Source organism: Zalophus californianus, chromosome 4 (assembly GCF_009762305.2).
Source record: "Zalophus californianus isolate mZalCal1 chromosome 4, mZalCal1.pri.v2, whole genome shotgun sequence".
Classification (NCBI taxonomy): Eukaryota; Metazoa; Chordata; class Mammalia; order Carnivora; family Otariidae; genus Zalophus; species Zalophus californianus.
The window spans coordinates 149859704-150080354 of record NC_045598.1 but is presented as its reverse complement, the minus strand read 5'-3'; the positions used below and the strand labels follow the sequence as shown (position 1 = coordinate 150080354).

Genomic DNA, 220651 nt, shown 5'->3' with positions numbered 1-220651 from the left:
AATCTTAAAAACAAATAAATAAACAAACAAGGCCTGACATTTACAACATCCATGTGACCTGATCTCATACAGTGCTTTTTTTTTTTGCAAATTATTTTCATACACATGAACCTACTTTTCTCCTGTAAACAATTATACACCTTTTAACCAATGAAGAAACTGAGGTTCCAGAGTTATCATTTGCCCAAGATTTCCCAACAAAGTTGAGGCTGAGCCACAGCGTTGGTGGACTTTCCGCTGGGTCCGGGCTGCTTCCAACATGGGACAGCAAGGAAAAGACCGATTGCTTCGGGTCTTTGCCAGAATGAAGGAGGAAGGCGTTCATAAGTTTTAAGAAAAATAAATGGAAGTAACTCCTCCATAAGTGAAAGTAAATCAAATACTTAAGTGGCCATCCTTGCCTTACTCTTCTCTTCCTGCCCAACCCTCTCTCCGGGCTCTGTGCGGCCTCTCTTGCATTCAGGGGTCCCTAAGTTCCGTGTTCTCTTCTCACTGTAAAAACCATCCCTGGGTCACTACCCCCAATTAGTGCAACTCTATCCCAGGCTCTAAAGGAATCATTCATGTATTAGGCTAATAAAACCATGAGGACTAAATTAATAAAATACAAATGGGGAGATTAAACAGTCGTTTTCATGGAAGATTTGGCATGTTTTACTCACCAATTAGGCATAAAAAGATGAGGGGAGAAAGGATGGATCCCATGTTCCTGACTCCAGCGATAAGGATAGCTGACCTGTGTCTCTGTCCTTTACCAGTACAGTGAATAGCTAAGGGATGGGTTTGAAATTCATGTTGGAAATGTTTGAATATGCACCATGTCTCAGGTGTCAGAATGGAAATGTCCAGAGGGCGCTGAGTTTTAGACGGATGATTCGTATACAGAAAAAAAAAAAATCTAATAATAGTAGCAAATGCTCATTTGTGAACTCACTGTGGGCACTGATTTAAGCACTTTATGCATTGTCTTAGTCCATTCGGGCTCCTAAACAAGATACCATAAACGGAATGGCTTTTAAACAACAGAAATGGGGCGCCTGGGTGGCTCGGTCGTTAAGCGTCTGCCTTCGCCTCAGGTCATGATCCCAGGGGCCTGGGATCGAGCCCCACATCGGGCTCCCTGCTCGACGGGAAGCCTGCTTCTCCCTCTTCCACTCCCCCTGCTTGTGTTCCTGCTCTCGCTCTCGCTCTCTCTCTCTGTCAAATTAATAAATAAAATCTTTAAAAAATAAATAAATAAAATAAACAACAGAAATGTATTTCTCACAGTTCTGGAGGCTCCGTCCAAGATCAGCGTGCTCACAAGTTCTAGTAACAGCTCTCTTCTGGGGTGCAGATGGCCAGCTTCTCATTGTATCCTCAACTGACAAAGCGGAAGGGAGCAAGTTCTTTCCTAAAGGCATTAATCCCATCCAGGAGGTCTCCACCATTATGAACTCATCTAATGCTAATTATTTTCCAATGGTCCTGCCTACTAATACCATCAGGTTAGGTGGTAGAGTTTCAACATTTCAACATATAAGTGGGAGGAGCACAAACATTCGGTCCATAACATGTATATTATCTCATTCAAGACCTGTGAGGTGGGTTTCACCATGATCTTCATTTTCAGGTATTAAAACAGGCACAGAGAAATTTTTAAAACTTTCCTAAAGTTACACAGCTATTAAGTGCCAGAGACTAAGCATAAATTTAAGCAGCATGACTGCAGAGATTAAAATCTTACCCCATGCACTATGTGCCTCTTTAATAAGAAAAGACCAAACCAAACCAAACCAAACAGTCCAGTAGAAAACTGGGCTGAGGCCAGGATAATGCAACCTACAAAAAAGATATCTGAATCCAAGTTAGAACACTGAAGAAAATATTCAGGCTCATCAATATTCAATGAGCAGAGTTTGAAAAGTTAATCGACATGATTGCAGATTCCAAATTGCAACTAACCTTTAAAAAAAAAACCACTTTCTTGAGTTTTGGTGTAGTATCAAAGAAGAAAATCCACAATTATCTGAAAAGACTTAAAATACTCCTTTTTCTTTTTTTTTTTTTTAAGTAAGCTATGCACCCAACATGGCTCTTGAACTCACACGCTTTACCAACTAAGCCAGCAAAGAACCCCAAAACACTCCTTTTCAACTACATGTCTATGTGGAGCTGGATTTTCTTCATATATTTTTACCGAAAGAACTTACAGTAATAGTTAGAAAACAGAAGCAGATATGAGAACCCACTGTCTTCTATTAGTCATACATGAAAGAGATTTGCAAAAATGTAAAACAAAGCCATCTCCTTACCAGAGTTTTAAATGAAAATAAAGTTATTTTGCATAAAAATTATGTCAACATATAATAGTCTTGTGATTTGTATTATTTTTATTATTTATTTATTTTAATTCCAGTTAGTTTACATACAGTGTTATATTAGTTTCAGGTATACAATATAGTGATTCAACAGACTTTTATTTATTTATTTTTAAAGATTTTATTTATTTAATTGACAGAGAGAGAGAGAGAGAGAGAGAGACAGAGTGAGAGGGAACACAAGCAGGGGGAGTGGGAGAGGGAGAAGCAGGCTTCCCGCCGAGCAGGGAACCTGATGCGGGGCTCAATCACAGGACCCCGGGATCATGACCTGAGCCTAAGGCAGTCGCTTAACCAATTGAGCCACCCAGGCGCCCCAACAGACTTTTATTTTTAAATGAGTTTAGCATCCCCAGCTCCACTGGACCACACCACCATTTTGGATTTTGTGGGTTTCTAGAATGTTCTAAGCCCAACCTTGGTCCCTGGATCCCTGAGGTTTTTAAGGGAATTAAGTATTTTTAAAATTTCTCAGTTTTAATTTTTAATATGGTAAACATCAGTAAACATAACTCATAAATACTTTATTTATCACTTATGAACCAGGCACTATGCTGAGTATTTTACACATACCATCTCAGTTAAGCCTCATAACAACCCCACAAGAAATAGGTACCATTAGCAGTACTATTTTCTCATCTTATAGATGAGAAAACTTAGTCTCAGGGGAGTTAAGTGACTTGCCCAGTATCACACACCTAGTTAATAGAAATAGGGAATTTGAGTCCGTTTTATCTGATCCCAGAGCCCAAACTCACCACTCCATCAAAAAGATATCTTGCTGTTGATTGTTTGGTTTGCTTTTTAAATAGTGATAAACCTACAAAAAAAAAAAAGTTGCAAGAATCATATAAAGAACTCTTTTTTTTTTTTAAGATTTTATTTATTTATTTGAGACAGAGAGCATGAGCAGGGGGAAGGGCAGAGGGAGAAGGAGAAGCAGGCTCCCCACTCAGCAGGGAGCCTGACTCAGGGCTTAATCCCAGGACCCTAGGATCATGACCTGAGCCAAAGGTAGATGCTTAATTGACTGAGCCACCCAGACGTCCCTGCAGCATTCTTATTTTTCAGCTAGGTCACAGACTCTACCCTTCTGAAATCTGGGCCTCTGCCACTGACAACATAGTATAGGAAACTAGAGCTACAGTGGGGGGAAAAAATGCATAGAGGTATTACTATTTTTTAATTTTTTAAAGATTTTATTTATTTATTTGAGAGAGAGAGAGTGAGCAGGGGAAGGAGCACAGGCGGAAGGAGAAGGGGAAAGAATCTCAAGCAGACTCGGAGCTGAGCACAAGCTGGATCCCATGATCCCGAGACCAGGATCTGAGCTGAAACCGAGTCAAATGCTCAACTGACTGAGCCACCCAGGAGCCCCAACGCATTATTACCATTATGCACCCTAATGATAAAGATGTTTTTCACATCATCTGATAATCACATCAGTAAAAATCCATTTGAATTCAGTTATATGTTTAAGTTTTTTTTTTTTTAAGCAAATGCACGAAATTCAATTATGAACAGGTAATTTAAAACTTTTTCCGGGGGCGCCTGGGTAGCTCAGTCGTTGGGCGTCTTCCTTTGGCTCAGGTCATGATCCCAGGGTCCTGGGATGGAGGCCTGCATCCAGCTCCCTGCTCAGCAGGAAGCCTGCTTCTCCCTCTCCTCTCCCCCTGCTTGTGTTCCCTCTTTCACTGTGTCTCTTTCTGTCAAATAAATAAAATCTTTAAAAAAACAAACAACTTTTTTCAGTAAGTACTTTGGGGGTGGGGCCCCTGGCAGGCTCAGTCCGTACAGCATGCAACTTTTGATCTCTGGGTTGTGAGTTCAAGCCCCAAGCTGGGTATAGGGCTTACTTAAAACAATAATAATAATAATAATAATAATAATAATAATAATAAATATTGGTGGGGTAAAGAACTATGTTAGTGGTTACACTGCCATCTTGTGGTTGTTGGGGGTAGTGTCCATATCTACTAGTTGTTCTAGATCACCTTTTCCTGATACTTCCCAGTGTGGAAGAAGGAATATGACATGAGGCTTATGATTGGAAGTTATCTCTTCTTTACATAAGCTATCCGGCTACATATAACTGAATCACATCTTCATAGGGACTTCCAAAAACAGATCTTTCAAGAAAGATAATGAACCCTGTAGCTATCAAAAGTTACTTGCTGGGTAATGTACATCTGGCTGACTCAGTCAGTAGAGTATGCGACTCCTGATCTCAGGGTCATGAGTTTGAGCTCCATGGTGGGTGTAGATCTTACTAAAAAAAAAAATAAATAAACAAAAATAAATACTTCCTAACTTAAAAAAAAATTACTTCCTTACGCTTATATTTAATTTCTCCAGGGCCTTCCCTTGACTCTTGACAAGGTAGGCACCCTACTACATGCTGCCAAGCCCTGAGCGTCAGCAGCCTGGCCCTCAACTCACCTGCTTGCAATTAATTAGCAACCTAACTTCCCTGCTAGACTCTGAGCTCTTAGGTGTGTGGGGGGGAGGAGCAGGAGAGTGGTTGTATTGTTTACCTAGTACAGTCCTTGGTACATAAGAGGCACCCAATAAATATTTGCTAACTAAATAAATTGTCTGATGGGCGCCTGGGTGGCTCAGTTGGTTGAGCGACTGCCTTTGGCTCAGGTCATGATCCTGGAGTCCCGGAATCGAGTCCCACGTTGGGCTTCCTGCTCAGCGGGGAGTCTGCTTCTCCCTCTGACCCTCTTCCCTCTCGTGCTTTCTATCTCTCATTCTCTCTCTCTCCAATAAATAAATAAAATCTTTAAAAATAAATAAATAAATAAATAGATTGTTTGATCGAACATGTAGCACCTACATTTCATATGCATGTAAATAGTATAAACCAGAGCTACAAACCTTTACTTAATCTCTCCTTTATCTGACCTTCACCTTCACTAAATTGCTCCTAAAACATGATTCACTGCTGTGTTCTAGGTTTTACAACCAGCAATGAACTTAAAGCTCATATAAGGCAGTGTTCATGTCGTAAACTTCTATCTTTGTGTTACTCCTGAGTAATTTCTAGCTGAATGGATAGCTGCCTGTAGACCCTATTTACTTAAGAAAGGGAACAAGCATATGCTGATGACCGCAAGGAAGCCAGAGCTGAGTTCCCGAGGTCCTTCCGCCTCCACCTGGCCAACCACCCAGTACCTTCCTTTATGACCCTTTCTACAATGGCAGACAAACTTGTTCAGGGACTGGACCAGGCAGTTGCCTCCATTTCTGCATTTCCAGGTTCCATGGGGAGAAGGGGCACAGCCCTTCTGACGGGCTGGGGGTCTGTGACTTCCATTCTGTCAGCCGGATATCCGGAGAACAAGAAGTCATGGGAGCTTTCAGTTTGGTCTCTCACTGGTTTATCTCCAAGTTCTATACTTCTACACTTAGGCTTTAAAACAAACACTCCCGGGCGCCTGGGTGGCTCAGTCGTTAAGCGTCTGCCTTCGGCTCAGGTCATGATCCCGGGGTCCTGTGATTGAGCCCCGCATCGGGCTCCCTGCTCAGTGGGGAGCCTGCTTCTCCCTCTCCCACTCCCCCTGCTTGTGTTCCCTCTTTCCTGCCTCTTTCTCTGTCAAATAAACAAATAAAATATTTTTTAAAAATAAATAAAACAATCCCTCTGCATACAGGTAAGACAAAAATTCAAGTTTCACTTTTAGAATTGGACCCTAGAACTTTACTGACATTCTTAGTAGCTAGCACCATATTGTCATGTTAACATATCAACCAGGGCACAAAGGCCATATTTTACTCTGTTTCCTCATGCGGTTGAAGAATCCTAAGTCAGTAAGACAGACACTCAGCAATTAGTAAGCCGTTGACTTCATTCAATACTATGGCATAAGCAGAGTTTCCAAAGTCTTAGCCAGACAATCTCAGAATCAGGACAGATGAGAATGTGGTAGCAAATAATGTGATTGCTTTAAATACCCTGCTTTTAGACCACACACACACACAAAATCAGAGAACAGAGGTGTTCAAAGTGTGCTCTGCAGACTGGCGTCATGCCTCCCACTGCTTATTACTGGTCTGTGTTGAGCGAAGTCCTGGATTGACAATACATGTTGAGAGGTGTTTACAGCAATTGGACATCATCCTGACATCCACGTGCATGATCAGTGGCCGCATCCAGTCCAGCACTTCTAGAAGAGTTTCGGTGCTGTGGAGCTTGGGTGGGGAGTTCACATTGTCGTGTGAGCTGCCAACTAGTCCTAAACAGCAGACCCATCTATTAGTCTGGATTGGAAATTAAAAGACACACAAAAACTAGTTCTTCACCACAGATTGTTTGAGAAGCACTATGTCAGCACTCACCTGAAAGGTATTCTCAACCACATGTAACAAGCTTGAAGTTCAACTGTACCCAATAAACAACAAAATCCATGAAGGACCTCTACAAAACAAAAGTAATTCAGTTTGTTATTCCAGCCAACCCAGAACTGACACATTTCCTTCAGAAACTTCTCTACGTATGGTTTTTCTTTTCTTTTCTTTTTTAAGTAATCTCTACTCCTTCATATACTTCTTTAGGAGCCCTATTACCTTGGTCCGGAGGAGGCAGGCTTAGCAGTGAGGCAGGAAAGAAGAGTGCTCTGCACCCCCACACTCATGCCTTCTCCACAAGCCCACACAGGGAAAAGGATTTGGTGTGGCTGACTGAGGAGTAGCATCAGGAAGCTGTGACGTCTGCCTGCCCGTGGCAGCAGCAAACCCCAGATTCTTACTGTCCAGAGGCAAGCTCTTCCATGGAGCTGCCCACCAAGCATGCAACCCAGATGGCAGGAGAAAAACACAGGAGGACTAGAGACGAGGAGCCACCAGCCTGGCACACGGAACTCGAAACCTACATGCTGGAATGACGCCAGCCCAGCAGCACTCTCACCAAGAGCCACATCCCCTTGGCAAACATGCAGGCAGCCCAGCTCTTGGCCCTAACTAGGAACGAAGCCCTTGCTCTTTTGGTGGCTTCATCTGCACCGAGAAGGAAAGCAGGTCATTTCTGGGACGCTGCTATACCCTACTCCCACAGTTGCGGTGGGTGGCCTCCCAAGATCTCCTAGGAGAGCTGGGGACCCTTGACTCCCCGAAGGCGGGCAGCCCATTGGCTGGTCAGTGGGCTATGACTTCTGCCACATGCCTCCCATGGATACTTTAAGAGGCCCAGAGACTAATGCTAGCTTGTGGTGGGCACAGAACCTGGAGGATTGTGAGGACTGGGGGTTGGAAGCAGTCACCTGTAGGCAGAAGAAGCGGGTCTATAGAGGTTAGAGAATGGAGCAGACACGCAAAGAGAAGCGGAGATAAGAGACCAAGTTTAGCTTCAATGAGACAGAGAGTAGCTAACTGCTTGTTTCTTTTTAAGTTTATTTAAGTAATCTCTACACCCAACGTGGGGCTTGACCTCACGATCCCGAGATCAAGAGTCACCTGCTCTTCCAACTGAGCCGACCAGGCACCACTTGAATATTTTTTTAGTATCCATTTCAGACCTATTGCTGGGCAGAGAATTAGCAGCGTTGTTCCCTATCCCGAGTTTCCTGTTCTCAGATTCCTGGAGATTTGTTTCTGTCCATGACCATGACCGTTTCTGTGGTTTATAATCCCTAAAACTTGGCATACCTCACTGTTGCCGGTTCCCAGCGTGGGAAAATGCCTCACGAGAACGCTCTGTCCCTGTAATATGTCAGTCATCCTTTCCCACAGGGCGTTCATTGCACAATGCTGCGGGCCACAGCGCACCTCTGCATGACGTGTCACAGTCCATGGGCTGGATGGCCTTGCCTCAGAGGACTGAAACATTCCTGGCTTTCAAGAGTCTACTTTTTTACTGAACTCAAGGCTCATCTTATTGCCACAACATAATTTCAGTTTCCAAATGATTATATACTGAACTTAAGTAGATAGTATTAACATTACAGCAACAAAATTCCCGTAGAAATTCCTAGAACAACATAGTGGAATGCCTAATTTAGACCAAGGAAAAATTCACAGTACAATTTACAATTCTACCATAGAAAGAGAAAAACTTCTTTCTTTTTTTAAGGTTTTGTTTATTTATTTGAGAGAGAAAGAGAGAGAGAGGGAGAGAGAGCACGAGCGGGGGCAGGGGGGTAGAGGGAGAGGGAGAAGCAGACTCCCCACGGAGCAGGGAGCCTGACATGGGGCTCAATCCCAGGACCCCGGGATCACGACCTGAGCCGAAGGCAGATGCTTAACCGGCTGAGCGACTCAGGCGCCCCAGAAAGACATATTTCCTTGCTGGTCACTGAAGTTATCCATGGCCAAGGATGACTCCTAATCTGCTTTTTAAAAGAACTACAGGTGGTGCACCTGGGCGGCTCAGTTGGTTGAGCATCTGATTTCGGCTGGGCTGGTGGTCTCTGGTCATGGTCTCAGGGTCGAGGGATCCAGCCCTGCATCGGGCTCTGCACTGGACATGGAGCCTGCTTGGGATTCTCTCTCTCCCTCTCCCTCTCCCTCTGCCCCTCCCTCCTGCTCCCCTGCTTGTGCTCACGTGCTCACTTAAGCTCTCTCTGTCTCCATCTCTCACTCTCAAAAAAAGGAGAAGAAGAAGGAGGAGGAGGAAGAGGAGGAGGGGGAGGAGGAGAAGAAGGGGGAGGAGAAGAAGGAGGGGAGGAGGGGAAGGAGGAGGAGGAGGGGAGGAGGGGAAGGAGGGGGAGGAAAAGCCTGCTTCTCCCTCTCCCACTTCCCCTGCTTGTGTTCCCTCTCTCGCTGTCTCTCTCTGTCAAATAAATAAATAAATAAAATCTTAAAAAAAAAAAAGAAAGGTAACTAAGGAGGGGAAGGAGGAGGAGGGGAGGAGGAGGGGAAGGAGGAGGAGGGGAAGGAGGAGGAGGAGGAGGGGAAGGAGGGGGAGGAGGGGAAGGAGGAGGGAGAAGGGAGGAGGGGGAGGAAGATGAGGAGGGGGAGGAGGAGGGAGGGGAAGAGGAGGAGGGGAGGAGGAGGAGGAGGGGAGGAGGAGGAGAAGGGGGAGGGGAGGAGGAGGAGGAGGGGAGGAGGAGGAGAAGGGGGAGGGGGAGGAGGGGAAGAGGAGGAGGGGAGGAGGAGGGGAGGAGGAGGAGAGGGGGGAGGGGGAGGAGGAGGGGAGGAGGGGGAGGAAGAGGAGGGGGAGGAGGAGGGAGGGAAGGAGGAGGGAGGGGAGGAGGAGGAGGAGGAGGAGGGGGAGGAAGATGAGGAGGGGGAGGAGGAGGAGGGGAGGAGGAGGAGAAGGCGGAGGGAGAGGAGGAGGGGAGGAGGGGGAGGAAGATGAGGAGGGGGAGGGGGAGGGAGGGGAGGAGGAGGAGAAGGGGGAGGAGGGGAGGAGGAGGAGAAGAAGAAGAAGATTTTAAACTGCGTTTCCTAGGGTGTGAGTTACGATCCAGCAGGATTGCCCAGGGAGTGCTTGAACCTCCCTAAGAGACCAGCCATGCTCACCTTCTCCCCTAAATCAACAGTGAAAGAGACTGGCTCTCTAGACCAAGCATTCTCAAGGGGTGATATCAGACCCAAAGGGGTGAGGACTGGTCCTTGGAGGGGTGCCAGGTTCTTTTTTTTACGTAAAATCACAATATACATTTAGTACATAAACAGATACACAGTTTATGGGGGAGACCATTCCAAAAAAGATCTCTAAAAAGGCCTCCTAGGGGGCCATAAGAAGAACAAGAAATTGAGAAACATTTGTTGAGACTCAAGCTAAATCCTGAGTTTTCCACAGGGAACGGTACAGAGAAGAGAACATTAAACAGGATAGCTGGATTCAGCTCTGGCACAGCTGTGGAAACTCGAGCAAATCAATCTCTCTGAACCTCTATTTTGTCATTTCTAAATGAAGGTAACGTTGACCTTCATAGAGTTGTCATCAGGCTCAAATAAAATTATGGATATGACTGTGTTCTGCCTTCATTCTTTTTTAAAAAATATTTTATTCATTTATTTGAGAGAGAATGACAGAGAGCAAGCGAGCATGAGTGGGGGGGGAGGGGCAGAGGGTGAGGGATGAGCCCGACGTGGGGCTTGATCCCAGGACCCTGAGATCATTGAGAAGTCAGACACTCAACGGACTGAGCCACCCAGGCGCCCCTCTTTTTTTTTTAATAGAGATTTTATTTATTTATTCATTTGAGGGAGAGAGAGGGAGAAAGAGCAGGGGGAGGACAGAGATAGAGGGACAAGCCGACTCCACCCTGAGTATGGAGACCAATGCAGGGCTCGACTGCACAACGCTGAGATCATGACCTGAGCCAAAATCAAGAGTTGGACACTCAACCAACTCAGCCACCCAGGTGCCCCTGCCCTCATTCTTAATCCCTTTTCTTGACCTTTCTGACATGCCATTGCCTTTAGGATCCACAGTATGGACAGTAGTTACTAAGGACCAGCATCTTCTGAGAGAAATCTTTTATAACTAAAGGAAAGAAGAATGTTTGAATACCATCATGAGTTTTGTAGCAAGGGAAGGAATTAATCAGTCTCAGCTATAAAATGAGCTAATTTACTATTATAGGCTATGTAGTATTCCTCTGGACATTTGGGATTTTGGGGAAAATTATTCTGACCAGAATTGTACAATTTTATAAAAGCTCAGTCATCTTCTTTAATTACCAGTGCATCCAATTTACAAAGTTCATTCATTCATTCATCCACCTTGTCCTAAAAGGATTTAATGTGGTCTCACTCTCCAATGCATGTCACATATAGTCTGCTCACAAGTGTCCTTTGATTTAAGGGGTTACTGAGAGTACTAATCCCTTCCATGTACCTGTGGCTACAATTCTCTGTCTTCCAAAGATTTCCTGTGCTTGCAGGGGAGCATTCACTACTATTCATGCTTTATTTGTTGCTCACATAGTTAAATCTATATATCTAATAAGCACATGTTCAAAAGTTAATTTTTCTTAAATACTTAAACATTAGTTACAATTTAGTCTTGTAAAGAATGTGAACTACAATTAACAAATTTAGTGTGGCTGATTCAAATACATTAAAAAGCAGTCCAATCATACAAGAATTACAAGATGTATTACTTCTTATGCTTTAATCTAAAATATTAACATTCTTCTAATTAACTTCTTCATTTCCCCCCTTCATTTCAAATGGCTTCCTAGGGTTACAATAGTTGTGTTGCTACTTTGCTGAGGTATAGTAACGCTGATTTCCATACCCTCTTAGGGTTATAGACACTTGAACACACAGAAGGAAAAGGGAGCTCACAGGGGTTTGGGGATGGGACTCAGACTTAGTTACCTTTCTTTTTTTTTTTTTAAGATTTTATTTATTTATTTATTTGACAGAGAGAGACAGCGAGAGAGGGAACACAAGCAAGGGGGAGTGGGAGAGGGAGAGACAGGCTTTCCGAGGAGAGGGGAGCTCGATGCGGGGCTCGATCCCAGGACCCTGGTATCATGACCTGAGCCAAAGGCAGATGCTTAACGACTGAGCCACCCAGGCACCCCTTAGTTACCTTTCTTTAGATGATTCAAATGCAAGCTACAATCAACTGGCTGGGTCCATTTTTATATTTGACCTTTGCTTGCTCATAAGACTTTTAAGCTTAATACCTTTCTCATAGGGTATATGTAGCTACGTGTGCGTATACACACACACATATATAATCATGTATTTATTTCCACAAACTGATATCTTCCTTGAAATGAGATGTTTCCAATAAACTTTGCACTATCCACCATTCTGGGGTATTGTTTGCATTAATGTAAAGTTATTTGTGCCTCAATTAATATCTCATGGTCTGTAGGGTTATCTAGAGATTTCCCCTCCTGGGTGATGGACTCAATTTGAACAGTTAGCGCCCCCTTGAGGACATTGGCTGAGCCATCATCTTGGAACAATGCCTTCTTTTTATGACCATCAGTGCTGATCAGGGCTTCTTCCTTCTCTCTCTCTCTTTTCTCTTTTAAAAGATTTTATTCATTTATTTGCCAGAGAGAGAAGGAGAGAGAACACAAGCGGGGGGAGTGGCAGGCAGAGGGAGGAGCAGGCTTCCCACTGAGCATGGAGCCCAATGCAGGGTTCTATCCCAAGACCCTGGGATCATGACCTCAGCTGAAAGCAGACGCTTAACCAACTGAGCTACCCAGGCACCCCAGTGTTTCCTTCTCTTGATGTGGGTTCTGTTTTTTTCTGGGATTAATCTACATATCAAATCTATGACATCATTTATTATAAGATACATGCCACTTTTAGAGATGTTAAAATGTGGAACAATATGCACTTTAGAATCATTGAATTATGATCTTGACTTTCTCTAGTTCCTCATACTCACCCTTCTTTTTTTAAGATTTTATCCTTCATTTGACAGAGCACAAGCTGGGGGAGCAGCAGAGGGAGAAGGAGAAACAGGCCCCACATTGAGTAGGGAGCCCAACATGGGGCTCGATCCCAGGACCCTGAGATCATGACCTGAGCCAAAGACAGACGGCTCAACAGACTGAGCCACCCAGGCACCCCTCATCCTTCTTTTTTAAAATTTTTTATTTTTTTATTTAAATTCAATTAACACACAATGTATTATTGGTTTCAGAGGTAGAGGTCAGTGATTCATCAGTCTTATATAATACCTAGTGTTCATTACATCATGTGCTCTCCTTCATGTCCTCACCCAGTTACCCCATCACCCCACCCTCTCCCCTCCAGCAGCCCTCAGTTGGTTTCCTATGATTAAGAGTCTCTTGGGGCACCTGGGTGGCTCAGTCTGTTGTGCGTCTGCCTTCGGCTCAGGTCCTGATCCCAGGGTCTTGGGATCGAGCCCCACATCAGGCTCCCTGGAGCCTGCTTCTCCCTCTCCCACTCCCCCTGCTCGTGTTCCTGCTCTTGCTATCTCTCTCTGTCAAATAAATAAAATCTTTAAAAAAAAGCCTCTCATAGTTTTTCTCCCTCTCTGATTTTGTCTTAATTTTTTCCTCTCTTCCCCTATCAACGTCTGTTTTGTTTCTTAAATTCCACATATGAGTGAGATCATATGATATTGTCTTTCTTCGATTGACTTACTTCGTTTAGCATAATACCTCTAGTTCCATCCATGTCATTGCAAATGGCAAGATTTCAATTTTTTATGGATGAGTAGTATTGCATTGTGTATATATATTATATATATATATATATATATATATATATATATACCCCCTCTTCTTTATCTGTTCATCTGTCAATGGACACCTGGGCTCTTTCCATCGTTTGGCTATTGTAGACATTGCTGCTATAAATATTGGGGTGCAGGTGCCCCTTTGGATCACTCCATTTGTATCTTTGGGATAAATACCTAATGGTGCAATTGCTGGTCGTAGGATAGACTCATCCTTCTTAACAGAGAGAATGAGTATATATTTATACATGAGAGTCATAAACTTAATAGAAGTGAACTACCTGTGTATTAACCGTCCCTTACTTATTTAAACAACAACGAAGTATATCCTACTACCATCACATCCTGTTACATCTATCCTTCTTTCATATCACAACCACCAAATTGTACACTTTGTATTAACTTACTCATTTAAGGATCATGATGAACTTTGGCCTCTCATAGACTCAATGTATTTCAACTTACTATATTTACTATTTTCTTACTGATGTTCAAACGGTCATAATTTGGGCTGACTTATATTTCCATTAGGTGACACCCTTCTACCTCCATCTTGATTTTTTTCCCTGCCTCGAGATGTGGAATTAACTACAAGTCTTTATTCTTTTGTTGCAGAAAACATTTTAAAAAACCAAATCAGGATGAGGGGAGCCTAGCTGGCTCAGTTGGTGGAACGTGCGACTCTTGATCTTGGGGTTGTAAAAGTTCGAGCCCCACCTTGGGAGTAGAGATTACTTAAAAACAACAACAACAACAACAAATCTGGATGAAATGGGTACACTTGAGAAATGGTGGTGAATCAAACTGTTGCTGCTACTGCCACTTTTGGTAGTAACTAAGCTGCATAATCAGTTCACATTGATTTTTCAATTAAAATATTGGGCTGTTGATTCTGCTTTTTTTAGACAGTGAGGTTTAACCAATCATGATGTTTCCATTATATTGATAGTATTTAACCACAAAAGATAGGTGTTAGTTCCTCAGAGCCTCCTCCCCACGCCCCCTCCCCAAAAAGACTTAACAGGCATTTTCAAATATTTATATCTGCAGCAATATTGTAGTTTTATTCTTCTAAAATTTTTATAACGTTTTGTTGCTTTTTTAAATTACAGAATAAAAAATAAAAATAAATTACAAAATCAATCCATGTTTATGGAATTAAACTTAGAAAATACAAACAAATAGAATAAATTACAAATTGCCAATAATTCTACCACCTTACCATTATCAACATTCTGGTATACAAGCAGTCTTTGCTTTGTACAGCAGTGCAGAACCATAGAAATTACCATGCAAGCTGAAATGATGCAAAAATGATCTCGATAATCAATGGAAACTGTTACTATTGTTCCATGATCTTTAAATTTTAAAACTTTTGGGCACCTGAGTGGCTCAGTTGGTTGGACAACTGCCTTCGGCTCAGGTTATGATCCCGGAGTCCTGGGATGGAGTCCCACATCGGGCTCCCCCGTTTATGACTCTCATGTATAAATATATACTCATTCTCTCTGTTAAGAAGCAGGCTCCCCTGCTTCTCCCTCTGCCTCTGCCTGCCACTCCCCCTGCTTGTGCTCACTCTCTGTCTCTCTCTGTGTCAAATAAATAAATAAAATCTTTAAAAATAAATAAATAAATTTTAAAACTTTTTAAAAAGATTTGAGAGAGAGAGGGTGCGTGACTGGGGGGAGAGGCAGAGGGAGAGACTCTTCAAGCAGACTCCCCACTAAGCATAGAGCCCAACATGGGGCTCAGTCTCACAACCCCTGAGATCATGACCTGTGCTGAAACCAAGAGTCGGAAGCTTAACCGACTGAGCCTCCCAGGCACCTCTAAATTTTAAAACTTTGAAAAATTTTGTCAAAACATTAAAAAACTCTCTAACTGGTGGTTATAAGTGAACATGGAAGTAAAAGAATGGAAGAAGTAATATTTAGTATATTATAATTTAAACACTAAAAACTTTGGGTATTGAAGTATTTTATTTCTCCATAAGAAACTTATCAAAAGTAGTTTCAACAGTGCTTGCCTTCTTCTCATCATATGACTCGTGATACAGAGCAAGCATGTGTTCTCTGTTTTGGCAAATTCTCATAACCCTTTCTAAGCTCGGATCAGCTTTCATAATTTTACCTTTTGGTTTCCAATGTCATGAAATATCTCTGAGAATTCCTTTAATCTTAAGTTTTTTTGTTAGTGTGACTTCCTCTGGGACATCTCCATCTTTTCTCATATCAATACATTCACGAAGCTCCTTTGGCAGCAGCATATCTAGAATCTCTGACTAGTGGCAGTGTTGATATATCCATGGTCAGGTATTTATTCTATAACTTTATGTACCTTTGGTTCAAAATTCATTCAAACATGACTTTTTGTTTCGTTGATGCACTTTTATCTTTGTTTGGCTAATTCCCTCTTTCAATTACCCATTTTTGTAAAATATCACTTGGGTTTATCACTCACTGGCAGACACGGAGGTGACATCATCACCCGCTTTGCTGTCTGTGTGTGAACTGGGAAACAGATGTGCAGTTACCAATCAGAGATTTTGAATCTGTTATGTACAGAGTGCCTTGTGGACTGAAGAGCTGGCAGTGAAGTTTGTACTTTATGTGAGAACAGTTACTATACCATGGTAACTAAAATTTGAACTGTGTTGCTGGAGGACTGGTGTTAACTAAACCATGGTAGCTGACATCGGTGTATGTTAAAGCAAGGAAAGCCTACATATCCTTCCGGTCTTTTCTCTATTCAACTGTATGCATAATTTTTAAAAGTTGGATCATCCTTGTGGCATATATAATAAACGGACTCATCATTACTCATCCCAATGACCTACTATTGGCTTCTTTTCTGCAGGAAAGCTAAAGTCTACATTCTCTGATTCCTGTCTAGAGCTCTGCATGTGACCTAAGGTAGTAAGTTTTGTTCTAAATAGTTTCATGGTGTGATTCTTGTTTTTCCTGGGTATCTTTTTCCTCAGTCTTCCTGAAAGCCCCTCAAGGCTATAAAGCTATAGTAGTTAAGACAGGGTGGTACTGGTGAAAGAATAGATGAATAGGTCAATGGGACAGAATAGAGACCCACATATATACAATCAACTCATATTTGACAAAGGAAAAAAGACAATTCAATAGAGCAAAGATAGTCGTTTCAACAAATGGTGCTGGAACATCCACATGCAACAAACAAACAAAAAACCAAATCTAGACACAGACCTTACATACTTCACAAAAATTAACTTGAAATTGATCATAGGCCTAAGTGTAAAACACAAAATCATAAAACATCTAGAAGATAACATAGGAGAGCATCTAGATGACCTCGGATATGGTGATGACTTTTTAGATAAACTACCAAAGGCACAATCCATGAAAGTAATAGCTGATAAGCTGAACTTCACTGAAATTAAAAACTTCTGCTCTGTGAAAGGCAATGTCAAGAAAATGGGAAGACAAGCCACAGACTGGGAGAAAATATTTGCAAAAGATATATTGGATGAAGCACTGCTATCCAAAATTATACAAAGAATTCCGCCCTAAGAAGAAACTATTTAACCAGAGCTTAACAGGGCTTCATCAGAGCCTAACTGACCTGGGAGAAGGTAAATACCCAACCCTAGCCCACTCTGGCCATCATGTCCCACCTACAGGGAGAAGAATGAGAAGCACTAGTGAAGTCCACAGTCTAGAGGCACGGGCTCACTAAGAGTCCAGGGCCAGATCATAGGACTGCAGCGTGCTTCCCCCTCCCCGACACCTTACCACTACATTACTAAAAACCTATTTATAGCAATTCCTTTCACCCAGAGTATGCCTGCCTATCAAGAAAAAAATTATAAGACATACTAAAGGGCAAACAGCACTGTTTGAAGAGACAGAGCAAGCATCAGAACCAGACAGAGCAGGGATATTGGAATTACCTATAATTTAAAGGAATTTAAAACAACTATGATTAATATGCTAAGGGCTCTAATGGACAGACAGCATGCAAGAACAGATGAGCAATGTAAGCAGAGAGATGGAAACCCTAAGAAAAAAACAAAAGAAATACTAGAGATCAAAAATACTGTAACACAAATGGATAATGTCTTTGATAGATTTATTATTATTGCAAGTTTCTTTGTCCAATATACTTAGATTTCATTTAATAAGCCAACCCTCAGGGTTAACTTTTGCAGACTTAATTTCTAATACAATATCCAGTGATACTATTTTATTTTTAAAAAGATTTTATTTATTTGAGAGAGAGAGGGAGGACAAAGCAGGGGGAGGGGCAGAAGGAGAAGCAGACGCCCCCCCTGAGCAGGGAGCCCGACATGGGGCTAGATCCCAGGACCCCAAGATCATGACCTGAGCCAAAGCCTGACACTTAACGCACTGAGCCACCCAGGTGCCCCTATTCAATGATTTTAAAAGATAATACTGACTAGGAGCTATGAAAGTGCTAACATTGCTATGTATCAGGCACTGGACCAGAACTTGATATTCAGATAATAGTAGCTTAAATTTACAAAACACTTGCTACCTGGCAGGAATTGAAAATGTTTTACTTCGTATCAAATTTTTATTTCTCACCAATTACCCTATGGGGTAAACATTACCCTAATTTCACTCTATTTTGTCACTGTGGTTATAAAAACCACTAAATAGGATTATAACTGAATATTTGCAGCAGTTACTTGAGCCCATTTTTCATTGCTTTGACATTTAGTTTATCAGATTTGCAAATAGCCAGTCCCTCATTTCGATAGCCCTAGTCATAATTTTTCAGGTAAGTAATAACTGTTAATTAATTCTATTTCCTTACCAATGAGATTACCAAAAAGAAAGCCAATTAGTTATTACTGTAAATGATCTGCTAAATTTTTCTCCAGTCACCAATAGCCTTAAAGTTCATGTACACAGTCCCACATCTGGAACGGCAGTGTGAGGAGCTCCCATGAAACAAGCCTAGCTGGTGACAATTTTTTTTTTTTAAAAAACAACCATTTAAAAATCTCTGGCAATTGACCTAAGGGCATATGGCAAGTGAAGAAATATTTATTCAAAAAAATCTACTAAAACTCGGTAAGAACAGTCACAGTCTATAGCATTGAACTCATGTGGCATTTGAACCACTATCCACCCCCTTACCCCCACCCCTCAGCTCAGCATGATAGCAAATACACTCCAGGTGGGTACAGACAAGGATGCAGGGCTACCTCTCCCACTCAGTGCCCTGTTGAGGGCTACAGTACCTTTCTGGGAGGGGCAGGCCACCTAAATTTTTTTCTCCCAGCCATGTGTTGCAAAGCCTAAATTTCAAGCAAGTGAGGCCAAGGGGTTAGGGGTTACCTTCTTTCACTGGTCAACACAACTTGAACAAACCTTTTAGAATCTCTAAAAGAAAAAAGAATTTTATTAGAGCCCAAGTTAGCACAGCTGCCCAGGAAACACTCTTCACAGAGAAGAAAGTGTTCTGGGGGTGCCCGGCTGGCTCAGTCAGTGAAGCATGCAAGTCGTGATCATCCGGGTTGTGGGTTTAAGCCCCATGTTGGGTGGAGAAATTACTTAAAGTCTTAAAAAGAAAGAAAGAAAGAAAGAAAGTGTTCTTGAAAATGAACAGTTTTCACAGGGTCATATACTTTTTCACATCTTGTAAAAGCTCAAAAGATTATAGGTTAGCATACAGGCAGGAATCACAAGTTTTATCATAAAGGAATGCTGGGACTAGTAACATTGGTCGATAGATAGCTCAAGGACAAGATGGTTTTCCTTTACGTTGCTCGTTCACAAAGCAGATGTACAATGCATATGTGCTGGGCCACAAATCAGGCTTTTGGTTTTGAACAAAGTTTATAGACAGTCATATTGACTTAGAAGGTTTCCCTTGTGTACTAGGCCTTTAAAGAGTTTTTCTCTCATCACTACCAGCCCCCACTCTTAAGAGGGGAGACTCTATCTCAGGCATGGCACACTGGTCATTCTCTTCCCAGCTAATTTGTAGGGTGAAGGTTCCAAACTGGAAGAGCCACGGCCAGAGCAGAGAGGCTATCATCTCTACCCAGAAGCCTGCTCCTAACGTAGGAGGGCCACTGAGACCCGTAACTCTGCCTCCACTCCAGGCTCCAGAACTGTGCCTCAGTGATTTTTGTCTACAGAGAAAACCAGGATGTGAAACAGAGAGCTCCACAGGTATCTCCAAAAGAAGTGCCTTTATTTGAAACAGAGTGTAGGGAAGTTCAAGCTTAAGGGTAATCAAAACCACAGATTTTGGTGGAAAGCAATTAAGAAGCTGGTAGCTTCATAAAAGATACAAGCTAAATCATAGCCCATATAGTTTACCAGAGGCAAGAAGGGAAAGAGACAGCAAAGAGCCTTCTTGGCATTAGAACGAACCACAATCATGGGTTGTCCCTGCCAAAACTACCCCTTCAAAGTAGACAGGATTTCATTGGATCAGGTTGTGGAGCAATTTATGCCCCAGGGGATTGTTGAAAACAATAGAACAATCAAGGGCTGACTAGTAGAGTTTCACAGCTGAGTAAGATCAAGGAAAGAGACAGTAAGGAGCCCTGTTAAAACCACTGTCACCCCAGGGTGACTGTGTACATGCTCAAGGCAGTGATGTCTGAGGACCAACATCAGAGGCGCCATAATGCGGAGGAAACAGACATCACTAAAATAGTACAGCCAAAACTAAGGAAATAAAGAAGCCAACTATAATAACAAGCTCCAGGGGATGGGAGGGGGACTATTATCCAGTTACTATAAACAGAGAACATCAATAGAGATAAAAATGGAATAGGCACCCATGCATGTGCAAACGCCCACCCACACACACACACACACACACACACACAAATGGAAATTTCAAAAGGCTCAAAAGTAGATTTGAACTGACAGAATTCGCAAACTTGAAGATAGATTGATAGAGGTTATGCAATTCAAAGAACGAAGGAAAAAAATGAAGAAAATTGAACAGAGCCTAAGAGAAATATGGGTTACCATTAAACACACCAACATATGTATAATAGGAATATAAGAAGTTGCAAATTGGATTTAAAGAAAATTCTTAATGTATATAACCAAGAAGCTCAACAAACCCCAAGTAGGACACATGCAGATCTACTTCAAACACATCACAGTAAGAATGCTATATCGGGGTGCCTGGGTGGCTCAGTTGGTTGAGCATCCAACTCTTGATTTCAGCACAGGCCATGATCTCAGGGTCCTGAGGTCAAGTCCTGCATGGGTCTCCAAGTTCAGCATAGAGTCTGCTTGAGGTTCTCTCTCTCCCTTAGCTGGCCCCCCCCGCTCTTTAAAATATTTTTTTAAATGCTCTATCAATAACATCAAATGTGATTAACAATAAAATCAAAATTAAAAGCATTTGTGCTTCAAAGGACACTACCAAGGAAGTGAATCAAACCCAAACAATGGAAGGAAGTATTTCTAAATCATGTATCTTTTCTTTCTTTTTTTTAAAGATTTTATTTATTTGACAGAGAGAGACACAGCAAGAGAGGGAACACAGCAGGGGGAGTGGGAGAGGGAGAAGCAGGCTTCCCGCTGAGCAGGGAGCCCAATGTGGAACTCGATCCCAGGACCCTGGGCCCATGACCTGAGCCAAAGGCAGACGCTTAACAACTGAGCCATCCAGGCGCCCCTCAAATCATGTATCTTATGAGCGACTTATATCTAGAATAAAGACCTTTACAATTCAATAATAAAAAGACAGCCCAATTTTTGAAAAAAATGGGCAAAGAATTTGAATGAACATTACTTCAAAGAAAATATACAAATGGCCAGTAAGCACATAAAAAGATGCTCAACATCATTAGCCATAATTGAAATGTGGTAATATACCACTCACATCCCGTAGGATGGCTACAACCAAGAAGCAAGGTAATAAGCAAGTGTTGACAAGGATAGGGAGAAACTGGAAACCTCATACATTGTTGCAGGGATTGTTAAAGTGGTACAGCCATTTTGAAAACCAGTCTGGCAGTTCCTCATTTACCATAGTTATCATATAACCCAGAAATTCTACTCCTAGACATATATTCAAGAAAAATGAAAACTGGGGCGCCTGGGTGGCTCAGTTGGTTAAGCGACTGCCTTCACCTCAGGTCATGATCCTGGAGTCCTGGGATCAAGTCCCGCATCAGGCTTCCTGCTCGGCGGGGAGTCTGCTTCTCCCTCTGACCCTCTTCCCTCTCGTGCTTTCTAACTCTCATTCTCTCTCTCTCTCAAATAAATAAATAAAATCTTAAAAAAAAAGAAAAATGAAAACCTATATCTACTCCAAAATTTGTACACAAGTGTTCATAGCAGCATTGTTCATAATAGCCAAAAAGTGGAAACCCAAACATCCACCATGATGAATGGATAAACAAAATGTGGTACATCCATACAATGGAATATTTCGTGATAAAAAAAGATACATACAACATGAATAAACTTTGAAAATGTTATGCTAAATGAAAGAAGCCAGTCACAGAAGACCATATATCATGAGTCCATCTATGTGAAATGTCCAGAATAGGCAAATATAGACACAGAAAGTATATTAGTAAGAGTTGCCTAAGGATGACAGCCAAAGGTATGGGGTTTCTTTCTGGGGTGATAAAAATGTTCTAAAATTAATCATGGTGATAACTGTACAACTCAATATACTAAAAACTGTCAAATTGTAAACTTTAAACGGGTGAATTGAATGGTATATAAATTATGTCTCATTAAAGCTACAACAAAAAAGATACATATATAAATAAAAGACAACTTAAAATTCTAAAAAGTTTTATTATAGAAACAAAACAAGGAGTGTAATTAAGCATGAAATAAATAATTTCATTCTTGATAAAAGTACATTTAATGTTACAAAATCTGAAGTAAACTAGTTTATAACCCAACTCTTTTAAAGGATTTATATTTATTGAAATTAACTTTTATTCTTTTGCAAAGAGGGAACTTGAGTACAGGAGGAACACATTTAATCTGTTATACATTGTTACAGATATGATTCAGAAGTCAACATACATAAAAGCAGCTATATTCACCTTTGCTAAATAGCTGTACAAAGCTATTAACTTAAAATATAAAAAAGTTATTCATGAGATATTTCAGACTAGAAGTTTGGAATGCATGTTTCTATCTGATACCATTAATCCACTAAATATTGTGGCCAGATGTTCAGGGTATCTCTCATAGAACTGCACACAGAATTATAGAAGTCAGGCAAAATGTTGCCAATTCTAAGGGACATAAGCAAACAATTCAAAGATGACTTTATGGTAAATTTGGCAAATCTGGTGCTTAAATGACCCTTTTTATTACAGAAAACAAGTAAGTATAATGTTTAGAAACCTTAATGGATGGAAAATAGTTGGATCAAATATATTCGTTGCAAGTTTCACATCTAATTTTATTTAAAGTGTTAACTCTAAACATTTAAAAAGTTAATAATGAGTTATTATTTTAATAAGAAATTGTTCAATTTTACTTGCAACTTTTCAAAATTGTAATTTCAATACATATTGGGATCTAAAACTATTAGCAAATAGCAACAATAGAGCCTATATATTTTAAAAAGTGGACAAATGAAGAAAGAATATATTGGGATGTAAATTAGGAAGTAGTTATTTGCTTTACAAAAGGTTCTTAAATATACAGAATAATTCATAACACATGATCTTTAAATATTCATGCATTTAAAATAAATTGACCAAAATGTTTGACTTACATACAACTTTTAGAAACCCCATCAATTTTATGAAGAGAGGCACTACTTTTATCTATCCACTAGAGGCAATAAAATGTTTTAACAGTTCAAAAATAGAAAGGACCAAAAAACAAGTGATTTTTCAAAAACAAAACAGTTTAGTAAGATGGCTAGGCTATTCACTGTGCCCTTCAAGAAATTAATAACCTACTTTTTTAAAGCATTATTTTCCAGCCCCAACTTATAACACACTTTGACCTCCATTTCTGCTTCTCCTTGAATCGATCTGGAGTACATGGAAGAGGGCCACAACAGTGAGGCTACCTGGTGGTTTGGGTTAATGTCCTGAAAAAACATGCTGTTTTTATATATATGTCTATCCTTGTCTATGTACACAAAAAGTAATGAAGAAAAAAGTTAGTTCTGAAGTACAATGCATACTCCCTAGGCTGTAAAATCCTACTAGTCTAACAAAAAGCACCAAGTTATAGGCGCCAAAGTTGGAAAAAAATATAAACCAGCACAGAGTCAATATCATATACCTTATCAATTAAGTTTTATTTGTTAGATTGTTTGGCATTTGGGAAGCTCAATAAATTTAGCAGGCTAGAAATCCCACTGGTACCCTTATCAAAGATTTGCTTATTAATGAATTAAAGTTAATACTGAAAATAGCATAGTGAGGAGTCTTCCTCTGTGCTTAATGATGAGGAAAAAGATACGAAAATCTTCTTACAGAAAGGAAAAAAGTCCATAATATTTTTTTGAAAAATAAAAAGTAAACAGAAGTTAAGGCACTTATTTCAATGGTTCTGCAACATCAAGGGCAAAGTATGTTTTGTATTTCTTTGAGAAATTCCTTCCATCCTAAAACCATAAACTTTGCTCCTTTCATAGATTTTTATTGTCAAATCTAACAACTGTAAATTACCCAAATGGAATTACTTACAGAATTTTTAATCATTTGTTACTCTACAAATAAGCGAGAAAATTAATTAAATGCTCCTCACTCAATTTTCTACTACTACTGTTTTAACTACAGTTAAAATAGAAGTAAGCTAATCTCTCATATCCAATATTATCACTTCTCTAATAAAGCTTACATTTTCCTTTTCAACTGATGCTGACTGAATATTTATCATTTTAAAAAATTAGAAGTTTCTCCAAATCTATTTAAGAAATAAGTTGACAGAAGCAAAAGCAACTAATATGTATATGTCAAAAGCTAAAAACAAAAAACACATCAAAACTAATTCAGCATATTTGATAATATAAATCAATAAAAATTCAATTAAATATTTCATGCTACATAAGTTATTCTATTTTCCTTTCAAAATATGCAAGCTGACTTTGAAATTGCAATGTTTTACATGCTCTGATCACAAGGACTACCAGGTGACTATTCGCTGTACACTTAGGTAACCACGGTCATATTTTCCTTTTTAAGATTTTATCAATTTATTTGAGAGAGAGAGCATAAGCAGGGGGAGAGGCAGAGAGAGAGGGAGAAGCAGACTCCCTGCTCAGCAGGGAGCCCGACGTGGGGCTCGATCCCAGGACTCTGGGATCACGACCTGAGCCAAAGGCAGGCACTTAGCCGACTGAGCCACCCAGGCGTCCCCACAGTAATGTTTTCATAAGGCTTGAAGCTAAATACTAGTGACTCACTATTAAGATGTATAGAGAACCTGAAATGCCCTGCCTTTAACTATGTTAATATAATTGTTAAAAACTATATAAAAAGCATGAAATGAGAACCAATAAAACTAGTGCACCAGATATATGACACTGCCATCAAACAATTATTCTGAAGTTCCAATAAAGCAAAACATCCTAGAGCTAATCTAAGAATGCATGTGCTTTTGTACTTAAAAAAAAAAAAATACAGAAAATAAAGTTAATGAAAAGATGCTCCCTTCTAATGTAGTAATTTAGAGTATTGAAATTGTAATTTTTATAGCACTCTAACAAGTGAAAATTTTAAAAATCTGCTCACTAAACATGTGTAAGGTAAAATTAAACATGCATCCTGTCTTATTAAAATGATACATCTATCCCAAATCTCTTTATACAGCCCAACTAATCATTTAAGAATTTCTTTTAATAAATAATTAAAAATATGAAAACACTTACCCTAAAGGAACGTAGCATTTAGGTTGTGAAACTGTGTTGTGAATTTTATAATAACTGTCATTTTGTTCTTGTCATTTTGTTCTTAATGTTGAAGACTGTACCATAGTTTCATAAATAATAGCATTGTGTTTTATAATAAACATACCTGTATGTATAAGTATTTTTAATAGCATCTGCCCCATCTCCAGAAATTGTTCATTTTGGTGTTATGTCATTTTAGTCATTAATATCAGAATATTCTTATTCTGATAAAGATTTAATTTTTCACTTAATACTTCAGTATAAAATATATGAATAGACTGTATACCCCATTCCATATCTTTTAAAAACCTGAACAACATTCTTTTAAATATCTGTTTTAAAAAATATTTAGGTAACAAGAGTTACTGTTTTATCATGATTAAATTGGTATTAAATTTATGGGCATAAGTGAAAAAAGTTAACCACTTAATAGTTGTAAAATAAAATGCAATACCATGTACTATATTTTACTAAGAAAGTGCACAGTTATATAAGCAGCAGATGAAAGCAAATCATGGAAAATCTGGATATACCTTTATGTACATCCTTCAAAATCACATTCCTTTATACAGTTAACAAATTTTAATTTAAATGTCACATATTTTCAGCTAACATTTAAATTAGTAATATTATAATATTTCAATTCTATTATAAACCATGAAATACCTTCAGAAACTGTCTTGAGGGTAAGAAGAGTTCCTTCCTTCTAGTCTATAATTATATGACATTAAATGACATATTTATTAAATGTTATGTTTGAGAAATATACTCTGACCTTGAACATACTCAAATTCAAGACCTATGTTATGACAGAATGAAGATTTATGAGGACAATTTTATAACAGTTGAGAAGATAAAGTCTTTAAAGACCATGTGACATTGTATAAGGAAAACACCTGACCAGAATATTACAGAGTGGTAGATTTGACATTTTACCAAAGGACAGTAATGCTTGATGTTCTACTCCCTGCAGAACTCTGAATCCAGTTAACAGCAGGAGGGAAAAAGCAGCAGCAACATTTCAAATGTCCATACTCTGATTTCTAGAAGACACCATGTAGGTAAGAAGAAAATCACATTTTATTTCAAGTGATGGAAGTCTTTGAAATGAAGGCTCTGCTATCTTTCAAGACTGAAAGGATATCACAGTGTTGATTTTATATACAAAGTAGGATCTGTTCCAGTATACTCTAGTGAAATAATTCACATATGGAGAATAGTTAATTTTGACCTCATGACAAAATCGCCCATATTTTGAGTAGGTTAACTTGTCACCTTCTTCACAAACCACCTATCAAAAGATAGGAAACACACTATTAAAAAGGCTATGAAGTTTATAGGAGAAACACAATCAATGTACAAGTGACTATATTTATATAAAAAATACATTATTGCTACACATGGACTATCTCACATTGTTTAGCAAATCTAGAACTCTCTTTATAAGAGAGTCACCATCTCCATTAAACTCTTCAGCTTGCCCTTGGGATTGAGACCAGTATAAAGTGTTTCTGATTTTCAAAAAGATTTTAAAATCCTCAAATATGGAAGACTATCTCCCTAGTCCATTATCATTCCTCTGACTTATCATAGAGCCTACTAAGATTGAGAAATGGACATATTCTTAATATATATTCAAAGTTTTCTCCTCATGTAGAAATGACTCACAATTATCTAGTAAGCAAGTTTTTGTGACTTATCCAGTGCAAACCTTTACATTCTTACCTTAACGATGTTCACTAAGATAGCTTAACTAGCTTGAAGGGTTTTCTATACTAAAATAGTAAACATTCTTCTAATGCTTAGGAAAGATGTCAGAGAACCAACTTTTAGAGTAAAAAGATGGAATAGCTTTAAGTCCATGCCTGGTATTACATGAAAGAAGAAATAATTTGATCTTTTAAAGGGAGCAGAGAGATAGCCAAGATCAGAATTAAAAGGCCCCAGATAGCAGGTAGCAACACAGTAGTAATTACTGAATACCTGATGTTTAATAAAATTCCATTTTGTCACCAATTAGGCCAAAGATCACAGATATCAAGTACCAACAGAGAAAATTCAAAATACATGCAGCAGAACACAGAATACGTTTATATGACAGGATGAAGGGGTCATGAAGAAAGACAAAGGAGGAAATCAGAAAAACTCATTTCTCACCTCCAAACTGGTCTGGGACAATAAGAGAAAGAGCTATTACTTAGGAAGAGATAGAAAAAAATCTTGGCTGCAACCTGACTGGAACATGCATGTCAACTCAGAATGGCCAGATGAAATTCTTCTAAGGTCATCCAACCCCAACTTTCCCAGGACTAAAGGCACCCATTCCAGACAACACTAATTACCAGATATACAAGCTCCCCTGTCCTTCTTTTAGTTGTCAGATATATCATGTATACATTGCAGGCTGAGAAGTAAAAAAGCTTGGTAAAACAGCCAAAATTATTGAAAAATTAAAATACAGCTAAATCCTAAAAACCAAAGTAGCTCTGAATACACTAATTTTTGTGGCTATCAGAGACTGTGATAATTTAGTAAGCGATTTTTCTAGCTATGGATCAAATTATCAGAAAATTCTCAACATAATAATGTGACAATGTAACCAGCTGCTCTTTAGATTATTATAAAAAGGTAAAATAATCATTCAAATCAAATTATGCCATCTTCTGCACATAAATGTGGGACATGAACAAGTACAGGAAACGAATAAGGAACCCAGGTATTGGTCAAATTATTTTTTTCTGCAAAAATGCCCAAATTTTCTTCTGTACATTGAAAAAATACTTCAAACTACTTTTAATGCACTCCCCCACTGTTATATAACTTTTAATTATATTCTTAGTTAAGTTCTAGAAATAAAGTTTGATGAGTAAAAGTTTAAAAAAGTCATTTTTTGTCAAAAAGATCCTCTCAAATGGTTACTTACATGGCCATTTGCAATGTCTAATAAATCTTTCACCCTACAGCCTCTCATGGTTCCCACCTCATTGCAGATAGCATCCTCTACAATTAGGTAATTAGCCTTGTAGGATGTCAGTATTTTATAAATATCCTCAGCAGATCGCTTTGAATAGATTTGATAGATCTGAAAGAATATAATTAAAACAGTAATTTTAAAACATTTAAAACTTGTTATTTGAAACTATACACTGAGCATCTACTATGAGTTAGTATTAAGCACTATCTATGGAAAATAAAGATATTCACTAAGACTTGATTCCTTCCCTCAAGAAGCTTATATTCATAATTCATTCACTGTCCACTGTATATCTTCTTTGGAGATATGTCCCTTCAAGTCCTTTGGCCATATTCCCCCCAGATTTATTGAGATATAATTGACACATAACATTCTGCAAGTTTAAGGTGTACAATGTATTGATTTGACACACTTAAATGTTGCAAAATGCTTACTTACCCTAACATTAGCTGGCACCTCCATTGTGTCACATTATTACCATTTCTCTTTTTTTCCTTTTTTAAAGACTTTATTTATATATTTGAGAGAGAGAGAGCGTGAGCACAAGAAGGGAGAGTGGCAGGCAGAGGGAGAAGCAAGCTCCCCGCAGAGCAGGGAGTCCGACGCAGGGCTCAATTCCAGGACCCTGGGATCACAACCCAAACCAAAGGCAGACACTTAACCGACTGAGCCACCCAGGCACCCCCATTTCTTTTTTTTTACGAGAACATTTAAGATTTACTCTCTTAGCAACTTTCAAGAATGTAAATACAGTATTGTTAACTATAATCACCATACTGTACATTAGATCCCCAGAACTTACTCATCTGATAACCGGAAGTTTGTACACTTTGACCAATATCTCCCCATTCCCCTACCCTCCAGCCCCTGGTAACCATGACTACTATTTCTATGTTTCTATGTTTTTGGCTGTTCCTATGAGTTTGGCTTTTTTAGGTTCCATATGTAAGAGATATCATATAGTTATTTATCTTTGTCTTCTTTCACTTAGCATAATGCCTTGAAGATTCATCCACATTGCTGCAAATGGGCTTTTGCTCATTTCCTAATTGGCTTGTCTTTTTATTATTGAGTTATAATAGTTCCTACAATTTTTATTACCATGTACAGAGTATTTCATACTCATTTATACAGGAGATAAAATCAGCAAGGTTAAACATAATTTGACCACTGTCACAAAATACTGAATGAGCAAGAATGCTTAAAACTCATGTCTTGGGGCGCCTGGTGGCTCAGTTGGTTAAGCGTCTGCCTTCGGCTCAGGTCATGACCCCAGGGTCCTGGGATCAAGTCACGCACTGGGATCCCTGCTCCCTCCCAGCAGAGAGCCTCCTTCTCCTCCCTATGCTGCTCCCCCTGCTTGTGCTCTCTCTCTGTCAAATAAATAAATAAAATCTTTAAAATAAAAATAAAATAAAATAAAATAAAACTCATGTCTTGATTCCATAGTGTTTTTCATTACAAGTCTGCTGACCTTATTAGATAGTAAGTTCTGGATCTTATTAAGTAATAAGGTTTTTCAGTTCTTCTGAAATGCTAACATAGGAGTAGCTCTTGCTATCCTTCAGAAAATAATAAAATCACAAATGTCCAGCCCAAAGTACCACATACTATATACCCTAAAACTACTGAGATTTGAAATCTAGACTGGACAACATCCCAACCTATCTGATACTCAGCAGCCATCTACTACATGTTAGGGTTGCCGGCTATCCAGCACCTTGCAGTCCAACGTCCACCAATACGACAGAGATACTCACCTGAATATTCTGTGGTGCACAGAATGCCAATAAACCAAGAGGAAATTTCTCCCTCATTTTACTTTTAAATATGCTTCAATGGAAATAGTTCTATCCAGCCTGTATCTATTTACTGTTTTTCACATACATTTCTATTTTAAAATTTTGAGAAACTGTAACATATTCATGGGGCATTAAAAAAAAAACACCTCTTTGCAATGGCAATAACATCACTGATAGATAGGGTTTCTCAATCTCAGCACTACTGACATTTTGGGCTGGATAATTCTTTGTTGGGACAGAGGGAGACTGTTCTGTGTATTGTTGGATGTTCAGCAGTATTCCTGGTGCCTAGTCTCATAGTCAAGTCACATAAAACATAAAACTCTAAAATGTTTAAATTTAATTAGAACCTAATTAAAAGTCTGACCTAGGGGCGCCTGGGTGGCTCAGTTGGTTAAGGGACTGCCTTCGGCTCAGGTCATGGTCCCAGGGTCCTGGGATCAAGCCCCGCATCAGGCTCCCTGCTCCACGGGAAGCCTGCTTCTCCTTCTCCCACTCCCCCTGCTTGTGTTCCCTCTCTCGCTGTCTCTCTCTCTCCCTGTCAATTAAATAAAATCTTTAAGTGAGTCTGAAATTCTGTATTAGGAAAAGACTAATAGTAAGACAACAAAGAAATCCACAAGAAGTAAAGTTCAGGAATATATGATATATGTTCTGTCTGAGCGATTCTACCCTTTCAAAGTAACAGAAAACACTAGTCGAAGGCAGCGGTTACCTCTCAGGTAAATCACCGCCAGGTAGATCCCTTCATCTTTGACCTCTCCCTGCTTCAGTCTGTTTTCTGCTCTGACCGTAATTAAGTCTCTACAACAAATCTGAGCATTCCGTTCCGAGGTTTATTAAAGGTCTTTGATAACTCCCAAACGCCTCAAGGGTGAGTCTAAATTCTTCAGCAGGACAGTCCAGGTCCTTCAGAATTTGGCCTCATTTTATTTTCTAGTTTCATGGCTATACAAATTTCATAGCTATTACTTTTTCAGCCTGGAATCATATGCATTCTTTTTCCAAACACATTTCTACTAATCCCTCAAAGCCCAGATCAATGGAATGCCCTTTATGAAGGCTTGGATTGTGGATTCTGTAAGCAGAATTGATTGTTCCTGCTTTTGAGCTCCTCTTTGTACCTTCTATGTTTCTTTGTGTGTATGTACAATTTAATAGTAAATAAGAACATAATAATAACTAATATTTAAGGTTTACTATGTTTTAGGCATGGTGCATTTATCTCTAATTCTCATAACTAGGAGGTAAGAACTTCCTAGATTCAGATTCAGAAACTTCTCAAAATTAAAGAAATCAAAGAAGACACAGATAAAAGGGAAGATATTCTATGCTCATGGATTAGAAGAATTAATATTATTTAAATATCCATACTCCCTAAAGCAAACTATAGATTCAACGTAATCCCTATCAAATTCCAATGGCATTTTTCAGAGAAATGGAACAAATAATCCTAATTTTGAATGGAACCACAAAAGACCCTGAATAGTCAGAGCAATCTTGAGAAAGAACAAAGCTGGAGAAATCATGCTCTTTAACTGCAAACTATATTACAAAGCTACAGTAATCCAAACAGTATGGTTTCAGGATAAACAGACACATAGATCAATGGAACAAAATAGAGAGCCCAGAAATAAACCCACACATACGTGGTAAATTAATTTACAACAGAGGAGTCAGAAAAATACAATTGGAAAAGGACAATCTCTTCAATAAACAATGCTGGGAAAACTGCAAAGCCACATGCAAAAAGAATGAAACTGAACCACTATTGTACACAATACACAAAAATTAACTCAAATGGATTAAAGACTTGAAACCATAAAACATCTACAAGCAAACATAGGTGGTAAACTCTTATTTTTTTTTAAAGGTTTTATTTATTTATTTGACAGAGAGAGAGAGAGCACAAGTAGGCAGAGAGGCAGGCAGAGGGAGAGGGAGAAGCAGGCTCTCCGCTGAGCAAGGAGCCCGATGTGGGGCTTGATCCCAGGACCCTGGGATCATGGCCTGACCTGAAGGCAGCTGTTTAACTGACTGAGCCACCCAGGCACCCCAACTCTTTTATTTTTTAAAGATTTATTTATTTCAGAGAGAAAGAGAGAGAGCAGGGGGAGGGGCAAACGGAGAGGGAAGAGAGAGAGAATCCTCAAGCAGATTCCCCACTGAGTGCAGAGCCTAATGCAGGGCTCAGTCCCAGGACCCTGAGATCATGACCCCAGCCTAAACCAAGAGCCAGACGCTCGACTGACTGAGCCACCCAGGTGCCCCAGGCGGCACGCTCTTTTACATTGGTCTTGGCGATGATTTTTTTGGATTTGACAACAAAAGCAAAAATAAACAAGTGGGACTACATCAAAGTAAAACTTCTGCATAGCAAAGAAAACCATCAACAAAATGAAAGGCAACCTAATGAATGGGAGAAAATATTTGCAAATCATGTATCTGCTCAGAGGTTAACACCCAAGATATATAAAGAACTCATAGAGCTCAATTAAAAAAAAAAAGGTGCTCAACATCTTTTATCATCAGAGAGATACAAATCAAAACCATAATGAGATACGACCTCACATCTGTTAGAATGGCAAGTATCAAGAAGGCAAGAAATAAGAAGTGTTGGCAAGGCTGTGGAGAAAAGGGAACCCTTGCACTGTGGGTGGGAAGGTAAAGTGGTACAGCCACTATGGAAAACAGTATGAAGTTTCCTCAGAAAACTGCCATATCATCCAACAATTCATTTATCCAAAGGAAATGAAAACACTAATCCAAAAAGATATATGCACATCCATATTCATGGCAGCATTATTTATAATAGCCAAGACACAGAAACAACCTAAATGTCCATCAATAAATGAATAAAGAAAATGTGGTACATATGTGTGTATTTATAAACAGGAAATTATTCAGCCACAAAAAAGAATAAAATCTTGCCATTTATAACAATATGGATGGACCTTGAGGATATTATGCTAAGTGAAATAAGTCAGACAGAGAAAGACAAATATTATATGATCTCACTTACATGTAGAATCTAAAAACAAAAACAAAAACAACCAAGCTCACAGATACAGAGAACAGATTGGTGGTTGCAGATGTACGGGGTGGGAGGTGGGTAAAATGGGTAAAGGGAATCAAAAGGTACCAACTTCCAGTTACAAAATAAATGTAGAACATAGTGACTATAGTTAATAACACTGTATTGAACATTTAAAAAAAGTTGCTAGGAGAGTATATCTTAAAAGTTCCCATTTTAAGAAAAAAATTTTTTATAGCTATGTATGGTGATGGATGTTAACTAGACTTGTTGTGGTAACCATTCTATAATATATATAAATACCAAATCATTACATTGTACACATGAAACTAATATAATGTTACATGTCAATTATACCTCCATTTTTTAAAAAAGCTATTGTGGAAATGCAAATAAAAAAAAAAAAAGAAAAAAAGAAAAGAGGGGTCCTGGCTGGCTCAGTCAGTAAAGCATGTGACTCTTGATCCTGGGGTTGTAAATTTGAGCTCCATGTTGGGTGTAGAGATTAGAAGTGTTGAATCACTATATTGTACACCTGAAACTAATATTACACTGTATGTTAATTAACTGGAATTTAAATAAAAACTTTTAAAAAAATCTTAAAAAAAAAAGAAACTTGCTCCAAGTCACAGAGCTAGTACATGGCAGAAGTAGTATTTGAGTCCAGGTATTCTAATTCCAGAGTCTGCATTCTTACAGGCTAAATTCTATATTGCAATACTACCTCCTTAGCTTAGAGCATGATTAAAAACCATATGAAATTCTCTCCAACTGAAAAACAGAATATTTGGAATTCAGGTTCATTTAGTCACTGCTCTCAGATATGAAGTTACCATTTATGTCCAGACTAAACATTCAAATTAATATATTCTCTGAACCGTAAGTAATTAGATCATCATTCTAATGTTATACTAAGTTATCAGTAACAGCCCACACTGAAAAATAAACCACAGTGAGACAGAATTTTAGCTTGGAAAGACAAAATGTATCAAGATAGTAACTGACAGCCTGCCTTCCTTCAGTAATTTGATTGAGAACAACGATATTTTCCAAATAGGACACGGCAGTTCCCTTGAAACTTTGCGGAAAATTAAATGTTTCTCCTAGAAACATCAATACTATTCATAAAAAAAGAAGTTAGTATTTTAATTTTGGCTCTCCTCTTGCTTAAACATACTACACAGCTTTTTAAAAACTAAAGCTAATTAACTCTTCCTAAAATTGTTTGGATTTTCCTAGCTAACCAGGAACATATACATCATTACAGAGCTACACTAAAATAAAGAGCAATGTTAAAATGATCCAAATGCGTAATCGAAAACGCCTTACGTTTTCATTTCTCTTGAGAAGATCATCATCATTGTAAAGAGGCAAGCTGGTCACCATCCATCCAGTGCATAATTTAATCACACCCATTAACTGTGGACTCCCAGCAAACACAGCTGCAACTGGAGCTTGCCTTCTGTAAAAAGGCACACAGATTTACACACTGAAAAGGTAAGTATACTATTTAGATCACTGATTTATACCAACTCTGAAATAGCAGGCAACTCAACAATGTATTGTATACTTGAGTTTCAATGTCAGCTTTTACTTCATTTACAAATTCATTCAAAAAAATGGAGCACTTACTATGTGCCAGGAAGTATTTTGAATGCTGAAAATACAGAAATTTTTTTAAAGCAGGGGGTGGAGACAAGGTCCCTGCTTTTGAGAGAGACTAGAGGGAGGACAATAAACATATAGGCCAGGTGGTAATAATACAATTAAAAAATAATGCAGGGTATATATAGTGACAGGAATTTACTACCTTATATAGTGTAATCAATTCAATGATGATAATGTGAATTCTCAAATTTATCCTTCTGCAAATATTAACCACCATAACCCAACTTCTTCCCAATCCATCCACCCCCCTGCTTCCTCCCTACCTTTACCATGTACCTGTCTTCAGATAACACATGTAGTTCTCCACTTTGAACCATGATCCAAAGTCCCAGACAGATGCCACTTAAAAAACTAAAAGCAGATCCTGAAGGATTGTCTTTACTTATTTAATCACTTCCTGTATTCAACATTTACCTACAACATGCCAGGGACAATGCCAAGCTCTGGAAATAAAGGTCGGCACATAGCCACTGTCCTCAGGGTATACCCAGTAATGGGGAAACAGATATGAAACAGGATGATTACACCACGGTAACATATATGTCCGATTGCCTGATGCACAATATTCAATGTTCAGGCCCCTGTGCTGGTTTTAAAAATATTGTGATATATCACACACCAAGATTGAACTTCCTCTTTTGTTAATAACAATGCAAATCTATATAGTCAGGGTTCCACAATGGTAAATACAATTCACAAAAGATTATTAATGGGCAATAGTTAAGGGTGATCAGAGTCCAGAGTGCTAACCATTACACCATGGAACCGCCACAATAGTTAAGGGTGATCAAAAGAAAACAAATTTTAGACATATGAAGGGTGTATTTACAGCAACAAGACCTTATAATAAGACCAAGTCTCATTTCTATAAACCTGTTCCTTATTCTAGAAACATTTTTGTCTCCCCCACATATTTTCCTGGCTATTTTTGATAGTGTTTCATTCCTTTTTCATATTTTAGTTTCTTCTTTTATGTCTTAAATAATTTTTTTTAAGATTTTATTTGACAGAGAGAGACACAGTGAGAGAGGGAACACAAGCAGGGGGAGTGAGAGAGGGAGAAGCAGGCTTCCTGCGGAGCAGGGAGCCCGATGCGGGGTTCGATCCCAGGAGCTACCCAGGCACCCCTTAAATAATTTTCAGTGTAGTTATTTCATAGTGTCTACCCATGGGGTAGACTAGTTGCAAACCGGCCGCAATGATTCTTCTCCCATACCTACGCTCTCGGAGCAAATGCTGGTCTTGGTCATGTGACCTGCCTCGGCCAAAAGAACAACATAAAGTGAGCAGACTTTAAAAATGCTTGACATTGGCATCTGTGCTCTTTTGCTGCTCTTGGGAACTCTATAACCACTACCTTGTGAATGAGCCCAGGCCCATGGCCAAGTCAATTCCATCCCCTCAGCTGATACCTTTAGACATGTGAGAGGCCATGCCAGGTTACCCAGTCCCAGATCAGCTGGCCCAGGCCAGAAGAATCTTCCCCACTGCCCTGAATCTGCTGACTGTCAAAATGGTACAAAATAACAAATGTTTATCATTGTAGCCACTAAATTTTGTGGTAGTCTATTACGCATCGAAAACTGACATAAACAAATTTTATTATCAGAAATTGCTAGAGGGGCGCCTGGGTAGCTCAGTCGTTAAGCGTCTGCCTTCAGCTTGGGTCATGATCCCAGGGTCCTGGGATCGAGCCCCACATTGGGCTCCCTGGCTCCGCGGGAAGCCTGCTTCTCCCTCTCCCACTGCCCCTGCTTGTGTTCCTTCTCTAGCTGTGTCTCTCTCTGTCAAATAAATAAAATTAAAAAAAAAAAAAAAAAAAAGGAAATTGCTAGAGGTCTGAGGCATCTGGCTGGTGCAGTCAGAAGAGCATGCAACTCAAACTCAGGGTCTCATTGGGTGTAGAGATTACTCAAGTAAATTAATAAATAAACAAAAAATTGCTAGAGGTCTAATTCTGCTGTTTATCTCAAACAACAGCTGATTCTTAGTACGTTGGACTGTTTCCTCATGTGTTTTGTAATTTTAGAGCTCATCTTCATGAAGTCTTATCTGTGGAAACCTGGGTAGCCTGGTCTGAGAACCTATCAGGCACTCCAAACCACCCCAGGACCACTTTTTATGGTAATTTCTTGACTGGGGATTTCCTGAATTAAACAAGTATAATTTCAAACTGCAAACCCATGTGAATTCAGATCCACTGCTACAAATTCAGAGAGACTTTTTTTGACCAAGAGCTGAAGCCAAGGAAGACATGCTTTCTTATCTTCTTCTAGTACTCCTATGAGTAATTTGTTAGTCTATCCTTTCACTGATACTATAGCCCTCTGAGAGTCCCTTAGTTATATGCATGTGTTGGGAGAGGGGAAAAAGGTGTCTCAATTACAATTCACTGCATCCATTGGCCCAAGACCACATCTTCTGTCCTGTGTGGGCATTAAAATATGCATGGGTATAAAAATTAAAATTTTAAATTTTGGTAAACTTGGTTACCAAGACTAGCAATCTACCACTCATCCACCTCCAACCCAGGGCAAAAGAAGCATCCTCTTGACTATCCAAAGGAATATTTGTTCATTTATGTTCCACATTTCTAGGTGTCTGAGGGCAAGAGTCTCAAATTTCAAACTTATCAATGCTATATTTTCTTTCTTTTTAAAAATTTTTTTTTTATTTATTTAAGTAATCTCTACACCCAACATGGGGCTTGAACTCAAGACCTAGACATCAAGATTCGCATGCTCTTCTGACTGAGTCAGCCAGGTGCCCCTCAATACTATATTTTCAATGGAGAGTTCAATTAGAAAATTCAAATTATAGGTCCAATCAAAAACTAAATATCCCTAAAAGCATGGAGGTAAAGTTCTGAGTCTTCTGAGAATTTGGAAAAGCATTTATTATTTCCCCTGAGTCAATTAGATAGCATGCAATCATTAATTAATAGTTTAACAACAGTCTTAAAAGCACTTCAATTCTTACTTTATCCAGGTCATAAGTTCCACTGTGTCCGGGTCATAAAATTCTTGCAGTTCCATTAATTCTGTCATTAATCTTGGAAAAAACTAAAATGCAAAACAAAATTTCTGTATAAGTATCCAGAAAGTTTAAAACTGTTACAGAGTATTTCAAAAGACTAAGAGACTAACATAAGACCAACAATGTTGAAACATTGTTCTCATGGGAAAAATGTCATGGATCTTTTTACTGTCTTTCAGTGAGCAGCTCATCCTTCTCAGTACAAATAATCTAAATAATCTATTTTAAGGTTGCCTGGGTGGCTCAGTCAGTTAAGCATCTGCCTTTGGCTCTGGTCATGATCTCAGGGTCCTGGGATCAAGCCCCACATTGGGCTCTCTGCTCAGTGAGGAGTCTGCTTCTCCCCCCTCCCTCTCCTCTGTCCCCCCACTCGTGCTCACTCTTTCTTTCAAATAAATTCTTAAAAATAAATATATTTTATGTTTAATTTACTGCCTAGACTCAATAAATAATTTTATCATTACCAAACAATTAATCATCAGTTGTATCTTTCATGCACACAATTAATTAATTGCAGGTAAAATAATTCACAGGTTTACTGGCAATTAGCTTCATGTTACATTACAATAAACTAAAGGATTTATAATATCTTATAAATATTTAAATTTTGGAGTTGCCAAAATACTTTTTTTAAAATTCCAGTGTGGTTAACATACTATTTTATATTCATTTTAGGTGTATAATATAGTGATTCAACAATCCCATATATTACTCAGTGCTCATCAAGATAAGTGTGCTCTTAATCCCCATTTCTTTTTAAAGATTTTATTTAGGGGTGCCTAGGTGGCTCAGTCATTAAGCGTCTGCCTTCGACTCGGGTCATGATACCGGGGTCCTGGGATCTAGTCCTGCATTGGGCTCCCTGCTCTGCAGGAAGCCTGCTTCTCCTGCCCTCTGCCTGCCGCTCCCCCTGCTTGTGCGCTCTCTCACACTCTCTCTGTAGATTGCTTTGGGTAGTATAAACATTTTAACAAAATTTGTTCATCCAATCCATGAGCACGGAATGTCTTTCCATTTCTTTGTCATCTTCAATTTCTTAAATCATTGTTTTATAGTTTTCAGAGTACAGGTCTTTCCCCTCTTTGGTTAGGTTTATTCCTAGGTATCTTATTATTTTTGGTGTAACTGTACGTGGGATTGTTTTCTTAATTTCTCTTTCTGTTGCTTCATTCATTATTGGTGTATAGAAATGCAATGGATTTCTATACAGGAATTTTGTATCCTGTGATCTTACTGAATTCATTTATCTAGTTCTAGTAGTTTTTTTAATATTTTATTTTTAATATTTAATATTTTTTATTTTTTATATTTATTTTTTAATTATTTATTTATTTGACAGAGAGAGAGAGAGACAGCGAGAGAGGGAACACAAGCAGGGGGAGTGGAAGAGGGAGAAGCAGGCTCCCTGCTAAGAAGGGAGCCCAACGACGCGGGGCTCAATCCCAGGACCCTGGGATCACAACCCTAGCTGAAGGTGGACGCTTAACCGACTGAGCCACCCAGGCGTCCCTTTTCTGTTTTTTTTTTTTTTTTTTAAGATTTTATTTATTTATTTGAGAGAGAGAGAGAGCATGAGCACGGGGACGCAAAGGGGTGGTAGAAGGGAAAGCAGAGTCCCTGCTGAGCATGGAGCCATGCACGGGGCTCAATCCCATCATGACCTGAGCTGAAGGCAGACACATAACCAACTGAGCCACCCAGGCACCCCAGTTCTAGTAGTTTTTTGGTGGAGTTTTTAGAGTTTTCTATATATAGTATCATGTCATCTGCAAACAGTGAAAATTTTACTTCTTCCTTACCAATTTGGATGCTTTTTATTCCTTTCTCTGGTCTGAATGCTATGGCTGGGACTTCCAACTTCCAGGACTATGCTGGATAAAAGTGGAATGGAAATCCTTGTCTTGTTCCTGATCTTAGAGGAAAACCTCTCAGTTTTCACCATTAAGTATGATGTTAGCTGTGGGTTTTTCATGCCCAAATACTTTTGTAATATTATCTCTTATTTATTCAGTAATTTCCTTTGACAATTATAAAACGAATTTTAACAGCATTAGACTACATGCATCACATGGCATTCTAAAAATGTTTTAGCTCTTCTTTTATGTTCCTACTGACAAAAAATTAAGCATACTAAGAATATCACACTTTATGTTGTTACAATAGTGTCTCAATATAAATATGCTACACGTATGTAAATTTATCACTACCTTGAAGATAAAGTGCATTTTAATAATATAAAAATCTGATTTTCTTACCTCTTTCCATAAGCTGAGACCTATTATAGTGGGAACAGCCATACTCAGAATAAGAGCCTAAAACATTGAAACAGAAATGATTATGGATAAATACATTTAAGAATGTACTAGAAGTATTAGACATTGACTCCATGACCAATCACAGATTCTTATTTATAAAGCTTTCAGTCAGAGAAACTGAAGTCAGTGTGGAACCTAGTTCACAGAGTGAGAATAGTGAAGACTAATGAATTTAAGACATATTAAGCTGGAGATAAAGTGAGACATACATATTTACTATATAAATTAAAGGCAGAGCATAAAAAAGGTAACATTTATAGTATATTTCAAATAACAAATCAATATTTGACAATTCTGCCAGGAATTTAAGTTTAAGAGTTTACAAAGGACACTGAACTGTGCCACCTAAAAAGCTAACAACAAAAAGACAATGAATTAACACAGGAAAAACAGCCAGTATATGTCAATATACAAGTATGCTAAATTACGAACATATAAATTTCTCTGGAAAAAGACTGGCAAAACACAATATGACTATTACTAAAGATAATTATTCATCACCTCCCTGCCAAAACCTGTTCTTCTTCCTATCGTCCCATGTCTGCTGATGACCCCACAATCCATTGTCACACAAACTAGAGACCTAGGAAATATCTATGATTTCTCCTCTTTCTTTATTCTCCATATTTAATGAAGCACCAAGGCTTATTAACCTTCTTTTCTTATTATTTTTTTCACTCCAGTATAGCACAGTATTAAGTAAATGGGCTCTGGAGTCAGAAAAACCTGGGTGTAAATCATGGTTTCCACATTTACAAGCTATGTGGTTATTTAACCAGTTTAAGCCTTAGTTTCTTCAACTACAAAATACAGATAATAAAACTTAGCCATTAGGGTCTTTGTTTTAAAGATTTTATTTATTTATTTAATAGAGCAAGACACAGCAAGAGAGGGAACACAAGCAGGGGGGGTGGGAGAGGGAAAAGCAGGCTTCCTGCAGAGCAGGGAGCCCGATGTGGGGCTCAATCCCAGGACCCTGGGATCATGACCTGAGCCGAAGGCAGACGCTTAACGACTGAGTCACCCAGGCACCCCTATCATTAGGGTCTTTGTAAGCATTGAGTAGCACGTGAAATGTTTTGTAAACAGTACCTGACATGTGGTGAACACTCAATATACTGAAGCTTTTATCACTTCCATCCACCATGGTCAGTACTTGGGCAACAGCCTTCTTCCTGGCCTGAGTCTGTCACCCTTAAATCTATCCTTCAAAGAACTATAAGCATAAACTGAGAGAAAATGTAAGTCTGACTCTCTCACACCCTTGCATAAACATTTCAATGCCTTTCTACTGCCTACAGGATAAGACCACAAGCATCACAGCATAATACTCAAAAGGCCTCCATGACCCTACCCTCCTAGACTTCTCCAGTCTCATTTCTTGACCACCCCCATCTCACATTTTATGTGACAAGGAAACTAAATACATCATGCTTTTTCCTTGCCTCTGCTTTTATTCCCTTTGATTACAATATGTTCTTTGCCTCTCTGTGTTTAGTCCTTCTACCATGAATACCCTTCTTTCCCTTTCATTTGAGTAGTAAGTCATCATCTTTCAAATCTCAGATCGAAAACTCTTTGAATCCCTAACAAAATTGAACTAAGTACCCCTTCTCTGTGTTCCAACAGCACCCTATCAATACTTCTTATTGTTCGTTTTTATGAATGGGAGACTATAATCTACCTGATACAATTAATTTGTATTGTAAGGACATTGCACTTTATAGGCACAGTAAAGATGTTCTATTTGCATTGAAAACATACAATAGTTCTAAGTCAAACCAAGAATGATATTATAAAAAATAATTCTTAATAGCCTCTAACACTATTGATTCACTTATATTTTTACCTTATTTTACCTGTCTGCATTTAAATGCATTGCCTTTATAATCAGAAATTACATTAAAAAAAAGTTTTGGGGCGCCTGGGTGGCTCAGTCATTAAGCGTCTGCCTTCGGCTCAGGTCATGATCCCAGTGTCTTGGGATCGAGCCCCACATCGGGCTCCCTGCTCCGCGGGAAGCCTGCTTCTCCCTCTCCCACTCCCCCTGCTTGTGTTCCCTCTCTGGCTGTGTCTCTCTGTCAAATAAATAAATAGAATCTTAAAAAAAAAAAAAGTTTTTCACAGGATCTCTTTTTCACCTGCAACTCATAATGTGATTTACTCATGCTATTTCAACTGTATTCAATGTGGTTTCCATTTATATAATTGAAAAAGAAACAAGTACTTAACCCAAAATAACAATGACTCACCAACAACACGGGGTGTACAGTTCGTAATCGAAGCCACTTGAAAAGTGTCACCCAAAGTTCAGGAGAACATACACCAAATGCTGCTAACATACATACATAAGGAGTCCAGAGGTATTTCAAGCTAGAAAAGACAAAAGGAGTCACATATGAGATATCCTATGAACATCATTACTATCTCATTTTTTTTTTTAGAGATTTTATTTTTTTAAGCAATCTCTATACCCAACAAAGGGCTCAAACTCACGACGCCCCCAAGATCAAGAGCCACAAGCTCCACTGACTGAGCAGCCACACACCCTGGTTCCTCTTTTTTGAGTTCTGTCCTACTACCCATGAAAATACCACAATGGTAAGGGAAAATGAAAATCTTAACCGGGGCGCCTGGGGGCTCAGTCGTTAAGCGTCTGCCTTTGGCTCAGGTCATGATCCCAGGGTCCTGGGATCGAGCTCTGCATCAGGCTCCCTGCTCAGCTGGAAGCCTGCTTCTCCCTCTCCCACTCCCTCTGCTTGTGTCCCCTCTCTTGCTCTGTCAAATAAATAAATAAAATAATTTAAAAAATAAAATAAAATAAATAGATAAATAAATAATCTCTAAAAAAATGAATACTAACTTGGACTTTGACAGAAGTAGTGGATGTATATAGAATACATGTCACTAAGACAAAGGAACTGCATTAGTTTTCTCTGGTCAACTAGTATCTCCTCCTAACTTCCTCATTCCTGCTATTTTTCAAGTCAGCCAGAATCAAAACTAGAGTCTGGTTTGTAACTCCAGGAGACACCATTCACATTGAATTATACATATATAACATTTCCTGGAACATCAACTTCCTGTTCTAGAGATTAGACCATTATGTCCAACTCACTGATTTCTCTGTAGTCATCTCATTTTATTGCAATAACGGCTAATTAACATCTCTACCTTTTGTTTGTTTAAGTAATCTCTACACCCAACGTGGGGCTCAAACTTATGACCCTGAGATCAAGAATCGCATATTCTTCCAACTGAGCCAACCAGGCACCCTACCATCTCTATGTTTAGACTCTCCTCCAACCAAATGCCAAATGAATCTTCTTCAAACATAATTACAAGACACTTTCTGTTAAAAAATCTTTAGTGGTTCCCCAGAATCTACTGAAATAAATGAAAACTCATCTAAATGGTTTTCAAGGCCCTCAAAAAATATGGTCTTGATTCACCTTTTCAGTTTTTCTCCTATGACTTCCCTAAATATGATTAGTGTTCTAGCCAGAGTTTGCAGAACAATCTTAGTGTTTCCAACCCCTAATGCACGTAAGATTCTCCCTCCTGACACAAGCGCACCCATCTAGTGCTGCCTTAGACTCTGATTCCCTTTATAGCTAGACTCCTTGAAGTCCACCCTTATTTCTCTGCCTTCTACTCCCTGGTGCTGTACCCCTTTAAAAACTCCTCTTTTGGCTTCAGAGTTGCAACTCTTCCTAGAGTCTCTCCACCATAGTCCCTATTGCTACTTACTCAGTTTCCAACTCCCAAATATTTTAGTTTTGGTTCTTTCCTCCATTTCCATTGTGACTCACTTCTAAATTCTATTATGATTCTTAACTGGCTTATCTTCCTTTAATCTTTTTTCTCAAACCTTTCTCAATCATTGCTGCCAGAGAGATCTTACTAAAAAGCAAATCTGATATCAAATTTCTATATAAACACTTCATCTGGTCCCTGCTTATTTTTCCAGACATAATTCTTTTTTTTTTAAGATTTTATTTATTTATTTGAGAGAGAGAGAGAGAGAGCAGGAGTGGGGGGTGAGGGACCAGCACAGGGAGAAGGAGAAGCAGGCTCCCCACTGAGCAGGGAGCCCGACGTGGGGCTTGATCCCAGGACCCTGAGATCGTGACATGAGCCGAAAGCAGACATTTGACCAACTGAGCCACCCAGGCACCCCCAGACATATTTCTCATACTGACCTTACATTCACCTGGTACTATCAGTTCCCAAAGAATATTTATTCTGTCTAGATAATTACTTACACACACACACACACACACACACACACACACACACACAGAGGCACATGAGAAAATGGACAGCCTGGCCAATCTCTATTTATCTCTGAAGGCTGTCGCCCCATATAGGAAATCTTCCTTAAACTGACTTCCTCTAGCCACCCTCTACAACTGAGTTAGTACCTCTCCTCTGAGTGACCAAAGCACCCTTTGTATACCTTTCTCATAGTACTTTACTTTGCTCTAACTCTTGGTTTACTTACCTAGGATAGGAACTCTTTGAAAAGAAAGAGTAGATTTTGTATTTTTTTTAAGGGTTTTATTTATTTATTTGACAGAGAGAAACACAGCTAGAGAGGGAACACAAGAAGGGGGAGTGGGAGAGGGAGAAGCAGGCTCCCCGGAGCAGGGAGCCCGATGCAGGGCTCAACCCCAGGACTCTGGGATCATGACCTGAGCTGAAGGCAGATGCTTAATGACTGAGCCACCCAGGCGCCCCGGTTTTGTATTTCTTTAATCCCTACTCTCTACTTAGTAGAGTGCCTGGCACCTTCTGGGTGACTATGCATCTTATTTGTATGAATAGGTGATCTACAGTATTATAAGCCTAGTGAGTAAATTAAAGAAGGATGAATAATAGAACAATGCAGATTACATGTTCAGAAAAAGGATTTTGAATTTAAAATAGTACATCCAACAATAAAGAATGGTGGCAATAACAAAAAGTTTTTCTGCAGAAAGAAATAAAACTGAGAGAGTACAAAGGGGAAAAAAAAAAGGCAAACCATGCACCAAAATTCTAGTACTACAAGGCAATGAAATGAAAATCAAAACGTAAATCACTCAGAATATTCATGGCTTAATACATTTCTTCATCCCACTTATTAGGCATTATGGAATGCTAATTATTAGAGTGAACCACCATTCTTGCTTCATGTTTCAATAAAGAGATTCCTACTAGTCATGGGTTTGGCAATCTGATAAAGTCTATGAATGTCTTATAAGAAAATGTTTGTAAATACATAAAATACATAGGCCTACAAAGGAAACCAATTATATTGAAATATTGATAACAAATAATAAAAATAAATCCTATACAGCAATATTTGCACTTCTTAATACATTAAATGCAGATCTAATAACTGTAACTTTGAAGTTGTGATGTATATAAACAGTATTTCAAAATAAAAAATTAGTAAGAAAATAGCTAAGCTTTCTGTTGGGGAAAACACAATGGGTACTGCTATAATGACTGTGATTCAGTATCTATATTCATAATTAATGGAAATTTAACTTGAGAAATCTTATACTAGGATCAATACTCTTCATCTCTCCCTGCTTCCCCTCCTAACCCTCCACCTCAGAACCTTAATGGCTCCTCCTCATGGCAGTGATTTATCTGATTTGTGTGCAAGAGAAAGAACTGAGCATACCCAGCTCAAACATTTGTAGGCTTCCACATTTTGTATCTTACTTTTGCAAGGTGGGTGTAGATAAGTGCATAAACTTACCAAGGCTCTGCCCATTCAAAAGGGATGGCCTGAAGTTTGAGGACTAAGCTCAATTTGGGGTGGAAAATAGTAGAGCCCTTTGGTCACACATGAAGTATTCTCCAATGCAACCTTTATCAGAATCAGAATCATGCAGATGATCAAATATATTTCTCACATATATTTGGTCTTTGTAAGGCTCGTGGCTCACAGCTTCCCAAACTCTTGGAATTTCCTAAATGATGAAATTGGAAAGGTGGCTCTTGTGTTAATGGTTATCTTTTGGAAGGTACCCAAGGATGGGGCCGGTTGCCAGTGGTGCCAACCATGTGATTAGGGGGTTGGAACTCTCAGTCCCACCCCAAACCTCTGGGGAGGGAAGAGGGCCTGAAGGTTGAGTTCAATCACCAATGGTCAATGATTTAATCAACATGCCTGTGTAATGAGGCCTCCATAAAAACCCAAAAGGACAGGGTCTGGAGAACTTCTGGGTTGGTGACCACATGGAGACTGGGAGAGAGTGGCATGCCTAGAGAGGTAAAGGGAGCTCCGTACCCCTTCCTACAAACCTTGCCCTATGCATATCTTCCATCTGGCTGTTCCTGAGTTCTATCTTTTTATAATAAACTGGTAATCTAGTAATGAAATATTTCTTTGAGTTCTGTGAGCCGCTCTAACAAATTAACTGAACCCAAAGAGAGGGTCTTGGGAACTTCTGATTTATAGCCAATTGGTCAGAAGCACAGGTGATAACCTGGGTTTGCAACTGGCACCTGAAGGGCAGGGGGTGGAATCTTGTAGGACTGAACCCTTGAACTGTGGAATGTGATGCTATCTCCAGGTGGATAGTGCCAGAATTAAGTCATACTATAATTATAGGACACTCAGCTGGTGCCTGAACAATGGCTTATTGTTGGTGTGGGGAAAGCCCCTCCTCAAACTGAAACTGGGTGTTCAATATCATTCTATACTCCTATGTCTTATTTTTCATCTGAGTCCAGACTTCAAGGAAAAGGGTATCATTTATTGAACCCTTAGCCTCAGAGCTCATTTACCTCTATTTCACTTATCAAAGTTGTAATTTTTTTTGTGTGTGATTAATATTTGTTACCTCCATTAACATAAGTCATAAGTCACATAAGTTTAGAGATTGTGTGTCTACTTTTGTTCACCACAGTACCTCTAGCACCTAGTACAATGCCTGACCCTTGGAAGAAATTCAATAGTTTTCAAACAAATGAGTGAATAAGTAAATGTCAGGGCGCCTGGGTGGCTCAGTCGTTAAGCGTCTGCCTTCGGCTCAGGTCATGATCCCAGGGTCCTGGGATCGAGTCCCACATCGGGCTCCCCGCTCAGCGGGAAGCCTGCTTCTCCCTCTCCCACTCCCCCTGCTTGTGTTCCTGCTCTCACTGTCTCTCTCTGTCAAATAAATAAATAAAATCTTTAAAAAAAAAAAATAAGTAAATGTCAGTTCATTGTACTATAACAACCTCCATAAACTCCAGTTAGGTTAAGAAAGTTTGTAGATTGGGCGCCTGGGTGGCTCAGTTGGTTAAGCGACTGCCTTCGGCTCAGGTCATGATCCTGGAGTCCCAGGATCGAGTCCCACATCGGGCTCCCTGCTCGGCGGGGAGTCTGCTTCTCCCTCTGACCCTCCCCCCTCTCATGTGCTCTCTCTCTCTCTCTCTCTCTCTCTCAAATAAATAAATAAAATCTTTAAAAAAAAAAAAAAAGTTTGTAGATTTTGAGTTTTTATGGTTTCATAAATAATATTCTTGAAAGTATCCATTTATTAGCATTAGAAAGGATAATTCTTTGTAAAAACAAATAGATCCAATAAAGTACACTTACCCTTCTATAACCATTGCAAGAGAGCCCAATAAAATAGTGTGAATCACATGATAAATTATTTCTGGCCTTCCTCCAATTCGTCCATCTTCAAGAGTAATAGTTTCTTTCAAGGACTTGCCTCTACACAAAGGAAATATGTTTTTTCACTATTTTGAAAATATGTATTTGAAAAATCAAAGATCTTAACTTTCCTCATTAAAAAAAAATATATAGGTGGTCCTAGAAATTTGAAAGTATCTTGTTAGTCAAATATCTAACTCACACATCTCCAAGTCTTTGAAATGGTTTTTAGAACCTGAAGACAATGGACTCTGTGAAGACTAAATATGAAAGTTCAGGAAATATGACAAAAACAATTTTTAGGGGGTGCCTGGGTTGCCTGCTGTCAATTAACCAGCTGACTCTTGATTTCAACTCAGGTCACGATCTCAGGGTCTTGGGATCGAGCCCTGGGTGGGGCTCCATGCTCAGTGGGGAGTCTGCTTTAGGACTCTCTCTCCCTCTGCCCCTGCCCCCACTCATTCATGCGCTCTTGCTCTCAAATAAATAAATCTTAAAAAATTTTAAAAATATATTTTTAGGTTCCTTTTCCAAGATCAATTATCACTCAACTAGTGGTTACTAAATCAATATAGTTAAATCATAATTTGAATAGCTAAGTTCTTAAAATTAAAATACTACACACAACCTACTTTTAAACATGACAAAAATATTTTGGAAGTCCTCATAATTTAAAATCACTTACACTACTAGCTTCATTTAGGTTATATAGAAAAAAAGTATTCTTACATTAAGTAAAAATACGACTAAACTAGTAAATGAGTCTGTAACAATTTATTTATTTATTTATTTATTAAAGATTTTACTTATTTATTTGACAGAGAGATAGCAAGAGCAGGAACACAAGCAGGGGGAGTGGGAGAGGGAGAAGCGGGCTTCCTGCTGAGCAGGGAGCCCAATGTGGGACTCGATCCCAGGACCCTGGGATCATGACCTGAGCCGAAGGCAGATGCTTAACGACTGAGCCACCCAGGCACTCGAGTCCGTAACAATTTAACTCAGTATTAACTCTACATTAAATTTGGACATTATATATTTAGATGTATAAAAAATTTGAAATTTATCTGGTTAACTTACGATATTTTACACGTTGATAACAAGAGAATGGATCTAGAAATTCTAAAACAAATACACAAATATTGGAAGGATATTAAAAATAGTTTATTTTCATAATGTATTAGTTAGCAATGTGATTGATTCTCATAGGTACTTACTTAATTCTCCTAAAAATAACTTGCATCATAGAAAGAAAACAAATAATTAACACTAAAATATAGAAAGGTAATAAAGAAGACTGTGTCAATCGCAAAAAAAAATCTTGAGATGGTGCCTGCAGGGATTCTTGACATAGGAGCCAATTCATTGTAAAATTCCTACAGAAAACAACAAGGATGATATTAAAATCATAGATGGTATAACCTACTATACATAAAAGTATTTTTATCACCCTAAAAACTAAGACAAAACAAAAAACATATTTCTAAATCTATTCACTTTTAACAGCAAAGCACTACCCTTTATAAGACCATATCTAGAACCCAAAATGGTTTCAAGGAAGTTTCACTTTCTATTTTTATCTGGAAGACAACAAAAAATTCAGCTGTCCAACCTCCATATCTGCAGTGTCCAATATGGTAGCTACTAGGTACAATGTGGCTATTAGCACTTGAAATGTGGCCAGTGCAAATGGATATACCTCAAATGCAAAATACACCCTGGATTTCAAACATAAAAAAGAATGAAAAGGACTAAAGAATACAAAATAGCTTATTAATAATTTTTATACTGTTTATACATTAGAATAACATTTTAATATATTGGATTAAATAAAATGTATTATTAAAATTAAATTCCGTTTATTTTCACTTTTTTAAATGTATCTACTAGAAAATTATACATGTGACTCATGTTACATTATTACTGGACAGTCCTGTTTTATATGGATGAAAGTAATTCAACTAGGACCCATTTTAAAAAGAGTAATCTAATTATTAAGACAGAAATCATAAAAAATTTGAAACATAAACATTTTGAGCTATAAGAACCAGGATACACTTTTTTTTTTTTAAGATTTTATTTGACAGAGAGACACGGTGAGAGAGCGAACACAAGCAGAGGGAGTGGGAGAGGGAGAAGCAGGCTTCCCGCTGAGCAGGGAGCCCGATGTGGGGCTCGATCCCAGGACCCTGGGATCATAACCTGAGTCGAAGGCAGACGCTTAATGACTGAGCACCTAGGCGCACCCAGGATACACTTTTTTTGACCTTAAGCTAAATATGATCAAAAAGATTCCTAGTTATATCTGATTTTATCTGCATTCTCACACCTGATCCATCTCCAACATCCATTTTATCCTTAATCCCTAGCCTAGGAAGAGATAAAGAGATGGAATGATCTTCAGAAGAGCTCTTGGATGGACAAAGAATGCCTGCATCCCAAATCACTGGGTTTAGAAAAAGTTTAAAGTTTCACAATGTGTCAAGCAGTAATACAGCTGTATCAAAGAGGCTGCCATCAAAATGTTTTGTACATATGATCATATGATGAATCATGTCTTTTTTGTCTACCTATTAAAGTTACTAATTCTGTAAGATCCAATTCAAATCTCAATTTAATGAATTCTTCCCATATCCCCCAGTCTCAATCTTTCCTTCCCCATATCCCCATGGCACTTATCCCTCTATTATAGTAGTTAATGCAACTTGCTACTTTAAGATTATAGTCATTTTTGTATCTCCCAGAATACCTGGCCTAGTATCTTGCACATCCAATAAATACTTAACATTTCTTTAGTGGTTCTTGAAAGTCTGTCTCAACAGAAATGTTTCCCAAAATTCTGGTGAACTACAAATCCTAATATCCAGTTGGCACATTTGAGCATAAGGCATTTACTGTTTTTTCTTTTTTAAAGATTTTATTTATTTATTTGACAGAGAGACACAGCGAGAGCAGGAACACAAGCACGGGGAGTGGGAGAGGGAGAAGCAGGCTTCCCGCGAAGCAGGGAGCCCAATGCAGGGCTCGATCCCAGGACCCTGGGATCAGGACCTGAGCCGAAGGCAGTTGTTTAATGACTGAGCCACCCAGGTGCCCCAAGGCATTTACTGTTTATACTACTCATGTAATTAACTGTATAAAAACTAGCTAATGAGATGTCAATATTCTTAAGGACAGACATCATGTCTTATTAAAATACCTAGTGTATTACCCTGTGAGATAAATCTAGTACCTGACATGCTGAGCAAAGGGGCACGACATAACATCAACTAAGAAACACTAGACAAAAGCAGCCCTTAATCCTACATGTATTCTCGAGTCTTCCAAGGTTAAAGAGAAAGTCAGGGGAAAAGGCCAGTCAGTTATGGAAGTCTATAACCAATTTTTCCTAATTGCCTGCTAAATGTCAGGCCTATATATATACCTGAAAAAGATAGGGTATATATATAGGGTGTGTGTGTATATATATATATATATATATACATATATATATGAGGCCATGTGCTGCCCTTATGGAGCACATGGCCTCTTAAAGGATCCTTTTACCTTAGTAGATATCCATATACGACTTGCACTTCAGAAGATTTCTCCAGTGTTTCAACACTTTGTTAACTGTGATATATCACAACATGAAATTCCATGCACAGCATCTAAAATCCCATGTAATCATAGCAAATGATAATAAGGTTCTAAGGTATATTATATGAACTAGAAAAATGTGTATTTAAATATATATTTTCTGGGGGCGCCTGGGTGGCTCAGTCGTTAAGCATCTGCCTTAGGCTCAGGTCATGACCCCAGGGTCTTGGAATTGAGCCCCGCATCGGGCTCCCTGCTCCACGAGAAGCCTGCTTCTCCCTCTCCCACTCCCCCAGCTTGTGTTCCCTCTCTCACTGTCTCTGTCAGAATAAAATAAAATCTTAAAAAAAAACATAAATATATATATATTTTCTGTTATGCAAGTGGACATCATACATAAGTCATTTATTTCACTTTAGATTTAAAAAATGAATTTAACTAACAAAGACAAGGCACAACATTACTTTTGAATTTAAAAAGTCAGCTTCTAGGGTTGCCTGGGTGGCTCAGTCGGATAAAAATTAGTTGGCTTCTAATCTAATCCACTATTATGACCCAAAATGAGATTCTTTGCTATGAAATAGATATCTTACTGCCCACCCCTTTATAATGCAAGCATTTTGCTGATGTACTGGTTAAAATTACATTGGTTTTGGGGCACCTGGGTGGCTCAGTCAGCTAAGCGTCCGTCTTCAGCTCAGGTCATGATCTCAGGGTCCTGGGATCAAGCCCCACATCAGGCTCTCCGCTCAGGGGCGAGTCTGCTTCTTCCTCTCCCCCTGTGAACTCTTTCACTTTCGCTCACTCTCAAATAAATAAATAAAATCTTTTTTAAAAAAATTACATTGGTTTTTTTTTTTTACTCATTTTAAATCTTTAATTTATTCTGACTTTACATTATATCATTGTTCCACAACAAGGGAGAAAGTAGCCTCAAAACACTGTGATGCTATTAAGGCTTAAGGACATCTAATTTATAAAACACCTAAATGAGATTTTATTTATTTATTAAAGATTTTATTTATTTATTTGAGAGCAAGAGAGTGTACAGAGGGAGAGTGAGAAGCAGACTCCCTGCTGAGCAGAGAGCCTGATGCTGGGCTCAATCCCAGGACCGTGAGATCATGACCTGAGCCGAATGAAGGCAGACGCTTAACTGACTGAGCCATCCAGGTGCCCCTAATGAAATTTTTTTAAATGAGAAAAAATATTGTTATATTTCTTCTAGATATTATAATATTCCAAATTATTTATTTTCTAAGTGGTATATAATTACGTGTATACTACTCCTTGGATTATTTTTGCTATCTTCTAAGTGGTATGGAGTTAGGTAAATTTATATATAATCTAAAACTTACTTAGTCATATTTAGTCCAAATTTTACTTCAAGGAATTTCAGCATGTGCCCATTTTCTTTGTGTGGGACAAACATCTGGAAGAAAAAAGCACTAGTTACAACAAAGAACTATTAGCTATGTTCACAGCAATATGTTTCTGTCTAGAAATAGAAAACACAGGACTATAAAATAAAAAATACAAATTAAAAATGAATTAAATAATACATGGTATAACTACGAAGCAAGGAGATCTACTGACCTAAGTCAATCACATTATAGTTAATCATAAAACTATAATGGGGTAGTAAGATTTCCACTTACCCTGCATGACTTAAGTAACTTACCCACTTTTTTTTTTCTTAGATTTTTATTTATTTATTTGACAGAGAAAGACACAGCGAGAGAGGGAACACAAGCAGGGGGAGTGGGGGAGAGAGAAGCAGGCTTCCCGTGGAGCAGGGAGCCCAATGCGGGGCTTCATCCCAGAACCATGACCTGAGCCGAAGGCAGACGCTTAACGACTGAGCCACCCGTTGAGCCACCCAGGCGCTCTGAGTAACTTACCCACTCTTTTCAAAACTTTTACTCATCTCAATTTACTAAATTACTTAATGTTAGTTAATTGGGTAATGATAACATTTTAAAATAAATGGAAAATAAAGTGTATCTTTTAAGTATATCTAGAAAAGAATTAGAATCCTATTTTTCCTGAAAGTATGATCATTGTTCAACTCAAAATTTTACTGTACAAATTCTATTATTTTGCTATCTCAATATTCTCATTAAAATTTAGGCCAGTATATTATCCAACTCACTCTACTACATGAATCTCACACACAGAGTCATTTACCTTCATTATAATATTCAGTGTCACTGTCAGAGTACACACCAAGTAAAAATTAATCACTTTCATTATTTTAGCTATACAAGTTCCTTTCTTCACATTCAGCTGTGGGGGGAAAAATCATGAACAAAGAAGTGAGGTATGAAAAATTAACAATTAAAAAATTCACTGCAAGAATGATAAAAAGGCAATTTTCTTTACCTGAAGGCACTTAGCAAGTATTAAGGCCACTACTAAACTTAATAAAGGAGACACCAATAAAGCTGAATTCTCAAACTGCAGTAAATATCCCAGAAAGAGAGAAAATATATAGATTTTATAAACTTCATGAACCTGTTGGGACAAAATAAGATAAATGTGAATAAAATGAATTTTATTTGTACGTCTTTTCATTAGTTTTATTTAGAACAGATTTAACTCCAATTATAAAATAAATGCCCAACTATAATTTAGGATAGTATCCTACAAATGTTCAATCTGTATTTTTAATGTTATGGTATATAATGAATTTATTAGTCTTAGAAATAACTTTCATAAACAAAGTAAAAAGTTTTAAAACCATGGACATCTAAATCAGCCTGAATGTATCTGCTTTCACCCTGATTTAATTTTACTTTGCTTGCCCTGTTACTAAAATCCATCCATACAACATCAAGCTGCATAAATCAAAAATTAATCTTTAGCAGCAGTTCCGAAAACTCACCTAGTGAAAACATACTGCCATGAAATGCAGCACTAGAGACAAGTATTTTTAGATTTGGTCCATTTAACAGTGAGCATAAGAAAGTTAAATTCAATGTCCTAATAGAAGATCTCCCAGGAAAGCCACATGTCTTAGAAGATTTCTTTTCTAAAATTCAATAATATAGTAATTTTATCTATCATAAGATTAATTCCTTTTGGAAAGGGAAAACTAAGACAAAATATAGGCATTAGTTAGGGGGTAAAATCAAAGGCAGAGTGGTAAAGGTAAGAAAAGAAAAAGAATGAAAAATATCCCCAAGAGGCCAGAGTCATTAAGAAAAGAAATACCTTACTGTTGGAAGGCTGAGACAAGGACTGGGAGAGGGCACAATGGGATCCTCCAGGTGCTGCAAATTTTCTATGTCCTGATTTTGGATGCTGGTTCTGCAGATGTGTGCCAGTTACTGAGTGACTGTCTCTTAGTCCCAACCTGTCCCTCTACCCCCTGCCTTGTAATGCTGGGGCTGGAGATTTTGCAATCTATGTTTCTGCTTTTCCAGTTGGCTCACTATTAAACTCTGCCAATATGAAATGCTAGAGAGAGGTTACAAGGTTGGAGGAGGAAGAAGCCGGTGGCCCCCTGTCTGCTTTGCAGTTCCTGTGAGTATTCTATCGGCAGTATCCTATCTGCAGTACCTCTTCACTCCAACAGAGCAATTCCTTCTAGTTGAGGCAGCTGAATGCAGGTGCAGTTTGTCCAACACTTGAAGAACCATCTTTATCACATTCTCTTGCCCCCGAGACCCCAGGGCCAGTTAGCCAGAGCCCCATTCACAGAGGTCTGGGTTCCATTTCCACGGGGCCCTTCTTTCCAGTTCAGACACACCAGCAAAGCTGGGCAGTGGCCCCGCATTAGAAGTCTGAGTTTCAGCTCCACAGGGGTCCCTCCTCTAAGTTTTGAAGTTTTAATAATTCCAAATTCTCCCCTTTGCTCCCTCAGCTCTGGTGGTGGTAGCTGCTTCCTGCAAACTGCTACCTCTGTGATACTTTTGGGTTCTTACTACCCTTTCAATTAACAAGATAATGACATTATATTTCATTAATGATTCTTTATGTTCAATTCTCTTTATTCAATTAACCTAAACGTTTGTATTCATCAGGATTCTGGATCATCTAAATATACAGGATAAAGAAAAGAAAGAACAAGAAGATCCCCAAATTTCTGGCTTGGACAATATATTAAATACTTAACAAATGTTTATAAATAAAAGAAAGATGAGAGAGGGGTGAAAAAGACAAAGAAAGGAACCAAATGCTGATGGCACTTATATAAACTGCTATAACCATTCTGGACAAAGGCTTAGTATTTAGTTAGGTTGAATATGCACATAATCCTTTGACTTGTAATTCCACTATGAGATATATACTCTAGAGAAATCTTGCACTTAGTGCCACGTAAGAATGTTTACAGCAGCACTGGTTATATGGACAGTAAACTGGAAAAAAATGAAGTGTCTACTAACAGTAAAATGTATAAATAAATAAAAATGAATGAAATTAGCTCTGTACATCATCATGAGTGAATCTCAAAAGCAAATCAGATAAAAGTAAACAATACATTGTTTACAGCATATTTTTTAAGGACTATCTAGATAGGTGGTAAAGCCCATAAAGAAACAGGGGAAAGGATTAACAAAATTCAGGACAGCGAGCCTCGGTTGGGGAGGGAGCAGGATGTGGAAACCCAGACTTCCGGGTTTTCCAATGTTCCATCTCTTGGCCCGGATGGTCAAATACTCATATTTTATTCTATATGGTACATATACACAGCATACATATATACTTTTTTGTGCATGTTCTATATTTCACTTTTTCTTTTTTAAAGAAATAGAAAGGGAAGGCGCAAGGGCTAGAAATGGAGAAGAAGCACATGGTTGACTGGTTAAGCAGACCTTCTTTAAGGGAATTTCAAAGTGTTTCTAAAAGGGCAGGGAGAATGAGTTTAGCAATCTTTTGAGTAGAATTATAAGTCAGGGCCTATTAAAACATTTCAAAATAAAGCTTAGAAGCTGAATGATCTTAAGATACAACACTATAAAAACATTTATTCTCTGGATTTAAAATCACAACTTCAAAATTCAAAATACCTTGTCACTTTGCTCCAGTGAAAAACTATCTAGCAAGAACAGAGATATTGCTTGAAGAAATAAGAGATAGTGGCTGTACTCCCACATCATCATAAATGTGTAAGTTGAAGCACTCATCAACAAGTAGCAAAACCTCTAGGGAAAACAAAAGAAAGAAACTAAATATCAGTAGCTTTATTACTATAAAAATCTATGAGGTTGTTACCTCAAAGTTGAAGCTCTGTTACTGGTTTTACTTTAAGCTATATAATCCTAGAAACTTTGTTTTTAAGTTACATAATTATTACTAAACCCTTATGTAAACAATAAGATCTTCAATAAAGCACACAGACAGAAATCAACCACTTGTCCTTTAAAGTTCAACATCATATTGAGAATTTCAGGATGACAAAGGGAAAAAAATTCAGCACACTTTCATCTCAAAAGAGGTAAAGTAATAAACATAAGAAAATGGTGGCTTTTTCTAGACTTGGCTGATGGGCTTTTGTTATTGTGAAAGTAACTCCATTTACCCTAGAAAATATTTTCACTTCTGTGGTGCTTCATATTTCCCTAAGAGTTTCCATTTAAATAGTCTGTTTACATCTCAGCTTATTACACAGTCCATGATGTCAAATGACTTTGTTCTGATAAGAATAGCAAAAGAGAAGGGCAATAAGGGTCTAGTCAAACCTGAGATAACAACCATACTCTAAAACTTAATCTTTCAGACTCAGCTGACTATACTCAATGATAAATTTCAGAGTCAGAAATACCTCAGGCCATCACCAGATATAAGGATTTTCCAGCACCCTGAATAAGATTAAGACCAGAGAACAAAATGTAAGAGATGGAAAAATTCTACCAGTTGGTCAAAGAACAAATACCAACTGCCAGGCCCAGAAGAGCTTAGCACTGACAGAACACATGGCTTCTGCTCCCCATATCACCACAGCTATAAGAGAAAGTGTTCTGGAAACTTCTAATGTGGAACAACCAGAACTGTAATAACAAGGCCTGAAACCATCATCCCCAGAGAAACCAGTTGCAGAAATTAATGAAGGCTCAGATCTAGATCCAGCCTAATTAATCTACTAGACATGTGGATATTACTTCAAGGATACTAGGGAAAAAACCACAGTATAATGAAGCAAATTGCTAATTCTAAGGGTTTATTCTTTTTTTTTTAAAGATTTTATTTATTTATTTATTTGAGAGAGTGAGAATGGAGAGAGAGCACACGAGAGGGGGGAGTGTCAGAGGGAGAAGCAGACTCCCTGCTGAGAAGGGAGCCTGATATGGGACTCGATCCAGGACTCCAGGATCATGACCTGAGCCGAAGGCAGTCGCTTAACCAACTGAGCCACCCAGGCGCCCCTCTAAGGGTTTATTCTCAAACTACTCTAAAGACATGCAGTGAGATAGACAGAAATATATGTCAAACACAATCTGCACAATTAGCTATGTTTTTCCTTTCTAGTTTTATTCCTTTGAACATTTTCAAAAATCTGTGCATTCTTATCTACCCCTTACCTTGCTCACTTCATTTTCAACTATGTCTTTATTGTGAACTATTTTATACATATTACTTGACACATTAAATGTGTTTCAGTAATCAACCACAGATGTCTCTAGATGGTTCCAGATAACTGCACAAAATATCTGAGCTTCGATATCTTTATGCAACTGGGACCACAAGATCTAGCCTCAAGAATGGGAAGCAAACTAAAAAATATGTGACTGAAATACACATATTGCTGGGGCGCCTGGGTGGCTCAGTCGTTAAGCGTCTGCCTTCGGCTCAGGTCATGATCCCAGGGTGCTGGGATTGAGCCCCGCATCATCGGGCTCCCTGCTCGGCGGGAAGGCTGCTTCTCCCTCTCCCACTCCCCCTGCTTGTGTTCCTGCTCTCACTGTCTCTCTCTCTGTCAAATAAATAAATAAAATCTTTAAAAATAATAATAAAATAAAATACACATATTGCTGTAATACTGCTCAGCAATGAAAATGAGCAAACTATTGATAGAAGGCAACAATTCAGATGGATGTCAAGGGCATTAGGCTAAATGAAAAAAGCCAGTCTTGAAGGATAACATACTACATAATTCGATTTGTTATAACCTTTCAAAATGACAAAATCATAGTGATAGAGAACAGAGCAGTGGTTGCCAGAAAAACAGAAAAGAGAAAATAGGCAGTGGTGCCATAAAAGTTAACATTACTGCCGTTTGTAGTCACTCTTTGCATCTACATTAGTATTTCCTTACTTGCAATGACTAAAAGCCATCAATATTACAGAAAATGGTAAATTAATGACACAAATTAATTTTCAAAATAATATATTCTTCATATATTTGTCAAGTAACTGCACTGAAATATAACATCCTTTTCCTTAAAATAATTTACCATCTATCAGACTAGACTAACAGTGTTATATAATAGGACTGCCTAAATATATTCTTTATAGATGTAGTTATTAGGCTTCACCAATTATAACTGTTTAATATGATTAACTTTAAAATTTTATACCACATTTGCAACACATCAAAATTAACTGTGACAAATAAATTTGTATCTTACCTCTCCATAAGTATTTAAGTTGCTTTTTAAATAGCCTGTAAGTGCAGCAATTTGGCATGCGAAATATGGTAGTGCCCAGTTTTCTCTTAAAGGAATGGAGTATTCAATTCTTGTTGTATCTACCCTAAAGTAAACCATAGATGAACAGCAAAATAGCAAGACATTATATTTGTGTAATACAAAACTTTTCAAAGCACTTTCACACAATCTCATTGTTCTCTATACCAATCCTGTGAGGTAAGAACAGACAGAGCCGCCACTATCTATACAGCATCTTTGGGCAAATTAAGCATCTCATCCAGCCCCTAGTCCCTCCATTCCAGGAAGACTCAGTGCTGCTGTGTACTGCTTGGTGAATTAGCAGGCCTCTACGAAAATCTGAAAAAGGCACCCCTGCTCTGAGCAGATACACCTGATGTTAAGGCACATAGCTTGTTGCAGAGGACACTGGATTTCAGCTCCCACTCTCTCTTCCCTTAATGAGATGGCTACCCTTCTCTAGAGTACAATCTGCATTACATAATTAGCAGGACTGAGAGAGACCCAAAGTTCTTATCTTCCCTTATTTAAAGAATATGAATCTCAGAGGGGTGATATGACTTAACGTCATACAGCTACTAGGTGGCGCAACTGGGATTACAATGCATATCTTCTGATATCTAGTTTAATAATCTTTTCAATCAGCAGGTTACCTGGAATTACCATTACAGCAGACCTTCATGTGATATATCCAGAAACCTTTAAAAATTCCCACAATCACAAATACAGAATGTCTTTCCAGGCTCTTCCTAAGTTTCTCAATTTGCATTGACAGTAGGTTGTCTCCTGTACATATCCTCACACCTCAAGAAGACCACCTTTCTGACAATCATTAAATTTGGAATTCATACACTCAATAGCTCTTTTCCACACAGAAACAAAGGTACTACTGCTTTAAAAATTTTATGAAAATTGCTGTATAACTCTCCTAAATAATGGAGAGGAATATATTTGCATGTAATTTAGTTCAATTGAATTATGGTATAGGATATTACTTAGCAATGAAAAGGAATGAACTATTGAAATGCCCAACATACATGAATCTCAAAATAATTATGCTGAGTGAAAAGAAAGACCAAAAAAGTATATGCTGTATGACTCCATTATATGAAATTCTAGGGGCACCTGGGTGGTTCAGTCAGTTGGGCATCTGTGTTCAGCTCAGGTCATGATCCCAAGGTCCTGGGATCGAGCCCCCCGCATCGGGCTCCCTGCTCAGTGGGAGGCCTGCTTCTCCCTCTCCCACTCCCCCTGCTTGTGTTCCCTCTCTCACTGTGTCTCTGTCAAATGAATAAATAAAATCTTTAAAAAATAAAGTAGAATTCTAGAAAATGCAAACTAATTTATAATGACAAAGTAGATCATTGGTTTCCTGGGGACAATGGGACAGTTAGTAGAGGTGGGGGAAGAGAGGAAAGAAGGAAGCATTACCGGGGGGAACAAAGAAACTTTTGGGGGTGACAGATGTTTATTATATTGATTTTGTTGATGGTTTCATGAGTGTATCTAAATGCCTGAACTGATCAAATTGTACACTTTAAATATACACATTTTATGTCAGTTATACCTCAATAAAACTGTTAAAAAGTATTATAAAAAACTTGTCTTCTACGAATGTATATGTGATTAAATATATATATATACAAAAAAACAGGATCACACATGAAAAGCAAATGAAATAAAAGCTGTAAAGAACTTAGTAGTGTGTCTACAACCTAGTAAATGATATTAGATCTTGGCTCTTTTATAATTCTGTAATGAATTACTTTTCACTTAATGATATATTGCGAGCATCTTTCCATAACATATGTATCCATAAATATACCTCAAGAATATTTAATGGTCATGACACATCATGGTATAGATTTATTATAATCTAATTTCTATAGTCATACACTTAAAGTGTTTCTGATATTACCTTTTGCAAAAATTTTAAAACATGAACCAGTGTTGGCAGCTCATTCTGCCCACAGGTCCTGTCCCCGTGCTTTAATAAAATCACCTTTTTAGCACCAAAAACAACAAAAAACATGAATCAATGTTTCTGTATAGTAATTACTGGTTTCACTGTTTACTTTTTTTTATTTTACAGTTAAGATTTTTTTTTAAGATTTTATTTATTTGACAGAGAGAAAGTATGAGAGTGGGGAGGGTCAGAGGGAGACGCAGACTCCCCGCTCTGCAGGGAGCCCGATGCAGAACTCGATCCCAGGATCCTGGGATCATGACCTGAGCCGAAGGCCGATGCCCAACTGACTGAGCCACCCAGGTGCCCCTCACTGTTTATTTTCAATGCTAATCCATTTGGAGTTTATTTTAGTATTTGAGCAATAAGGTTTCTTTTCCAGATTACTGTCCCAGTACCATCAACTGAACATCAAGCATTCTAAAGACCATCTATTTTCACATAATACCCCTGAAAAATTATGAAAGTTAACTCTCTAAAGACAAATAAGAGATTCAAGTGTCATGAGGCAGGAAGTGGGGAGGAAAGAGAGAGTATCTATTCTCAATTCAGGACTCCACCAGCCACTCCATCAGCCCAGAACTGGGAAGCTGGACCCGGCACTCACCTTTCTGAAGGTTCACTTACTACCCTTGCCCAAGTCACAGATCAGTGCAGGGAAATCTTTAAAACTCTGCACTGGAGAAGGGAAGTCATTGCAACACAAACTGAGTAAGAGCTCAGTCAGTTATTCTCTTCACCTGGTCAGGCCTTCCCATTGCTACCTTCCTGAACACCTGAGCTACTCTCTCTTGCCTTCATCATGCTTGGTGGTGGTGAGGAACAGAAGGCTAATGGTAGGAAAGGACAAAATCAAATGAGACCCACTTTTTCTCCCCAGTGGCAGAGTCTAGCAGCAGCACAAACAAGCAGTTCAAAATAACTAGTTAAATCACCTAGGGTTCATAGGCCTATAGATATATTCACAGAGATTAGCAAGCTCTGAGTTTAATTTTGAGTTTTCATTTTTTTTAAAGTATTCTCTACACCCAATGTGGGGCTTGAACTCACGACCCCAAGATCAAGAGTCACAGGCTCTACTGACTGAGTCAGCCAGGAGCCCCCTGAGTTTTCATTTTAGACACATCATAATATAAGCATAATCTGGATCATCTGGATGACTACCTTGTAATTCACTATTGCCAAAAGATTTCAGTGCTCACTTCCATGTTTGTGTTAACAATCTAGTTGGCAACACAGGACTACTTCATTCAGCTTGAGTTAATCAGGAAAAATAGATGATTCTAATACCAAATGATGTATTGCCAAATAAAAACAAAATGATATACTGACACTGTGGTATAAAAAGATTTCAGAGTGGACTGAGGAGAGGAACATGATGAAAAGTGAGTCATCTCACAATACTCACCTGTGCAGGTTTGCCACACTCAAAAAAGAACCTGCTGGAAGGGTACTTTATTTATGCTGAGAGTAGAAATCTGGTTTTAGCAAAATATCATTTTTCACAATTAATTCATCTTTTTTTTTTATCATGACCTGAGCCAAAGGCAGACGCTTAACCATCTGAGCCACCCAGGCGCCCTAAATTCATCTTTTCAGTTACTATTTTCCTGGTTGATTATTTCATTAGTAAATTGGTTTTGGTTTTACAGTAGCATAAGCATTTAGAGCATTACCTAGTTTCATTTTATATGTAAACAGCATTATAATTCAAATTATTTAAGTCAATACATGGAACCCATGAAAATACAGAACTGAAGTTTGAGCAATGTTGAGCTGGGAACATATAAAACAGTTTGGCATATCAATGTATAATGTGTGAAAGTTGAAAAACATTTACACAGTATCAGTACAACTTCTGACGGCAGCATATTGCCTTGCACTGATGTATTACAATTTACCTAACCATTCTTATATTTAGATGATTTTCTAATTTTTTGTATTATTGTCCTTTTCTGGATTACTGCCTTGCAATAAAATGGATAAAACTGAAAAAGCTTACCCCTGCATGAGCATTCTGAGTATACCAGTAGCATCACAACAGAACCAGCATGGTATGTCACCATTATTTTGTTGACACACCATGTGCATTTCCTTGCATCTTACCTCCTTATTATTATCAATGTACAATTATTTTGGGGGGGACAAAGACTAACTTTATTTTTTTAAAGATTTTATTTATTTGAGAGAGAGAGCGTGTGAGTGAGAAAGCAAGAGCAGGAGCAGGGGGGAGCAGCAAAGGCAGAGGGAGAAGCAGGCTCCCCACTGAACAGGGAGCCTGATGCAGGGCTCGACGCCCGAACTCTGAGATCATAACCTGAGCAGAAGCAGACACTTAACTGACTGAGCCACTCAGGCACCCCCAAACACTAACTTTAATATACACTTTTAATCACACATACTTTTTTCTTTGCCCTTCAAATACAAAGATGTTTCCACTGAAGTGATACCCAGGTATATATTTGTAGATGAGAAGATCAGTAGGGACTCTTCTATATTGTTTATATGTGAAGCCTGGTCTCAGGTCAGCCCATTTTGGTGATACATCTGTTATAAGAGAGTCATTTGCCCCTGATTTTTTCCCCCACTACTGTCTATACAGTGCTGTTTCCTAAAATTTCCTTGAATTTTCTAGTATGCCTACGTCTTTTGGTTTTACAATCCTGCTTTCCCCTTCTGGTATTAAGGAATATGTAACAAAAAATACAGTTAACAACACTAATAATCATAATATAATGGAATGGACTAATATCTTTTTATACTTTTCTAAGCATTCATATATAAACTCTAAAGCTGGTGAATAGTGGTGCCTGGGTGGCTCAGTTGGTTGGTTTTGGCTCAGGTCGTGATCTCAGGGTATGAGATCGAGCCCTATGTTGGGCTCCATGCTTAGCGTGGAATCTGCTTGGGACTCTCCCCCTCTCCTTCTGGCCCCCCCACCGCTCGTGCTCTCTCTCTTTCTCAAATAAATCTTAAACAAGAGCTGGTGAATAGAAAAAGCACATTCTCTTTTACAGCATTAAAATATATTTTACAGCATAAAATATATACCAATAAAAAACGAACAAAGAGCAAACAAAAACTACTTGCTAAGAATGTTTCAATTGCAGAATATATCAGGTTAATTTTTCTACCTAACTCCTGCTCCAGCTACCCATGATACATTGTACCATGAAATAACACAATTTCCTTACAATTTTTTTTTTTAATTTGAGAGAGAGAGAGAGAGATCAGGAGCAAACGGGGAGGGGCAGAGGGAGAGGGAGAGAGAGAATCTCAAGCAGACTCAGCAGTGAGCTCAGAGCTGGACATGGGGCTCGATCTCACAACTCTGAGACCATGAACTGAGCCAAAACCAGGTGTAAGAGGCTTAACCGTGCCACCCAGGCACCACAATTACCTTACAATTCTAAGATCTCTAAAATACTCTATTTGGCAAGGAGTCTTATTATTCTTTAATGCTGTTATTCTTACATGGAAAAGTTGCCTGGGCTTCCTCCTCAAATTTCTGATAAACTCTAGAAATTAAACAAAATGAGTATTAAAAATTCACTACTGGGGCACCTGGCTGGCTCAGTTGGAAGAGCATGCAACTCTTGATCTCAGGGTCCTCAGTTTGAGCCCCATGTGGAGGGTATGAAGCCCACTTAAAGAAAAAGTTCACTGCCTGTGGGAGCCAGTCTCCAAGATGGTTTGCAATGTATTAACACCCTGTGTAGTTACTTCCCACAGTGCACCAAAGTCAGTGCATGATCAATAGAATATAGCAGAATAATGTCATAACATTTCTGGTATTAGGTTATAAAAGAGTTCTCACTTCCACTATGGCACACTCACTCCACATGCTTTTGGATCACTCACTCTAAAGAAAACCAGCAGCCAAGTTGTGAGCAGCTCTATGGTGAGGTTCATGTGTTGAGAAACTAAGGCCTTCCAGGCCAACAACCAGCAAATAACTGAGGCTTCTTGGAAAAAGTCACATGAGCGAGCTTGGAAGTAGATGGTTCAGGCCAGGCCAGTCAAGCCTTCAGGTGATTATAGCCCTAAACAACTTTTTTTTTTTTTAAGATTTTATTTATTTATTTGACGGAGAGAGTGAGAGAGCACAAACGGGGAACAGCAGAGGAAGAGGGAGAAGCAGGCTCCCCGCTTAGCAGGGAGCCTGATGCAGGTCTTGATCCCAGCACCCTGGGATCATGACCTGAGCTAAAGGCAGATGCTCAACCATGAGCCACCCAGGTACCCTGCCCTAAACGACTCTTGACTGCACCCTCAATAACAGGCCCTGAACCAGAACCACCCAGTTAAGCCACTGTGGATTCTTGACCATCAGAAACTGACCTGTTTATTGTTTTAAGCTGTTAAGTTTTAGGCTGATTTGGTATGCAGCAATAACTAACACATCACATAATCAAGAAAGTCATCCTTTTATTATTATAATAATGCCAGTTTTGTACTAAACAGATTTCATTCTAAAATGCAAGACCTCCTAAACCTAGTCTATGAATTCTGAAATACTTTGACTGGGCTATTAAATTACTATGAATCCTAATAAAATTTTAGAAAAGTACATGGCAACTTAAAATATTCTCTAACAAGCACTTTTCTGATGTAACAAGAAATCATCTTATCCCCCTAGCATTTACACCAGATTCTCTAATAATATACTAAAAGGAACTAAAGCTCCATAGAGAAGTGGCTAATTCCAAATTGTTCACAGGGAATGTATAAGGTGAGCCTGCTTACCTTGTTGAGCCAGAAAACAAGAAAGCTTTCAAAGGTTAATGAAGATGTGTTAAAAGAACTCAGCAGTTAGCCTGAAAGGTCTTGTATTAACCAAAGTTGTGACAATTTGAGCAACAAAAATGATGGTAATGGATTTAGCCCTACTGAATCAATGAAAATCCCAAAGGAGAAAAACATGCTTAAAAAAGAGAATACCAGTGAGGCACATGACTGGTTCAGTCAGTAGAACACACAACTCTAAATCTCAAGGTTGTGAGTTCAAGCCACATGTTGAGCGCGGAAGCCTTCTTTAAAAATAAATAAATAAATAAAATAATATATATATATACACACACATATATATAAAACATGTAATATAAAATGTATTATATATATAAACATATTAAAAGTATATTTTTTTAAAAAAGAGAACAAAGAAAGTTTGTTTTATCACTATCTGAGACAGTTATTAAACAAGTTCTTAGAAATGGGTAAAGTGAAATTAAGCATTTGTTCTGACTTTCTAATAGTAACTGAATTTAAAGGTAACCAAAGAACCCTGGTTAATAAAGAAATAGTCTAGGGATGAATACTCTAGGGACACCTAGTTGGCTCAGTTGGTAGAGCAGCCAACTCTTGATCTCAGGGTTGTGAGTTTAAGCCCTGTGCTGGGGATGGAGCCTACTTAAAAAAAATAAAGAAAAATTCTACCTTTGAAGAATAAAGAATGTAGCTAATGAAAACTGAAAAATGTAATTTAAGGGGCACCTGTTTGGCTCAGTTGGTTAAGTGTCCAACTCTTGGTTTTGGCTCAGGTCATGATCTTGGGGTCCTGGAACTGAGCCCTAAGTTGGGCTCCCTGCTCGGCGGGGAGTCAGCTTCCTCTTTCTCTCTTTCTCTGTCCCTCCTCCACTCATGTGCATGTATGCTCTCTAAAATAAATAAATAAATCTTTAAAAAAAGCAAAATATAATTTAATAAACCCTAATGTAATCACTAATTTCAGCCAAGATTAGCAACTGGAATTATAACCCTTAGGTAAATGATTAATGTTGAAAAGGACATTCATTTGGTACCCTAACATACCAAACAAATTATTTTCTAGTCATACTATTCAATGAAGAAATCTGCCATCCCCCAAACCAGCAGTCAATCTCACACTCACTAGGGGTAGGCCACGTAAATACCATGTAACTTTTAGTATCATGGAACATGAAAAACACATCATCTATGATATATTTGAAGTAGAATTGCTATCTTTAATTCATTAAGCCTTTGATATAACTTCCAGGTTATAAAAACACAAAGAATAGAGTGGAAAGCTAGATGACACCATAATGAAGCAACAAGAGAAATCCGTAAGGTGGGACATTCTGTAGGACAACTAACTCCATCTCTTCAATAACAAAAAAAGCGATTATAGAGGATTTAAAGAGAATTAAGGAGGAGCACCTGGCTGGCTCAGTCAATAGAGCACTAGACTCTTGATCTCGGTCTTGAGTTCAAGTCTCATATTGGCCATAGAGCTTACTTAAAAAAAATTGGGGGGGGGGGTGCATGGGTGGCTCAGTTGGTTGGGCATTTGCCTTTGGCTCATGTCATGATCTCGGGGTCCTGGGATCAAGCCCCGCATTGGGATCCTTGCTCAGCGGAGAGCCTGCTTCTCCCTCTGCCTCTGCTGCTCCCCCTCACCTCCACTTATGCTCTTTCTCTCTCTCAAATGGATAAATAAAATCTTTTAAAACATTAAAAAAAATAAAAATAATTTTTTTAAAGAAAAAGATTAAATATGTTTAATCCATAAAGCTGAACAACTATATTTGAAAACTTCTAAGGAAGCTTTTTTTTTTTTTTGGAAAGAGAGTGTGCAACTGGGATGGGGAGGGGCAGAGGGAGAGAGAGAATCTTATGCAGGCTCCACACTGAGCACGGAGGCCAAAACAGGGCTCAATTTCATGACCCTGAGATCATGACCTGAGCTGAAATCAAGAGTCGGACACTTAACCGACTGAGCCACCCAGGTGCCCTTAAGGAAGATTTTTAAAATATCCTTTATATTGGGGCACCTGGGTGTCTCAGTTGTTAAGCATCTGCCTTCAGCTCAGGTCATGATCCCAGGGTCCTGGGATCGAGCCCTGCATCGGGCTCCCTGCATCAGGCTCCCTGCTCAGCGGGAAGTCTGCTTCTCCCTCTCCCACTCCCCCTGCTTGTGTTCCCTCTCTCACTGTGTCTCTCTCTCTCAAATAAATAAAATCTTAAAAAAAAAAATATCCTTTATATCAAATTACTGGCAGCATGTGACTCTAAATATAAACAAAGCCCAGTAAGAGATTATAGCCCTTAATGCTGAGTCTCAATAATTTGAAAGTAGCGTATTTTTTATTTGGCAAAGAAAATGCTGTAACAGAAGAAATGTTTCATCTTTAAAAATTTAGTCATGGTAAGTATTAGGGGAGAAAAGTGTTATGGAAAGAAAGAATACCCATCCTTCAAAACTAAACTTTTGACACTGACCAATGCCAAGAAAATTTTTATGTCTCAAATCAGCCCTCCATTTCAAAGAAGACCCATTGCCTACTCTCTTTACTTACAATTAAAGAACTGAGGCTGCTTTGATTACCAAAAGGAATGGGTTTATTAATTCAAAGCACTCCGTGATAGATTAATACAGAATCCTTATCTGTGGTGATTAACTTAATAGTGATATATCTGGTGCCTCTTCCTTCTTTTCATGAAATGGTGTCATCAGTTTTAAATAAAAGAGGAAAGAAAAGGCACATCCATGTATGCCAATGTTACTATGTCTGAAAAAAGAGAGATAGAAGGTAGGTGTATTATTCTTCAATTGCTCGACAAATGACCACACATGTATAGGCTTAAAACAACATAAATTTATTAGCTCACAAACCTACCCCAGCATGTTTGAATATTCTGCTCAGGGTCTCCCTAAGCTAAAATCAAAGCTTCAGCCAGGGCTGCTCCTCTCATCAGGGCTTGCAGTCCTCTCACCGGCTCGCTGGTTCCTGCCAAAATTCATTTCCTCCTCACTTCACACCAGCAACAGCACAGCAATCCATCTCATGCTTCAACTATCTCTGACCTCCCCTTCTGCACCAGGTGTAGAAAGATCTCCACCTTTAAGGGCTCATCCGGTTCATTAGATCAGGTCCACCAGGTAAGCTTCCTACCTTAAGGTCAATGGTGCCATTTAACATAACAATCACAGGAATGGTATCTCATCAGATTCACAAGTGGGGATTAGGGTTTGGAATATTTGGGGGGTGGCATTTTTAGAACCAAATACCACAGCCATAAAACAAAACTGTAAAACTTAATTCAAAAAACACTTCTTACCTGTTAATAATGAACCATGCAACAGTAAGCATTCCTGCTAGCCATGTTCCACTCATAAGCCAACTTGTAACAAATAAAGCAGTAACATATATTCCTTGCAATCCAAAAACAATGCCAATGTAGAAATATACTGGCTCAATAATCTCCTAATTGGAAAAAAAAAAAAGAAAGAGGAGATAATAGGACATTAAATAACTTTAATTATTTGCAAAATGTAAGAAAATAAATATTAAAGTCAAAAGAAAACATACATTGCTACCAGTTGCTTGATATAAAACACTGGCGATAAGTTCTGGATATAGAGACATTTGCTGCACTGCATTTATAGTCTTCAGAGATACAGTTTTGTTATTGTGTGTCAATTCATAAACACCTAAAGACAGAAAAATTTTTCTCCAGATTATTTATTCTGCTTTTACAATAATTAAACATGTCATTCAGAGGTCATTAAATATTTTAAATTATGGGGCGCCTGGGTGGCTCAGTTGGTTAAGCAACTGCCTTTGGCTCAGATCATGATCCTGGAGTCCCGGGATCAAGTCCCGCAGGCTCCCTGCTCAGTGGGGAGTCTGCTTCTCCCTCCGACCCTCCCCTCTCTCACGCTCTATCTCATTCTCTCTCTCAAATAAATAAATAAAATCTTAAAAAAAAAGAATGAAATTGTATTAAAAAATAAATATTTTAAATTATTACTAAGAAAAATCTGAAAATATAGTATACTGTGCCTCATTTTTCCTATGCTTTTATTAAGTATAAGAAAGAATAGTATTTATATTCTAAGACAAATCTCCACATTCAAGAGCTCCTACATAGTAGAACAATGTTTTATTTTAGAAAAATGTTGTTATTAAAAATACAAATGTATAGGGCGCCTGGGTGGCTCAGTTGGTTAAGCAACTGCCTTCAGCTCAGGTCATGATTCTGGAATCCCAGGATCCAGTCCCACATTGGGCTCCCTGCTCAGCAGGGAGTCTGCTTCTCCCTCTGACCCTCCCCCCTCTCATGTTCTCTCTCTCTCTCTCAAAAAAATACAAATGTGGGGGGCACCTAGCTGGCTCAGTTGGTAGAACATGCGACTCTTTATCTCAGAGTCCTGAGTTTGAGCCCTATGTTGGGGGTAGAGTTTAATTTAAAAAAAGCAAAAACAAAAACAAATGTGGTTATCATACCTCTTTCAAATGAGGGTGCTTTTAACATATCTTTATAAAAAGAGTAATAAATGGCACTGTCACCTTGAAATGTGATTTCTCGTTCAAGCTCCTAAAAGAAAATGAAATGATTATTCAAATACCAGTATCCTAAATTTCAACTGCAATCTTCTTTCTCCTCATCTTCTAAATTAATGCTATTTACTTATCCTTTTATTCAAAGACATGTTTGAATTTTCCTTTAATCACTAGTGGCCACATTAAGGAGGTTAAACTTTTCAATAATCGGGCAATATTTTAATGAAACACCTAAGGTTTGGGGCACCTCGGTGGCTCAGTCAGTTAAGTGTCCAACTCTTGATTTTGGCTTGGGTCATGATCTGAGGGATCCTCAGACTAAGCTCTGCATCAGGCTCTGTGCTCAGCGGAGTCTGCTTGAGATTCTCTCCCTCTCCCTTTGCCCCTCCCCCTGCTCATACACACACTCTCTCTCTCTAATAAATAAATCTTAAAAAAAAAAAAGAAACACCTAAGGTTTAAAATGGATTGTAGGGGCGCCTGGGTGGCTCAGTCGTTAAGCGTCTGCCTTTGACTCAGGTCATGATCCCAGGGTCCTGGGATCGAGCCCTACATCGGGCTCCCTGCTCAGCGGGAAGCCTGCTTCCCCCTCTCCCACTCCCCCTGCTTGTGTTCCCTCTCTCACTGTGTCTCTCTCTGTCAAATAAATAAATAAAATCTTAAAAAAAAAAAAAATGGATTGTAGCTCATGAGTCATTTACCTATTATATATAAGGAAAATCTAGAAGGAAAACCAGAAAAAATGCCCTAAGGATAGCAAGAATAAAAAATGATGATTGAGGTGTTAAAGTCCATAATAAAAAAAGAAGTTTAAGAAGAAATCAGTATTTTCTATTGCTTATCCACTTCCTTATATATCCAGAACTGTAAGCCCTTAACTCTTTTCCAGAGCAACAGATACCTAATCAGTGCTTTTCAAAAGAACTTTCAGAGGCGCCTGGGTGGCTCAGTTGGTTAAGTGACTGCCTTCGGCTCAGGTCATGATCCTGGAGTCCCAGGATCGAGTCCCACATCGGACTCCCTGCTCAGCAGAGAGTCTGCTTCTCCCTCTGACCCTCCCCACTCTCATGTGCTCTCTCTCTTTCTCATTCTCACTCTCTCAAATGAATAAATAAATAAAATCTTTAAAAAAAAAAAAGAACTTTCAGAAATATAACTAAATCTTAAGTTCCTAAAATTGGGCTATACAAGGTGTTTGCATGGCTTAGTCAGTTAAGCATCCGACTCTTGATTTCAGCTCAGGTCATGATCTCAGGGTCGTGGGTCCTAAGAGCCTCCCACATCAGGCTCCACACTCAACTCAGCCGGGAGTCTGTATCAGATTCTCTCCCTTGGCTCCTCCCCCACACTCATGCTCTCTCTTTCTCTCTCTGTCTAAAAATAAATAAATCTTTAAAAAATTTTTATTATAAAAAAATTGGGCTATATAGAACCAAGAATATACAAAATTCAAAAACACTGAAAAACCTTGTACATTTCATGACAAATCAAGCTTTTGTAAATCTACAGTCTCTGAAAATGAAACTCCTTTATTTTCATGTATATTTATCAATTAATACAAAACAATAAATATCAGAGCAGTTTTTCCTAAGTTTGATCAACAGAATCTCCTAAGACATAAATGGGAGTTACCTAAAGAGTTCTATACTTAAATAAGTTATGCAAAGACAGCATTAAAGAAAATTAATGGGTTTCTTTATTGTAAGACTTCTCAGAGTTTCAGGATACCTTATGCAACTGTGAAATCTCCAAGAGGAAATCTTTCCTAGATCTATTTGACCAGTGAATTTTTTTCCCTCATTTAAAGCTTAGTAATCGAAATAAGTTTCCTTAACAAAACTCTGATAAATAAATTTCCTTAAAATGATTCTTTACGAATGGAAACATTCGTTCTTTCTAAGATTTCAAAGATGTGAACTTTTGATCAATGCTTCTCAAATTTAATGTGCATATGAAACTCCTAGAGATCTTATTAAAAGATCTCTGATTAGATTCTGATTCTAAAGTGGGGCCTGAGAATCTGCAATTCTGAAAAAGCTCCCAGGTAAAGTCAATGTTCCTGAATCATACTGTGTTTTAAAAAACACAGTGTTTTTTTGATGCATGCCTTCTATTATTTTTAAACCTTTGGTTGTTCTCAATTCTGCCTACACAACAGAATTGCTTGGACATATTTTGAAACACTGATCCTAGACACTTCCCTGCTACCCCACCTAAGAATCTGTGAGCTTTTTAAAAGCTCATCAGATGATTCTATTGTACATCCAGTATTGAAAACTACTAATAGTTATTAATATGCATAACATTTTCAAGGAAATAGGATATGCTATAGTAAAAGCTTTCGTCAAATCAATACAGGTAATTATTCAGCTAAATGTTTTGGTGGGATTAGGTCAATCAATGGCTTAAAAACAGTCAGTCAGCTTGACTACTGCTCAAAAATAAGAACAACAACAAAACAGTTTGGACTAAAAAAGAAAATAAAACTCTTTAGTCAAGTGATAACACTGTGAACCTTATCAATGCATGAAAGATGTATCTGATTGTGAAGGGAAGTCTGAGAACAAGTTTACTCAAAGGCTAAATTATGAATTATGTAAGTAGCTATGGTGACTAAAGGGTCTGTGGAATACACATGATTTAAAACCAGACATTAAACATACTAATATAAAGAGACATTTTAATAAATACTGTCATGCATGTTAATCATTTCCATGCCCCAAAATATTCTAATCATGTAATCTAAAAATTAAAGTATTTTACTGCTGAAACTTCTACAGATTGTTTCTGAAATGTAAACTACGTAAACCACCAAACCTACTCAAAGTGTGACTAAACTCCATAACATTTCACTGTCATCGAAAGCCCCTGATAAATTAGTTGCATGAAGGAAAGCACCCTCATAGTTTCTATTCCAAGGCCTGGAAATACATTGTATTAAATTTTTCAAGGTTGATGCTGTGACTATGTTCTCAAAATAGCTCCTGCACCATTTTGTTTCTAATGCCTGTAAATAAGAAAGCACTTGTCATACTTATCACACATCTATTTTGGCTCCCTGAAAAACACATTACTTAGATTAAAATTAAATACTAAAACAACTTCCATATGCTCAAAATTCTTTCTTCTTACCTGCCTGTTGGAAAACCAGAATTTCCGTTCATGGTATGCTGATAAATAGAGAGCATACATCATACCACTAGTAACTGCTGCAAGACAGCCAATGAAAATCTTTGCAAAGCGCTGAAATAATACATCTGAAAAAGCATATTAAAAGTAATCAGATGTAGATGATATTTATATTAATGCACTTCTATTTTTAAAAAGTAATCAAAAGGTAGTATGTACCCTTGATAAGATGGGAGGAAAATGACATTCTAACTCTGTGTTCTTCCTCCCCAAAACCTATAACCCCAGTCTAATGAGAAAAACAGCAGACAAATTCTAATAGAAGGACATCCTAAATATACCTGACCAGTATTCCTCAAAACTGTCAAGGTCACTAAAAACAAGGAAAACCTAAAAAACTGCCACACCCAAGAGGAGTCTAAGGAGACATGCCAACTAAATGTCACGTAGGATCCTGGAACAGAAAAAGGACATTAGGTAATAACTAAGCAAATCTGAATAAAGTATGAATCTTATTTAAAAATAGTGTATTAATATACCAATAATATTGGTTCATTAACTATAACAAAAATACCATACTAATATAAAACGTTAATAATAGGGAAAACTGTGTGTGGGCAGAAGGAGGATGTAAGAAGGTAACTCTGTACTATCTGTCCAATTCTTCTATAAATCAAAAAAGATTTCAAAAATTAAAGTCTATTAATCAAAAGAAAGAATAAAAGGAATGTACTAACAAACATCTAAGAAAAAATACAGGTTCATTCAGAATTACTATCAACAGCTTTTCCTTATCAAGGAATTTTTTTCTTTATTGAGGAATAATTTACATACTATAGATTACAGCCATTTAAAGTATATATAATTCAATGATTTTTTATGATTATGTATGTAAAACATCATATGCAACTGTTATACATATGTAACTACTTCTTGATGAAATAATATAAAATACATGTGAATTTTCTACACACAGGGTGATTTAGTCCTGCTCTACTCTAGCTATTAGGTATAATGAGCACAGGCCTAAGGGCCCAAAGCCCAATGTTCTATTACCAAATGACTGACAGGTCCGTAAAACTCAACTTGCTGATTTATGAGCTTAGCTAAACTAAAATCTTAGCCATTTTCAAAATATTATTTAATAAATATTAGTTTTCATGGAACACTAGAGACATTAAATAAACTAAGTAGTTAGATATCACTAAGGCAATAAGAATTACATTCAAAATGCTTGAAAAACAGTACCCAAAAATCAAATATTATTATCAGTAGGATAAAATTGTTTTAAAATTACTGTTTTCAATAGCATGTGTAAAGCATCTGGCCTGGCACATAGTAAGAGCTCAGTAAAAACTAGCTATTATTGTTGAAATACAGAAGCATACATGCAAAAATATATGATAGTTAATTAAAGCAATGTTGACACAATATGAACTAAAAAAACTGGTAAAAAAAACTTATCAGTGGTGGCAGTCTGGCAAAAGTGCTTCAAAGTTTCTGAAAGTGTATATTTTCCTGTTTTATTTTGTTTTTTCATTAAGTCTTAGATAACGGTAAGTTAATCCTAATTATCAGTAGCTATTATAAAAAGTATGTAAACCAAATCCTACATATAAATGCCTTACCTTAATACTAAATATGTTGTTTTCAAAGTTTTTTGTGAAGAGTCAAAGATGGAATAAGAAAAAAAGAGCACTACATAAATATCAATACCAATAATACAGGGCATAGTTAAGTAATATTTAAAGCAAAGGAAAAAGCTAAGGACATGTTAGGAAAAGAAACGCAGGATTCAATTTCACAAAAAAGTAAAAAAAAAAAGTAAGGTATAATAAGTGCACTGAAAAAAATATAAGCAATATTTGCCAAAACTTTTAAGAGTAGTTCTACTGGAGTTATTTATACATTGTATTTTTATTATACTTTTCTCTATTTTCCACATTTTCTACCCTAAAAATATTTTTGTATTCAGGGGGAAAATACTATTTTACAGTAGTTAGCTCTACATTATTTAATTATCTTTCTTGTATTGTATTTTCCAAAATGTTTTAAATGACCACTCTATTAGTAAGCTTTTCTATGATAAAAAAAAAAGTTATCCCAAACTATTAGTGGCTTACAAAACACAGGTTTATTTCTCACTTATGCTACTTGTGGGTTTTGGGTCTGCAGTGACTCTCCATCCAATTTCAGACTTCAGATTAACTGTGGCTCTTCTTCTATCTTCTTCAGAGTCCCAGATTGGGGCCAGTAGCTATTCTCATGACAGAGGATAAGAGGAGGAGAACAGGACACCTGGGTGGCCCAGTCCATTAAGCGCCTGCCTTTGGCTCAGGTTATGATCTCAGGGTCCTGGGATGGAGCCCCGAGTCTGGCTCCCTGCTCGGCAGAGAGCCTGCTTCTCCCTCTCCCTCTGCCTGCCACTCCCCTTGCTTGTGCTCTCTTTCTCAAATGAATAAATAAAATCTTAAAAAAAAGAGCAGGAGAACAGGCAGAGCATACAATGCCTCTTATAGTTTCTGGTCAAAACTAGTACAGTGTTGCTTCCAGACATTCCATTGGTCTAGGCAAGTCACATCAATAAGCCTGACAATGAGGGAGCAAAGTACACACTGCTTCAGAGACACACTCCAAATCACATGGCAACGGGAAGAAATGGATAATTCACTTTAGGGAAGGGAGCAAACATTTGCAAACAATAAAAGAGTCTACCAGGGTCTGCCCCATTCATCACAAATACCTACTTCCTCCCAAAGGCAAAACACACTCACTGCTTCTCAAGAAAGACGCCCTAAGAGCAGCTTATTCAGCTTGTTTCCTGCATGTTTATATCATTTTAAGACCTGAATAGTTACATCCTTTTTAATCTAGGTTGACAGTTCTTTTAACAGAACATCTCTCTCAAAAACTTAGCAGGAAATTCTCTTAGATATTTACTTAACAGAAATATAAACAAACGTCCACAAAAAGATCTGTAGAACTATGTTCACAGAAGCCTTATTCATAATAGCTAAATACTGAAAATTACTCAAATGTCCAACAAGAACAGAATAAAAAATTATAGCAACATGAATGAATCTCAAAATGATATTTTTAAAGGATAACATGCCGAGCTAAGTGAAAAAATCCAGACACAAAAGCATACATGTTGTATGATTCCATTTATAGGAAATTCTACGACAAGCAAAATGAATTAATAAGAAGAGTGGTTGTTGGGACGCCTGGGTGGCTCAGTCGGTTAAGTGTCTGCCTTCGGCTTGGGTCATGATCCCGGGGTCTGGGATGGAGCCCCGCATAGGGCTCCCTGCTCAGCGGGGAGCCTTCTTCTCCCTCTGCCTGCCACTCCCTCTGCTTGTGCTCTCTCTCTCTGACAAATAAATAAATAAAATCTTTAAAAAAAAGAAGAGTGGTTGTCTTGAGGGGGGTACAGGGAAAATCTGCAAGAGGATATAAAGACACTTTCTGGGATAATAGAAATGTTCTGTATCTTGTTTCAGCTGTACTCCAGTGTCAAAACTCATTTAATTAAATGCCTAAGATTCTGTGCATTTTATTGTAAGCTAATTATACAGGTATACTTCAGAGATATTACAGGTTCAGTTCCACACCACTGCAATAGAGCAGATATTGCCATAAGTGAATTAAGTGAATTCTTTGGTTTACTGGTTATATAAAAGTTAAGTTTATACTACACTGTAGCATTATGTCAAAAAAAAAACCAAAAAACCATACATATTTTAAAAAGAGTTTCTTGCTAAAGTATGCTAACCATCACCTGAGCTGTCAGTGAGTCATAATCATTGACCAGAGATCACAACAGATAAAATGATAAAGTTTGAACTACTGCGAGATTTACCAAAATGTAACATAGAGATAGGAAATGAGCAAATGAGGTTGGAAAATGGTGCTGTTAGCCTTGCTCGACACAAGGCTGCCACTAACCTTCAGTTCATTTAAAAAAAAAAAGATATCTGCAAAGCGTAATAAAAGGAGGCATGCCTGTACCTTAATTTTTAAAAATTAAATTACCTATTTCTGCAAAGAAACGAACAATTTTGTCAGCTTTTTACCTACTTGATTCTAGTCAGCTCCATCCATGTTCCAACAACTATACAGAAGTCCTCCCCTGCCTTGTGTGTGGGGGATATGTTCTGAGATCTTTAGTGGATGCCTGAAACTGTGGATAGTACTGAACCCTAGATACACTATGCTTTTTCCGATACACACATACCTGTGATAAAGTTTAATTTATAGACAGTGAGAGATTAACAATAACTAATAATAAAATACAACTATAACAGTATGTTATAATAAAAGTTTGGGAACACGGTTTCTCTCTCTCTCAGAATATCTTACTGTATTGTACTCACCCTATTCCTTGTAATGATGTGAAATGACAGTGATGAGATAAAGTAAGGAAAATGACATCGGTACCATGAAGTAGTGTTACACTACTATTAACTTTCTGACAACACATCAGAAAGTGGATTATCTGCTTCCAAACTGTGGTGAACACAGATAACTGAAATGATGGAAACTGAAACTACTGGATGGGGGGGGACTACTGTACTTACAATTTTTTTTCTAGATGAGTCTCTGAAAAGGTTTAACTACATGTATTTTGATCTTATTAGGCTTCTGTGGAACCACACCCTGTCTAATTTTCTAGGAAATACCTTCATCCATCCATATATTTTTAACAAACTCTGTGGGAGAGCCTTGCCCCTGATTTAGTCATTGCCTTAAGGATTCATCGTAGTCATTGTCTTTGTTGCTCAAAGTATTTCTCAATTTTCTTGATTTTATTAGCTAAAATAGACAGTTCTAACTCAACACTACAAGTCCCAGAAATTTTGGATTCTCTATTTTCCTCTTCATTCCTGCTTGCAAATAGGCTAATTCTGTTCTAAATTCATCTCTTTCCTGTAATCAAATGCAAGTGATAACCAAGGCACTGCAGTAACATTCCTGTTTTACAATCCTGTTACCTAAAATCATAAAAAAGTAGTATTAAAATTGCAACTATTCACAGGATTTATCACTGCATAATATGGATTACTATTTTTCCAGCTTCCAAAAAATTTTCTTCCTGCTACCCCCAAAAACTAGTTCTATAGATAACCCACTGCCTTTATCTTACTTGAGAAAAAATATATAAATGGGCCCTCAGGGACGCTTGGGTAGCTCAGTTGGTTAAGTGTCTGCCCTTGGCTCAGGTTATAATCCCAGGATCCTGGGATAGAGTTCTGCATTGGGCTCCTTGCTCAGCGGGGAGCCTGCTTCTCCCTCCGCCTGCCGCTCCCTCTGCTTGTGCTCTCTCTTTCTCTCTGACAAATAAAATCTTTAAAAAATAAAAAACATATAAAAAAATAAATGGGCCTTCAACTCTCTTCAACTCTCAGCAGGAAGCAATGAGAAGGCTGTTCAGCCCCTAAGGATGGCATGTTCTCCAAAGCCATCTTCATATATAGTTCAGTAGGATAACAGAAAAAGAAGGCCCGGGGCGCCTGGGTGGCTCAGTCGTTAAGCGTCTGCCTTCAGCTCAGGTCACGATCCCAGGGTCCTGGAATCGAGCCCTGCATCAGGCTCCCTGCTCAGCGGGGAGCCTGCTTCTCCCTCTCCCACTCCCCCTGCTTGTGTTCCCGCTCTCACTGTCTCTCTGTCAAATAAATAAATAAAATCTTTAAAAAAAAAGAAAAAGAAGGATCTCCAGAGGGTGGAGCCAAGGACCACAGAGAACACTGAGCTGGGAAGCTACTCCCAAGGAAAACAACTGGGGCTTAATCAAGAAACACCCCTACCCCGGAGTAAGGAACCCTATTTATCTGGTAGGACTTCAAAACTGCTATGGACCAGTGGCTGATGTGTCTCTCTTCCTCTTTCTGAATGGAAGCATTTATTTTACTCCTCCTGTCCCTGCCCAACAGTGTACACTGGGAGAGGGGGCATGTGCAGAAAAATTAACATAGCAGCCCTGCAACTGCTTTGTGGAGAAAGGCCGGCTTGCAAGCTAGGCTCTTTGTTGGAATCTGGGAGCTAGGATTTCAGGAGGGTTCCCACCATTCTCTCATCAGTCAGTTTACTGTGCCCGGCCTGTTTGTACAAACAATGTGGTTTATGCTCACTGCTTTCCTTCTGGGAATCTAGTTTTGGTATGTGGCAGGTAACGGGTACATGACTAGCCACCAATAAAAACTCTGTGCAGGGCTGCCTGGCTGGCTCAGACAGTTAAGTATCTGCCTTCAGCTCGGGTCATGATCTCAGGGTCCTGGTGATGTCAGGCACCCTGCTCAGCATTGTGTCTGCTTCTTCCTCTCCCTCTGCCCACCCCCTGGCTCATCCATGCACACTCTCTCCCTCTCTCTCTCAAATAAATAAATAAAATCTTTTTTTTTTGGGTGGTGCCTGGGTGGCTCAGTCATTAAGCGTCTGCCTTCGGCTCAGGTCATGATCCCAGGGTCCTGGGATCGAGCCCCGCATCGGGCTCCCTGCTCAGCGGGAAGCCTGCTTCTCCCTCTCCCACTGCCCCTGCTTGTGTTCCCTCTCTCGCTGTCTCTCTTTCTCTCTCTCTGTCAAAATAAATAAATTTTTAAAAAATCCTAAAAAATAAAATAAATTTTTTTTTAAAGATTTTATTCATTTTTTATTTGAGAGAGACACATCACCCCCATGTTTGGTGATTAGCTAGAAAGACTCACAGGTCGCAGAATATTTACAGCAATGACTTATTATAGTGAACAGTACAAAACAAAATCAGCAAAAGGAAAAGGCCTAGGGCTAAAATCTGTAAGAAACTGTAAAATCTGTAAGACTGCTGCCAGGACTGGGTAAGACAGTATCTTCCTTGGGGTCAGAGAGGTAGTGAGTGTATTTTGAGGGAGAAAAGTAAATATTTATGACCAAAAGGAAAGAATGTGGTAGAATGTTATATTATTATTCCCACTTATGTTATCCTTTCCTATAAAAAGTATTCATCTCTGCCCACTACCATGTGACTTGCAACGCTTCCCTGTAGTCAAGGTATACTTCTCCATCCCTTCCTTGTAGTCAGGGTATATTTCTCCATCTCACTGTCTGGATTGATTATATGACTTCCTTGGGTCAAAAGAATATAAGTACAAATGACAGAGTGCCAGTTCAGCAGAAAATTTAAGACATACGGCATGACTCTGCCTGTTCTCCTGCTCTTTTCCTGTCTTAAAAAAAATGTCGCAAGTAGGGGCTGTTCCTTCATGACACATGAAGCTACACCAGCCAACCTGAAGCCACAACATGGAACATTAGTCAGAAATAAGTGTTTTCTGTAAGCCAGTGAGATTAAGGGTTTGTTCTACAGCAAAACCAAAGTTGACTGATAATACCATGTAATTAATCTCAAAACAGGTATACACATTTAAAATATTCATACAAGCCTGCACCCAGGCTCAGTCATTAAACGTCTGCCTTCAGCTCAGGTCATGATCTCAGGGTCTGGGATCGAGCCCCGCATCGGGCTCCCTGCTCGGTGGGAAGCCTGCTTCTCCCTCTCCCACTCCCCCTGTTTGTGTTCCCCTCTCACTGTGTCTCTGTCAAATAAATAAAATCTTAAAAAAAAAGTTGATAAAATATTAATATAAAATATAACACCTAGCATATAAAAAGCCATTTTTGTAGTAGCACAAAAACTCCAAATTTATCTGACTTACGTTTTGGAGCTCTTTCAGGAATTGGAGTGTCACTGATTTTCTCTTCTTTGACAGATTCCTTATTTTCTGAAGACTTCAGCTTTTTTCTTTGGCGCAGTTCTACTGTTGGTCCTTAAAATATTTAAGACATTATTGCAACATGTGTATCAAGTTGTTCTAATCTAGAACCCAAACTTTTATTATACTAAGGCAAAAGTCACATGGACACCTTTTAGTATCAAAGATACCTTTTTTCACAATGAAATAAATAATTCATTTAGACAGAAAGACTGTCTTTCATACCAAAAAAAAATTTAGGTTCTCCCTTTCACCTGTGCTTTCAGAGTCCTATTGATAAACCAACAAGCTCTTCTCCTGAGATACATGTTATTTTCAAAATATCCCAAAATAAGTAAACCCCTTTCCAGAATGACTGGGGAACAAGGTGTTATTTAATACATTAGCATATTATTCTAATTACCTGAGAGTATCACACTCATCATTCAATGAAACAATTTTTTAAAAATCTGAATATAATAAAATACATTCATCACAAAACTATACTTCATTTTTAAAACAATCCTGCAAGTTCTGCAGAATTTCACAGTGCTGTGTTATTATCATCGTACAGTCTTATAGATTTAGATATGTGAAATAGGCATATCCTTATATGTGGAAAACTGTCAGAAAATTTCCCAATGTTAGACTACCCTTTTATGTCTAATAAAAAATGTAAAGCAGAAAGTACCTCCAAGGGGCGCCTGGGTGGCTCAGTCAGTTAAGCAACTGCCTTCATCTCGGGTCATGATCCCAGGGTCCTGAGAGATCGAGCCCGGCATCGGGCTCCCTGCTCAGCAGGAAGCCTGCTTCTCCCTCTCCCTCTGCCCCTCCCCCTGCCTGTGCTCTCCTGCTCTCTCTGTCAAATAAATAAATAAAATCTTAAAAAAAAAAAGTACCTCCAAACGAGTAAACTAAATTCCAAATGAAACAAAAATTTACTATAGTCAAACCTAACTACTTTTCCTTCCTAGAGTTAATTATCTCTCTCTCTTTTTTTTAAGATTTTATTTATTTATTTGACAGAGAGAGCAAGCACAAGCAGGGGGAGCAGCAGAGGGAGAAGCAGGCTCCCCACTGAGCAGGGAGCCCGATGCAGGGCTCAATCCCAGGACCAGGGGATAATGACCCGAGCCGAAGGCAGACGCTTAACCAACTGAACCACCCAGGCGCCCCCTCTTTTTATTTTTTTTAAAGTAGGCTCCACACCCAGCATGTAGCCCAATGTAGGGTTTGAATTCATGACCCTGAGATCAAGACCTGAGCTGAGATCAAGAGTTAGATGCTTAACCAATTGAGCCACACAGGTGCTCCCAGAATTAATTATCTTATAAGGGTAGACTATGACTGTCATGTTGGTACAAACTGTCCTGCCAAGCTTATAAGGTGGTTCAAGAATTTATTTCCTCCTTACTGGAGCAGAGGAGAGTTTTCGCTTTTCTTTTAGGGATGACCTTATGCTGTGAAATGTGAACCTAAAAAGAGAAGTCAAAGAAGGAGAATGAATCCACTACTGCTGATCAGATGAAGGATTCTAGCTTTACTATGGAAAATGAAAAAACAAATCTATATTTTTTTAATTTATTTTTTTTTAGTAATGTCTGTACCCAATGTGGGGCTTGAACTCATGACTGTCAAGATCAAGAGTCACATGCTCTTCCAACTGAGCCAGCCAGGTCCTCCCTAAAAAAGACATTTTTTAAAATAGCTTCAGAGCAAATTCAAGTTTGCTAAAATATCTTTAAACACTGGCACTGTGATTAAAAAATAGTAACTATATTTAGTGGATTCAGTCTGGTCTAATTTTTAACCATTTCTAAGCTATCATTTATTTTGTAATTGTCTTAAGTACTGAAGCCAGTGAACAGATTAGAAAATGACATTATTAGAAAGCCATGCCTCAGATTTTGAGTTCTTTTTTTTAGAGAAAAAGAGAGAGAGAGAGAGCATGTGTGTGCACACTGGGGGAGGGGCAGAGAATCTCAAGCAGACTCCATGCTGAGCATGGAGCCCAACGCGGGGCTCAATCCCATGACCCTGAGATCACAACCCCAGCTGAAACCAGGAGATGGACACCCAACTGACTATGCCACCCAAACATCCCAGATTTTCAGTATTTTTGCATACAAATCTGGGTCAATTAATAAATATTACTGTATTTCTTTTTCGTGATGCCTTTTTAATTGCTCTGGGATAAAGCAAAAGTTAAAAACACCCAACAAAAATGAGGATTTAGGGGCACATGCACCCCAATAATTACAGTAGCAATGTCCACAATAACCAAAAAAAGGAAAGAGCCCAGATGTCCATCAACAGATGAATGGATAAAAAAGATGTGGTGTGGGGGCGCCTGGGTGGCTCAGTTGGTTAAGCGACTGCCTTCGGCTCAGGTCATGATCCTGGAGTCCCGGGATCAAGTCCCGCATCGGGCTCCCTGCTCAGCGGGGAGTCTGCTTCTCCCTCTGACCCTCCCCCCCTCATGCTCTCTCTCTCTCTCTCTCTCATTCTCTCAAATAAAATCTTTAAAAAAAAAAAGATGTGGTGTGTACACACACACACACACACACACACACACACACACACACACACACACAGGAATATTACTCAACTATCAAAAAGAATGAAATCTTGCCATTTGCAATGACATGGCTAGAACTAGAGGGTATTATGCTGACCGAAATAAGTCAGTCAGAGAAAGACAAATATCATATGATTTCACTTTTTTGTGGAATCTAAGAAACAAAACAGATGAACATAGGGGAAAGGAAGGAAAAGATAAGGTGAAATCAGAGAAGGAGACAAGCCATAAGAGACTCTTAACTACAGGAAACAAACTGAGGGTTGCTGGAAGGGAGGTGGCTGAGGGGACGCAGTAACTGGGTGACAAAACCCCAAGAAGTTTACTCAGTCATTACACTTGCAAGATCAAACACATTGATAGTATTGAAATTTTTTTTGAAAATTTAACTGGATAATTTCAGAAAGCAAGCTAACAAATCTGTTAAAGTAGTTTACAAATGGGTTAAGTAGGTCTTTTTTATTATAGAGAGGTTAAAAGTACACATTTAAGATAAAGATAGACTGGGAAGGGGATATCACACAAAAAGTGTTCTTTACAAAAAGCTATCATTTTCCTTTTTAAAAAACTTCCTTAGGAGTGCCTGGGTGGCTCAGTTGTTAGGTGTCTGCCTTGGGCTCAGGTCATGATCCCAGGGTCCTGGGATCGAGCCCCGCATCGGGCTCCCTGCTCAGTGGAGAGTCTGCTTCTCCCTCTCCCACTCCCCCTGCTTGTGTTCCTGCTCTCGCTGTGTCCCTCTCTGTCAAATAAATAAATAAAATCTTAAAAAAAAAATTTCCTCATAAAATCAATCACTTTACAGAGACATTAAAGTGTTCTCTTAGTACATATAATGGATTTTATTTATAGAAGTAGAGCTTATACAAAAATTTTGCACAGATTCCCAAATAATTCATAAAACCATCTTTCCAGAATCTATATTAGCAACAATCAAGGGCCATACAAATAAATTATCTATAAAGGATCTATAACACTATATCTTTTTGGTTCTAAGATGCTATACATTTTAAGATATTGAGCAGGTATCTTGGGGGTTTTGGGTTTGTTTGTTTTTAAAGATTTTATTTATTTATTTGAGAGAGAGAGAGAAAGAGAGAGAACAAGCAGGAACAAGGGGCAGAGGGAGAGGGAGAAGCAGACTCCCTGCCGAGCTGGGAACCGAACTCAGGGCTTGATCCCAGGACCCTGAGACCATGACCTGAGCAGAAGGCAGATGTTTAACCAACTAAGCCACCCAGGAGCCCAGTTTGTTTGTTTTTGTTTTTATATATTTTTTTAAGATTTTATTTATTTGACAGAGAAAGACACAGTGAGAGAGGGAACACAAGCAAGGGGAGTGGGAGAGGGAGAAGCAGGCTTCCTGCCAAGCAGGGAGCGGATGCGGGGCTCGATCCCAGGACCGTGGGATCATGACCTGAGCCGAAGGCACACGCTTAATGACTGAGCCACCGAGGCGCCCCTTGTTTTGTTTTGTTTTGCTTTTTAAGTATGCTCCCGGGCCAGCATGGAACCCAACGCAGAACTTGAACTCATGACCATGAGATCGAGACTGGAGCTGAAATCAAGAGTCAGATGCTTAACCAACTGAGCCACCCAGGTGCCCCTAAGCAGTTTTTCAAAGGGGGGAAAAACACTACCATATTAAATGTATGAACTGATTTTAAGACATGTTGGTTTCAGTGACATTAAATTGTGGGAGCAAAAAGTACAACCTGGGGGGTGCCTGGGTGGCTCAGTTGGTTAAGTGACTGCCTTCGGCTCAGGTCATGATCCCAGAGTCCTGGGATCCAGTCCCACATCAGACTCCCTGCTTAGCAGGGAGTCTGCTTCTCCCTCTGACTCTACCCCCTCTTGGGCTCTCTCTCTCACTCTCAAATAAATAAATAAAATTAAGAAAAAAAAAAAGTACAACCTGGGAAATACAGTATTCATTTTAGCCAATCTCTTCAACCTGTCCCTCACAAAAAATTGAGTCTGGGGGGGTGTAGGGGAGGCCTCTGGGTGGCTCAGTCAGTTAAGCCTCTGACTCCTGATCTCAACTCAGATCTTGATCTCAAGGTCATGAGTTCAAGCCCAGTGTTGGGTTTAAAAAAAAAAAATTTTTTTTTTAATTTTTTACCTGTCACCAAGAAACAAAACTGACTAGATCCAAATTTCACCTTCTTTCCTTTATACTGATCTCATAGCTTCATAAGTGGAAGACAAAACCAGGAATCCCCAGGTGGAGAAGCAGCAAAGGCCAAAGTCATGAATGATGCGGATTAACTGATAGGAAAGTTCTAGGACAGATTTTAAGTTTCCTTTTCCTTCTTGTATCTTTAGCATTGTAAAGCAAAAGTCAAACTAAATGAAAATGATAACATAGCCACAAAAATAACCTGCTATTTCCAGGTCTGGTCCAATGATCTTCACATGAGATTGTTAGCAGAACTACAAATAGGCCTGCAAATGTCCATCCAGACAACACACAGCAATTTCCAAATGAAATGTTAATACTGCTGTACTCGAGGTGGTCACTTCTTTCTTTGCTCTAACATTTCTTTCAGGAAGGGTAAGTATGAACAACCTGACCCTCTACTGCAACAAGGAAGACATTTTTTGTAAGACGACATTCTCAAAAAACTATTTACCTGGAGTAACAGTGGGACAATGAAGAGGACCCAAGTGAATGTGAACGATAAGCAAAAAAGGGATATAGGGAACAAGATACCAGTAAAATAGACCATTTAGTCTAATTTTAAGATAATTTGTATTTGGAAAAGTGCCAAATAAAACAAACGTAAAGCACTCAGAATAATGCCTAGCACATAGACATATTTGCTATAAACATTACCATTACTAGCATTATTATAAGACTGTAATTATTCATTGTTGACTATTATTATATCCCAGCACCTAACACAGTAGGCACCCAAATGTTTATGGAATTAAAAAACTGCTGAATGAAAATATATTTTAACAAAACATCAATACATTAGTTGTTCTATATAAGATGTATTTGCTTTTGCTTTTGGATTATCGGTAATTCTACAACCAAAACCACTTTTCATTTTATATCCCATAAATAAATTTCACAAAATAGTATGGTCTTTTTAATTAGTTCCACATCACACTGCCTTTAATTAAGTGTAACTATAATCTAAAACAATTTCTCATTTTGCATGATGCATATTAAAGACTTTTAGTATTGCAGTATTAATTTTTTTTCATGCTTTAGCTTAAGCATGAAAGTGTTAATGGAAACATACAAGCTAGTTTATCAACCTACTCCACAGATCTGCAACTATTCAGAAAAGGAAAAAATATCAAGAAATCTTTTAAACTACTGCCACCAAAGATAACACCAAGGTAACAAATGGAATTACATTCTTCCTCACCAACTACAAATAGCCATCGGTTTTGACGTTGTTTTTGACGTTGTTTTTGGTAGACTGTCTTAAATTTAGATCAGCTTTAACACTCTGAAAACTCAAGAAAGAAGAGGCAAATATGAAGCCAGTGTGAGCATAGGGACAAGCAGCAAGCCAAAGAGCAGAAAACAATTGTTTAAAAATTGCTTTCGGGACGCCTGGGTGGCTCAGTCGTTAAGTGTCTGCCTTCGGCTCAGGTCGTGATCCCAGGGTCCTGGGATCGAGCCCCACATCGGGCTCCTCGCTCCGCTGGAAACCTGCTTCTCCCTCTCCCACTCCCCCTGCTTGGGTTCCCTCTCTCGCTGTGTCTCTCTCTGTCAAATAAATAAAATCTTAAAATAAATAAATAAAAATAAATTGCTTTCCACTGAATTCTTGAAATTCCCTCCTTGCATTCTTGGTTCAATAAGGATTAAATCTAAGTGAGATCACATTCACAACTGCACTCAAGAAGGTAAAAAGTTCTATTTCCCACCAGAATGCAAAATCTAACTGCTCTGTCAAGCGACACCATCATATATACCTGTTCCTGAAACTAGCAGGGGTATCATGAAATTATGCCTGCCATGAATGTTTCCTGTAATATCTATCGCTAGCTAATAAGTTCCTCTAATTCCCCATTTTTCTCCCGTACCTATCATTTTCTATGAATAAATATTACTGAAGAGATTAATTTTCTTAGCATTGGCTCTGTGGGGGCATGGGAAGATTTCTCTAAGCCCACCCACTTTCACGCTCAAACCTGGCTTCCTAATCCTCCCAAACTACTTACATCCCTCAACCCTTTGCCATCTCCCCCTAACCTATAAATGAACGGGCCTTCTTCAGTTTCCCCTCCCAATTCACCTGTTTCCCCCAAATCCCTGCCTCTTTCTACAGCCGCGGCGTGAGGCTTCTCCCCCGCCCCCCGCCCCCGTGACTTTGTATTTGTCGGTATCCACAGACCTCTGAAGAAGGCACTCAGAATGAGGAGCGTTTGGTTAAACACTATCACTTTCAAATATGCACTCAGTACCTAAGCCTCCATCTTCTAAGCCCCCACCCCATTAATTGTCTGCTAGTAGCCCTCCCCCTCAAACAGTACCCCCTCCCCCCGCCACACACACACACACACACACACAGAGCTTTTTCTCTCCCTACCCCATTCCCAACTTTGAGCTCCACCTTTGCTTCCCACTGAGGCGGGCGGACAAAACTTCGGGCCATTCACTCCGCTCCTAAATGTCCCCGCGCCGCCGCCGCCCCGCTCCTTCCCGGCCCCGACGCAGCCACCCCGCGCGCAGCCGCGGCCACTGACCGCCCGCAGCCCAGGCCTCTGGGCCCCTCGCGCCCCCGCCCCTCTTTCCCGAGATCCCGGGCGACAGTTGGCGCGCTGGACCCCGGGGCCCTCACCTTCTTCCTCAGCCATCGTCTCCGCGGAGGCCCGGGCTCCCCTCCGGGTCCCGCGCGGCCCGGAGTCTCTGGCCCTCCGCGTCGCGAACCCCTCAGCAGCCCCAAGACCGCTCCCGGCCGCCGCGCCCCCACTTCCTGACCCTTCCCCCTCCGGTGTCGCCGCCAACCACGTCCCGCCCGGCGGCCCAGGAACCAGGGAGCCGGCAGCGGAGGGCTGCCGGAGCGTTTTGCGGGCGCGCCTCGGCCTGCGCGGGCAGGAAGGAGACTGGACGACGCGGGTGGCACCGCCCACGGCCGGCGTTGCCGGCCTCCTCCGCCGGGCTCCGGGCCGCCTCTCCCTTTCGCCCCGCCCTTCCGAAAGCTGGGAGTCCAGCGGCCCCTCCGCGGCTTTTGTCGTTCGACTCAGTCAGAGAATAGCATCAGTGTCATCTTCCAGATCCAAACCCCATCCGCGCCCCATGTGACGGAAAGGAAGCTGAGGTCCAGCGAGGTGTGAGTGACGAAGCCGGCGCAAGCCTGAGCTGGAGCCCGCGGCTCCGAACTCCTCTCGGTGCCTGCGTGCTTGGCGATTTCAGGAGAGCCGCAAAATGCTCTGGGTGGGCGCTTTGGTTTCGTAGGCCACTTTAGAGTACAAGATCATTACAAAACAGAAGCTTCTACTTGGAACTTAAGAGTTCATAACTACCCAAACTGGTTAAACACATACATTTGCATTTCATGTTATTATTTAAAGAAACAGTAATACTATGGTCAATGCGGGGAGCGGGATGCATTTAGATATTCCACAGGAGCGGAACATAGTTTCAACTTGTTGCACTGTTTCTACCCTAGCTTGTGTTACCTCGGGCATTCTCCAACAAATACCAGGAAATTTCCTCCGACAATATTCAGAAGTAGATTTAGGAACAGACAAAATGCTCATTTTATTTTATTTTTTAAGATTATTTTACAGAGAGAGTGAGAGAGAGAGAGAGCACAGGCAGGGGGAGCGGCAGGCAGAGGGAGAGGGAGAAGCAGGCTCCCCGCTGGGCAAGGAGCCCAATGCGGGGCTCGATCTCAGGACCCTGGGATCATGACCCCAGCCGAAGACAGCCGCTTAACCGACTGAGCCACCCAGGTGCCCCCAAAATGCTCATTTTGGAGTGAGAGAAAAAAGCACAAGAACTCACTGAAGTCACTGAAGTCATCGGGTAATTATGGATGTCCCATTCTTAGCAGACAGCAAGATTCTCCTAGTAGCACCTTTGTCACGTTAGGATATTTGGAGAGAAGCTATCGCTTTTCAGTGCTGTGCAAAAACAGTTCCAGGAACTCTTTTTATGTCTTTGACTGCCTGTAAATATATCTTGCCCTTAAACAACACTGGGCCAGGAGTTAGAAACATGGTGGAGTTTGCCAGTAGACCAGAAAAGACCCGGATCAACGCAGAGAACAGACTGTAAGGACCTTGAAAACCGCAAGATATGGCAGGACCCAGGGTAATGGGCAGCAGATAGCAGAGTTCCTCCTTACCAGATGACCTTAACTGCAAGAGCTCCACTTCATGGGGAACAATACAGTGGCCACCGAGGGCCACTGTTTTCCAAGTCAAGAGTCTTAAAGTGATGCCTTTTCCTCTTATAGTTCCTTCGTAATCACCTCAAGGTGATGATGGGCTTAATTGCAAATGTGCCTGCTCTAAACAGTCGTGGGTAGAGAGGAAAAATAGCCTCTTAAACTGAAACAATTATGAAAGAAGAATCATTATTCAACCTTTAGATAGAAATCAGTGGAATCATGATTGTGTTCCGTAGTAGAAATATTGTTCTTCCCTTGAAACCTGAAACTTCCACAAAGGATAATGAGAGTGGAACATTCTGTTTCCCCCCAATCTCTCATTTTGCTCTGAGAGAAATAGGCCATTTTTTCCAAAACATATACATAATCCCAAAAGATAGAACCCTAAGTGCTCAAGATGTTGCCTTGCAGCAGGCATTATACCTGAGTTTTCAGTAGGTCAATCCATAATTCTCTAATGCCAGCTGCTTCCAGATGGCAGCGGGCATGAGTAGTGGATGCATGGTCCAAAGATCACTTCTGATGATAACTTGATTATTTTACCACTGCAATAATGGACTGCTAGTTTCCAGTCCAAAATTTGAAGGGTCCTTTCATTGCCTTTTGCCTCACCTTGACCTAAAGACCTCTCATTTTCTCAAATGCTCTTTCATTTACAATATGCTCTCAAAGAAACCGTATGATTTTCTGCTACCTCTGGAAGTTTGAGGATCCCTTCTCTATGCAATGGATATGTTTAGGGAGTGATATAAAATGTTCTTTGTTTTAAGAAATTAAGTCATGGAAATGGAGCTTAGGAGGCTATTGTAGTAAACTGGGTAAGGAATAAAGACTTGGAATAAGGTCATGGAAATGTTCAAGGAGAATGGACTCAAAGGATGCTGGAGATAAAATCTACAGCACCTGATGACAAATTGGATGTGATACACGATGAGTTGAAGATGATTCCTGAGGTTCCTATCTTGAAATTAATCATGTGCTTTTTGTATGCCAAGTATAGTATGCTGCCAAGATATGAGAAGAATATAAAATAAAAGCCCCTGAGGACTTACCTACTTGAAACCAAAAAAAAAAAAAAAAAAAATACAGGCAAAGCCTATTTCAAAAACATCCTTCTATCAAATGTTTCATCTTAGTAACAGAACAGAATTAGTAAATCTTTGCATCAGTTCATCTTTTCTCCTATTAAAGACATGGAATTTTATTTTATCTTTATTATGTAATAAAGCCTTGGTTATCCATTGGTTAACAACATATTTATATTATTCTCAGACACCATCTCTTTTGTGAAGTCTGAACCAAATGCGATCAATTTGTTTTTGAAAACATGTAACACCCTTACTGCCATTATATTCTGGCTTGTATTTTGGTCGTGTTTGATCCTCATACTTTCAAGTCTTTGAAAACACATTATAGACAAGTATTTTGAGAATTGACTTAAAAGTTAATAGCTAGTATCAGCTGTAGGTGGGACTTAGAAGACCAACATAAATCGTGTATTCTGCACTATCCATGAGAACTATCCTTGATTTTTTTAAAAAATATTATTTATTTATTTGACAGAGAGAGACACAATGAAAGAAGGAACACAAGCAGGGAGAGTGGGAGAGGGAGAAGCAGGCTTCCGGCTGAGCAGGGAGCCCAATGCAGGGCTCGATCCCAGGACCCTGGGACCATGACCTGAGCCGAAGGCAGACGCTTAAGGAACGAGGCACCCAGGCGCCCCATCCCTTGATTTGAAGCTATTTTGTTCACTAATTCTGATTGTGATTTTGGATCAATATGAGATTTTTTTCCCTGTGCCTTTTCTTTAGAAGAGGGATCAAGGTTTATACTGTCAGTTGCTCCCAGAGTTGCTTCTCAAGCTGGCCTCACTTGTTCCTCATTGTTTGAAACTGAGCTTCCATGCCTCCTGAATACATTTGCCCTATTGTCACTCATCATAAGGACTTGCTGTCCTTTTCCACTGACTGGGAGGGTGACAATCATACAAACTAACAGGGTCAAACTGTGAAATGTATAATCCTCCCACGTGGGATACATTAAACAATGTATGTGCTATTTAGGGGTATCTGGGTGGCTCTGTCAAGCATCTGCCTTTGGCTCAGGTCATTATCCCAGGGTCCTGGGATCCAGCCCCAATATTGAGCCCCATGTTGGGGGCCCTCTTCCCCCTGCTTGTGCTCTCTCTCCCTCTCTCCCAAATAGGTATAATCTTTTTTAAAAATGTGTGTTCTATTTAAATATTTTTTAATTGGACATATTAGACATCTTAGATTTTCTAAAGTTCAGTTTTTTCTAGAGTTAAAACTCCTCTAGGAAGAGATTTTTGACCAAATTGGTCGTATGAAACAATGCTCATTAATAAAAGCAAAACAGGGGTGTCTGGGTGGCTCGTCGGTTGAGTGGCTGCCTTCGGCTCAGGTCATGATCCTGAGGGTCCTAGGATCGAGCCCGGCATGGGGTTCCCTGCTCAGCGGAGAGTCTGCTTCTTCTTCTCCCTCTACCTCTTCCCACTCCTGCTCTCTCTCTCTCTCTCGCTCACTCTCTCTCTCAAATAAAATCTTAACCAAAAAAAAGCAAAACATTATTGGAACTTAGTGGTCTATTATTGAGATTTTCCCAGCAAAGCTTCTATTTTAGTAGACACAGGTTGCTGACTTTGTACCAAGATTCTTTCCTCTCTTCTTTCAGATAGTAAGCCCTCTAAATATTTGTGAAAATGGATTATATTAGAGTTGCCAGATAAAAAACAGAACACTTTAGTGTAACTATGTCCCATGTAATATTGAGCCATATTTAATACTAAAAATTATCTGTTGTTTGTCTGAAATTCCCATTTAATTGAGTATTTGGTTTTTTTCTTCAGTTTGGCTTGGTGTTTTGTTTTTGCTAACTCTGGCAGTTCCATTTATATGGATTGAGACTACCCCATTCAAAGCCACCTAGCATTGATTGCTTTCAGGCCTTCTGGGAACATGTAATTAACAGATTAAATTCTTTCTTATGATGAAGGAAGGCAGTTAGATAGTAGGTGGACTCTGAGTACTTCAATTGCACTAATTTAGAAACAAAATCTGTCACTCTAAAGCCCCAACACATGAAGTTGTTTCTGCTGTTTTGCTGGGCTATCAAGGGCTCAGGCCAGACCTGGTTTGGCCTAGTGCAGCCTTGGAGCTACCACTGAACTACTTCTCAAACAGCCAGTGCAGATGATTTATCAGGCATATCTAGACCTGCCGTGTGGAGAACTAATCACACTTCCAAATTATAGGGATCTTAAAACCAAAAGAGCATAACGATTTTGGGGGGGAAGATTGTTTCCCACCAAAATTATGACTTAGCAATATAACAATTTATGTAATATGTAATAGAGGGAATTGGCATGACATTTATTTTTTAAATACAGTAAAAAAAACCACATCAATTATCCCATGACTTAAATATAGATAAATTTTTAGAATCTTATTGCAGTCTTAGATAAACACTCTGGCTGAGACTAGGATTCTGCTGAGCCAGCAGCACTACATGTCCAGTAGATGGCAGAAGCAGCCGAAATCATCAAGTGTAGGTAAATTTTATACCAAACTCTCTCTTTGGATATGTACTCCAATATAAAAAGCATATCATTAATAACTCAATTAATACATTTTAACATATTAAAAAGATTTTTATTTATTTGAGAGACAGAGAGAGCATGAGCAGGGGTTGGGGGGGCGCAGAGGGAGAAGCAGACTCCCCGCTGAGCAGGGAGCTCCGTGTGTGGCTGGATCCCAGGACCCTGAGATCATGACTCCAGCCAAAGGCAGCTGCCTAACAGACTGAGCCACCCAGGCGCCCCTCATTTTAAGATTTTTAATGGTACTAAAGAAAAACAATTTTTGCTGTTTAGCAACATTTAAATTTATAAAAATTCTTAAAGCTGTATGTAATTACTTTTTTTTTAAGAATCACTTTAGTTTTCACCTTCAGGAATGAACATAAACTTGTTCATTCAACAAACAGTTATTGTATATATATCCCAAGCACAAGCTAGTCACTAAGGAAGTTGGGAAGAAGATACACACTGCTCTGATGAAAGTTACGATGTATGGGGAGCTGGTTACAGGGAGATCTCAGTGAATCAGGAAACACCCTCCTCAGAAAACTATTTCTGAGTAGCAGTTAGTGAAGAGAGGAGTAAGAGGGGAAAAAATTGTTTCAGACAAAGATGGCAAAGAATTAGAAAAAGTACAACAAAATGTAGCACACGAAACGAGTGCCTTGAAAAATGCTCAGCCCATGCAATAATCATTCAGCCATACATGTGTGGGTTTTTTCCTACAGCAAATGGGAACCTTCAATCAGAAGATTTTTAAGAACATGTAATCATTATGTGTGTTATTATCACACACATTGAAAAATAAAGAGGCCAGGAGGAAACTTTTGGAGGGGATGGATATTTGTGGCATGGATTGTGGTTATGGTTTCACCTGTGTATACTTAACTCCAAGTTCATCAAGTTTGTATATGTTAAATATGGGCAGCTTTTCATATCTCAGTCATACCTCAATTACTGCTTCTCTTTTTTTTTTTTTTAAAGAACATGTAATTGGGGGCTCCTGGGTGGCTCAGCTGGTAGGTGTCTGACTCTATTTCAGTTCATGTTGGGCTCCGTGCTCAGTGCAGAATCTGCTTGAAATCCTCTGTCTCTCCCTCTATCCCTCCCCCTGCCATTCCCCTCCACCCCCCACCACTCACACTCTCTCTTGCTCTCTCAAATAAATAAATAAAATCTTTAAAGAACATATAATCAGATCTGTGGTCATTTAAAAAGGTTTTCTAAAAAGCATTTCGGCAATAGAAGAAAGCAGAATTTGATACATGGAGTGCAGTATTGAGGCAAAAACCCGTGAAAGAGGAAGTTAAAGAATGACTTTCTCAACTTTGGCATCCAGTGGTATGCGGCACTGCTTCCTGAAGTAAAAAGAATACAGGAGTAGCAGATCATGGAGATCATAGAGAGAGAAGTTCTGTTTTAAGCATGTCGAATTTGAATTGCCAGGGGAGATGTCCAGATGGAAATGTCCATTATAGTGTTGGATACAGAAGTCTGTAGCTCCACAGAAGAGTGTGGAAGAAAATGAGTTTGCCCAGAGAATGAATAGAAGGAAAAGGTAGCTGAGGAAGGAACTGTGAGAAATACCATCAGGCAGGAAAGGATGAATCACCAGGGGGGCTAGAAGCAGAATAAGCTGAGAATTTCACATTGATTTATTTTTTCTACTGTTGCCTTGGAGGCAGGTGCACCGTTCCTGGAAGTACTGCAATACCAGGTTGATGTGTGGAGTGGACAGAGCAAACTCCTGTAGTCTCCCTACTCCAAAAGTCCATTTAATATATTGTCCTTGGATAGAAGACATATCAGATATTAAACTGATGGGAACAGATACTACTCCTGATCTTAGCCAAAAGGCTGAGAAGCGATTCACATTGACTTTTTAAAAAGGATTTTATTTATTTATTTGACAGAGAGAGGCAGCGAGAGAGAGAACACAAGCAGGGGGAGTGGGAGAGGGAGAAGCAGGCTTCCCGCCGAGCAGGGAGCCCGATGTGGGGCTTGATCCCAGGACCCTGGGATCATGACCTGAGCTGAAGGCAGACGCTTAACGACTGAGCCACTCAAGCACCCCTCACATTGATTTTTTAAAAATTTTAAAATTTTTTATTTATTTTAGAGAGAGAGAGGGAGAGAGAATCTCAAGCAGACTCCACGCTCAGCACAGAGCCCATCTTGGGGCTCAATCTCACAATCCATGAGATCATGACCTGAGCCAAAATCAAGAGTTGGACACTTAACCAACTGAGCCACCCAGGCGCCCCTCCATTAATTTTTTAAAATGTGTTTTTGGTGTTTTTTTTTTTTTAAGATTTTATTTATTCATTTGACACACAGAGAGAGGGAACACAAGCAGAGGAGTGGAAAAGGGAGAAGCAGGCCTCCCACAGAGCAGGGAGCCCGATGCGGGGCTCGATCCAAGGACCCCGGGATCATGACCTGAGCTGAAGGCAGATGCTTAATGACTGAGCCACCCAGGCACCCCTGTTTTTGGTGTTTAAATATTTTATTTATTTATTTATTTGACAGAGTACAAGCAGGGGGAGCAGCAGTGGGAGGGGGAGAAGCAGGCTTCCCGCAGAGCATCGAATCCTGGGATCACGACCTGAGTGGAAGCCAGACACTAACCAACTGAGCCACCCAGGCACCCCTGTTTTTGGTGTTTAATTCTACTATCATACAGGTTGCGGTTATAAAACACTGCCTCAAATTCAAGTGTGTAACCAGAAGCTTTGTTACTCATTTATCTACATTCACTTTCAGAACAGCAACAATATGCAGCTACTGAATAATTCAGGTGCTGAATTAGTGGCATGCTGGCAATAAAGTAGAAAGACAGACTCAAGGAATACTCTGGAGCCCAACTTTGTGACACTATAAACAACGAAACAATTTGTGCTGGGCTCGGAAAAAGAGCCAAAGCGGATAAGGGAGCAGCTATGAGAGTATTAACCACGTCATCCAGTCTCCAAATCTAATTTTCCACATCCCTTCCTTTACTTTCTGTGCAATGTGAAGTTTTACTTGACCATTTCCTAGTCTATCATAATAGCAGTACCTACTATAATAGGTTGTTATGAAGATTCATTTAACCAATATAATGCTTATTATTGTTGGACATACACGTTCTCAGTGCTTGTTTTGTTGTAGTTTACAGTATATTCTTCCCATGTAATGAGTTCCAGCTTGGTTTTTGGCTCCAAATATCCCTCCACATCCCATATAATGGAATTGTATTGAACTACAATGAAATAAGGACAAAATTTAGGTCTGAGATTGGGGCAAGTCAAGTAATTTGCTTCTGAACCTTTTTTCCCTAGGCCAACACTTTGGTATCTTGGCTTTTACTATCTCACTCAACACAAACGAAGCAGTAAAAATGTAGAAAAACGGTTTTCTCCTTAAGGCTCCCACTCAGTGCTCTTATTTCCAAATTTCATCCTGGTGGCCTTCTGGTCTTCAAAGTTTATTTATTTGTCAGAGACGGAGAGAGAGAGAGAGAGAGCGCACAAGCAGGGGGAGCAGCAGGCAGAGGAGAAGCAGGCTCCCCGCTGAGCAAGAAGTCCAATGTGGGGCTCCATCCTAGGGTCCTGGGATCATGACCTGAGCAGAAGGCAGAGGCTTAACCAACTGAGCCACTCGGGCATCCCCAGTTTTTGTTTTTGTTTTTTTTTAAGATTTTATTTATCTCTTTGAGAGAGAGAGCGCGCGTGCATGAGCAGGGGCAGGGGCAGGGGCAGAAGGAGAGGGGGAAGCCAACTCCACTGAGCACAGAGCCTGACACAGGACTCTGCATGGGGCTCCACACAAGTCTTGATCCCAGACCCCAAGATCATGACCTGAGCCTAAGTCAGACACTTAACCAACTGTGCCACCCAGGCATCCCCACCCGTTTGGTTTTTTTTTAAGATTTTATTTATTTATTTGAGAGAGAGAATGAGAGAGAGCGCATGAGAGGGGGGAGGGTCAGAGGGAGAGACAGACTCCAGCCCGAAGTGGGACTCGATCCCGGCACTCCAGGATCATGACCTGAGCCGAAGGCAGTCGCTTAGCCAATTGAGCCATCCAGGCGGACCCCCGCCCCCCCCCCCGCCAACCAGTTCAGTTCTATTCTTCTCTTCTCAAGAACATCACCTCCTACAGTGGCTTAATTTTAAATTTGGAAATCAATATTTTTTTAAAGATTTTATTTATTTGACAGAGAGAGAGGGAACACAAGCAGGGGGAGTGGGAGAGGGAGAAGAAAAGCAGGCTTCCCGCGGAGCAGGGACCCCGATGTAGGGCTCAATCCCAGGACCTTGGGATCATGACCTGAGCCGAAGGAAGACGCTTAACGACTGAGCCACCCAGGTGCCCCCCATTTATTTAGTAACGTCTACCCAAAATGAGACTCGAACTCACAACCGCAAGATCAAGAGTCCCACGCTCTTCCTACTGAGCCAGCCAAGCACCTTGGAGGATCCATTTTAGACTTGACCCAAAGGATTTGCTTCAAAATAATACAATGGGGAAAATGGAAAGGGATATAAAGCAAGATGGGCCTGGAGTTCATCATTGTTGAAGCTGGGTAAAGGGTGCAGTGTTCATCATTCTACTTTTATGTCCCCAATAGCTGGGGAAAGTAGGGAGATGAGAAATTGTGTAATCAGCTATAAACCTAAGAGATGGACCTTTAAGGTCTTTTACATATTCTGGTCTTCTTTGTGCTCATTTTTTCTTCCTTCCCTTACTCCACATCCTATTTTTTATCTGCCATGGGAATATCAGCTACATGTGTGCTATCTCAGGGAGGTAAATAGAAAAACAAGTTTAGCACAGGCAACATTTTGGTTAAGGCAGGGAATAGACTGGGCAATGTTAAAAGCCTGCCAGAGACAAGAGAATGTGGATCAGAATCTCAGCTTGCCTAGAGAACTCTGCCACCTCCTCGTGGATGATGGCAGAGACACCCAAAGGTGAAGTACAAACCTGAAAGCAATGACTCCATTTTTTTAAATGACATTGGCAATCGCCGGGACTGAAAAACTTTCCAGGTGAACTCAACTTCCTATCCTGTGAATGCTTCACAAGGGCGGAGTGAACGGAAATATGCTAGACAGAGGGAAATACAGGTATACTTCCTGCCGTGAGGTTGTAATCTAAATTCAGAGTTGATACACTTGAGCTCTGTAACAAGATTATGTATGTCAAGTGATCCTGACAATACACAACAGTTCTGAAATAGCAGACCTCAGCCAAGACTTGACTGTAGCCTGAAGACTGGAAAGAATTTGGATTTGAGAATATTGCACAACTCCATATGGGCAAAGAAAGAGTAATTGGAATAAAGGACTGTGTGGGGTTCAGAAACAAAGTGCTACGTCTTCTTAGTTTTCTGTGGCTTACATTAGGTTTTTAAATTGTCAAGTAGAGCACCAGTAATAAAATGCAAGGACAAAATGATCTGACTGCTTTAACAGTTAAACGTTTCAAAATCAAAGTTTCAGTGATTTATGTTTTTAAAGGATGGTTGTTTGGGGGAACCTGGGTGGCTCAGTTGGGTAAGCGTCTGCCTTTGACTCAGGTCATGATCTCAGGGTCCTGGGATCAAGCCCCACATCGGGCTCTCTGCTCAGCAGTTAGCCTGCTTCCCCCTCTGCCTGCCACTCCCCCTGCTTGTGCTGTCAAATAAATCAATCTTAAAAAAAAAAAAGTGTGGTTGTTTGAACTATATCTGGAGTGCATTTATCCTTGGTGGCTTTTACAAATCCTTATGGCAAACAGAAAAAACCCTACCACCTCGGAAAAAGATGGCTTACCCATGCCCTCCCGCCATGACCCCAACTCTTCCAGGAATAAAAAAAGCACACACACTTTGAGATTAAACAGGTGGATTTTATTATCAAATGTAACAATTCTACGAAAACTCAGTAGTAGTGTGGTATTACTTTCTTAAAGTCTTTCAGAGCTTTGGGCAGACAGCATCTTAAGGCATCAAGTATAAACAACTCTTTTTCTGATCTTAAGTGCCAGGTGTCACCAATTTTCACACCAAACGGTATTTGGTTTTTTTCCTACTGCAGTTAGAGGGCCGTGGCTGGTCCCGGGAAGAGGGAATGTTTGGCTCTCCGTTCAAGGTGTTAATCAAAGTAACGCAAAGGAAATAAAAATAGCAGCCACATGAATCTGCAGAGCATTGCATCCAAACCAAGGACAACAGGGGTACCTTAAAGACACGTGTGCACTTTATCAAATCCTGTTTTCCTCTCTGGAGTTGTAGGAGACAGCCGTACTAACTAGCTAGTGTCTAATATTGCACTTTTTAGCATAAACACAGCTAAACACACAGTGCTGAACACTGACAGTATCAGTACCTGCTATAACGGCTTTAGTGTCTACCGCTTGGTCCAGCATGCTGACTACAATCCTAGGCTTTCAAAAGTCTTAATTATTTGACAGTTAAGGCATTAGAGAGAAAAATTTAAGGCTCTATCTTAATATATACAAGCATTCACTTCAGTTAGTATCTTGCTTTCTAGAATACACTGTTCAAATTTCTCATTTTCGATATTAAAAACTATGGAATTTCTCTTATTAAAGTCCAAACCATCAGTAATGGGAAAAGTACAATATAAAATAATACATATGAAGCCACAATGTTCAGTTACAGTTTAAACTAGAAATTACTAACTACACATAGCTGCTTCATTTTTGGTTTTGCATTTTGGCCCCTAGTTCATTCTTATTTACAATGGTACCTGCTGAGAAAAAAAGATGGAACTTTGAAGCTAGGAGTGTTTGATGGTGGGTGCATGAGGTCTTCTGATTTATCCCAAGGTGTTTTAAAAGGCAGTTTCATTGGTTTAACTCTTAAGACATCATGAGGGCCAAGAGAGTGGGAAAATACGATTTTTATTTAAGTTTGTGACTTATGGATTCTAAGACCTTATTCTTGAATTACTTAGTGAGAGGGCACACTTGTGCAGAAGACAGGGAGATGGAGAATGAAAAATGGAAACACACAAATGAAGCTTCCACAACAGAGTTCTTGATGGAGATGGTAGACACTAGTATTTTTTTTGTCCAAGACTTAAAACTTAGGAAACACCAATGATGCCATGTTAGCTGGAAGTAATGGAGTCACCCGATTTCAAATTCACATTTTAAATGCCTATTTGCAATCAGCAAGGAGCCAGGCATGCTGCTTGCTACAAGGATTTGGCTTCACTGGCTCAAATTTTTTACTCTACCAAAAGATAGGGCAAAAGCCCACTGTCCAATCATGTTTGCTGAGAATACTGCAGCCTGAGTATAGACAAACTTCCCCTGAAGTTGCTAGAAGTTGTCATATCTGACGGTTTCAGGATCACCATACATCTTTCAAACACTGAAAAAAAAAATGAAATATTATAGTCTCCAAATTTTTCAATTATTGGGAGCTATAAAAAATTATTTTGAATGACACAAGGTCTTAAAAAAAAAGCCTTAGGTAGTCCAAATTTTTATTTTATACATAGCTGGCATTCACAAGGCAAGTTCTCAGAGTACAGTGCTGGTAAGTGAAGTTTGTGATAACTGGAATTTCCACAACTCCCTACCCTATGTATTACCATGCATGATAATGTGTATGTTTTCACCTCCATACTTCACTCAGCTCCTTTGTGGAGAGACCATTTTACAACGTCTATACGCACACAGACATTCCTCAGTCTGGGTTCCCAAGTTACCACAGCATTCTTCTGATATTAGAGGCTCGATACTACTATTAAAACCATTGACAATTTTTAAAAATTAAATTCTAATACAAGAAATTTCAAATAATGTGAAACAAAAATATTTGAATAAGCAGCAATGAGGCGGGGCGCCTGGGTGGCTCAGTCCATTGAGCATCTGCCTTCGGCTCAGGTCATGATCCCAGGGTCCCGGGATCGAGCCCCGCATCGGGCTCCCTGCTCAGCGGGGAGTCTGCTTCTCCCTCTCCCACCCCCCGCCCCCGGCTTGTGTTCCCTCTCTCGCTGCCCCTCTCTGTCAAATAAATAAATAAAATCTTAAAAAAAAAAAAAAAAGGCAATGAGGCATGACATTATAGGAAACATGAACTCTACATGTGAGTTGCTGATTAACAACCTTTATGTGGATTAATTCATTTATCCACACAACCACCCTATAAGATTACCATGTCATCCCCATTAGGCAGATGGGGAAATGGAGGCATAGAGCAATTAAACCAGTAATCAGCAGGTCCAGAATTTGAACACAGATTGGTTCCACTATGCTATTTCATTTATACAACACACTTGGGCTCCATGCTCCGCAGGGAATCTGCTGGAGATCCTCTCTCCCTCTCCTGCTTCCCCTGCTCATGCCCGCAAGAGCGCGTTCTCTCTCTCGCTCAAACAAACAAGTCTTTTTTAAAAATTACTATGGGATGCCTGGGTGGCAGTTGGTTAAATAGAGCAGGGAGCCTGCTTGTCCCACTGTCTGCCACTCCTCCTCCCCCGCCCCCCGCTTGTGTTCTCTAACAAATAAATAAAATCTTTTTTAAAAAATTACTACAATTTGGTGACTTAAAACAACAGAAACTTATTCTCTCACAATTCTGACAGCCAAAAGTCAGAAATCAAGGTTATCAGCCAGGATGCATACCCTTCAGAGGCTCTTGGGAACATTCTTTGCCTCTTCCACCTTCTGATGGCTGCAGGTGCTTTTTGGCTTATGTCTGCATCATCCCAGTCTCTGCCTCCATGGTTGTACTGCCCCCTCTTCTCCTTTATCTGCCCATTCTCCTTCTGCCTTTTGCATTAAGGGCCCACCCAGATAATGCAGGATAAATTCCTTCTCTGAAGATCCTTAATTTACATTTTTGCCAGATAAGGTAACAGTCACAGGTTCCAGGGATTGGGACATGGATATATATTTGGGACCGCCGTTCAGCCGACTACGAGTACTTACTCTGCCATGCTCTTATTTGCTCAATGAAAAAGAGTACCAAGACTGAAACTAGAAGTGATGGATCTTTTGGTCAGCTTGGTCATAAGATGTATGACTCTGAAAGTTACCCAGCCTCCTGGGTTTCACTTCCTCATCTGTCATATGGAACCATGGGGCACCCGCCCCGATACCTCACAGTGCTGTGATAAGACTCAAGAGGCACTGGAGGTATAAAATGTTTAAGAGCATAAGGCACTCTATTGGTGTAAGAGATGACTGGTGATGATAAATCTGATTATTAATATAGATGAGTTGAAAACAATAGTCATACTACAAGGTTAAGGGGAAAAGAAACTAGGTCCAAACTGCATGAGGGCATACAAAAAAGCTGAAAGGAAATATTCGTTGTGGTTATTTCTGGAGGATGGAATTATTAGACTTCTTTGTACCTGTCTATATGTTCCAAATTCTTTAAAATGAGCACACAATACTTTTGTGATCCTTACCTCCCAGAGTTGCTGAAATCATTAAATAACTTATAACTTATGCCAAGTGTTTCACAAAATACCCCATGTAAATTTTTTATAATTCTCAATATAAAAGCAGATTAATCTGATATTAGAATAAAATGCAAAAAAAAAAAATTTTTTTTAAGATTTTATTTAGGGGCGCCTGGGTGGTTCAGTGGTTAAGCGTCTGCCTTCAGCTCAGGTCATGATCTCAGGGTCCTGGGATGGAGCCCCGCATCAGGCTCCCTGCTCAGCGGGAAGCCTGCTTCTCCCTCTCTCATTCCCCCTGCTTGTGTTCCCTCTCTCGCTGTGTCTCTCTGTCAAGTAAATAAATAAAATTTATTTGTCAGAGAGAGAGAGAGAGCAAGTACAAGTAGGGGGAGTTGCAGGCAGAGGGAGAAGCAGGCTCCTTGCTGAGGAAGAAGCCCAATGTGGGACTCGATCCCAGGACCCTGGGATCATGACCTAAGCCAAAGGCATATGCTTAACCGACTGAGCCACCCAGGCGTCCCAAAAATCTGGGTTTTAACAGAGCACCTGATTTGCTATTCTGTCATGACCCCAAGCATAAGACAGAATCAAAGGTGAGTAATGGTTATACTCAATTTAGGGTATTTCTAATGTAATGGCAAAAAGTTTCATTTCTAATTCAATATATTCATTTTACTATATAGATAGTATGCTTATCAAATTCATAAACAACATTTAGAGGTTAAATAAAGAACATTTCAAATGACAAAGTATGGACCAAAAAGAGTATCAGAAGGCTAGATTAATGTGCTCCCATTACTGTGAACTAGACTAGAAAATACCCCACTTCCCACTGCAAAGTATCTGGGCATGGTGCTCTCTGGGACCCAAGAGATCTTGAAACCTCACAGAAAATGGCAGAGAATCATCACCTCCACCCCAAAACTGAGGTTTCTAAAACTTCAGAAGTAGAGTGTAAGACCCCAACTGTCATTTTTCAAGGTAAACATTCTACTACTAGTAACCACATTTTCCAATTTAGAATCCATATGGTTAAGGCCCATAGGATCCGCAGCCATAAAAATGGTAACAAAATTTGAAGATGGTATGCCAGGAAACCAATTTCAGCAAACTCAATAATAAAATATGAAGAAATTAAGCCACACCAATTCCTGACCATGTCCCCACAATACATTCTCTCACAAGCAGTCTCACACAGAAAGCCAGTATCCTTTAAGAAAAGTTTACCAATTAAAAAACTATTTTCAAAAACTATCAGGGTTCCTTCCCTCTAGATTTAGACAATGAACCTTAAAAACACTATGCTAACAGAAATAAGCTAATCATGAAAAGACAAATATTGTGTTATTTATGAGGTACCAAGAATAGTCAAATGCATAGAAACAGAAATAGAAAGGTAGTTGCCAGGGGCTGAGGGAAGAGGGAAAGGGGAGATACAGTTCGAGAAGACGAAGTTAGATGGTGGTGATGGTTACATAATAATGTGAATGTACTTAATGCCACTGAACTATACACTTAAAAATGGTTAATTTTATGTTATCTATACTTACCACTATTAAAGGAAAAAAAGAAATGGGAAAAAAGTACACCCAACTCAATAGAATTACCATAGGACTCAGTGATTCCACTCCTAGATACATGCCCAAGAGAATTAAAAACAGGTACTCAAAGATTTGTACATAAATATTCATCTCAGCACTATTTACAATAGCAAGAAGGTGGAAACAGCCCAAGTGTCTATCAGAGAAATGAACAAAATGTGGCATATCCATACAATGGAATATTATTCAGCCATAAAACAGAATGAAGCACTGATACATGCCACAACAAGGATGAACCTCAAAAACACGTGAAGTGAAAAGCAGCCAGTCACAAGAGTCACATACTGTAGGATTCCATTTATATGAAATATCTAGTATAGGCAAATCCATGCAGACAGGAAGCATACTGGGTGCCAGGGTCGATGGGGAAAGAAAATAGGAGAGATACTGCTTAATGAGCATGGGGTTTCCTTTGGGTGATTATGAGGTTTTGGAACTAGATAGAAATGGTGGTTACACATGTTGTGAATACACTAAATGTCAATGAACTGTAGACTTAAAATGATGGATTTTGTTATGTGATTTTTACTACAGTTAAAACAAAAACAAAAAGCATACCCAACCTGCATTCCACATGAAATACAGCAAAATGGATTTCCAGATGGAAAAGTTTTCCCTTGAGCCCAAAATAACATACAACTATTATCCATAAATGTTGCTTAGATACTGTCTCCTTGGGTGACACACTGAATTCCAGTCTCCCATTTCTTCCAGGATTTCTGACCCTCCTACATCATACTAAAGAAAAGGGGAAACTTCTCACCCAACTCATAAAAAATACTTTCAGATTCTCTCTCTTTTTGTTTGACACTTTATGCTTTAGCTTTCACATCATAGTACCTTACCTTCTTTTCTGAGGATGGTCTAACTGGTGGGGCCCTTAAATACAAACCCATTCTTTGGGTAGAGTCCTGGCCTGGTCATTTGTGTGTACAAATCCATCATCGGCTGCATACTAAAATGCAAGTTAGAACAAACAGGATCAAAAGATGGACAAACTGCCACTATGGATGATTAGTATTTCAACTGAATAGATCTACTAACAGTATTATACTATATTTAGACTGTGGGAAACAAGTTAAAACACTGGTATAAGCCACATACATAACCACAAATCCCAAGTCGCCACATCCTACTTAACATGTCTAAATACCATAAAACTTCCTTTTAGGAAGTTCGTTCGATTGAACATAGGGATAAGAAAAGAATACCCTAACACAATAAACACCAAACCTTTCAGATCTTGCTAAGGGTACAGTTTCCATGATACCACAGGTGTGACTAGATGCGAAAGAGTTGAGTACCAACTATTTGCAAGGTATTGTACAATACGCCCAGCCTCTGCAAACAACTCTGTGAACTTTAAATATTAGCTGTTACTTGGAATATCAGCCTAATTCTCTCAGGAGGACAGCAAGTAAAAATATCAGCAGTGAGAAGCCCAAAGAGATACTGATTAGAGTATTTTGAGAAGAAACAAAAACTAGCACTATTGAAAATGCAAACCCATTAACAGTAAATGGTAAAGCAAAGAGCAAATAAAGTTAAAGGAATTATGAAAGGATACCAGCAAAGAGCAAATAAAGTTAAAGGAATTATGAAAGGATACCAGACAGTCCAGAAAAAGAGGCCCATCAACTAAAATATAGATACGGGTTTATTTTCATAACCAGAATGACATTCTCCTGACCAAATATTTTCATGGTAGCTTGTCTTGATATAGTCTGTTCTCATTCTATAAATCTCATTTATCAAAATGGACCCAACCCAGGCACTTTAACTTTATAAAATTATAGACTTTTTCATATATATATATATATATATATATATATATATATTTTAAAATCTCCACACCCAATGTGGGGTTCAAACTCACAACCCCGAGATCAGGAGTCACATGCTCTTCCAACTGAGCCAGTCAGGTGACCCTACAAAATTACAGATTTGATAGCAGAATCCATTTCCTGCATTTTCCTTTGGCCATCAGAATTCTTCCTTCTTTGTAAATCCTCGACCTTTCTGGCTTCACACCCCCTCTCCAAGTATGAAGTACAGAAACATTAAATTGCGGTACAAAGGGGCACCTGGGTGGCTCAGTCGGTTAAGCGTCTGCCTTCGGCTCAGGTCATGATCTCAGGGTCCTGGGATCGAGCGCCGCATGGGCTCCCTGCTCAGCAGGGAGTCTGCTCCTCCCTCTCTCTCTGCCTGCCACTCCCCCTGCTTGTGCGCTCTCTCTCTTTCCCTGACAAATAAATAAAATCTTAAAAAAAAACAAACAAACTGCAGTACAAGTAATTTTGCTAAGGGTAGGAGAAACATACATCCAAAATTATATTTAAATATAATGTTTATAGAAAATGACATATGCCATTATTACCTCAAGATATTTTTTTAAAAGATTTTATTTACTTATTTGACAGAGAGAGACACAGCGAGAGAGGGAACACAAGCAGGGGGAGTGGGAGAGGGAGAAGCAGGCTTCCCGCAGAGCAGGGAGCCCGATGTGGGCTCGATCCCAGGGACCCTGGGATCCTGACCTGAGCCGAAGGCAGACGCTTAACGACTAAGTCACCCAGGCACCCCTACCTCAAGATATTTTTTAAAGGCAGAATCAGAAACTATCAAAAGATTTCATTCACTCAACCAATTATTACCACCTATTTGTTTAAATTATATCTTACATAACCATATAATAATCATAAATAACCAGAAATCAAATGAAAACCTCCCATTAGATAAAAAATAGCAAGAAATACACCGTAAATAAAGACAAACACAGAATACACTTAAGAGAACACAGTTTTAAGTCATCTTCCACTGATTTTTTCTTACAGTAAGGCTATGTCTAAACAATCTGAAATCTTATAGCTAGTGGCTATTACCAAAATAATGGAGTACAGGAAAAAGAAAAAAAAAAAAAAGGTGACATGGACTCTCAAAGACAGAAAATATGAGCCTTTACGTAAGAGTGATGTGATACAAAAGATTTCGGATGCATGCACAGTTACTGCCTTAAAGCTGAAATTACTAAAGACATTGGAATAATTTGATATACTTATTGGGTGAGGTTCCTATGTAATCTTTAAGTATAAGCTTTCGGCCCAACCTGGGGCTTGAACTCACCACCGTGAGATCAAGAGTAGCATGGTCTACCAACTGAGCCAGCCAAGCACCCCGGGTTCCTACATAATCCTAATTCGTTGATCCAGTTCATAAACTCAAGCACTTCAGGAATGAAGCCCAAATGCCTTGAGATGAAATAATTTTGCACAATCTTCTTACTTCTGATTATACCAGATAACTCTAACCTTCAATGATTCCCAAGAAGCTACTAGAAAATAAACTGCTACAAACTTATTTGATCTCAACTCTGAAGCATGTCCATCTTTTAGCTATAAATCTAGAAATAACTGCTCTTATTTGTTTCTGGTAGAATAAATACCCATAAAAGCCAGCCATAGAACTCTTCACAATAAGAGCAATTTTGCTTAATGTCATAACCAATTTATGTATATGATCACTTACTTCTCTATTCAGTTGAAGGCGAAAAGTTGATTAGTCAAAACAAAAAAGAAAATTAATTCAGCTGACCCCTAAAACCTGAAACTTTGCTTGTAACTTTCCAGAATTGGAAAACATTGGAAGAAAATATTGAAACTCAAATGTTTATCTTGGTCACATTAAGCAATTTCTTCAATAGCCTTCAGTAAAATTCTCTATTCCTTTCATAATCTCATATGAACTTTAGAAAGTAACTTTGTTTAGTCCTGCAGGAGCTCCCAAGAGGCAGCATAATGGATTAAGGAAGAAGCAAAGTCTCTCCAATAGTCCGCCTTATCAGCAGTTTCAGTTACCCTCCACAGGAAGCAGAGGGTCCTAATGCGACATCACGATGCCTAAGTCATTCACCTCAATTCCTCTCACCACATAGGCATTAAGCCAGGCAGTAACAAAAAGACACTTTTGTCCAACCTTCATTAGATTTTCTTCATTTGCCAGAAAATACTCTATGTTAAAAGCCCATAAGACCATTACAGTAACTTGGTGGGTTTGTGGTATTTCCACTGAGATCATTTTAGCTGAGCTCCACAGTCCTCCATGATTCATGGATATCAAGCTTGTAAACCCGTTCTAACAGCAAAAACAGCCTCTGCAGGCACAACCTGGACAACGCTGTACTGTAAACGCTCAAGGCTTATTTTAGGATTTGACAATTATGTCTATAAACACTTTTCAACTCTAGAGACTCAAGCAAAGTTCAGCTCCAAGAAGAAAGATAATTTTTCCTATTGATGCAATAAAAAAGCTTCAGGATACAGATTTTTAGACATTGCAGGAAAGGAATTCAGGTTCTAGGTAATTATGTCATTTGTGGAAAGAAAGATTGCTCAGATGTGATGGCACTGAGGAGATTTTGCTTCCTGTTAAAGAGCTCTTATCAAGAAACATCTCATTTTTTAGCTTGAGCCAGAAAACAACTGATGGACACCGGCAGTTGTAGAAAAATCCGGTAAGATTGAATACTCGTTTTACAAGAATTACAGCAGATCATTTCATAAAAGGCTAATTATCCTACAGCTCATTTTAATAAGTTAGCATCTAAAGATTCATTGAGTCTCCTTTGTTTTTTTCTAGGTTAGGCAGAGAGGCCTCTAATCACTTTTTAAAATACTCAAATTTCATGTTTAAGTACACTTTTGTTGTTGTTAGTCAAGAATTTGACTAATTTGAGGAAAACTCCTTAGCAGCCAACCCTATTCTGGATGAAAAGACCCACACTGCTGTGTGCTCTGAAGAGCTTTCCCAAAGTAGCCCGATTTTCAAAAAGAGCACCAACAGATTATGTTGACACAAGTAGAACAGCACAGAAAAGCCATCATCTTGTCAAAGGGCTGAGTTTGAAGTTAGCACTCACATGACTAGTCCCTCTGACATTGCCTCTGGTTCTTTTTGCCTCTGTAAGCAAATCTATCAGCACATGTACACATGAGGTTCAGAGAATCTGCTTCTTTCCTGGCTGCATTCTTCAGGCAAATCAACTTAAGTAATAAGGGCACTGTGTATTTTTCTTCTTTAAGCTACTGACCTGGTAACCTTGGAAGAAGTTAAGAATTTCCTTAACTCCAGTATTGTAGGCCAGGCCCTGCATTCTGACCACCGTGCCAGGCTGTGGAGGGACACCGCTAAGATTAGCAGCTGTAGGGAAGTAGCCAAGACTATTGGGCGAACCTGGGGGGCTAAAGGGAGAGAAAGCACAGTAAACCAATAGGAATAGACAACGTCCAATATTTACTCTAAAAACATTGGTTATTTAAGGAAACATATTCTCAAGATGATCTTTCTTAGAATTCTCAGTTATCTCTCCCAAGACAGGTAAGAACACCATAGCTGATCTGTCCCACATTTCCACAAAAGTCAAAAGTTGAAAAGTAGAACAGTCAATATAGAGTTAAGTGCAAGGCTTCCCCAGAAATCCAGTTCTGAGTTTCTTAAAGGGACAGGAAGGAGAGAATTAAACCTTCACAGTCACTCAACCACAAAGCACCACTTCCAAAGCCCAGTTCATTGATGATTAACTGGCTAGTTACCAGAATAGTAAGGCATGAAAAGGCATGAATTCAAAGGATTCCTAGGAACCATAGCCACAGAGACAGAAAGTATCCAGTTATTGCTCCAAAGAATAGACTGTTCTACCCATATGTACAAGCAATTGTACAGCACAAAACACAAAGTACTAGAGCACTCATGAGTTAGTTCTTCCAACCTGACTGGAAAAAAAGGTAGTGAAGAAAGTAAATTGGAAGGGACACATAACAAATTAAATCAATCACCATTAACACAAGGGGAAAATTGATGCTTGTGTCCTCTTGCATATCTGCCGCAATTACCTCCAAGGAGAACAAGCCAGGTAAATACATAATCATTCTTCATGTGGCAACTCAAGTGATTACCATATTATGAAATTAGTTTCATCCTGTACCCCACCCAATCTGTTTTCCATCACAATTAGTGGCCAGATAGCCGTGACTGCAAACATATAGGGGAATTTTTTTTAAGGACCTTATTACCTTAAAGGCAATAAAGACCCACAGCTTTAGATTATTAAATCTTATAAATCTAGGTAATTATCCAATTTCAAAGACAAGTAAACACATAATGGAAGGGACTAAAAATCTTTGAGATTTCTCCTACATAATCCTAACTGATGGGTTAATAGGAATGGTGCCAGATGTGCATATAGTTCCAGATTCCACTTTTTTTATTAGCACATTAACTTTGAGCAAGTCACTTAATTTCTCTGAACTTCAATTTCATCATTTGCAAAACGGGGATAATAGCACCTTCTTAGTTTCACAGAACTGTTCTTCAGATTCAATGATATACCAAATTACTCCATAAACCATAAAATGAAGTAATTTATGTTATTTCCATAACCATCATTCCATTTCATCATTTTTTAAATATTAGAGCCTGAAAATATTACTTGACATCAAGCCGCCCTTAACCTTTTAAATCTATAAAGCAGTGATCCTCAACTTGTTTGCATGAGTCATTTGCGAGATGTTTACAACTTTGTATGAGGAGAGTCTATTTACTAGAGGCTAACAGTCAATCTATGTGCAACTAGGAGAGCAGAGACAGAGGGAATGCTGAACTTTACACCTGAGCAGAAATTTAGCCATCACTCAGACACACCTCCTATTTTTACAGATGTAGAAACAGAAACCAAGAGTTAAATAATTTCCCAAAGGTCACACAACCAGTTAGCTCTTCAACAAACCAGAAGAACCACCCAGATTTTTCAACCACCATTCACTCATTCAAAGACCATATTTTGCTCATGTCAAATGCCTGATAGATACTAACCCTAATTCACAAAGACCACCAAGCCTTCTCTGTGTATTTGAGTTATTAGACTTTCCACACTGACTATGAGACTCAGATTGTTTCCACAGTATACAACTTACTTCCATGCTCTGTCCTGACAGTCTAGTCCTTTGGCTAAAGATCTCCTATAAATTAAATCTAGGTGTCGAATACATTCAAAATACAAAGACAAAATAGAAAAAAGTTATCCAACTGGAAATGTAAGGTTTTAAGTGACAACTATGTTCAGCATCTATAAGGTAGCACCCATTCTCATGAAGCCTAAACTTGGAATCATATCCTTGTTTTTTGTATTAGGATTCCTGCTATACACAAGGCATATTAAGGAAAATTAAACAATTGTGTATCTACCTGACAGGACATGAGACTAAGAATTTTTCTAACAACCTAAATACCGAAGTCTTTCAGATTACTGAAGAATCAACAAAAATAATTTATAAAATAAAAAATGATAAGATGTAGACAAGGTAAACCCCTATGTAGAAAATAATTTATTAAAAAAAACTAAAATCAAAAAGCCAGTTCAGTAAAGTTAATATACAAGATCAACACATAAAATAGATCAATTTCATTTCTATACCCTACAGTGAAAACACAAATGACAATAAGAAAGTAATTCCATTCACCATAGCATAAAAAACACTTAGGAAAAAAATTAACATAGGAATAGCTAGACTTGTACACTGAAAACTAAAAGACATTGCTTAAAAATAAAAGATAATCTAAATACAAGGAAAGACAGCCCATGTTCACAAACAGAAGACTTTATATTGTTAAAATGACAATACTGTCTAAATGCACCTAAAGATTCAATTCAGTAGCTATCAAAATTCCAACTGTTTTTTTTAACAAGAATAAAAAAAAACTGAACCTAAAACGTACAAGGAAATGCAAAGGACTCAGAAGAGCCACACTCTCTTGAAAATGAACAAAGCAGGAGTTACATTTGCTGAATTCAAAACTTACTATAAAACTACAGTAATCAAGACCGTGTGTTACTTCCATAAAGGTAGGTAATGATCAACGGAATACAACTGAGTAACCAGAAATAAACCCTTATATTTATGGTTCATTCGAGTTTTGACAAGAGTTCTAGACAATTCAGTGAGGAAAGAATGTAAAAGCAAACCCTGGGAGATGTTGTGGATTTCCAGACCACTGCAATAAAGTATCACAATACAGCCAGTCAAATGAAGTTTCTGGTTTCCCAGTGCACAATGTTTTGTCTAGACTATACTGTAATGTCTTAAGTGTGCAACAGCTTTAGGCCTAAAAAACACAGTGGAAATATCTTGAAAATACTTTATTGCTAAAAAATGCAAAGTACCACTTGAAGTTTCAGCTAGTTATAATTACTGATCACAGATCATAACAAAATACTATGAAATATTTCAAAAACTGCCAAAATGCAACAGAGAAATGAAGTAAATGCTGTGAAAAAGATGGTGCAGGATTGCCATAAACCTTCAATTTGTAAAAAACCCAGTATCTACAAAGTGCAGTAAAGCAAAGCACAATAAAACAAGATATGCCTGTTGTCTTTCCAAAAATAGTGCTGGAATAATGTAATATCCACATGCAAAAGAATGAATTGAGACCTCTATCTCACACTATATAAAAAAATTAATCCAAGTTAAAGATACCTAAATATAAGAGCTAAAATTACAAAACTCTTACAAAAATATGTAGTAAAGCACGCCTGGGTGGCTCAGTTGGTTAAGCGACTGCCTTCGGCTCAGGTCATGAACCTAGAGTCCCTGGATCAAGTCCCGCATCGGGCTCCCTGCCCGGCGGGGAGTCTGCTTCTCCCTCTGACCCCCCCCCATGTGCTCTCTCTTTCTCTCTCTTAAATAAAATCTTAAAAAAAAAAAAAGAATATGTAGTAAATCTCCACAACCTTGGGTTATATATTACAATAGAACTATAAATGAGAAAATGAGACACTGATAAACTGGACTTCATCACAATTTCAAACTTTGTGCTTTAAAGAACACCATCAAGGGACGCCTGGGTGGCTCAGTCATTAGGCGTCTGCCTTCGGCTCAGATCATGATCCCAGGGTTTTGGGATTGAGCCCCGCATCGGGCTCCCTGCTCCACGGGAAGCCTGCTTTCCCTCTCCCACTCCCCCTGCTTGTGTTCTCTCTTGCTCGCTGTGTCTCTCTCTCTGTCAAATAAATAAATAAAATCTTAAAAAAAAAAACACCATCAAGAAAAGGAAGATAACCCACAGACTGGGAAAAGTTATCTATAAATCATCTCATAAGGTCCCTCATCTAGAATATATAAAGAAATTTTACAACTGAAAAATAAGAAAACTAGGGGCACCTGTGTAGCTCAGTCATTAAGTGTCTGCCTTCGGCTCGGGTTATGGTCCCAGGGTCCTAGGATGGAGCCCGTGTTGGGCTCCCTGCTCAGTGGGAAGCCTGCTTCTCCCTCTGCCTCTGCACCCCCTCTCCCTGCTTGTGCTCTCTCTCTCCAATACATAAATAAAATCTTAAAAAAAGGAAAGAAAGAAAGAAAACTGGCACCTGGGTAGCTCAGTCATTAAGCGTCTTTCAGCTCAGGTCATGATCCCGGGTCCTGGGATCAAGCCCCACATCAGGCTCCCCAGGGAGCCTGCTTCTCCCTCTACCATTCCCCCAGCTTGTGCTCTCTGGCTCTCTATCTCTGTCAAAGAAAGAAAATCTTAAAAAAAAAAAAAAAGAAAACTAATCCAGTTTTAAAACGTACAAAGGATTAACATTTTTCCAAAGAAAATGTACAAATGGCTAAAAAGCACATATTAAGATGCTCGAAATCAATAGTCATTAAGGAAATGTAAATCAAAACCATGAGGAATCAAATCCATACCCAATAAAATGGTTAAAAGAAAATAAGAAGTTTAAAAGGTTGTGGACAAATTGAACTCTCATACATTCCTGGTTAGAAATGTAAAATGGAGGGGTGCCTAGTTGGTCCAGTCAGTGGAACGTGCGACTCTTGGTCTCCAGGTTGTGGGTTCCAGCCCCATGTCGGGTGTAGAGATTGCCTAAAAATAAAATCTTAAAGGGGCGCCTGGGTGGCTCAGTTGTTAAGCGTCTGCCTTTGGCTCAGGTCATGGTCCCAAGGTCCTAGGATCGAGCCCACATTGGGCTCCCTGCTCGCTGGGAAGCCTGCTTCTCCCTCTCCCACTCCCCCTGCTTGTGTTCCTTTTCTCGCTTTGTCTCTGTCAAATAAATAATAAAATAAATAAGTAAAATAAAATCTTAAAGGGGCACCTGGTGGCTTAGTCAGTTGAGTCTGACTCTTGGTTTCAGCTGAGGTCATGATCTCAGGGTCAAGAGACCCTCAGGTTTCATGCTGGGTGGAGAGCCTGCTTGTGATTCTCCCTCTGCCCCCACTCCTCTCTCTCCCGCCTCAAAAAAAAAAGATTTCTTTCTTTGCAGAACAGGGAAAGATATATGAAAATCCTGGGGGCCAAGGTGCCTACCACATCAGAATACTCATAATACACACTACTGAAAACAAGCCTTATAATACACTTCCTTCATGTATTAATTACAAACTACTAAACATTGGTAATACTAATTAATATTATCAGATGACATTCAAAATAGAGGTAGTTGTAGTATGACAATATGCATAATCTGAAGACTTGCGGTATTTCTCTGGAAAAGAGAGGATCAAAGTATTATCTAAGCTGTTAGAGAAATAGATTAAGTGAAAAGATTAGAGAACTACGTTCTCCCCTCTGATGAGTCACAACACATTAACACAGGAAACACACACCGCCTTGCAAAATTATTGCAGAGCCTTTGTATTAACGTTCCTAACACCACTGCGTTACAAAGACCATGTATTTGGAAAGTGGAGAAACACTTGGAATCCCAGTAAGTGTAAAGGCTGGAGTCAATTTTCATGTAGGACTTTTTTTTCTAAAAAAATTTTTTTTCTAAGCTCACGGGGCACAACATGGGGCTTGAACTCATGATCCTGAGATCAAGACCTGAGCTGAGATCAAGAGTCAGTGCTTAACCAACTGAGCCACCCAGGTGCCCCTAGTAATTATTTTGAAGGGAATCTTATTGCTCAAATGAAAGTACAAAACAACATAACTGATCCTCTTAGAAGAGAAACTTTCTTTTTAAAGATTTTCAGAGAGAGAGAGAGAGAGAGCCTGCCAGAGAAACGGCGGGGGAAGGGGGCAGTGAGGGCAGAGGGAGAGGGAGACAGGGAGCCCAACCCAGGGCTGCATTCCAGGACGCTGGGATCATGACCTGAGCTGAAGGCAGACGCTTAACTGACTGAGCCACCCAGGCGCCCCTAGAATAAAACATTTTTAAAAATAATATTTGAGGGGTGCCTTGCTGGCTATCAGTAGAGCATGTGACTCTTGATCTCAAGGTCATGAGTTGGAGCCCCACATGGGCCACTGATTTTACTTTAAAAAAAAATCTAGATGAAGCAAGTAAAATGCACTGTGATTGTGGGTATTTTCTGCTCTTCAGCAAAGAAACAGAAGATAATTTCCAAAGAGGCATATTCACAAAAGTTACTAAGAGTTTATTTTTAAGTAATCTCTGCACCCAATGTGGGGCTTGCACCTATAACCCTGAGATCAAGAGTCACATGCTCCACCGACTCAGCCAGTCAGGTGCCCCCAAAAGTTATTATCTTTATTTTTTTAATATTTTTTTAAATAATTTTTTTAAGATTTTATTTATTTATTTGAGACAGAGAGAATGAGACAGAGAGAGAGAGAGCGCGCGCGCGCGTGCACATGAGAGGGGGGAGGGTCAGAGGGAGAAGCAGACTCCCTGCCGAGCAGGGAGCCTGATGCGGAACTCGATCCAGGGACTCCAGGATCATGACCTGAGCCGAAGGCAGTTGCTTAACCAACTGAGCCACCCAGGCGCCCTAAAATGTTTTTATTTATTCATGAGAGTCAGAGAGAGAGAGAGGCAGAGGGAGAAGCAGGCTCTCCACCCATCAGGAAGCCTGATGTGGGACTCAATCCCAGGACCCTGGGATCATGACCTGAGCCGAAGGCAGACGTCCAACCATCTGAGCCACCCAGGCGCCCCAAAAGTTTTTATTTTTTAAAGGTATTTTTGGGTTACTGTTTTTTAAATGCACTTTTGTCTTATTGTTGAATGGGAATAGAGTACAGCTCTATTGGAAGGTACAAATTTAGTAATGTAACTCCACCACACTCTTTTCACCCAGCAAATGAGAATTCCTCTCCAGAAGCAACCCTATTCCAGCTTGGTTATTACTGGCTATATTTCTAGAGACAGTTTATTAGTTATTTTGAATTTAAATGGAAAATGCTTCCTATTAAAGGCATTTTGCTTTTGCTGGGAAAAACAAAAAGGTAGTTTAAAAGACCTCATTAACTTGGGGAGCCTGGCTGGCTCAGTTGGTGGAGCACGTGACTTTTGATCTCAGGGTTTTGAGTTTGAGCACCATGGTGGGTGTAGAGATTACTTAAAAATAAAAATGTTTAAAATAAATAAATAAAAGACCTAAGGAAAATCAAATATCATTAATCTAAAATGTTAAATAAAAATTCATAGACGAATGTCAGTTCTTCCTTTAGGTCTCCTTCAGTGTAATCTCTTAAAGATATACCAATGAAATGTTTAAGGCAATAAAGGTAAAAGAGGGTTATCAACATTGACACATGTGTTTTAACTAAATTGCCTGCTTTAAAGTCATCAGTGCTTTGAGAATAAGGTGCTTAACGATATACTTGGCACACAAATAGTAGGTGAAAGAAATGACCTCTAGGGGGCGCCTGGGGGGGGTTCGGTTAAGCCTCCACCTTTGACTCAGGTCATGATCCCAGAATCCTGGGATGAGGTCCCACATGGGGCTCCCTGCTCTGCGGGGAGCCTGCTTCTCCCCCTGCTTGTGCTGTCAAATAAATAAAATCTTAAAAAAAAAAAAAAAGAAAAGAAGAAATTACCCCTAGGTTTTCTACTTCAAAATGTTGGGGGTGGGGGGTTTGCGTGCGCCTAGCTGGCCCAGTGGGTAGAATGTACAGCCTACTAAAAGAAAAAATAAAATATATAAAAAATAATTCCAGGAGAGGAGTATAGGGTAAACTGAAATAGATGAAACAAGACGGGCAAAACATTGATATTGTCACAAGTAGGGAAAATAGAATCTCTTGAGTTTGAAAATTTCTATAATAGAGTTTTCTTAACATGCTCGAAAGTAACATGATTCAAATTTAAGAAAAAATTCTTAGAAAAACAAATTTATAAATCAGAACGAATTGTATCAGGTGTTCTGAATGGTTATTTTTCCTTGATGTTCACTGCACTATAATTTTCTGCCATGCTAAAAAAAATGGTAAGCATATTTGCATTTTAAATCCCTGAACTGCTCATTACATGAATAGTCTTCAGCCTAGCAGATGACTACTTCTTCCATGAAAGCTATACTAAATTCTCACCGACAGTAGAGTCAACTGCCCACAGCAGTTCTTGCTTATATGATTCAGAACTGTCAAACTGAAAAACCTTGGTTATAATCATTCCCACCAACACAAATTATGTGACACTTCTCCATTATTACAACACTGTTTCATATTGTATTACTACAATATTCTGGTATCACTTCATTGTATGCTGAATTCCAGTTTGCATTTGTAGCACTAAATATTTAAGTTATAAAAAAATTACATTCATAACCAAGAAAACTATAACCCCATACTAAAGATTATTTTATCTTTTCTCCTAGTCCTATCGGAAAACTTTTACCAAATAAATTAGAAAGTAAACTGGCTGGGGCGCCTGGGTGGCTCAGTTGTTAAGCATCTGCCTTCGGCTCAGGTTAAGGATCCCAGGATCCTGGGATCAAGCCCCACATCGGGCTCCCTGCTCTGCGGGAAGCCTGCTTCTCCCTCTCCCACTCCCCCTGCTTGTGTTCCCTCTATCGCTGTGTCTCTCTGTCAAATAAATAAATAAAATCTTAAAAAAAGAAAAAGAAAGTAAACTGGCTGCCAAATGTTAGTATTGGGAGAAACTTGCTAAAGTGTATAGGAGATCTCTCCCACTATTTGTTAAAACTGCATGTGAATGAAAGTATACTTATCTCGAAAGCTAGGCATTGAAAATACAAAATATAGACATCTCAGAGAGTTGGTATTTTTTTGGTTCAAATGCAAAGAATTTCAGAACAGAATACAGTAATGCTATACAACAAACCAAATAGTGCAGAATGCCTTAATACTACTAAATATACATATTCATTGCTTAGGCAGAAATAAGGTGATTGAATAACAAATGGCTATCCCAAGAAAGAAAAAAATCTTTCACATGGGCACACAAATGAAACACACTCATGAATAAAATATCCCTTGCCCTCTTTCTTGGTTCAAAGTGATATGTTACTTATTTAGTGTCCTACAAAAGGTAAGGTGATGCATATAAAGACATTTGTTAATCTGGTTTTCCTTAAATTAGATGGCATAGGATTGAAAAATCAGCATGTTTCTCATCTATGCTACAGCTTTGGTGAAAAGGAGAATGTACTTTTCTAAGAAAAATATGAAAGGTGAGAATAAAAGGTAGGACTCTTCTTTTGGAGAGAAATGATGTGATAGAAATGGAGTTTTGAGTGATAAGCAGGATGGACATAAATGTATCCACCCTTCTCATTCCTTTGCATCCTTGGCTAAGCTCCAGGATACTGGGTAACTGAAACTGTCTTCCAAAAGGGAGGGGAAAGTCCATAAGCAGAAAATAAAACCACATATGCTTTTATTTCACTTACTCTTCAAAATGTTACTGTCACAGCCACACATTTAGACTGCTAAAAACTTCTTTAATAATAAATGGCTCATGTTTTCTCCTTAAATGTTCCTCAAGAAACCCAAATGCTTATGATGAAAGATGCCATATCTCAGAGCAGTAGCCACTGGACAGTTTATCTTCAAATTTTTAAATAAGACCAAATTAGAGATAAAATAAGAACAAATGCCCTCTGTCTGAAGACCTCTGATGTCACTGACTTAGCACAGGGTCACATACGCATTCTGTCAGCCACTCTATACTAGAGTCTATGTTTTATTAATCCTTGCATTCCCAATAGATCTCACAGAGGTACTAAATAATAGTTTGCTAAGTTAAACTGGAAGTTTTAAAAACAGTTAAAACTGGGGCACCTGGCTGGCTCAGTCAGTAGAGCATGCAACTCTTGATCTCAGGGTCGTGGGTTTGAGCCCCATGTTGGGAATGGAGATTACTTAAAAAAAAAAATCTTAAAAAAAAAATTAAAGCCAACCACTTCTTTTTGAGGGACATACTTTAAAAAAAAGGAAAACTGCAAAATAGTGGTGCCTGGGTGGCTCAGTCAGTTAAGTGGCAGCCTTCAGCTCAGCTCAGCTCATGATCTTGGGGTCTTGGGATGGAGCCCTGCATGGTAGGGCTCTGCACTCAGCAGGGAGTCTGAGTCTCCCTTTTTCCTCTGCCCCTCCCCCAACTTGTGTGCACATGCTCTCACTCTCTCTCAAAATAAATAAAATCTTTAAAAAAAGATCTGCAGGGCGCCTGGGTGGCTCAGTTGGTTAAGCGACTGCCTTCGGCTCAGGTCATGATCCTGGAGTCCCGGGATCGAGTCCCACATTGGGCTCCCTGCTCAGCGGGGAGTCTGCTTCTCCCTCTGACCCTCTTCCCTCTCGTGCTCTCTATCTCTCATTCTCTCTCAAATAAATAAATAAAATCTTTAAAAAAATAAAAATAAAAAATAAATAAATAAATAAAAATAAAAAAAAATCTGCAAAATACATCAGGATCTTAACCTCTTAAAGTAATGAACACATGAATTAAGTCAAACTGACATTTCATAAAAAAGGAGGAAATGTTAAAAACTTTAGAGAGAAAAACTCCAGTGTCTGATTAATATCATTTTTTAGCCTCACAGACACTCTCTTAAGCCTTTCCCATTTATGAGAGAATATGGTCAAAATACACTTGAATACTTACACAGCAATTTTTCAATAACCTCAAATGCCTTTTAGTCATGTCAGGTTAGAAATTAGTAGTATCCTGCCAAAACTGTAAACTATTTTATAGTTTGGAATTTGTTTTTTTAAAATTATTCTAGATTTTGCAGTATAAATAAGAGGACATTCCCATGTTTAAACACTTTGGGTGGGTAATTTCACAATTAGGGAAATGTCAATTAAAATAATGTAATATGTTAGGGGTTATTTGAAAGTATTAATTCTGGGCGCCTTTGGTGGCTCGGTTGTTAAGCGTCTGCCTTCAGCTCAGGTCATGATCCCAGGGTCCTGGGATCGAGTCCCGAATCGGGCTCCCTGCTCCACAGGAAGCCTACTTCTCCCTCTCCCACTCCCCCTGCTTGTGTTCTCTCTCTCGCTGTGTCTCTCTCTGTCATATAAATAAAAGTCTTAAAAAAAAAGAAGAGAGAGAAAAAAGAAAGTATTAATTTTAACTTAATACCCATGACCTTCAATTAAAAATTTCACTTCTGGGGCGCCTGGGTGGCTCAGTCGGTTAAGCATCCATCTCTTGGTTTTGGCTCAGGTCATGACATTGAGCGTCAAGTTGGGCTCCGTACTCAGCAGGGACTCTGCCTCTCCCTAACCCTCTGTCCCTCTCCCCTCTTGCACTCTCTCAAAATGAGTATTTTTTAAAAACTCCCCTTCTGTGAAATTGTCCTACAGAAATATAAGTATTTAAAGATCAATACGAGCTTTGTTTAACAGAGAAAAATTCTTTTAAATTAGAGGTCTAAAAATAAAGGAATTGTTAAATCCTGATGTTATTTTCACCCTTGTGACATCATGTGGAAGTTACAAGAATGAGGTAAATATATATATATTCCTTAGGGAAGATGTCGATGACCTAGCGGCAAGTTAAAAAAAAAAAACACAAAAGGGACAAGTGAGCAACACATGTTAAGTATGCCACAGTATTAAAAGTACACACACGTCTTTATTACTAACCCAGTAATGGGGACCGCTTCTGGACTTCGAGGTGTATACAATGGGAGTCTACTTTTACTCATTATACGTCTATACTCTTATATGTAACAATGAGGACCTTACAAACTTCAAAACTACTAGAAAAAAATTAACCTAAAGTCATGGGCCCAAAATGACAGGAACTATAAGCCATAAATGTCAGTTCCTCTTGACTTTGGGGCTTCCATTCAAGACTCGAATTCCCATTTTACCATGTCAGCCAGCTATTTCTTCCTTTTTTTTTTTTAAATATTTTATTTAGTTATTTGACAGAGAGAGACACAGCGAGAGAGGGAACACAAGCAGGGGGAGAGGGAGAAGCAGGCCTCCCGCCGAGCAGGGAGGCCGATGCGGGGCTCGACCCCAGGACCCCAGAACCATGACCCGAGCCAAAGGCAGACGCTCAACGACTGAGCCACCCAGGTGCCCCCAGCCAGCTATTTCTAAGGGATTCCTTCTTTTCACAGGGTCCAGATTACAAGTCAATGGTGGAATTGGATACTCTGCAATTGTATTCTAGAGAGGAAAAACAGCACCAGGCACCCAGAGGAACAATGCATTTCACTCCTGACATCCTGATGGTGTAAGAAAGGTAGATAAGTATCTTTCTTATAACCAGAGCCCACGACTAGCAAGTGATTGTCACAGGGTCCAGGGTAGGTGACAGACTGGGACTGGGCCAGACACCTGACACAGTACTCAACCACGAACAATCATTCATGCTTCTGAGCCTTTTCAAACCTTCAAAATATGGCCAACTGACAATTATTATGGCTTTCCCCCTATTCTTCCCCAGAATAAAGAATATGTATGTGCAAAAGCATTTATGAATGTTTTAAAAATACCTAACAAAGTAACAAATGTAAGTAACGGAGGCCACAAGCTTCACTGCTACTGAGATTCTACAGTTTCTGCCTCCTTCTAGAAAACTAGATGGAGAGGGGAAAAAAACTACAACGTGATATAGCAACTATGGGGATCGGATAGGTTACTTCCAGATCACTTATCGAAAAACCTCACTTACATATTGGTGGATATACTCAAAACATGTAGTCAAAATATCTGGGGAAGGAAAAATAAGGCCTGGTGTAATTTTTAAAATTTGGAGCAATATTGCTTGCGCCAAAGTAAAACTGTATTTTAATAAAAATGTATCTTTAAAGTTGTAATTTAATTTTAATACAATTTTAATAATGAACCGGTGACTGGCTAAACAAATCTTTTTGAAAAGAAAATTTGAGAAGGTCATTATACATCCAAGTTAGAATCACAGGCTATCAGACCTAAAAGGGACTTCCAAAAACATGGGCAATCTCATCATTTTATAAGAACCAGAAAAGTTAAGTGACTTGCCCCAGTTAGGCTAAGAGCTGAGACTAAACCTCAGGTCTCCCAACTTTCAGACCAATAGCGTTCTCTCCATTATACCTGTTGCCTTCCAGAAACTAAAAAGAATGAATCAGATTAAAAATATGTTGATTCTAAGAAAGCACTGAAAAATCTCATTTTGCACATGATATTGCCACGCTGTGGCAATGCTTACAGTGCTACTTTCTTATGACCCGAAGACAGGAGAAAGAAAAAAGGAAAGTTGTATACATAGGTAACCTAAAAGATCCTGCTGTCAATATATGGTTAAAAAATAAACTTATTTTGGTCTCGAAACAGTCTTCTTGGTCAGAGAAAGGACAGAGGCTGGTGCCTGCCATCCTAATCTTCAGTGGCAGACAATATTCTTTTGTGAACTCAGGTACTGCCTATCAAAGGAGTCCTTTGTTTCTGTCCCTCATTTCCACTTCCATCAGAACCTTACCTGGGATAGTACGCAGTGTAGTTCATGAAGAGCTGAGTGCCCGCTGGGTAGTAGGCTGTGGAGGGCTGCAGTGCCCGTGGATTCAAAAGCACAGAGGGCTGATAAATGGCAGCCTCAGTAGGAATAACTGCTGCAGGAGCTGGAAATGTGTAGGAGGGAGGAGACAGGCCTAAATAAGCAAAGAGAGAGACTTTGAGACACATTTGTCACAATGGACACTTGTGCTTGCTTTAAAGTCATTGCTGACTGTTCCACGCATACATCCATTTTATTTTGTTTCACACATACATTTTAAAGAGACCAGTTCTTTAGCATCCCAAGCAACTTTTTTCATTGTATATATTTAATATTTTCTGAAATTTTTGTAACAATGTGAAATTCCTCAAATATGTAATCTTCTAAAAGATTGAAAAAAAATTTTTTTAATGGTGGGTAATTCTTTTGGTGAATCTTCAACTCATCAATCCTTGAATCCTGATCTTCCATACAAAATTTGATTAAAATGTCCAAGCAATCTCCTTTTGATTATATAGATAACAGCTAAAAATAATCTCAAAACCTGAAGACCTAGAAATTGGGAAAAACCATTTTGTGACATGTGATTTTTTGTTTTCTACTCCTGAGCGCCAGTAGCACAAACTAACCCTTTGAGGAAAAAAACCCAGGACTGACATTTAGTATAATTTCACACTAAAAGCTGGGTTGTTGCTGCTTTTTTGAGAGCTATGCTTCTCTTTCATCTTGTTATCTACTCTGTAGTACAGTGTAAGATGAAAATGGTTAGGATAAAAATGATTTCACGAGTTCCATGCATTACGCCAAAGCATAGATGGTGCCAGAGTGAACTGACCTAAGAGCAGATTAACTGTGCATTACTTCTACCTAAATGAACCCCAGAAGATGGGCTTTGAAGCTTATCTACATGTTTGGACCTGTTTTAAAAAAACAGACAATAACCACAACAACAAAACCCCCACAACCCAGCCTGCACAATAACTCGAGAAAACCATGCTCAAGTCTTCCTGAGAGTCAGCTGACAAAATGCTGACTCAGGTTAAAGAGAAAACAGAAAGGATGAAATTCTACTATCTTCTAGTTATTCAATCCAGGCCCCATAACTCTTTTAAGTCACACTAGTTACTGCTCGGTAGCTTTAACATGTGGGATGAACACAACTATCCAGGCCATCTGCATTCAACAAAAGAGATAACGGCATGGTTTGCCTGAATTTGGAATTCTTGACTTTAATTTTTACACATAGAACCATCTAATATATTTTGCAAATAGCAGAAAAGGATACCTTTTCACAGGAAAATCTCTATTGTCTTTTGTGTTTCTTAGGAGTTTCTATAGGTGTATGGAGATGAGTAAGAGTCTGCTGCACAGGGCTACATAAACCAAAGACTGTCATATTGATTTCATATTCAACTTTTAGGTCTCTGCTTCATAATTCACCAAAATTGTGCTGCATGTTTGATACTTAACATAGGTAAGTTTTAAAATTGATTCCTGACCTTAAAGACTCCACAAAAGGGCAAACCGAACAAATTGAGGCACCTAAGTCATATAGAAAACTATAAAGCCTATGCCCATATCTTGCTTTCAAAACTATTAAGTAATTCATTTTAGGACAATATAAAGAAAGGTTGAAATATTTGATAATAGATTAGGCTGCTCAGGTTTGGATATTCCTTAAATGAAAGGACAGTTATTCTTATACTCCTAAAAGAGAATCAGATGTGTATATTCCTAGATTAGAAAAGTGGAGTTTACCTTCAAATGTTCAACTTTGTGAAAAAGTTAAAATTTCAATAAACAAAGTTTAAAACTTTAAAACACTGAGAATGTAGCAGCATTTCTTTCCCAGATTTAAAAAGAAACTCTTCATGGGGGATTAAGCAATCACTATTTTAACTTCTTTAGTTGTTGAGAGTAGATGAAAAACATGCAATTTCTCTTAAGTTTTTTTGCTTGCTGTAAAAAATAGGAGATCACCTCAAGTGAGTTGGTAGGAAAAAAAAAAGTCCAGTTGAATGGGCGTAATATTAGCATGTATCAATTGGCTTTTTTTTTTTTTTTTTTAATGAGTGAACTCTTCCACTAAAATAGCAATTAGTCAATTTTGGTTAAAATTTTTGGGGAGTATTAAAAGACATGGAAATCTATTTTTATGTGGAAAAAGGCATTTTAAGTTTTTTCTATTACCTTAGGGCTTCTGAGAGGAAAGAGGAAAAAAATCAAAGTCTTATGAATAAAGTAATGACCAGTTTTCAACCAGGAAGAGAGAGAAGTAAAAGAATACCATAGCAGAATAATTTGGGTTAGACAGCATGAAGAAATTCCCTTATCGCACAATGCTTGATAAGATTATCACAAGGAAATCGCAAAAGTTACTGACATTACCAGTGGCTTATGAACAGAATACATAGGACTAAGATTACTTTAAGACACCACTTAAACCCAATCATAAGTTTCCAGAACTTGACACTCATTAGTCATCAACTCTTAAGATATTCACCAACAGCAAGCAGCAGATGAATGGAATTATTAGCATTTAGGAAGTCCAAGGGGAAAAAAAAGGAGTAAGCCCCACTGAATGTTCTATGAAAAATACTTTTATCAAATAGTTTTATCGGTACAAATCCCTCTTCACAGAAAGTGATGTCCTAACACACTCCATTTTATTAGGATCAAGTCCATAATCCAGTCAGCTTTCTCCATTATTTTTGGACTATATTCCAAGTGCTACATTCTTTAAACATACCCTGCATGGCTCCTAACAAGGTATGTCTTATTCAGAAGTGAAAACTGTGTCAAAAAGATTCAAATTTTAACATCAGATCCCCAAATGTTCCTTAGTCACGAACAACAACATGGTCTTCAGACTCAAGGGCTTATTCCTCTCACACAGGATTCCAGATGGCTTGCACCCAGGTGCCAATGAGCAAGAGCATGGCTTGAAATTAAGCACTGATCCTGCGATCCAATGGAAACTTTGGCTAATTTATTTACGCATTGGTATTTTTTACTAACTTGCTCATTCCAGATATCCTGGAGAGCAAGAGAAGTGCTCCCCAGATTGTCCTTTCCAAAGAAACTTAATGCTCAAAAAAATTAAAAATGCAAAATGGGCATCAAATCACCCTTAAAAAAAAAAGTTTAATGTGTTACCAAAAAAAAAAAAAAAGGAAAAAGGATCCAACCATACTTATTTTACCTGTAAATGCGTATTAAAATATCTACATAGCCAGGTTGCCTCCCAGAGTCAGTGCTTATCTTGAGCACACTAAGCTTCAGAAATCAAGTGCTTATCACTGGAAAAGCAAGAATATAATTTGAAAAGAGGTATTTGTACTATCTCTAATTATGGGTGTCCACAACCAAGGTCTTACATGATTACCAGATACTCCTGATTTCAGATGGGAAAGTCTTATGTAACCCCCTCACCTGCCTTAGAAAGAACCAGGGGCACAGAAAGTTATGAAAGCAGCTTAAGCACCTACCAGCATGTAGCTTAGAAGAGCGCCAAGACCCAAGAAAAACTTACATGGTAACTTACATGGCGGTGGGGATAAGCCATTTCGATTTAAAGTGCCCCCCATTAACACAAAGTTCATCTCCTCAGCTGAACACTGAAAGACTTCAACATATCTGTCCTTCATGGTTTTTTTATGACACTTCTGTGCAGCCATAAATGCTCTGTCCGCAGACTTCATCTGGATAAAGGCATCTCCTGACGGGCGGCCCTGAGCGTGTGGGGGAAGAATAAAAACAAAAGGAGACTGTCTCCCTCAACAAGGAAATGGTTGCTTACAAAACATGCAAAAGTGACAATCACCCATAGTACATTTTAGCCACAAAATCTGGGTGACAAGTGTTGCCTACTGAAATCTAACTGGCATTTTTATCACCTAATAACCAGAATGGCCCACAAAACCTCGGAGAAAGTTTTGAGAGCTCATAGCTGAAAATGATCCTTTCTCATTTCTGCTAATTAGCATCAATCAGATTTACAGGGTTTTGAAAGGGTCTCCTTATAATTGGGGTTTCAAGGTATAGGATGGTATATGGGGTTCTGCCTTTCTGAGAAATCTGACTGAATCTTATTTGACTGAGAAGAACTAGGAACACAACCAGTGTAAGGGCTTTATGTATACTCCTACATGAAGCTGAATAAACCGGTGTTCTGTGCTGGCCCTCCGTTGTCCATCACTGACGTGCAACATCCCTTTCTCTTCTCCCTGAAGCCTAGGCTGAGATGTGGGCTTGAGAACAAAGAAGGGGGATAAGGAAATGGGAGCCTGCAAAGCACAGTGAGGGTGGGTGAAAGCTGTATCATCAGCCCTGCTTAGAAGTCCTCATCTTACCTCTTCCCTGGCACCTCCACCCGAAACCTTGGTCAGACAGGTGTTTACAGACATTTCCTCAATTACTGATAGCTTGCTAAAAATCTTGTTTAAAACCAAGCTGGTAGACTTCTGTCTCACAGAACCAGAACATGTCAGTTTTCTTTAACATGGACATTTTGTGGGGGAGAAAAAGACACAATCAACTTTTAAGACTCCTTTCCTTTTTTATGGATTTCTTTAAAAGTCTCTAAGGGACTATTTAGTGCAAATTATAACCATGCAAGTTACCATAAGAGTCACCATACCAGGGAAATTAGGGATACCAGGGAAACCCAGTCCAAGATGGAAACCTAACATCTTCAAGGCAGCTAAAAGCTCGTCCATCGCTAAAGAAGCATTTCTCCCAAATGCAATCACAATAGGTCACGTGGGTCAATAAGAGGCAAATATGTCCATTGTGGTTAATCAAAGAACAATAGCCCCTAGGTTATTAGAAATGGTGTTCAAAGAGAACCAAACAATTTCCTGGCGATGCTGAATTGTAGGGAAGATTTATTCAAAAGGACTCCCCCCAGTGAAGCATGCTAAGAGGATAAATAGATTAAAAGTTGCATAGCTTAATATTGACATAAGAGTTAGAATGAGCATGTGCTGGTGTGGAAAACCAAGCCAGGGGCTCAGGAGGTTTTCTGATTCCTCATACTCTGACTAGCAATTTAGAAAAATGTTGGTATTTCCAATATAAACCTATATTCAACCCATAATGCTCAGAAAACATTTTTAAAAATTAATGCAACCTTGCTTTTAAGAGTTCCAAAATTTTAATTAGAATCACTTGGTTTACAGGTTTTTAAAAATTCTGTCCCGCTTGTCATAGCACACAATGCTGGTAAATAATTCAGCAACTAATGGATTAATTTTGTTTAACCAAAAATCAAGGGACACCAAGACAGGAACTACTTTTAATACGCTTAGAATATGTACATCTATACCATTAGAATTTCGTTATCCCTTGATGGAGGCTTCTCAACATTCATTAACACATTCGAGTGCCTGTTATGATCACACAGTATTCCAGGTGATACAGATACAAATCCTTACTAAGTTTGCACTCTATTAAATGTCATTTGATGTCATATATATATTATATATAAAATAAGTGAGTTCTAAACAGTCTATAGATAAAAAATACTTTGGAAAACAGACATGCTCTTTGGTTTATATACGGTCTACAATCACTTTCATACTACAACAGCAAAGCTCAGTAGCGGCAACAGTAAAATGTTGTATTAGACGGATGTGTTTGTACCCTTCCTGAGACTACTGATAATTTGGTGCATATAAGTGATGTTGGAATCAGAGCTGAATTTAAATTACCATGCTCATGATAAAATTCTCTGGAGTTCATCTGAAAGACCTCCTGCATCTACAGTTAAAGCTTTCCTTAAAATTTTGAAAATTTCCAGGCGCCTGGGTGGCTCAGATGGTTAAGCGTCTGCCTTCAGCTCAGGTCATGATCCCAGAGTCCTGGGATAGGGTCCCGCATCGGGCTCCCTGCTCAGAGGGGATCCTGCTTCTCCCTCTGCCTCTCTCTCTCTCTCTCTCTCTGTCTCTGAATAAATAAAATCTTAAAAAAATTTTTTTGAAAATTTCCTTGAAATTCACGATACCGCTGATGAACACCTGTATTTTTTTTTTTTTTAAACTGGAAGAGAGCCTTTGATCCTAAGAATAAGCAAATCAGTTTTCCAATAAGTTACTCCTTACCTGGTGATTCAATACCATGTGAACCCCATGAGTTCGAATATCTGTGGAAAACTCCCCCAGAAAGTCCAGAATGTCCTCAATTGTGGCCGCATAGGGAAGACCTCGAAGGCGTATACAGTCTCTAACATTTGTAGGGGGTACGAATTGCTGAGGTAGCACTGGAATAATGGGAGGGGTTGGAAGTGGAATAAGAGGGGCCGAAGAGAATCGATTCAGCACCTGTACTCGAAGCAAAAGAGAAGTGATTTAGAGCCTTGCTCCTCCGATGGGGTCTGCAAACAAGCACAGCAGCACTGTGCTGTGGAACACGCTGGGGAGCGTGTCAGAAATGCAGCAGCTCAGCATCTCAGTCCTACCCCGGACCTAGGAAACATGAACCTGCATTTTAACAAGAGCCCCAGGTAATTCATAAGCATATTCAGAAAGTTTGAGAAGCACCTAAGGAGATAGGGATTCATATTGTTCAGCGGGGAAAGCACGAGATCCCCACTTTTGTCAAGTGCATGCTGAGGAACATGCCACACACAATACGATGTGCTTCAATTAAGGACCGGTCTCCTGGACAAGTACGTCACGGTCTCAGGACAAATATCCTGAAAAGTATGTTGCTTGTATAACAATCTAGACATACTGCTAAATGTGAACTTTTATAGCAATCTATTAGACTTCCGTTTCACGAAGCACGGTGTTCCCCTTAATATTGTTATCACATTCTACCTGCAAACCCAAGCGAGAGAATGACATAGTAAAGGAACCACAGGTCCAGCAATGACTCTGGATTAATTATAATGTAATGCCACATTCTAACAATGTATAAGCCTAAGACAGGATGGCTGGTAATGTAAAAATGAAAAAAATTATTTGATGACCACAAAATAATCAGTTTTGATGTGAATTTGAGATAGTGGCAAGACAGAGCATCTTGACTATCTTTTAAAGTCATGGAATTCGGCTATCTTGAAAATGAGTAAGAGGTTAGGTATATTTAGGAGAAAGGATTACTCCCAGGCCAAAACTCTATTATAAGGTTCTGGTCTATCTCTAAAAAAAATTAAAAATTGAAAAGATTAAAGAGGGGTACCTGGGTGGCTCAGTCAAATGTCTGCCTTCGGCTCAGGTCATGATTTCAGGGTCCTGGGATCGGGTCCCGCATGGGACTCCTGCTCAGTAGGGAACCTGCTTCTCCCTCTCCCTCTGCCCCCCGCCCCCCCGCCCCGGCGCCCCACGCCCTGTTCATATTTGCTCTTTCTCTCTCTCAAATAAATAAAATCTTTAAAAAAAAATTAAGTTCTGGTCTACCTTTGCCTTAGTTCAGAACATGCCTACTAGTTTATAATACTAGGAAGTTCCTTGTGCAAACAGCATGTGTGACAGCCCTAGGTTTTCTGAACTTACTACTGTAGCCTTAATCATCCCGTAAACTGAAAATATAGAATCAAAACCCTCCCCCAAAATTGCCCTAATTTCCTCACTCCACCCTGTACAGATGCTAAGAGGTGACAGAAATCAAAGAACTAATACAACACAGCCAAAGAAACTTCAGAGACAGCAAGATTTTTAAAAAAGTATACAAATAATTCAGACACAGCACAAACATTATGCGACGAACATGAATAGAAAATAAGTGTGGTTGTAGACAGACTCAGCACAGGAAATGGTCAAGTACCTTCTGATACCTGCCAAATAGAAGGTGAGCAAGTAGTTATTGAATGAAATGATTATTAGGAATGAAAAGATTACAGTGCAGAACATAGGATTACTTCAGCATTTCTGAAATAAATCAGTACGATGGGGGCTGGAGAGGAAGCTCATCTATCACCCAAATCTCATTATGGTGAAGTCATATAGAGACAGCATACTCTCTATACCTAAACCAAATCAATATATAGTAGCTGAGGCCCTGGAGTAGTCTATTCTAGGCCAAGATTTCCATAAAACTGTTCTTCCAATTAAAGATCTAAAATCTTATTCTTTCCCCTCCTCTGGTTTGGCATTGATGTGTTTAATATGTTTGAAGCCTCAAGCATGTTTAGCATATTTTAGAAATTCAGAATTTATGATACTCCTTTTCAACAAGGCACAAACTTGTTTAAGTTTTAAGTATGTTCACAGTTTAGGGTTCAAGAGCACTAGTACATCAGGATGCAGAACTAGCTTAAAATGTCACCTATGTTTATTCCAGATATAAAAATCATGTCAGTATCCTAACAGATGAGAGGTTCTTTTCAACTTTGGGCAACTGTTCCAAATCACAATACACAGTGAGCTTTGCAGAAAGAAGCAAGGCAAAATCATTTTATGAACTCATAGGAATGATACTAGAGTCAGTGTCCTAATTGCTTGTAAAAAAGATGAAATGTATCATTAAAGTTGCTCTATTCTACTAGGGGACCCAAGTAGTTTAAGTTGGAAGAGCCACATGGGAAGCAGTCTGCATGATCTCAGATACAAAAGAAAAGCAAAGACCCTTAAAGACGTTTCAGCTGGGGAGTCAAGAAGAATAGCCAAAAGGCTTGAAACCCTACAGATGGCTTCATGTCTGGATCATTTTGCACAACTGAATTGTCCCATCTGTGCCTCAAAAACATTTCTGAATTCTGAAAGAATAACAGGACAAAAGGGACACTTCCTACCATCACCAGCAGCATGCAACTGATCAAGCCTTTTTGTAAATAAATTTGGTAAGATATTAAAAACCTTAAAAGCTCACCCCATCCAGTTCTAAAGAATCAATCAGAAACTGAGAGTTTCATAAGCGTGTTTATCTAGAAATTTCTTATAGATGAAAAAAAGCCAACTTGAATGTACAGAATTTCTAAATAAATTATGTACATAACATTAAAAATGAAATTTTTTAGACATGGGTAAACTCACAAAATACGTAGTTTTTAAAAAGAACATAAAGTGTATCTATAGCAATATTCTAATTACATAAAAACAAATGCATTTTCTCTGTGCATAGAAAATAACAGTAGCTATCTTTTAATTACGGAATGAAATTTTTTTAAATGCACCTACATTTTCTGTATTTTTCAAGTTTTAACACAGTAATGTAGGATTGTTCTTGGAAATAAATAGAAAATCATGCAAAGCCACTAGAATGCTCTTAAAAACCAACCTGCTGGACTTCAGCTGCTGTGCTCCTGAAGAGTTCAATGTATCTTTTACCCAACAAGTCCTTATGCTTCCTCAATGCATTCTGTGCATATTCTTCACAGGCAAAGAGGACAAAAGCATCCCCTGTTGGCCTACCATCTGGATAGGTAACAAAGAGGATGCCTTCCTTCCCCCCAGTGATGGGGCAATGCTGTCCAAAGAAGGCCACCACTTCATCCGCTGTGGCCGTGAAAGGGAGCCCCCGCATGCGGACAATGACTTGATTTTCCTTGGAGAGAAATTGGGCTACCTCATTGGATGTACCTAAGGAACACAAATACCAGGAAGCATGGGGAGAAATGGTTAAGACATCAACTTTACCAAACTTAACATGGTAAAATTCTTGGCAATGTCTTGAGTTTATCATTAAAACTCATACTCCCACTGAATTCATGACAAGACCCCAGGAATCAGAACTCTCTCCCCACAAATTTGAAACCTTCCCCCCCTACCATTTTCATAAAACATCTAACTTGGGAAGGTGCCCAGACAATTAAATCATGGACCAATCACTATATTCTTCTCATGGACAGGCAGTAAGTCATCAGGATAGGTAAGAACACAGGTCAAGGAGCTAGAATGCCTGGGTCCACTCTTGACTTTGCCATTTACTAGGCTCTGACTTTAGTCAAGTTTAACCTCTATATTTTAGTGTCCTCATCTGTAAAATGGGGGTAAAATTACCTACCTCATAGATTTATGATAATTAAATAAGTTACTACACATAAAGCACTGTTATTATTTTCCTGATTAAGAAAGGTTCAAACATAAGGGGAGTATAATGAACATGCACAGCAGCCAGTTTTGAGATTTATCAACATTCTGCCTGTCATAAAGCCTCTTGTACAGTATTGCCATGTAGCAAATATTCAGATACACATCCTTCGAGCTCATATACTCGTAATGCTTTCCTTTATTGTTATCTTTTAAGAGTCTCTATCACTAACATGGGGCTTGAACTCACAACCCCTAGATCAAGTTGCATGTTCTACCTACTGAGCCAGCCAGATGTCCCAATAACATTTTCCTTTAAGAGCAAACTCTCATACTACCCACATACCATGAAATCCCAGGATTAATGTATGAGCTAACCTTGCCATCTATCATGGAACCTCAGAACCATAGCAACTCCAAAAATATTTTATCCCCAACCAATATCAAACATCACTTTGGGATTTTGGAAACACAAACTTGAAGCTCTGAATTTGGAAGCCCAAGTATATCTAAAGACTTAAGTGTCAGAATGGAAATATACCAGCAAATTGTGCAAACAAGATGTTTTTGCTACAAGTTCAACAGTTCCAAGGATTTTAACCAGGGCTATATATTACTGATACAAATGTTTTCTATATTTAAGGTGAAAGTCACTATATATTTGGCAATAGTGTATTTTCAAAAGGCTCTTAAAAGGTCTACCTACATTCTTAGATTTAGAGTTATCCTAATGAGTGGCACTTACAGAGATACAAAATACAAAATATTCACTGCAACATACTTAGGGTGAAAAATTGGAAATGAGCTATAAATGTCCAACAGGGTGTTAAAAAACGTGTATGGTACATAATATTGTATATTAATTAACATTCAAGAAAATTTAGTTACATGGGAAAATATTCCTAATACACTAAAAGGAGAAAGTTATACAACTGTAAGAACAGAGCAACAGGAACTTACAAGGTAGTTTTATGTATAGAAAAAAAAAAATCTTTCAAACCATAATCAACATTTTTTATGCATCTGTTACTTATAGATTTTAAAGTAACAAATCACTCAATAATGAGATAAAAACATTATCTGTTCCCATTTTTTTCTGACCTTATTACTGCAAACACTATGTACTCAAACATATTAGAGCCAGAAAACTACTGGGTTCCTGGCCATTGACTGATGAGTTATGGAAGCTTGAGAGAAAACCTACGAGCACATATCCAACAATTCCAGGTTTTCTGGTGTGGCTGTTTGAAAGTAGTTTTCAGACTACTTAATTTCTTTCAAGAGCTACTCTCTCCTTTTGTACGTGACTTTACAGGACCCTTTCACCTTTGCAACCCCTATATCGTACTTTTTTTTTTTTTTTTTTAAAGTAATGTCTAACCCAACCTGGGGCTTGAACTCTCGACCCAGAGATCAGTAGTTGCACACTCTACAGGTTGACTGAGCCAGATCGGCATCCCTGTATGGTACTATTTTTAATGGCTATTTAACTATAGTTGGTTGAATGAAGTCTTAGGGCAAATGTATACACTGTACTCACTCAGACTATGGGTCATTTCTTCCAACTTCAAAAAAAAAAAAAAAAAGTCAGGGGTGCCTGGGTGGCTCAGATGGTTAAGTGACTGCCTTCGGCTCGGGTCATGATCCTGGAGTCCCAGAATCGAGTCCCACATCGGGCTCCCTGCTCAGCGAGGAGCCTGCTTCTCCCTCTGACCCTCCCCCCTCTCATGTACTCTCTCTCTCTCCCATTCTCACTCTCTCAAAATAAAAATATATAATAAAAAAAAGTCAGTTCCTATGTTTCTTTAGGAAATAAAAACTATTCATGGCCCTATTTATCTACTGTGGGATATAAATAAATTTTAGATTCTTCTTACAGCTGCATTATATAAAAAGCACTCACCACCAGCAATTTTAAGAAAATCTTCACCTGTTGCTTTGTAAACCTAAAAAAAGAAAGGGACATTAAATACAGTTTCTGAGGCTTCCAATATCAATACTCATTCAAGACGTCAAGGATCTCAGGTTGTGAGGACATACCTCAATGTACCGGGTCCCCATGTGATGTTTGTGCCTCTGTAATGCTAGATCCCTGTGTTCCTCGCTTACAAACCTAACCAGAGCTTCTCCATTCCTTCGACCCTGGGCATTCAGACAAAGTGCTGCACCTCCCCTTTGAAAAGGACAGATAGCAGTGGGGGGAAAAAAGCACAGTGAGGAAAAATGATAGGACACCCGTTATCCCTTTGAGATTACTAAGTAAAATAGAGATTAAAGAAAACCAACTTGGCAATATTGAGTCCTTTGAAGAATCTTGCAATATCTTGATCTGAAGATTGCCACGGTAAACCTCGTGCGCGGACTATGGTATTGTCATCAATAAGTTCCATCTTGCTGCTGTGGGTGAAGCAAAACTTCACGTTGCCTAATTAGTGCTAGAGAGTCTGACCTATTCCATGCTACCATTTTCCTAGTTACACATAAGGTATTATTTGGTATTCAGATAGACTTGTAATACTGCCTATTTCATAACCTCAAAGATTACCTGGGTACAGTTCAAAGTATTCCTTAGGTAGTTCACTATAGAAAGCCAACTGCCTATACAGGTCCAACACAGCTAGTTCACTCAGCAAACCATCTATCAGCTGAGTTGCTGCCTGTTGGACATAAACTCAAAAGGATCCAGGATCAACTCAAAGGAAGCGAAGTTCTCCCAATACCCTGAACCAAGAAGGATAGGTTTATATTTATTCTAGAACCAAGAAGGATAGGTTTACATTTATTCTCAGATCCAGCCAGTATACCAGTTAAATCCACTTTGAGAGCAAAACTTAAGATCTGCATAAAGCTGGCAATTAACCCCCATCAGGAATGTGTGCATGCAATCAGAACTCTGCCATTAAAATATCTCCCCTATCAAAGAGGAGAGCCTTCACAGAGTGTTTATGGAAATGCATGGGAGTTCCCACACCTTAATGAGTCACTTGCAAATCTCCTATTATATATTTTGACACCTTTTGATGTTCTGTTCCTCCCATATTCATATTTCCAGAAGTCCTAGGACACTATCCAAATGAGTTACTTTCTCCCCAACTAAATTGACCCCAAAGTCTCTCTACGGGCAACGACGTCAGAAGTTTTTGTTCACTTCAGGCACCAAGCAATCTCAGGAATTCACCACAGTGAATTACAAGCAAACAGGTCTACCTGTGATCACAGAGATACCACATCATACTCCTTGCCAGTTATTTCCTTTGCTTTAAAGTAGAAGCTGATAGAACATACTTTAAAATTATCTCAGTAAAAATCTTGTGAACTCTTAAAGCCTATGATTTTTCCTTTGTAAGTTTTACTGTGAGAGGATGAATAGTTCAGAGAGACTAAAAGAAGCACAGACAATACCTAAGGGTCATAGTGACTAAGGATGCAAATATTTCATTAAGTTTAACCCCCAACATCCAAGCTCACTTTAAGATACAACCTTCTTTTATAAATAACCTAATGTTAAAAAAAAAAATGGATAGCCAAAAGGTTTAGTGAAGTTACTGAAATACAAAGGGAGTTAAATATCACAATATGAATAAAACAAATCAAAAGGCTCAAATGGAATACCACTCTTACTACTTACCAAGTGCCACTTTCAAATTTGTAATTTACTCTCTCTGGATCTGAAAACCTGTGATCTAAAAATGAGAACATAGAAGTCATCATTTTAGCTATTAGGGAGACAAAGCTGTGGGAGGACATTCAAAAGTATATATGAGGTAAATATGGCAGGACCAAATTTTAGGTCTGCAACTGTTACAACAGCAATACTTACTATAAGGCTCCGAAATCATTGCTAAAATTATATTCCCCATATCTTCAACTTGAGAGGCTCCATACCGGGAGACTGAACTACTCTTCTCGAAGTTTAAACCTGGGATATATTAAGTTAAGGAAACATTTTGAGGAAGTAAAATGATGTGCTTCTAACTCAAGATTAAACTCACAGAGTCAAGAAGCCAAGTAAAATGTATCTAAGGTTGAGAATTATTTGAAATCACAGAACAGCTGCTTCCTGTCAGTTTGGAGTTCACCCATACTTCCTGGAGTCTCCAATTACCCTCTTGGGTAAATATATAGTAAAATGGCCCAAGCAATCCTGTCCTGAGGCACTACCAGTAATAAAATTTATTAAGTACTAGCAAATGCATGAATACCAAGCACTTTCATTTAGTGTCAAACCACGAAGTATACACCAAAGTTAGTAAATTCCTTCATCCTATTATCTTTACAGCATATGCAAGGCAATGAAGATGTGGACTTAGACATATAGTCAAGACCACGAGGTATCAAATGGCTTTTTTAGGCTGTTTGAAAAAAGACATTTCAGATTACTGATGACACTATTTCTATGATGCCACTTTTCCTGAGAACCTCCCTACTAGAAGATTTTAAGAGCCGTATAGTACAGCCATCTAGATGGCAGCAAATGCTTGTCCTTTGAGAGTGAATTTGTAGAAACAATTCAAACGCTCAGAGCTTTAATGACCAATATGGCTCTTGATCAAGTGAATGCATGCTTTGGGTAAGCCAGGAAACATGGCTTTTAAGAAATGCATGGCTTAGGGGCGCCTGGGTGGCTCAGTCGTTAAACCTCTGCCTTCAGCTCAGGTCATGGTCATGGTCCCAGGGCCCTGGGATGGAGCCCCACATCGGCCTCCCTGCTCAGCAGGAAGCCTGCTTCTCCCTCTCCCACTCCCGCTGCTTGTGCTCCCTCTCTCACTGTGTCTCTGTCAAATAAAATCTTTAAAATAAAAAAAAGAAAGAAATTCATGGCTTAAATTGTGATGGAAGGTGAGACCAGAAGAGATTTCCATCAAGTTTTACAAATTTACAATCTCTCTAAAATAAGCTTGTATCTTTGTCAAGAAGCTGTTATTAGAATACTTAATTTTATTTTTAAGTTTCAATACTATAGTCACACTTTATATTACGTATAAATTTGCATACATTTCAGAATGTAGTACAATACATATAACAGATAACACTATGGAACTTTGTCTTTTCTCGAGTTTAAAATGAAAACTGGATGGTGGTTATTAGAATGTTTGCTTTTATTTTAGTTTTCTAACTGGTATTTTATAATAAGGGTAAAGAAATGAAGACAGACACTAAGTTCAAAGTATTACTTCACTGCAATCAAGGAGGATGCAACGTTAAAACAGTTCAGGGAGCTCCCTTCCACCAAGCATCATAACCAATCATCCGAAGAGTTAATTCAATGAGCAATATTCTTTTCCATTCAATCCAAAATCCCTTTCCATTTCTTTCCTACACACCCTCCACCCCCACCCCCCCAACCTTTCTTTCTCCACTAAAGAGACATTGTTTACCCACTGTGCTGGGCAAATTTACTTCATTCACTTCGTGTTGTTCCTCATCCAGCTACATTTCTCTGCCATTAAATATACCACATGTAGAAATGCAGCCATATGTCTCTTGGCAAATTACTTAACCCCACTAAACTTCAGCTTATCTGAAAAGCCAAAGCTGTGATAATCTTTACCTCCCTGGGCATTTTTGTGAAGATTAAAGGAGATAAAACAAGTCCAGGGCACAAAGCAGGCATTATAAAAAGTGGTGTCCTCCCTTCTTCCTAGAGCCCTGGGGTGGCCAACTTTCATAACCCATGATAATCACACTTTGAGGGTCATTCACCAGATGCCTATTTGTACAGTTCACAGGATAATAATCAAGCTGAAATGGTAGGTAATTTCTGCACTCCCCACCCCTCAATCCGACCCCTTACATCATCTAGTGATGAAATAAACGTGCTGCCCACTGAGGGATTAGAAAAACAATCCCAGGAGATGTTCAAGGAACAGAGCAATGACCATGGATTGGGTCATTAAAATGATTATTGGGGGGCATTGCCGGCTCATTCAGTAGAATATGTGACTCTTGATCTCATTAAGTTCAAGTCCCACAGTGGGCGTAGAGATTACTCAAAAATAAACTCTTAGGGGCGCCTGGGTGGCTCAGTTGGTTAAGCGACTGCCTTCGGCTCAGGTCATGATCCCAGGGTCCTGGGATCGAGTCCCGCATCGGGCTCCCTGCTCAGAGGGAGTCTGCTTCTCCCTCTGCCTTTGCCCGCCGCTCCCCCTGCTCGTGCGCTCTTCAAATAAATCAAATCTTAAAAAAATTAAAGTCTTAAAAATAAATGATTATCCATGGAAGGTACACAATAAAGTATTAATCCAGTGTTGTTTTCAAGGAATATGATGATAGGACAGAAAAATAAGAGCCAAATGATGAAAATACTTTGGGGAAACAACTGCCCTAAATTTTCTGGGGAGGCAGGGGTGGGGGTGGAGGACCTTAAGAATCCTTACAGAACTAAGAAGGATTAGCTATGACTAGCCATAGTTTATCACACAAACTCAGCCACTAAACAGTCCTCTGGAACGCTGCAATTACCCTTGTCAGGGGCTACAGTGGAGTCAAGAGAAAGGCATTCAAGAAATGGAGACCAATCCCATTGCATAAATCACTGTTTTTCACCTTGGCAGTATTGGCACATAGGCCAGATTAATTCTTTGTTGGGGTGTGCAGGGAGTTCCTGTGTACTATAGGATTTTTACTAGCATGCTGGCCTCTACCCACCCCAGTTTTGACTAAAAATATCTCTGGGCAATGCCAAATGTCTCCAAATGGGCAAAAATCAACCCATGTTGAGAATCACTAGTATAGGGTAACAGTTCCCAATTGTTCCACCTTCACCCCTTACCATCTACTGAACCATCAGAGAAAGCTCTTATTTATGAGACCGAACAGATTTTCAGGAAAACTGGTCAAAGACAGGGCGCCTGGGTGGCTCAGTCGTTCAGCGTCTGCCTTCGGCTCAGGTCATGATCCCAGGGTCCTGGGATGGAGCCCCGCATTGGGCTCCCTGCTCAACGGGAAGTCTGTTTCTCCCTCTCCCACTCCCCTTGCTTGTGTTCCCTCTCTGGCTGTGTCTGTCAAATAAATTAAATAAAATCTTTCAAAAAGGGCGCCTGGGGGCGCCTGGGTGGCTCAGTCGGTTGGGCGACTGCCTTCGGCTCAGGTCATGGTCCTGGAGTCCCAGGATCGAGTCCCGCATCGGGCTCCCTGCTCGGTGGGGAGTCTGCTTCTCCCTCTGACCCTCTTCCCTCTCGTGCTCTCCGTCTCTCATTCTCTCTCGAATAAATAAAATAAAATAAAATAAATAAAAAATCTGAAAGGAATATTCCTTAAAAAAAAAAAAAAAAAAAGGGCGCCTGGGTGGCTCAGTTGGTTAAGCGACTGCCTTCAGCTCAGGTCATGGTCCTGGAGTCCCGGGATCGAGTCCCACATTGGGCTTCCTGCTCCCCGGGGATCTGCTTCTCCCTCTGACCCTCCCCTCTATCTTGCACTCTCGCTCTCTCTCAAATAAATAAATAAAAATCTTAAAAAAAAAAAGAAAAAAAAAGAAAAAAGAAAATTGGTCAAACACTAACCTAGAAATCCAGAACGGTGCTGTGTCAAAATGTCTATCAATAGATACACATACACATACACACATACACGCGCGCGCACACACACACACACACACACACACACACACAACCCCTACCTTCAGAAATGACAGAAAAACACAGAAGTCAGCCCTTGATCCTTAGCCTGTTTTTGTGTGGCCTAGAAAAAGAATGGATTTTATATTTTTAAAGGATTAAAAGAAGAATATGAGCAGAGACCACATGTGGTCTATAAAAATCTAAACTACTGATCACCTGGCCCTTTACTGAAAGTTTGCTGACCTCTGGTCTAAAGGAATAGAGACTGCTTGAAGATGGCCAAAACCAGAATGCCACAGGCATGTTTACCACGTCACAACATTCTGTCCCCGAACAGAGTATTGGAGGGAAATTAAGCTTTGGAGGAATAGGAGTGGGAGCACATATTCCATTCAAACCACTGTTTAATCTTCTCTATAAATAAGAGGTATTGAGCCTTCTCACCTTTGCTCAGGTAATTCCTCTTTGAAGTCTTCTCATCTTCCTAATCCCTTCACCAAATGAGACCATAGGTAACTCCTACCCAGCACCAATACCTTCTCTACTGCTCTAGGCTGCAACCATCAATTTAAGAGTTGATTAGATATTACTATTCCTATAAAATATTACTCTCTCCTCAACTGTACTATCCATTTCCTGAGCACAGGTCCCTACCTTCCTCTGATCTCGATCCCTCTACCAGCACCTATCATTTGTCAGAATCTACTGACATAAATGATGGCATTAAATACCATTTCATGCCAAACACCATCTGTTTCCTCCAATTTTCACCGTAGCCCTATCAGGTAGATAATGGTAAAACCAAATGGATGAAGAAACTAGGATTTAGAGAAGTTCTATAACTCACCCAGTCTCCTGGCTGGTAGGAAAGAGCCGGAATCACAATACAGCTCTGATTTGACTGTGTGTACATAATTTACTGCACCAAGATAAGAAGCTTTGCTTACTTCGTTTTGAGAATACTTTATGAGAAGATTTCTAAATGTATATATAAAAGCTGAGTGATAAAGATCGAAAGTAAAAATGTAAAGTATCCTGTCTGGGTAGACATAGATTAGTAGATGAGGAATTATTTACTGAATTCTGCTTTTAAAGTAGGAATATGTTCTAGACATTTGGCTAACTTGGTTCCACATGACACGTTTCAACATGTTTCCCTTCAAGACATCACACACCAAGGATCAGCAGTTCTAAGCTCCTGACAACTTTTAAAAGTCACCCAACCTCCTGCATGCCCAAACCAAAACCAAAACTTACACACACACACACACACACACACACATCCCCACCCTCTCTTCAGAAGGCTCGTTCAATTCTTAATCCTTACCAGAATTTAACATAAATAACAAATTAAGGAGGGTAATAAAAAAAAAAAGTTTTAGTACCAATTCTTTCCCGTATCAATTTATAATTATATATTGAATGACTTGCTGCACGTCTGATCTTGAGGAAAGGAAAGATGAGCCTATGCCTCCTGATTTATGGCTCATCATGCAACTTACTCATTCTGCCCTCGAGGCGGCCACAACAGCAAGAACAGGCTTAGCCAGCTTTACAATGAGAAATGCCATGAGGAAATGAGAAAGGGTAAAGCCAGACATGGTGGGAACACTAACATTTCAGGCTACAATTGAGCAGAGCGCAACATTTATACCAAGCTCACAGAAGTCCAGACTTTGCTTTTATTTGAATAGGAGGAACGTTTTCCTTAGTGCTACCTTCAGTGAAAAGGATTTCAGGATTCAACCCAAACTTATACTAGCTGAAGGTGAAATTCAGAGAGCAACATTTTACAAAGTCTATCAATATTAGCTCACCATCTCAAAAAGCAAAATAAAAAACCACCTTTAAGCAAAGCTCACCACTACTAGCTCATCCAGTCAAAAAAGTCACCTTTTCTGACTGCCTAAAAATGGACACATTTGGTTATCAATTTTCGCTTGTAAGTAACATTTTTCAAACTAAATTTTTAGTTTATACTAGGAGAATCACATATATAAAACAAATACATTGTGGAATGATTAAGTTTAAGCTACATTATAACAGCATCCCAATTAAAAATTCTAATCAAGCCATTTTTCCCTGCCATAGATCCTTCAGAAGACAAGTCTGTTTCCTCCCCTTCTACTCTGCTCTTTTAAAACACAATGGCTTAATGGCCAGACATATTACAATAAAATGCCTATGCTAATGAACAAAGGAATAGCCAACAGAATATGGAAAGAGAAAAGTTGAATTACTACCCGAAGAATTGAATTTCCTACAATTATGTGAAGGAAAGAAGTGATAAATTACCCTTAAATGAGTTGCATAATTTAAAAAAATAGGTTCTATAAATAACCTTCTATATTTTAAAGTGAGCTCTGAAAGAAGCAAATCAAGAATGCTACTATAAAATATAACTAGGAGTCAAGGCAATAAAAACTTTTCCATACCAGTAATAAAATGCTGGGGGGAGGGGGGGAATCTAAAACCACAGTTTTAACTCTATTCCAAGAGGGCTTACTCCTTCCCAGAGGGAAAACAGTAAGACCCATCCTAACAAATATTACTTCAGGAGATACTATTTTAACAAAACACAGAACTGACAACTCAATTATACCCTCAAAGAAATAAAATAGAAAAGAAACAAAAGAGTGAACATTTTTACTTTAGAAAAACACACTCATGCGGGATAAACAAATTAAGAAAGGGAGACTCTATGAAAACAAGTCTTCTAAGGCCTTCTAAAACAAACCAAAAAATTAACCTGAAATGCCCAATCTCACATTTTAAAAGTAAATTATTTTATAATTAAGCCACACAAAATTAACATAACTCTGAGTGCTGGCCAAGAAAAAAGTATTTCTAGTCACTTATTATAGACCACAAACCAGAGTATTTGCGGATTTGGCTCATATCATGCCGACATGATGCCAAAGATAATTTCTTCCCCCCTCCAGCTAACAAGGTCAACTACTAACCTAGCTTAACTGTACACTTGAAGATATTTAAAATCCCTTTCATACGCAGAAAGGTACCAAGGAGGATTCAGCCGTCCCTCCCCTTTTTAAGCAGGGCAATGAAAGTTTATGCAATTGTAAAGGCCCAGTTCAGTTTATCAGAATAAGCACGGAAGTGCAGAATTAACCGCACAATTTTACAAATGGAGAAGCAAAATTAACCTTGAAGATTAGCTGTACTAACACATACTTGATGTTTTAAAAGGTCTATATCCAATCTCAAAGTCAAAAAAAATTTTTTAAGTGTAAAATAGGGTTTTTTTTAAAGATTTTATTTATTTGACAGAGACACACAACAAGAGAGGGAACATAAGCAGGGGGAGTGGGAGAGGGAGAAGCAGGCCTCCTGCAGAGCAGGGAGCCCAATGCGGGGCTCGATCCCAGGACCCTGGGATCACGACCTGAGCTGAAGGCAGATGCTTAACTGAATGAGCCACCCAGGTGCCCATCTCCATCTTTAATATATGGGAAAAACAGGCCAATGTTACTGTATTGTTCGATCCCAGGGCCCTGGGATCATGACCTGAGCTGAAGGCAGATGCTTAACTGAATGAGCCACCCAGGCGCCCATCTCCATCTTTAATATATGGGAAAAATAGGCCAATGTTACTGTATTAGCACATGCACACACAGAAATCCTTCACCCCATCAAGAAGAGGTGAGACAAACAGACACACATACACCCCTACTAACCCTTGGATGGGGAGACAAAAGTGGTTCAGTGATTTTTTTTTTCATCCTGACAGTGGAAAACTGCGCTAGTGAAATGGTACTTGCTAATAATAAACAGCACATATGGATGCAACTGGATAGAAGTTTTACAAAATTAACTCCTCTTTCTTGCTACAGTTCAGTATGTGCTCAGGAAACACAGAACATAAACCTAGAAGGGACATCATCTATTTAAATAGCCAACCCCACCCTCAAATGAGCTTTATAAATTCTAGAATATTACCCCCTAGTTAAGGAGCACAATTTTTACATCAGAGTGACTCTGGCTCAAGTCCCGGCACTTCTAGCTAAAACCTCTAAGTCTCAGTTTCCCCAGCTGTAAAAAGGGGGTGACACTCCACTGGTTGTGAGGAGGCTGCTAGTGGCATACATGGTAAGCACTTAACTCACAAGCTTTCTTTTACCTGCTCTCCTTACAAGGCCAGACGTTACTAAAAAGTTCTCATTAAAGGCTTGGTAAAGTAAAATAAACACAATGGAAGAGGTCTTGATTAATGAGAATAAATTAGTTCATGAATAAGAAAGAAAACACAGGTTAAGAAACCAGGAAGAAGTAATCCCATCCACCACTGGGGAAAAAATAGGGTTGCTCTTTTTTTTAAATGGATAAAAGTCACTTATACAAACAGTCCCATAATTGAAATGTCTTTTTCACAGGAGAAAACTAGTATTAATTTCCTGAAATTATCTAAGATAATCCCCCCAAAAAATCAGAGGCCTCAATTCCTATTTTCACACCTTTACCACCACACCTGATTAAATAAAAAGCTTACAAAATGCTACCCACATTTCAACTGCTAAATGAGGTCCTCTCTCCTGAGACAAATTTTAAAAGGCAGGTGACAAAACTGCAACTTGAACAACTCAGAGAGGTCCAACACTAATACCAGAAGTGGTCTCAGAACCAACACAAGGAAGTAAGTGCTAAAATAAGGACCAGCACTGCATTCAAGAAATTCCTAAACCCTTTATTTTATCAAAGTAGTCCTACTTTTTCATTTACACAGCTCCTGGTGGTTTACAAAGCTTTCATTTGGGAATACCTGAGATAAAAGTGAGGCTTAGAGAAGACAAGTAACTTTCCCAGGAAAGGGAAGCTGTATATTTTACTTGTTCCTTTCCAAGGGTTGGCAAGAGCCTCTCCCTCCCCTGGTTTACCTGGTTGGACAGGTAATCCCTCAGGAGCAACTGACTCCCCATCTACTTGGCAAAACCATCAAGGATGTGTAATGACCATCTTTAGATTTCCAAATTCAGTGTCATTCCCATATGAGAAAGGTAAATAGTTAGTGATCTTAAAGAATACAACTCTTCAGTCCAGACATTATGGAAATCCTCTGCATAGATAAGGACAAGTAAGGACAAGTGCATAGTCAAATTTGGTATGATTGTTTTTGACCTGGGGACTTTGGTGGCCCAGTCAAGGCAATAATGTTTCTTTTGAATAGGAGTCAAAATAATTAATCACAGCTGCAATGTAAAAAAACCACTGTCAGGAAAGCTTAAGATTTCTTACCTATTAAGTGGAAAAGAAATATGTAGATAGAACATTAATAAGAACAGTTAAGATCAAAATTCTATTTTCTAATTGGGAATAAAACTATAAATCTAAGACTCTTCCAATGTAAGCCTAAAGAAAGTAGAAAGGAAGGGGCGCCTGGGTGGCTCAGTTGGTTGGGCGACTGCCTTCGGCTCAGGTCATGATCCTGGAGTCCCGGGATCGAGTCCCACGTCGGGCTCCCTGCTCGGCGGGGAGTCTGCTTCTCCCTCTGACTCTCTGACCCTCTTCCCTCTCGTGCTCTCTATCTCTCATTCTCTCTCTGTCAAATAAACAAACAAAATCTTTAAAAAAAAAAAAAGAAAGTAGAAAGGAATTAAGATATTTAAGAAATAGAAAATACCCTAGTTTTTCCAATGAATGCATTACTAAATGGCCATGAGCTCCTTCATATTTCAAGTGTCATGTGTCTGAAATGGAGCCCAAGTTAGCATTATTCACAATTCATTTGTTTACTATAGTCAAATATTTCTGATTTTCATCTTCATGGTGCTTGAAAAAAGAACCATCAACAAATAATTTTAGAGCTAGGATTAAAGTGAATGACAAAAAATAATTGGCAAAGCATCGTATCTCTTCACTTAAATGTCAGATAGTTCAATTTTTTATTTTAAAATATTATTTTAAAAAGTACTATATACTGGTGTGTAGATAATGAAGCACAGAGCAAGTAAAAAGTCCAGACTACCACACTGAAAATGTTTACTAATAACCCCAAATTTTATATACATGAAGGTCTCAAGAAGAAACCGAGAAAAAAAACAGATGAACTTCTAATAAGTTTTCCCTGAACTGTCAACACATTGAGAAAACTGAAAAACCCAAATTAACAACCTCTTACTTGTAGCTAGGAAATTTTTACTAGCATGTGACCTATAATTACTAGGGGAAGATTGTCTTTGCCAAAACAGGATACTGAATAGTCAAAGATAAACAGTTCTTAATATTATTTTTCTAAATTAGATAGTTCTAAAATTGTCTTTTTCTAAATTAGATAACTTATTAGACCTCCATCTACTTTTTCTAGGTTTCTCTATTTTGTCTACCTTAGACTTCCCAGACTCCAGGTCTGTGAGCAAATAATATTTCTGTTGCTTAAGCCACATAGTCTAATAGTATTTGTTATGGTAGCCCTAGCAGACTGCATTCAAACCAACAAAACAATTAGTAAGAATTTTTCTGCTGTCCCAACCTTTTAATTCTTAAAAGAATTCCCTCAAGGGCGCCTGGGTGGCTCAGTCGTTAAGGGTCTGCCTTCAGCTCAGGTCATGATCCCAGGGTCCTGGGATAGAGTCCCACATTGGGCTCCCTGCTCTGCGGGAAGCCTACTTCTCCCTCTCCCACTCCCCCTGCTTGTGTTCCTGCTCTTGCTATGTCTCTCTCTGTCAAATAAATGGATAAAATCCAAAAAAAAAAAAAAAAAAAGAATTCCCTCAAAATGAGCTTACTGCACCCCCTCCCCTCCCAGCACTAGTGGTGATGCTAAAGCAAATTTCCAGCTAACCACTTCCAGAAAAAAGACAGATACAATGGGTACAAGGGGTTAGGAAAAACGTGCAAACATTTTCCAATCAGGAAAAGATGTTTTGAAATAAAACAAGAATCAGACTTTAGCTCCTGAAAAGAATGAGAAAGTTTAAGAATAAACATCTATAACCCACAAGTTCCTGAAAGTAACTTAAATCCGACTTCAAGTTGATTCTCATAGTGGCTTTAGATGAGTTGCCCAACTTGTTACTCAATTTCACATCTGATGTTAGCACATGACTACTCATTAGTTAGCACTTTAAAGACTTACTGGATGAAAGTGTTGGGTCAGTCATGACTATAAGACTTGTGATGATAAAATTTACTTTTACAATACACAGTGCATCAAATATACGATCTTGGTAATGAAAGAATTTGGGGGTAAAGTCCTAACCTCATTTTATCATCTCAAAAGATGACTTATTATAATCACCATTAAAAGGGGTACCAATGAAATGTTTGTAAAGGGGTATCTGGGTGGCTCGGTTAGTTAAGTGTCTGCCTTTGGCTCAGGTCATGATCTCAGGGTCCTGGGATCAAGTGCTGCCCTCATCGGGCTCCCTGCTCAGCAGGAGTCGGCTTTTCTAACCCTCCCCCCGCCCCCCCCCTTGTGCCCTCTTTTAAACACACACTCTGTCAGATAAATAAATAAAATCTTTAAAAAAAGAAAAAGGAATGTTTGTAAAGAGGAAATACCCACTACTTAAAAAAAATTCTTATCCATTCAAAAGATGTCAAGGTCCTAAAACCAAGATAATCAAGAACAGAATCAATATCAAAGAAGGTAGTCTTCACATTCTTTATTAACCAAAAAAATCCAGACACTCCCATAATGTGAACTTGAATTCTATTTTAGATGTGCTCAAATCATAAAAGTTCAACTCTAAATCCATCTAACTAAATCAGTATTCAAATTCAGTAAATCATATAACTACTTTTAAAGGGCGCCTGGATGGCTGTTGGTTTAACCACTGCCCTCGGCTCAGATCATGATCCTGGAGTCCCAGGATTGAGTCCCACAACGGGTTCCCTGCTCAACAGGAAGTCTGCTTCTCCCTCTGACCCTCCCCCCTCACATGTGCTCTCTCTCTCTCTCATTCTCTCAATAAAAATCTTTAAAAACAAGTAACTTTTAAAGATGCCTGTAATTGTACTATTAGTTCTTTCTAGTACAATAGACACATTTTGGACAGGGCAATTTCATTCATACACTAACAAAGTTAAAAATATTTTAGGGGTGGGGTGCCTGGGTGGCTCAGTCAGTTAATAGACTGACTCTTGATCTCGGTTTAGGTCATGATCTCAGGGTCGTTAGATTAAGCCCTACATCTGGCTCTGCACTCAGTGAGGAGTCAGCTTGAGATCCTCTCTTGCCCTTTTTCTCTGCCCCTTCCCCCGCTCATGCTTTCTAAAATAAATAAATGTCTTTTTATTAAAAATAAATATTTTTTAAAAAAAATTTAGGCCTGCCTGGGTGGCTCAATTGGTTGAGCCTCCAACTCTTGGTTTTGGTTCAGTTCATGATCTTATGGGTCATGGGATCAAGCCTTGTGTGGGCTCTCGGCCCAGTAGGGAGTCTGCTTGAAGATTCTCTCCCTCTGCCCCTCCCCCCACTCTCATGCTTGCATGCTCTCTCTCTCAAATAAATATATCTTTTTTTTTTTTAAAGATTTTATTTAGTTGTGAGAGAGAGAGAGAGAGAGAGAGAGAGAGAGAGAGAGAGAGGGAGAGTACAAGCAGGGGGAGTGGCAGGCAGAGGGAGAGATGGGGAACTCGATCCCAGGACCCTGAGGATCATGGCTGAAGGCAGACACTTAACCATCTGAGCCACCCAGGTGCCCCCCAAATAAATAAATCTTTTAAAAAATATTTTAAACTTTGAGTTACCATTTTATCTGGAGCTATCTTTTCAAATGATTCTTGGGTAATCAGTTAAAGGATACACTCTGTCATTGCTGCAACATCCAGTTTATCAATATCAGGTGAACCAGGGCAACACTTCTTGAATTCTTTTCGAAGGTCAAAAAAGGAATAGAAGCATTCAGGCAATAATACATTCTGAGGAAGGACAAAAGTAGACACTGTTAACTAGATGAACTTAGTTCAATTCTTCTCTAATAATCAGAAACCTAAGAATCAAATGGAAATATATTTTACCACAATTAAAATTTTTAATCAAAGAGTGACTTTATTTTCTAGTACAGTATTACATCCTATACACAAGTGTCATGGAAAAAATACCTTATTTTAAGGTAATAGATTACATTTGTGTTCCATCATGCATTCCATTCAAAACACTTCTGAAGCTATAATACATTTGGGCTGTCATGTATTTTCTGATTGATAAAACTACACTCTTTTCAGCCATAATCATTTCAGACCATCTGTATTTTCAGGCAGCAATATTAGCTCTTTTAGTTCTCATCAAGAGGCCTATGGTTACAGTGTCTACCTCGACATAGGATTCAGTTACAAAACAGTATTTTTAAATACTGGTTTCATATAATACATATTTTCTGTACTGAATTCAGAGTAATAAGATAGTAAATTCCTGATTACCTAAAAAGGATGATTTTTGTGCCAAGTTATAGTCCCACATTAGTTTTCCTGACCAAGATTCTGGCTATACCTGAGAATTCAAATTAGACAGGAAGGAAGGAAGGAAGGAAGGAAGGAAGGAAGGAAGGAAGGAAGGAAAGAGAAAAAGAGACCACAAATCTCAAGAACAAAGGAGAAACAGTTACCTGCTGTTCTTAGCTACTAGCACCATTCTTGTGGTTATTAAGCTAGTTCAATTGTCTGGGCAAATATTATACTATTATGTTTTTGTTTCCCCTAGTGGAGGGGGGAACCCCACAGTGAATAACTTTCAAAGATGAATTTTTTAAAACTTAATTTAGATTTTTCTTACAATCTCAAAATAGTTTCTCTTTACTCACTGGGAATTTCTACCCATTTACACATTAGAAAGTCAAGGAAATAAAGACTTTTTAATGTTTGCAACCTATAACATTTATACAATGATATATCTTTCTATCCAGATTTCCTAACTGGATTCTATTAGATGCAGCTCTGCTCCTGCTATATTTAAAATAGATATCATGGCACCTGGCTGGCTCAGTCATTAAAGCATGTGAATCTTGATCTCAGGGTTGTGAGTTCCAGCCCCACACTGGGTGTAGGGATTACTAAAAAAAAAAAAAAAATCTTAAAAAAAAAATAAAACAGATATCATTGTACCATGGTCTGTTTTCAAAACAGTTACTAAGAAAATGGTGAATCTTCAAGATTACCTACTAGAATGCTCATTTAAAAGCTGTTGATAATAACTTGCATGTTCAACAGTAAGATTAAATAGCTGTATCCACATAAAATACTGAACATTTAATTCTTAAAAGATGTTATCCTAAATTATAAAGTAGGCTAAAAAGTGTATATGAATGCTCCTTGTAAAAATAGATTTTTCTACAAACACCTGGAAGAATATTTTCAAATATGTTCATATTAGAGAAAAACACTTTAATATGGTTTTCTGAATGGCAAATTATTGTTTTATGATTTTCTTTTTTTAATGAATAGAACTACCTTACAATACTAAATTAGTTTCTTGTTTTAGGATACTGAATTGTTTCAGGTTTATCAAAATCCTAATAGAAATGACTCAGGAAAATGTCTCAATTATTCTCTGGAGGTTTTCCCACATTTAAAGCAGCCCATCTAAAATAAAACAGCTGTGGGGCACCTGGGTGGCTCAGTCGTTAAGCATCTGCCTTCAGCTCAGGTCATGATCCCAGGGTCCTGGGATTGAGCCCCACATCGGGCTCCCTGCTCAGCGGGAAGTCTGCTTCTCCCTCTCCTACTCCCCCTGCTTGTGTTCCCTCTATCGCTGTGTCTTTCTCTGTCAAATAAATAAATAAAATCTTTTAAAAAAATAAAAAAATAAATAAAATAAAATAAAAACAGCTGTTTTCCTTCAGCCCAATAGGGAAAGGATTGTTTCATCCCTCTCCAAAGGAGTTTGAGGGGAAGAAAAATATCCTCATATATCTATTTCTGGATCGAGGGTATAGCAATTGGTCTAGCATCTAATTAATGAAAAACACCCCCCCTTTAATCGAATAATTACTAAGGTTGCTATAAAAGGAGTGGTTTTCTCAACTCTTAAGATATAGGGACTTGAATTTCTCTTTCAGACTTTTGAAACTGTCATTATAACTTGTACCTTTCCATTTCTTCCCTAGTGAGATAAAAAGAAAAATCTGCACTGACTAGCCACTATACTTATGACATCAAATGTCAGTCTAAATCTTTCTTTGAAGACTTGCCTCATCCAGTTTCCTTAAAAATATTTTACTTCATCTTTTCAAGTTCAGTATTTGCCTACCACAATAAAAAGTTACAGCTCAAACTAATTAAGTTGATAAGATCAACTATATTAGCAATGATTGGCTACATTGGGTCTGCCCTCTACACTATCCATTTTCCCTCAGCCCCTCAGTATTCTTCCCAGGGAGAGAAATCACATTATTTACGGTCAGGTTGTATTTTTCTCACTCTATTTTCTTTTCTATATCAGAAAGACCAGCAAAGGTAAAAGATGAGGCTGAACCTACTGTTTTGACACAATATTTGATCAGTTTTGAACATTTTCTTTAAGTCAAAGTGCAGTATGCTATAATTAATGTTTCACTAGTTATATGGCTGTCTTTACACAGTACAAAGCTCTTAAATGAAATTGGTTACAATTAAAAAGGTTTAATTCAATCTTTTTCTTTCCTCCTTCCTTTCTAAGATAAAGCATTTTCCACACAGATAAGAATGTTACAATGTCTTAAAATTTTAAAGTAAATGTTTTCTCTTGCCTACTTGCTGTTAATTTAAAAGTCAAAAATTCAGCTCATATACTTTGGAAAAGGGAGAATGTCAACCATCTCAAAAACTTAACATAAACAAAAGGAGAAACTTTCATTAAGTCACCAGAGAGTATCTATAAAATTACTGCCATCTCAAATAGCTCTATTGAAGGGTCATGAATTTTTTGTGGTAAAATACACATAACACAGTATTTACCATTTTAACATGTAAGTGTAGTTCAGTGCATTAAATACATTCACTGTTGTGAAACCATCACCACCATTCCTTTGTCATCTTCTGAAGCTGAAATTCTGCCATCAAACAGTAACTCCCAACATGCATTTTTTTTTAAAAACGGAGAAACTTGGATAAACCATTAAAAAAAAAGCAGCTTCCAGTGACCCCCAAAGGTCTAATCATTCTCTGAGAAGCCAGCACTCTTACCTTTTTGGAAGCCTCAGGATGCAGGATTTGCCTGACATGCAGCTGCCCATCAGTACAGAGACAGAAGGAGGTTCCGACCCCAATATTCAGTTCATTGCTTACTGACTGGTTAAACTGAAAACAAGACACAGGGATGCAACTGATGCAGGATTTCCAAACTCCAGGCAAAGTGGCCCCACGTGTTGATAACCAAGGAAAACCACACTGCCATATAAGGGGACACCAGTGCTGGGGCAATGTTAGAAAGGCTTCATTCCCACAAACTATCTAGATTCCTTTAGATAGGAAAGCTTTCCAATCAACCCACATTTCAGACAGGTGAATTTAGTATATACATTCTTCCTTCCATTCCCTCCTTCTATTTTTGCAATAAATCCACATTCAAGACTTTTAAATCGGGTCTTGTTTCATCAGCAGGTTGCCTTCAGATTACATCATTCCCTGGTGTTACTTTGTTTTGTTGGATGTTCCGAGATTAAGAAAGATGCCAGTTTGTGATAAACAAATGTGGTTAATGGGTATAAGGACCTCTGGAAGGTCTGGCAACACGTTTCCTGGTACAGAACCCCAAGATGATAACTTACCCCTATTAATTCCCACCTTGTGTACTAGGGCAGGGGCCGTGAGAGATCTGACCCTCACCCGTGCACAGGTGTGTAGCGCCCCGCCCTATCCCTGATCCAGTACCCAACAGAACCACGAAGCAGGCGGTTTTTGGGTCACCTCAATTCCATTAAGGGGATTCCACCAGTCTCAGTGACCCAACGAGCAGCCCTACATGCTCCGGCCTGCAAACCCTCCCCGGCGCTAGGACCAAGGCCACTGAAGAAGTAGTAGGGCAACCAGAACCGAGCCTGTCGGAGTCCGGAAGCCTGAAACCGAGCAGGCACCCTCAGATTCCCACAACACCGGGGCCACCTCTAGCACGCCGCGCGGGGACCACCCGCTCCTCTACACCACAGCCACAGCGCCCTCTGTCCTAGGGCTGAGCCACAGACCCAACCAAACCCCTGCAGAGAACAGGGGCGTCTGGGGTCTGGACCTGGGGATTGGGGCGCTAGGATTCAAACTCCTCTCATCATTCAATTGGTAAAGCCCGACTGATTCCGAGGCCCCAGGAATATCTCGAAAACTAGCGACTTTTGGCCCACGAGCCTAGGGGCTGGGAGGCTTGGAGGAGCAGCGACCTCCTCCCAAAGTCCACCCGGGCCTCCGGGCCGGGTTTCCACCCACGCAGCCGGGCGTCTCGCCACCCTGCCGGGGGATGCGCGTGGACCCGCCAGCGAGGGCGTGGGACCTGGTATGGCTGCCTTGGGGCGGGGGGGACGCCAGCGCGGCTTGGATAAGGGTGGGCGGCGTGGCCCAGGGCTGTCACCTGTCGGAGGGCTTGGTCCAGCTGTGGCGCGGAGGACAGACTTTCCGCGTCGATCTTAGTTTCTTCTTTACAATCCTCCGTCAGCTCCAGCTGATCCGGTCTAACTAGTACTTCATGCAACTGTCCCACCTCCGGAGGGGAAAGAAGCTGGGGTCAGTTTTCCCCTTCCTCAATTTGGAAGCCTCCATATTCACCCTCCTCCCTCGCTCCCCGGCCCGGGCGGCCGGCGCCTCTCGTGGGGTCTGGGCGCAGAATCAAAGCTCACTTGTCGCGAGCGGCTCCAGTGGCAGAGAGGTCGGCACGGCCCTGCCTCCGGCCCCACCCCCACCCGGATCAGGTCGGAAAGGCCCTGGAAGTGGGAACCCGGGCCCCAGGGATCCCACCCCGGCTCCGCGGGGCGTCCCCCGACGGGCAGAGAACCCGGCTCGGCTGCGCCCGGCCTCCCCACCTGAGCCAGATTTCGGATTAGTGAAACGGTTCCAAAGTGTTGGCCAAAACGTTCGGTTTTACTCTGGATTCTGTAGGCCTCGGGTCCAACCTCATAAGTGGCCAAACAAGAACACTTGTTTACCAACTCCCCAAACTTCTACAACAAACTTCTTGCCCCATTCCTATCATTTGGACAGAAACCTGGAGAAATACCTTCTTGTTGGCCAGATCCACGACTTTCCATAACAGCAGGATCAGCTCCTTCTCATCCGAGCCCAGCTTGGCCCCGGTGGCCCCAGCAGTGATCCCAAAAAGAACCACCAAGTAATCCGGAGACGCCGTCATGATGATAGGTGGGGAGGGGGAGAGGGGGGTTGGGAGGCGGTGAAGTGGGGTGGAAGTGAGGACGAGAAAACCTGTGCTGAAACCTCTTCTAAGAGAAAAAGAAAGAGCGCCCACCCCCCCCCTTCTCTCCGCGGCTGGTGCAAAAGGCGGTAACCAACCACCCAAGCCCACACCTGGCCGGTGCTCCACACCCTGGGCAGGAAGGGGGGTGGGAAGGAGGGCGCAGGAGGCCTGCCCTTTTTCTATTCAATTGCCGGTGCGTCTATGCAAAAAGCCAGGAGCAGGGCTGCACCCCGGGTGGAGCGCGCAATGGCTGAAAGCTTTTCTGTTTTGGGATGTGGCTCTACCTGCCCGCCCCTTCCCCCTCCCCCACGTGGTGCAGGTAAGAGACACCTGGCGGCGCCGGCCCATTGGCTCCTTCAAACCACGACGTGGCAGCGGTGGGGGAGGAGGCCGCCTGGGGAAAGGGAAGGAGGGGGCGGGAGACAATGGGTGGATGAATGGAGAGGAGAGGGCGAGAAAGAAGGAGGGGGAGACGTGAGGGGCGGGGAAGAGGCGGTTGCCACCTCAAGGGTAGCCCAGGCCAGACGGGAAAGGGGTGAGGGGTGAAAGGCGCGGAGGGGAGTGCCGGAGTCGCTTGTGGGGGGTGGGAGAAAGTCACCTCTTCTTTGAAGGTAACGGAGAGGGATGGGGGGCATGGAAAAATGCCGACTGGGGGGAGCGACGCCGGAGGTTCTTTTAAAGGGTCAAGGGAAAAGACCTGGCGCCGGGAAGCGAAAAGGAGGCCAGAGGTGAAGCCCTGGGTGCGGAGCTACTCAGGGCGCGGCGCCCCGAGAGGGCGACCCGCGGAGGGAGGTGCCGGCCAACGGTAGCCGGGAGGTGGCCGGGGCAGTTGCCAAACACCGGAAAAACCGCTCCCGAGCCCAACACACCTTCAAGTGCAAACTGTAGGCGAAACCCCGTGGGACCTACCCCGCTCCGGGCCGGAACCCAGGCACACGCTGCTCTAAACCCCGGGACGCTGCCCACCTTCTGGAGACAGCCAGACGCCGGGGGATCACACTCAGCCACCAAGCTTCGCCCAAAGACGCAGATGCAGCGCGCTACGCAGCAAGAGGCCCCCTCGAGGAAATTTAGGCACAATGGACCCCACTTCCTTGTCTCTTAACTACTCCCTTAATTGCTATGTCTTGTTCGGTCCTGGCTGCTAGTTGGAGCCCAGAACCTTCTCCATGGCTGGGCCCACTTTCTTTGGTTTGCCCTGGGCTCTAAAGAAAACGTATACACTGTTTTCCTAAATCAGGCCAAAGCAAATTTTTTCCTCAGTTCCCCGCTCAGAGCCCACGCCCCCTACTCATACCTTTGCCTTTGTAGTTAGGTGTCGATTTGGCCAACCTTGCGAGCATTCTCCCTCCTCTAGCTAAACTAGCTCTGCACAGAGGCTTAGGCGCCCACCATTACCACCCGGCCTCCGGGTCGGAAGGTAATGTGGTGGGGCCTTTTGACACGTGAGAGAAAAGCGCCAGAAGTGACGTTTCCTCGAGTTTTAGGTTTCAAACGTAATCTACTCTTGGAAACCGAAATCCGTCTGAAGTATTACTAGTTGGGCCCCAGGTATCCATCCTTTATATTCATGGTGTGAAATCAGGCAAGCATACACGCACTGCCGTAACCCACTCCGGGTACAAATCTGAAAACCTGTCAGGATGCGTGTCTGGGGAGGCTGAAGATCGCGGAGGAAGAGCGGACAAAGTGGGGGGCGGCTGAGGCTTCCAGTGGCGGGGGCGGGGTGGAGTTTGAGGAGCCCAGGGCCGAGCCGCTGCGCTTCCTGGCTGGTCCGTGCGGGCGGAGGCGCTGCCGCCGGTGGCCCAGGTAGCAGCTCGCGTCCCGGGAGAGCGGGCGGAGGCTAGGCTCCGCCGGGGCCAGGCAGCGCTTCAAGGTACCACGAGGGTGCTCGGTACCGTCCTCGTACGCAGCTCGAGTTCCAGCGGCGCGTGCTTTCCTCGTCTGGACTTCAGGATGCCGGGTGGAAACGGGACCCCCGCAGTCCTCCGCTGGCTTGCGGCGGCCGCCTCGCCCCCCACCCCAGGTCCCCGTGCAGAGCTTCCCCGGCCCGCAGGTGCCGCGGGGGCAGGGACTGGGTGCGGAGCGAGGCAGGGAGGGACCTGGAAAAACCACCCAGATTGCATTGCAGTGGGCGAGGCCGCCCGGAGGAGCCGGTTCCCCTGAGCCGCCTCCCCGCGGGGCGTTCGCGGTGCGCGGTTCCCAGGTGCTTGGCCCTGCCTGGCGGGGATGTGGGACTCGGTGCGTGGTGGCCCACGCCCGGCGGGCCCGAGCGCGTGCGACCACCTCGAGGAGGGCCAAGGCCCGGCGGCCGACAGTGGCCGAGAAAGTGGTTACGACCGCTCAAGGAAGTCCTGCCCCGCCGGTCCTCTGTGGCCTCTGGTATTCGGATTAATCATTTGTGTAGCGCGTTTGGATAAAGCGAGAACTTTATTATCGGCGCCTTTGTCAGGGATTCCGCGGCGCTATCCATATTAGAATCGAATCTCAGAGCTGCTCCTTTTCAGAGACTTGTCTTCTTCCTGTTTAAGAAGTCCGATCCCTGGGTTCTCCTGTTTTTAATTTAAATTTGAATTTGTACAACTAGGTTACAAGGACAGGGATTTTGTTTTGTTTTTCCTCTAATGTATTCCGAGGGTTGGAACAGAGCCGGATGTACACTAGGCACTCAACAAATATTTGTTGAAAGATTTTAATGAGTAACACCCATCCATTTTTGCAGCTCTTGTTTCCTAGCAAGGGCATAGTTCATCACTGAGAAGGAGAAATTCTGAAAATGGGAGTCTACAGGTAATTTAAGTCTCAAGTGTTTAAAAAGAGTAGGTGCTAATTCTAGGACGGACAAACCTACTTTTGCTAAATAAGTTAAACTCTTGTAAAATGCAGGAATGCCGAGAAAAAAAGAAATCTATGCAACACTGCAGTTCTGAATACAAAAATGTCTATCCCACCATCTAGAATAATTTTAATATGCTAAGAATAATCGGTAGGAGGTGGCTGGGAGGGACCTTGAAGGGTGGATCACTCTACCTGTGGTCTTCACTCAAGACCACACTTAAAACTCCCAAAACAAATGAGAATCTGTTTTTGTGGTGTGTGTGTATGTGTTTAGCAGTTGAAACCCAATTGTGAGACAGGCTACACAATATCTTGCCTGTATTCATGAAAATATTAAAGTTATGAAGGACAAAGACTGAAGAACTGTTCTATATGAAAGGACTTTATGAGACATGACCACTAAATGCAGCATGGATCATGGACGCGGCACCTTTTTTTTTTTCCCCTTTAATGGACATTATTGAGGGGCTCCCGAGTGGGTCAGTAGGTAAACTGTCTGCCTTTGGCTCAGGTCTTGATCGCAGAGCCCCGGGATGGAGCCTCTAATCGGACTCCCTGCTCAGTGGGCAGTCTGCTTCTCCCTCTGCCCCTCATGTCCCTCGTGCCCTGTCTCTCTCTCTCAAATAAATAAATAAAATACTAAAAAAAAATAATGGACATAATTGAGATAATAGGAAAATTTTGAGGAGGGTCTGTAGATTAAATAATAGTATTATATCAGGGCGCCTGGGTGGCTCAGTTGGTTAAGCGACTGCCTTCAGCTCAGGTCATGATCCTGGAGTCCCAGGATCGAGTCCCACATCGGGCTCCCCGCTCAGCGGGGAGTATGCTTCTCCCTCTGACCCGCCCCCCTCTCATGCTCTCTCTCTCTCATTCTCTCTCTCAAATAAATAAATAAAATCTTTAAAAAAATAGTGTTGTATCAGTGTTAATTGCCTGATTTTTATATTACTGTGGTTTGGCAGGAGAATATCCTTTGTGTTAGGAAATACCCACTTTTGGGGTGCCTGGGTGGCTCAGTCGTTAAGTGTCTGCCTTCAGCTCAGGTCATGATCCCAGGGTCCTGGGATCGAGCCCGACATCGGTCTCCCTGCTTGGTGGGAAGCCTGCTTCTCCCTCGCTCTCTCCCCCTGCTTGTGTTCCCTCTCTCGCTGTGTCTCTCCCTGTCAAATAAATAAAATCTTAAAAAAAGGAAATACCCACTATTTAGGGATAAAATTATATATAATTTTACTCTCAAACGATTACAAATATATATATATATAGGAGAGAGAAAATGATAAACCAGATGTGGCAAAATGTTAACATTGGTGAATCTGAGTGAAGGAATTTTTTATTCTATTCTTTGCAACTTTTAAAAGCTTTTTAAAAAAATTTTAGAGGACATTTGCTACCACCACCATTGGTGTTTAACAAGGTTCTGTCTGATGACTTTCTATGCTAACCTAAACCTTCTTCCTATAGAATGAATCCATTTTCTTTGTCTTTTCCTTGGTGAAAGAAGAAGGAAATAAAGGTGATCACATTTTTTGTATAACAATCCTCTTAAATCCTTTAAGGTTGTTCTTAAATAACTTTCCTAGACTAAATTACTGCAAGCTTTTGAAGCTTTCATTGTGAATCTTTTCTACTTTAAATTATCTTCGTTACACTCCTTGGACCCTTTTCTTTTTATCACTTTTAAAGAGCAGCTCTTGAACTGGATAAAATTCAAATGTCTCTACCATGGTCAGTGACCATTGACACAGTGGTATCTCTATGTCATTCTTTTTTTTTTAAAGATATTTATTTGTTTGTTTTAGAGAGAGAGCGTGCACAAGTGGGGTGAGAAGCAGAGGGAGAGGAAGAGAGAATCTGAAGCAGACTCCGTGCCAAGTGTGGAGCCCAAAGTGGGGCTTGATCTCACAACGGTGAGATCATGACCTCAGCTGAAACCAAGATTCAGACGCCTAACCAACAGAGCACCCAGGCACTGCTCTGTGTCATTTTCTTATAGCTTGTAACGCAGTTCCCCATTTTTTTTTGTCACAGTATGTGCCTTTATTTTTTTAAATTTTATTTTATTATGTTATGTTAATTACCATACATTACATCATTAGTTTTTGATGTAGTGTTCCATGATTCATTGTTTGCATTTAACACCCAGTGCTTCATTCAATACGTGCCCTCTTTAATACCCATCACCAGGCTAACCCATGCCCCTACCCCCCTCCCCTCTAGAATCCTCAGTTTGTTTCTCAGAGTCCATAGTGTCTCATGGTTCATCTCCCCCTCCGATTTCCCACTAAAGACTATAATGGTAGCAATACATTTGCTGGCTCCAGTTTTGTTTGAGATCTCTAGATCTTTCTTGGAATTCTCAGTTGCACATACATAGCTATTCTCTTGTACCTGTAAGAAAACAGTCTTCAGGGGACGCCTGGGTGGCTCAGTTGACTAAGCGTCTGCCTTTGGCTCAGGTCATGATCCCAAGGTCCTTGGATCGAGCCCCATATCAAGCTCTCTGCTCAGTGGGGAGCCTGCTTCTCCCTCTGCCTGCTGCCCCCCCACTTGTGCTCTCTCTCTCTCTTTGACAAATAATAAAATCTTAAATTTTTTTTTTTAAGAGCCTTCAAAAGTAAATCAAAGTCTGGATCTTTGAGCTCTGCATAGACACCAGGAGCAAAGCTCACCCTCCTGAGCTGAAAAAATTTATGGACAAAAAATTGTCATTGAGATTAAATGGTGGCAGACATGTCCAGGGAATATTGTGGGGGTTCAATCCCTTTATAAATCTTGTGATAGATTAATGTGTGGAGATGGCAACTCATGGGAAACAAGAATATTGGAATGGTGGTAATACAAGGAAATGATACCATCGTATTAGAAGCCTTGGAACAAGTATAAGCAAGGGGTGTGTTCACCGGAAGAAATCAACTGCTGCCGCATGTCCCCTCTCCGTAACCTCTGTTTTACCACAAAATAAAAATCGGGTCGTGTGCATTTTTATATTGAACTTTTTCGTTAAATCAACTTTTGTAATAATAAAAGTGAATCGAATGTTCTTGAAGTAGAGTAGTGATGGTTGGTAGTGAATATACTAAAAACCACTGAATTGTATACTTGAAAAGGGTGAATGTGAATTATATCTCAGTTTTTTTAAAAAGCAAATCAATGTAGGGGCGCCTGTGTGGCTCAGTCATTAAGCGTCTGCCTTCAGCTCAGGTCATGGTCCCAGGGTCCTGGGATTGAGCCCCGCATCGGGCTCCCTGCTCCGCGGGAAGCCTGCTTCTCCCTCTCCCACTCCCCCTGCTTGTGTTCCCTCTCTCGCTATGTCTCTCTGTCAAATAAATAAATAAAATCTTTTTAAAAAAAGGCAAATCAATGTAAAAGCCTGTGTTCTGAGGCTACCACAAGCCACTGATATTTCTTAGTTATTTGTTTTAGATGCAGTTGGCAAAGAGATCCACATTTTATACTCCCTGGACAAATCCAACTTCTCTGAAGGTAAGGGGAAGTGATGGTGAAGATAACTAAATACATTTTAATTTTCTGTGGATTACACTGTGCATCACATATTTAAACAAATTACTGGTCTGAACCATAGCAATTATTATGGACAGTCTGTATGGAAGAAGTATGGGTTTATTAACTGGCCCTGCCATTTTCTCCCTCATGGCCTTGAATGTGTCCCTTAGCTTCACAAGGATTCAGTTTTTCACCTGTGAAAATGGGGATGATGACAATGTATATGTCATAGGTTTTCAGGGGAGAAGAATTGTATAAAGAAGTCTCTTCCTTAAAGGAAACAAACCTGAGAACTAGGAAGTTTACTATTCAAGAGCAATCTCCAGGTGGGAAGAGGGGTCTCTTCAGACAACCACAAAGGCCTTAACCCTCTGACCTTTGTTAGCTTAGACTAAAGACACCATCAAGGCAGCCTGAAACATTTAAACAAGACTTTACTGACTGTCATGTCTTAGGGAGATACACAGAAAAATTACATATAGGGAAATGCTCCATGAATCTGTACAAGATGCACCTTCTCCTTGGGAACCACAGATGTACTTCACTTGGCATACAGGGAAATGATTCCACCCAGATAACCTCCCTCCTTATTCCTGGCCTCATGCCCTTTGCCCAGGAGTACATCCCTGCCTCTCCCAAAATCCAGTTAGAGAGGGAAGCACGGCAGCAAACCTTATCTTTTAAGTCAAGGTGGGTTGACAGGAGTGCGTGTTTAAAGATTTTATTTTTTAGTAATCTCTACACCCAACATGCAGCTTGAACTTAAAACCCTGAGATTCAAGAGTCACATATCCACCAACTGAGCCAGCCAGGCACCCCTCCGCATTGTCCTTTTTTTGTCTCATTCAGTTTCCCATTGGAAAAAATCATTGTCAGAATTTTGAAGCCACTGCCTTGATCCCTTCTGAAAATTATCAACAAATTGATTTTCCTAAGACTCACTTGTGTTTTTAACAACTGAGCCACCCAGGCACCCCTTTTATTTTTTTAAGACTCACTTGTGTTTTTAAAATTAATATATATTGGGGCGCATGGGTCGCTCCATCGGTTGGGCCACCGACTCAGGATTTCAGCTTAGGTCATGATCTCATGGGTCATGGGATTGGGCTCTGCTCTCAGTGGGGAGTCTGCCTGAGATTCTCTCCCTCTGCTGCTCTCCTCGCTTATACTCTGTGCACGCTCTCTCAAATAAATAAATCTTTAAAAAATGAAAATTAAAAAATAAAAGTAGTACAAGTATGTCATCTTATAAGTCTAATCATGCTACATGGTTTATAATAAAAAACTGCAGTTACCTGTCTCTCCCCTGAATTCTGACTCCTGCTTCCCAGAGGCACCTACCCACTTTCAGCTATCTTCTGTTCTTGTAACCTCCTCATTTTCCCTAACATGCATTTACTAATATTACCTACCTCAGTCTTTTTTCTTCTGTGAAAGTGCATCTCACAGGTACATGTATTCATGCCACAAAGGAAACGACACTTCTACAAGGCTACAGGGATGCTCCATGTTCCCATCCAACAGAGCTTGCTGAAATTTACAGCCACACTGACATTCCATCTGATGTGTACTCCAAATAAAGCTGGTTAAAGATGACCATACACGGGTGCAGGACTTGAAGTTTTCAAAGCTTTACCTTTTTTTTTTTTTAATATTTTATTTATTTATTTGACAGAGAGAGACACAGCGAGAGAGGGAACACAAGCGGGGGCAGTGGGGGAGAGGGAGAAGCAGGCCTCCCACAGAGCAAGGACCCAATGCGGGCTCGAGGCGGGGCTCGATGCAGGGCTCGATCCCAGGACCCTGGGATCATGACCTGAGCTGAAGGCAGACGCTTAACGACTGAGCCACCCAGGCGCCCCAAAGCTTTACCTTTTTTATCAGCACTCCTGATTTTATAAACCGTGAAGCCCATCAACCCCATTCCTACCCAAATCTCCTGCTAAACTTGGGTATAGTGGGGCTTCATGGGGATCCAAACATTTTTAATAAGGCTTTGAAGCATCTCAGGCGCAGCACCACCAGCTAAGGCTGCCCCAACTCGCACAGCCAATGACTCAGAAAGGTCCAAGCCTACTTCAGTCTTGTTGTTCATTTTTTCAAATTGAGTTGGAAGGATGGAATAAATTATATATTCTGTAGCTGAAATATCAAATCCATCTATGCTGCTTCCCAGAGCCCTCAGTGATTACCACTATAGACTATGTACTTAAAATCCTGCCCTGTATTATTTATTTCAAGTAGGCAAAAGCTTTCTTTTCTTAAAATTCTAGACTCTCAATTAATGGCCACTTTATGGCTGCTTTCATTAAACTCTTCTCTTTATGTGCACTTTATTTTTTTAAGTTTATTTCTTGCAGTAATCTCTTTACCCAATGTGGGACTCAAACTTATGACCCCAAGATCAAGAGTCACATGCTTTTCCAACGGAGCCAGTCAGTCACCCCTATATGAACTTTAACAACCAGTAGTACTTGCTCATGCTTAGAACTTGGGAAAGAGGTTTGGTGAGGGTATCCATCAATTATGCTGACCTTTGAGGAAGAATAACATTTCCAAAATAGAAGAACTGCTCCCAGTAATAGGACATCCCTTTCTTGTTCAAATCTGTATCCCTGCTTTAGAATCTATCTGAATCGGCATCCACTTCTGCAAACAATATTTTGAATCAGATCATCATTCTGAAAGGCAACCCCAAAAAACCATTAGCACTTCCAGTAAGGAGTGGTCCATCGGGTTGATGGGAAAGAGAGCAGAAGGGAGATCTTTCTTTATAAACATAAATAACAACAATAAAATAACTTTTATTTATTAAATCGACACTATATATATTATCTCATGTGATTCTCACAACAACCAAATAAGGTAAAAGTATTGTGGTTTTTTTTAAGACTTTTTAAATTTATTTATTTGTCAGAGAGAGGGAGGGAGAGAGAGAGAGAGAGGGCACAAGCAGGAGGAGCAGAGGGAAAGGGAGAAACAGACTCCCTCCTGAGCAAGAAGCCTGATGTGGGGATTGATCCCAGGACCCTGGGATCATGACCCAAGCCGAAGACAGATGCTTAACCAACTGAGCCACCCAGGTGCCCCTAAAAGTACTGTTTTTTAACCCCCACTTTACAACTGATGAAACCAGAGGCTAAGAATGACTTGGCGAAAACAGCATGGGAGGCCCTGGCAGAGCTGGGCTTTATACCTAGGGAGTCTGACTCCAGAGACTGCATTTGGGCACTGCACTATACTTAACATGAACCACGTTTATACTCTAGAAATCTTATTAATAAGCTAAAATAGGGCAGACTGTCACAAAGTAAAACCTATCTCCCAGTGAAAGCTGAGTTGCAACGTATACATGTGGCCAAAAATAAGCCACAAAAGCAAAGCTCCAGTAAGCTGATTTAATAGATTTAGTTGGGGCACCGGGGTGGCTCAGTCGTTACGTGTCTGCTTTTGGCTCAGGTCATGGTCCCAGGGTCCTGGGATTGAGCCCCGTGTCAGCCTCCCTGCTCAGCAGGAAGCCTGCTTCTCCCTCCCCCACTCCCCCTGCTTGTGTTCCCTCTCTCGCTGTCTCTTTCTGTCAAATAAATAAAATCTTTAGAAAAATTAGTTTTAGTAATAGCGCACCTTAAATTTTATCAAGTAACCTGCATTTTATACTGTAGCTTGCTTACAAGATAACCATGAATTATGAAGTATACTTGAGACCCATGAAGGATATAACATTCTACAATGGTTATAAATAACATGGTAGTCAAAATAAGCATTAAATCTGTCATCAAAGCTTACGACTTTCATATTTGGCAGAGACTTTTGTACATTTTATTCCAGCTCCTTCTTTTCACAAGAGGCCAAAGACATAAGTGACTTGCCCAGCCAAGGTGCCCTGGCTAATGAGTAGCAGGGCTCTTCTCAGAGCTCAAGTCTCCTGGCTCCTGGCCCAGGGCTCTTTCCCTGTCACGTCCATGACTACCCAGAAAGTATGCTTCCTTGGAGAGTATGATAGGCTTTCTAGATGGGCCTCACAGATGTCTGGGTAGCTGGTTTTGGTGAAAATGACCTCTCTTGTTAAGGTTTCAGTAGGGGAAAGACATCCTGGTTGAGAGATCCTCCCCACTGCAACGTTCAGGACGGAAAAAGGACTTGAGTGCCCACCTCTGATGCCGACCCATTTCTTCTTGGTATCCTGGGTTCTGACTCCACAGCTACTGCCTGAAACATTGAGAATTTAGAAGAGTTTTGGTATGGAGGCAGCAGGTGGGGGGTGGAATTTGGATGAGCCATTCTTCAAACTGCCCAAAGAAATTTCAATGGAGGCATGCTTTTGATATTGGTAAATCTCTCTGCAAAAGGTACAGATACACAGGACATGATCTCTGCTGTTAAGGAGTTTGAAATGGGGGACGCCTGGGTGGCTCAGTCGGTTACGAGTCTGCCTTCAGCTCGATCATGATTCCAGGGTTCTGGAATGGAGTCCTGTGTCCTCCTTGCTCAGCGGGGAGCCTGCTTCTCCCTCAGCCTGCCGCTCTCCCTGCTTGTACCCTCTCTCTCTCCTGAGCTCTCTCTCTGGCAAATGAATAAATAAAATCTTAAAAAAAAAAAAAGGAGCTTGAAATGTGATGACAGAGACAAAGCTCAAACAGCTCAGTTGACTTGTATGGTGTAGACCCCTTAAGAACATGGCTTTGGCCTAGAGCAAACATAAGAAGGATGATACAGCAGATGGTCTACACAGGAACGTTTTTCTTTTTCTTTTTCTTTTTAAAGATTTTATTTTTAAGTAATCTCTACCCCCAACGTGGGGCTCAAACTTAACAACCCCAAGATCAAGAGCCGCATGTACTTCCAACTGAGCAAGCCAGGCACCCCAGGAATGCTTTTCTTTCTTTCTTTCCTTTTTTAATTTTTTTTTAAGATTTTATTTATTTATTTGAGAGAGAGAATGGTAGAGAGAGAGAACATGAGAGGGAAGAAGGTCAGAGGGAGAAGCAGACTCCCTGCTGAGCAGGGAGCCCGATGTGGGACTCGATCCGGGGACTCTAGGATCATGACCTGAGCAGAAGACAGTCGCTTAACCAACTGAGCCACCCAGGCGCCCTCTTTCTTTCCTTTTTTTAAAAATAATTAATTAATTAATTAATTTGAGAGAGAGAGAGAGAAAGAGCAGGGGGAGGGTTAGAGGGAGAGAATCGCCAGCAGACTCCCGGGGGAGCCTGACTTGGAGCTCGATCTCATGACCCTGATATCAGGACTTGAACCGAAATCAATAGTTGGACGCTTAACTGACTGAGCCACACAGGCACTCCCCCAGGAGCTTTTAGAATTTAATTTAAAAGCATTTAGGATGCTTTTCTAAACCCCTGGGTCACCAATATGGCTAGCCCATTTTCTATGCTTACTTTGTTACCTCCTCCAACTTGTACCTACTTCATCAGCTCTCCATCTTCCTTATTGGACACATGGGCTTCAACTACATTCTTCACCATGAAGTGTCATCTTTACTGACTGACAGTTGGCTAGCAAAATTCCTCCCATGGTTTGGTCAGTGGCTCTATTCTTCTTTGGCATAATGCCCTTCCTACCTTCCCTATTCTCAAAATGATAGCAGCAACTACCACATAGAAGTGGCAGATAATGTCTGGTGAGGGTTCGGATCAGGCGTTCAGAGTCCTGCCTCATCTATCTACAGCCTGTCTTTCCAGCCCTTTTCTCTCACTCTCCATTTCCCTAACATATCAGTCATAGAAGTTAAACTTTTACTGTTTCCTCTTTTTCCAGCTTCCTTGCCCTTCTAGGCAGGACTGGTCACTTGCTCGTTTAACTTCCCACAACAACCCAACACTTCCTAATGTACAGTATTTATTTTTTTAAAGATTTTATTTATTTATTTGACAGAGAGAGACAGTGAGAGAGGGAACAGAAGCAGGGGGAGTGGGAGAGCAAGAAACAGACTCCCCACTGAGCAGGGAGTCCGATGCGGGGCTCAATCCCAGGACCCTGGGATCATGACCTGAGCCGAAGGCAGACACTTAAAACTGGGCCACCCAGGCACCCCCTAATGTACAGTATTTAAAGAACCTATCTGCCCAGATGGCTTCATAGTGATTCTACCAAATATTTAAAGGAGAATTGATACTAATCCTTCACTAACTCTTCCAAAAAGAAGAGGAAGGAACACTTTCCCAACTCATTCTATGAGGCCAGTATCACCTCAGTACCAAAACCAGACAAAGACATCACAAGAAAACTACAGACCAATATCCCTGATGAATATAGAAAATAAAACAAATTGGGGTACCTGGGTGACTCAGTCGGTAGTACTCCTCAAATTGATTTATGGAGTCAATCCCTATCAGAGTTCCAGTGGCCTCTTTTTGCAGAAAATAACAGGCTGATTCTACAATTCATCTGGAAGGCCAAGGAACCCATAATAGTTAAAACAATCTTGAAGAAGAAGAAAATAGTTTGAATACTCTCACTTCCTGATTTCAGAACCTACTACGAAGCTATAGTAATCAAGACAATGTGGTACTAGTATGTGGATAGACATATAGATTAATAGAATCAAGAATTTTAAAAAGTCGGGGCGCCTGGGTGGCTCAGTTGGTTAAGCGACTGCCTTCGGCTCAGGTCATGATCCTGGAGTCCCGGGATCGAGTCCCACATCGGGCTCCCTGCTCAGCAGGGAGTCTGCTTCTCCCTCTGACCCTCTTCCCTCTCGTGCTCTCTATCTCTCATTCTCTCTCTCTCAAATAAATAAATAAAATCTTAAAAAAAAAAAAAGAATTTTAAAAAGTCATTAATGGGGCACTTCGGTGGCTCGGTCAGTTGGGTGTCTGCCTTCAGCTCAGGTCGTGATCCCAGGGTCCTGGGATCGAGCCCTGCATCAGGCTCCCTACTCCGCAGGAAGCCTGCTTCTCCTTCTCCCCCTCCCCCTGCTTGTGTTCCCTCTCTCGCTGTGTCTCTCTGTCAAATAAATAATAAAATCTTAAAAATAAATAAATAAAATTATGCATTTATATGTATTTCTCCTACTAGAATTAGACTATGAACTTTCTTCATCTTTACATATTGTAGGTACTCGGTGAACACAATAAATACCTGTTGATCCAATGATTCATTCCTTGACATCTTTGAAAGAAGTTAAAGACCTTGACAGGCATTTGGAAAGAAAGATTATTGGTGGCTGAGCGGAGGCATGGACAAGTTAAAGCACTGGGTTTGAGCAACCTGCAATCCCCATCTGGCTAGGAGACAGAGAAGAGAAAGCAGTCCAGAGATGGGAGGTAAGGGTGGTACTCCCTACTAAATGTGTGCCATTTTTAATTGTCATTAAATATTTTGGTTAATTGATGGTGTTTTGCTAACTGAAAGTATTATTGGACAAAATGCTGATTCAACCTCTCTCCCTTATGCCTTTTCTTTTTCCTTCCTTTCCTTTCTTTTTTCTTTCTTTTTGGTCTACTATTTTTAATAACAAGTTTTCTAGAAACAAGTTAAATATTTAAAACCAAAGGCCAGTTCTTAGGTCTCATTTAGTTGTTCCCTATGTCTTTTTCTACCCCAGTAGTTTACTCGAAAGCTACAAGGGAGGGTGCTCCAATTGGAACAAAACAGAGTGGGAAAACATTTCCATCTTTGGCTGCTACAACCAGCTCTGCCCATTCTGGAAATCCTGCTTTGAAAGCACAAGGTGATCATCATGTTTCATTCACACAGCTACTCCGCTCTACTCTCTCACAGTTCTAAAGCCAAAAACCTACTGTTCACACCTATCTGCCCAACTTCCTTCCTTTCCTTCCTTCCTTCTTTCATTCCTTCATTCAGCAAATATTAATCAAGCACTTACTTTTTGCCAGGTATGGATATAGGAACAAATAAGTAAACTATGCTTTTAATATATGTCATAGCATCCAATGTTGGGTTGAAGCATTTCTATTGGACTATTAGTAACAACTTTTTAGAAAGCTTAAAAACCAGGTTTTAGTGAATGTGAGAATACTATAATACTATCTTGCATTTGAATAGAACTATATGGTATTCAAAGATTTCTCGTGCAATATTCCATTTGATACCCAAATCTATTAAAAAGAAAAAAGGGTAGGGCAAATATTATCTTCATTTTGAGGATGAGATAAATGAGATTTGGGTAGGTTAGACGATTCCTTCAAGTTCACACAGCTAGTAAGCAGCAAAATTGGCTTAGGAACTCAACTCTTCCTTCCGATTGGTTGCTTTTTCTATTACCCGTTACTGAGACAGGAAGGTCTGACTTCTTAGGAGGTGGCTCTCTCACTCTGTGTGTAAAGAAGACAGCAGAGAACTGTTCTGTTTGCGCTTTTAAGATTTTTTTTAAAGCTTATTCATTTAACTAATCTCTACACCCAATGTGGGGCTTTAGCTCATGACCCCAAGATCAAGAACTGCATGCTATTCCGACTGAGCCAGCCAGGCACCCCTCTTTTTAAATTTTTAATAAACTATCACTGTGCTTATTGTCAATTTTATAAACAGGCAGCCATCAAGAAGCAGATGTACACATTGTGAAAATATGTTTCTGTAAGACTTGTAAGTGCATAATTAATGAGAACAGAAATCAAATCCTTGCTAAGTGTATAGTTCCTGACCCAAAGTTCTCTCTTGAAGATCTTTCTATTTACCTCAACTGTTAGCCTCTTTGGGAATAATTTCCAAAGTCAATTCAACAAATGTTATGGGGGTGACAATTTAATCAGGAATGAGGCCCCACCCCAGCTTTCAGAGCCCCTTGTCTCTGTTAGGGAAACAAATAATTAGAACACAATGTAAATACATGCCATAATGGGCAAATGCTGTAATGATATGGAAGTTTTCTTAAGAAACAAAGTTAGGAAACAATTACTTCTACTTAAAAATAATTCTACATTGAGGGCGCCTGGGTGGCTCAGTCGTTAAGTGTCTGCCTTCTGCTCAGGTAATGATCCCAGGGCCCTGGGATCAAGTCCCACATCGGGCTCCCTGCTCGGCGGGAAGCCTGCTTCTCCCTCTCCCACTCCCCCTGCTTGTGTTCCTGCTCTCGCTGTGTCTCTCTGTCAAATAAATAAATAAAATCTTTTAAAAAATTAAAATAAAATAAAAGTAATTCTACATTGAAATCTTAAATCTTTCTGACAACCTCCAAGCTTTCCAGCTCTCTTAATGACAATAATATTTTTATTGACTAGCTATTATGTAGTGAACACTGTGCTGCTTTATAGGTAGTATATCTCATTTAATCCTCACAAGAACCGTGTGATTATTTTTCATTTTACACATGGGAAATCTAAAATTCAGAGAGGTAAAGTGACTTGTTCCAGGTCCCACAGCTGGTAAGTGGATAGAGCCAGTTTGGGCTCCCAAGTGCATCCTCTTAATCAAGACCCTATAGAGTCTCTTTTCCTCCAAAAGCGACTGTTCTTTGATCTTACTGAGATCTCAAAAGCCTTGGTTTCCTTTTTCTCCTCATCTCCTGGCTATCACTTTTCCTTTCTTTACCCCCTGTCCTCCAACCATGCCAAACCACTTATAGGAACCCAACTGGTATGTCATATGGCACTTCTTTTCCTTTGTACACATTGTTCCCACCGCCTGGCTGAGCTAAGTCACAGAGCCAACAAACCCATTTTGAAATATGACAGAGTGAAAGATGAAGAGGAACCATAACAGTAAAGTATATTTGAAAAGTTAATACATCACTCCCATAATATCAAAAGAATTAAGGAAATTATAAAACTAGAGAATTCGTGGTAGACTTTATACATGAAAAGATCTTACTGGTAGAATTTGGGGAACACACTCTGTTCAAATGTAGTTGTAAGATTCACTTAATTTGATCCTGTATTATAGGACAAAGATACACATAGTTAATACCTCAAGATATTATTTCTGTATATGGCATTCGTTGACAGTGACAAAAACAAAATTTTAAATACAATCTTAATGTAATATTTTTAAAATAAATACATGAACATATGTGTGTATATATATGTACCACACATATACTCTTTTATTTTATTTTTTTTAAAGATTTTATTTATTTATTTGACATAGACACAGCGAGAGAGGGAACACAAGCAGGGGGAGTGGGAGGGGGAGAAGCTGGCTTCCCGCTGAGCAGGGAGCCCGATGTGGGGCTCGATTCCAGGACCCTGGGATCATGACCTGAGCTGAAAGCAGACGCTTAACGACTGAGCCACCCAGGCGCCCCACATATACCCTTTTAACCTTTTTTTTTAAAGATTTTGTTTATTTGTCAGAGAGAGAGAGAAAGCACAAGCAGGGGGAGCGGCAGGCAGAGGGAGAAGCAGGCTTCCCGCCGAGCAAGGAGCCCGATGCCGGACTCGATCCCAGGACCCTGAGATCATGACCTGAGCCAAAGGCAGATGCTTAACCAACTGAACCACCCAAGCATCCCATACTTTTTTTTTTTTAAGTAATCTCTACCCCTAAAATGGGGCTCAAACTCATGAACTCATGACCAAGAGATCAAGAGTCACATACTCTACTAACTGAGCCAGTCAGGCATCCCACACATACTCTTAAATAAAACCTAAATCATAAAGCAAATCCAGGGATGCCTGGGTGGCTCAGTCAGTTAAGCCTCCAACTCTTGATTTTAGCTCAGGTCATGGTCTCAGGGTCCTGAGATGGAGCCCTGTGTGGAGCCCCTGCTGAGCATGGAGCCTGTTTGGGATTCTCTCTCTCCCTCTCACCCTGCCCCTCCATCCCCACCCCACTTGTGTATGCTCTCTCTCTTTCTCTCTCTCTAAAAAATATATATATAATAAATAATATAAACAGGGCGCCTGGGTGGCTCAGTTGGTTAAGCGACTGCCTTCGGCTCAGGTCATGATCCTGGAGTCCCGGGATCCAGTCCCACATTGGGCTCCCTGCTCGGCAGGGAGTCTGCTCCTCCCTCTGACCCTACCCCCTCTTGGGCTCTCTCTCTCTCTCTCTCACTCTCTCTCTCAAATAAATAAATAAAATCTTTAAAATAAATAAATAAATAAATAAATAATATAAATATAAATAAATAAATAAATAAAAATAAAATAAAATAAAGCAAATCCATGGGGTTCCTGGATGGCTCAATCGGTTAAGCATCTGACTTTGGCTCAAGTCATGATCTCAGGGTCCTGGGATTGAGCCCTGTGTTGGGCTTCCCACTCAGCAGGGAGTCTGCTTGACCTTCTCCCTCTTCCTCTACCCCTCCCCCTGCTCATACTTTCTCTATCAAATAAATAAATACAATCTTTTAAAATTTTTTAAAAAAATAAAGCAAATCCAGCTCACAATATCATGTTTTCTTTTTAAAAAAATTTTTTTTTATTGGGCGCCTGGGTGGCTCAGTTGTTAAGCGTCTGCCTTCGGCTCAGGTCATGATCCCAGGTTCCTGGGATCGAGTCCCACATCAGGCTCCCTGCTCAGCAGGAGACCTGCTTCTCCCTCTCCCACTCCCCCTGCTTGTGTTCCTGCTCTCGCTGTGTCTCTCTCTGTCAAATAAATAAATAAAATCTTTAAATTAAAAAAAAATTTATTTTATTTAGGGAAAGAGAGCCCATGTGTGTGTGAATGGTGTGGGGTAGGGGTAGAGGGAGAGGGAGAGGGAGAATCTTAAGCAGGCTCGACAGGGCTCAGTTTCATAACCCTGAGATCATGACCTGAGCAGAAATCAAAAGTTGGAGGCTTAACCAACTGAGCCACCCAGGCACCCCATCATCAGTTTTCTAAACAACAAAAATTAAAATACACATATCAGATGCTCTTAAGTCAGTATTTAGAGGAAAACCTCTTTGCTCTTAAATGCTTATAGTAGTAAAAATTTTTTTAAGAAAGAGGCATGATAAATTAAGTCTCTGTCTAAGGATTATGAAAAGAAACAAAGTATTTCTTTTACAGCCTAGTTCTGTCATTTTTTTAAAAGATTTTATTTATTTATTTGAGAGAGATAATGAGACAGAGAGAGAGCACAAGAGGGGGGAGGGTCAGAGGGAGAAGCAGACTCCCTGCTAAGCAGGGAGCCCGATGTGGGACTCGATCCCGGGACTCCAGGATCATGACCTGAGCCGAAGGCAGTCGCCCAACCAACTGAGGCATCCAGGCGCCCTAGTTCTGTCATTCTTAATATTTTGCCATATTTATATAAAATTAGAGATTTGAAAAATCAGTTCTGTTAGTTTTTAAAGAACTATATTGGTTTTCTTATCAATTCTATTTTTGTCTTTATTTTAAAGATTTTATTTTTAAGTAATCTCTGCACCCAAGGTGGGGCTTGAACTCACAACTCTGAAATCAAGAGTTACATGCCCCAGCAACTGAGCCAGCCAGGTGCCCCTTGTCTTTATTTTATAACTGATGACATATCAGAGTGCGTGGGTGGCTCGGTTGGTTAAGCATCTGACTCTTGGTTTCAGCTCGGGTCATGATTTCCTGACTATTAGATCAAGCCCCATGTCGGGCTCTGTGCTCAGCCAGGAGTCTGCTTCAGATTCCCTCTCCCTCACCCTACTCATTCTCTAAATAAAAATAAATAAAATAAATAAATAAATAAATAAATAAATAAAATCTATAACTGATGACAAATCAACAGTTTGCCTTGGGAAATAATTGAGAAGCCACTAGCTTGGTTAATGAAAGAAATAGTCAAATTAACAGAATCATGGACAGAAGAAAGATAACATAATTTGAACATGCTTTTTAATGACAGGAATATTATATTAAGCCATGAGCTTATAAAATGTGCTAAAGAAGTAGAAGAGAAGACCTGCTTATGATAGTGTAAGGATACCAAACTCAAGGTAGCCAAAGAGACAAACCATGAAGATATATACAGCAGAGAAAGAAATAGGTACTTAACAAATGATTAATAGAACAACAACAAAGAAAGTGACCATTTCATGGGGCGCCTGGGTGGCTCAGTCGTTAAGCGTCTGCCTTTGGCTCGGGTCATGATCCTGGGGTCCTGGGATCGAGCCCTGCGTCGGGCTCCCTGCTCAGCGGAAAGCTGGCTTCTCCCTCTCCCACTCCCCCTGCTTGTGTTCCCTCTCTCGCTGTGTCTCTCTCTGTCAAATAAATAAATAAAATCTTAAAAAAAAAAAAAAAGAAAGTGACCATTTCATGCACTATTGCTGGGAGTGTAAAGCAGTAGAATTATTTTCTGGAGTGCCATTTAGAAATATCAAGGGTTTTTTTGTGGCTACCATTTGACCCAGCATTGTACTTTAGATATTTTTACTAAAGAGGTGTTTATTTTTTAAATTACTTATTTATTTTAGAGAGAGAGAGAGAAAGAGCTCATGAATGGAGGAAGGGGCAGAGGGAGAGGGAGAGAGAATCTTAAGCCGACTCCCTGCTGAGCATGGAGCTCAATGCAGGGCTCGATCTCACAACCTTGAGATCATGACCTGAGCCCGATGCTTAACCAACTTAGGCATCCAGGCGCCCCTAAAGAAATGTTTAAATATGAATGTTCCAAAAGTGAGAGATTGTTCACCAGAGATTATTTTTATTTTTTATCTTTTTAAATATTTTGTTTTTAAAAATCTCTCTACACCCAACATGGGGCTTGAACTCACAACTCCAAGATCAAGATTCACATGCTCCATAGACTGAGCCAGCCAGGTACCCCTCACCACAAAATATATTTTTTTAAGATTTGATTTATTCATTCTTTATGGAGAGAGAGAGAGAGTGCACGTGGTGGGGGGTTGGGCCGAGGGAGGGAGAATTTCAAGCAGACTCCCTGCTCAGTGCAGAGCCTGACACAAGGTTCCATCCCACGAGCCAGAGACCACGACCCCAGCCAAAACCAAGAGTCGGTCGCTCAAATGCCTGAGCCACGCAGGTGCCCCTCACCACAGAATATTTTTAAGAATAAAAATTTAGAAACTATCTAAATTTGATGTGGCATAGAAACAGTATAATTTTCTATGTATGACATAAATGTTGGCCAAAATCTATTGATAAAAGAAAAATGCAGCTTATGGAACGTATGTATGTGTAATCCAATTTAAAAAGGAAAAAAAAAGGCTGGGGAGATGTATATGAAACTTTAACAGTATTTCTCTCTAGTGGATAAAGTAAGAATGAAATCTTCCCTTTTACTTAAAACATTTCTAATTGACTTTTTTTTACAGTGACTAAAATTGGTAAAATCAATGGAGATATTTCTGTTTGGGGAAAAGTGGTCACTTGAAATATTCTTAGAAGACTTTTTCAAACTTTAAAAACTGTACAATCCCCATATTACATTACTATCTTTTTCATAAAAAAAGATAGGGATATGTTTTATAATTTTGCTTATTTTATGAGATTAATGTGTTTATTTTTTCTGGTTATATTGAGGTATGACCAATAAATAAAAACTATATATATTTAAGGTATATAATGTGATGTTTTGATATGCATATACATTGTGAAATGATACCACAATCAAGTCAATAACCGAACCTCACATGGTTACCATTGTGTGTGTATGTGTGTAGTGAAAACACTTGAGATCTACTCTTAGTAAATTTCAAGTATATAGTATATTATTATTACTACACTCACCATGCTATAAATTGTTCATCTTATAACTGAAAGTCTGTACCCTTTGGTCAGTATGAGGCTTATGTGATTTTAATTCTAAAAGCTTGAGAAGAGTGAGCAGAAAGAAAAAATTTACAGGTTAATCCTGTTTCTGAATGTGGGTGTAACCCAATTCGGCTACACAGACATAACCAAGCCCTCCCCAACCTGGCTCAGCAGGTTTGTACCGCAGGCATCACAAAAGGCAAAGGGCCACTGCACTTACGAAGTAAAAGTAAATCAGATCATTCTCTCAGTGAACTCTAAGAAGGCAGGGTAACAGTATTCACCATTTGAAAACTTAAGCATGATGTGGTTATTTTTTTAACATAAAATGTACATATGTATATAAAACGTGGCAAAACATTAAGATATGACAAAGTTGGGTGGAGAATGCACTAACATTCATTACATCATTACACTTCTCAGCATGCTTGAGTGATTTCAAGATACAAAAGATTAGATGACTAAAATTTATATATATATTTATATATACATATATATATTTAATTTTATTTTCAAAACTTCCCTCTCATTAAGGAAACCTTTTCTTGGGCCCTCCTCAAGGTGAAGCCTTGGCTTTTTCCTGCTCTTCTAAGCCACTACCTCAAAAAAAATAGTATCTTCCTCCTCCTTTCCCACTCCCTATTTCAACCTAGCAATCATCTTGCAGCTTTAGGTACCCACACGTTGCTGAAACTTACCCTGGCAAAGGTCACCAGTGAGAAGTTATTCAATTCCAGGGCCACTGTTTTGTCCCTCCCTACATGGTCTCTCACACGTGCATCACTGCGTTCTGCTTGATTTCTGAGAAAACAGCAGATCCTGATTTTACTCCTGGCTCTCTGACCAGGCCATCGTGATGGCCTGTGTGGATTTCTTCTCCTCTGAACACCACCTCCCTCCACTGCCATGGCTCTAGCTATAGTCTGTTTGTTTGTTTTAAAGATTTTATTTATTTATTTGTCAATGAGAGAGAGAACCAACACAAGCAGGGGGAGCGGCAGGCAGAGGGAGAAGCGGGCTCCCTGCGGGACTCAATCCCAGGACCCTGGGACCACGACCTTAGCCGAAGGCAGGCGCTTAACTGACTGAGCCACCCAGGCGTCCCTGTAGTCTATTTGTGGATGGCTGCCAAGTCTCTGGTCTTCCATGCAGAGCTCTCCTCGCAATATTCTGTAGTTCAGGGGCGCCTGGGTGGCTCAGTCATTAAGTGTCTGCCTTCGGCTCAGGTCGTGATCCCAGGCTCCTGGGATTGAGCCCCGCATCGGGCTCCCTGCTTGGCAGGAAGCCAGCTTCTCCCTCTCCCACTCCCCCTGCTTGTGTTCCCTCTCTCGCTGTGTCTCTCTCTCTGTCAGATAAATAAATAAAATCTTAAAAAAAAAATTCTGTAGTTCAGAGGCTGGGCTTCAGTCCTAACTCTACCACCTACCTTAGACCATTTATTTAATCTATTAATTCTTTTTTTTAAAGATTTTTATTTATTTATTTGAGAGAGAGAGAATGAGAGAGAAAGAGCATGAGAGGGAAGAGGGTCAGAGGGAGAGGCAGACTCCCTGTTGAGCAGGGAGCCCGACGCGGGACTCGATCCGGGGACTCCAGGATCATGACCTGAGCCGAAGGCAGTCGCTTTAACCGACTGAGCCACCCAGGTGCCCCTTAATCTATTAATTCTTTGTCTCAACTGAAAACAAGAGCACCTCTCCAAAAGAGTTGAGAAATAAGGTTTGTAAAGCACTTCACACGGTATCTAGCATATTTGGTCAATATGTGTTAGCTACTCGGCATCTCCATTCAGCTATTCCAAATACATGAACAAAAATTCCGTATGTTCCAAACTAAACTGATTATTTTCTCTACCTACAAAGCCACTCATCTTTCTAAACTCCCTGCTGGGCTCCGCTAGTTAGAATCCTGCGCCATGCCAGACTTTTCTCCTTCCTGTCACCCCTCTCATTCAATGTATCATAAGGCCCTGCGGATTCTTGTTCCTCAAAATCTCCTCTCCTCCCCTCCTCTTTATCTCTGCTTCCTCTTGCCTGGTTCAGGCCCACTGGGTGCTCATCTCAACCACTCCAGGTGCCTCTGGGCTGACCTCAGGGGCTCCAGGATTGCCCTCTTAAATCCCTCTGCCACTCCCTTCCAGTGACCTCCGTAAAACACCACTCTGGGCCAGCTTGTCTCTAAATCCCACAGTGCTTCTGAATTAATAAGGAAACTGAGCAAAGGGAAGGCCCTACCCCGGTGGTAGAGTCTGAAGACTTCTTGCTCAGCTCTCGTCCTCCACAATGAAAGGCACTTTTATTAGTTCTAGGTAGTTGCATCTAATAGTAATTCAGTTCTTTCTGATTAACTTCAAACTCCCTATCAATCTCTTTTAAATTGCAGACATTCCAGGAAGGGATAGTAAAAGCAAACCCACAATGCCTGTTGTGCAGAGTTAGGGAAAGCCATTGTGTAGGACTCCCTGAATGGGGCCACTGAAGAAAAGCTCTGCCGAGGGCAGGAGTTTTTGTCTAGCAGTGTGTGAAGAATTTGTAAGAACCTTGTATTTCCTGATTGGACTCCCTGCTCCATACATATTGTGTCTTAGGTGGCCCTTCTGCCACGTACTAGAATAGCTCCCAGTTGCCCGCTCAATGCCACCTACCAGATCCTAGGCACTTGAATCACATCTCCCAACAGCTATGACCAACACATTTATCAGGTGATGAAACCCAAGCTTGGAACCCTGTTCTGCTCTTAGAAGCAAATGACTTGTGAGTCACTTTAAGACCTACTGTGATTTCTGGGTGTGGGATTTTAAAACAAGTAGTCTTTCACCTTTCAATCCCCTCCTCCCTTCTAGGCTAGTGGTTCTCAAAGTGTGGCCCCCAGTTCAGTAGCATCACCATTACTTTTAGAACTTGTTAGAAAAGCAAATTCTCAGACTGTACCTTTGGCATGGCTGGAAGATAGAGAAGGAAGGAAGGATGATGGCTGAGAGACTGGGAGAAAAAAGAAGCTAAGGCCTGGAGATCTCTGTAAGATCAAAGAACAGTTGCTTTAGGAGGAAAAGAGACTCTGGAGGGTCTTGATTAACAGAATGCACTTGGGGGGCGCCTGGGTGGCTCAGTCGGTTAAGTGGCTGCCTTCGGCTCAGGTCATGATCCCAGGGTTTTGGGATCGAGCCCCACATCTGGCTCCCTGATCAGCAGAGAGCCTGCTTCTCCCTCTCTCTCTGCCTGCCACTCTGCCTACTTGTGCTCTCTATCTGTCAAATAAATAAATAAAAACCTTAAAAAAAAAAAAAAGAATGCACTTGGGAGCCCAAACTGGCTCTGTCCACTTAGTAGCTGTGGGACTTGGAATAAGTCACTTAACCTCTGATCCTCAGACTCTTCATCTGTAAAATGAAAAATAATCATAGGGTTGTTGTGGGGATGCCATAAGACACACTACCCATAAAGCAGTTCATATTAATGTCCAGGATATGGTAGGTATTCAATAAAAATGTCATTTTCATTAAGGCAGCTGGAAAGTTTGAAGGTTGTCTGAAAGATTTAAGATTTCAATGGGGATGGGGCCCAGGAAACTGTGTTGTAACACACCCTCCAGGTGATTCTGAGGCATGTGCTAAAGTCTTGCAAACCACATTAGGATCACCTAGAGAGTTTGTAAACTCGCATGGCCAGACTGCACCTCACACCTATTAAACCAGAATCTCTGGGGTGGAGCCAGCCCAGGGCTCAGTGTTTTTAGAGCTCCCCAGGTGGTTCCAATGTGCAACCAAGCTGGAGAGCCACGCTTAGGCTCACACTAATATAATTTAATAGCTATCATTTATGAAGCATCTATAATGTGCCAAGCATTGCGTTTCTCATTTATTTACATTTACATATAATCCTCACAACTCTAGAACGTTAGTATTATTACTCCTGCTTTAAAGAAATGAATATTGAGCTTGGTGAAGTTTTCATCTTGCCCACAGGCACCAAGTCAGTGGAGTCAGGATTCACATCCAGGGTTTTCTGACTCAAAACCCCGGCCAGAGCTCCCTGCCCCCAGCCTGATAACATAGCATTCTTGTTAGCATATGGGCAAGCATGGCTGGTGACAAGGGGAGATTAGAGACTTCCGAATAGGTAGTAGCTCAGTTGAGCCTCAGCCCAATGTCCAGCTCCTGGCTCGGCAGGGAGCCTGCTTCTCCCTCTCCCTCTGCCTGCCACTCCCCCTGCTCATGCTCTCTCTCTCTCTCTCTATCTCTGTGCCTCAAATGAATAAATAAAATCTTTAAAAAAAAAAAGAAGCATTCAACAATCCTGGGCATTTAGGTTTAGGACTCAGACAAACCCAGCTTTCATGCTGCCTCTGCCCAAGGTCCCACGTTGTGACTGAACCTCCCTGAGTGTGTTTCCTCAGGTATAAAATGGAGATATTAATACTTTGTCCAATTGTGGTGAAGATTAAACGAGGTAGCACCCATGAAAGTGCCTGGCACATACTAAGAGCACAATAAATGTATATCCTGGTGTTACCATGGGAATCAGCCTTGGGAACAGCAGTTTCTCTTTCTTCGATATTTTCCACTGCTTGATTCTATTTACATTTTCTATTCTTCCCTCTTTCCCTAATGAGAGCCAATTCTTTCTTCTCCTTGCCACTGTTTGAATCACCCTCCCCAAACCTTTGCCCAGACAGATGCATGAAACAAATCACCTCCCTTTCTCATTTGACAGTCATCCAGCTCATGTCAGATCCCTCCTCTTCTCCTGATTAACCACCCCATCTCTGTAGTCCAATGCTTACGCGCCTTGCCGGCTGCTAAGGCTAAGTGTAATTACAGTGTCGGCCTGCACAGCGTTGGGGTTGATGGCACATGGTTGGATCACGACTTCCTGGCCCATAGGCATACCCAGCCTCTGGGAAGGGCTTCAAATGAAAAAGCCTCACTCTCCACCTAGATTCCCAGTCTTTTTTCAGCGTTCCACCACACCTGGCCGGGAAGGCTTGTTTCTCTAAACTCAGACAAAACGTTGAGGGATTTAGAGAGGGAATTCTGAGTCGGTCCCTTTTGTTTTGCAGCTGAGGAGACAAAGTGCTGTAGGTCACGTGGTAAGTCAGTGGTGGAGCCCAGACTGTAACTTGGGTTTTCTTACCCCCAACAAAACACTCCTGCACTAAGAAGCCATTTCATGGTGGAGACTCCTGTGGACTAGAGTTAAATTCATGTGACCTTAGAGCAAGACGTGTACTAAGTGTCAGGGTCTTTCTTGACATTTTTTGGGTTAATATTTTAAAATTGTGTATTGGGGCACCTGGGTGGCTCAGTTGATTAAGCCTCTGACTCTTGATTTCGGCTCAGGTCCTGATCTCAGGGTCATGAGGTCAGGCCCCACGTCAGGCTCCGCACTCATCGGGGAGTCTGCTTGAAGATTCTCTCTCTCCCTCTGCCCTTCCCCCTGCTTGTGAGCACACACTCTCTCTCTAAAATAAATAAATAGGGGTGCCCGGGTGGCTCAGTCGTTAAGCGTCTACCTCTGGCTCAGGTCATGATCCCAGAGTCCTGGGATCGAGCCCCGCATCGGGCTCCCTGCTCTGTGGGAAGCCTGCTTCTCCCTTTCCCACTCTCCCTGCTTGTGTTCTTTCTCTCTGTCAAATAAATAAAATCTTAAAAAAAAAAAAAATCTTAAAAAAAATAAAGCTATTAAAATGTGGTCATAGAAAAATATAGCAAAAAAGAAGAAAAAGAAAAAAATCAAGGAAAAGAGACAAAAGACAGCAGGGGTGGCAGTAGGATAGAGAGAAACAGCTAAAATTAAGTGACAGGAAGAGAACAGGAGAAAGAAAGGGTAAATAAAATCTGAGGCTTGGAATGGGTAGACATCAGAGGTCCACCCTTAGCTTCTGGTTCTGTTGCACATGTAATCACAGAGAGAACATCACCATCCCCACCATCAACCCCAACTGCCCCACCCCACGATCTAAGGCTCTGTCACCAGCCCCTCCTTTTTCTACTTTTAACGTTGTCTTCCATCAGCAGCTGAGCCCAAAAAGTCAGGGAAAACTCAAGAGTGTGTGCATTGGAATAGCTGGCTCAGATAGACTAAAACATTGCAGTGCTTGGTATAGAATTTAGGTTGCCCTGGTTCTTGATGTAGGAAACCCTCTGGGAGTTTAATCATTCTGGGGAAATGATTTCCTTGCCTGATTTAATAATCAGGGTCAAAATTGGATATACCCCCATCTCCAACTCATTCACTCAGAGAGTATTGAATCAAACTGGGGATTCCAAAAACAAGGTCGTCTGTCATTCCATTATGCTTTGGGGAGGTAAATAATGCACAGGCAAAAAACCGAGACACACCCTGACTCATTCACGTTTTTAAATGGAAGTTTTTACTGAGATAATTATAGATTCATATGCAGTTGTAAGAAATTAAACAGAGAGATCCTGTCTACCCTTTACCTAGTTTCTCCCAGTGGTAACATTTTGCAAAACTATAGTAAAATATCATAACCAAGATGTTGACAGCGATGGAGTCCATTTATTTAGATTTCTCCCATTTTACTTGTACTCATTTGTGTATTTAGGTCTATGCACTTCTTTCACACGTGAAGTTTCCCATATCCACCACCACAGTGTAGATATTGAACAATATTGTCACCAGAAAGATCCCTTGTGTTGCTTTATTATAACCACACCCACCCTACCTCCTTCCACCATACCTAACCCCTGGCAATAACTATTGTGTTTCTAAAACTTGGTCATTTCAAAAATTTTATATAAATGAAATCATAGGGTATATAAACTTCAGGGGTTGGCTTTTTTCACCCAGCATAATTCCCTGGGGAGTCATCCCAATTGTTGCAAGTATCAGTAGCTTGGTTTTTTTCATTGCTGAGTTCATTGACTTTTTTACTCTGTGATTGTGAACAAGTCACTTAAAAGTTTATACTTTTCTACCTGAAGGACCTTGGAAATGGTCTTAATCTTTCTAAGCCTTCATTTATTCCTCTGCTTTGTTTTTTCTTTTTTTTTTAAGATTTTATTTATTTATTTGACAGAGAGAGATACAGCGAGAGAGGGAACACAAGCAAGGGGAGTGGGAGAGGGAGAAGCAGGCTTCCCGCCCAGCAGGGAGCCCGATGCGGGGCTCGATCCCAGGACCCAGGGATCACGACCCAAGCCGAAGGCAGACGCTTAACCGACTGAACCACCCAGGTGCCCCGTTTTGTTTTTTCTTAATTGTGGGAAGTTGGTAAGAGCATAGTTTCTCCCAGCACTGATATAAAGATCAAATGAAGTAATAAACACAACAATTTATTATGAACTGTAAAGTGACGTATATGGTCAGAAGACATTATTATAATTGCCTCTTGGAAGGAAGCTACTATTTTAAATTTTGTTTTTCCTGCTTCCAGACATATCAAATTACTCCCATTTTGGGATTTTCTTCCTGCCAGCTGAACTCAAGGGGGACTAAAGTTTAACTTTCAGGGCTCCTTTGAGGAAATTAATAACCTGAGCAGACAGGGAGGGAGGTGGGGTGGGGAGAGAGCTAGGGGGAGAGAGAGAGAGGAGGGAAGAGAAAGGACAGCGGGAGAGGTTTAGTGAGAGAGGAAGAGGGGCAGGAAAAGTGCATGAAGCTTTCAGGGCTCTTCTCAAGCATTTTCAAACTTGTTGTGATGGTAGAGTAAGTACCTATAGGTCTACTTGCAATTTACGTAACACTGTCAAAATTGCTAAAAACAACTCCACTATCCGGTATAGAACCCAGTTTCAATGTCAGAAAAAAATACTTCTAATCACAGTCATAAGCCCTCCTATCTGTGAAAAAGAGAGGATGTCTAAGCTTGGAAGTCTGTTTCTGAGTTTTTCTGTTAATATTCATTTTGTGGGGCTCCTGGGTAGCTCAGTTGGTTAAGCGTCTGCCTTCCACTTGGGTCATGGTCTTGGGGTCATGGGATCAAGTGCCACATTGGGCTCTCCATTCAGTGGGGAGTCAGCTTCTCCCTCTCACTCTCCCTCTGTGCTCTCCCTCTCTCTGTCTCAAATGAATAAATAAAATCTTTTTAAAAAATATTCATTTTGGGGGCGCCTGGGTGGCTCGGTTGGTTAAGCGACTGCCTTCGGCTCAGGTCATGATCCTGGAGTCCTGGAATTGAGTCCCGCGTCAGGCTTCCTGCTCAGCAGAGAGTGTGCTTCTCCCTCTGACCCTCTTCCCTCTCGTGCTCTCTATCTCTCATTCTCTCTCTCTCAAATAAATAAATAAAATCTTAAAAAAAAAATATTCATTTTGGGGGCGCCTGGGTGGCTCGGTTGGTTAAGCGACTGCCTTCAGCTCAGGTCATGATCCTGTAGTCCTGGAATTGAGTCCCGCGTCAGGCTTCCTGCTCAGCAGGGAGTGTGCTTCTCCCTCTGACCCTCCCCCTTCTCATGCTCTCTTTCTATCTCATTCTCTCTCTCAAATAAATAAATAAAATCTTAATAAAAAAACTTTAAAAAATATTCATTTTGTGTTCTACTGAAGTTCAGCAGAAGACAAGTGGTAGCAAACTCTAAAGGCTGACAAAAACATTTAGGGGAGATAAACATAAACTTGAGAAAGTTTTGCCTATTAACCACCTCCCCCTTTCCCCCTCCCCCAAACCAGGAGAAGGTATTTCTTCTGTTTTGGTGGGACTATTCCTGCCCAGCTCAGCTTCTAGTCTAATTAGCTAAATCAAAATTACTGAAGGAGCTTTTTAAAAATATAGATTCCATTGTCAATTATACCTTAAATAAAATATGTAGATTCCATTAGTAAAAACTAAATTCAAAACTAATGACAATTAAAAAGTAATAATTTATATATGTATGTATTCTAATTCCCACATCTACGAATTCAGTAAATCTGGGAGGGGACCAAAAACTTGTTCTATTTTTTTAAGTTCCTAGGTGATTCTGACATTCAGCCAGGTTGGGAACTTCTTCTATTTCTAGAGCCCCTGATGGACTTTTTCTGACATCTCTGACTATTCCTCTCTCCTGGAAGGTCTGTCCTCACAAAAGTTTTCCTTTTTATCCAAAACTGGTTTCTGGTGGGTTTTCAACCTCACTCCCTGGAACTACCTTTGTCAAGGTCATTGTCACTTATCTCTCTTACTCAACAACTCAGCCGCTTTATACTTGGTGGCACACCCTCTTGGCTTGAAATACTTTCAACTCTTGATTTCTGCAATGTTAGGCTGTCCTACCTCCCAGATTCTTCCAACTCAGCTTCTTTGTAGGCGCCACCTCTCATGCCTCACTCTTTAAGGTCCCTTTCCTGGAGCTCCTGCTGGGCTCCCTTCTCTGTCTGGTCTACATTCTGTCCCTACCACTCCTATGTTGTGTTCACATTGCAGCACAGATACTACCCATATGCTAATGGCATTTACAGCTCCACATCTGACCTTCTTCCAGAACTGCTTACTCAACACCTCCATTGGATATTTACTAGGCATCTGAACCGTAACATGTCCAAAATAGAACTCTTGACCACCTCCTATGCTACCAGCTGGTTCTGCAGCCTTCCTCATTTTATGTTCCAGCCCCGCCATCCCTGCACTTGCTCAATCGAAACATCTGGCAGTCATCTGTGCTTCCACTCACCTCCTCATTCACCTAAAAAACACCTTCAGAATCTCTCCACTTCTTACTGTCTCTCAACTACCTCTCTGATCATGCCACCATGATCTCTCTCATCAGAAATGATTGCAATGGCTCCCGAATTGGTCTGCTCCCATTCTTGCCTCCTTCGAGTTGAGGCGCCACTGAACACTATTACAAATGTAGATGACGGGGCACCTGCATGGCTCAGTTGGTTAAGTGTCTGCCTTCGGCTCAGGTTGTGATCCCAGGGTCCTGGGATGGAGTTGTCGGGGCTCCTTGCTCAGCGGGGACCCTACTTCTCCCTCTGCCTGCCGCTCCCCCTGCTTGTGCTCTCTCTCACAAGTAAATAAAATCTTAAAAAAAATGTAAATGAGGTCAGACCATTCTCCTGTTTAAAACTCTCTAATGACTTTTCATTGCAAATAGAATAAAATCCAACTCCTTATTTTGGAACTTACAAAGTCTAAACAATGCAGTCCTGAACCCTCCCTGTACTGCTGTCCCCTCTACTTGGAAGGTTCTTCCCACAGATCTTGGCACTGGGGACTCCTCAGCGTTTAGGTCTTGGCTTGAATATCACCCTTAGAGACACTTTTCTGAGGATTCTCAACCTGCCCCATCTTTCTCTTTGTCATTACCTGACATCTTTTCTCCCATTGCCCTTTCACTATCTGAAATTTTTATTTATGTTTGTTTACTTGTTTATTGCTGGTCTAGCCCCATTGGAATGCAAGCTCTAGTTCCACAAAGTAGATGTTCAATTAACATTTGCCTAATAAATCACTTATTCACACCATAATGTAAATGACTGACAGATACTCCAAGTATTACATTTTTCTTGGGCATTACATTTTAATTGGGATCAAAGCTTTAAGATCAGGAAAAAGCACGCCGAAAAGATTTTAATCATCAATTTACTGACCGAGGAGAATTTCTTCACCACTCCCCTGAAAAATCATACCTCTATTTTTATAGGCCACCCCCATTTTCTGTCTGTACTTGCTTCTGGATCCCCTCCAACTTTCCTGGGAGGTTCCCTCAGAAATCTGTTCTTCCTTAGTTGAATCCATCCCCACCCCCAACCTTAATAAATGTTTGAACATCTGGGCTTACAGATTCTTGTTTGCAGTAGCTACACCTTGGCTACTCTTGTCAGGTTCTGGGGGTCGAGTGAGCCTTACTCACCCTGCATCTCAGCAGTTTTCAGTAGCCTACTGCTACCTCAGCATTCCGCTCCTGGTCTGTCCACACCCTCATTCTTGCCTACCAGCTCTGCTGAGCCCATATTTCCTGTGCCTTTTCTGGCCTATACCTTTCCTTGCCTTTTTACTGGCTAGATGCCTAATTTTGCCTCCAGCTTCTCCATTTCTTGGAAACATTCCACCATTACTGCTGCTGCAATTCTGCCCCCTAGTAGCTGACACTGGAAACACATCTCTGATCCAAACCACCGCACTTATTTCTAGAGCAGCTAGCTTCCATTCCCAGAAGGACCCAAGTGCTGGAGAATCTCTCTACTCAAAGGGGGTTCAGGAGAACTGGCTCTCTCTCAAGCATGGTGATGGTCAAGATATTTCTGAATTCAAGTCACACTTTCCCCATCACCCCATCAATGGTACGTTCCCTTTTTTCCTCCATGTCCCTTGTTCACGCCAGGGAACTCTCAGGGCTGGCATGAGAATTTGGTAACCCTTCAAATTAATGGGTATTTTGTAAGTGTTCAACATTTATTTAGTGAGGGTGGAGAGAAACTAGTTTTCTATTAATAAAAATTACTCAAACTAAGGGATTTATAACATGTAATTTCCTAAAACCCAAAAACATCCTGGGAAGGATAATTTTCTTCATGCTCCAGCAATAACCACAATTTTGACTATTACCATAGATTAGATTTGCCTGTTGTTGAACTTCAAATAAATGGAATTATACAATATGTATGGGGGTGGGGTCTGGCTTCTTTCATTCAGCGTTTTTTTTTTGTAATCTCTACACCCAATGTGGGGCTTGAACCTACAACCCCGAGATCAAGAGTCACACACTGCACCGACTGAGCGAGTCAAGTGCCCCTCATTCAGCATGCTTTTTGTTTTTTGTTTTTGTTTTTTAAAGAGAGAGAGAGCAGGGGAGAGGGGCAGAGGGAGAGGGAAAGAGAGAATACTTAAGCAGGCTCCGCACCCAGCATGGAGCCCCATGTAGGGCTCAATCTCATAACCCTGAGATCATGACCTGAGCCAAAATCAAGAGTCAGACACTTGACAGATGGAGCCACCCAGGTGCCCTTCATTCAGCATGTTTTCGATATTCATCCATGTTCTTGCATATAATAGTTCTTTTTATAGCCAAATAGAATTCCATTGTATGGCTATGGCATACTTTGTTTATCCATTCTTTTTTTTTTTTTAAAGATTTTATTTATTTATTTGAGAGAGAGAATGAGATAGAGAGAGAGCATGAGAGGGGAGAGGGTCAGAGGGAGAAGCAGACTCCCCGCCGAGCAGGGAGCCCGATGCGGGACCCGATCCCGGGACTCCAGGATCATGACCTGAGCCGAAGGCAGTCGCTTAACCAACTGAACCACCCAGGCGCCCTGTTTATCCATTCTTCTACCGATGGATGTTTAGACTGTCCCCAGATCTTTTCAGGCTGTTGTGAATAAAGCCACCATTTGTGTACAACTTTTCATGGATGTATGTTTTAATTTTTCTTGGGAAATTACTTAGAATTCGCTGAGTCATAGGGCATATATTTGAGTTTACTAGAAACTGCCAGTTTTCCAAGGTGGTTGTGTCACTTTACATTTTAGGAGACATATAAACCTATAAAATTTAGATAACGAAATAACTCACCCTCAGTGACTAGTCCTACACTATACTTTTCTCAGTACGAGAAGTTCATCGGTTAGGACCATCAGGCTCCAGGAAACTGTCAGCTGGAAGGTCTTGGGGCTGGAGGCTCATCTTTTAGTTGTAAAGCACAAGTTGCACAATCAGGTCACAAAATTAGTCACTCCAGATTGGTCAGTTCTAGCAAAGCATGACTTTTTATTTCTCAAAAAAAAAAAAAAAATGCTGCGTGATTTTCATCTGTTCTGTCAAAAGTCAGGTGAAATCCCAAGTTAACTGGTACAATATTTCAAATTTATCCCAGCGATGTTTTTAGTGCCCCCTATAGATCACTGCTGGGAAAATTCAGATGACATGGGTGTGTTTCTCCAAATGTTCTTGTTCTGGGAGATGGGGATGGAGACACCTTCACGGCACCACCTGAAACCTAAAATATTTTTTAATTATAACAAATATTTTTAAAAAGCATAAAACTAATATACAGATTAATACATGATTATAAGATAAACACCCCAGTAATCACCGTCCATGAAAACAGGCAGTACCTTGCCAGTCATTCCAGAAGCCATTCCTAGGCCCTTCTCAAACACAAATCCTGTCCCTCACCACAAAAAATAACCAGTGTCCTGACTTTTATGCTCATTGTTACCTTCTTTTATTTGCAGTTTTATTGTCCAACTATACATCCTTAAACACAGTAGGTTTTGTTTTTTTGTATAATATGTCTTTCAGTTCTTTCAATCTTAAAGTTTCCCCTTGGGACGCCTGGGTGGCTCAGTTGGTTAAGCATCTGCCTTCGGCTCAGGTCATGATCCCAGGGTCCTGGGATCGAGTGAAGCATCGGGCTCCCTGCTCCCTGCCAGCAGAGGAGCTCCCTCCCTGCCTCCTTGCTCAGCAGGGAGCCTGCTTCTCCCTCTGCCTGCCTCGCCCCCTGCTTGTGCACTCTCTCTCTCTGACAAATAAATAAATAAAATCTTTTAAAAAAATGTAAGAAAAATAAAAATTAAATTAAATAAATAAAGTTTCTCCTTTACATCTTTTTTCCCCTTGCAATATATGTGTTAAAAAAAAACAGGATCGGGGTGCCTAGGTGCAGTCAGTTAAGCGTCCTACTCTGGGCTGTGGCTCAGGTCGTGATCTCAGGGTTGTGAGATCGGAGCCCCTCGTAGGGCTCCATGCTGGGTGTGGAGCCCACTTAAGAGTCTCTCTTTCCCTCTCCCTCTGCCCCTCTCCCCCACTCTCTTTCAAATGAGTAAATAAATCTTAAAAAACAAAACAAAACTAGATCACTTGTCCTGTAGAATTTCCTGGAATCAGGATCTTGTTGACTGTAACTTAATAATGTAGTTATTTGTCATTATCCTCTGCCCTCTGTACTTCCTGCAAATTGATAGTTGCATCTAGAGGTTTTATCATATTCAGGTTTGATTTCTTGCAGGGGAAGACTCCTTTGTCGTTGGTGATGTCTTCTTCATAAGGAAGCACATAGTGTCCAGGTGGCTGTTTGTGTTGCCAGCAGCCGCTGAGGCTTAATTCATCAGGGGTTGCAAAACGATGATATTCCAATTCTATCATCCCTTCCTAATTTATTGTTGAAATGCTTCTATAAAGAGAAACTTTTCCTCATCATTTATTTGGCCACCCAGTGACATAGTCATGGGAAAGGCAAGATCAACTTTTTTTCTTTTTTTAAGTGAGCCTAATGCGGGGCTTGACCTTAAAACCCTGAGATCAAAAACCTGAGCTAAGATCAAGAGTCAGGCACTTAACCAACAGAACCACCCAGGTGCCCCAGGCAAGATCAATTCTTGAGTCTCTTTATTTACCAGTTTTCAAGGTAAAAAGTTGGTTCTCAAGCATCCTTCCAAGATGACAAAATTTTTCTTTTTTTTTTTTAAAGATTTTATTTATTTATTTGAGAGAGAGAGAATGTGAGACAGAGCACAAAAGGGAAGAGGGTCAGAGGGAGAAGCAGACTCCCCACTGAGCAGGGAGCCCGATATGGGACTCGATCCTGGGACTCCAGGATCATGACCTGAGCCGAAGGCAATCGCTTAACCAACTGAGCCACCCAGGTGCCCCAGGCAAGATCAATTCTTGAGTCTCTTTATTTACCAGTTTTCAAGGTAAAGAGTTGGTTCTCAAGCATCCTTCCAAGATGACCAAATTTTTCTTTAATATTATTATAAAACACATGGATTTAAACATATTTTTATCTGTATTGATACTGAAAACTGCCTCATCTTTGGCCAACAGCAACCTCTTCAAATTAGCTCCCAAATCCTTTTAACATGACTCTATTGGGGTTTTTTTTATTCTATCAATTTTTGATAGATTTTTTTTCTTCTTCTGGTATAATGTGATTTTCCAGACTCATCTTATACATTTTCTTAGTCCTAGATTAGCCTTTTCCCCCCAAAGCTTTTTTTTTAAGTTTATTTTATTTATTTTGTTTATTTTTTAGTAATCTCTGCACCAAACATGGGGCTCAAGCTCTTCTGACTGAGCCGGCCAGGGGCCGCTGTTCTTTGTTTTGTTTTGTTTTTTTAAGATTTTTATTTATTTATTGAGAGAGAGAGAGAGAATGGTAGAGAGAGAGCATGAGAGGGAGGAAGGTCAGAGGGAGAAGCAGACTCCCTGCTGAGCAGGGAGCCCGATGTGGGACTCGATCCCGGGACTCCAGGATCATGACCTGGGCCGAAGGCAGTCGCTCAACCAACTGAGCCACCCAGGTGCCCTGTTTTTTGTTTTTTGTTTTTTGTTTTAGTGGGAAATGATATTTCAAAGCTATATTTTGTTCTAGAGTTGTTCATTGCTATTGGATTGGTCATTGTTTCTTTTCTTCTGCTTTCTTTCCCTCTTTCCTTCCCTCCTTCTTCCCTTCATCTTTCTTTCTTTCTTTCTTTCTTTCTTTCTTTCTTTCTTTCTTTCTTTCTTTCTTTCTTTCTTTCTTCTTTCTCTTCTTTCCTTCCTTCCTTTTTTGATAAAATATTTCCTGAGTCATACTGATACTTTCTTTTTTTTTTTTATACTGATACTTTCAATTCAAGTTCAGAACTAGAAGATTTTTACATAACTTTTTTAAAAAAGATTTTATTTATTCATTCATTTGAGACACAGAGATACAGAGAGAGAGAGAGAGCATGAGCAGGGGGAGAGGCAGAGGGAGAGGAAGAAGCAGACTCCCCGCCGAGCCAGGAGCCCAACGTGAAGCTGGATCCCAGGACCCTGGGATCATGACCTGAGCCGAAGGCAGACGTGCAACCATCTGAGCCACCCAGGTGCCCCACGTAACTTCTAATACATCTCTTCTACATGATACATTCCTTTTATACAACCTTCTAACTACATCTGTACCTTATTTTCTCCTCATTAAAAATCCTGCTTCCCAAGTACACTGGAGATAAGAGAACTAGAATATCACATAATTCCTCATTTGTTTTATTCTTCTTTTTAACTTTTTAAGTCAGGTTTATTGACATATATTTAACATACAGTAAAATTTACCCTTTTTATGTGTACAGTTTGATGAGTTTGGGCAAATGTATATTGTTGTGTAGCCATCCTCACAATCAAGTGATGGAACGCACCAGCTCAGATTCAGCGTGAGAAGAAGGACGACACAAAGGCATGAAGAGTGGGAGGCGTGGTTCCTTGGGGCCATCTTTGAAGACTTGCCTCACATCACACACAGGCCCTCTTCCCATTACACGTCGTCTCCCAGGCAATTTCATCTAATTCTTTTCCTTTAATTACTGGCTCATGATGACTCCCACGTCCATATCTCTTGAACTCTAGGCCTAACCTACAGAGATTATCTCCTGGAGGAGCCACATTATCTTTTCCCAAACCTGCTTCTTCCCTGCATGCCCTAGCTTGGTTATTACCAATTACCCAGTGATTGATTCTTTTTTTTTTTTTTTTTTTATTTGAGAGAGAGAGAATGAGAGATAGAGAGCACGAGAGGGAAGAGGGTCAGAGGGAGAAGCAGACTCCCCGCAGAGCAGGGAGCCCGACGCGGGACTCGATCCCGGGACTCCAGGATCATGACCTGAGCTGAAGGCCGTTGCCCAACCAACTGAGCCACCCAGGCGCCCCCAGTGATTGATTCTTGATCTTAGACCATCACCCTACCTCTCTCTCAATTTCTACAGCCAATAGATTTCAAGTCTATCAATTACCTTTTGAAATATCTCTGTCCTCAGTCCTTCCCACTGCAATTTTTTGAGTTTGTGCTTTCTCTAGCCTCTGCTTCCTGTCTTCCCTCCTCTCCCTCGTGGCTGCCCTCCTCCTCACACACTTCCACTTCTCATCTCTTACTCTATCTTCAATAGTCTGCACAGTTATATTTCTAAAAATAAATCAGACCATAGTATTCTGCTACCTAAGATTCTTGAATGACTTGTCACTGTTTATAGGATAAATTCCAAACATATCTGAATCCTATATAGTCTTTTCCACATTCCAAAAATATTTGCACTTCCCCCAAATAAGCCATGATTTTTCCCTCACGCATATGGTTCTTTTCTTGGTACGTCCTTCTGCACTTCTCTATCCATAAATTTCTACTTCTTCAGGAGAAAGAGCAAGAGCATTCTCTTCTCTGAAGCCTACCTTGATTTTCTCAGATAGACTGAGGATTGCTCTCCTTTATGCTCTCATTATATCTGTTACATAACTCAATTATATTGATTTATATAATCCTTACTATTCCCCCCACCCATTCTGGAAAATATGCTCCCTTCAGAATAAGAAGCACATCTTCTTTATTTTATTTGTTTATTTTAAGAAACACATCTTTTTTCGTTGTGCATTTCATTGCTAACATGGAGAATGGCTGTATTGGTTAGAGTTTTCTATTGACAGTGGAAGCCTGACATCTGGTCAACTTAAACTAAAGTGGATTTAGAGAAGGGGTATCAGTTCAATGGGAAGAATGGAGAGACAGATTTAGAAGTAGGAAGGGCTATTCCTGAGAGATAGGAAACAGAAGTGGAGAGAAAATCTCATAGCTGGAGCAAATGGAATGAACTTCAACTATTTTCTTTCTCTTTGGGCAGAGTTCAAGAAAGGAATGCCCAGTTATAGCTATGCCCCTGCCTAGCCATGACAGCCAGGCCCCTGATAAGTCCCATAAACCGGCCAGTGGAAGTGAGGTAATTTCTTGAAAGGAATAAGATGTTGTTAGGAAGGGCAAATGGATACCTGGTAGCTAAAAAGACATTCATTACACTAGCACATAGGAAACACTCGATAAATATATTAATATAAATCAATGAATGAATACTTGAAACTTTACTTACTGCCATACTAAACTGCCGCCATTCACTGGATGTCTCAGACAACCCCCTACATCCCCACCTTTACATGGGCTGCCACCTCTGTTTGGATGGCTGCTCTCCTCTTGTCCACCTATGACTGTGTTTGTTCTCTAAGAGTCGCCTTGAATGAAACGACCTCTTGGAAACTTTTCATGTCCTTTCTCCAGCTTGTGCTCTTCTAATACATTCTGTGTTCCTCTGTCATACTACTTCATTGATAACAGTCTTTTACACATCAGGCTCCCCCAGAGTGGGTTCCCGTTGTTTGTAGCAAAAGCATCCTTACGGATACATTTTCTGCTCTCCTACACTTTACATTTTATTCATTTAAGAATCTGATTATTTTAATTTAGGTTTATACTTTTTTTTTGTAAACTCTATCCCCAACATAGAACTCAAACTCACGACCCCAAGATCAAGAGTCACATGCTGTATAGACTGAGCCAGCCAGTACCCCTATATAGATTTTTTTTTTATGATTTATTTATTTATTTGAGACAGAGAGACAGAGAGTGGGGGCAGGAGGGGCAGGAGTAAAGAGAGAGAGAATCTCAAGCAGACTCCCCACTGAGCACTGAGTGGGGAGCCCCACTTGGGCCTCAATCCCAGACCCTGAGATCATGACCTGAGCAAAAATCAAGAGTCAGATGCTTAACCACTGAGCTACCTAGACACTCTCCTCTATAGTTCTAAAACTCAATTTCCAGTGTTGTGGGTTTGGCCACTAAACTCATTTTTACCAATTTGGCCATTGAATAACCAATTCTATTTATCTATTTTTATTTTACTTTATTTATTTTTAAAAAGATTTTATTTTTGAGTAATCTCTACACCCAACATGGGGCTTGGACTCACAATCCCAAAATCAAGAGTTGCATGCTCTGCTGACTGAGCCAGGTACATGCCCCATGAACCACCAATTGGAAATCTTGTGCTGAGTCCCTAAATATTTTTCATCAGCATTTTATTTTATTTTATTTTAAAGATTTTATTTATTTATTTGACAGAGAGAGGTATAGTGAGAGAGGGAACACAAGCAGGGGGAGTGGGAGAGGGAGAAGCAGGCTTCCCGCTGAGCAGGGAGCCCGACGCGGGGCTTGATCCCAGGACCCTGGGATCATGACCCCAGCTGAAAGCAGATGCCCAATGACTGAGCCACCCAGGCGCCCCTTCATCAGTGTTTTAATTTTAAGATGTAAAAAAATCTCTTTTGAGTCCACCAAGTTCAGGTGTGAAATAGAGGAAACGAGTGTTTAGGAAAAGGAGTTAATTTTTGCAACAAAAATGGTACATAGACTTTTAATTTATTTGAGCCTTAGAAATTAACTTTCTTCTTTTAAGTAATCTCTACACCCAACGTGGGGCTCAAACTCATGATGCCAAGATCAAGAGTTGCATGCTGTACAGACTGAGCCAGCCAGGTGAACCAGAAGTTCATTCTTTATAGTTAAAATAGAAGGCTTCTATTAAAATCTAACAATCTAATAAAAATAAGGAAATGAAAAAATGTTTAAATCTTTTAAAATGTAAAGTGTGTCATTGATGGACAAAATGCTTTTGTGGGATAGAATGGCATATGAGAATGGCAAGTTAGGTAATTGCCTGACTGCACATACCTAGACATCTATTTTTGAAAACTAGTGGAAGGAGTTTCACTGCAGATGCCTGAATAATTTTGTGATTATGTAATGCCCAGGTTAATTTCAGAAATCACTCAAAGCAGGGTGGGGATTAGCAAAGTAACCAAAAAAGATCAGAATGTAAAAGGGTCATGTCCAGATATGTTTTTTAACGCTCAAGTCTGAAACTTTGACTTTTACTCTCTCCTCTTTCTAAGCTGCCAAACTGGCTTTTCTGGAGGCAGGCTTGGTCGGGGTGAGTGATGGTTGGTGATATTTCTGTTTGGGTAAAATCTCCTTTGAGTTTTGGTCTCCTTACTCCTCCCCCTTAACTCTGTAATCTTTCTCTTTTCTTCCTCTTTTATCTTTTATCTCCACGCCGTGTCCTTTTGGCTTTCTTGGTTCCTCTGGGCTCCATGTTGGCTCTGTTCCGTGTTTCCCTCCGATCTTTCTGTCCCCACTTGTCACGCTTCCCATGGCCGTCTAGTTCCACGCCTGTTTTCGTACACAAAGTGTTTAGGAGGCATCCTGGGGTAGGAAAGTAAACGTCAAACTTGGCCTTTCAGCTTCCGTGGGTCAAAAATTACTTAGTGTGACAAATCTTAACAAACAAGCATAATTGTTTATTGGTAGTGTGTCTGCGAAGGATACATAGGACATATAAAATGTGGGTGGCTCTCACACCCAGTGGGGTGACTATAATGAAAGGAAAAAAAACAGAGCAAAAATGGAAAACAACAAGTGTTGGCAAAGGTATGGAGAAATTGGAATCCTCATGCATTGCTGGTGGGAATGTAAAATGGTACAGCTGCTATGAAAAACAGTTTGGCAGTTCTCGAAAAGTTAAACATGGAATTACCCTATGACTCAGCAATTCCCCTCCTAGGTATATATACCCCAGAGAATTAAAAGCAGAGACTTGAACAGATTCTTGTACACCATTGTTTGTAATAGTATTATTCACAATGGCCCAAAGGTGGAAACAACCCAAATGTTCATCAGCCGATGCGTGGATAAACAAAATGTGGTATATACCTACAATGGGATATTACTTAGCCATAAAAAGGAATGAAATTCTGACACATGTTACCACATGGAGGAACCTTGAAAGCATCATGCCAAGTGAAATAAGCCAGATACAAAAGGACATATATTGTATGATTCCATTAACATGAGTAATAACTCATGGAGAGAGAAAGTAGAAAAATGTTTGCCAGGGGTGGTGGCAATGGTACGCAGGGCCGGAAGGGGAATCAAGAAATTAGTGCTGAGGGCGCCTGGGTGGCTCAGTCGTTAAGAGTCTGCCTTCAGCTCAGGTCATAATCCCAGGGTCCTGGGATCGAGCCCTGCACCGGGCTCCCTGCTCCGCAGGAAGCCTGCTTCTCCCTCTCCCACTCCCCCTGCTTGTGTTCCCTCTCTTGCTGTTCTCTCTCTCTGTCAAATAAATAAAATCTTTTTTTTTAAATATTTTATTTATTTATTTGGCAGACGCTTAACGACTGAGACACCCAGGCACCCCAAAATAAATAAAATCTTAAAAAAAAAAAAGAAGTTAGTGTTTAATGGGAATAGAGTTTCTTTTGAGGATGATGGAAAAGTTCCAGAAATGGATAGTGGTGATGGTTGCACAACATTGTTAAGGTACTTAATGCCATTGAATTATATACTTTTTTAAAAAATATTTTTATTTATTTATTTGTCAGAGAGAGAGAGAGAGAGCACAAGCAGGGGGAGCAGCAGAGGGAGAGGGAGAAGCAGGCTCCTCACTGAGCAAGGAGCCCGATGTGGGAATCGATTCCAGGACCCTGGGATCATGACCTGAGCAGAAGGCAGACGCTTAACGACTGAGCCACCCAGGCGTCCCACCACTGAATTATATACTTAAAAATTATTACAATAGTAGGGGCACCTAGGTGGCTCAGTTGGTTAAGTGTCTGACTCTTGATTTTGGCTCAGGTCATGATCTCAGGGTTGTGAGGTCGGGCTCCACACTGGGCATGGAGCCTGTTTAAGATTCTCTCTCTCTCTCTCTCCCTCTTCCCCTCCCCCCTTAAAAATTATTACAATGGTAAATTTTATGTTATGTCTATTTTACCACACACACACACAAATGTAGGTGGTTTGTGGCCAGCCCAGATTAGGTTTCACTAAAGTACCTTTTCCTAATGAGGGCCAACTTTGGGCCCAGAACTGGCTTTGTGTCTGCTTCAACTTCAAGGACCTAGAGGAGGTTGACTCTGTCTTCTCAAACCTCTGCCTGGAGTGAGAATTACTGTCATAAATTGGTTATTTTCATGGAGCAGTCCCTGGAAAGCACTATTTAATAAGACTTAGGACTTTGGGAAAAGCCCAGAGTTGTGCATTGTAACTGGTCATTATATGGGACTTCTGTAGAGTTAATATATTGGAGAATTAAATTTTTTTAATTGTTTTTTATTAAAGATTTTTATTTATTTGAGAGAGAGAATGAGAGAGAGAGAGCATGAGAGGGGGGAGGGTCAGAGGGAGAGGCAGACTCCCCATTGAGCAGGGAGCCCGATGCGGGACTCGATCCAGGGACTCCAGGATCATGACCTGAGCCGAAGGCAGTCGCTTAACCAACTGAGCCACCCAGGCGCCCGGGAGAGTTAAATTTTTAAAAAACCCAGACTTTCACTTTTATTACCAAAATAACACCTGGTTATTATAGAAAATTTAGAAAATAAAGGTAACCAGGAAATAAAAATCACTTATAACCCCATCATCCAAAGAGAGATAACTGTAACATTTTGGTGTATATCCTTTCAATTATTTACATTTCATCTATATCATATATATGTATGTATATATGTATACATATGTATATATGCTTATGTTTGTGTATATATATATAAACTGTATATATATATACACACACACACACACATTTATAACCTCCTCTTTGAATTTAACAGTGTCTTCATACAAGTAGTGGTTAAAATTTGGATCTGCAGGACCTCACTTCTGTTTAGAACGTTCACTTTGTCACACTGGCCCTTAGCTACTTTGGTGGAGCAGTAAATAAATAGAAAAGGCTCACAGGCATTATGTTACATGAGGAAAACAGGACTGGGCTGCCTTATGCAATTTGGTCCCCTCATTTAGATTCATGTTTAGGTTGGAGCCAGTCAAAGACCTGGATGACTCCTTGAGAAAAAACTAGGCGGCCCTGGTGGTAGACGGAGCCTCAGCGGTTTGCCTCCCTCTGGTGGCCACATGCAGCCAATAGAAGTCAGCCCTTTCTGCCTTTTGTTCAAGTTCCTTAAAATAGACATCCTTATGGAGGAATTCTTTTTTTTAAAATATTTTATTTATTTATTATTATTATTATTTTTAAAGATTTTGTTTATTTATCTGACAGAGAGAGACACAGCGAGAGAGGGAACACAGGCAGGGGGAGTGGGAGAGGGAGAGGCAGGCTTCCCGCGGAGCGGGGAGGCCGATGCGGGGCTCGATCCCAGGACCCCGGGATCATGACCTGAGCCGAAGGCAGACGCTTAACGATTGAGCCACCCAGGCGCCCCAATATTTTATTTATTTATTCATGAGAGACAGAGAGAGAGGGGAAGCAGAGGCAGAGGCAGAGGGAGAGGGAGAAGCCGATTCCTGAGGGAGCCCGATGCGGGGCTCGATCCCAGGATTCTGGGATCATGACGTGAGCCAAAGGCAGATGCTTAACGACTGCACCAGGCGCCCCTGCATTTTTTTTTAAAAGATTTTATTTATTTATTTATTTGAGAAAGAGAATGAGAGATAGAGAGCACGAGAGGGAAGAGGGTCAGAGGGAGAGGGAGAGGGAGACTCCCTGCTGAGCAGGGAGCCCAATGCGGGACTCGATCCCAGGACTCCAGGATCATGACCTGAGCTGAAGGCAGTCGCTTAACCAACTGAGCCACCCAGGCGCCCTGCATTTTTTTTTTTTAAAGTAAACCCTATGCCCAACATGGGGCTTGAACTCATTACCCCGAGATCAAGGGTCACATACTCTACTGACTGAGACAGCCACAGGTGCCCCTGTAGTCTGCATTTTTTTAAAGATTTTTATTTATTTATTGAGAGAGAGAGAATGATAGAGAGAGAGCATGAGAGGAGGGAGGGTCAGAGGGAGAAGCCGACTCCCAGCAGAGCAGGGACCCCGATGCGGGACTTGATCCTGGGACTCCAGGATCATGACCCAAGCCAAAGGCGGTCGCTTAACCAACTGAGCGACCCAGGTGCCCTGTAGTCTGCATTTTTAAAAAGATTTTATTTATTTATTTGAGAGAGAGAGAGCACAAGTAGAGGGGAGGGACAGAGGGAGAGGGAGAAGCAGACGACCCACTAAGCAGGAAGCACGATGAGGGACTCAATCCCAGGACCCTGGGATCATGACCTGAGTCAAAGGCAGACTCTTACCTGACTGAGCTACCCAGGCGCCCCTGTAGTCTGCATTTTTAAAACAAAAATAAAATTGACTAAAATGTGGTCTGATTTTCATTATCGTTATGTGCCAGCAATTCTGAACAGTGCAAGCAATAACCTACTCCTCTAAAAAAAATCTTTTGTTGCCCTTGGTTCTAAGACTTGCTGCAGGGGCTCAGTGCGTTACTTACCTCGACTCTTAGCTTGTCGGGGACGGTAACCGGGACCCGGTGTCTGCTCCTGTCGCCTGCACCTCCTAACCCGTAGCCACCATGCGTGAGTGCATCTCCATCCACGTGGGCCAGGCTGGTGTCCAGATCGGCAATGCCTGCTGGGAGCTCTATTGCCTGGAACACGGCATCCAGCCCGATGGCCAGATGCCAAGTGACAAGACCATCGGGGGAGGAGATGACTCCTTCAACACCTTCTTCAGTGAGACGGGCGCCGGCAAGCATGTGCCCAGGGCCGTGTTTGTAGACCTGGAACCCACGGTCGTTGATGAAGTTCGCACCGGCACCTACCGGCAGCTCTTCCACCCTGAGCAGCTCATCACCGGCAAGGAGGACGCTGCCAACAACTACGACCGAGGGCACTACACCATCGGCAAGGAGATCATTGATCTTGTCTTGGACCGCATTCGGAAGCTGGGTGACCAGTGCACAGGTCTTCAGGGCTTCTTGGTTTTCCACAGCTTTGGAGGGGGAACTGGTTCCGGGTTCACCTCCCTGCTGATGGAACGTCTCTCTGTCGATTATGGCAAGAAGTCCAAGCTGGAGTTCTCCATTTACCCAGCCCCCCAGGTTTCCACAGCTGTAGTTGAGCCCTACAACTCCATCCTCACTACCCACACCACCCTGGAGCACTCTGATTGTGCCTTCATGGTAGACAATGAGGCCATCTATGACATCTGTCGTAGAAACCTCGATATTGAACGCCCAACCTACACTAACCTTAACCGCCTTATTAGCCAGATTGTGTTCCATCACTGCCTCCCTCCAATTTGATGGAACCCTGAATGTCGATCTGACAGAATTCCAGACCAACCTGGTGCCCTATCCCCGCATCCACTTCCCTCTGGCCACCTATGCCCCCGTCATCTCTGCTGAGAAAGCCTACCACGAACAGCTTTCTGTAGCAGAGATCACCAACGCATGCTTTGAGCCGGCCAACCAGATGGTGAAATGTGACCCTCGGCATGGTAAATACATGGCCTGCTGCCTGTTGTACCGTGGTGACGTGGTTCCCAAAGATGTCAATGCTGCCATTGCCACCATCAAGACCAAGCGCAGCATCCAGTTTGTGGACTGGTGCCCCACTGACTTCAAAGTGGGCATTAATTACCAGCCTCCCACTGTGGTGCCCGGTGGAGACCTGGCCAAGGTGCAGCGGGCCGTGTGCATGCTGAGCAACACCACAGCCATCGCTGAGGCCTGGGCTCGCCTGGACCACAAGTTCGACCTGATGTATGCCAAGCGTGCCTTTGTTCACTGGTATGTGGGGGAGGGCATGGAGGAAGGAGAGTTTTCTGAGGCCTGTGAGGACATGGCTGCCCTGGAGAAGGATTATGAGGAGGTTGGTGTGGATTCTGTTGAAGGAGAGGGTGAAGAAGAAGGAGAGGAATACTAATTGCCATTCCTTTCAGCCCTGCAGCATGCCATACTCAGAACTTTAGCTTCAACATTAGCTGACAGGCATTAAAGCTTTCTGGTTAGATTGTCTTCACTTTTAACTGTGATCATGTCTTCTCCGTGTGTACCTGTCGCATTTTTCCATCATGTCTCAAAAGTAAAGGCTATAAGAAAGAAAAAAAAAAAAAAAAGACTTGCTGCAGGGGCACCTGGGTGGCTCAGTCGTTAAGCGTCTGCCTTCGGCTCAGGTCATGATCCCTGGGTCCTGGGATCGAGCCCTACATCGGGCTCACTGCTCGGCGGGAAGCCTGCTTCTCCCTCTCCCACTCCCCCTGCTTGTGTTCCCTCTCTCACTGCGTCTCTGTCAAATAAATAAATAAAATCTTAAAAAAAAAAAGACTTGCTGCAGTTACTGGTGAGAGATTTAATAGCTTCAAACTGGCACATTTGTATTAGCTATCCTTTAATAAACCTGGTATTCTATATGGAAGTAAATTAGTAGAATTCAGTGATGCAGTTGACTCCTAGAACACATGGACTCAGCTATACACATTCATTTCAAGAGTAAGTTCATAAAGGCTCAGAATGATCTTAGCTCACTTCTGGCTCAGTTCACGTCTCCAACCTTTGTGTTATTACCTGTTCTTGTGTGTTTAAACAGTAGATTTTAAATAAATAATGATAATACTTTATTGATAGTAGTAATTGTATAGACAAACAGAATTTGAATTACTTCATTTCTGCATTCGAATTACTTCATTCTCCCTTTTGCAGGTGGTTCAATTTTATTAAAATTTACTCATTAGTTACTTGACAATTATTTACACAAAATATTATTATATTAAGGTATAATCAAGGGATCAAAGTCCAGACTGGTTGGTATATATAAAATCTTTCAAATAAACAGTTGTGCTTTTTCCTTTTTGTACTATAATATTTATCTTATTTAATTTTTAATTTTTTATTTACAGGAACACATATATAAAGTTAAGTAGAGAAAATTTTTTATTGTCTCTATTTCTTTTCTGGTTGTCAGTTCAGTTGTCATTCAGTTTCTTGATTATTAAAAATGATCCACTTGTGGGGCACCTGGGTGGCTAAGTCGTTAAGCGGCTGCCTTCGGCTCAGGTCATGATCCTGGGGTCCTGGGATCAAGCCCTGCATCAGGCTCCCTGCTCTGCGGGGAGCCTGCTTCTCCCTCTCCCACTCCCCCTGCTTGTGTTCCTGCTCTCACTCTCTCTCTCTCTGTCAAATAAATAAAATCTTCAAAAAAAAAATCCACTTGTGATGTCAAAAATGCCCACCCCAACTCGTCTCCTAATCTTCTCTCCACTTTTCCCTGATCTTTTGCCCCTAATTCACGATTTTCTGACATTTTTAATTTTTTTTTAGTAATCTCTACGCCCAACATGGGTCTCAAACTCATGACCCTGAGATCAAGAGTCACATACTTCTCCAACTTAGCCACCCTGTCCCAAATTCTTGCTTTCTTGAGCACAGAAGTTTAGCTACCTCTGTGAATAAAAGAAAGGCATCTGTGAGTGTCACAGAGCTAAGAGGAAGGGAGTATGCCTGTGAAGGGGTCAGGATTTTCAAGGTGTGCACCCGAAGGCCAGCACTGAAGATATCCAGGAGACAATGATGTGGGGTGAACAAGACTGGAGGCTAGGAGATCCACCTGCCCTTTTCTTGTTGGGAATTTCCATCCTTTGTCAAATCTAGGCTAGATTCTGCGAGGGAGATAGACCCTTCCTTCTAATCCAGTTACCCCAATGCCCTTGGAGGGCTGTATGTGTGTTTCACTTTCTTGTGTCCTCAGCAACTCGGCTCTAGGGCATAGTTTTAGGCTGAAACTGGATTTTTCAGGTCAAAAAATGTCAAACAGCTGCAATTTCATGGTTTCAAATGTTCCTTGTTGGTCAGGATGGTTATGATGAAGACCATCTTTTGATTCTCTATTATCAAGATATTCTTTCACAGGTAGGTCCAGCGGGTTCCTGTCCCTGGCCACAGATTCCACAGTGGGCCTCAACCTTCCCAACGGGAATGATCTCTACAGAGATACACGGTTACAAGGAAAAAAGAAATTCATCGTGTAACTTTAAATTCCATTCCTATTACCAGACCATGCAGCCTATGGAGTACTATGAATACTTCTTAAATAAGTTCCCTAATTATTTTGTGATTTATATAATTAATTATATTGCATTCTATATTTTGTATTAAAAAACATTAATGTGTTAAATACAAGCACTGAAAAATATACCACAATTCTCACAATGCTATTTTGGTATTTCTTCAGTTCTTAATGTATCAGCAGCTGCCCCAGATCCAAGTGACCTAGGTCTTTTTTTTACCTCTGAGAGGTTTTAGCCAATGTTCATTTTCACTTGTTTGTGTGTGTGTGTGCCCTTAAAACTCATCATTCATTTAACAAATGCTAATTGTATACCAACTAACCACCTAATTATATCCTCTAGATGAGTAATACAAAAGCTTCTTTTCTTTTCTTTCTTTTTTAAGAGCGCTCTATGCCCAATGTGGGGCTTGAACTCAGGACCGAAGATCAAGAGTTTTATGCTCTACAACAGAGCCAGCCAGGAGCCCCCCCCCCCAAATATCTTGTTTTAACAAAATCATAGTCTAGGGAAACATAAAGACAAATGTATGAAGTGGCACTCAATAATTCAGGGATAAATTTATCATTTGTGGGTTTTTTTGTACTGATAAAGTAACAATTTCAGTCTTAATACCCCTCTTAATGTTTAGACCATTTGTATAGAGATTCAATATTCTGTGATCTTTTCTGGCCAAAATAGCCTCTTTATCCTTTTCTAACAAAGATTTTATTTAAATTTTTAAGTAATCTCTACACCCAATGTGTGGCTCAAACTCACAACCCTGAGATCAAGAGTCACACGCTCCACCAACTGAGCCAGCCAGGCATCCCACAAAACAGCCTATTTAACCTAATGAAGACACAGCCATATAAATTTTTAAAAAAGATTTATATATTGGGGGTGCCTGGGTGGCTCAGTCGTTAAGCGTTTGCCTTCAGCTCAGGTCATGGTCCCAGGGTCCTGGGATCGAGCCCCGCATCGGGCTCCCTGCTCGGTGAGAAGCTTGTTTCTCCCTCTCCCACTCCCCCTGCCTGTGTTCCCTCTCTTGCTATGTCTCTATCTGTCAAATAAATAAATAAAATCTTTAAAAAAAAGATTTTATTTATTTAGATGGGAAAGAGAGAGAGAGAAATGGTGCAAAGGGTGAGGGAGAGAGAATTTCAAGCAGATTCCCCACTGAGCACAGAGCCCAACACGGGGCTCCATCCCACGACCCTGAGATCATGACCTGAGCTGAAATCAACAGCCAGGTGCTCAAATGACTGAGCCACCCAGGTGTCCCACAGCCATATAAATTTTTTAAAAAGGTAAAAATTTAACTAAAAGGAAGTCGTGTTCTGGTTTTACTAACAGTTCAAAGGAAAAAAGTTAAAAGCATATCATGCTTAATATGTATTTTTGAAAGATCAATTTCATATATTTCATCCAGTTTTGTAATTTGATCAGTCACTAGAAAATTCTTTAAATTTGTAGTTTTAATTTTTCTTTGAACTTCCTGGGGTTTTTAAACAATGGTGATTTTTTTTTTTAAATTCCAGAGCACATTGTAGTTATTACATAAATTTATTCTTATTACATAAATGATAATGATTGAGACATATGTTAAAAACACTAAATGCATTAAATAATTAGAAATTTAGTACCTGAAATGGTTCATCATGCATACTGGGGTTCTAGACAATCATTTCACAAATATGCAAAATATAGCAAGAATATATATGCTGCTATATAAAAGAAATTGGAAAATCTGCCCAACATGATCATAATTTATTCCACAAATATTATTTATCCTTCCCACACTTTGCTTTTACTGGATCACAGGGATGTGAATAAGAATATAGATTTTAAAGGATTGTTTCAATCAATAAAAAAACTAAAGGGGCGCCTGGGTGGCTTGTTGTTAAGCGTCTGCCTTCAGCTCAGGTCATGATCCCAGGGTCCTGGGATCGAGCCCCACATTGGGCTCCCTGCTCAGCGGGAAGCCTGCTTCTCCCTCTCCCACTCCCCCTGCTTGTGTTCCCTCTCTCGCTGTCTCTCTCTCACTGTCTCTCTCTCTGTGTCAAAATAAACAAATAAAATGTTTTAAAAAAATAAAATAAAAATAAAAAAACTAAAGCCAGATGGCCTATCAACTCAGCAGTGTTTAGTGCAGGAAATAAGAAAATCAGCAGCTGTCATTGTCCATAAAAGACCATATACCTAGCTGGGCACTTGCTGATGGGCCTATTGTGATATGTTTTGAAGTCTCTGAAACCAGAGTTTAGTGTGAAATTGGACATTTTATATGAATATACAATTGAAGACATCATGATGGAGAGAACTAAGAAAGTTAGGGAATGAGGGCAGGAAGAGTATAAAGAACCATATAATGCCATATAGCAGTTTAGGTTATTAACCACCATCACACTGGGAAACTGATACCATTCAACCTCTTCACTGGATATTCATAGGGAATTTCATCTGTGACTACATTTCTTCTGCTTTTGATGGAGAATCATAGTTTTCACATTTCTTTTATACATTACTCACTTTTGGGTGTTTTTCTCTAATGCCCTCTAAATCAGTGAGATATTTTGGGAAGATGTTTGCAAATGGTAATGGCATATGTTTAAAAAAAAAAAAGGCAACATGTCGAAAATGGAGTCACTTGTGCTAAGACCATGTCACCAAACTGAAACTTAATACCTAACCTAATTGCAGTTTCAACCTCCCCCAGGAATATAATCTTTTTTTTAAATTTTATTTTATTATGTTATGTTAGTCACCATACATTACATCATTAGTTTTTGATGTAGTGTTCCATGATTCATTGTTTGCATATGCCCAGGAATATAATCTTAACTGGTCAGTCTGGAATTTACTGGTCAGCAGTAGTGAGGTAATCCACTTGAGAGACCCAACCCAACACCCAAAGAAAGATGAGGTAATCCATTCTTTCCTTGTCCCTGCCCCCTTCTGTCTGTAGAGATCTCCCATTTTGTGTAACAATTTGGAGCCTCTTTCTATTTGCTGTATGGTATGCTGTCTGATTCACGAATAAAGCCAGTTTGATCCTTAAATTTACTCAGCTGAATTTTGTTTTTTAACACACAGTAAGCTTAATTTTAAAAAAATATTCCCACCAGATTTCTTACAGAAACATACATGAGACCTCTTCATTTTGTGAAATAAGGATAGAGTGAAGTAAAGACAGTTTTTAATAGGGAACATTTCCTGGGAATCTCAGGAAGTCTGGGTGTCATTCTCCTGTGATTTTAGAGCTCTTGTGCTTTTAGAGTCTAAAATTTACACCGACAGTGCCCTTAACGGTTTGCCACTCCCAGAGATAACTATTTATTTATTTATTTTTAAATTTAAATTCATTAATTAACATATAGTGTATTATTAGTTTCAGAGGTAGAGTTCAGTGATTCATCAGTCTTATATAACACCCAGTGCTTATTACATCACGTGCCCTCCTTAATGTCCATCACCCAGTTACCCCATCCCCCCTCCCCCCAGAGATAATTATTTAATGTTCATTCATTTCTTCCTAACCACAGCATCAAAACAAGACACAAAAAGATTTGGCATGTCAATCTCTGGCAGACAAAAGGCTAGTGAAATTATGAAACAATCACCTCATGTTGCTAAAAAATTGTAAATCAGCATTTAATCTTATGGTTGCTAAATTCACTCCTGGCTCTATACTTGCTTTTTTGTTTCTTTGTTTTTACATTGTTCCTTTAAATTTGAGTATGTTTGACGCACAATGATATGATATTATATGGCTCTGTAATTGTTGACTTGGTAACTAAGTACAGACCAGTTGCATTCACTGGAGACAGCCAAGTATAAAGACATCAGATGTTTGCCTTGACACAATCTTTTCCAAATATGTTCCATGGCTGTTAAAGGTGTTCCTTGGAAAAAGGTTTCTTCAGTCAAAGAAGAAGGTTGTGGAACAATTGACTAAACAAAATTCAACAGCCTTTCTGCTGAAGCATTTCTCAAAGCTTTCACTGTTATTAACGTTACAGTGGGAACCTCTATGAGGAGGTTACAGTATATACTATTTGTCAAAAGTATTTGATCATAGGCCTTTTTTTTTTGAGGAGCATCCCATAGGACTAATATTTAAACCACAAAAGTAAGATGGATTTTACAATGTAATTTTAAGATAGTTTATATGGACACATTTTTTTTTAAAAAAGATTTTATTATTTATTTGACAGAGAGAGACACAGCGAGAGAGGGAACACAAGCAGGGGGAGTGGGAGAGGGAGAAGCAGGCTTCCCGCTGAGCAAGGAGCCTGATGTGGGACTCAGTCCCAGGACCCTGGGATCATGACCTGAGCCGAAGGCAGACGCATAGTGACTGAGCCACCCAGGCGCCCCTATATGGACACGTTTGTCAGTTGCTTTCCCAGCAATATTTTCCTCTTCTCCCTTCTTCTAATCCTCAGTTTCCATTCTGAGAGCCTAAGGTTCTAGGGAGGCTGATTGTACCCCTCAATCCAGGAATGAAACATATGACCTGGGCTAAGCCATTCAGTGTGTTCCATCCAACAGACTACAGTGATTGGTTCAGGGTGGCAGATATCAGAGCCAGTCCAAGCAGAATTCTTCCTGGAAATGCATGTGGAAGAACTGTACATGTGGGAGAACGGTGCTGGCTTCTTCCTGATGGATGTTGGTGAGAAAGCAAGCCATCCTAGGAACTTTAGGCTACCCTTCTGGAAATGCAAAGAGAGCCAGCTTTATTAGGAAGGCAGTAACAAAGAAGGCAGAGGGTACAGTGAGAAACTGGTCCTCAGGGAGCTTGGAGCTAGCCCTACCTCTGGACATTTTTTTTTAAAAGATTTTATTTATTTATTTGACAGAGAGAGACAGCGAGAGAGGGAACACAAGCAGGGGGAGTGGGAGAAGGAGAAGCAGGCTTCCCACTGAGCAAGAGAGCCCGATGTGGGGCTCGATTCCAGGACCCTGGGATCATGACCTGAGCTGAAGGCAGACGCTTAACAACTGAGACACCCAGGCGCCCCACCTCTGCACATTTTATGTACAACCCCCCAAATTTCCTTTATTGTTAAGCCAGTTGAGTTCAGTTTTCTTTTCTTTTTTGAAGATTTTATTTATTTATTATTTATTTATTTATATTTGAGAGAGACCACGTGCACAATTGTTAGGACTGGGGGAGGGGCAGAGAGAGAGAGGGAATCTCAAGCAGACCCCGTTGAATGCAAAGCCCGAAGAAGGGCTCAATCCCACAACCTTGAGATCATGACCTTTGCCAAAATCAAGAGTCAGATGCTCAACCAACCGAGGCAGTCAGGCGCCCCGTAAGTTTGGTTTTTTATTATTTGATAGTTCGCTTCCACAGTGAGACCTACACTATAAAGGATTGCCACCCCTTTTAAGAAAATAAATATCTATTTAACCATAAAGGGAAGATTTAGTTCTCTCTTTCCTCCTGCCTGCAGTCGACTTTTAGTTTTATTTTACCATGGGATCTGTAATTGTTTATTGTTGCTATGACAACGACGTTCCAGAGTGTGCTGTTCTCATTTTTACACTCCTGTACAAGTGTATCAAAGCCTCCTGCTCCAATTTCATCAAATCAGCATCAAATCAATCTACTCTGTACCAGGCAAGAAGGGTTCAAAGATAGGACATTTCTTGATTTTGAAGAAGCTCATAGTCTAAGTTTCAAATTTTCCAAATAATTTTACTCAAAATTGTGGGAAATAAATATAGAAATTGGAAGCATTATAAATGCCTGTTTTACAAAACATTTCCACAGTTAGCACAGCTAATCTGTCCTCATTCTGCCTGACCTGTGATATTTTCACTCTAGCTCCAAAGAGTGGGCCCAAAGCAGCCTGTCTAGGTGCCTCACCTCTTGGCTGCTTCCTCTTCTCTCCATGGAAGAAGCTACCTTCATTCAAGACCCAGAAGCAATTTCCTAGGCATTTTGGTTTTGTTTATTTATTTATTCATTTAGGCAAAATTTACATAATACAAAATTAATTACTTTATTTTATTTTATTTTTTTAAAGATTTTATTTGAGAGAGAGAGAGAGAGAGCACGAGATGGGGAGGGTCAGAGGGAGAAGCAGACTCCCTGCAGAGCAGGGAGCTCGATGTGGGACTTGATCCCGGGACTCCAGGATCATGACCTGAGCCGAAGGCAGTTGCTTAAACAACTGAGCCACCCAGGCGCCCTCAAAATTAATTACTTTAAAGTGAACAATTCAGTGGCTTTTAGTACATTTACAATGTCAGCCAACCACATTTTATTACCCTCAAAACATTTTCATCAACTCTCAAAAAACCTTGTATCCATGAAGCAGTCACTCCCCTTCCCCTGGCAACTACCAGTCTGATTTCTGATTTTATGGATTTACCTATTCTCGATATTTCATATAAATGGAATCATATAATATATGGTCTTTTGTGTCTGGCTTCTTTCATTTAGCGTAATATTTTCCTTTTCTTTTTTTTTAAGATTTTTATTTATTTATTTGACAGACAGAAACACAGCGAGAGAGGGAACACAAGCGGGGGGGAGTGGGAGAGGGAGAAGCAGGCTTCCTGCGGAGCAGGGAGCCCGATGCAGGGCTCGATCCCAGGACCCTGGGATCATTACCTGAGATCATGACCTGAGCCAAAGGCAGACGCTTAAGGACTGAGCCACCCAGGTACCCCCACTCTAGTATATTTTAATTTTAATTTTAATTTTAATTTTAATTTTAATTTTTAAAGATTTTATTTATTTATTTGACAGAGAGATAGAGAGGGAGCACAAGTAGGCAGAGAGGCAGGCAGAGGGAGAGGGAGAAGCAGGCTCTCCGCTGAGCAAGGAGCCCAATGTGGGGCTTGATCCCAGGACCTTGGGATCATGACCTGAGCTTAAGGCAGACGCTTAACCGACTGAGCCACCCAGGCGCCCCACTCTAGTATATTTTAAAACATATTACTACAACACAGCCAAAATAAAAACTTTATGGCACTGAATCAAAGTTTTTAAAAAATCAATTTGTAGGGGCACCTGGGTGGTGTGCTGTTAGTTAAGCATCTGAATCTTGGTTTCAGCTCAAGTTATGATCTCCAGGTCACGAGATCCAGCGCTGGGTGGGGCTCTGTGCTCAGTGTGAGGTCGGCTTGAGTTTCTCTCTCCCTGTCCTTCTGCCTCTCCCCACCCCACACACTCTCTCTCCCTTCCTGTCTCTCTTAAATCAATCAATCTATCTATCTATCTTTAAAAAAATCAATTTGTAGAACAAAACAGACTCCTGGTACAAACAAAAGAAAAACATCCTTAATTTTCAATGAATTTTTCTTCTCCATTCTCTTTTACAATACTGTCAAAGTAACTAGCAAACTTTCACTCTTTCAATCTTAGAAGTGAGGAAATCTGAGAAATCCTAAAATCACTCATGAATAGTAGAATGAAAATGGGATAAGTCATCAAGCTTGATCAGACAGTAGCAAATCCATAGGGCTCCTTGAGCTGGTAGTGGTACAGCAAATGGAGTATATAATAAAGAATAGAAACCCCTATTACTATCCAGATGTTTCATATTTAGATGACTATATAATGTTAACTATAACTTATTTGTAGGATTCGCAATTATGAGACTATAGTCACTCTCCCTCTGCCAGCAGGTGGCAGTAGATATTGCAACTAAGCCTTAGAGTCCAAAATATAAAACCTTTGTCCGAGATTTTAATTTTCAGCATGACTTTTTATATTTAAATAATAACAGCAATATACTTTAGGAAAACAGATGAATTCATTATGTCATCGTCTTGTTCCACATTTATTTCTGTCATTGGTATCAACCAGAATTTCAGAATGTCAAATAATCAGTAAATGTTAAGTAGCATGCACATATGCTAATCATTAGAGACCATTATTTTAACAAAATGTTATAACTATTTCCTTTTTTTAAAAAAAGATTTTATTTATTTGACAGAGAGACACACAGCGAGAGAGGGAACACAAGCAGGGGGAGTGGGAGAGGGAGAAGCAGGCTTCCCGCCAAGCGGGGACTCCAATGTGGGGCTCCATCCCAGGACCCTGGGACCATGACCTGAGCTGAGGGCAGACGCTTAATGACTGAGCCACCCAGGCGCCCCATAACTATTTCCTTTTTAATGTCTCTTTTCATTCTTTTCCTTTCCAAATCTCCTGCCAACAATCCAAATCTTTTAACCCCCTCATATGAATTATTTTAGTAAGTTTCTTAATGACTTCTTTGCTTTTACTCTCCTTTTATTTCAATTAACTATAAACACCACAGGAAGAGTAATCTTCCTAATACATCTTTTCTATAATTTAATTCTCCTTTCAAAGAGGTCAATGTTCAACCCCAATTTCTCAGTTCACTCCCAGCTTACAAGACAAATTCCAATGTGGAATTTAAGGTTCTCTTCCACAGAACCTCAAATGACTTCTTCCATTTTATCATTCGTTCCTACATTCAAACGCATCTATATATATTTGACTATGATACTGGTCATTCTGACTTGGCTCAAATTGTTATACAAACTGGGTATTCTCTCCCCTCCTCTCTGGCCTTCTCACTCTTATCTATTCTACAGAATTTAGTTCAAATTCCATTTCCATGAAGACTCAATTGACCACCCAATTCTCATTTACTCACTCATTCAACAAATAAATAAAGAGCATTTATTGTGTCCACGTTCTTTTAGGCAAGGAAATACAGTCATGAAAATGGTGTAGTTCCTTTCTTCAAGGGGTTTATAGTTTCATTTTTTATTTATTTACTTGAGGGGGAGACAGCGTGTGCATGAGCAGGGGGGAGGGCCAGAGGGAGAGTGAGAAGTAGACTCGTCGCTGAGCAGGAAGCCCAACTCAGGGCTCGATCCTAGGACCCTGAGATTATGACCTGAGCTGAAAGCAGATGTTTAACCAACTGAGCCACCCAGGCGTCACTCCCTTTTTTTAAAAGTAGGCTCCATGCCCAATGAGGGGCTTGAACTCATGATCTTGAGATCAAGAGTCACATGCTCTATTGACTGAGCCAGCCAGGTGCTTCAAGGGGTTTACAGTTTCTAAAGGTAGGGTTAATTCCAATGAAGAAATAAGTGAGTAGTAAAATGTACAATAAGAGCATATAGCAGTCCCTTGCTTGCTTGTATTGGGTGTGGTGGTCAGGGAAATCTTCTCAAGTTCTGAAGGCTGAATAGAGAGTTAGCTGGCAAATAAGGACAAGGGCATTTCAAACAGAGGAAAAGAGCATGATTAGAAGCATGGAAGGATAAGAAAGCATTTATAATCTGAAGATCAAAACCAAACCAAACCAAAACATTCAAGGATTCTAAACACTTAAGTTTTTCTAATGTTCACTTTCTTTTTTTTTTTTTTTAAGATTTTATTTATTTATTTAACAGAGAGAGACAGTGACAGCAGGAACCCAAGCAGGGGGAGTGGGAGAGGGAGAAGCAGGCTTGCCACTGAGCAGGGAGCCCGATGTGGGACTCGATCCCTGGACCCTGGGATCATGACCTGAGCCGAAGGCAGACGCTCAACGACTGAGCCACCCAGGCGCCCCTAAATGTTCACTTTCAAGATTTATACTTAAGTTAGGGAATAGTTAGTCAAATCTGCATCTGTCACCCTGGAGAAGAGGAAGACCAGTCAAAAGGCTATTGTAGCTCCGTGGACAAATGTGGAGGAACTCAGATAAGGCAGGGCATGGGAGGGAGAGGAGGAGCCACGTGTAAATGTCATTATGGAGGTGTGAGCCGGTCAGGACTGACTGGATGGGATGGGAGTGAAGAGAATAAAACATGACTGCCAAGTCTCTGGCTTAAGGAAGTGAATGGAGAATGGTAGAATAAGTGAATGGTGGTCGAGGGATCCCCATTTCTTTGGGGGTGAGCCGAACTGAGGCTCACTGAGACTAAGTCACTCTCCAAAGACAGAGAGATCAATGTGGGAGGAAAGAGACTGAGGTATACCCATGTTCCCTAACTCTTTTCATGCAGAGCTCAAGTTTTATCAGAGATTCAATTCCTCTAGTTCAGTGTTTTTTCAAACTATCAGTGGTGAATCATTTTTTTAAATTACCATCCCACCACTGACCAATATTTCTAAAAAAAGTAACAAAATGAATTACTAGAAAAGTGAAAATTTTTTTTTCTTTAAAGATTTTATTTATTCATCTGAGAGAGAGAGAGAATGAGAGATAGAGAGCACGAGAGGGATGAGGGTCAGAGGGAGAAGCAGGCTCCTCGCTGAGCAGGGAGCCCGATGCGGGACTCGATCCCGGGACTCCAGGATCATGACCTGAGCCAAAGGCAGTCGCTTAACCAACTGAGCCACCCAGGCGCCCCTAGAAAAGTGAAATTAAAAAGCCCAAAGACCTACAAAATATAATCCCCAGGTTTTATATTATTTGATTCGGCAAACATAACATTAGTCTATTAAATTGGTATAGAAGTTTTAAACACTCACTCTCAAATTCTGTTCTTATCTCCTCCTAAATGATAACAAATAGTTTGTAGGCTTCTGGCCCCATGTTTACAGCTACAGCTCTGATGATTTCCTATGAGGTCTCTTCTCTGTGCTCGTTCAGCCCTAGGGTGGTAATGGCTTCTCAGGATTGCTTGTCCATAGATGCTTTACCCTTGACTTTGCTCACACTTCAGTAAATAGTTCCTTTTTAAACATCCTTTAAAAAAAAGATTTATTATGGGGTGGCTGGGTGATGGACATTGGGGAAGATATGTGCTACGGTGAGCGCTGTGAATTGTGTAAGACTGTTGAATCACAGATCTGTACTTCTGAAACAAATAACGCAACATATTTTAAGAAAAAAGAAAAAGAAGAAGATAGCAGGAGAGGAAGAATGAAGGGGAGTAAGTCAGAGGGGGAGACGAACCAGGAGAGATGACGGACTCTGAAAAACAAACTGAGGGTTCTAGAGGGGAGGAGGGTGGGGGGATAGGTTAGCCTGGTGATGGGTATTGAGGAGGGCACATTCTGCATGGAGCACTGGGTGTTATGAACAAACAGTGAATCATGGAACAGTACACCAAAACAAATTATGTAATATATGGTGATTAACATAACAATAAAAAAATTAAAAAGAAAAAAAAGATTTATTAATTTGTTTTGGGGGGCAGAGGGAGAGGGGGAGAGAAACTTAAGCAGACTCTGCACTTATGACCCTGAGATTACGACCTGAGGCAAGACCAAGAGTCAGACACTTAACCAACTGTGCCACCCAGGTGCCCCAAACATCACTTTTTTTTTTTTTAGCTTTATTGAAGCATAACTCACATTCAATAAAACTGCACATATTTAGAGTGTATAGCTTGCTGACTTCTGAGAATGTATACTGTAAGCCATCACCGTGATCAATAATCATTCTCACTACCTCAAAAGTTTCATTAAACCCTCTGTTTCTTTTAAAAAAATATCATTAAACATTCATTCCTCTTTTTTTTTTTTTAAGTAAGCTTATGCCCAAAGTGGTGCTTGAACTCCGGACCCCAAGATCAAGAGTCATATGCTCTACCAACTGAGCCAGCCAGGTGCCCCATTTTCATTAAACATCCTTGAATTAAACATTTGAATGTGACATCTCTTCTCTGTTAAAACTCTGACAGAGTCCTGGGTCTCAAGAATTCATGTTTTTTACTCTAAGTCCAGTGATCTCTTTATACTATATCCTATAATTTTATAAACTGTTTTAGATGATCAGTTATGTTTCTAAAATTTATGTTTTATTTCTGTAACTTTATTGTTAGTTCAATTAAGGTCATTGCCATATTTCATTTTGTTGCATACGTTCCACTGATTGCAGAAGAACACTTGGTAAGTAGTTGTTTCAAAGTAGAACTGTTTGCAAGAGCGATGCCTGGGTGGCTCATTTGGTTGATTGTCCGACTCTTGGTTTCGGCTCGGGTCATGATCTCAGGATCATGGGATCTAGCCCAGTGTCAGTCTCCACGCTTAGCAGGGACACAAGGGGATTACAGTAAGAAGCATTAATTTCAAACGAGCAGTGACATGGCTGGGCCTACCTCAGCACTGGGACCTCAGCACAGGTGACCATCAATGCTTGTTTCAGTTTAATCCTTTGTCATTAATTTGGCTTGGCTCTGCTCCATGAATCTGTATCCTTCTGTCTCACTACCAGCTGGTAATTTCACTCCGATCTCTTATCTTTTTGAGCCAGGCCACATCAGTCAGAGGTTGCTGCCAATTAATGACTCTCTACAACCTACCTTGTGCTAGGTGACCAACCTTGGTCAAATTAGCTGAAGTTGGGAGACCAGATTACGGTTACTGCACAAACCGAGGAAGATTTAGATGGGGTAGAATCTCTGATGCAGGGGTGTAAGTGGATCGAAAGAGAGAGAGGAACCTAATTAATATTTGCTCACCAACTAACATAAAGTTCTTATATAAAAGTAAGTTTTTAGCCAACTCTATTCATTCTACCAGCCATCTTATAATCCTCCTAGCTTTTGTACTTGGAGGGTACTTGTACCTAGCTTTGTACTAAGAATAATCCATAAGGCTGATGTCACTGGCACTTAAGGGTATAGAAATCATTGAAGTTGTTAAGAGCAAGTTTAGACTAAGCTGCAAGTGCTAGTTGTTAAGTCCTAAAAAGTTAGAAAAGTTTCTTCTCTGTGTACTTCTTAGAGTTTATAATGATGATGAAGGTCTAAGAGAGAGACAGGGTATACAGAGTTTCCCAAATTATTATTATTATTATTTTTTAAAGATTTTATTTATTTATTTGACAGAGAGAGAGACAGCAAGAGAGGGAACACAAGTAGGGGGAGTAGAGGATGGAGAAGCAGGCTTCCCGCCTGGCAGGGAGCACGAGGCAGGGCTCGATCCCAGGACCCTGGGATCATGACGTGAGCCGAAGGCAGACGCTTAACGACTGAGCCACCCAGGCACCCCTCCCAAATTATTTTTGATCACAGAAACCTTTTTTCCATGGGCTTCTTAAGGGAGCATGCTTTGAGAGATTGTGGATCTGCTAAACACAGTAGAGCAATTTAAAAAAAGGAAAAGTGCCTTATGTAAGGCTTATAGCCTACATGGTGTAGGCTCTGTACCCACGGTAGAACTGAACCACAAAATTTTGGCCATTTGCCAATCTTTAAAACAGACAGGATCCCACAGTGTTATGCCTTTATGAAGCTGCAAAAAAAGTTGAAAAATAGCTGGGGTCATTAAATCTTTCAGAACAATTGGCACTAATCAGTGTGCTTATTTCGAGATAGTTTGTGTAGATAATAGTTTACAATCCATGTTTCTCAAATTTTTAGGTAATCTCCAGACTACATTTTGAAGAATGATATGGAAGTTTCACGGCAAGCCCTTGGCTGTGGGGAATTAGCGTAATCAAGTCTTGTGGAGAAAGGGCAGCAGCTGTTGCTTTTAATCAGCCTGCTCAGAGCGGGAGGAAAATGAAGGCTCTTTGTGTTCCCGCTGGTGGATGGATGGCTAGTAGTTGGCAGTTTGCCAGATTACCCAATCAGTTGTTCTTGATAGACTTGGTCTCTGGAGAGCTTGAAATGCTTGGCAGTTCACGCAGATCCTCCGCCTGCTCTGTATACTTGTGTGTATGTCAGTCACCTCAGAAAGGAGCTCATCTGTTACCAAATAAATGCAATACTGAGTTGTCCTGGGCTGGTTAGCTCTCTGCCACTTCTTAGCCTCTTTGTCAAGTCGCTCCCGGAAAGCATTCAAATTCACGTACATTGCTTTTCACATTAGAGGCAATTTTTGCTTTTCTTCAAGTTGCTCTTTTTACTGCAGGGTGGTGGAAATCAAAGAAGGAAAGACACTATGGCCGGTCAAATAGCAGTAGCTACTATGGACTGTTTACAGAACCCTGCCCTGGGGAGGAGGGTGAGGGGGGGTGGGTTGATAATCTGATGAGCAAGACAGATAAAAATGAAAGAGTAAAAATAGTACAACCTATGCATATGATATATAACACGTGCACAATATATAACTCTGTAAGTGATTCAAAATAGCAAATAAGAAATCAATTCACTCAATAACCATCTTTGAGTGTTTAGTGTGTGCCAGATACTAAGGATGTATTGGTGACCAATAATAGGTAATGAACATTTACCCATGTTTTCTTCTAAGAGTTTAATGGTTTTAGCTCTTGTACTTAAGTCCTCAACCCATTTTGAGTTTTTTTGTATATGGGATAAAGCAAGGGTCCAACTTCATTCTTTTGCATGTAGATACCCAATTATCTCAGCATCATTTATTAAAGAGATTATTCTTTCTCCATTGAATGGCCTTGGCACCCTTGACATGTATATTCACTATATATGTAAACGTTTATTTCTCGCCTCTAATTCTATTCCATTGGTGTATATGTTTATCCTTATGCCATTACTACAGTTCTGATTGCTCTAATTTTGTAGTAAGTTTTGAATTAGTAATTTGGAGGATGTGTATTCTTTTTCAAGATTGTTTTTGTTACGTGGGGCCCCTTGAAATTCCGTATGAATTTGAGGATCAGATTTTCCATTTCTGAAAAAAAGGCCATTAGAATTCTGATAGGGGTTGCATTGAATCTGTAGATCACTTTAGGTAATGTCATCTTAACAGTCTTCTGATCCATGAACATGGAATGTCTTTCCATTTATTTGCCTTCTTTAATTGTTTTAAAAGCAATATTTTATAATTTTCAGTGTAAAAGGATTTCACCATCTGGGTTAAATTTATTCTTTAAGTATTTTATTCATTTGGATGCTATTGTAACTGTATGTAGGTTTTTTTTTTAAGAGAAAGAGAGTGCGAGTGAGGGGGGTTGGGGGTAGAGGGACAGAGAGAGAGAGAGAGAGAGAATCTTAAGCAGGCTCCACACTCAGTGCAAAGCCCAGAGGCAGGGTTCGAACTCACCACCCTGAGATCATGACCTGAGCTGAAATCAAGAGTCAGATGCTTACTGACTGAGTCACCGAGTCGCCTCATGTAACCGTATGTAGGTTTTTGAAAGCCATATTAAGGGAGTCATATTCAAAGCACAGGAAACCATGTAAGCCATAGGGCACAGTGTTGTAAAATACCTCTGCATTAAGGGGGCCATATCTAGCTGGGAACAGCTGAATCATCAAATGGTGTGGTATGAACAAGGTGAAAAAGTGAGCAAGAAGAAGTGAATCTGGGACCCTACACACTATGTGAGGTGATAGTCATTCAGGGATTCTAGGCTCTCTGAGAAGTCTGGTTAATACTTTATCTCTTCTACACATCTGACTGTCCTCTCAATCAGCTGATGATCTCACTGAGACAATAGAAAACTATCAAAAAGGAACTTCCTCATTTCCACCTACTAAATCGTTACTCTCATCTGCATGTGTACCCATGGACTCCTTCTTGCCCCTGGTTACCAGAGAGCAAGCGTTCTTTTGAGCAAAGGTCACTTTCTACTTGGCTACCAGGTACCCTCCCCCTCATACCTACTCAATATTTTGCTGCCTCAGATATCCTCTTTCTCTTTATCATCACTGTTTCTCTCTCCATTGCTTCTTTCCCACCAAACTACATGCTCTGTTATTTCCCATCTTAAAAACACTTTTTCCTGACCCCAGGTCCCCCTCCCACAACCATCTCATTTCTCTGTTCTATGCAACAAAAGTTCTTGAAAGACTAGTTTATTCAAATTTTCTTTACTCCTTATCTTTCAAAATTTGCTAATAGGCAATTTATGTACACAGAGATAGATTACCTCTATTTCTATACTTTAGCCATCAATTTCCCCCTCCCTGGAGCCAACAACTATTACCAGTTTCTTATATAATTCTTTCAGAGATAATCTATAAATTCAAATACACATATAGTATATATGTACAACACAAAACAAAGGTGGTCCCTAATGTAAACTATGGACTTTAGTTAATAATAATGTATCAATACTGGTTCATTAATTACAATAAATGTACTACAGTAAAGCAAGATATTAATAATTAGGGAATCTTTGAACGGGGGGAAAGGGAATATATGGGAACGCTGGTATTAGCTGCTCAACTTCCTGTAAAACTAAAACACCCCTAAGTCTCTAAAACAACCTATAGTCTATTAATGGGACACCCTGGTGGCTCAGTCAGTTAAGCTTCCAACTCTTGATTTTGGCTCAGGTCATAACCTCAGGGTTGTGAGATTGAGTCCCACGTTGGGCTCCAGCTTGGCACTGGGTGTGGAGCCTGCTTCAGATCCTCTCTCTCCCTCCTGCCCCTCCCCTTCTCTAAAATAAATAAATCAATCTTAAAAAAAAAAGAATGCTGGGAATAATAAATATGAAAGCAAGAACTAGTTTTTTTGTTTTAAAGATTTTATTTATTTGACAGAGAGAGAGAGCGAGAGCAGGAACACGAGCAGGGGGAGCGCAGGAGAGGGAGAAGCGGGCTCCCTGCTCAGCAGGGAGCCCGATGTGGGGCTCGATCCCAGGACTCTGGGATCATGACCTGAGCCGAAGGCAGATGCTTAACGCCACCCAGGTGCCCCAAGAACTAGTTCTTTTAAAAAAGTAGTAAAAGAGATGAACTGTTAGCTAATGAAGGAAACTTGCTGAGGAAAGGGATAGATGGAGATTTACTTTAAAAATTAAAAAAAATAATTTATTATTAAATATTTCAGGCATACCAAAAGGCACAAACAATAATGTGAGGCATGCCTGTGAAACCATCACCAACCTAAAGAATGAAACATAATCAAACAAAGCATTTGAAGCCCCCTGTACACTTCTCGATTTCATCTCCCTCCAGTTTCCCACCGTCTTTTTTTTTTTTAAGATTTTATTTATTTATTTGACAGAGAGAGACATAGGGAGAGAGGGAACACAAGCAGGGGGGAGCGGGAAAGGGAGAAGCAGGCTTCCTACAGAGCAGGGAGCCGGATGCGGGGCTCGATCCCAGGACCCTGGCATCA

General features: G+C 40.2%; 2 protein-coding genes, 1 non-coding gene and 2 pseudogenes across 19 annotated transcripts; 1 reads left to right on the top strand and 4 right to left on the bottom strand.

The window, feature by feature from the left end:
- Nucleotides 1–26408: 26408 nt before the first annotated feature.
- DPY19L4 (dpy-19 like 4) lies at nucleotides 26409–88909 on the bottom strand. Of its 7 annotated transcripts, none has more exons than XM_027611899.1 (20): nucleotides 88506–88909; nucleotides 81090–81200; nucleotides 73405–73529; nucleotides 70216–70306; nucleotides 69298–69419; nucleotides 69047–69192; nucleotides 58963–59086; nucleotides 56404–56538; nucleotides 53774–53905; nucleotides 53579–53677; nucleotides 52750–52823; nucleotides 49030–49188; nucleotides 48893–48934; nucleotides 47756–47875; nucleotides 42426–42546; nucleotides 40114–40170; nucleotides 37802–37884; nucleotides 34484–34616; nucleotides 28268–28426; nucleotides 26409–26635 (listed from the first exon to the last, which is right to left on the bottom strand). In XM_027611899.1, exons 1-20 carry the CDS (start codon nucleotides 88519–88521, stop codon nucleotides 26471–26473), a joined length of 2214 nt encoding a protein of 737 aa, XP_027467700.1. In that variant the 5' UTR covers nucleotides 88522–88909; the 3' UTR covers nucleotides 26409–26470. The 7 variants fall into 7 exon arrangements, with proteins under 7 accessions (XP_027467700.1, XP_027467715.1, XP_027467711.1 ...); XM_027611914.1 differs by lacking the exon at nucleotides 88506–88909 and adding an exon at nucleotides 75030–75036 and having other exon boundaries at nucleotides 81090–81187; XM_027611910.1 differs by lacking the exon at nucleotides 28268–28426.
- A 6431-nt stretch (nucleotides 88910–95340) lies between these two features.
- Nucleotides 95341–95529, bottom strand: LOC113917791. Its single transcript, XR_003518363.1, has one exon. It is a non-coding gene; the product is annotated as a U2 spliceosomal RNA (small nuclear RNA).
- Nucleotides 95530–100687: 5158 nt separating this feature from the next.
- Nucleotides 100688–157224, bottom strand: ESRP1 (epithelial splicing regulatory protein 1). Of its 10 annotated transcripts, XM_027580213.1 has the most exons (17): nucleotides 156522–157224; nucleotides 155030–155618; nucleotides 154388–154516; nucleotides 153013–153126; nucleotides 149658–149772; nucleotides 137157–137255; nucleotides 136965–137019; nucleotides 135623–135733; nucleotides 135377–135509; nucleotides 135240–135282; nucleotides 132585–132886; nucleotides 129467–129685; nucleotides 126898–127096; nucleotides 123351–123519; nucleotides 109758–109908; nucleotides 105517–105626; nucleotides 100688–101026 (listed from the first exon to the last, which is right to left on the bottom strand). In XM_027580213.1, the coding sequence occupies exons 2-16, from the start codon at nucleotides 155159–155161 to the stop codon at nucleotides 105552–105554; spliced, it is 2046 nt and encodes a 681-aa protein (XP_027436014.1). In that variant the 5' UTR covers nucleotides 155162–155618; nucleotides 156522–157224; the 3' UTR covers nucleotides 100688–101026; nucleotides 105517–105551. The 10 variants fall into 10 exon arrangements, with proteins under 10 accessions (XP_027436014.1, XP_027436006.1, XP_027436022.1 ...); XM_027580205.1 differs by having other exon boundaries at nucleotides 155030–157224; XM_027580221.1 differs by having other exon boundaries at nucleotides 126910–127096; nucleotides 155030–157224.
- Nucleotides 157225–163155: 5931 nt separating this feature from the next.
- LOC118356895 lies at nucleotides 163156–163574 on the bottom strand (annotated as a pseudogene).
- A 36573-nt stretch (nucleotides 163575–200147) lies between these two features.
- Nucleotides 200148–201789, top strand: LOC113925636 (annotated as a pseudogene). The gene has a single exon (XR_004820048.1). The product of XR_004820048.1 is annotated as a tubulin alpha-1B chain-like (transcript).
- The last annotated feature ends 18862 nt before the right edge of the window (nucleotides 201790–220651 follow it).

Excerpts from the sequence above, each read along its gene's own strand:
- ESRP1 (XM_027580205.1), bottom strand. The coding sequence starts at position 155,161 with ATGACGGCGTCTCCGGATTACTTGGTGGTTCTTTTTGGGATCACTGCT. Across the intron at positions 132,887-135,239 it reads TTTTCTTAAAATTGCTGGTG|GTACATCCAATGAGGTAGCC; the intron begins GTGAGTGCTTTT and ends TGTGTTCCTTAG. Across the intron at positions 129,686-132,584 it reads CAGCAGCTGAAGTCCAGCAG|GTGCTGAATCGATTCTCTTC; the intron begins GTTGGTTTTTAA and ends CTTCGAGTACAG.
- DPY19L4 (XM_027611899.1), bottom strand. Across the intron at positions 53,678-53,773 it reads TACTTGCTAAGTGCCTTCAG|CTGAATGTGAAGAAAGGAAC; the intron begins GTAAAGAAAATT and ends TTCCCCCCACAG. Across the intron at positions 52,824-53,578 it reads CACTGAATATTATAATGAAG|ATGTTTGTCCCACACAAAGA; the intron begins GTAAATGACTCT and ends TTTTTCTTCCAG.